This window comes from Melanerpes formicivorus, unplaced genomic scaffold, assembly GCF_026170545.1.
Source record: "Melanerpes formicivorus ecotype bairdi unplaced genomic scaffold, bMelFor1.0.p_v2 SCAF_21, whole genome shotgun sequence".
NCBI classification, from domain to species: Eukaryota; Metazoa; Chordata; class Aves; order Piciformes; family Picidae; genus Melanerpes; species Melanerpes formicivorus.
Genome location: NW_027142373.1, coordinates 4,261,246 through 4,549,603, shown reverse-complemented (window position 1 = coordinate 4,549,603; position 288,358 = coordinate 4,261,246). Strand labels below are relative to the sequence as shown.

The window sequence follows — 288,358 nt, the reverse complement described above, 5'->3', positions numbered from 1 at the left end:
GAAGGAGCCGTTAGAGTAGGGAGTGTCCAGCCTCCCTCACAGCTGCCTTCTGGGACAGCTGAGCTGGGCAGGGATGGAGTGCAAAGCAGAGCCTGTTTCCTCTGGCTTGGATTCATGAAGATCTGTGGATGGTTCAGAGGACAATGGCATGATTTAGGACCAAGTGCTTGGGCTTTGAGGATGTCACATGCTTTCTGTTCAGTGGTTTAGAATCGCAGAATGGTTTGGGTTGGAAGGGACCTTAAACATCATCTAGTTCTGACCCCCCACGCCGTGGGCAAGGACATCTTCCACTAGACCAGGTTGCCCAAGGCCTTGTCCAACCTGGCCTTGAACACCTCCAGGGAAGGGGTCAGAACATGAGCTCAGTATGAGCCTTGCATGTCTTACTTCTAGTTAAATCACCCCAAATCTGTAGGAAGCCTCGTAGAGGTGTGAGCTGTTCTTGTGAGTTATTCTCCTTGCCATCAGCACTGTATGGCATATGGTAAAGCCCCAGAATGGGACAATTTCTCCAAGCAGCTGGCTGAACTCATGCAAATCCTGTAACCGGATGGCACGCAGGCCAATGAGCAAAGGTCCTGCAGAAAGAAGTCTCTGATAATCACCATTTCTTAGGGACTAATCCTAAATGCCTTGTCTCCCCATCACTGCTTGCAGTAAAAACAGCAGGTGCCCATGCAGAAATCCTTTTCCCAGCACCTTCTTCACATCTTTGCTTTCCTAGAGAGAAGTTGAAAGACTTTCTGACAAGGATGCAGAAAAAACATTATCAATTTTTTAAAAGTCTTTTTCTCTTGAATTGTCAACTGTTTGTGAGTTAATTTATTCCCACCACCACCTTTAAAAAAGTAATTTTGTCACTCTGTGCACTTTCAATCCAGTAGATTGTAGGAGAATGCAATTCCACTGGAGGCCTGGCTGGAAGGGAAGAGAGATATTTGCTTAATTCATGCCTAACTGGCAATCATCTTGGCAACGTCTTAGCCTCACTGCAGTCAAGGTGGCTTTCATCACTGGAGGTATAATTTGTCTCTGCCTTTCCAATTGCACCTTCCTCTCATCTCCTGCTGCATTCTACCTGAGCTAATAAAAATCCAGCTCCTGCCCCAAGCTAGTGAGATGCACAGAGGTGAAGAATAGTGCCCTGTGCATGGTTGTAACCCTAAATGGTCTGTGTTACTCTCTACTGGAAAGGTCTTGGTGACAGCAGAGCTGTACCTCCACATTGCAAGGCTGCCTGTGACCTTTATTTCCTTCAGGGCTCCTTGGAACAGCCACCCACAGTCAATTGTTCCATTGATTTCAGTGGATATCAGATGAGATCTTTGGTTCCTGAGGGCAGGATTATCAACCTGGGATATCTAAGGTGAGAGCTCAGCTCCACATAAAGGGCCATAGATAAGGGACCGGATTTTTAGAAGGGTGAGTTCAGGTATTCAGAGCCACTGCAAATTCTGTTTACTAATTTAGGTACCCAAATCCTCCTCCTCAAGTGTGTTACACACAGCCTCAGGTATGTCCCTCGGGTCACTCAGTTGGCAAAACAAAATGTGCAGCTCTCTGGGGCTGACTGCAGAAAGCCCTTTCTGCAAAGCATAAGTCTTGATTGTGCTCCACCAAAGTCACCACAAGGCATGGAGCCAGAAATGCCACCATGCCTGACCCATGTCACCTCCACCAGAACCCAGATCTCCTTGTGCTGCAACATGCCTGGCTAGTGAGAGTGGTGTAAGGGTGTACATGATGATGATTTTCACACAGCTACAAGAATTGTATAATCTGACATAGACCATGTCACCCAAAGCACTTTGAGAAATGCTGGAAAAGTGCCTTTGAAGAGGGACTGGTTAAGATCTCCAAGTCCTTTTTGCTCTTCCTCATCCCACTCTCAGCCCAGCACCCTGGTCCTTATTTTCTAGGTCATCCCAAGCACGGCTTTCTCTTCTGTGAAAATGCTCAGGTCATTTGTTAGTGACAACAGGAGACAGATCTTTTGGTGATGTAAATCAATGTCACTTCAAAGCTTCAGTGGAGCAATACTTATTTACACCTCCAGATATCAGATCCTCATGTTTGGCTTTCATGTGTGTCGCAGCTCTTTTCTTCTGAAAGGTAACATTTTGTCACAAATTTCTATAATTAAGCCCCCTCGTTTCTATGGTGATAGACATTACACCAACTCATAAAATAAACACCCCCAGCACAGTTTAATTCTGGCAAAGCCTTGCTAAACACCTTTCCATCACTCCTCATTAGGAAGGCAGCAAAACGCTCTTAACAGACTATCTTATCAAAATTAGGGGAACCATTCAACTCCTTCATCTCCTCCTCCCCCTCCCCCCCAAAAAAAAACCCCACCAAACCTGCTTTTGAAAAGTTGTTCTAAACAAGTTTCTCCCCAAAAATCTCAGAAGTATTAAATCCTCATTAATATAAGCTCAATGTATTTATGGTGTCAAAAATGTGTTTTATGAAAGCCAAAAGCGGAGTTGCACAAGTTGCCTCATTATCAATAATCTAGCATCGTCCCTTTTATGTGTCATTTCTTTACACAATATACTATCATTTATGACTTTTAGCAAATACATCATGGCAAAGGATTACTCTCATCAGAGGCATGCTTTGAAAAGGATATGCTAATTTCTAGAGAGCAAGAAAACATCAAAACAGTGCCAGCAAATAGCCAAGGGACTTTCATGTCTTAATATCCTTCAGAAGTGCTTTATCTCCTAGTGCAACGTGTATCATAGTATAAACAGGAAATGAAACAGCCAAGGCATCAAAGAACCACCAGTGCATGGCTGTAATTTTAGATCAGGTTTAATAAAGGTTATCTGCAGCAGGCTAATCAAACAAAAGGGTGTATGTTTTAAAGCGCCATTTGATAATTTTCATTTAAGGCTCCCGATCAAAGAGATCCTAACAATGTCTTACTGACTCCAGATAGATCCCTTTGCTTCACTTTTCAAAGTAGCTTCGTTTATTGCTGGTAAAACTGGTTTTGATGTTCTGATTTTTTAGGTGGAGGAGAGATCAGAAAGTGCTCTGGTTTCCTGTGCACCTTAATTTGAAAAGCAATAGAAAGAGAGCTGAGAAGGAAATGAGCAAATGCAGCCAGGGTCAGGAAGATCTCTAGGTCGTTTCTGCAAGTTCTCAGTGGACCAAGGTGGGACTGGGCATAGGATCCCATCCCAAACATGATGCAAGGAGGGGAGACAGATCTGGTCAGGATTGGGCCAGGCTGTTGTCTAGTTAATGAGAATGCAAAATACCCTGGAAGTGAGAGGCAGGGGGGGAAATAGAGTAGCTTGGTCTTGGCTTGTTGCTGAGCCAAGGCAGAAGCCAGACCGGCTGTTCCAACAACACTTCTCAGCCATGGCCAGCAGGAGAAGCTCCACTGGCACCATCAATATGTGACCAAGAAAGTGAAGATTGCAGCTTGACTGTTGCAACCGAGGAGAAAACCTGCAGTTCTTCACCCCCTTGTTTGGTGACTGATTCTTTGACTGCACTTCCAGGCCAGATCTGATTCATGTTGGTGACCAAAAACTGACTCTTTGCTGATTTCTGAAAGCAGAGTCATCCTGATAAGGAAAGACTGTGAGCTGCTCACAGCCGGGGAGAGCACTTGTTTGGGATGCCAGTGTAGTCTTCTGTGTTCCTGGGTTATTAATTATTCTGTTTGAGCTGAGAAATTTCTCCAAGTAAGAGTTTTATCAAAACTGTTCTGTTCCTGGCAAGGCTGATATATCCAAGGAACTGAACACAGTTCAGATATTTTGTGAAAGCTTTCTGCACCACTCATGTTTCAAACTGGATTTCACACAAAGATGATACTTCCCATTAAACATGAAATTTCACCTTGAACATTCAGGCATAAATATGCCTTGCTGCAGGCAGTCCTTGGGGGAGGTATGGTGGGATGGCTTCTGGAAATAGCAGAAAAAGCTTCCAAATGTCCCAGGCATCAGGGCTGGGCAGGTCTGGCTCTTTTGAGGAGTGATTTTGGCTCTTTGGGTCCATCTTTGCCCCAGCAGTGTCTGAAGGAAGGGGCTGGTAGGGCAGCAGCAGTGGCACAACCAGGGGCTGGGCAGGCTGAGCATCATCCTTGTATTGATGGTGGTGGGTTTGTGACTTTGTGTTTGTGAAACTTGTTGGGTTTTTTCATGTCCAGAAATCCAAAGCACCACAGGGGGCAGTTGTAAAGAGAAATCCAAATAAGTAAAAAATTCACCCTTGGGTGCACTTCTTCTAGTTGGTAAGAAATGTGCTGACTCCCAAATGTTCTCCTTCCCACACACTTGATGAAATGCTGGGTTTGTACACACACAAGTGTATCTGTTCCCTGCTGATGCTCTCTTAAATATTTCAAAGTATTCTTATGAACCAATATACTTTTATCATGGTATTTGTAAGAGCACAAGACCTTGGTTGTACCCATGCAGCCTTGGTTTGCTTCTCCTTCTTTTCAAGTCAATTTTAAATTACCAGTGAAGTGCTGATAGTCACAAAAATCTAGTTATTGGCCATGAAAGCTCAACCAGAAGTAATCTTCCCCCAAACCAGTCCCATGAAATATTCATGCTTTGGGATTGCTGTTCCATGCTGGGCGGTCACTTCCCATAGTAAATGTTTCAGGAGAAGCGAAATGGTGATTCCTCTGCATTGGAGAAACGTGAAGGCTGCCAAACTGCTTGGCAGAACCCTCTGCTAAAAAACAAAAGCCAGGGCTAGCTTGTTAAAATAGCCACAGCAGGCGTCAGGCTCCCGTCACAAGAGATGCAGAGAGCGGTGCCCAGCGGCGTCCCTTCTGCCACCCGCCACATCGATCTCCGACGGACCTGCAGGTCCCTCCCTGGGCTGGATTATCGGCTCGGGTGCAGACACCAATCAATAGTGACTGAAGGCTGGTAATGACCAAATGTCAGAGACTTTTCAGCAGCTTTTTTGAACTAATATTGGTGCTTCCTAATCCCGTTATCAAAGGGTACCATGAAAAACACCATGACGGTGGCGACGAGTTGCCAACCTTTTGCAGACTCATATTCTTGAAGCCAGAAGGAACCCATTCAATAATCTTTTTTTTTTTTTTTTTTTCTGCTGACCTTTATTTCATGGGCCATTAGGTTTCATCCATATCAAGTCAATAAGTGGTGTCTGACTGAGGTACAACTTGTGCTTGGCAAAAGCCTATCTTCAAAGGAGGAAGCCGGCCTTGATTGAAGACATTGGAGCTGGACACTTCACCACCCTTTGGCAGTTCAACACAGTGGTTATGACAGTTTATTTCTGGGCACTCTTCTGCCCAGGGAAGTTAACTCAGGACGAGGGAATGTGTGTGAGTAAAGACAACAATCTCTTTCTACTTGACCGTCTGCAGGCACAGAGGCACAGCAGTCATTCAGAAGTGCTCTACAATGGCTGCTGTGTCTACAGGCTTTATTTTGGATTTGTCTGCCTGGGTTTCATCTATTAGTGCTTTTCACTCTGTTCCCCTCCTAACCAAAGAGCTGTGTGTTTCAGGCTGACGTGCTTTCTTCACGCCTCATCCCCATCTCCTACTCACTAACAGTCCCCAGGGTTTGGGCATGGTGATATCTCATGTCACCTCCAAATGTTTCTTTCTGCATTGGCCAAACGAAAAAGTCTTGATCCAGCTGTATTTCTTGAGGTTCATGCTTTGCTTTCCTACTGACCTTGACTGGCTGGTCTTGGGGAGGTTCTGCGTCAGCAGCAGGAGAGAACTTGTCATGGATGCAGGATCTGACATGTGGCCTTCTGCAGTGTGCACCTTCTTGTTGGTGTCACAGAATCATAGAATGGTACAGGTTGGAAGGGACCTCTGAAGACCATCGAGTCCAACCCCTGTGTGCAGGGCTGGGACTTTCACCATGTCTGGAAATGTTATTTAAGAAGTGGTGCTGAGCTGTGTCTGCATGCATGCCAGGCCACAGCTAATGGCTTTGCTTAAGAGTTGTCTGTGACCCCTAGTCCTTGGGAACATGGGGACACTAGCTGGCAGGTGGCAAATAAAATATACATGGTGAAAAACATGCCTGAGCTCAGCAAACAGTGTGCCTAGGTCCTAAAATTATCCAAGACAGTCTCCATAATTTTTATGGGAGAAAATGAAGTCTTCAAAGCAGGAAGGAATTTAAACCATCCCTGGTTCAAAGAAAATTGCCACATGCCAACAAACATTCAGAATGATAATATTTTGCTAAAGCCCCAGTAAATCTTTGTGTGGTTTCTCTGCATTTCCTTTCCCATTGCTGTTTGTTGCTCATACATCCACATTCACACTGGGAGGTGAAGGAGGGAATTTGATGCAATGCCCTGGGATATGGTTTTGACTCAGTAACATTGCTTCCAGTGCAGGCTGCTTCTTCCAAGCATCTTCAGAGCATTTGCTGAGCACCAGAACATCCCAAGCCAAACACAAGCTTTCAAAAGTGTTATCAATATCTCATATTAACAACTGTAATTAAAAACATTAAGCAAATGCACCAAGAGCCTCTCTGGGAGAGTGCTGGAACCTGTGTTTGCCTCTGTGTTAAAGTAATTGCTTCAATTACACTTGTAGGTGGTTGAAAGTGTGTCTGCACTCAGGGAACAGGAAGGAAAATGAGAAGGACCTAAGAAATACAATTGTGTGACAAGTTTTTGAAGTATGAGTGCATGTTGTCACTGTCCCCTTAGCAGCAAAGGAGGCAGAGGGCTATGCAGAGGGGATGAGAAAGGAGCTCATGGTGCTGATAGGGACAAATACTGACCTGCCACACAGGTCAGGGGGCAAACCTAAACTTTCTCCCCTCTCAATCTGGGATAAAGCAAGTGTCTGGATGGCTTCATGAAGTGGGACAGCAAGAGGAAATCCATCTGTTGCAGGACACCAGCATTCCATGACTCCAGCCTCTTGCTGCCCATGGCTTGTGACTTTGGGGTGTAGGCACTTCTGGAGGCAGATTTTGACATTTGTTTATTAACTGACAAGTGGAAAAGTCTAAAGCAGAACACATGATGCAGATTCCCCCTCCACACATCTTTTCCAGGAGGTTGGAGCTGACTACACATTCACAGCTTGAGCACATATGTGTGAAAGGGATCCAGATTTGAAAGCCTTTGGTTGGAGCAGCAGTGGTGTGAGAGCAGTGTCTGTCTCCATGTTCCAAGATAGGGCCTGAGTCCAGCAGTGGGGAAGGATCTGCCTCCATGCAGATTCTTCCTCATTCCAATTACTTACCAGATTAAACCTTCTTGTTTATGGCCTTATGGCTCTTCCAAAATGTTTTGTAAATCCAAGTTTGGATTTAAATTCATAATTGGGACTTTTTACAAGGGCTTGTTGTGATAGGATGAGAGGGAAAGGACTGAAGCTTGAGGAGGGCAGATTTAGACTGGAGACTAGGAAGGAATCCTTCCCAGTGAGGATGTTGAGACACTGGACAGATTGCCCAGCGAGGTTGTGGATGCCTCCTCCCTGGAGGTGTTCAAGGTCAGGTTGGATGAGGCTTTGAGCAACCTGGGCTGGTGGAAGGTGTCCCTGCCCATGTCGTGGGGGTTGGAACCAGATGATCTTTAAGGTTCCCTTCCAACATAAATCATTCTATGATTCTGTGAACTGAATTCCATTTATTTCAGCCTAAACAGCTACAGAGACTGGCATGCAGGCAACAACCAACAGCGGCTAATGGTTATCATCAGGGTACCATGGAGTTGTAAAAGTAATGGTAATTGAGTAATAAGGCAAGAAGAGCTCGGTAATAAGGCTAGAGGAGCTCAGGCTGATCCAGCAATGCCTCACTGACATAGCTGTACAGAGACAGCAAATCAGGGAAGTCACTTCCTATTACGCACTTTTGCCCTGAAGGAGCTTAGCTACTTTGGCAGAGCAGATGACATTAAACAGATGAAGAAGAAAAATGGCTCAAATGTGATTATAATACATCTGCGTAGCTGTCACAGCCCCCTTTCAACTTGTGCTGGATGAAAATAACCTCTCCAAAACAGAAAGACTTTTAGGGCTGAGGTTAATTGCAAAAAAAGCTCTAAATAACATAATCACAACCCCCCACACACCAAATTTTATTATTAGTGTGAGCCAGCAGCTTGCTCTGAACTTTGCAGAACAAAACGTTTGCCCTCCACTTGCAAACCTTGCCATAAAATAGACAAATCCTAACTCTCTGCTGGAACAGACCTGTAGCTGTTTCTTAATGTGCACCAGGTTGCTTATTATCCCTGCACCAAAACTCCTATCACTGGTGAGCCTGGAGTCAAGCCCTTGATCATCCACCGGCTGCTCAGCACCGGGGGAAGGGCAACACATCTGGACCCAACGTTAGATCCCCCTGCACCACCTTCTTCTGGAGCATGCTGGATGAAATCCCTAATCTGACCACCTCCTGTAAACTTAGCAAAGAATAGAAGGTGGAGCTGCTTTATTGCTCCATTACAAGCCTGTCCAGAAAGCTTGGCATTAGATTGTGCAGGGCTGTGTTGAATCTTCATCACAAAGCTTAAGAAACCACATGAAGCCTCCTATGGATTTTTTTTTCCACGTGTGTGAAAAGAGCAGAGATCTTCAGAGAAGATTTGTGGCCCTGGTGACCACCTGGCGTGCAATTTACCATTCCCCTGGTGTGAACGTGAAGCTGGGTGAGACTCAGAAGTTCTGACAGGGTTTTGCTTTCAAAGTTGGGTTTGTTTAAGGGACTCAAAGGGGTGCTGAGCTGCCTGGATCCGAGCCAAAGAAAATGTTGATGCAAATCCTGCAAAGTAAACCTACCCCCTCCCGGGGTCACGTGCTGTGTAATTGTTTTCTATCTTATTTCATGCAAGGTCCCCAATCTATCAGTGTGACAAGCACCGGGCTTCATGTGGCAGCATGGAAGCATTTCTGATTTTCTTTCCACAAGGCTGGAAAAACCCTACCCTGCTCTGCCTCTCCCCTGCCAAATGCTTCACGCTTCAAGTTTGAAGAAGTTTTATAACGAAGTTTAGAAACTGAGTCAGTGTTGAAACCAGATGTCCCCAGATGCCAGCACAGTTCATGTTCAGTACTCCATATGTGACTCTGAAAGTAGTCACAAAATGCCAGGTTGGAAGAGACCCCAAGGATCACCTGGCCCAACCTTTGTAGGTGGTAGTATAGTTTAAATGCCCTTGAACTTTGACTTGGGTGTCGTCTTCCCATCCCTCAATCCAAGACAGATTTAGCCCACTACAGCATCTCCCCATCCAGGCTACCCCCCTCAATCCATTCTATTTCCCACACTTCTTCAGAGAGACATGAGGGCAGTAAGGCAGCTCAGTGAGTGTTGTGCCTGCCATGGTTTTGGCTCTCTTTAATACCAAAACCTGGTTTCCCATCACTAGCTAATTGATTCCTTAACACTAAAATGTCAAGCTGGGATGGCTGGCTGTTAGGAATCTGCAGCCACAAACTTTCCAGTGCTAACAAGGCAGACAATGATCTAATACCAGGCATTGCAAAGGCCAACATAACGTAACCGAAGAGCTGCCTGAAAGCTGCTGCAGCAAAAACTCCTCTCTACTGAAGAGCATCTTCTGGAAGCAGCTTGGTTTCTGGATGTGACAACATTCATGGCATTCCAGGGTGAAATTCCTCTCCCCTGATGAGGGGCAAGCACTGCATTTGCAGGCTGCTTCCTTCCAGCACTTTTAGCCAGGAATGGTCTGTAGGATTACGCTGGCATCAGGTTTCCTAGCTAAACTTTTGGGATGTTACACTCTTACATGGTCAAAGAGAAGTGGGAAAGATAGAAAGGCCATTAAAAATGGGAGTAAAACGCCCTGGGAAGGGATAAAATTGAGTTCAGTCATTACCCAAGCTTCTTTTCAGGAAATGGGAGAGCAGCACAGCACCAGAACAACTGCTCTTCCAACCCCACTCCAGCACAGAGGAGGTGGCAGACCAAAACCAGTTTTCCTCTGAACCTGTTAATAGTGATCATCCCTTCTGATGAAGGGCAGCTAGGGTTTTGTGGGAATGCTTGGGAAGCAGGAGGGGGCAGAAATGAGAAACTCAGCTCCACGTGTGTGTGTTAATTAAGGTAACTGCTGCCAGCTGGGCAGGTAGGGAGTGCTGCTGGGGCTGCCTTGGGCCTCCTGGCAGGGCAGCTCCTGGGGCACCTGAAGTGGCTGGTTTTGCATCTCCGTGGGGATTTTTGGAAGGTAAGAGCCTAAATTTGTTCTTTAATGAATTTTGGTGCTCCAAGGTGGAGAGCTTGTTCTGTTCTTACAGTCCTCATTTGTTTGGTGTTGGAGGCAGAGGGAGGTTGTTGCTTTTCTGGATGTTGCAGAAGCTGGGACTGGTGGCTGCTGGTTTTTGTTTCCAGTGGGAGTTGATGCAAATAAACCCTGCTGTTTTGATCCACGTGGGTGACAGCAGCCCTGGAGGTTTGAAATAATGCTAAGAACAAACTTCATTAAACTTGCTGCATGTCATGTGGCTTTGGTGCAAAAATAAAAGGCACCACCAGTGTCCACAGTTTGAGCTGCGTACTTACAAAACTCAGGAGGCTCTATGGTGAACCCAGCTTGGACTTGGGAGTTGTCTTGGGTTTGGGATGCATTGCCAGCCTGGTTTTGTCTTGCCTCTCCAAGTTGGTGTCATTTTTGCTACCCATCAAAACTAAAGAGGCAGCCCTTTTGAAGCTTCTATTAAAGCAGATTAATTCAAGATTTTGGGGATCTATGTGCAAAGGATGCAGGAGGGAGCAGCCTGGGAATGACCTAGAGGCACTGGATGTGTAACAGTCAGCAAAACTGGCTGTGTTATCTAGCTGTCAGAGACTGAGATACCTTTCAAGAGCTGTAAAGAAGCTAGCAGAGAGATTGGAGTCCAGAGCCTTGCATGGAACAGATCAAAATGGTTTTGTGGGTTTGGTAGATCAAGCACCTGTTTTGTTTTAATTGAATTTGCTCCTCAGTTTTTCTATCAGTGGTACATGAACCATGAAACACACCTGTGGTCTGCATGAATCAGCTGAGGAGGGTTGAAATGCTTTTTGCCAAGAGTGATCCTCTTCAGAGGATGTGCTTGTTTTGGCTCCTGAGAGGAGCCTTGGGTTATGACAACAGAGAGGGAGCATTTCAGAGCCATTAATGACATCTGCAGCCTCCCAGGAATGTGTCAGATAGTTAATTATTGTGTTGAATCCTAATTCTATCGTGCCAGAGCACGGGCAGTTTGTTTGGGTACTCTTTCCTTCCCTCCCTTCGCTGCAGATAAAGGAGTTCAGCTTAATCATTAAATCTCCATCTTGATCCATGTAGGTCAGGCAGTGAACCCGAGTCAGATAGCACAGCAGCATTTACAACCTTATCTCCTTCACAATAAAGAGCAAGCAGGAAGCTGCTGCTGTTGTCTGCTCTATTTTATTATTTCTTTTTAAAAATACAGGTTTATTTAAAGAAAAGCCACCTTGAAAATGGTAGTGGAGAGAAGGAGAAGGAGTATGGGGCGGGGGGGGGGTGGGGGGAACCTTCCAAACAGCAGCTTCTGTAAACAGGATGAAATCAGATAAAGAAATTACTGTAAAAATATTGCCTCATCTCTAGAGCTCAGAACTTTTTTTTTTCCCCCCCCTCTTTTTTATCTTGGAGAAAGATAATGAAAGAGGAAGCTTGAAACCACATTTCCATTGATGTTTGAATACACAACTGCTGGATTTAAGAACTGGAGGAGATCAAAGAGAATGGTTTTCATTCCGATAAAATTATAGCAGTTCTGGTATAGGGTGATGGGCTCATTTCTGAACTCCACGACACAAATAGTTGTTAAGGCACCTTCTTTTATTTATCTCCCCCCCACCCCTTTGCTAAGACCTAAATGCCAGGAATTCCTAAGGATTAATTAGGAGTGTGGCTAATAACGTTATAATAGCTACATAGGCTATTAGGACGCCGCTCTTCAGAGTACTCTCTGGGAGCACAAAAACATCTGTAGGATCCAAAGGGAACGGGAATGCCTGTTCCTTGCTACTGTATATCACATTTCCCATGAGTGTTGGATCCTGACACCGTGCTATGGCAACTTAATTTTTTCATCAACACGCATGCTGACATCCATTACCAAGTACAAGCTGCAAGCTGAAGCCATTCATGTACGTGGAGCTAATACAATTATTTATCACATGCTACAGAGTGGTTTAAACCATGCAATGATAGTTATCAGGAAGGGTCTGGGGGGAATGCAGCAGTGATGCAGTTGTGCTGGAGTGGGATGTTCACGTGCTCATTCACAGGTCGCATTGGGCCAGAAGGGACCTTCGAAGGTCATCTTGTCCAGCACCCCTGTAGTCAGCCGGGATGCCTCCAACTAGATCAGGCTGCCCAGGGCCATGCTGATTCTGATTTTGAGTATCTCCAGGCACAGGACCCCAACCACATCCCTGGGCAGCCTGTTCCAGTTTTACCACTCTTGTTGTAAAGGTCTTTTTCCTTATGTCCAACCTAAATCTGCTCTGCTCCAGTTCCAAATCATTGTCCCCTGTCCTATCCCTACAAGCCCTTCTAAACAGTCCTTCCCCAGCCTTCCTGTAGATCCCCTTCAGATACTGAAATGCATCTCTAAAGTCTCCCTGGAGCTTTCCCTTCTCCAGGCTGAGGGACACCAATTCTTTCAGCCTGTCCTCATATGTGAGGTGCTCCAGCCCTCTGATCATCTTTGTGACCTCCTCTGAACTCACTCTCTCAGGTTCATGTCTCTCTCATTTTGGGGCTAAGGCTTCAGTCCTGCAGTGAATTCATGAAGATTTCCTGTGCCTGTGGAAAGATCTATTGACCTGGGATGGCATCACTGTAGTTGTTGGGAGATATTTTTTGTTGTGGTTGTTGTTTGAGAGAGCTGTGGATTATATCAGGGCTTGTGTCAGCTGCAGTGTGGTAACCTCCTATTTGCATGCCCTGAGGATGTGGATGTGATTTAATGCAGCTGATGCAGAAATGAATTTGTCCATGTCGGTCATACAGCCTAGCTTGGGATGGAATCCAGTTTGGTGGAGATTTATCCACTTTTCCTTACACTTCAAAACTTCAAGTTTGACAAAAATCATATTCACTTTGGTCACAGTGTAGGAGGGGAAACACAAACTTTCACAACTATTTTTTTTTCTGGGTTGTTTTTTTTGCTGGCTTTTGTGTTGGTTTGTTTTTTTTAGAGGTGTTTTTGTTGCTTGTTTCAGTTGGGGGTTTGAGGTTAATAGTTTTGGGGTTTATCTTTTCAATACCTGGAGCAAGTTGTGATATGTGCAGTGCAGAGAAATGAGGGCAAGGTGCTAGGGAGGGAGAGTGGGTGTGTCTTTTCCTACAGATCACCTATGGGCATGGAAATCCAGGTCTATAAGGGCTGATGTTGGAAGAGCTGATCAGGCAGTGGAGAGGGAAAGTCTTAGCTTGAGAGGCTGTGTGATAAGACCAGTCTTGCTCTGTTAATGATAACACTCATGGAGAAGATGGTTTGCACCTGAGGCCCAGGACAGTACCAAGGCTGATGGCCAACTTCATGACCAGCAGAGCTCTTGCTTCAGATTTAGTTTTAAACCTCTCTTTGAAAGAGACAATCCCTTCTGTCACACCCAGCCAAGAGGGTGGATTTGCTCATTTTGGATGCCGTGGACTGGGGGTCCATCATGGTGTAAGAAAAAGGGAATTTTCAGCAGGACAGTTTATACTTCAGTAACAAAGAGCAACAATGCTGGTGAAGGATCTAGAGGACAAAACCTATGAGGAGAAACAGAGGCAACTAGGAAGTTTTAGTTTGGGGAAGAGGAGGCTGAGAGACCTCATTGCTCTCTACAACTACCTGAGGGAAGTTGCATGAGGTGGGGGTTGGTTTCTTGTCCCTAGTATCAGGTGATAGAATGAGAAGAAACAGCCTGAAATTGTGCCAGGGAGGCATAGGTTGGAGATCAGGAAAAAATTCTTTGCTGCAAGAGTGGTCAGGGATTGGAACAGGCTGCCCAGGGAGGTGGTGGAGTCACCATCCCTGGAGGTGTTCAAGAAATGTGTGAACGTTGCACTTCAGGACAAGGATTAATGGTCCTGGTGGTGTTGAGCTGATGACTGGAATCAGTGATCTTAGAGGTCTTTTCCAACCAAAACAGTTCTGTGATCCTATGATAATGTCAGCATGGTGTTTGCTCGTTGTGCAACCTGCTTGTACTGCCTCTGTAGGGTGGGCACAGCCACATGTTCCATGTTTGCTTGTGAAAGGTTTGGGATTGAGGTTTTTTGTCTCTGTATTTTTGTGAAGCAGGCAGGTTTGTTCTCTGTTGTTGACCAGTTGTTGGACTTGGGGACCATCAGCCTGCTCCAATCTGTCAGCTGAGCTCCATCTCCCCTTCTTTCTCTGTTATTCTGGTTTTATTAAGTCCTTGAGCAAAACATGGTTCCTGTGCTCTCACTTCTGCCTTACCAGATATGCCTTGTACCTCAAAGCAGCCTAGAAATGGGCCAGCTCTTACCACAAAATTATTTTATTTAGGCTTTTCTTTTTGGTTTTGTTTTTTTTTTTTTTGCTGGCAAAGTGCCCTGTGTGATGCCACACTGAGCTGCCTGATAGAGAGGATAGTGTTGCTTCAGCTTAAAATTAGCTTGTGTTCAGGGTGGGAACAGAGGACAGCTTGTGCAATTAAAATGGTGATTATCAAAGTCATGCCTAATAAAGTCATCTGTGACTTGCTGAACTCGAGTTAATAACCATGAAATTGATGGTTAAGAACAGAAGGACCATCAGTGTGGTGGGTGATGTGCCAAAGGTAGCCAATGGAAGGCAATAAATAGCTGCCTTGGGACAGGAGCTGTGTTAAACCCACGCTGAGCATCTTGCTGCTTTCACCACCTCTTGCTCCTCCTTGATCCTAAATGTTTCTCCTCTTGCTGTCACATCATGGGACCACTGTATTTCAGTCACACCTGGGACCACTGTATTTCAGTAATTTCTAAGGTTTTTGAAGGGGCTCAGGAGGAAGGGGAGACCCAGCACTTGCTGCAGGAGCTGTTCATGCCCTCCAGCACCAGTCCAGGAGCTGCACCAAGTTCAACCCCAAATCCTGCACCCAGGCTCTGCCACTGTTGCTTGTACTCATTGTCAAAGACCATCCCAAAGGGTGAGAACAGGCACCCAGCTCCTCACAGTACTCTTCCTCCTGAGGCTTTGAGCAAGTCCCTTGGGAGAAACAGATGCAGAGGCTATGCTGTTGCTGGAGGAGGAGAAGGAGCACAGCACAGCCAAGCCCCTGTGATCCCCTCTTGTTATAATGCTCGCTTAGAAGCGAGTTTTCCATACAGACTGTCCACCTGAGGATCTCTTTGTAGACATTAGTTAGTTTAATTAAGTTTCACTGTACTTGTCTGAGGCAGGGAAATTATGTTCCTGGGGTTTTTATACTGATGGAAACTGAGGCATGGAAGGAAAGTCCAGGGGCAGTTTGCGGGAGATCTGGTTCAGGGGGTAGGATTTCCTCAGGAAAGAAGAAAGAGAAGTCCTAAAAATTGGGAGGGAAAAAAATCTAAAGCCAGAAAAGCCTCAGAAAAAGGAAAATAATTTTTTGGAAAGCTACACATTGAAGCAATTTTGAGTAAAGCTTTTGGAAATAGGGTGCAGCAGTTAGCTTTAAAATTAAAATCTTCTGGTGGGGAGTAGGTTCAGCTTCAAAAATCATGGTCTTAAACAAGGGTCAGCCCTAGGTTTAAGAAGAACCAGAAGGATTTTCACTGCAAAATTAGAATTGCCAAAGGGGTGAACAGCATAAACAAGTAGAGGGAAATCACAGAGTGGTGGGGGTAGGTAGAGACCTCCAGAGATTGTCTCATCCAACCCCTGGCTAACGCAGGTTTGTCTAGATCAGGTTGCACAGAAACACATCCAGGTGGTTTTTGAAAGTCTCCAGAGGAGACTCCACTATTTTGTGGGCAGCCTGGCCCAGTGCTACAGCACCCTCAAAATAAAGAAGTTTTTTTAAGTTCAAGCAAAACCTCCTGTGTTTTAGTTTGTCCCTCTTGCCCCTTGTCCTTTCACTGGACACCGCTGAGAAGAGCCCAGTCCTATCCTCATGATCTCCACTCTTTAGACATTGATCAGCACTGATCAGATCCCCTCTCAGGCTGCTCTTCTCCAGGCTAAACAGCCCCAGGTCTCTCAGCCTTTCCCCATCAGAGATGCCTCAGTTCTCTCAGCATCTCTGTGGCTCTCTGTTGGACTTTCTCTGTTAGTTCCCTGTCCCTCTGGAACTGGGCAGCTCTGAACAGGGCACAATACTCCAGATGAGGTCTCACCGGTTCAGAATAGGAGGAGAACTTCTCTTGACCTTGGTCACACTCTTCTTCATGTACCTCATTAAAAAATGAAAAGGTGCTGTGGGAAAGGCCATTGGGCAGTATGCCTCAGCTGGGGGTTGGCACCACAGAGCTTCTGAGAAGCCCTCAGCCTGCCTTAGAAAATGAGTTTTGCTTAGCTAAGCCTAAACTCACTTGAAAATGCAGGGTTCCTCCAGCCTGACACTGAACTGTGAACAAGTCTCTATTGTCTGGGTGAAGAATTATGTCCCTGTCATCCACATTTCAGGGGTGCTGGGAGGGAGTCTGGCTCCTCTGGGCAAGGCAGGCACGGCGTAGGCTTGGAGCAAAGCTGCAGGCATTAAAAACACCAACATTTGGGCATACAATAAGCAATGTCAACCCTTTGTCTTGCTCTGCTTGCTCCTCTTCTCCCTGGGGACCAGTCCTGCATCGCTGAGACACTCCTCAAAGAGAGGGAAGTGGCCACTTGTCAGGGTGTTCAGCAGAGGGATGGGCACACTCTGGGGTGGGAACTGGCTGTGCTGTGGATGCACTAGTGGCTCTTCCCTGCTGAGGAGCTTGCTGGAGGGGGTCCAAAGGAGGCCACAATGATCTGAGGGCTGGAACCCCTTTGTTGTGAGGACAGGCTGAGAGAATTTGGGTTGTTAATTCTGGAGAAGAGAAGGCTCCAGGGGCACTTTCTTGTAGCCATTCAGTACTTAAAAGGGCTGGTAAGAAAGTTGGGGACAAACTTTTCAGCAGGAGTGTTGTGATAGGACAAGGGTGATGGCCTAAAGTAAACAAGGGTGATTCAGACTAGAGAGAAGGAAGAAATTTTTTATTCTGAGGGTGGTGAGACACTGGTGCAGGCTGCCCAGAGAGGTGGGAGATGTCCCATCCCTGGAACCATTCAAGGAGAGGTTGAATGGGACTCTGAGCAACCTGCTTTAGTTGAAGATGTCCCTGCTGACTGCAGAGGGGTTGGACGAGGTGATATCTACAGACAGTATCAACAGTGCTGTCAGTTAGATGCTCATCTGGTCACAGATGTTAGATACTATCATGGTGTTTAGCCATCTGTGCTTTACTCTTAAGCATCTCTGCTTTCTGTCCATGAAATCCTTACCAGAGCTAGAGAGGTGTTGCTTTCATGGGCTCCTCCTTGCAGCAATGAGGACAAAGGCTGGGAATGTAGCACTTTACCTGCCACCTCTCACGTTCCAGCAATGTCCTGGAAGAGCAAAGAGCTAGTGGAGTGGACTGTGGGGTGCAGGAAGGACACAATCATAGAATCATAATATGGTCCAGGCTGAAAGGGACCTCCAAAGGGCATCCAGGTGTTCAGGAGGAGACTTGACGGGGTGCTTGGTTACATGGGTTAGTTGATTAGGTGGTGTTGGATGATAGGTTGGACGCGATGATCTTGAAGGTCTCTTCCAACCTGGTTTATTCTATTCTATTCCTGTCCAACCTCCCCGCAGTCAACAGTGACATCTCCAACTAGATCAGGCTGCCCAGGGCCTTGTCAAGTCTTACCTTGAATATCTCCTGGGAAGGAGCCTCAACCACCTCCCTGGGCAAGAAAGGAGGCAGGAGAAAGTAAAAGGCCCAACCTGATCTACTCTAAATGACACAGGACCAGGCTCTGTCCCCCAGCACGGCTGAACCAGCTGGGGGCTGGCAAAGAAGGGTCTCCAGACCTATGGGTGGTTCTACAAGCCCCCTAACCCTTATGCTGAGGTTGTGATACTCAGCAGACCCAGGAGCATTAGAGCTGCAAATGATGTTGATCATCCCTTTGCAGAGCAGGGGGTTTATCTGTGAGCAATTCATGTCCCACAGAAGCAAGGGGGAGAAGAAAGCAATAATTGAAGCCGGTGCTCATTGAAAATCCCTCACATCAGAACCGAAGAACTGAAGCTGTGGGGCTTTTTTTTTTTTTCCACTGCAGAAATTATTTGGCCTTGAACCACACAGACCTCTCTTGCTACTCTGCAATTGAAAAGAGCCTTTTGTGAGGGGATTTTTTTTATTATATATATATATTTTTTTTTTTTAATAATTACTACAAAGCACTTCAAGAGGAGTTCTGATTGTCGTCTATTTTTCATTTCATGCTTTCATGACATTTTTGTTCAAGGATGAATCTTTTATGAAATGTCTATTTTAGGTTACACCTTCCAGAACCTTATTATTTTGCCTTTTAAAAAAGAAAGAAAGAAAAAGAAAAAAATGGAAATCCATCATGGGCAGGAGCATATTCTTTAAGCTCTCCCATTAGTATAACTAAATTCATCAGGGTATATGTTACTATTCATGCAAAATAGGTGTCTTCTTTCTTTAAACCTCTTGGCAAGTGGTTAAACTGATATGTATAATTTTTTTTTTCTTCTCCTTAACAAGTTAATGCAAGGCCAACTTCTTAAAGCCTTAGAGAGGAAAAAAAAAAAATCCAATCTGAAGATTCCCAGGCTGCAAAAGGACTATTTACATGGTTAAAATTATCCACATATCCCCTCTACTTAAAACTGTCCCCTCATCACATAAGACCCTTGCAAATCCATTCTGACTTCAAAAGAAGCGAAAGTTTCTCTTCCAAGAATTTTTTTTCCCCCCTCCCTCCCTCTCTCTCTCTCTCTGTGTTAGCACAGCCTGGCCTTTCCAGGTTGTAAGAGCCACCACATTTAGCTCAAGGGCCAATTTTAGGTCGTAGTTTCGTGGATGCTTTCTCCCATTGAGAGAGGAAATGAATGAAGGAGTTGGTGTTTGGAAAGCCTATTGAAAATGTAATTGTAGAGATGAAAGGTTTTTAGGGATCCCATTGTCCACTCTTGTGATACACACTCACTGTGAAAACATCACACTTGATGCCACAAAATCCTGTGGGACGCTTTCTTCTGAGCTGATTATCAGGTTTACAAATTACACCTTGACTCCTTGGCTCTCCTTACCTTTCCAAATCCAGGCTCCTTTCCCTGCAGCCACCAATGACTCTTCATGTCCCCAGTGCTCACAAAAGGGAAACTTCAAAGTTGCATCCCTAATGAATTCATGGGAACTAATTGTTTTAATTCATAGAAATATTCAGGGCAGGATATTTTCAAGTTTGTTCAGCCAAGGAGCAGAAGATGATGATGTGGTTGGTGCAGCCAGGTGTAGCTATGCAGGCAGGACCTACCTGGCATATCTGCAGATGCTTCATGGAGTGATAAATTTGAAATGTTGTTAAAAGATTAAAAGAATTGTTCTCGTCTGAGATCTGCAAGTTATTGAGCTGCATTTCAGGAGCTGCTTTGGCCTCAACTATGTATCTTTATAAACCTCCCTCCTGGCCACAAAACCTCTTGATAAATTCATTGAAATTCTGGTTTTTCTCAGGAAGATACCAAGCTTGCATCAGGGAGTCCTGTATTTGTTCAAGATCCTTGTCTCATCCCCAGTCTCATACAGGAGTTTGTCACAAGCATTAGGAAACTACTAGGAGAAGAAAAAAAGGATTTGATAAAGTGCTCTGGCACAGGAATCCCACAGCCTATCACAGCTACTTCATGTGTTCCTACTGTGTTCCTCTGTTCTATTTCATCTTCTAACTGGTTTGAGCTGGCCTCGTCTGCAAAATAGGGTGATATTCTCAGGCAAACGTTGCAAGTCACCTGCTGGGCACATTTGTGGCAGATGTTCCCTCATTTTGAGAAGAGTAAGTCCCAAAACTGAAATGCCAACCATTGCCTTGAAGTCTAAAGTTGGTTTTGATCTGGGTCATTACTGAGACAACAAAAGAAATCCCTAGGTAATGCGGTGGGGGAGTGGGATAGATGGTCAGCCACAAAGTACAGATCCAGGTTGGGATCTAAATACCTTTAAAGTTCAGGGGTGCTCGTGTCCTGGGAGCTGGTTCAAAGCCATCTCCAGATGACATAGACCTGTCTGATGTTCTTGTTGTACCTGTCTGACTGGAAGAGCGACCCAAGGAGTATCTTTCTTGCAAGCCTCTCATTAGAGAAAATACGAATTACAGCAAGTAACTCAATCCCCACCTAGGCTTGTTGCCATGCTGCTTTCCCACTTTCTTCAAAGGAAATTTATCCAGTGTTTTGTGTGGATTCAAACCAACACACAAAGGGAAATATGCATGTTTGTAAGCCCAGCAATCAGACAGGAATCTGCACTCTGGGAGATGGAGAGATGCTGACTGCGACATAGCCTGGTCAAAAAGTCTCCATCTTTATTTGCTGCTAATACTTTCAGGATTAACATTGCTGATATGGTCTGAGACAAAAAAGAAACCTAAAAAGAAGCAGGAGAGGGCTGGAGCACCTCTCCTGTGAAGGCAAGCTGAAAGAATTGGGGCTGTTCAGACTGAAGACAAGAAGGCTCTGAGGTGACCTTATAGATACATTTCACTATCTGAAGGGAACCTACAGGAAGGCCAAGGAGGGACTGTTTGTAAGGGTGGGTCGTGACAGGATGAGGACAATGGTTTGAAACTGGAGCACAGGAGACTTAGGTTGGACATCAGGAGGAAGTTCTTTACAATGAGAGTGGTGAAATACTGGAACAGGTTGCCCAGGGATGTGGTTGAGTCCCCATTCCTGAAGACATTCAAGATTAGACTTGATTTGGTCCTGAGCAGCCTGATCTAGTCAGAGGTGTCCCTGCTGACAGCAGGGGGGTTGGACAAGATGACCTTTGAGGGCCCGATGCAATCTGTGGATCTGTGAGCTTTGTGAAGCATTAAGCACATCCACTTGTCTGGTGGTGAAAGGTGTGCTGGTGGGTGGAATTGCTTTTATTGTGCTTTATGTGTGAAATAGGATGGTGATGGAGCTGGAGGTGACACTACTGTGACTTCATGTCCCCATCATTTGCTCTGGTTTGTGCAGCATCACCTGGCCCAGAGCTCTTTTTATGTGCTTTTGTAATCAGCACAAATCCCAGTGATAGTACTGATTTCACACATTCCCCTGCAAATAGGTGATACACCTTCTTCAGAGTGTAATGATTCTTTTTTGGCATGGTTGAGTCATATCTGGCCAAGCAAGCTGCTGCGTGAGCAGAATCACAATGGCAGAACCCAAGCTGGCAGGTGCTGAATGTGATTTTTATTAAGCACCTCGGGATACCTGGGGTCTGAAAGGAAGCTCTCTTTTCTAAGGGATCAGTCTCTGCTCTCCCTGTAAAGCACACTGCGTTTGTTTGCAAGGCTTCTGAGAGGTGTTTCATGGCCATTAGAAGAGTCCCCAGGAGCTGGTGGCAGCTGAGGCTGTGCTGTGTTGGCATCCCCAGGATGCAGCAGCCTCGAGTGGGAGTGAATGGCTGAGCTCCTGCACCAGACTCCCAGCCCTCAGTGACCAGCTCACGGCAGCACTAATTAAGAAGCAGTCAACTCTTACTTTCAAAGAGAAAATGCTGTCAGCAGGCAGAGGGAGAAATCCCTTTCCCTTGGCAGGAGGCTGGTTAGTGGGACAACCGCTGGACAAAACCCAGGCGAACACAAAGCACTCGGCCTGCCTCCACCTACAATGGGATGGGGACCTTTGAAATGTAAACTGTGCCTACCCTCACCTGCCACAAAGAGCAGAGGAGAAAAGTGCTGAAGAACAGAACCAAACTGCACTTTCTTGATTTTTTGTTTTGGTTTTAATTTTTATTAAGGCTGTTTAAAGATTTTTTTTTATCTCCCTGAGGTATTTATTCTCATGGAACAGTGGCATCACTAGCAACCAAAGAGAATTAACTTTGTCCTGGCTTTACAGCACAAAGCCATGGGGCTTTGTAGTATGAAGGGCTTTGGGTGCAGGCCCCCATCAGAGTGGGACCATAAACCAGGCAGGATGACCTCCACAGCATACAACACGCAAGCATCTGTGCAGGCTTTGCTTTGTTGCCTTGAGCTTGTTTTGTTGGAATGTTTTGATGGTTATTTCTCCAAGCTCTGCTCACAGCTGTGAGCCATCACATGGTTGCACACTTTGCACTTGCTGGCTTCCTGGTAGCCCCATCATGTGAGATGTGCAGGACTTGCTGGTGAATAGGACAGGGTTGAGCGTCCGCACTCTTGCACTGCCCAGACCTACTTCCAGTAGGGTTTAGGTGGCTTTTCAAAGAGAAGGCAAATTCTTGGTTGGCCTTTCTGGAGTGTTGAATATGGCAGAGGAAAATCCAGCCCCAAATGCAGCCCTGATAATTGTGTCACATGTGGGAGCTCCATGGGATGAAGCAAGCACCAAACCTCCTCTCACAGGTTAGAACTGAGGTTTACAGGGGCTGGAACCTGGGACCACTTCAATTCATTAGACTGGATGTTAGGAGAAAAGTTTTCATAGAAAGAGTGGTCAAGCACTGGAATGTGCTGCCCAGGGAGGTGGTTGATTCACCAGCCCTGGATGTGTTTAAAGGTTGTTTGGATGTGATGCTCAGGGATATGGTTTAGGGGTGAGCTTTGTCAAGTAAGGTTATGGATTGGACTTGATGATCCTGAGGATCTTTTCCAACCTGAATATTTCTGTGATTTCTGTGCTTAGCCTAAATGGTATCAGTGTGTCCTTCCTCCTGTCAGCAGAGGTTGGAGCATCAAGCCTCATCCCTGTGAACAGGGCACAGGTAATTAGAGAGGAAGGGCTGTGTTGATTAACCTTGTAATGTGCAACTAGTGAAATTTCACCTGGAATACCCATCCTCCAAGCACCTAAAGAGCAGAACAATGTCAACAAATTGGTCAGGATTCAGAGGAGAGCAATAAAAACGATGAAAGGGCTGGACTGATTTATGAGGCAGAATTAAAAGAGTTACATATGTTTAGCTTGGCAAAATGATGACTGAAGGTGGGATACAATATCTGTCTGCAAGCATGAGAGGGGTGTAAATACCCAGGGAGGATGGGAATTATTTAGCCTGGTTCAAGTGGGAGTAATAAGATTTAAAAAAAATAAAGGGGGGAGGGGGGTGGTGGAAATAATCTTTGTGACTGGGTTGAAGGAAAAAATTCTTCATGGTTAGAGCCCATTTTCATGTGGAATAATCTCCCAAAGGAAAGAGGTGAAGCCTCAGGACTTGAATTGTTAGAAGGGAGTTGGGGGAGTGGAGCACTGGGGAAAACAACACAGGAGCTTAGCAAACACCAATTCCTGTGATTCCAGCCATGCCATGAGAGCAGTTAGGATGTTTATATCCAGCCATTAGCCAATGCTTTGATGTGGGGAGGGAAATAGAGGGGGAAGAGGCTTTAAAAAAAAAGAAAAGAAAAGGAAAAAACCAAACAATTGTACAAATGATGTACAGACCTAGAACTCCACATTCAAAAGGGAAGAAACTCAAACCATTAGCGCAAAGTTTCCCAACAAGTGCCACTGCCAAGCTGTCAGGAAGGGTTGTGAAACCCTGTCCTGTGGAATGATGGGGGAGACCTTGTGTGCATCCAACAGCGCTCATGAACCCAGCCAAGAGCATGAAAAACCCACTCAGGATCCAGGGGGAACCCAAATAAACCAATTAGCAGGCTTCTAGTTCCCCTCAAAGCTCCTGCTTTGTACAACGATTGCTCCAACAACAATTATAAGACAAGTTTGTTGGTTTTTGTTGGTTTATTTTTTCTTCCCTGTAATTGTGAAAAGAAGTTAAAATGAAAATAAATAAATAAATAAATAATGGTAATAATATGAAGAGAGCAACTCCACATTACAAACAAGAACCATATGTTGACTTATCATGGGAAATATGTAAATACAGGCTGGAGCTGATCCGGAGCACATGTTGTTAGTCATGAAGCAGCTATTTAAAATTCCATGGCTGGATCATTAACTTCACAGTATCCTTTATGGAAGACAACAGAGGGCAAATAAGCGGAGTGGCACTGAAAAGAGCCTTTGCTGAAGAAATCTCATTTAACCAAGCTTTATAGGAAGCCCTTTGTGATCCGTCAGCTGAATCAGAGTGAGGACTCCTCTGTGCTTAGCTTGGATGGCTTTGCCCTGCACCAGCAACACTCCCTGCCTCAGAAACTCATAGAATCACAGAATGTTAGGGGTTGGAAGGGACCTTGAAAGATCATCCAGTCCAATCCCCCTGCCAGAACAGGATCACCTAGAGTAGGTCACATAGGAACCCATCCAGGCTGCTTTTGAATGTCTCCAGAGACGGAGACTCCACAACCTCTCTGGGCAGCCTGCTCCAGGGCTCTGTCACCCTCACAGTGCAAAAGATTTTCCCTTCTGTTCCCATGGAACCTTCTCTGCTCCAGCTTGCACCCATTGCCCCTTGTGCTGTCATTGGGCATCACTGAACAGAGCCTGGCTCTGTCCTCCTGACGCTGCCCTGCACATCTTTACCAACAGGAATGAGGTCACCCCTCAGGCTCCTATGCTCCAAGCTGAAGAGCCCCAGCTCCCTCAGCCTGTCCTCACAAGGCAGATATTCCACATCCCTTTGGACACTCAGGTTGCCCCAGAAATGGTCCATTCTTGCCCCACCTTTACTGGGAGAGCAAAATAGCCTCAGAAAGTGCTAACTGATTGCTCACCATTTGCAATGTGGTTTACCTGGAAGGATGTGGATCACAAGCTAGGAGGAAGGTTTGTCCTGTGGTTTCTCTAAAGCTGTGGCTTTGCAAAGCTTGTGTTCAGATCTTTGCTGCATATTTTCTCAGTCATCTTGGGCAGGTCACTTCTGCCTATCATCTCTTTCTTTTCTCAGTCGATCCAGACAAGACAACTTCTCTCTGGGGCCAGCCATGATCAAAGGAGGTCTAGATTGAAAGAGATTCCATAATTAGGAAAAAAAAACTCATAAAATGCAAGAAAGAGATCCTGGACCCCAGAGAAGGCTCTGCCTTAAGCAAATGCTTTAGAGAAGTGAAAGGATGAATTTAGACTGATGCAGTACCCTGAATGGGCATCGCCTCATCCCTCTTGAGCTGTGCAAGGAGAAAAACCTCCCTAGAGCTTGCTCATGTGGCCTCTGTTGGGTATTTTTGTGCAGCAGCCTCCATGACAAGCAGGGTGAGAGGCTGAGTAGGCTGCAGCTGGGGCAGGGGTGGGGGCTAAAAGCATTGCTAAGCCCAGTAACTTGGGACCAAACATGTCAGCAGCCTCTGCTTCCATCCCAGGAAGTTGGCACAAGGCAGCGTTTTGCAAAAGTCCTGATTTGCACATGCCTGGGTATTGCTCAATGCTTACAAAAACCCCAGTAAAATCATTTGTTTTGTGTCATCCTGGGCAAAGCTGAGAGCCCAGAGGGCTCAGCACTCCCTAAGGTGAACTACCTTTCCAGAAGGCAGCCAATAGACATCCCCAAACAGGCTGCCCCAGGGCATTTGGGTGCCGGCAGCTCTCAGCGAGATGCTGTCAGTGGTCCATGGGATGGAAATGGTTTGGACAGAACTCAAGAGCAGGTCAAGCCCCACCACAGTATCTCCATGTACCTCTGGGACTGCTGAGAAATGCAGGCAGGGTCAGTGCAATGTGGAGCCCCATCCCCCTGGTGATTGGAAAGGCCTCCACAGGCTTTATTATGGGACAGAACAGCCTGCTTGAGGTTACTTCCCCATCTCATTGCAAGACTTTGGCAGTAATTGGGAGGGACAGAGGGAAAGAGAACAGCCTCCGTCACTTGATTTCTCCTGGCGTAGCAGTAGCTCTTGACCCTTGTGCTGTGCAAAGGTAGCAGCTTTGGTGTTTTATTGCAACCAGCCCCAGGAAACAATCACTTTGGGTTGAGCTTCCCTTACTAAAAGCTGCTGTGGGAAGGTATCCATGGGCAGGCTTCTCAACCTCAGGCTCGGAGACTGTGGAAGAGACAATACGAGGAGCTGTGGCAGTAGGGGAAGGTCTCAGGGGAGAGCTTGGCTCACAGTCAGCAGTTCCTCCTGCCCTGTCTATTGTGTGATGTTCAGTTTCAGACTCTGATGTCCTGACAGCTGGGACCATGTGGGATGAGCTGCTTTTGGCTTTTCATATTTTGCCTATTAAGAAATGCAGATAAAAGGCTTTCTCCTCCTCCCTCTCCAACTTTAAAGTCAAGCACCACGTCTTCCATGTTAAAAACAAGCCTAGAGAGAGTCTGGTTATCTGCTGAGCAATTCAATCTCCCTCTATTTAGCTGCATAGATCCAAAACCCCAGCAGATGTGACTTGTCCAAGCTGGCTCCAGATCTGCTCCTTGCACCTTCAGTGGGTGCCCTTACATGCCCTGGGCTGTCCCTGCATTGCTCCCAACCCTTCATCCCACCCGCAGTCCTGAGGGCATCACCCAAACCTGCCGTGCTTTGTGCCTGTATAGGTCACCCATCAGGCAAGTGCCACTGATGCTGTCTAGGGGAAATGCTGCAGATTTGAGGCAGACAAGCAGCGTGAGGAGGGGGGAAGAAAGGCATCTGGGAGAAGCAAAACTATTAAAAAGTTGTTGGTAGGAGTAAGAGCTAAAAGAGAAGCTTAAAGGAAGCCATTAGTATTAATTCAAGGAGATAACAGAAGTTCAACGGCTGTATGAAAGGGGGGAAATCACAACTGGAAGTGCAGGACAGGGCTCTGGGCAGCCTGATCTAGTTGAGGATGTCCCTGCTGACTGCAGAGGGAGTTGCGATGGATGACCTTTGGCGGCCTCCAACATGAGGCAGTGCCACCAGGGAGCGAAGGGGAGGACAGTGGTGGGAGCAGTGTTTGGCAGCAGCTAAGGTGATGCTGGGGTTGAGATGTCCCAGGGGCTGCATGGGGCTGGGGACCTGCACGAGAGCACAACCTGCCACAAGCCCCAGCTGCCTTCTTGAGGAGCTGTAGGCAAGCAGGTGGGAAGCTGTAACCAAAGCAGTGGCTTTGCTATCTCCTGATACCAATGACTTTGTTTAAACATCCAGGATTTTTGAAGAGGAAGCAGTACTTGGTCTGCTGGGTTTTTGTTGTGGTTGGGTGTTTTTTCTTCCCTCTTGTGTTTTGACAGTTTTGTTTCATTGGGGCACTTTTATGAGGAGCATTTTATTATTTTACCCTGTTATTCATCTGCATTTTAATTGCACACAATAAAACTTGAAAGCTCCCAGCAGAGAAAATCCTATAGCACTTCCCATCCTGTCCCACTGGGGATGGAATTGCTGGGGTCACATCGTTTGTGAGCAAACAGGGCTGAACCCTTTGGAAGGAGCACGCTGATTTTCCTGAATTATAAGAGTAACAACTTTTAATTGGTGTTGTCAAGTGGTTACATTTAACCTGCCTTCATCTGGGGCCTGTTTGGAACGGAGCAGATACTATCTGGAGGCTGGACCAGCAAGTCCTGAGAGCACCAAGCCTTTGTCCTTGAAGTGTGTCACAGGACCATAGAACGCCAGGCTGGAAGGGACCTCAACTGATCCAACTTTACTAGCTGACAGTAAAGTTTACATGAGATGGTCCAACACCCTGTCAAGCTGAGCCTTCAAACTATTTCCCTTGGGAGATGATTCCAATCTCTCACTGCTCTCTTGGTGAAAAATTTTCTTCTGACATCCAACAGGAATCTCCCCAGTAGTAACTTGTCCCCATCACCTCTTGTCTTTGCCACAGGACTCCATGAAAAAGGAATCTCCATCTTCCTGGTGGCCACCCTTTATGTACTGCTCCTTGGTAATAAGATTTCCCCTAAGCCTTCTCTTTCCAAGGCCGAACAAGCCCAGTTCTCTCAGCCTTCCTTCATAAAAGAGGGCTTCCAGCCATGTGATGTTGCAAAACCCCTCTCAGATGTTGGTACTCAAAACAACAAGGGGAGGTTCTGTGTCCCTGCAGCAACTCTGCTTTGAATCCTTGCACACACACACACACACAGAGCTCTGCCTGGTTTTTGGGTTAACTGCAGAGAATGACCTCAACCCATTCCTATTCACCAGGTATGGTTTGGTTTTGTTCTCTAATCTCCAAAACCAAAAGTTCCCAGCTAAATGCTTCCAGAAAAATCCCTGGAAAACTCTCCTATTAGGCTTTGTGGGGTTTGGAGATCATTCCCCATCTGACATGGGAGCATAGCCAAGGGGCTGAGCCCACCCTGATCCTAGTTCCTCACCAGCCCAGCTGCACATGGCAGGATCCAAGCCCACAGTGCCACCAGAGTAGGCTCATTCTGCATGCATGGAAACAACACAAAATCCACCTGCACGGCAGGATATGACCTTCAGGGCTCTGTGCATGAGACATGGAGCTTGTGCCTGGCTCCTTGCAAGCAGAAGCACAGCCCAGCATGTTGTGCTTGAAAGATTATAGTTTGTAAATCACCTTTCCCTCCACCTTTCTGTGGTTCTCTGTTCTCTGACAGTCTCTTTCTCCTTCTAATTATCAAAAGGAGGGTGGGGGGAATAAAGCAAGTTAAAGTTTTCACACAGAAAGTGAAGCAACTCAAATTGCATCCAGGGAAAAACAAAACCCCCCAAAGCCACCAATCCAAAAAGTAATCTGTTAAAATCTCATCCATCCCCTCTTCCCACCCCCCCCCCCCCAGCTGATCTTTAAGGGGATCAGAAGCAGAATTGCAAGGCAGCATTTTAATCAGCCAGGCTGCTAGCTCCATATATGAGTGCACCTGTGTTTCTCATCAAAAGTGCTACCAAAAGGACTAGTTAAAAGTGCTTTGATCTGCCTTTAAATATCCCTGAACATCAGGAACTGGAGGTATTTTAATCTGATTTTACTGGAACTGCGCCGATTTAAGGAAAACAGAACCCAAAATTAAGTTCATATTTTCCATCAATCCCTGGAGTTGGGAAGGAGGAGGGGTTTTTTTTCTCCTTCTTTCAGCTCTCTGCTATCACTGGGCTTGGCAGTTGGTTGCACCAGGGCAGAAGCATCTTTGGAGCAGCACTCTGCCCTCAGCTGCTTAGAGCAAGGAATTTGGTGCTTTGCCCTTCCTTCCTTTTTAGAATCTTGTGGGGTTTTCTAATTCCTTCAGTTTCTTTCCCTGCTGCATTTTAAAAACCCAGGTTTATCTCTGTAACTATAGATGGGACATTTTCACATAGAGACTCTCTCGGCAAGCATCTCCTCATTCATGAAGGTGATGTTTCTTGTCCCTCAGGTTTGAACACAAGTGGTGCAAAATCCTGAGGGTGATTTCAGTGCCCAGGATCTAAACTCACCTCACCTCTGCCTGCCCTGCTCCATAGCACATATCAATTTTTCTCTGAGAGACTACTAGAAATCCTCTCTCCATCCTCTCCAGCTTGCAGCCTTCAGAGCATGGAGATGTTCTCTGGAGCATCAATGGTTTCTCATCAGCTCCCAGCCACTTCTGCAGAGCAGTCTGGCAGGACCAAGACCAGAGACTCAAAGGAAACCCTGTTTGTTTCCTACACATCCTATTTTCCTTTCCCTCTGCTGTGTTTGTGCAGGGCAGACCCAGGCCCTGACACTACACTATTATTAGCTCTTTCTCTTCTGCCTCAGAACCTCGGCTGGTGTCACCTGGCAGTGCCCTTGGTGACTTGGAGCTGAGGATTCAGCCTGAAGAACAGCTTTAATAAGGAGTTTATTCTCAGGCTACCTGTTCAGCAGATGTTTCTGTTTGTTTTGGTTTATGTTGACTTTAATTCTGCTCCTAATGTGCCTTTTATAATGTCTTCTGGCAATACTTCTAGACCTGCACTGGATGGATGATAGCCTCTGTTATAAAAGGCAAAGCTTGGGCAGCTCTCAGCTCTGTTACCTTCAGATCTCTTTGGTTAGACTTAAGAACTTGCTATAACACTCAGCTGTAAGCTTTTTTTTCTTTTTTCTTTCCCAGCACAGCACAGGATTTTCCTAGTGCTGCTGCGCCTCTGTGCTCTTCTCCTTGCCCTCGCAGAAATCATTGCATCTCACTGTGAAGCATACAGTGGGTCGAGCTGCTGTCCCCTTCAAAGCCCATCTCCTACCCAGCCACAGCCAATAGGACCAAGCTGCACCATGCAGCAGATCCCCCTCCCCTTCATTCCTGGGCACAAATATTTAGCTTGAAAAAGCTGGAGCTTTCAAGCAAATGAGGTTGGCTAAAAAGCCAGAGGAAAGAGAGATGGATAAGCACAGGAAAGAATGAGACCACTCTTGGTGTGGTTGTGTGGTGTCTTGTCTGCCTGCCCAGACAAGACAGGCTGAAAGATTATCTCCCACCCTGAGGAGGCCAAACAACAAAAAAAAAAATTAAAAGGCCTTTTCTATTCCCAGTGGTGGATTCTTTGGCTGGACATTGATTGAGAGCCCAGGCTCAGATAAAGGCTGGAGGGCTGGCGATCATATCAAAAAGGCAGTGGAGTTTGGGGCCAGCCAAGCTGTCATTTCCTAATACTGCTGCTGTCCTCCAGCCTTCTGGGGCAAGGAAGAGTCTGGAGTGAACTGCTAAAAAGTGTTTAAACAGGCAAGTCAAGCCCATTCTTGCAGAGTTGTTTTTTCCTCCACAACCCCCATTCAGCTTTCTCTTAGGTGTTGTGCTAAACTTCAAAAACAAAATAGAAAAGGGGGTAAAAAAGGGGGGGGGGGGAAGAGAAACAACAAAAAATGGAAAAAATAGAATAAAGAAGAAAAAAAGAGGGGAAAGAAGAAAGAGGAGGGGAAAAAAGGAGGAAAAGAAGAAAAAAAAATAGCAGAAAAAAAGGATTAAAAAAGGGGAAAAATAAAAAAGGGAAAAAGAAGAAAGAATAAAAAAAGGAAAAATGGGGGGAAAGAAGGAAAAAAGAGGGGGGAAGAAAAAGAAGGGGGAAAAAAGGGAAAAAGAGGGGGAAAGGGAAAAAATAAGAAAAAGAGGGGAGGAAAGGGAAAAAATAAGAAGAAAAGAGGGGAGGAAAGGGAAAAAATAAGAAAAAAAGAGAAAAGGAAAAAAGGAGAGAAAAAAAAAGGAAAAAGGGGGAAAAGGAAAAAATTTTTAAAAAAGGGGATAAAAAGGAAAAATAGGAAAAAAGAGAAAAGGAAAAAAGAGGAGCGAAAAGGAAAAAGGAAAAAAAATAAGGGCAAAAAGAGGGGAAGGAAAATATATATAAAAAAAGAAGAGGGGAGAAAAGGAAAAAAGAGGAGAGAAAAGGTAAAAAAAGAAGAAAAATGGGAAAAGGGGGAGAAAAGGAAAAAAAAAAAAAAAGAAGAAAAGGGCAAAAAGAGGGAGAAAAGGAAAAAAAGAAGAAGAAAAAAAGGAGAAAAAAGGAGAAATAAGAAAATCTAAAAAAAAAAAAAAAGGAAAAAAATAAGGGGACAAAAAAGAAAAAAAGAAGGAAAAGAAAAAAAGTCTAAAAGAAGAAAAAACCCAAACAACCCAAAACACCAGCGAAGAGATAAAACATCTAGGTAGAAATCAATGGAGCCTTTAAACACTGCGCTGTGAAAAAGGCTGCACTTTGCTGTTGTCTTCCTGAACCCTGTGAAAGGCTGGGAAAGTGTTTTTAATAAACAAGAGTTCAAACAGTGGGGCTCCGTAGCCAACAGTCACGCCTTAAACTCTAAACTTTACATGAAAACTCTCAGATCCCTTTGAACTCCTTTTTCCCCCTCTCTCTCTCTCTCTGCTCCCTGGCAGAGGATTCCAGTGTTTATGCATTTTTTTGGAGATTGCTGGCGGGATCATGAGGAGGGGTTTCATATATTATTATTTTTTTTTTCTCCCCTCCTTTTTTTTAATTTCTTTTTTAACCAATCTCCTGCCTTCAGAACCCATTAATGCCCACTAAGAAACATCAAGGCGTTGCTTTGAAGTGCCTTCTGGCTACAGCCCTCTTACGCTCTTTTGGTTACTGTGCAATCAAATAATTAAACAGAGTCTAAAAAACAACAACAACAAAAATTCTTTTACCTGGTAATTAAGCAGCCCAACGTTGGACAGTTGCAAAGGGGTTGTTAAAGGCATTGCAAATCTACAAAGGCTCCAAACACAAAAGCTCTCCATGCAACTGGAATGAGCTAGCAGGCAACTTGCTGCCTGCTTTAGGAACCTGTCACACAGGCAAGGTAAGGCGAGGATCACAGGGGTTGGAAGGGACCTCTGGGCATCATCTAGTCCAACCCCCCTGCCAGAGCAGGAGCTCAGCCTCTTCTTCCCAGCTTAACCAAGGTCAGGGCAGAGAATCCCAAAGGAGAAAAGAGAAGAGTAGAGAGCCATAAATTAGCAAAACTCAGCTCTCAAACAAGCTGGTTTATTGGGTTGATTTTATTTGATTTTATTTATTCTTTTTCCTTTCCTCTCGTTTGTTTGTTTGCTTTGGAATAAACAGTGAGGAAGAAAAAAGTTGGAAATGGTATTTTGGCCACTTCATCAAATGGTGAATTTCGGGCCAGAGGCCATCCCAGAAGGCCATGGAGCTGAAATTGGACTCGAGCTGTCTCTGAAGGCTTTGGGCGTTTGGCTCGGCACAGCTCGGGTGGCCCTTGGGAACGCCGGGATGCGAGCGCCGGGTGGCACAGGGACTGCGGTTGGCAGGATTCAAGCTCATCCCTTTCTGGAAGAGCAAAGGCATTTTGGTGACAGCTTCAGAAGAGCAGGGCGTGGAATGGGATGTGCTGTGATCCAGTGGCCAATAATAATTCCCTGGCTGGGAGGAGAGGGAGAGGGCCACCTCCTCTGCTCCTGTGGAAATTGTCTCCCTTCAAGGTGCCCTTTTGATGGAAGCTTTCTGAAACCTGCTTGTTTCACTTCCCAGAAGTTAGCTGAGAAAGTTTTCTCTGGTTCCAACTTAAATTGGCTCTTCCTTCCTGGAGCTCTGCTTTGATCTGGGCATTTGAATCTCAATGCAAAACTCTGGTGCTTTGCCTGGTTTTAGCACTGCAGCAACACAGGGCAGGGTTTAACCCCTCCCCAGCCGTGCTGGCTGGAGTGGGCTGCCCCCCTATGTGCTGCATCAGCTGTCCTCTTGCTACTCCCAAATTTTTTTAGGATACCAGCTGGTTTTACAGTATCTGCCTCAGAAGCTGTGTTCAGTCCTCACACCCTGCCCTTTGCCTCCTTCATGCTGGGGCTGGTGGGATGTTGGTTGGAGTCTGCAGGCAAAGGCTCCTCACCTATGGAGGAGAGACTCTTTGCTTAGCAACTCACTGTGAACCGTTTGGAGAGGCCCTTGTGTCTGCAGGGCCACCAGAAAGCTTAGAGATGTCAGGATTTTAGGAAGCAAGGGCTTTGGAAAAAGCACAAAACTTTTGTTGCAAGTTCTGCCAGGCTGCTGCAGTCACCTTGCAGGTGCTTTGAAGGGATGGAGAGTTTTTGATGGACTCTTTGATGTTCCTATTTTAGGGCTGGATGAGACCTTGGGAGGTTATCTGGGGTCTGACTGTTCAGAGCTGCTCCAGGAAGCAACTCTGCAAGCAAGGGGAAAGGGAAGAGCCAAGGTAGGAGCATCCCAGCCATGCATCTCATTTATCCTTTGACTTTTGGTTGGTTTTGAAGGATTTGGGGGGGAATGAGAGCTTGCTTTGAGCTGGCAAAGCAGAAGACAAGAAGGGGAAGGTGAGGAGAGCTGCCAGGCTGGTGGGAGCAGGGAGTGCTGTGACTGCAGATGAGGAGGCAGCTCTGGTGATATGCAACATGAAAACCAAGGTGGTTGTTTCAAAGCAGGATGAGCTGTAGGGTTCAGAGATGTTCTAGTCTCCTGCAGGGCCAAAGACAAATGTTGAAAGCCAAAATTCCCAGAGGGTTCTTCTGGTTTTGGTTTTTGGTTGTTTTTTTTTTAATCATAAAGAACAAACAAACAAACAAACAGCTCTACCTCTTATCAAGCAGAGTGCTGAATTAAGACGAGACTTAATAGGCTTTCTTCCCTAAAAATAGATCTTCTCATGAAAGAGATGAAGGGCATTGCCCAGGGAGGTCAGCCAAAATTGTCTGAGATGATGCTATCACCTTGGTCTGGTGTCCAAAATTAGCCTCCTCTCTCCCTGGGTGGGTTCAGTAGTCCCTGAAGATTAAACACATCACAACACTCATTTAATGTGAAGGAGAGGCTCAAACATGCAGCATGCCATGGCTTAAATGTTTGGGTGGGGGGGGGGGGAGGTAAGGGGGAAGGACAGGAATCAGCTTGGGACTCTCGATTATCATTAAAAATCTGTTAATGAGGGCAAGAGGGGAAGGAGCCTCTGTGCAGGGCTAGGCAAGGAGGCTGGGCAAGGCTGTGGGCAGGAATGGGGCATCGATGGGAAACGTGGAAAGGGTTTGAACCAGAGCTGCTTCCAGCATCCAGAACTAGTCTGATCCTTTCTCAGAAGGGGAAGGAAGATGATTTGCCTTAAATAATGCTCTAGCCTCCTGTGTGTGGGTGTTTTCTGGGCTCTGTGATTAAGAGAGAGCATTTGAAAGCAATGGGATAAGAACCTTGTTTAAAGACTGAGTGTTCCTTTTCTTTTTTCCCTTTTAATTAATCTGAGGTTGCTACTGGAGTAGTTGGCTGAAGGTGTTTGAGGAACATGAGGTTAATGGAAGGTGAAAGAGGAAGGGAATAAAATTGCCAATAGGAGCCAAGCAGAGTGTGAAGCAGAACGTGCTCCAGCCCAGCCAGTGCACAGCTGACATGAGTCAGTTTAGAGGGAATTAGAGGGTTTAGAGGGAATAAACTCCTTTTGTGGAGGGGAGAAAACAACCTCAGGAGACTCAGGAAAGGCTGGGGGGTGGTGAGAGGGGGGATCCAGCAGTGCTGCCAATCCCAGCACCTGGGAAAAGGGGAGAGTTTTCATGGGACCTCACTGAGGTAAAGCATTCCCCCCAGTACTGACACCATTAAAAATCACATTTAGAGTCTGTGTTCAGGATGGAGGGGGGGCTTGGGGATCTTTGCTTTATTGTGTGAGAAATGGGTTTGCAGAAGGGCACTGGAAGAGTATGGACAGACTCAATGTGCCTTGGGGTGCTATAAATTCCGTGTTGTGAAGGATGGGAGTCCCCCAGCCCCTCTGACGGAGCAGAGAAGCTGCAGGATGGTGGCAGGTCACTTAGTCTGTGCATTGGCTTCATAGTGAAAGGATCCCAAATTTATTGCTGCCTGGCCCCTGTAACCACTGCTGGTCTTCAGTGCGGCAGGAGGCAGCCAGCATCCCTCTTCCACCCCGACTTTTGGCAGCTTGGTGGGAATTTTGGAGGTTTTAGTTGGTTTTCCCAACTAGAGATCACTGTTGGATGTAGGTTCTTGTAGCAGGGATGTGAGTCTGTCCTGACCTGGGCTGGGGCACCTCATCCTAAGTTACTAACCTCTTCCAGCTGCTCCATGAGGCTGTGCTGCAGTGCCTAGAGCCTGAGGCAGCACCCTCAGCCACCAGTTTCCAGCCCTGGCCCTGTAATTTCCTCCTGTTCTCACACCAAGCCACCAGAAGTTGAAACATCAGAGGTGGAAATCATGACTTGAGGGGATTGGTATTTTTATTGTAATTAATTTTATTCTAAAATCATGGAGGGGGGGGGTGGGGGTGGGAGATTTGTGCAGTTTTTAGCCTCTGACTCAGACAATTTGCACCCTTTAAGCCAGGCACTGCCAAACGTACAGGGTAGGGAGAGAGGAACAAAATACGTCACTTGTATCTGCTGTGACCTGCCCCACTAGTATGGGGCCAGTGGAGTGGCCTGAGAGCAAGGGCTGGGATGCTTTTTACATCAAAATGGAGCCTGTTTTTCTTTGGGGGAAGCAAAATGCACGTTTCCAAGGTCCTTGTCTCCCTTCTTCTCAGAGTGGAGACCTGACCCAATGGCTCCCCAGCACACCCTCCTCCCCAGCACACCCTGCTCCCCATGACTTCAAGCCTTTATTTGGGACTGAGCAAGACTACTGCTCACCACCATACACCCCCACCAACCCCCAGCTGTGAAACACTTCAGAAAGTGGATTTTGGGGGGGGGGGGGGGGGGGGGAATAGCCTCTAGGCATTGCATGCCCACAATTCCCAACCCAGCTCCCTTCAGGCTCTGTGGCCCTGAGGACCATTAAAGGTTCATCAAGGTGTTTTAACTGTGCAGTCACCATGGTTGGTGTTTTTGTTGGACCACGACCCAGGCTGCAGAGCAGACAAGAGCCTTTGAAGCTCTCCCAGCTGCCCTTGCCCTGGCTGTGCCAATTCTCCATCCCACTACGGTCTGACCAGGCAGGTTTCCCTACCTCTGTGGGTGTTGTGGGGCTTAATGAAGGTTTCCAGCAGGCTTTGAAGATGAAAAATGCTCTAAGTGTTAAGTATTAGTGTGATTTAAGTGTGTCTGTGGAGTGGTTTGGTCTCACTCTCACCGACCTTCCTGCAGCACTCGGTTTGCTTTTATGCAGCCGGCACTTTGCTACTGATGTGCCAACTCCTGAAGGACCCAAACAATCCCATTTTGGGAGCCTCCTCTGGAAGGACCAAAATGGGAATGTTTTGTTGGATTGTGAGCAACTGTGACATTTTGGGTACCTCCTCTGGAAGGGCTCATATGGGGATGGTTTGGGTGGAAAGACCCAAACAGAGACATTCTGAGTGCCTCCTCTGGAAGGGGCAAAATGAGGACGGTTTGGGTTGCTCTTCCGGAGGGACCCAAATGGGAACATTTTCTTGGACCAATGGGGATGTTCTGGGTACCTCCTCTGGAAGGTCCAAAATGAGGACATTTTGGGTGTCTCTTCTGGAAGGACCCAAATGAAGATGTTCTGGGTCCCTCTGGAAGGACACAAATGGGGATATTTGAGTCTTTCCAGAGGACCCAAGTGGGAACATTTTGGGTGCCTCCTCCGGATGGACCCAAACTGGGACAATCTGGGAGGTGCCATAACACTGCAAGCAGCTCCATGAACACTTCTTTTCCAGCATAAGCTGATAAACTTAAGTTAGACTAAAAAAATAACCCACACTTGGGTCAAAATAAGGTTCCTGCTCCCTCCCCATCTTCTGTACCATTTAAAAATAAATTGGTTGGATGTTCCACTTTCTGAGCTGTGACAGAACTTTCCCACGCTGCCTCTCCATTTAGCAGCTGACAAGCCAGACCTGTAATCACCATCTTTATCCTGAGACAAGCTGAAAAACAAAATGTTTCTGCAACGCTGAAGGTAGGTGAACATTTTCAGCGTGTCACATATTAAGGTGGTGTCTAACGAGCTCCATGTCCCACTTATAATTGAAACAGAAGAGAGTATTCACTTTTCATTCATTTTAAAAAGACTATTCAAATACCCTTTCATCTCTGCTAAACAGCCTGCCATGTATTTGAAGCCATTTTATATTTTGTTTCTACAGACATCCAAAAAAACAGAGGTGAGTATTTTGGAACATTGATAGAAAGATGCAAAGGCTTGCGAGGCGCTGAATGGCTTCAAGCTGCCTCAAACACATTCATCTTCCCAAGAAGAATTAGGCACAGTGTGATTCATTTTAATAGCAGAAGAAAAATAATTCTATGATGTAGTGCTAAGTTCCCAACCTTTGATGGTAGACTAAGGAAAAAAAAAAAGAGAGAGAGAGAGAGGAAGAGAGAAGGGAGAGAGAGAGAGAAAAAAAAATGGATGGCTTTCTTCCCTTATGCTGTTGAAGTCTCCCTACACCCATCCGTTATGTCCAGCTTATCAATTAAGATGAACCCCATGAACTTCAGATGGGTTTTTTAAAACAAGGCAGCGTCCATTTAAATGTGCAAAACTGCCTGCAGCTCCCTGGAACCGCGGGGTTCAGTCCTGAGCTCTGTGTACTCGGTGTGAAGCAAAGCCCTTTGATAAGAAATTTTACTGATGTTTTAAATGAAGTCTTCTCATACACACAAAATAACCCAGATAATTTAAAGCCTCATAAAAAAAAAGATAGAGTGGAGAAAGAGAATAAAAAAAAAAACAACCAACCCTCTACCACCACCACCCCAAAAGCTAGTTGGTGCCATTGGTGTAGCAGAAGAAAGGAGGCTGGCTTTGGTTACCAACAGGACAGACCAAAAGCATTTCCACAATTGCTTTCCCAGGGTTACTGCTTTGAGCTGGGAAGGTCTGGGCGACAGCTGGGAGACAAATCCATCCCTGGTATGGGCAGCTTCCCTCAGGAACAAATTAAGCTCCTTCAGCTATAAAATAGGGTTTGTGCCATAAATACCAGAGTGGGAAGGTGCTTGGGTGAGGGCTCCCTGGCATGTATTCTGCTCAGTCCCTTCCATCAGCTCACTCCTCACTTTGTCTTGGTGAGCCAGAACCTCACTAAGCTCTTTTGCTCCCACAGGTGCTGCAGGTGAGCAGTCATGGCTCAGTCACACCAGGGTAAGGCTCTGGCTATCCTCCATCACCTCAGGATGAAACCCTGATGTGCCATGACATGGAGAGCTCCAGCACTGGGACCATCGTATCCGCTTAAACATCACACCCTGGCTCCAGAGTGAGAGAAAGCCCTCACACCTCTACCAACCCAGTCTCTTCCATCAGGTAGGTTTGGTGGTAGGGCAGTCTGGGCACTAAAGCCATGCCTAATTTGTAGCTGAGATAGCTGAGGGAGCTCTAAATAATTTAATCAGTGCACTGAAGTGCAGCTCCAACCCAGCCTTCACCTATTTGGGTTACAACCACTTCATAGAATCACAAAATGGTTTGGGTTGGAAGGGACCTTAAAGATTGCCCAGTTCCAACCCCACCGCCATGGGCAGGGACCCCTCCCACTAGACAAGGGCAGGGCAGAGCCCAGCTGCTGTTTCCAACAACCCCCCACACACACACATACACCTGAGAAGAAACACTTCAAGGGTGAAAAAGAAGTCAAGACAATATTAATTTGAAAAATATAAAATTTTAATAAAGGCTACATCTCTTAATTACAATAATTATTGTACCAAGTAATTTTTGTGGTTTTGTTTGGGTTTTGTTTTTTTTCTTTTTTAAATGAAACTCTTTATAATGCATAATTTACAGTATAAGTAGAACAAAATGCCATGGCAAAAGTCATGAGTACAGGACTTGTAATAAAAGGCATAAAATATCTTTATACATAAACCCCTTAAACAAACAAGGGAAAGCTTGAACCCTGAATATAGGGCGACGCATGGCCTGGTAACGCCATGCAGGCACAGGTACTGTACTGATTCAATTGAACAACACTAGAGATAGTGTATTAATAGTTCCACCATACTTTTTTTTTCCCTCTACAATATATACAGACTTACACAAAGTAGCAATGGCAAACAGAACGCACAGATTAACTTAATCAACACAGAGAAAAAAACAAACCAACAACCAAACCAAACCAAACCCAACGGTAGAAAACGTGAAGGATTTCTGGGGGAAAGGGTGGCTGGGTCCCAACCCAGGGGCTGCAGAGAGCCTTTGCCCACCTCTCCCACCGGGGGGGTGGGGGGGGTGGGTGAGGTAAGGCAAAGGAAAAAACCACCACAAAAAAAACCCCACCCAAAAGCCCAGCACACAAGGAATCTGGAAACAGGCCCCACGGTAAGTTACACCCAAGTGGGATGGATGGCTAAACAAAACTCAGCTAGGAGCAACACACAGAGCTTTGTTAACCTGGCTTTTGCAAGGGGTCCTTTTGGTGTGCTAGGTATGGAAACAAGAACTGGATGGCTTCTTCTACAGCTCTCCCGGGCTTGGGGTTTTGCTCTACCTTGCCTCGACTGAGGCACCGCTTGGTAGCCTCACCACTGACAGCAGCAAAGTGAAAGCCAAAGCTCGCCCCACAGAAATCCATGGACAGATCAACCAGTTGTTGTTGGGATATTGCATCTAAAGGCTTTAGAGCTTAAGACATTTATTTCAAATTAGAGCAGCATCAATTAAAATGCACCGGGGTCTCTAGATGAACGGTAGGACAGCATTCTTTATTTCAGCTTTTATTATTATTAATATTATTCCTCTTATTAATATTATTATTATTATTATTTCTTTAGAAAAGCTTTCTCTTCACCTGGAGAAATACTGGGCACAAAGTCACTCCTTCCCTCCCTCCCCTTTGGAAAAAAACCAAAAAAAGCCAACCCACAAATGCACTCACAGCCAAACTCCTAAATTTTAGATAGTGGGAACCATATAAAACCCCCAAAATAATCCTTCCTCCCATCCCCCCCCCCACCTCCCTTCCCAGCCCCCTCTCTTCTCCATTGTTAAAGCAGCATATCCAAAAACTGGACTTAAGGGGAAACAGACTGTTCAATAAATATCAATAAGGATTACTGTTCAGGTAAGCTATACACAGTTTCTCTTAGTCCATAGATTTCGGATCCCCAGGAAATCATATATTATGTATGGAAGTCTCTCCAGCACGGCCTGCATCTCCAATAGCCAACAGTGGTCATGTTTTTAATAAATAGTTCAGGGGTTTTATCATCTCAGTACCCAACTCATGAATAATAAATGCCTCTTTTTTTTTTTTCTCTCCCTCTAAGGCTAATTCAGCAAAGTCCTCATAGACTTCACTTCTTTTTTTTTTTTTTTCTTCATTGGTTCCAAACTTTCCTTCAGAGTTTTGTGGTTTGTTTGTTTTGTTTTTTTTAACTCCTTTCCTTGTCATCACTACTGTTGTGTGTCCAAAGACTTTGCTAGCTTAACTTTTCTCAAGAAACACAGGTGCCGTCAATCGATTCTTTCCACTTTCCCAAGGATCCTTCCTTCGTACATGGGCAGGATGGTTTCATCTTCCCAGATCTCTTCAAACACGGCGCCGCAGTCGAACTCATCACTGGCTTTTTTGAAGTAGTATCTGCGGTGAGGAGAATTAAAACACACTTAGGAATTAAAAAGGTAAGGCAAAAGGAGGCTAGAACCACAATGTTTCCAATCTCTCCATCCTAGCGTGCTCCTTCAGCACCCAGCATAGTCAGGAAAACCCCAGGGGTGCTCATGTCCAGCAAGGACGTGATTTGTGTTGGTGAAGGCTGGGCAGAAGGGACAGCAGTAGGGAAGGGGAGATTCAGACTGGACATCAGAAACGAGTTTCATCACCACGAGGATGTGGAATACTGGAGGGAGGTGCCCAGGGAGGTGGTGGAGGCCCCATCCCTGAAGACGTGCAAGACCGGGCTTGATGGGGCTCTGAGCAATCTGATCTAGTGAAGGATGTCCCTGCTTACTGCAGGGGGGTTGGACTAGATGACCTTTCAAGGTCCCTTCCAACGCAATGCATTCCATGATTCTATGAACATGAAAACACCCCCAGGGCTACAGGGATGGTGATGGGACAGAGGGAGCATTGCTGTGCACGCTCCTCAGCAGTGACAACAGCTTCTACAGTGAGTAAATTACACGTGTTGGTAGTGGATATCCTCAGCAGTAAAGAAAATTAGAAAGTGGAGCAATTTCTGGTCAAATATCTCATTTTAAAAGCAAGTAAATACAGTTTCATTTTAAAAATAAACACAATTTCATTTTAAAACTAAATAAATACCATTTCAAAGCAAAGCATTCTTAAGGTTCCCTTCTCTCCCCACCTTCTTTCTTTCATGTGTTTTCTTCTTTCAAAGCTGAAGCCCAACATTAAAATTAGCAACTGTTATTAAAAGGAGAGGCTTTTTAGGCACAGGGATGGATTCAAAGGAAACCCTCCCAGCTTCCTGCAATGCAGAAGCTGAAACTCTGTGGTACTCCCACTGAAAAACAAAAGGCCTGGAGCCTGACACTCTGAACACCCAGATGCCTCCTTCACATATCCATTTTTAAGTGCCAGAAACTCCTGTATTTGTTTCCTGACGCTTCCCAGCACTCCAAGGCGTGGAGCAGAGCTGGACCAGCCTGCGGGATGTGACACGAGGAGGTCAAGTAGCAGTGTCCTGCATTCCTGCTCTTTTGCTCCGGGTCGTTAGATCATGAAGCCAACGCTCCCAGAGACAAAAAGCACCCCCACCCCTCCTGTGTCAAACAGTAAGGACCCCTCTATTATCCTGAATTAGACCGTTCAGCTTCTTGATTAAAGGTTCCTTTTATCCCGTTTGGAGCTTTCTTCCTTCTAAGGCTGCTTAATTGCATATGCACAAATGAAGGGCTTCCATTCAGAGGGGTAGCATTTAGGGAGCCTGTCCGTCTGCCGCCGCACACCTCCTCGGACATGCCTGCTCCCTTTGCAAAAGTGCTTTGCCATCTGATCACCAGGGATGGAAAAACCTTCATCAGATGGATTACAGAGGGAAAAAAAAAAAAAAAAAAAAAAGAAAAAGGAAGGGAAAAAAAAAAAAAAGCCACTCCCCTGTAGTTTCCAGACAACTGGGGCTGGCAGATGTTTGTCAGGGAAAAGGGTTCTGCAATTATTACTTTTTCAGTGTAAAAAGGAGATCAACTTCAGCTCCCTTTGACTATTAAGACTAAAAGAGCCACATCAGGGTCTTAGAATTTGTTTGGTTTGGGGTTTTTTGTTTGGTTGTTTTTTTAAGTGACTTCCACTACAGAGTTTTCAAACACTCACAACAGAACTCTATTTATTTCGAGGCACCTTAAAATCATTTGGGTAGGGGGACAAAAGATGGGGGTTTGGCCAAAGCAGTGAAACCAGCTCCATTCAAGGTGCAGTTAGGATTTATGTTGGTAGAGTCATTCCAAGCTGAACTGACTCATGTTGTGTCTTTAATGGCTCAGCAAGGAAAAACATCTTAAGTCCTTCAGAGCCTGCACTCCTTGAAGTCAATGACCCAACTTTCATGCTGCAGGTCAAGGCCACAATTCCCCAGGCCAGCAGCCTTGAAACCAGCCCCCCCCCCAAAAAAAAAAGCCTAAGGAAAGTTTGAATGAATGACAAAGAACTTTCCCCTCTTCCCTTTCCCCTTCTCCATCCCTCCCCAGATAACAGCCTCTCTTCCCCATAACTTTCTCTACAAGCCCTAGCACTGGCTGTGTTTACAGAATTTTTATTGGAGAAAACACAATCTGACCTTTTCCATAATTACAACCTTATTTTAGAGAGAGAAAAAAGAAAAGGGGGGGGGGGGGGGGGGGGAGAGAAGGGAAATGAAGAGGCAAAGCAAACAAATTTAAATAAATAAATCCTCCCCCACATCTTCAAACAAGTCACTCTGCTCATATTTGCTCAGAAATGGGCTTTCCATTGAAACATATTTTATGTGGCAAGCTTTGCTCTCTTTTTTTCCTTCTCTCTCTCCCTCTCTCTCTCCCTTTTTTTTCTCTCTCTCATTTTTTGGGACATCTGGCACCAATCGAGGCGAGCAGGCCTGGCCTTACAGCTCTGTTTTGAACCGCTGCCATCTTCAGATTACCCGACACCACCCAGCCTTTTTGTGCATGGATGTTTGTTTTTTGTTAACGCCATCAGTATTAAATCACTGCTTAATTCCCCTTTTTTTTCTTTCTTTTTTTTTTTTCCTTTTTTAAATTTTGGGGGAGGGGGCAGAATGGGGACACACACACACACACACACAAAAAACCAAGCAGTGATTTCCCGGCGGCTGCCCCACGGCGGGACCGGCCACTGGGCTCTGGCATCATGGGAGCCCGAGGTACCCGCCTCACAAACTGATCCAATCAATGAAGAATTTGGAGAGTGGAGCATTTCTGCATGTCTTTGTGCATTAAATGAAAGGCAAAGGCTTCAAAGACATGCTTATTAAATGTGCCTTAAAAAGAAATCAATGCCAGATGTGACCAAAGCAGCCTAGTTAGTGCCTCCCCATAATACACACACACACACAGAGACTACTCCGGGCACTGCGGACCTCTTCCCTGAAGGTCACCCGCAGTTTCACTCAAAGTCCAGCCAAAAGTCAAAGCTTAGATCAAAATGATTCCCTGGAGGTACACACATTTGTGTAATTAGTTTCACCTTGTGTCTGTGCAAGATAAAATACTGGGCACCTACCCAAGTCCTTTTTATAAATTTCTGTATTGTCTTTACCCAGGTGTAAAGGGGTGAGATCTAAGCAGAAGGTTGTTTCATCCTTGTCAGTCACTTAAAAACATTTTCTAAAGTAATTACAGCCTGACAAGGCACAAATAATTGCACCTAGAGGGGCTTTTTTTGGGCCACAGAGGTTTTGGTAGTCTAGTCCTGTGCTCAGGCATCACTCAGAAAGTCACACAAAACAAACAATGAACGGCTGGGGTTTTTTTTTGAGGGGGTGGGACTACATGGCCACTGGAACAGTAGCAACCCAGTGGTGAGGCCACAGAAACTGGTCTGCAACTGGGGCAACAAGGCTGCATCAGCTGAAGGAAAAGTGTGAAAGGCCAGGAGAGGTTTTAAGGGTTGGAAAGTGGTGTAAAGGTGCAAGAAGGCCAAGAACTTCTCCTGCACGTTGTCCAGGTTGGGTGTACTTGCAGGTTGCTGCCATCTGATGGCAGCTGGGTGGGCTGCAAAGAGGGTTTGGGGGACAGGTTGGTGGGGTTCCACTGTGCAACAGCCATAGACAGACCCCAGCCTGAGAACACCCTTGGGTGACCTACTTCGGAGCTGCAAAGGTGCACTTTCCAAAGCTAGAGACAGGCTAGTGATGGAGCACCAGCTGGGAAGTCCTCATACCAAACCCAAAAGACCATTTGGAGGTCAAATCAGAGGCTGCCAGTTACAGGGCAAGCCCTTCAGCTCTTTGAAGCACCACCAAATTACTGCAAATTCAGAACTTCACACTGGAGTTCCCCTCTCCTGCTCACCCTGTGGGCGATGTGGGCAGCAGATGATCCCAGGAGTGGCCAAATCCACTGGGAAAGTGCAGTGAAAGTAGCCAACAAGAAGCTACTGCCATGGGAACTAGAGGAGCAAGGGAAGCAGTAAACTGGTTAAACTGGGAACTGGGCCCTAGAAACCAGACAGGCAGGGTTTGTTGGTGTTTCTGAGAAGGAACTCAGTACTGCTGGTGAAGCTTTCCCTTCAGGGCAAAGGTTTTTCTTTCCCTAATGAAGACAGAAGTGAGCTCACTGCACTTCAGCTACATGTCCAACACCCCAACCTTTCACTGACCCCATTTATGGCCACATTGTTGGAAAACAACAAACAAACAAACACAAACCTCACGACTTCAAGGAGTAGACAAAGCACCAAGATGAATGTTGACCCCAGTGTGGAAACTGAACCCCACTGCTCCACACCTTTGCCACAAGACCATCATCCCAGCTTTTCCAGGTATTCAAGCATTTTGAACAAGGGCTGGAGCACAAAGCCTGCATCCTCATGCAACTGGGGGAAGAGGCTGGGCAGGGAGATGGAGGGGAGTTAGCCTCTCCATCAGAGGCCCTTTCTCCATCTCCAAGTTGCTCTTGGTTGGAGTAGGAAGAGAGTGAACGTGTCACTGCAGGCAGACCTGCAAAATACCTGCTGACTGTTTTGACTTAAATATACTAAAGAACAAACAAGTCACAGCTTCTTACCTGTAATTTCCCTTTTTGCTCAGCTGTTCTTTAAAGTGCCCAAGTGTCAGGCTCTGGGCCTTTAACATCCTCCTGTAGGGAATTTCTTCTCCGCAAAAAAAATAGGTGACAACCAACTCACTGGACTGAGAGGTGTGAACAACTGGCAGTTTCTTTGGCTCTTTATGACTGGAAAAGAGAAAACACAGACAAAACCCTCTATTTTTTTCCATTCGAGGACAGGCTGTTTCACCACACTCACCTCAGCAGCAGGCTGGTCAGAAATACCCTGGGTGTGACCCAAAAAAGTCAGATATTCCTGTAGCCACCAGGAATTTGTCACAGTGTTTGCACAGCACTTTGCTGAGCTCCTGCTCACTGTGATGGTGAGAGGCATCCAGCCTTTCTTTACTGAAAGAGTGAACAGGCACTGGAATAGGTTGCCCAGGGAGGTGGTGGAGTCACTGTCCCTGGAGGCGTTCAAAAAACATGTGGATGTGGCAACTCAGGATGTGATTTAGTGGCCATGGTGGTGCTGGGCTAACAGTTGGACTTGATGATCTTAAGAGGTCTTTTCCAGCCCAAACAATTCTGTGATTCTATGGGCAGCAGAGAACTCATCTCATTTTCATAGAATCATAGAATAGTCTGGGTTGGAAGGGACCTCCAAAGGTCATCTAGTTCAACCCCCTTCTGCAGTCAGCAGGGACATCCTCAACTAGACCACGCAGCCCAGAGCCCTGTTGAGCCTCACTCCCGCATTTTATGGATGGGAGAACTGAGGAACAGGGGTTAGATGCCTTCTGGGAGCATCAGAGAGAGGACCATGGACTAGGTGAGCAGGCGCAGGGCTCACCATGGACTAACTTCTACTTAGCAAGCTCCAGCACTGTCCGCCCCTGATTTTAAAAGGCTTGTTTCATCCACCTTCATACAAAACCTCTGCCAAGCTTTCTCTTCAGGCACAAAACCACCTGCAACCACCAGCAGCTAACAAAGCAAACCCACTGCCAGTTCTTCACCTGCAGTACACAGGCAATCATCTTATTTTCACTGGCAAGAAGGATAAAATTAACTGGATCTTGTCACTTGCACTGAGCAACCTTCCTTAAAGAATAATTAAAACAATATTAGCAGCAAAACGGCAACGCTCTAGCGAATGCCGTGCAGCCAAACCAACAACTGCTTCTGAGGCAATGTACACTTGGCATGTCAAGAGGTCACAAAGTGTTAGTCCGCAGTAATTTAGTCTTCCTAATTTGTTCTAAGTCTTTGTAGAGTGGCTTCAGAAAAAAAGCTGCTAGCAAAGACAGCTGGTGGACTTAAGGTCAACCAATTAAAAATGAAAGGCTCTAGTCAGGTGGCTCAGTCTGGACTTCAAACATTACTCATTGCTTAAGATGAAGAGGGTAAGAAAGAAAACTTTAATTATTTAGGCCATTTTAGACCTCTCTGTAGCAGATTTCTTGTTAAAAGAACCATCCTGTAATTAGACTAATCCAATCTTTGTCCACTTTACAGGAATGCAAGTTAAAAAGAGCCAGAGACAAGATTTGAAAATGTTTTTGTTCTTTCTGTAAGAAGAACGTTTGAAAGCCAAAAAAAAAAAGGAGATAGGAGAATTTCCTCTTTTCAAAGCAGAATCCATTTAATGCAAATATAATTCAGGCAGATATATAAATATCTCTTTCCCAGGCCTTTTCCTGCACGTGCAATACTCACTCTTCTGTCGTCAGACTTGCATTGCAGAACAGGGTGCTTCCCCCTGGCACAGCAGCACAGTGGTTTCGATCCCTCTGCTGATTTGAGGTTGAACATCTGAAGTGGAGAAGGGGAAGGTTAAGAAAGGAAAAGGAAAAAAAAATACAGAAAAGGAAAAAAAAAACCCCAAACTTCAGAAAAAAAAAATTGTTGAAATCCAATCTTTCTTAATTGAAGTCTCCTGTGGGTCGTTAAGTTCGCTCTTTGTATCAACCCTCACATGTTGTAAACAATCAAAGGAAGAATTAAAAATGCTGTGGGCTAATTTCTCCCTCCATCCCCAAATGAATGATAACCAGTCCAGTTCTCCACTTGGTATGTAGCTGGAGTCCATCCCAGAGGAAAAACGGGCAAATTACAGCCATGAAGAGAGTGGAAGTAATAGTCTAGGATTCAAACTACTTGTGCAGGGGTAGGGTGGGGTTGGAATAAGGAGGCTCATCTCTGGGGCTTGGCCAAGCTGTGCCGTCATGCCTCCCCACGGTCTGGCCCCATGGCTGACCCTCTACCTAGGTCCGTGTTCACACACTGCCTTGTCCACCACCATCCCAAGCATCAGCTGAGGAGCAGCACAACCAGCACCCACCAAACTACTCCTACCCCTGCTGGCTCCCCAAACCCCACCATGGCACCCAGTGCCATCCCTCCCACCTCCCTTACCGTTGCTTCTGTGGCTTGGAGACCTCGGCGAGTCGCCGGCACGCTTCCTCCAGCTGTGCCAGGGTGTTGGGTGGGGTGAGCGGAGGCATGGCTGGGTCCTGGACGAAGGGGTGGGCAGGCTGCACCCCACGCGGGTGGCTGCTGGTCCCCCACGGGTGGTGGCGGCTGGGGGCCCCCTTGGCGAAGTCGGAGCTGTAGGCCTTCTTTGTGCTTTGTGTGCTTGGGGAGGGGAAGAAGTCGGGTTAGAAAAGCTGGAAAATATGACTTTAATAGCAGCTCCTATTCTGCTCGCTCCCTCTCAAAAGTCTGTCATAACATGAAAGGAGGTTTATTGCCAAAAACATGACATTTTTGTGGTTTTTCTGGTTCTGCGGAACAGCTTTTATATTAAACCGGAGGAGCAAAGAGTCTCATTTGTTTGCAGCGATTGTAAAAATAGACAGCCCGTGTAATATATAAATATTTACCGGCAGCGATAGTGCTGCAGACAGCTGCCTATTTACCTATGGGGCTTGTGCTTATTCTGTCTCTCGCTCTCCAGCATCCACTGCCAGACGTTCTGTGCCCGGTCCGCCTCGCCCCCTGGCAGCTGCACCCCGCCAGGGCCAGGCAGCACCCCGTCCCCGGCCGGCAAGGTGATGCTCTCCGCTCCTCTGCCCGGCCTCTTTGGCAGTGTCCCCGACCTGCTGATGGCGAGAAGAGGACAGGAGACCACCATTAGTGACAAAGAAACACCAAGCCCATTAGCCCCTATGCAGCCCAGGGGCTGTCCCCATCATGATAGTTTGGGGTTGGTACAATGGAGAGAGATGCTGATGACTTACCCAAAGGGCTCCAGCGGAGGGAGAGGGGGATCCATGCTTTTCGGGTGGCCCTTGCACTTGGGGTAGCAGTAGTAGTCACTGCCTGCTGGGCAGCAGCACTGCACCCGCTGAGCCGCCTCCGCTTCGATCTGCTCCTTCGTCTTGGGCATGGTGTGGTGGTGGATGTAGTGGTGGTGGACGTGCTTGGTGGTCTGCTTGGTTATGAAGCCCTTACCCACTAAGGTGCACGCCGCTGGTGAGGCCGCACTGGGCTGCAGCTTGCCCATTGGCAGGCGGTCAGGGGAGCGGGCACGGGGGCTGTGCCGGCCCATGCCGGGCGACTGGCAGCCTGGGGTCTTCAGCACACGGGAGAGATGCTCGTCCAGGATGGCCTGGGGGTCCTCCTCGTAGCTGCCGGAGGGCAGGAGCGAGAGCGTGTGCTGCGGGTGCTGGGGGTTCACCATTTCCCGACCACTCTGCAGGCTGGTAGGGAGCTCCGAGCCCTCCTTCTCCTCGTCCTGCCGGCCAAGTGATGGTGAGAAATAATGTAAGAGGATGGGGAAACAGCAAGGCATGCACTGAGATGTGCCCCCCCCCACCCCACTCCATGGGCTCATGAATCACAGTGAGATGGAAACATCTTCCTCTGTATGGGCAAGATATGGCCCTCTTCCATCCCTCCCTAAGCACACTGCAAGCTCTTGCCGAGCTTTGGGAGGGTTAATCCTACCTCCTTGATTTGCTGCAGCCTCTCCTCCAGACTGTCCATGGTTTCCTGCTCCTGCTTTAGCTTCTCCAGCCGGGAAATGAGCTCGGCGGCAAAGGCAGCTGGCTCCACCGGGGTCATCTCCTTGGGAAGGCGGTGGGTCCTCTACAAGAAGCGGGGACAGAAGGCACAAGGCATGTTTAGCGGGCGGTGCGGGGCGCTTAGCCGGAGCGGCATCGCCAGCCCCGCTACGCTTGTTGTGTCTCCATGTTTGGATGAAAAGAAGACCGCAACTAGGCATGGTCTGCTCTGGATTTTTATGAGCTAGTGCTGTGGCCTCATGGAGTGACATCCTCCCCACCAGCGTTTGCCTTCGGCAGGAGCAGTTGGTCGCACTCTGAGGAACCCCGCTTGTTCTCTCTGTAGTACAACCAGCCCATCAGTAGCTACTCTGAAGTAGAAAATCTTCAAAGAGTGTTGTCAAACATCAAAAAAAAAAAAAGGGGGGGGGGGGAGAAAAAAAAAAAGAAAAACCTCTGAGGTGGGAGGGAGAGACTTTAACTCAAGGAATAAAGTGAGTATAAACAGAAAGGAGTTGGAAATTAAAAAAAATAAGATGGGGGAGAAAAAGGGAAAGGAGAAAAGAAAAAAAAAAAAAAGAAGGGAAGAGAAAAAAAAAAAAAAAAAGAAGTCAAACGGTTGCAGATCAGAGAAGTGCTGGTAATTTATTTCCTGGCTACACACTGGGCACCTTTGAGGTAGTGTTGTCTCAACAGTGTCCTAGATCTCTTCCCCCCCCCCCCCCCCTCCATCTCTTTGTACAGAAAATGAAGAAAGCTGCTGCAGGCTAGCGGTGCTACACTGCTGAGCTTGGCTGCCTCAAGCAGATCTATCAAGGGAAAAAGGGAACATCTCCAAATCAAGTGCAGAATATAAAAAGGCAAAACGTGAATTTCTGCCAAAAGAAGCAAACATGGCAGGAAAAAGGGAGGAAAAAAAAAATGTTAAAAAAAAAAAAAAAAAAAAGAGGAAAGAGAAACCACCCAGCCAAGTGTGCCCTCCCTCTGCCACCCCCCACACACCCCACTCCTGCCCCCATGCTCCCTCGTTTCCACCCCCCCCCCCCCCGCCTCTGAAAGCAGAAAGCTGAACTGCCAACTCTTTCACATACTACCCACCAGATGAGGTGGGGCCTCTCTCCGGCAACCACTTAGCTCCAGAAATGATGTGAGGGTAGAAAAAGGCCACTCTGCTGGAAATTGTCACTCTTACACAAGCTGGCTCTATTCAGTCCCTGATCAAAGCACTGCCTTACAGAGAAAGTCGATTTGCACGCCCTGGGACAAAATAATCTAATTTACAAGCTCAGGCTATAGAACTTTCTTTAGGGAGGAAGGGGAAAGAAAGAAAGAAAGAAAGGAAGAAAGAAAGAAAGGGAAAAAAAAAAAAGATACCAAAAAGAAAAACCACATAAACCAAAACCCCCCAGCTCCACCAGAAATATCATCTCTGATTTCTTGCTGCTTAAGACGGCAGAGAGAGGAATTTTAGCATATTAATCTCAAGACAAAGTAAGTTTACACTCGTCTGTGTAAACAGTTTATTCACTGCAGGAATCAGGAGTCTGCAAGTCAATGGAATTAGCAAGTCAGGGAGCTAATTTCTGCAATGCTGTGGATCACAGCCCCTCAGAGCCAGGCACCTTATCTGCTGCAAACGTCTCTCCCCTGGGACAGCTCTTCCCTGGGACATCCTGCTGCCCATCAGCCTGCAGACCATGTCCTTTCCAAGGCCACTGGTCATGTGCATCAGGCCAAGCCCCAGTCTGCTCATCACCAGAGGAGCTGTCAAGGTGGTGGTCAGAGCCAAGGCTCTCACTAGACCCAACCAGGGCATCTCCACTCAGCTTTAGGCCAGAAGGACAAATTCAGTGCCACAAAAAGCCCTAATCAGCACCTGGTTTTCAGGGAAGGACTGCACAGAAGCAGGTTTCTGCAAGGATGTTGAGAGCATGCGGCTCCTGCCCAACACTGAGCGGCATCACTTCTCTGGGATGGAAATGCTCTCATCTTCTGCTCCTTTCCTTCCATACGTCCTCATTCCCAGTTCCACAGCCAAACTCAGACCTTTGCAGCTCCCACCTGAACTTACCGGAAAATGAGGTAGAGAAACTTGACCATTGGCCTTGACGCTCCGATGCATTTCCCGCTGGAGCTGCTTCTTGCTCCCAATTCTGTATGGGGGGATCCCGTCTCTGCACATGGAAGAGAGGTCACCATCAGTTGGGGCTCTCCCCATGCTCTAAGCAAGACTCTTCTCTATCACTTCTGAAACCACCCAGGCATACCACAGGCCCATGTTCCCAGAGGTGGTTGAACCCTCTGGGTGTCACCTGAAGCTTCAAACACCTGGTGGCCTGGGAAATGCCTCTGCCACCATCTACATGGATGTGCAGCAATTAAGCTAAAGCTGAAATGCAAGCTGAAGGCAACAATCCATGGGAAGATGCCTGAAGATCCCTGATCCCTTCAGCTTCACTGCTGAGCCACCTTACAGTAAGGTCCTTCCACTCTTTAAGACCACAACTTTTCTCAGGCTCTGAACACCTGATGGAGTGTCAGCACAGTGGAAACAAGAAGAAAGCGGCTGAAGATGGATGACCACCAAAAGGGTGCTCCCCATCCCTACCCCTGCTTAAGACCCAGGATGTTTGCCCTGCCCTGAGGCTTGCCAACACAAGCAGGCCACAGGACACGTAAGCAAAGCTGGGCCATATCCTCCAGGCAAGATGTTGCTCCCCTTGGCCACAGCAGCTCATGGCCAAGAGGCTGTGAGAAGAGACCAGTCGAGCACTGGTGGGAACAGCCCCCTGCACAGCCCTGCTCGAGGCATTAGGAGGTGTTTTCATCTGGCCACACAGAAAATAACCTCAGTTAGGATTAAAGGGCCTGCTACAGACAGCGGGGACAGCCGGAAGAGCATGCCTGGAGATCCTGAATGTCTAATTCTACCCCTTCCCTCAGACTGGCTGAACACCCTTGATCTCCGGTCCCATCCCTTTCATCCACCTGCCCCCACACCTGACTCATCTCCTGAGTGGAGAAAATAGCTCCTGCCCAAGGAGGAGCAGTGGTGGCTGAGCAGACAGCAGTGGCCCCATTCTACTTCCAGAGGAGCCAACACAGCATGGTGTCCCTGTGTGCCACCTCCTGTAGTCACAGTGGTGGTGGGCACACACCAACACGTTTCAGATGTGCAGCTGGAGAGACAATGCCAGGGAACAGCTTGCTGGAAACACCAGGTCCCTGTTCTCTTAAGGAAGATGATTAGATGCCACTGCTCCACACTTGAGCTTTGAAGCACGCTATCACAGGCCTTTGTGAGGATCTTGGCCAAAGCTTTCAGTTGCCATTAAATTGTTTTAATGAGTAAGATCAAGCTGCAAAGCCTGGAGTGAAAGATTGGGGCAATTTCATCTTAATTAACTTGGAAAAATCTTTAGAATAAAAGAGAGCATGATGGGATTGCAAAGAAAGTCCTTGATGTCACAAGATGAACATCAGCCTCCTCTAGACACAGTCTATGAGCACACATTACACTGCAAGTGAAAGGAGCTAATTGTCCTCATGTCTCCATTACACAACACAAGGCTCTGGACTGTGCTTTCTGGGGAAGCAGCCCAGCACACACCAGCCATCACAGCCAGCCATGGCCACCAATCGCAGCTGCTGGTGGCCACCAAGTCTTTCTGCTCCACAGATCCATGGGGTGTTATGGCTTGGGGCACATGATGTACCTTAGCTTTGGGGGAAGATGAGGGAAAAGCAAATTTAAGGTGAAAGCCACATCAACTGTACCTTCAAAGCAGTGTTTGTTAACTGAGGCTTACTGAGATAAGGGTCTCTTAGGGAAACCCCTCTATATGGGGAGAACTCAGTAAAATAAGCCCTGCAGAGGTAAAGCTGTCAGCATGAGCAGGTTACCTGCATACACATGGGACTAAGCCTATCAGCATCTTTAATGAAAGAGATGTCCTCTCTAACTGGCAGTCCAAGGCCAGATGGGGAAGCAGCTGAATGTCAACATGAGGGCATCCAAGGACATGACAAAGGAACAAGAGAGCACCTCACTGTCTTCCTGCATTCGCCACCTCTCTCCAGGTCTGCAAGTCCAAAATGCTGCTCCCAACCCCTCTGCTATGGCCACCGAGCTGGGAGCACATCTCCTTATGGGGTTTCCCCAAGGTCCAAGCTCTTGAGGGGGACTGTCTCTGCCCAAAGGGACAGTCCTGTGGAGCAGAAGCAGAAGCTCACACCATTCCCAGGCAGAGTGGTTTGAAAAGAAGGAAAAGCAACACTGACCAAGCAGAACAGCTCCTCACTTCAAGATATTCCCTTGTTCATGTCTGTACAAAAGCTTCTCTTGCCCCAAACAGCTCCTTTGGTTGCACCAGAGAGCCCCACATCAAACCTCCTGGTTCCTGCTTTTACAGACCTGCCTCATCAGAGTTTTACAACTTGTAATGACATGTGGAATGAAAAAAAAAAAGTTAAAAAAAAAAAAGCAGTATTTCATTGGGCTGGGAAGGCTGTGGAGCAGCTCAGGAAAGCCAGCTTGGGGAATGGGGAGGGACTTCTGCAGCCACTTTGATGAGCGCTGTCTAAACAAGTTAGGCCAGGGGGTTGTTGAGGTTAGACATTAGGAAAAAGTTCTACACTGAAAGGGTTATCAAAGACTGGAACAGGCTGCCCTGGGAAGCGATTGAATCGCCATCGCTGGATGCATTTAAAAGCCATCCAGATATGGTGCTCAAGGATACGGTGTAGTAGTGGCCCTGGAAGAGCTTGACAATGGTTGGAATTGATCTCGAAGGTCTTTTCCAACCATAGTGATTCTGTGAACTGAAGCCTTCCACATAAAGCAGAGAGAAAATGGACAACAGCAGGGCTGACAGGGTGACCAACAGGAGATCCCAGCTGCAGGAGGGACAGATGGATGGAGCTGGAGCCAGGCTGAGTACAGTAAGAGGTATGGGGGGTGAGAGAGGAAGCTGATGCTGAAGCATCCCCTCAACCAGGAGAAAGTCCCTTCAAAACGAATGGGCTGAGGTTTCAGGGCAGGACAAGGGTTAACCCCAGCCCTCCAGGGGTCACCTCTGCCCTTGCTCCAGCAGCAAACATTTGCACTCCCTTTCTTGGCTACTAAAAACTGCAGGCTGAGGAGCTGCAGAGTTTAGGCACTAAACAGTAAAGTTTAATTATAAACATTTCAGCTAACCAGGCTGGGGCTAAGCCAATCTGTTTCTGGGGGGGAAACACTAGTTTGAAGTTTTCTACCCAGTCAGCTGCCATTTAAGCTGAGCCAATTATCTTAGCCTTTTGACTCAGATGTGCCTGACCTAACCTGAATGTAGTTTTACTGCTGCTTTGAAATATCAGACTCATGCGCATATGCATTCACTCCCATCTTCATTTGGCAACGGCTCTGAAACAAGCCTCTGATCTTGCCAACATCAAAAGCCTGGTTTGTAAGATAAGGTAATATTTGAAGTTTGCTCAGCAGCATTCCCCTGTGTCCAAAGTAAATCCATAAATAAGATATAAGCAAATAATAAAAAAATCCCCTCTTTCCACCCCCCTCCTCCCCACCTCCCTCCTCAATCAAGAAATGGAAATAGGAATTTGCCTGATGCTTTGTGGCTATTGCGAAACAGATATGGATAGCCTGAGCCCTGGCACCTCTCATCAAACAAAACAGTATTTGGAGACTTCTGCTCATTCCAGCACAGTTCAGATGTAGATTTATTTTTACAGAATGCCCCTCACTTCACTGCTATGTCTGACAGACTTTTCCAGAACAAGCTTTTCCTCTTCACTTGATAAGCCGAAAGAACTGATTTGCATTTGCACCAATGAAGAACAAACCCAGGCCCTCTGTTACAGGGGGGAAACCCTCCCAGGCAGGAGAGCACCCAGGCTCTGGGTTTGTGCCCCAAACACGTTCACAGCATCCTCAGCCACCAGCAGAACCAGGTGCCAGGAGAGGCTGCGGCTCCCACGTGTTTCACTGCAATCTTGGCAGCAGCCCTTCTCCTCTGCAAAGGAAGTTTTACATCAGCCTTAACTTTAAGCCCGGCCTCCAAAACTGCCAATTTTACCTCTCCCACTTCCAAAAACACCCCACATCCTGGCGTGCTTGGCTCTGGGGACGCCCAGGCAGCTCTGCAGCAGGAAATATTCCTTTTATTGCAAACTCAACCATCCCGCTTGCCCCCTCCCCAGCCCTCCCCACCGCCCCCCAACCTGGAACTGCGGGCAGTTTAATCAGCCAAGCTTCCCCAAACTCTCACAGCCTGCACTGGCCATTGTTAGGGCAGGAAAAAACAGGCAGGCTCCTTTCACGCGCTGCTTTATGGGGAGCTCCTATTCACTTGTTCAAGCAAATTTCAAAGCGGGCTGCTGCCCTCTCATCCCCGCTAAGCTCCCCTGGACTAACAATGGGCTGAAAGCGATTCAGTTAAGCCTTTCATCCACCATGCACTTTATTTCTCACTCAGTGCTCTCATCTGTATAAGGCCTACAATTGGCATTGCTGTGAAGAGAGGGTATAATCCTAGCCCTGTGAATCCCAAGTGACCCTACACTGGTCCAGAAATGACTAACCCAATGAATGCTCTGTTGACACATGATCACATACAACCAGAGCCAGTAAGAAGAAATAAAGAAGTCACCCTATGATTCAGCTCTTTTATTTAATGCCAATATTGTTCAATAAGGGAATCTGGTGGGACAACAAACTGTTTTTTTCCATAATATCAGTTCAAAACACACATGTGCATTAAAAAAACCAACAAAAACAAAACACCAAAAACAACAACAACCACCCAAACAACAAGCTTTTGTTTACACATCAAGGGGGTTTGGTAAATCCTGTTTTCTGTGGTGCATCATCAGGCAGCACTGTTGGCTTGAAAAACCCAGCATGCAAAGCTCTCCAAGGAGCACACAGTAATCACTGGACCCATCTGACAGAGACACTGGAGAATGTTTCACCAGGAGATGAGGACCAGGAATGCAGCACTCTGTTTACAGGTAGGCTTTTCTAGAGCATTTCTCCTTACGTGAAGATCATGAAACACAAATGGCAAAATCCACCTTCTGCCCAGTTAAGAAAATGGTCCTTAGAAGCACTAAGTGAGGCCTACTGTCTCCTCTACCCCTAGACACAAAAGCACTATTTCTCTCCTGCTGGGGAAAGCAAACTGAGGCAGAATGGCCAAAGGACTTGCTCCCAGTTGCACACTTCTCAGCAGAGTCAAGAGGAAAAGACAGATCCTGCAATTCCCAGGCTCAGCCACAGCATCATCTCTCATCCTTACTCTCCTGAAACTCCCAGAACTGATCCATGCAGCTCCATTCAAATAGCTCTTTGATGACCGCCCCAGCCACACTAGATGAGCAGCTATTTGCCCCTTCAGGTCACTGGCCCTACTAATGTAGATTCTGCCATTAATGATGAACCTTAATTACAGAAAGTACTTCCTACAGGAAGTAATCTCCTCCTCTTTGATGACTGATAGCTAGTTCAGGAAGCCTGGCCTTAAGACAAAGGCTGAGGGAGATAGGCTCCTTGGGTTACTCAGGCAGCACCACTAGCATCAGGGAGAACATGTTTGCTCAGCTGCAGCTGCAAAAGGGCAGCAGAGGGATCCATGATTTTATTCCATCTGATACCTCCACTGACTGATGAAGCACAAAGCTACCATGCCATGCCTCTCTGTTGTTTGGGCAGCCCCTGGCAAACAGTGACCAGAATTAGATGATGATCCTGAAGCCACCACTCCCATAACACCCCATGGTGCACCAGCACAGCTGATTCACAGATGGAGCACCCCAAAATGACCCAGCCAACAGAAGCTACTTACACACTGCTATCCGTCATTGACATGGAGTCATCCGTCAGGGCATCACTGGATATTTCGCTGTCATTGGCGCTGGTGGCTGGGGCAAAAACGTAGCCAGAATTCACATGGTATGGGTTAACAGGGTCGTTCCTCTTGAAGGACCTAGGGACAAGCAGAACAGGAATCCAGTTACTAACCAGTCAGGGGCTAGGAAAAAGGACACTCATTTCATGGTGGCGCTCTCCTTACCAGCACTATGCACACCACCTGCTCAACCTCTTTAGAAGCAACTGACCATCCACTTGCTCAATCAGGACATGCTCCATCTAAACACACCCAAAGCCCACCCTTAAAGATGCTGCTATAACATTTGAAGCGTGCTTTAGAGAATCCCAGAAAGCATCTCTGCATACCTTCAAAAACTTGGTCCTTAAAGTTTGATGCTGCACTGCTGAAGTCAGCAGGAGTTATGCTGTTGGCATCAGCAGGCAAAAGATCAAGAAGTTCATAGCCCAAGCTCCACTGAAATATTTGGAGGCACCAGCTAATAAATGCTTAAGACCACTCTGAAGACAGGAGTTAGGGCTCCTTTAGGAAGACACATTACAGTGTCTGTGTTGCCTGACATGAGAACTACCTGAAACGACTGGAGCAGGACCACTAAGTGTCAGTGGAGGAATGGACAGGGCTGGAATCTGTTGTCTCAGAGTTGGCCTCCCAAAGCCAGGTGTCATCCTTCTGCCATTATACAAACACGCAATAAAAAGGCCATTTTTAGGAGAACCTACTACTTGTTTGACTTGACTTGGGGAGGAGGAAGATGGGGGATGTCAGGACAGGAGCAGCAGGCTGTATGAACAGGCATGTGGGTGACTGATTCCAACACCTTTAGAGAAACAAACCCAGAGCCCAGCCTGGATGTTGAGAACCCAAGAGCAGCCTTGTGAAAAATCCATGGGCAGTGACACAAGCATGGCAGGGTCACCATGGCAGGGTCACCACCACACAGAGGAAGGGACCTGAGCTTCCCCCTGCTCCTTACTCCCATCACTCCAACTTCCCAGCCAGGATCAACATACGTATCTTCAGCAGGTGATAAGGGGATTATGCAGGGAGGTTTGAAAGCCCCATGTTAAGGTGCACATTTTGTTCCTCTTCCAGGGAAAGATGGGGTTGTTAAGCTTCTCCCTTTGTATATCAAAGCAAAAGGCCTTGTCATCTGATAAGGACTGCTGATTTTAATAATTAGGGCCACTTACCCAGGACTTGGGGGCCTAAGGAATGTGCCAGCAGGCTGGGCAGGTTTTTTGTTGGTTTTTTTTTTTTTTAAATGGTCTTTCCACCTCCCTGCCCCCACAGGGAGGGGGTTGGAGGGGACCAGCTGGGTTGAAGTGAGCAGCAATGTCCTCCCACTGCTCTCCATCCCTCACAAACAAGCAGGCACCCCCGCTGCCTGCCGCACATTCCTGCTCTGCCAGAACTGAAAACAGGAGCCTCCACAAAGGCCTAAGTTAAAAAACACACAAAAAAACAAACTAGAAAAAGGAAAAATAAAAGGAGGGGGGGAAGTGTGGTGGGGAAGATAGGCCTCTCTGGTATGAGAGGCGCGGGGCTGGCTGCAGGCAGGTATTCAGCCCAGCCGGGCCTGCATTCCTTTCCGAAGGAGGCCAAGGCATTTCTGATGGGGAGATCAAGATGTTAGAAAATATAGAACTGGGAAGAAGGAGGGGAAAGAAAAGAAAAGGAAAAAAAAAAAAAAAGAGAGAGATATTAAGGAATGCCACAGGAAAGAAGTTAAATCTTCAAAGATAAATTAACTCCACATGTGGGTGAATGCTAAGTTCTCCTACTAGGAAAAAGCTCCTCTAAAAACCATGCAGTTTTCTACTCAGATTCAGGGGGAAGTGCAGTGCAAGGCACCCTTTCTAGGTCCTTGGTGGGCTGCTGGGTCCACTGTGTAGGGGACACAGATCTTACAACTACTTGAGTTGAAACCATCACAGGTCGTGGAGCACATCCACATCTAGCGCTCTGAGGACCACAGGGTTCAAGGGTGCAGGATGCTTCAAAATGCTCAAGGGTGCAGGAGGTTCCAGGAGGCTCCCCAGCACAGGACCACCACCTTGGCTAGGAGGTGTCTGTGTCATCTCTTGTTTCATCCAGGAGGGCTGATTTGCCCTGTTCTACCAGCAGAAGATTGCTGGAGAAGCTGGGCTGGGGGCAGAGGCAGTGGGTCCATATGAGTATGGCACAGGGAGAGGAGGTGTGTCCCAAAACAGTGCCTGGAAAGGTGTAATTAGAGAAAGTGGCCAGAAGTAACTCATCTCCCCATCAGCACTGCCTTGCAGCGCCAATTCACCTACCAGCACCTCATGGCCACAAACCAGAATTCCCTAAAGCTCCATCTCCACACTCCATCTCCAACCACCCCTCAGAAATCCCCATGTCCTTTCAAGAAAAACCAGGGGGGGGGCTGGGTTTGCTAATTTTTTTAATTATTATTATTATTATTTTGTTTTTAATTTGACCACCTCACTACAGTAATTGCACCCAGATGCATCAAGCTGCCTGCAAGGGTTTTAAATTCCAAGGGAAAGCGGTGGTCTCCTGCCACAGATGCTGCACACACAAACACCCAGCCCAGCTCCAAACTCCATATGCAAAGTGTTTTCAGCTGTCAGGTAGCAGTTGCTCTGGAGCTTCAAGGAGAATGTCTGATGTTTCTCAGCCTATTCTTATCTTGATGCAATGACACACAGCGTGTAACTCTCTACATGCTATGTTAGGCAATGGGCATATCACAGGCATTATAATGCCATGAAAATTTCTGGGGCTCTTGCTTGTAGCCCATGTTATGAAGGTACCATTTTAGTGTGGGGTGGTTTTTCTATTTGTTGGTTGGTTGGTTGTTTTTTTTTATTGTCATACTCTGCTGCTTAAGAAATAAAAGCTCTCTGGCAGCTCAAACCACAGATTTATGCAGACACAGAAGGAAAATCTACAAGGGGCATTTTGAAGCAAAATTGAATCTCATTAAGTATTTTCTTGGGACAACTATCACTGAGCAATCATGAGTTTAGAAAGAAAAAAAAAAAGGGGGGGGGAGGACACCCTCATGCACAACCCCCCCCCAAAAAAAGTATATTTTAACAAATCTATGTTAATCACAGCTTCCATGCTCTAATTGTAGCACACTGCTTCGAGCATAGCTTTACAATGGCATCATTTACTTTGATAATTGAAGCCAAACTTGGTTCCAATAATTTCACACATGAGGAGCGGGTCCTTTCAAAGGCCAGGAAGCACTGGGAGCCGGCAGAAGGCCATCTGCAAGCCCCAGCCTTCCCAGAACAAGCCCAGTCCCACCGATGCTGGAGCTTAATGGGAGGCAGATGAGTCCACCTTGGACTGCACAAAACCACGTTACGGAGCGGCACTGCAAAGGAAGAAGCACCCTCTGTGTACACAAAGTCGTGCGTGATAAATTTAGAAGCGCGGATAAATAATAGCTGGAATTCCTGGAGCATGGGGCCAGGTCCAGCACAGCGTGGGGAGGCCAGTTTTAACCACACCACAACCTACAGGGGAGGGGAGTTACTTTGAAGGACAAGAGGGAGGTTCTACATTTAAAATACTCCCTGTATTAGGGCTCCAAATAGACAGCCAGCAGCGTGCAGCACACGCCTGGTTCGCAGCCAGGTGCAAAAACTGTGTTTTCACTTGACTTCTCCTGTTCCTGTCCATCACTGATGCTGGGGCCAAACAAAGTCTTTCAGCTTGTATGGTGTCTGTGGTCTTCTGTTTGCTGTGGTTTTGGCAGTGACTCCGTGCCCTGGGATTTCCAGGTGGTCTCCCATTCAAACACTGGGTTGGCCCAAGATTGCTCTGCTCCCACCATCAGGTGTGCTCAGCCCAGTGCTCCCAGCTTTCACTGCTCTAATCACATTGAAACCCACCGAAGCGAATAGCAAGAGCCTGCACAGCACTTCAAAACCATAACGTGCTGAGCAGAAATTCTTTAATTCCATCACACACACGAGGAGGGAGGTGTGGTTTGGCCACTCACCAGGAAATACTTTGTGCAAGCTTCAGCTCCAATCCTAAATGCAATCCTAAATGCTGAGTGATGAGAGATAACCCATCCATATGCTCATCAGCTTCTAGCACATGCACGCACAAGTGGCTTCACAAATGGGTAGCTCGGGGAGGAACTGAGAAAGCATCTCAGCTTGACCTCCCTCTCTTTGCATTGAGATCTCTTGGCCCCATGGAGAGCAAAAGCTCCTGGAAATTCAACAGAAAGTGATCAAAGCAAAATGCACTACCTAATGTCCTAGGAGGGTAGATCTGACATGTGAGGAGCATGCTGCATTAATCCCTGGACAAAAAAAAAAGGAAAGGAAGGAAGAAAAAAAAAAAAGGGAGGGTTTGAAGGAAAGGGAAAAAAAACCCCAAAACACAACAACAAAACAACCCAGCACTAATCAGGCAAGCTGCCACAGTTCTGCGAGAGCTCTCCTGGACAAGGCACATGTGGGGTTTTAGCAGGGCCTGCAGCTCTGGTAGAACATTACAGCCAAGCCCTTCCAGCACTGAATACCAACAAAGGCTGAGAGATAAAAGCATCAAACATCCCCCCTCCTGGAAAGCAAGCGAAGGGCAGCAGTTCAAACCAAGTTCTGGAGAACAGCAGATGCTCAGTTAACATTCAGGCACGAGATGAAGATCCCAAACCCCAAGTCCTCCACAGACCAGCTGCCAGTGAGTGCCCCCTCCCTGCACAGCCCCCCAGCAGGAGAGGTCCAAAGGCCACACCAGGACAAAGCGCATCCCTCCTCCTGTCTGCACCCACGCCCATCACCCCTCCATCACCCCTTTGCTCGCAGGATGGGCCTCCAGGAGAGGACCAAAAGAGGCCTCTGGCTTAGCAGCACCCTCAAGTGCAAGAGGACCCTCCCAGCTCCCAGCAGCTCGGCACAGGGAAGCCCAGCACAGCTGGAAGCTCTCCACAAGGCAGGAGAGGAGGGAGCGCTCCAGCAAAGCCTCCCCAGGAGAAGCTTGATGCCCTTTGATGTCCATGAATCACAGACACGCTCTCAAAATTCCTGTAAACGAGATGTCAAACACTCACCATACCAAACCCCAACCTCCTGGGCCAGTGGAGGAGAGCGCACATCTGCCAGCAGAGCCCTCTCCCCTCAGCCCTGATTCAACAATCCACGTTTATGGCAAGGGTGGGGAGAGGAAAGAATACATTTTCAGAGGATTATACAACTCATCATTTGCTCATCAGAGTCTCTCTTTCCCATCCCCCCCTTCACTTTGAGATGGCTCTTACTTTCTTCACCCTCACACCGCTGTGCCATCAACATTTCCAACAAAGGAGAAGGGTCCAGCAACACATATGTCCCCCAAGACAAGGACACAAAACGACCCTGACACCACACGACACTCCTCACATCCTCACAAGCGGCCACTGCTGCAACCACCTCTTAATGAGTTTAACTTTGAGTGCACGGCCAACAGGGGAGCACCAAAGATCTGCTGTTACTCTCTACCTGCAACATTTCTATCACCTTAACTGCTACACGTTAAGTATCCTCCTGCATACATTGGCTCAAAGCCACACTAAATGACTTTGACATGACACCAACACCCAACGCGATGGGGAAGGCTGCACATCACACACAGAAAGCCAAAATAAAAGCAAATTTGGTGCAAGTTGCAGAGTTTGATGTAAAAAGTGCATGCATTTCCTCCTCCATGACCGCACAATTGCTTCCCACATAACCAACATAGTTAAACACTGGTTGATGGTGGAGCTGGGGAACTGGTAGGTTACATTATTCATGCATCTCTATGATCCACTCTACTACTGCTCTTAATAGGTTTGAAAGTTGAACCAATAATTAACGTATGTCCAGAGGACATAGCTGCTCTGAAGTTTTTGATCTAGAGGGGAGCTGAAAGAGCCAAGAGGGCTTAAGAGCACAGTATCTTGTTTTCCTCTGCACAGAGGGGAAAAGAAAAGGAAAAAAAAAAGGCAAATCCAGCCAACACCCCCCCAAATTCCAGTGCTGGGAGGTGTGGGGAAGCCCCCCAAATCCAACCTGCCCTCAACACCCTGCTAGGTCCTCAGCATACCAGCCCAACAGCCTTCCTTCTGAAATGCACTCCCAAAGTCCTTGAAGTTAAGACAAAGCACCATTCCCAGGGCTTCCCTTACCTGTACCCATTCTCCAGCGTCTCCGTAGCTCTGACATTTGCCGTAACCCTCAACGTCTTGCTGGATAGTCCAACCACCGAAGGCAAGATTTTGCTCTTAAAGTCTGCACAGCTCCACTCCTCTTCTTCATTCAAGGTCGGGAGATAGCCACAGACAACTTTTAAGCTCCCCAGTCCATTGCTGTTCATGTAAGCAGGATTTTCTCCTCCACTCCTTACATATTCGAGGTATATATCAGAAGTTAAAAACATCTGGTAAGCATTTTCCTCCATCACAGTCTGAATCTCAGTCTGTGCCTGATCAAACATGATGGAATCTATCTGCTGCTTCTTGATGCTATCCCTTATGTAGGTCTTGGTAGCAGGCTTGAGCTGCTTGGAGACGATGCTGTTGTTCTCGATGTACCTTTTGTATATAGCTTTGGCTACTCTTAAAGTTTTGGTATCCTTAAGGTCCATCTGCCTGAAGCCATTGCAGGCAAACCAGAAGTCTAAGGTATCCACACATTTTTCCCTTTCCAGGAAGGTCCGAAAAAGATAGGCACCATCTTGATCTCCCAACAAGGAATGCAAGGATTTGGTCCATCTGGCCAGAGGAGAGTCTGGGGATGCACTGCCTTCCGGCTCCCCGAGCCCATTCTCATTCCTCCGCGGGGCAGGAGGCACCGGCATGGCCTTGAAGCTTTGGCTTTTGGGGAGAAACGAGCTGGCGAGTTGAGGACATGGTGCTTCTCCTTCCTCCCCCGGGACAGGGGGTCGAGGAGCGTCTTCCCTGAAGCTGCTGCTAGGGTCTGGGAGGTGGGCGAGGACCACAGCGCTGCTCATGGTTCCGGAGCCCGATGGGGAGAGGAGCTCCCAGTTGCTCCAGGAGCTGCCTTCTCCTCTGCCTGCCTCTGCTTGGAGTCAGCAGGGGATCCTCTGAGCCTCCTCTCTGCGAAGAGAAAAAAAAAAAAAGGGGGGGGGGGGGGGGTGGTGGTGTAGAAAAAAAGGAGTATTGATCTAATCAAAACCAGATCCTCCCAACATCAAAGACAAAAAGTAAACAGGCTTTTCAACTCTTCACAGTCACAGAAGGGGAAAAAAAAAAAAAAAGGGAAAAAAAAAAAAAAGAGAGCAGGAGAGAAAGGCAGGGTAGGGCAGCGGGAGCGCGGCTCTATCGCCAGCCCGATCGCGACTATCGGATCCGCTCCGCTGAACTCCCGCCGCACTTTTAGCGGGGCAGGGGGGGAGGGGGTGGAGGGGGGGTTGCAGTAGGGCTCCCCGACAGCTCACGCCAGCACAGGGCGTCCCTACCCCGGCATCTGGTTTCCATTTCTCACCCCCTCCATACCCCCCTCGCCCTCCTCGTCCAGCGCGCATGTTGCGCGCCCCATCAGCTCCGCACAGCCGGAGCCGCGTACCCTCCCACCCCTTCCCGGGATGGGCTTTTTGGAGAGCTGCTCTGCCGAAAGTGTTGGAGCAAATACCCACCCTCCCCAGCTCCCCCCCCCCCCAAAAAAAAAAAATCCAACCCAAATTACTCGGGGGAGTGTGGGGGGCTTCATGCGCGGTGGAGGTACCTGGGCGCAACGAGGCATCCCGGGCCGGGCAGCCCCTAGACACCCCCCGGAGCCCGGAGCCATCAAAGCAAGCTCCGGAAAGAGGAGAATAAATAGAAGGGCGCACAGGGGAGGGGGTTGCAGCCCCCGGGTGGTGCCAACCTCAGCTGGCCGGGCTTCCCGGCGTGCAAAATAATAATAAACAGTAAAAAATAATAATAAATAATGATAATTAGAATAAAAACCTGCTCCAGAAATGGCGACGGGCTGGGAGGAGAGAGGTCGGAGCTGGAGCTGCGAGGGGGGCGAGGGGGAGAGGAAGGGAGGAGGGGGGGGGGGGGGGGAGGGGGTAGTGCAGAAAAAGTCCGGAGCGACTTAGATCCTCGGAGTCCTGTGCAACAAGCCGAGCCCGGCCGCGCCCGCGGAGGCAGCGCGACCGCGCAGCGCGGGCACAGTAAAGATCCCACGCAAAAAAAAAAAAAAAAAAAAAAAAAAATCAAATCCCAAATAATCCGTATTTTAAAGCAAAATAAGCCGCCGGGAACGCGGCCCCGCTGCCCCCGAAGTTGCCACTCACCGCGGAGCCGGAGCTCGCTGCGCGCCCGCAGCCCCGCCGCTCTCCGCCGCCGGCAGCGCGCAGGCTGGCCCCGCTCCCCCCGCGCCCCTCGCTGTCCTTCCTCCTCCTCCTCCTCCTCTCCTCCCCGGCGGTGCAACCGCATCGGAGAGCATCGGGAGAGGGGGGTTGGGGGGGGATGTGGGAGAGGCGAGGGGGCTGCGAGGGAAGGAGCCCACTGCGATCCGCACCTCCCTCCTCTCCCTCCCCGGGTTATTTATTTTATTTATTTTAAATACAAAAGCGCTGGTCCCTCCCCCGCCGCCTCCCCCTCCCGCCCCTCCCCGCGGCCCCGGGCTCTCCCCGCCAGCGCTGCGCGCATCAAAGCGGAGGCCGGCGGAGCGAGTCCTGTAAGGGCGGTAGCGCGGTTCCGCACCGCCCGCCACGCTCCTGCGTTAAAAAAGAGAGGCAAAACCAGGACTAAATGTTTTTTAAAAAAAAAATTAAAAATAAAGAAGAAGAAGGGGGAGGTGGGGGGAGCAACCCTGCCCCTCCTGGTGCTCCCGCCCCTAGGTATCCCCGGTGTGAGGCGTGGGCTGAGGCGCGGGGGGGAACCTTCTGCCCAGGCAAAGGGCCGGGGGGGAGCTTCTGACCACTCGTGGGGAAAATAGAATAATTCTATTATTTCGAGGTGGATTTATTCTATTTTTTACCCTCTTCTCTCAGCATCCTGGGGCGGCTACGGACTTGCCAGGACCTTATCAAAGGGAAACGATCGGCAGCCGCCTCTCCACCGCCCCCCGCGCCGCGGCCGCTGCCTTAAAGGCGCCGCGCACCAACTCCGCGCCGCGCCGCTCCGCACCGCCTTCCGCGCCCTCCCGCGCCCTCCTCAGCGCCCCCTTCCGCGCAACCATCCGCGTACCTCTGCGCACCCTTCCGCACCCCTCCGCACAGCCTCTTCCCCTGGCCAGCCAGAGTACTGCGGGGCGGGAGGTTACTCCCAGGCATAAAAACTTGGCGGAAGAAAAAAAAGAAAGTTTTCATCTGCGGGAGCAAACGAGGCGGGTCCCGATATTTATTTTTAAATAGCTAATCCGAGGGCATGTTTTCGCTCTGCATACTAATTACACAAGGTCTGATTGGAATGGAACTGGCACATCGGCAAAACTCTGTCTGCAGTTGTGCTCACATCCCCCCTCGCCCCCCATCTGTTAAATATTAAACAGGCACGGAATGGAGGGGGTTGATTTTTTTTCTTCCTAACTTCATACAAAAGGTTTGAATTAGGGCTTGGCCCCCAAACCTGTCTTCCTCCAAGCAGTCTCCTGCCCTCCTCTCTGGTCTGCTCCAAGGCTGGATGTGGGGGTTCAGTGGTTCACTCCTGATAGGAGTCCACCTTGGCCCCAACCAGCAGAGCCATGGCTGGGCTCCACCTTCTCATCGCCCTTCCCAGTCCTACAGCTCTATTTCTCTCTTCCTGGAGTGCAGCAGACTTCATGGGCACAGAGCTCAAAACTAGGGGGCAGAGTAGGATGGAAGGTAACCCCACAGCATGGCTGGCAAGCTTTTGAAGTCAAGCTCTGCTTTATCATTAGTTAATTCCTAGATTGAAAGTCCTTCCAAAAGCCCCAAATGGATTCTATCATAACCCTGAGAAAAGACTTTGGGATCAAGCTCCACTCTCAAAAACACTTCTAGATGTCAGTAGAAGATCCCATGTGCCAGTCTATCCGCCCCTCAAGCAGTGACCACCATAGACACCACCACCTGAGTAGACCCATGCCTCCCTGTCCTCAAGCTTGCAGCTGGAATCAGCATCCCATGGTCCTGCTTTTCCTAGGAAAAAGCTTTGGAAAATGACCCACCTGCCAGTTTTTAGTGTGCCTGAACACCATTTATGGCATCCTCTGGGCGATGCAACAGCAAAGTGCAGCCCATCATTGGACCAGCTCTTCTGCACATGCCCACAGCCTGCACTGCCCTGTCCCTGCAGCCCACCTCTGGCACAGAGCTGCCCATGCCAGCCAGCAAAACCACCCACAGCCCCCAGAAATGGATCCGAGATGAACACCGTTCCCATCAGCAAAGTTCATTCCCATCAGTCTCACCTAGTTCACTCCTGCTCTGCCACCATCCTGTATCTCCACAGCAAGAGAAACTCCATGGTGAAACCCCAATGGACCCCATCACAGTGGGGGAACCCCAACCCTCATCCTGGGGGCTTAACCTGATCCTAAAAGGGAGAACAGAAACCAGTTGTGACCATAAACCCACACCTCTCCCTTCCCACCCGAGCAACCTTCTCTGCAGGCACCACTGAAAAAGCAACTGGTTTGCAACATCCCTGAAGAGGATGCTTAGCTTCACCCAACACTGAGGAACTCCCCTTTTCTTCCTCTCCTCTAGGCCCTGCACAAACCACTGTCTCCACCAAGATGACAAGCCAAACAGCAAAGAGGCCATGTGGGGTGGTGGCCCTGGATGTGGCCTCCTTTGAAGCTGCAATTTCATCAGCTCTGGGATGGCTGAATCCACCCAAGAGCCAGGCACAGCAGAGGGGACGTAGCCATGGGTATTACCAGGTGCCTGCACTAGACAGCCTGGGCTAAGAACATGCAATAACATGTGGGTGAATTTCTTGTTGCTGCCCTATTACAAGTTTTTCAGGCCTGGGAATGGCTATCAGCGGGCACAGAAAGCAAACTTGCTGCCAAACCCAAGAGCCAAGCAGTATAAGCCAATTCTGGGCACAATGAGCAGTTATGAATTATTAGAATCACTAATATTTTTGATGCTGATGATGCCAAGTATTGATGTGCCACAATGCTAGCTGCTGCTGAGCCACACAAAATGATCCATTCCTAGGAGAACGAACAGCCCATGTCCCCTGGGCCCTTTGCAATGGTGACAGTGAGAACACCTCCAGCCCAAGACCTCTGACCCCCAGAAGGTGACTGATCACCTCCTGCTACTCATACCTTGAACTTGCTTTGAAACAATGCTGCCATCAAAAAAAAACAAAGAAAAGAGCTGAGAGTCCCATTTCTTACTACAGCACAGAAAATTAAGCCATTATAATTGGAGACTGAAAACCTTGGACTTTTCCACTTTGGAAGAAAATCTCATTAAGTTCCATTCATTATATTTCATAAAAGTGTCATTTAACCAAGCCCCATTGTGCAATAAAAACTGCCCTGCACCAGTGCCCTGGGGCTGCACCAAGCAATCAAGTAACTCAGCCCAGCACTTAATTTACTGCATTCTTGGGGATCACACGTGCAGTAAGAGCAGCTCACCCAAAGACCTGTCCAGCCCACCATCCTCGTTATGAGAGTCACCAAAAAAGGGATGATTCAGGAACAAAATTAGAGGAGGGCAAGCCCCTGGGGACATGGCTTTGTGTGGAAGTGCCCGTGGAGCAGCTTGTCCTTCCCCAAAGCTGCGGTGGCCCTGTTCATTTGCTGCACGTCCAGTCAGGGAGTCTATTTTCTCCTCCTGCCCACGGGGAAGAGTCACGTAGTGCCTGGGATTTGAAAGCAATCTGATGAACTAGGCAGGCGGTGGCAGGTACAAGAAGGTCTTCCAGAGTTTTCTTCATCTTTATCAGTTTCTGGAAGTCCTTGTTCGTAGATCTACAGGGAATCTCTGTGTTCAGGTAGCAGCTGCAGTCATCAAGAAAGCAGAATATCTTTGAATTTCCTTCTGATTTTCCAGTCTCAACTTGAATCTGAATCCCCAGGCTGAACAGAAGGGAAATTAACTATTTATATTTTATTTGTTAGCCCCTTTTGCTTTTTAGATTTAAAAAAAAAGATAATAAAAACCCCAATTTTTTTTTAAAACTCAGTAAATGTGGGAGAAAAGGACTGCAAAAAGCTGTGCAAAGTGGTGTCACCCAGCCATGCTATCGCCCATGCAAAGGCCAGCCCTGGCCCCTCCTTGCTGCCTGCTGCTGTAGAGCACGTTCACAGGCAGCACAAAGAAGCTTGAAGTCAGATTGTGGCACCAAAAAGGAATAATTTTAGATGAAAAGAGTCAGTTCACAGTGAAGCTACACAATAAAGATAAATGGGGGGTTTTGTATGTGTGTGTGTGTGTGTCAGATTTTTTTAGAGCAGGTAGTAAAAGGGGAAAAGAAAAAAAAGGTAGGAAAGAAAAAAGCAGTGGGAGCCATGAAGGACTTGAGAGCTGGTCTGAGGGCATGGCTGACATGGACCAGTTCACACTCACTGGGCCCCTCAGGCAGCACCCCACCGTGTCCTAACTACACCCAGATAACCCAGCTCCATCCCCATCTTCCCACGAGGCAGATGTTTGGCTGATGTCTTGTTCCAAAAGAGATGTCTCCAGTTTGTCTTTCTGCAGAAAACTAGGTCAAACATCAGGATTGTTCGGGCTCTGAGGATGGGCACCAGGGCTGGGCATCCCCATACACGACCTTGGCAGCAGTATGAGGAGCACCATCAAATCAGAGTAGTAACAACTAAATGTGAGATTGAGCTTTTCATGAATGACAAGTCCTACACCTGAGGTCAGAGCTGGTGTCCTTCACTGTGCACAGGGAGACACCAAGGGCCAAAGAAGTGCCTTCTCTATGGACAATACCAAAGCAGTGATGAAGCCAATAGATGCCACCAAACCCTGGCCAGCCCTCACCACTCAGGCCAGAGCATGCTGCTGCTGCTTGACACCAATTTTACTAACACCTCAAAAATGCTTCCTCTGCTAAAACCATTTGTAACATCACAAGGGCATTGATGGAAGATACGGAGAATTCTGAGCTCCTTCCTCTCCATGCACACCATTCGTGGACCCAAGACCTCTCCAACCTCCCACAGAATCATAGAATCATTAGGATCATCAAGTCCAGCATTCTACCTAACACCTCCAGGACCACTAGACCATGTCCCAAAGTGCCACATTTACTCATTTTTGTGACACTTCCAGGGATTGACTCCACCACCTCCCTGAGCAGCAAAGATCATGATTAGTAAACTATTATAGAATTGTAATGGATCGAAAAAGAACTCTAAGATTGAGCCCAGTCATCAATCCAACACCACCATGCCCACTAAACCATGTCCCCAATTGCCATGTCCAGACATTCCTTGAACCCTTCCAGGGATGTTGACTCCACCACCTCCCTGGGCAGCCTGTTCCAATGCCTCACCACTCTTTCAGTAAATAAATTCTTCCTAATATCCAAACCAAACCTCCTCTGGCATGGCTCGAGGCCATTTCCTCATGTGTTGTTGTTAGTTCCTTGGGAGAAGAGGCCAACACCAGCCTGACCACAGTCTCCTTCCAGGTAGCTGTAGAGATCACATCACAGTACCACAATACATTAGAGGCTGGGAGGGACCTCAAGAGATCATGGAGTCCAGCCTCCCTGCCAAGCAGGATCACTTAACATTGCTGCTCCTTGCTCCATCTCTTCACTTTGCCTTCCCTGGCCAAGCAAGAGGAGGGCAAGGAGCACTATTTTCTCTTCCCACCCTGGCAAAACAACACTTAGCCATGGAGGGCTGAGGGTATAAATCCTTTTCCCAGCAGGAAGACTCCTGTGCCATAAGCTCAACCTGAGGAGCACCCAGGCGACAGCAGGCTCTGAAGGCAGGCGGGGTGGCTGACGTCACCTGCTCTGTCACACGCAGCGAGCGGCGCTGCTCTCACTGGTGGTCATGTTGATAACAAGATCAAAGGCTTGCAAGTATTTCAACAGAAGTGCTGGGAACAGTCTTGATCAAAATAAGAGGAAGGCCCTGTATACAGAAGACATGAGAGGTTTGCAACCCACATGTGAACCTTTGAAGTTATTCTTCCTTTCTTTTTTTTCTTTTTCCCTTTTTTTTTTTTCTTTTCATAAACTAGTTTAACATCATTAGTGTAAGAGGTATGAAACCCATGGGCTGTCTCATCTCTCTCTGTGCTGCAAGCACAGAGTGTTATCCAGCAGCACAGAGTATTAGCCACATGTGGACACCCTTTTTTCCCCCCCCCTCCCTTTTTTTCTTCTCTTTTTTTCAGCGGGAGGGGAAAAAAAAAAGGCACTGCCAGAGATACTCCAAAAATAAGCCAAGAAAACACACAATTAGCTTTACAGGATTTGAAGTTCGTTTCATAAAGCCACACACTTTTGTTCCCCAGTATTGCCAGATAAGTCTGATACATTTTCCCTTCCTCTAATCCTTTGAACATTTCCATTCCCCCCCACAGCCTTTCTGCCTTGATGTTTTTGTTCAGTGCACTCCCTGCTATCTGCACACGCTTGGCCAGATTTTTTAGACTTGAAAGGGGCACCGGCTCGGCATTAACCGTTCCATGAGAGCTGATAAAACACAAACCAGCACTTTGCTATCTATTAACACTGCTGAACTGCTTCCTTCACCTGCACCCAATAGTGATTAAAAAGAGGGTGGGGGCAAAAAAGGCAAATGAGGATATTTTACAACCCAGCTTCCCATGACTTATTTTTTTCCACAACCCCTTCCGCATTCTGCATGACTAAGACATTGCTTTCTCTGCTAGCTTCTTAAGAAACCAGTAGGAAACCAGGTCTACAAGACCTCTGATGGGCAACAGCTTGCCTGCATGAGTGCCACTGGGATGGGAGTTATGGGTGCAAAAACCATGGCTAGGGCATGCAGCTATGCTATGCGCTCTCTAGTCGTGGCAGCTGAACTCTTCACAGGCAACACAAAGCTCACTTTTCATAAAATCATAGAATCACAGGATGGTGTGGGGTTGGAAGGAACCTCCAGAGATTGTCTAGTCCAACCTCACTGCTAAGACAGCTTCACCTAGATCAGGTTGCACAAGAATGCATCCAGAGAAGGAGACTCCACAACCTCTCTGGGCAGCTTGGTCCAGCCTGGTCCAGTGCTGCAGCATCCTCAAAGTAAAGAAGTTTCTCCTTAAGTTCAAGTTAAACCTCCTGTTTTCTAGTTTTCACTCACTGCCCCTTGTGCTGTCAATGGCCACACTGAAAAGATCCCAGCCCCATCCTCACAACCTCCACCTTTTAGATATTTTATGGATTGACAAGATCTCCTCTTAGTCTGCTCTTTTCCAGCCTAAGCAGCCCCAGGTCTCTTAGCCTCTCCTCATCAGAGAGATGCTCCAGTCCCCTCATTATCCTCATGACTGATTATTTTTAGTCAACTAGGGATTTTTGATGGAAAATTGAGCACTGCTGTGGCTGCTGGGGACATACCCACAATGCCATGTCAGAGGCACTGTGCAGTCCTCTTGGCAGGACCAGGTGATAATCCCTTAGAGAGCCCTGTTCAGGGCCACATTCCTCCTTGCTCCATCTGTGCTCACAGCTTCTGCTAGGAATAGAATAGGTTCTGGGCTTGCTTCATATATTGTATACACCTGAGGAGGAGAATCTCAATTTAAAAAGGTTTGAAGCCTAGTTTTCATTGGGGTTCTCCATGTACTAATTGCATAAGTGCTTGGGAAGAGCCTTTTAGGCTCTCCACCACATAAGCCATCAAGCTTTACACAACAACCGCTTGCAGGTGTCCATCACCCTGAGAGGGCTAAATCCCCTCTGCTCCTTTCAGAGTTTGTGGCAGTTTGCTAAAAGCATCAACAGAAAACATGTCTCTGGCAGCCTGGATCATCATCTGCCAAGTGGATGCAGATTTAAGGACTTGCCTTTAAAGTTGAGAAGGTTCAGGTCCACCTACACATGCACTCATTCTGCCTACCCTGTGCTCCCACTTTGCCCTTGCCCAGAGAGCACTTGGCATCAAGAACCTGGCACGTGAGGTTCAGCAGAAGGACACCGGAGAAACATGGGGAGGTGATGGGAGTGCCAGTGCTAGCAAGGCCCAAAGTAGATTCCATCCTATTTTTTCATGGAAACAGGAACATTTTTTCCATGCATGCTCAGGGAAGTCCTCCTGCTGCATGCAGAGAGCGAGCAGGGTGTGCTGGCTCTCGTTCTGCAAGGGCTGGACACTCCTAGAAGAGAACACAGCCAGCTTGAGAACGAGTTGGGTCCGATGGTATCTTGGCACAAGTGAGGAGGAAGTGAAATATATGATGTGTTACCAGGCTGAACTGATGTGATTTGATTCTGCAATAGAATCCTTTTTGTTTTCTGGCTGGCTTCTCTAGCTGTGTAAAAATGGTTACTGAAGCCCAGTCTGCAGCCTACTCGCTGCAGATCTCAGCAAGCAGAGGAAATCCAAATGTTTTGAGTTTAACTATTAAACATAGTTTCCAGCTAGTGTGCTCAGAATTTGAAATTAAACAAATGAAAGAAACATGTTTCAATGGTTTTATGTAGGCAATAATGTCATTAACAGGAAATCAAGACATTGGGCTTCACAGCTGCAGCATGAAAATTAACCCTTGATGGGCAGTGGGGTGCTCACTGGGCTGGCACAATGTATCTGACTCCTGCCTGCTACTGGGCACCTCACACAGTTTCTCTGGTGAGAACCCCAACCTGGAGCACTACATGCAGCTCTGGAGCCCCCAACACATGAAGGGCATAGAACTGTTGGAGTGGATCCAGAGGAGGCCACAAAAATGATCTGGAAGCTGGAGAACATTCCCTATGGGGATAGGCTGAGAGAGCTGGGGCTGTTCAGCCTAGAGAAGGGAAAACTTCAGAGCAGCCTTCCAGCACCTGAAGGGGGCCACAGGAGAGCTGGGGAGGGACTTTTGACAAGAGCTTGCAGCGATGAGATGAGGGCTGGAAGAGAGGGAAGATTTATACTGGAGATGAGGAAGCAATCCTTTACAGTAAAGGTGGTGAGACACTGGAACAGGTTGCCCAGGGAGGTCATGGATGCCCCCTCCCTGGAGGTGTTCAAGGCCAGGTTGGATGAGGGTAGTGGGAGATGTCCCTTCCCATGGCAGGAGGGTTGGAACTGGATGATCTTTAAAGGTCCCTTCCAACTCAAACTATTCTATGATTCTATGCTCCTGACTATCCTGCTTCACACAGCCCTTAAAGCGTGAAGAAAATGGAAAAAGCAGGAGGAAAGGCACCAGTTCCAAGGGGATAGACTTTCCTGATGAGTGGGAAACTTTGAGATCACAAAGTCAAATAAACTCCTCACTTCGGGGAGGGGTGGGGGAAAACAACAACCAACAAAAAACCCCAACCAACCAACCACCAAACTCTTTCTGCACAGTTAATTTCAGGTGCACTGTCAAAGTTGAGCACCCTAAAATTGTGCCTGTTTTGGTTTGTTTCTGCCTGTCAAGTCAATTCTTGGTATCCAGGAGGAGAGTGAAGGGTGTGAGACTCCCACCCTTGTGGTGCTGTCAGGAGCTGGGTGATGCCTCCACCCTGCCTCTCAAAAGCTGGACCAATATTGAAGTCACAGAAAAAGGCAATTTTGGCTTTTATTTTTCTTCCCTGGATCAATTCCTGGGGCTGATTAACCATGCAGTCCCAGGAGCGGTGCCACTGGGGCAAGGAGCTGGATTCTGCACCTGCCCCAGCAAACCCAGCCTGGAGCGACCATGGGCACAAAACCCCCTGGCACAGGGGGACAACACTCTGTTAAACGGCTCAATAGCTGCAGGTGACTTTTTATCAGGGGCTGGAGATGGGAGGGCTCACACCTGAATTTGAATTCCTGTGTTTTCTGTATCTAAATATATATATATTTGAAGTTTGCTTTGCGTGGCTCCCCTCCTAGCTGAGGAAGAACTGACTCTGGGTGTGCTCTTTCTAAATTCTTGGATTAAATGCCTCATGCATGGACAGCAAAAGGCCCAGCTCCAAATGTCCAAAAAGAAAGAGATGCTTAGCCAAATAGTTTGACAAAACTCGGGGAGAATTAACTATCCACCTCCTCAGACAAGTTTAAATATGGATAAAGATAGTTGCAATAATATAAATACTTCTTCTTCCTCCCCTCCGTGTTGTTTTCTGTTTTGACTTCTTTGGGATCACTCAAAGGGTGGTTCAGGCTTTGATCTTCTCCATTGGCAATATTTTTTTCATCTAGGCTGTTACAGTTTGAGAAGAGACGTTACATGCTTGCAACAGAGACTATCAATATGATGTGGGTCTGAACAGGGGAAAAAAACCCAAGGCTGGTGTCAGGTTCTCCATTTGGAGTGTTACCTCAAGCTTTGAAGTTTGTAATGATTCAAAAGCATCTCGAGCTGCTACAAATGTTAATAAAATTAAAGCCATCTGAAAGTGAGGCTTGCATGTGCCTTTGAAAGTAGGTCTGTGATCAGTTATTACCCTCAATTACCTTGTTGTCCACTCTTTTAGCTCGAGGTTAAACTCTTAACACTTCGCTTTGAAGTGGTTATCCTTTTATCTATGACCGGACTGAGGAATTTAAGGGCAATAATCAATGAGAGCTTCATAAGAATAAAGGGGAGACGAGGCAAGGAAAATAGGTGTGAATGTCCCCTTAACGGCTGGCCAGGGGGTTGGAAGGGCTGGGAGGGACACTGAGCTCTGACATCATCTTCCAAATGAAAAAAAGAAAAAAGAAAAAAAAAGGGGAAGGAAGGAAGAAGGAAAAAAACAGAAGAAGAAGGGAACAAAAAGAAACAAAGAAGGAAAAAAAAAAGAAAAAAAGGAAAAAAGAGGGGAAAAAAGAAGAAATAAGGAAGAAAAGGGGAAAAAAGGGGGGGGAAATGGGAAGGAAGAGGAAATTTAAAGGAAAAATAAAAAGTAAAAAAGAATAAAAATGAAATAAATAAGGAAAAACAGTAAAAAAGAAAAAAGTTTGGGGGAAAAAGGAAGCCTCTGCAGTTTCCAAATCCCTGCTAAAAATAAAGCCAAAGCACTAATTCAAGGTGGGGCTGGGAGCGGGGAGAGGACAGTGAGGTGAAGTCTTCATCAAAGGCATGGAATAAGTCACAAAGCATGGAGATACAATTAAAGTATTGGCTTCATCGTGGCTTTGATGTCCACCACAGCACCTCAGCACTAAATCATGTCACTTTGGGATGTGGCTTAGAGGCCATGACAGTGTTGGGTTGATGATTCACAGATTCATAGAATGGTTTGTTTGGAAGGGATGTTAAAGATCATCCAGTTCCAACCCCCTCACCATGGGCAGGGACACCTTCCACCAGCCCAAGTTGCTCAAGGCCTCATCCAGCCTGGCCTTAGACACCTCCAGGGAGAGGGCACCCAGAACCTCCCTGGGCAACCTGTTCCAGTGGTTCACCATTCTCAATGTCAAGAAGACTGATCTTAGAGGTCTTTTCCAGCCTTAATGATTCTATAACTTGGGTGTTTCCCTCCCATCCAGTGTAGGATGTCCCAACAAGGGAGGAGCAGCAGCATCTCTGCACCTGCACCCTACAAAGTCCTCAGCTGCCCCTCAGCTCCCTAAACCCACCATGAAGCTGGGATGGGATGAAGGAATCCCCTTCTTGGAGGAAGGCAGACACAAGGAAGGAGTGGGCTTGGAGAATTAGCCTGCTGCTGTCTTAGTCTTGCCTGCTCACTGTCAGTGAGGACATCTCTTGCCACAGCCATGAAAGCTCCAGCACTTCACCCATGCAGATGCAGCCAGCCTCCACTTTCACCCCATCAGGGAAATATTCCCCACCAAGTTTTATTATTACTGTGTTTTGTTTGGGTGTTGGTTTGGGTTTTTTTGTTTTTTTTTTCTTTAAATCTGAGGTGGCTACAGCCAGGTGTTGAAATGGATGTTGAGCATGCTGAGGCTGGCAGAAGATCAAGCCCAAATGGGGCCTGGGTTTGTGAAGTCCTGAGCACGACCTGCAGCGGCATCGGGTGCTGGCCACGTGCGCTCCGCATCTCCCCGGCTTTGATCCGCTGCCAGCAGCTGGATCTGCTGTCTGATGTGAGGTGCTCAGGCTGGAAAATGTTGACAATTATTGTTACTCTAAAATTAAATCAGTGCTTCATTATCAAAATCGATGGCAAACTGGAGAGTGGTGGTTTTAATGCCTCAGGGCCACCTCTACCTCCTGCTACCTGCAGTTTCTTCCTGAGCTTTTTAAGGCCTGCTGAGGTCTTTTTACTGAGAAGGTACAAGGTGGATCTGAAACCATGAGTGCAGAGCAAAGTCTCCAGCCCTCCAAGTGCATTTGGCTAATTCACAGTGAAAAATCAATTGGCTTTGGGTGCCTAATTCTCCTCTAATCCTTCAGATAATCCCAGCTTTAGGCTTTCAGATACTGAAACAAAACAAAAAAAATCCCAAACTAAACAATACAAGAAATTTGTGCCAATAGAATAGAAACCAAACACGTATGTCATACAACTTTCATCTCCTCTGAACTTCATATGAAGTAGGTTGAGGACAACAGCAATAAAATATTGCTCAAGAGAGAGTAAAGGCACTGAGACCGTGAAGCCTGAGGCTGAGAGCCCTGTTTCGTAATTAAGGTAGCCTCCAGACAACGATTGTCATAGGCAGGCTCAGGTTGCTCAAGGACCCAGCTATTATTGCTTTCTTTAGAGTTTTTTCAGGAGAGGATTTTTTTTTTTCCTGGCTTGGCTCCACCTTCACTCAAAGCTGCCACCAGCCCAGCAAGTAACGAGAAAGTGTTGATTGAGAAATGCTAATGAGAGCCTTCCCGGGATGCAGAGGAGCCTACCCACAGGAGCCTTGCCCTGCCATGGAGCAGGCTCTCGGTAGCACAGGTCTGGACTAGGAAGTCTGGTGGAAGAGAGGACACCAGCTGTGGGCATCAAATGCCATGTCTGTGATGAGGAAACCTCCAAGACAGCATAGTGAGATGTGGATGGCTGAGTCAAGGGGGGGCACAGCTGGCACCACAGGAGGATGTTCGTGCTGCTGCACCCACACTGGGTGATCATTTGCTGGCTAAATGGGGTCCTGCTGGTCTTTGTGCATAGCATCAGCTGGGAAAAAGACTGGTAGGAAGGATTTTCCAAAGAAAATTGAGCTGACTTAAATCCTGACTGCAAGCAAACAGGTTCTCTTTTTCAGCTGCAGTACAGCATGGGAGCTGCAGTTTCTATGTCCTGTGCTCCAGGCTTTCCCACATCACTAGAGTGCATCTGGGCTTCATGAATGGACCAGATGAGTGTGGGGAGAGCACAGGTGTGGCTGGAAATGGCAGTGCCAGGACAGAAGCATGTCCACCCCAGATCCCTGATGCATTTCAGAATTCACACACTCTGGTTTTGGCTCTGGAGTTTCAGCTTTGCCATGGAGAGGGGAGAAAAGCCCTCATGAACTGGAAGCTTTTTGTAGAAAATTTGATTTCCCATCCAAATTTGACTGAAGAAATTCAGTTGGCCATAATTACACCATCTGGGCCTGAAGTGAATGCTATTGGAACTGCAGGATTAGCTCCCATCAACCTGATGTTGAGCATGACCATACCTGCCTACACTTAACTGCTGACCTATCTTAATCACCCCAGTAATTAACATGATGAAGCAAAGTCATGTTCCAACACAGCCTCATTTGCTAGTGAAGACAAGTGCCAAGAAGGATTAGAAACAAATGGGAACACCCCGAGATGGCTCCTCTGTCCACCTAGCCACCGTGGGTCATTGCTCCCCTACCTCCAGAGTCCCCCATGCATGAACACAGGAGGACCAAACAAATTCCAAACTGTGGTGGCACAGCCAGAGCTAAGCCACTCACTGCTGCTCCAGCTGCTCTGACGTTTGGCCAGTGCTCAGCACCTGGATGCGCACGCAAGTGAGAGGGAATGTAAGGAGGCAGTGGAGGAGGAAAGAAATACTTTCAAGAACTTGTTGCTTCTGCAATACTGCTGTAATAATGGTAGAAGATCTGCCTGGAGATGGGCAGGGCACAACCTGGGAGGCTTGGGAAGCCTCCTCAGCCCCCGGAAATCCCAGCTGACTGTGTCATGGGGGAGCATGGGCTCATCCCATGGAGGACTGAGACCCATCCCATAGGATGGGGCAAAACCCAGCAGCCTAGCCTCATGCACTGTGATTATTATTTTTTGGGGACTTTTTTTTATAGCTCATTCTATCAAAGAACATAGCCAAATCCCATGGAGAAGATCACTCTGCTCCAAAATGTCCATGGAGCTGGGACTGACCCATGCAAAGACTCTGCAGGTTCCTGCACCCCTGGGAGCCTTCCCCTAGACCCAGCCAACCTTGCAGGGGGGGCACCAGCTTCCTTAATCTTTGAGAGAAGGCAAAACCAGTGCCCCTGAAAGATCACATATCCAGTGGATTAGTGCCCAGAGCTGCAGCACCTCTCACCATGCCAGCCCCATTACACCTCCATGGAGGTCTTCAAGAAACCTGTGGTATAACACTTCAGGACATGGTTTAATGGCCATGGTGGTCTTAGGTTGACAGTAGGACTTGATGGTCTTAGAGGTCTTTACCAACCAAAACATTCTATGACTCTACAAGCTGGGGAGGGTTCAGTCTAGCAACAGTTTCCCCACAGCCAGGCAGAAGCCACAAACCAATGAAAATTATTTGGGTTCTTTAAGGGTTTAATTCATTTTCTCACCCACCCAAGATAAATGGTCTTCTCCTGGGTCTGATCATGACGGTTGCTCCCCACCACTGCTCCTCCAGCACCTTCCACTGCATGAGATCTTTCCTTTCTCTCTCTCCATCAGCTGTAAGAGAAGGCAGATGCCAAGAGAGAGAAACTCTTCTCCACATGTTTCAACCATTCCTTTAACATACTGCCCCGAAGCCCCCCGGATGCTGTGCTCTGTATATACGGGGACAGACTGGTCCTACTGCAACTTCTCCTTACTCTGATACATGACCACCACCTGAATTTGAATTGAATCCCCCATCTCAGGTGTCCCTTGTCTTTAAAAGAGCAGGAGGTGATCCCAACCTGCTGCAAAACCCAGAGGCAGCTGGGGCTGGGTGAAACCTCAAAGAATGAAAAAGGTTGGAAAAGATGTCAGAGATCATCAAGTCCAACCTATCACCCAACACCTCATGATTAACTAAACCGTGGCTTCAGGTGCCACATCCAATCCTTTTTTGAACACCTCCAGGGGTGGTGACTCCAGCACATTCCAATGGCAAATAACTCTCTGTGAAGAACTTTCTCCTCACCTCGAGCCTAAACTTCCCCTGGCACAGTTTGAGACTGTGTCCTCTTGTTCTGTTGCTGGTTGCCTGGGAGAAGAGACCAATCCCCACCTGTCTATAACCTCCTTTCAGGTAGTTATAGAGAGCAAGAAGGTCTCCCACTGAGCCTTCTCCAGGCTAAACAACCCCAGCTGGCTGCCCCCTGAAACGGCAGGGACACAGGTTGGGGTAGAGGGGAGCAGAGGCACAGCCACGCTCCAGGAGGCCATGGTGAGGCTTTGTGACTCCAGAGAGTTGGCAAATCCCTGGATAAAAAGGGGAAAATACATTCACAATAAATAGCACTGAAGTAACACGTTGCGAAATGTTTACTCCCGCGGAAAGGAGGCTGTTTGCTCTCCATGGAGCTGCAACTGATCCTCTGCCAGGGGCTGCACGGCTGGGGAAGATACTTGTCTGTGGTTGGCAAGAGAAAACCCAGTGCCCAGAAGTGCAGCAGCTGCACAGGCATGGGGAAGGCTATGCAGCGAGTCTCAGGGGTCTCCAGCCCCACACCAGCCCTGCTAAAGCTGCTGCAAAGCAGAGACGGCACGGAGCTGAAACTTTAATTTAAATCCAACTCAATGTTTGTCAGTGAAGGGACTGGGAGGGAAGGAGAATAAAGAGTGGGGGAGAAAAAAAAAAAAAAAGAAAGAGGTGTTGATAAAATACTTGTTAGAAAGAAAATTGGATTAGTGGTGCCATTCTGGCCGTGAAGTTCTTTGAGCTAGAGAAAAGAAAATAATAATCTTGTTCCTTTTTCCCCCCACCTTCCCCTCTCTCTGCAGCCCACAGAAGGCCTCACAGCCAAAACATCAGTCCTTCTAATCTTATTTTCTTTTTTTTCCCTAGCATGTATTTTATTAACCCCTTTTCTCATTTAACTCCCATGAATAGCTCAGTGGGTAACATCCTTCTTAGAAAGTGAAAACCTCCTTGGAGATGCGGTGCAAGAAGAGAAATGCAGACAAACTTCTAGCGCCTGCACTGGGAAGAAAAGCTCCCTCTGTAATCCTGTCTGGTGAATCCCAGCAGCATATCCCAAGGTATGTGCAAGTTCCAAGTGCCCTCTTTGGAGCGGGGACAATCCAGGAATTTATCTGCCAGCATGCCAGGAGATTGTTCCCAGCTCTGTAAGATGGGTGGGTATAGAGCAGAGATTAGAAAACAAACAAACACCCAGGCTTCTTGTCAGGAAAGAACAGATCTGTACAGAGCATGGAATCACTCTGGTTGGGAAAGAACAGATCTGTACAGAGCATGGAATCACTCTCTGGCTGGGAAAGAACAGATCTGTACAGAGCATGGAATCACTCTGGTTGGGAAAGACTTCCAAGATCATCAAGTCCAACCAGCAGCCTAACACCACCATTAAACCATGTTCCCAAGCGCCACGTCCACGCGTTTCTTGAACACCTCCAGAGAAGTAGACTACACCACTTCCCTGGGCAGCCTGTTCCAATGCCTGACCACTCCAGCAGGAAAGAAATTTTTCCTGGTATCCCATCACTGTAAGGTGTGCACCCTTAATTACCTTTCTTTTACAGCTTCCTTCACCACCACACAACAAAATCCCCCAGGATGAGCTGGGATGCTCATGGTGGCAACCTCAACACCCCTGAGCTGGGCTCAGGGTGAGTGTGGGCACTGCGCTGTTGGTGGCACAGGGACTTGGAGTGGTTTTATCCCTGCCAGCCCAAAGCAAGGCCTGATTTGTGTCCTCCTACACCCATGACAGGATTTTGTGCCCTAAGCAGGACTGGGATTGCAGAAAGCTCAAAGACCACTCTTTGGTCTAGTGGGAGGTGTCCCTGCCCACGGTGGGGGGGTTGCAACTAGATGATCTTTAAGGTCCTTTCCAACCCAAACCATTCCGTGACTCCCTCTGCACAACAAATGTGGCCAAAAGATTAAACCCCTACAATTAAAACACCAAATTCAATGGAGACAGGCCCTGCCCTGTGCTGTTGTGAGGGAGAACAGATACTTGGCCTCCCATAAAGAAAATGCCGGCTCCTGCAAGCTTGGCTGCTGCCTCCTTCCCTGCAAACCTTCCTGGAAGAGGAGTTGTGAGCAGGATCCAGCCCCGTGTGATATTGGTGTGTTCTTTTCCCTGACAGCTGTGGTGCAGAGTGGTAAGTGCATGTTTAATTCATTCACAATTTATGGTGTAATGAGAACAATGGATGTGTCTGAGGGAATAATTGCTTCACGGCAGGGATGCTGGAGAGTTCAAGTTGGTTGGCACCTGGACTTTGAATCGAGGCTGGCAGGGATTGGCTGGGCTGGCCCCACAATAGCAGGGATAACAAAGCTGCTGGCAATGGGGAAGGGGTTCAAAGTCACCCCAAGCCCCCGCCAGAGCTGCAAGAGCCTCTTGCTGGGATGGCAGCGGCCAGATCCAAGCCCCATTCAGCTCCTCTGGCCCCATTTGCTGGGCACCCAGCAAGGGCTGCAGACACAGGAGTTGGCTGTTTTCAACCTGCATGTCCCAACCAGTGCTGCTGGGCTGCAATCCCATGCCCTCTGAAAGCCACTGCTTCCTCTCCACCTCCCTCCAGACCCCTTCACTGCTTGGCCCTGGTCACATATACCAAAACCCTCCTTTTCTTGGGGGGTGGAAAGAGGGGCTTGACCCTTTCCAGCATCCTCAGCAGCCACATGGAGTTTCAGAGGCCTCAGAGGTCAAGAGCATCCATATGGAGGGCCCAGGAACTCTGTGCATCTCCCAGCTGTCCCCACAGCAGCTGTGTCTGCAGCCCTTGAACAAAGCTCATTAGGAGGCTCCTTAGGATGCTCAGTGCTTGTTCTGTACTCTCCTGGAGTAGCCCTGATATCAAACCATCTCTAGAAGAAGGCCTCAATGCTTGGCTCCCTGTCCAAGCAGCTAATTATTGCCAAGGCTGGGAGCAGATAGATCGAGTTATCTGCGGCAGGCTGCTTCCTGCAGTACCAGAGTTGGAGCCAACAATAAAGAGATGCCCACAAAGCCTTGCTCAAGCCTTGGCCCATGCACTGTGAGGTCTGTAGCAGCCCTCTCCAGAGCTCCTGCCTCTTGGCACCTCATGGCAGTTTGGATCTGATTTCTCAGTCGTGTCAAAGCACAAGCAACAAATCTTCCCTTCCACAAATCCACCCTGAGGAAATGATCTATCAAGATGGGGCTCTTGGACCCACCATCACATGTCTGAGGGCAACAGGCTTGTGAAGTGCTGTGAGCCTCCCAAATGGAAGGTACCACATAACCATGAAGCCTGTTGTTAATTATGACACCATTGTACTGGGGAGCTGCGCTGCAGCCCATTAGCACTCCAGCCATGGGCTTCACAGGATGGAGCTGGGTCCCCATTCTCCATCTGGGAAAACCCAGCACTGGGGATGGGCTTGCCTTGGACATCTTTCAGTGATGCTGAGCTGAGCTCCCTGTTCCACACTAACCCCCATGCAGGGCTCTACGAGATGTTCCAAACATGACACTTGGTAGTAAATGGAGTCTTTTATCTGGGGCAACATCTGGGTATGAACAGGTGTGGGCCAAGCTGAAGAGCAAACTGCTGCAAGGGTTTTCCTTCAGGGACTGCAGGCATTTTTCTGAGTGTTTCCATGGGTTAGCTGCCACTTGACTTAAGGACCTCATTGGGGGTTACAGGAGCAAGACTTTAGGCTCTCATATCCCCTTGAAAACATTCCACCCATCTACAAAATGGGAAGAGCCACAGCTGGGTGTGGAAGGTAGAGCTGAGGTGCAGACAGAAAGAAGAATTTGCAGTCCTGACAGAGAGCTGTGTTCTCCCCCCTCTAGTCTGAGGTTAAACACAATGTTCTGTCAAGCCACAGAGGCAGGGAAGCGGCTTGGCAGCGCTGTCTGGCGTAACCACGGCTGAACACAGCACACCTCGGCTGCAGCGCCCAGCCGCTGCCAGCTTCGCTTTCATCTGCGACTCAGAACACCGAGGAGGCAGCGGTGCTGGAAACACATCAGCCACAGCCTCCTCCCTGCAATGCTCTCTCTCCTCACTGCTGTCATGGAGCACACTACAAACCCCAGCACCTCTCTGCCTGCAGAGGAAAATGACAGCTGCCAAGAGCTTAAAGAGGGACCTGGCCAGCACGTGGTCTTCATCCCACCGTGGCCAAGAAAGGCTAAACCCACAGGTGGCTGCAGATATAAAATGTGAATTTGAGAAACCTTTCTCTGCTCCTTCCCTTCCCAAAGCTCAGCCATGGCCTGAGCCCCCCAAAAGTCCCACCTCCAGAGGAGGATCCAGACTTACCTCCAAGCCTAATTTCCTCTCTAGTCTTCCAACACACAGCCCAGATGACAGGTCAGGATAGAAACAAACCCATCCATAATTGCACATCATTAATTGCTGAGGGTGTTTGGGTTTCTTGGAGAACATTAGGTTGTAGAGAGTCTCAATCAAAGAGCCCTTAGGGCAGTCAAATCAAGGCAAGCATCAAAACGCAGAGCTGTTTTGAAAATACAGCTTCAAACACACACTGCAGAGGGCAAAGGCTTTAACCAGTCTGCCCAGTAAATAATACTCCCTGGAAGAGCTCCTCACTACAAAGCCAGCTGTGAACAAGGGCAAAGGCTGTGACCTCGGGGGTACAAACATCTGCAGGAGCCTCCAGGGACTCCAGCACTCAATGAGGGTGATTTCAGCAAGGCAGCTTTAACCACAGCCTTCACTCGAACACTGGAAGTAGCCATCATGCCACAGGCAAGCCAGGGAGATGCTTCCTCCACTATACTTCCTCTGTTGCTCTCCCAAGCCTCATCTTTGGAGCCCAGGTGATGTAGCTCTGAGGCTGCGCTTGCACCAGATACATTTTACAGAGTTGTTTCTCAGCAGCTTGGAAACAATTAGAAGAAAAAAAGTCAACTGAGGGAAAAACTTTGGTCAAAACACTGGTGACTGCTAATTGCTGTTTCTAGCTAGACCAAACCAATGTATCACATCTAATTATGTTTTAATAACAATGGAGCAGTATCAGAGGCAAGTAAAGCATGCAGAGAAGGAGGGAAAGCAGCAGGGGAAAAAAAAATCCAGGCAAAATAAAGAAATAAGACTCACAAATTAAAAAGAGAAGGTAATTAATACACAGCAAGTTCAGGGGGAAATTACAAACCAAGCCAAAGGACACAGGAAAATCCTTAACTGGCAGAACTGAGGCTCATAGGACAAAGCAAATGCTACCACAAAAGATCATTTGCATGCTAGTTGTCCACCATTAGATTGAAATGATGGACTCAGGGTGAAAAGTCAAGTGTCCTGTATTAGGGGAAGAGACAGAGAAGCTGCTGGAATGGAGATGAAACCTTTCTGCTGCAAAAGAGAACATAATGGATTGCACATCTTACAGTAAAACATGGCCAGCAGCAAGGCTGCCCAATACCTTTCCAAAAGCTGCTCTAGCAGCTTGGCAGGTCATTGCCACACTCTGTAGAATGTCCTGCTGGGAGGGGAAGGTCTGGAGGACCACAGAAAACACCTATATCTAAAGACATATGGGGTGCTCCATGGTTTTATTGACCTGAACTCTAATTCCAGGTGGGATAGAAGAGTGATGCTCAATAAATAAAGGTTGCTGTGAGACTGAGGGAATCTGCTCTGTTCTGCTCAGCAAGGTTTGATCAGAGGGATCTGATCACAGCCACTGAGGGTGTAAAAAAGGATTTTGATAACTTTTGGGTGGCACTTCTTCTAAGAGAGATGTTCCACTGCCACCAAACCCATGAGGGAAAAAGAAGAAAAGGAGAATAGGGGGAAGAAAAAGAAGAGAAAGAGGAAGAACCATCTACCTCACAAAGACCATCTGGCCAAACCACAGCATCTTCTGCAACACCAGCACTTGGAAATGAAGGACCATGAGCCCCACCTCCACCAAGCACTTCCCATCCTTCAGTTTAACAGCCCTTCATTTTCCAAACACCACCTGCACACTGGAGAAGCTCAGCCCAAGCAGAGCTCTCCCCTGCCCCTGCCAAGGGGCCTCTGCAGGGATAAAAGTGAGGCAGAGGGATGAGTTAGGAGGGGGCACTCCCCACAGGGGGACCTGGGGCACTCACACGCATCTCTGGATGCTGAGGGCCATCTGTCAAAGTGGCATCTTGCCAAGTCATGAGCAGGCTGGATCCCGTGCAAGGCTCAGCACCATGGGCCAGCTGAGTGCTGCTTGTCACAGTAGTGTGGGCTTGCTCCTGAGAACAAAGCTCTTGCATCCCTCCTAAGATAAGATTTAGCAATGCCTGGACCAGAAATATCACAGCGTGGTGGGGGGTTGGAAGGAACCTTCATAGATCATTGAGTCCAATCTTCCTGCCAAAGCACCATCACCCAGGGCAGGTCACAGAGAATGTATCCATGAGTGTGGATACACAGCCAGAGCGTCTCAGCACTGTCCCTTTCTCAAAGGCACAGCCTCAAACGGTCACAATGAGGGTTTTGAAAGTCTCCAGAGCAGCAGACCCCACCACCTCTCTGGGCAGGCTGCTCCAGGGCTCCTCAACCCACAAAGTTTCTCCTTATGTTGAGGTGGAACTTCCCATGTACCAGTTTGTATCCACTGCACCACTGAAAAGAGCCTAGCCCCATCTTCCTGACACCCACCCTTGAGGTATTTGTAAACACTGACCAGACCCCCTCTCAGCCTTCTCTCCTCCAGCATAAACAGCCCCAAGTCTCTCAAGCTTAAGATGTGAAAGAAAATAGCTCACATCCCTTACTAGATCCATCAGAAAGGTTAAGTAACTTTACTCCACCAGCATACCACAACATGGTACCAAAACACAAGCCCACCCCACATGAAAATCCCCTTCTAGCAATATGAAGCTTCACCAACCTTCAGCTGTCTTTTGCAGACAAGATGTTCCCAGGAGCCTTTCCACACTGGAGCTGCTGATGCAGAGGGCTGAACGTGCAGCTTGTGAGGTGCCTATGGATTTGTCAGGTAGGAAGAAGGCAGAGATAATGTTGGACTTGTCAAAAGTCTTTTCCAATCTAAATGATTCTACGTGCACAACACTGTTCAGAGATGGACTGCTCCAGCTCAGAGGAGGACCTTTGGGAGCATAAACTTAGGCATGAGCTGCACTAAAGGCAGAAGCTAACTATCAAACATGGCTGCAGGTCAGAAGCCCCCAGAAGGTTCCTATTCATCAGCTCAGGGTGGGGATGGGCCTGGGCCTGGGCCTGGGTTTAAGTGCAGGCTCAAGGTTAAGTGTTTGCACATGTGCCTTATTGAATCGGGGCCAAAGGGCCAGGTGGGAAGTGCCCCGCAGGGAACTGGCTGATTTTTGCCCATGCTCTGCAAGTGCTCCAGCCCTGCCCTGTTGAGGCAGGGTGTGGGGTGGCAGCTGGACCCTGTTGCTGTAATTAGAGCCTGCCTGCAGGTGCCTGGTTACCTTTTTACTGTGCCCAGTACTTCCATTTCAAACCACAGCCCAGTGGTTTATGGCAGCCATAGAGCTGGCATGAGGCACTGAAGCACCACAGGGTGACCACCTGCACTGGGAGCAAACCTCAAGTTGTGAGGATGGGACTGGCAGCAGATGCTTCTCTAGTAGGCTGCTCTGAAGCAGGGGATCCATGTGTTTGCTGTCCTCCTCTTTAAACTACTTCTGCTTTTCCAGTGAGGAAGCTGGGCCTGCTCCAGACCCTGTAAACTTTCACATTGAAATTGGCTCTAGGAGGAAGTCCGTGCTGCTCTTTCCTTACTCAGGAGCAAGCTGGGGGCAATGCAACATATGAGGCCCCATATGTCCCATCTCAGTGCCCATGGGAGGTTCAAATCATCCTGCTCTATGCTAAATGCTCCAGTGACAGGCAGGTAAGCTTGGATTGGCTGTGTGACACAAGCCCCAGGAGCTGGCCCAACTGGCCAGATGTGCAGATAACAGCCCAGAGGGCTTGTTGTTCACTGTTGCATGGTGGGTCCATAGTGCTTTGTATTTGTTCAGAAGCAGTCACAAGCAGATGTCCTTCCAGCCATGCCCAGGGCAACCAAATGGTATTTCTGTGTCTGCCTCCAGCAGAAGAATGTGTCCACCTCATACATGTGGCAGCTACCTCTTACAAAACTGCTCAGTGCTCATGTGCCAATAGAAAAGAAGGCAAGAGAGCAGCTCCAAGTCTCCAAACCCGCATCTGCTCAATCCTGCAGCTCCCAGGATTTCCTGAGCAGAGCTGCAACCTCCAAAGGAGATGTCAATAGCACTGGTGGTCCTCCAGACTGAACCTGCAGGGCTCGGTCTAGAGCCAGCTGCAGTCCTTTGAAGGTTTCTCTTTGAGTGTAAAGGGTTTGGATCAGGTCCAGCTTGATGGCTGCAAAGGCAGGAAAGGTTTAAATGTGAGGACAGCAAATACTGCAACAAAACTGGGTCCCTGTTATGAAGCTGGGGAGAAAATGGAGACTGTTGCCTGTGGTGTGTAACTCAAAGCCACCTGCTTGTCCTTCAGAAATGGCAAAGCAGGGCCATGGCTACCCCTTGTGACCTGCCTGTCACCTCTGCCTAACCTCACCTGATTTGCAGCTTCTCCACCCCCTGCATTAAAACCACCTCTGCCCTTCACTTCTCTGGGCACTGATCATCCCGTGAAAAAACAGTTGACTCTTTCTCCAAGTGCTTTGCTACAATCAGGGATGAAAGGCTGACATTTCAGAATAATTTTGAGGGAGTTCAGAGGACCTCGGGCAGCAGAGCCAGGCTCCCTTTTCCTCTTGCAGGAGCTCCATGGTAGTGACCCCCTGCTTTGGCACCTTCACTTTGACAAACAGCCTTTGAAGAAAGGGAGAGAATTACCTGAGGAGGAGCCTCTTTGGGAGATGAATCCTACTACTGATGGCTTTATCACCTCGTTACACTGAAGCCTGGGTGGGGATGCACATCTTCTATGTTGGCAACTTCAGCTTCCCACTAAACCTTTAGGGATCTCCTGAGTCAGGAAGAATTACAGGACCTGGTGAGGGGTGTTGCTGGGTCAGAGCACATTGCCTTTACTGATCTAACATCTAATAACATAGAAGATCTTCCTCCAATTATTTCAAGTGTGAAGCAGTTGATTTTCTGTTATCTCCACTTGCACTTGAAGTGTTTATGGAGTGTGGATGAACTCACACAACCACCTTTTCCATCACCACCTTTAACTGGTGTGCCCATGCTGCTGCTCTCTAAAGAGGAGAAACCCAACAAAACAAGAGCTCCTCAGCACAGGTCACTTCAGCTCTAATATTCAGTTCTGTTTGAAGCAGTACAATGGCTATGAAGCAGAACTCAGCTTTCATTTGAACTTAAGGAGAAACTTCTTTACTTTGGGGGTGCCAAAGACCTGGAGCAGGCTGCCCAGAGACATTGTGGAGTCTCCTTCTCTGGAGAGATTCCAAACTTGCCTGGATATGTTCCTGTGCAATCTGATCTAGGTAAACCTGTGTGAGAAGCAGGGTTGGACTCAATGATCTCCAGAGGTCCCTTCCAACCCCTCCCCCACCATGCTGTGATTATTTAAGGGTAAATTGAGCCAGTGAATGTCTGCTCTGTTCCACACCTCTGCCTGGATGGAGCCTGGATGCCCAGTGGGTAATCATCTGCTAAACAGGTTCTTAGTGCCATCAATGCCCCATGGGCTCACAGAGGAGTGCTCTGGGAGTCGCCCTTCCTGGTGCTCAGAGCACCCAGAGGTAGGCATTGTGCTGAAGTACTCAGCTACAGGCTTTGGAGAGCTCTTTGCATTTCATCTGGTGCTAGCCTGCGATTTATGGAAGCAATATGTGTCAGGTATCTGAATGCCTGAGGAGCTTTATGGTACACCCAGGGTTACCATATCTGTGGCATGACAGTAAACTGCACCCAGTTCTCCTAAGTCCAAGCCTGGCACTCTGACCCTGATCATAAATCTTACACAGGAGGCTAAAAATCTGAGTAGAGCAAAGGACTGAAGAAATACAACTCAAGTTTCCTCACACCACTTTGTCAGAGCACTTCCACACAGCCCCAGCTGCTGTTCTGCTCCCTTGCTTTTGAGCTCCAAATTTCTCTGGAAGGAAGCAAATGGGGAAAAGGAACAGGGAAGCATCTTCTCCACCCCCACCTGCGAACTTTTCACAGAGGTTTTGATGCAAATATGTTTATTGCTAATAGGAACAGGACATTGAGGTGGTTCAGGCACTGTAAGCATGTGAAATGAAACAGCAGGCTGTTGAGATCCAGCTCTGAGGGTAAAACTGCTTTAGAGAGCTGCTCAAAGGAGGTGAGAGCTCTAAATCCTCCTTGTGTGAAGGTAGGATGCATGCCCAGCTTCCCAAAGCCCTCTTGAAAGTACCACCTTGAATACTGGACAGAGCTGGATAAATGAAAATTAAATTTGCCAGGGCTGGCAACAGCATTAGGAGAACCATCAGAAAGGAAAGCAGGAGAAGAGAAGACTGAGAGGGGATTTAATAAACCTTTATAAATATCTGAAGGCTGGGTGTCAAAAAGGATGGGACAGCCTCTGCTCACTTGTGACCTGTGATAGGACAAGGGGCAAAGGATGGAAAACTACAGCACAGGAGGTTTCACCTCCACATGAGGAAGAACTTCTTTACTGTAAGGGTCACGGAGCACTGGAACAGGCTCCCCATAAAGGTTGTGGAGTTTCCTCTGTGGTCCTGCTCTGGCAGGGGGTTGGACTCGATGATCTCTGGAGGTCCCTTCCAACCCCTAACATCTTGTGAGCCTGTGAACTCTTCTCCCAAGGACGCCTTGAAGCGAGCACAGGACCTAACCCACGGGCAGGCTCATGGCATAAGACTGCATCAGCAGAGCTCAGGATCAGGCACTGCACAGCAAGGGCACAGCACGAGATCTTTGCTCTTTTCTCTTACCATGTCAGTCTGTCTGTCAGCAAAGGAGAGACCATCTTGTGGGAGCAAATGGTAAATAAATAAGATTTTTGTCCAGGGGCTTAATTTACATTGAGACAAATGTCAGATCACATGAAGAGAGCTGCAGAACTACTCTGCTGAAGCAAGGCAACCTGCTCCCAAAGGCTGAACACTCTCCCACAAGGCACATTTTTGCAGGACCAGATCCTTATCGTGTTCTTTCAATGCTTTCTCTCACACACACAAATTATTTCTAATTTAAGAAGGAAAAGTTTGATTTAATTATAATTTTTTTTGTGTGTTTGAATTGACCAACTGCATATCTCCCACTGCCTTTATCAAAGCCACCAGCACCAGAGCACAGCTAATTTTAAGTGGGCTTTAGTTGGCAGACTTAAAATTGATCACGCGTTTTAGTTTCAGTAACTTGCAATTTCTGCTCTCTTTGATAGCACACTTTAAAGAACAAGTTGTCTTTAATGACAAAGGCTTAAAAGAAATGACCTTTCTGAACAAAATATCAAAGCTTAGAAAGATAGTTCCTTGGAAAAAAAAAAAAAAAGAAGTCTGAATTCAAACGACCTTGTGTTCAGAAACTTCTTCATACAGTATCTGATGCTTCACTTCTGCTTTGTAGCCTCGGAACAGGACCAAGGAGAGTCAGTGTGGTGCCTCCAGGACATGTTTTGATTCGGGAAGTGGCTGCATTAAGGTCATTGTGATGTTGTGATTTGGGAAGGAGCTGCATTAAGGTAATTCACAAAATGGTTTGGGTTGGAGGGAACCTGAAAGATCCAAACCCCCTGCCATGGACAGAGACACCTTCTGCCAGCCCAGGTTGCTCAAGGCCTCATCCAACCTGGCCTTAAACAGTATCACAGTATAACTTAGGTTGGAAAGGACCTCGAGGATCATTGAGTCCAACCTATCAACACAGACCCCATGACTAGACCATGGCACCAAGTGCCACATCCAATCTACCCTTGAATGCCTCCAGGGTCGATGACTCAACCACCTCCCTGGGCAACCCATTCCAATGATGAATGACTCCCTCGGTGAAGAACTTCCTCCTCACCTAGAGTCTAAACCTCCCCTGGCGCAGCTTGAGACTGTGTCCCCTTGTTCTGGTGCTGGTTGCCTGGGAGAAGAGACCAACCCCTTCCTGGCTACAACCACCTTTCAGAGGGCAATGAGGTCACCCCTGAGCCTCCTCTTTTCCAGGCTAAACAATCCCAGCTCTCTCAGCCTCTCCTCATAGGGCTTGTGTTCAAGGCTCTCACCAGCCTTGTTGCCCTTCTCTGGACACGCTCAAGTGTTTAGATGTCCTTCTTAAACGGAGGGGCCCAGAACTGGACACAGTACTCAAGGTGCAGCCTAACCAAAGCAGAGTACAGGGGCACCTCCAGGGAGAAGGCATCCACAACCTCCCAACCTCCCTGGGCAACCTGTTCCAGTGTCTCAACATCCTCACTCTAAAGAATTTCTTCCCAATCTCCAGTCTAAATCTGCCCTCCTCAAGCTTCAGTCCCTTCCCTTTCATCCTATCACCCCAAGCCCTTGTAAAAAGTCCTTTCCCAGCTCTCCTGTAGCCCCCTTCAGGTACTGGAAAGCTTCTCTAAGGTCTCCCTGGATCCTTCTGGGGTATTGCCAGAACAGAGTAAAAGGAAAGAATCACCTCTCTCTCCCTGCTGGTCACACTGCACTTGCTGCAGCCCAGGACACAGTTAATTAAAAGAAGTCATCTCAGATCCCATGTACAGTCTCTGCTGAGCTGCTGGTCATTTCAGAGAACTCAATAAAACACTCTAAGACATTCTAGTGATTGCAAATATTTTCTTTTAGCCACAAGAAAACCTTTTGCTGTGCAGCAAAATCATTCCTTCGTTTTGAAAGCCCCAGTCAGGAGAGCTTTGTGGAAGCAGCAGGAGTATCTGCTGTCAGCAGGACAATTAAAGCACTGTTGCAGAAGAAAGCAGAGGGCTGGGAGAAGGAGGAAGGTTGGATCCCTTTTCCTCCAACTGCACCAGGAACGAGCATATTTGTTACGTGTAACACAAGAACTGTGAGTGGCACTGAAATCCAGGGTCACCTTGATCAGGGTCACCTCCCTTGGTACTGCTGAACTATGTCAGGATGCCTTCTGCTTGCAGGCTTTTCTATGGAGTGAAACAATCTCCTCTCACAGAGCAAAATCAGTGAAACAGGGAAATACAAATTACAAATAAAGGTGCCACCATACTCAAGCTGTTTTCACCAGAGCTTGTTTTATGGACAATGAAGCCAACTACTGGCAGCTGCCAGTTTCTTACCTTGTGAGTGAAAATAGAGGAAGAGAGCAAGAAATATGCAGGAAAACATTCCCAGTCCTGCAGTTTGGACTCTAACTCTTACTTGTTACAAAAATGATCAAAGAAATGGTAACAAACAGTTACATGAGACCTCCAACCAGCCTTGAATTCAACTCCTTATCAGGTTTATAAACACCTATAAAATGGTTCTCATGCTGTAATGGATGTTGGAGAGAGTTTCCTAGAGTTTTAAAACTCCCTAATTGACCAGGATCTCCTTTCAGAAATTGCTTGTTGATCATCATTGACATCAGCAACCCAGCTGCATCAAAAATGAGGCCATTCAGGCCTGAATTCAAGTAGCTGGAAGAGGGTCCATGTGTTTCTTTATGGGTGCATCTCCACTGCCACTTTCAAAAGCACTTTAACTCCCCAGATATCACATAAAACCACAAGCAGGAGAGCAGAATCAACACCTCCCCCCTTGTTTCCTTCACACATGAGAAGAGAGATTTCGGTGTTTCAGCATCTGCCATTTGGACACAGGGCCATACCCAGTGGGTAAATCCCAGCACATGCAGCCTGCAGCTCTGGGAGCTTCTCCTCCAGAGTCCAACCATCACTGCCTCTGAGTAAATACATTCTATTTTACTGCCCACAATTAACTAAACTCAGCCCAACAAATCCCTCCTCCTAAAACTCACCACTGCCCCAGGCAAAGCTTTGTGGCACCTGCCCCAGAACCTCCTCCCTTATCAGAGCCCTGACAACCCCTTATCTATAATTAGAAGAATCACTTGTTGATACAAGGGAGGTGGAAAACCTGCCCAGGCCTGGAGCAGGCTGACAATCAGCAAAGCACCCAGCAAAGCTGGAGCCTGTATTTGGCCAGGAGCTCCCTGCCAGTGCTGCCAGGAGGTGGGGGTGGATGGAGCCTAGCCTGCCAAAGCCTCTCCTCATTGATCTCCATGCCAGCTGGAGATAGGATTGCAGCTGGTGAGCTGGGACTTGGTGGGACAGCCATGTTCAGCTGCAGGGACTTGGGCAGGACCCTCCAAATTCTGCCTGGACTGTGGCATGTTGAGTGTCAGTGCCACCAGGCCGAGGGAGGAGATGTGGCTGTCCCCATCAACAGGGAGACAAGGGGCTCACTGCTGCTGCCACTGCCACAGCTGGGCTTAGGATTCAGACAGGAATCTGTGGCACCCTCTCAAGCACTGAGATCATTAACTGTGCCTTGATGTGAATGATGCCAAAACAAAGGTGCTCTTCTATTTGGTGTATCTGAACTTAGAGATGACAAACGTCCTCATGTATACCCTGGCCTGTGGATGGCCAAGGCATAAGGAAGCTCTCCTATGCCTGGGAGGCAGAGCCAGCTATAAGGACAACTCCCTGTCCAGATCTTAAAATCATAGACTCATGGAATGGCAGGGGTTGGAAGGGACCTCTGGAGGTATTTGAGCCCAAACCCCTTGAAAAGTAGGATCACCTAGGGCAGGTCACACAGGAGAGCATCCAGATGGAGCTTGAAAGTCTCCAGAGAAGGAGACTCCACAACCTATCTGGGCAGCCTGTGCCAGTGCTCTGTCACCCTCACAGCAAAGTTTTTCCTTCACACTGAAGTGGAACTTCCTGTGCTCCAGTTTGTATCCAGTGTCCCTTATCCTATGCTATCCTATCACAGGACACCACTGAAAAGAGACTGGCACCTTCTTCTTGACACCCACCCAACAGATATTTGTAAACATTAATAAGATCTCCTCTCAGCCTTCTTTTCTCCAGGATCAACTGCCTCAGCTCTCAGCCCCAGGTCCTTCAGCTTTCTGCCACTGCTCAAACCCCTTGGGAATCTGCTTAGATTTACCAGCACCATCCAAGGGAGCCTGCACACACCCACACAGAACCAAGGCTGTCCCAGTTACGACTCCTCTTCATGCAACCCCAGCGACAGATAAAACCAGCCACAGAGGCTGCATTTGTCACTGTGGCGCTTTCATTCTTGCTCTGAGAGCTTCCCCCTTGAAACACAGCATGAAAATATTTCCCCAGTTAACAAAGCCACACAAAGCTCTCCTTATGCACCATGGCTGCTTAGGTGAACGAGATGCCCAGGCAGGACAAGAATGTCAAAACAAAAGGGTACAAAATAATAATAGTTTAATATTATGTAAACACATGGACACAAAACAATGTCAAAAAGGTGTTAAAAATAGCTGCTTTTTTTTTGGGGGGGGGGGAAGGGGGGCAATAGTAATAGAAAATTGGATTTCCTTCATGCAAAAGAAAAAAGTGAAAAGAATGGAATGGGAAGTAATAAAAAATATCAGTAGAGGAAACTCGACTGGCCCGGGAAGCAAGCTCAGACACAGTATATTGACAAGGTAAGTCTGTAATAAGAGAATGGTGAAAAAAGAATGGAAGATACAACTCAAAGCATGCTGACACGAGCAATGGAGGTGTTTCCATGAGCTCTGTTCCATTTAATGTGCTAACCAGACAGCCCCTGATCTGTGCATTTGAATTTACAAGAGCCAAATCTTCAAACCTATTCGAAGCAGTCCGTTTGGCAAGTGAAGAAATCCAGCAGCTCCAGCAGCTACCTGAAATGAAGAAATGAAGAGATTCTCATCAGTGACATCTTTTCTTTTTTTTTTTTTTTCCTTTTAGTGTAAAATCACAAGAGGCTGAAGCCAGGGCTGTGGCTGGTGCTGTGTTGGGTGCTCAGGAGCCTGCAGAGGAGCTCTGTCCCACCTGCAGCCACAGCTATGTGTGTGAGTTAAAGCATCAAAAAAGCAGAAGTGGAATGAATGAGAGCAGATCAGTGCTAACACAGAATTTGTTGTGAGTGTAGTCTTGGTCAGTGCTAACACAGAATTTAGTGTGAGTGATGTCTTTGAGTACAGATCTGGTCATAAAGAAAGCACAAGAGCTTCTCCAAGTCACCTCTGCAGCAGCCCAGCCAGGAAAAGAGCTGCTAAGCACCACATTGGCTCTGTCCCTGCCCTTCCTCCCCATCAGGACATGGCCAAGGTTCCTTCCACCAGAGCACTTTGGTAATTGTGGCCTGCCTTGATCTAATTCATGATTATTCATCTTTTTCAACAGCTCTTTTCCTACCTGTGAAGACACTACTTCAGAATAAACTGGAGACAAAATGCATCCCTCGGCACTGATACTGCTGCCACTGGAACTTCTAAAGACTATATTACAATTTTACATTTACCTCACAAAGTTCCCTACACTGGAGCAAGAATCCATGACATTTGCAGTTTTTAGTTCACAGAATGCTCTGGGTTGGAAGGGCCCCTGAAAGGTCATCTTGTCCAACCCCTCTGCAGTGAGCAGGGACACCTCCAACTAGATCAGGTTGCTCGTTAGCTTTAGTTAATTCTCCTTAACAAATACTTCAGGCCTATGATTTTCACACTGCTAAAAGCATTTACAAAATGTTTACACCCTTCCACATTTGTACACTACTTTCTCAAGCACACATCCTTATTTGCAGAAAGCCTCCTGTGAGATAAGCAAGTCCCATCAAAGTCCCTAAATATAAAAAAAAAAACCCCAGACAACAAAACCTACAAAAAAAGATGGAGTGGTTCTTCCTTGGAAGTTTCTTTTTACTCACCTCTCCATGTGAATCACTCTAAAGGCACAGAGAGGCTTTTTATTGCTGCAGCACTTGCCATAATTTATATTGGAGGGTGTAAACCTCTGAAAAAAAAAGAAGCTGAGGCTGATGAAGATCCGGTCCTTTGAAGATGGGATCTGTAATCCTGGGCATTGCATCATTGTTTTCTATCTTAAAAGGAGGTGGCATCACCACAGAGCTGCAGCTGTGCACTGAGCCACTGTCTCATCACCAGCAGCCAGGCAAAGCCCAGACTTGTAATGCACCTGCAAGTGCTCTAATCTTGCTCTAATAGTTCCTGACTAAGCACTGGGGGAAGAAAAAAAAAATTCTCAGAGGCTTGTTTACTGGAAATCAGGAGCTCTGCAAACTCTGACCAGATCTGAGTGCTTTAATTAAGCTGTAAAACTTCAATAAGTGGGAGCCACAGGTGTGAAATGGTGCAAAAATGGATCAAAGACAATGAACCTACCTTCTGGCTTGGTGGGCATTCAGCTCTTCCTGGAGAGAGAGTCTTTTCTCCAGAATATTTACCTGTAACATACATCTCACATGAAAATGATGTACAGAAACTTGATTTACTAAATCTGTGCTCATTTCCTAAAAGGTGTTTTTCTGGTCTGTCCTGCCTAAATCAAGTTCAGTAACACTTTAACTGTGTACTAGAATTAATACTTGATAGAAGGGTGTCAGCCTGGCTTCCCTGGCCCTGCTCCAGCTGCATGCTTTTTACTCCCTTAGGAACAGAGTCAAACCAGTTTGAAACTCAGCTGGTGGTACTGTGTGGCTTGTGTAAGGGTCTGGGAGCTCCAGTTCTGCTCTCATGATTGTTGCCCTTATGATTGTTGTACTCTGTGCTTTTGCTCTGGTGACACTAGGAAGAGGCTCTTCACCAGGAGGGTGCTGGAACATTGGAACAGCTTGGTCTGAGAGGTGATGGAGGCCCCATCTCTGCAGACATTTAAGGTCAGGCTTGATGGAGCTCTGAGCAAACTGATCTAGTTGGGGATATCCCTGATTACTGCAGGAGGAATTGACTAGAGGACTTCTAAAGATCCCTTCCAATCCAATGCATTCTATGATTCTGTGAAGTTACCTCTTCTTCAAGGGTATGAAAATGAATGTTTATTAAGACACTGTGACCACCTTTGGAGAAGGCACCAGGAGCAGACAATTGAGCAGTGTATTTCACATTTAGCAACATTCTTAGAAACTTTGCCCAAGCCTCAAGGATTTTCTTCTCTCTCTCTTTTTTTTTTTTGGTTTATTTTTATCACTGCTCAGTGCTTTTACCCAGCCTATCCTCTTCAGCCTTCTCCAACAATAAATAATCCCGACAGGTGCAGAGATTCCACTGCCCTTCTTGTCTGATGTTTGCAAAGAGGAATTTCAACAATTTTCAAAGCCCAGGACACCTGTGCTTCAGAAGGAGCCCAGCTCACTGCCTGGGCTGCCACGGCAGTGTGCTGCTGGAAAGGCAGCCGGCAGCAATGTCGTTGTGGGAGAGCACCCAGCTTTTCATCTCTTTAGTTACTTCTCCTCCTTTGAAATGCTGCTGCTGCTGCTTACAGAAGCCTTGCAGGAGGAAATCAGATTCGACTGGTTTTATCTCATTACAAGGTGTAGTATTCTTGTACCTCCAAAGAAACCCTTCCTACCAGACAGTGCTAATAGTCAACCACTAGTCAACTGAGAGTCAGCTATTGAAAAAGAGCTTTTCACTATCAGCTCAAAAATAGAACATGTCCAGAGAAGGGCCACAAGGATGAGAGGAGGGCTAGAGCACCTCTCCTATGGAGACAGCCTGAGAGAATTGGGGCTGTTCTGTCTGGAGAAGAGAAGGCTCCGAGGAGACCTTATGGTAGCCAACCAGCATCTGAAGGGGGCCTATAAGAAAGCCTGGGAGGGACTTTTTAGGGTGCTGGGTAGTGATAGGACCAGGGTGAATAGAGCAAAACTAGAAGTGGGTGGATTCAGATTGGATGTCAGGAAGAAGTTCTTCACCATGAAGGTAGGGAGACACTGGAACAGGTTGTCCAGGGAGGTGGTGGAAGCCTCATCCCCAGAGGGTTTTAAGGCCAGGCTGGATGTGGCCGTGAGCAACCTGATCTAGTATGAGGTGTCCCTGCCCATGGCAGCGGGGCTGGAACTAGATGATCCTTGAGGTCCATTCCAACCCTGACAATTCTGTGATTCTAATAGATTTCCCCAGGAACTCTTTTATTTCCCACAACTATTTAAAGGAGAAAAAGCATCACTTCTATGAGGTATCCCCTTGATGTGTAAGCAGAGTGTTCACAAGCACAGTGTGGAAGTTGTGTCACTGTGTCACGCAGGAATAGGAAAGTTTCCCCTATGAACATTTTCTGCTTTGCCAGGAGAAGTGTCTCATCCATAGCAAAATTAAAAGCTAATGCATTGTAAAGAGAAAAAAAAAAGGGGGGGACAAAATACCCCCAAACTCATTAAATGATCAACCTTCTCCACAGAGGTTGCATAAGAAAGAGAAATGGAGATACAGAATTGCTTGGAAAATGGTCCTGAAAACTGTCCTAAGGCATGTGTTGGCATCACATCTAAACCTGTGCACTGTGTCCTCAGGGATCTTCTCTTCCCAGAGCTCATGGGCGGCTCTGAGTCACCAGCACTGCCCCATCCTTCTCTACTTTCTTCCCTTCAGCCCAAAACAGATCCCAGTCCTTTCCAACACATTGACATGCACAGTCCTGCACTGGGCCACGTGAGAACACTGGCAATGTTTTCACTGGATTTCCATCATTCCACATCACTTCCACCACCTACTCCACCACCCCTCCTCTTGCTGTTTGTCCTTCTTCCTCTGAGTTCAGACAATGATGAAAAATGGCAAATGAAAACATTTTGTCTTCTCCCAGCTCCTGATAATACTGAACAGGAAAGCACCAACTAACTTCTGCTGGAGCCATGCACAAGAAACACACCCAATTCATTTGTAGTTTCCTATTTTCCAGGACATTTTGCTACCTCTCTTAGCCAATTTAATTATCTATTTCATACATGTAGTACTGATTCTGCGATAGTCTACATGAGCTAGTGCCTTGCAATATTAAAGACAAAGCACCACAGGAGGCTGTTGGAGCCTCTTTATATAAGAGAAAACAGAAATAACACAATGATCATTTGGACCACTTTTATGTCTTAAAAATCCATTTGATTTATTACATAGGCTGGAAAGAAACCAAAATGATTTCCAAGCCTTTTCTGCACCTGTTACATGCAACCTTTGAATGATTCTTTCAGGAGGAAAGAGGTAAGGAAGATGGGAGGTAACTGTGTGCTGTGTTTGAAAGGTTGAGGGAACACCCTAATACTGAATACAGCAGAAATTCTACTTTTAGATAACAACTGAAGCAAAACTTGGGATCAAAACAGACAATGTGGTGGCTCTCAAGGTGAGGAAAGTGGAGGAGAAAAGCCTTATGAAGGATGACTGAGTGAGAAGCATCTGAGTGCTAACATAATTTCATTTTGAGACTTATTCAGTGGTTTTGGCCACATTTTAGACACTCATATTGTTTTTTTAATCTAGAAGGAATAGTTTTTATCCTCAGCAAGCTAAGAACTTACCTGAGATTTTAAAGATACAATGGTGTCTTCAAGTTCCTGTCTCAAAGATGCTGGCATCAACCCTTTGAGGGTGGTTTCATATTCATGTCGTATAAGGGTTATCTGGAACAGAACAAAATCAGATTTACATAGAGGTTCTTGGAAGCTGGAGAGCAACTTGGGTTTGCTCTTTCTGCCCAGACTGCAGTCCAAGGAAACACAGCAGGTATCAAGGGAAAGGGAAGGAAAGAGAAGAAAGACCACCAAAGACCTGCAAAAAGCAAAGGAGGTAGAAAGGAGGGAGAAAGGAAAAAGAAAACATAAGAATAAATAATATGGAAAGGAGGAGAACCATAATGAAAAGTAACAGTAAGGCATTCGTTGGGACATGGTTTGAAGAAGCAACAGAAGTTCCTAAATCTGTCTCAAGAGAGTATTTACATAGATATGCACTTTGCAAACTGATAGTCAGAAGTTGTCCTTTTTGTCTTTGGTGGGATCTGAACCAGGTCAGTTAAGTGATAGTTGCTCCTTACTCACAGATTCACAGATTGCATTGGGTTGGAAGGGACCCTCAAAGGTCACCCTGTTCAACTCCCCTGAAGGCAGGAGGGGCACCTCCAACTAGATCAGGCAATCCCTTAGACACGGTGAATTACTGCTTCTCAAGACTTGTTTTTGTATTTCTCAACTCTGAGGTGCTTTTAAGGACTTCAAAAGAAATTGTTCTTCATGCAACTATTTTTCATAGCACTTTGTGTCTTCCTCAACTTCATAGAGGCTCTGGAACTTTCAACAAGTAAGTTTGAGCTAGACATGTTAGAAGATCAAATGTCTGGCCAAACTGATTACACCTAAAGGACATTTTAGTCCATAAGCTAATTCACCAGATGCTAAGTGAACAGCAGAGTCACAAAGCAGTGTTACACAAAGGCAGATCTGCTGGCAGGGTTGTGCTTCATGTCTCTTCAGTGTGGTTGTGTTTGCTGGATCTTGACCCAGGGAAAGCAGAGAGGGTTTGATTCAGCTCTGTCCCTTGAGTCCCACAGGACTGCAAACACTTCATGACTTGGCTGAATCAGGGCCTCACATCTGTACTTAACTTCCAATAGGATTAACTGCTTAATTTAAATTAAGCAAGTACTTAGGTGTTTTTCTGGATTAGCAGCTGAATATGTAAATAAAGGATAAAAGGGATTCAATATCAGATTAATTTAGAAAATATCTTTCAACTTCCAAACTGAATCTTTTTGCCAGTGATTTACACACCAACACCATCTTGTCATAACTTTATTTTTGTTACCAGGTTGTTTAAATCCATCACTGCAACCACAAATCAAAGCCTCACTCATGGGTCTGAAGAAGCCACAAGTTACAGCCTCCAGCTGACAAGCTGCACACAAGTTTATCCACCTGAGAACCCAACACAAAGGTCACTGCCAGATGTGCCAGTTGCCACCCTATGGAACAAGTAGGTCCTGCCAAGAGATGCATTATGCAGAACACAACAATCAGTTCACATAATCATAGCATGGTTTGGGTTGGAAGGGACCTTAAAGATCATCTAGTTCCAACCCACCCCCACCATGGGCAGGGACACCTCCCACCAGCCCAGGTTGCTCAAGGCCTCATCCAACCTGGCCTTGAACACCTCCAGGGAGGGGGCATCTACAACCTCCCTGGACAACCTGTTCCAGTTTCTCACCACCCTCACTGTAAAGAATTTCCTTCTAATCTCCATTCTAAATCTACTCTCCTCAGGCTTCAACCCATTCCCTGTTGTCCTGTCACTACAAGCCCTTGTACACACAAATGAACAACTTGAGGGCAAGTCGGGCCCCTGGGATGGAGGGTTTCTGCTGGTTGGGTCACCCCAACATACTGACAAAGTCATCATCCAGATCCTCTTACTCATTAAATCTTTATTATCCAAATTCAGGGAGGAAAAACATTTTGCTGTTCTGCCTGCCTGTTTCTGCTCCTGTCTCACCAAGAGCAAATGCAACGTGTTGAATTAACTGAAATATATGTTTCTGCTCTGTCAAGGTCCCCACCTGAATGAGCTGTTGGCTCAGAAAATATTTATCCTGGCAAAGCACCTATGCTTAACTTTGTAAGCCTTTATAGAAATAGTAGCATAAATTTATCAGAGTAACTTTTAAACCTATAAATTTTGATCACTGGTTTATGCACACACAGAGTTCAAACAAGGTTTCCTGCCTCACCGTGGGTTTCGCTTTAGATTTGCATAGTGGCATCCCTTGGAGTTCCCAAGGAAAGCCTCTGATTGCTGATTTGCATAGAGATTTGGAGATTTCTTTTGCAGGTTGGAATGAGTCATAGCCAGAACTTTCCTAAGGTTTCATCAGATTGGGTTACTTCTTTTGTATTGATAAGAAGGACGTGCAACTGTTGGAGCAGGTCCAGAGGAGGGCCATGAAAATGTTCAGAGAGCTGGAGCACCTCCTCTGTGGGGACAGGCTGAGAGACCTGGGGCTTTTCAGCCTGGAGAAGAGAAGGCTAAGAATCAGTTCACAGAATCATAGAATGATTTATGTTGGAAGGGACCTTAAAGATCGTCTAGTTCCAATCCCCCTTCCATGAACAGGGACACCTCTCACCAGCCCAGGCTGCTCAAAGCCTCTTCTAACCTGGCCTTGAACACCTCCAGGGAGGTGGCATCCACAACCTCCCTGGGCAACCTGTTTCAGTGTCTCACCACACTCACTGTCAAGAATTTATTCACAGCATCTTCCTCAGGGGCCAGACATGCAGCAAGAGCCCTTTATTACCATTTATCCTAGAGGGAAGTAAAGACAATTTAATTCTAAGTAGATGCAACAAAAAATTTCATACAGCTTTGTGGGTGAAATAATAATGTTCTCATTGTGCAAGTGTTCTTTCCAACAGGTCAATGGTTTTAATTGTTTCATCTGCAAGTGTCCTCTAAATAGATGCTTTCAAAAGACTGCTAATGGTGCTATGAAGTCTGCAAAGCAGCAAGGGGACCTCTGCTTTTGACAAAGGTGTTTCTTGGAATGTCAGGAGGAAATATAGCCTTGGCTGGCTGAAAATGGAGAAGGAAAGTGAGAAACAAGCCCTAGTAGTCCAGGTATCCCTAGTATTGGTTGGAGGTAATTTCTTACCCTATTTCTGAGAGAGGACATGCACTTTTTTTTTCAGTGAAAACTGTTCTTTGGGCACCAACTGCAATTCGCTTGTTTGCGAAGACCAAATGTATCACTTTTGAGGGGGCTCACTAATTGCATCACAATAAGATGAAAATAAGATCTCCGCTGTTTCCTGCCATATTCTGATGAACACCATGCTGATATTTTTGGCTGATGTTGCTATCAAGGTTTATTGACCCACAGGATTAAAACAGTGCCTGGCAAAAATCTAAATCACTTCCAATAACTGAAACACAGCAGAAAGTGGGCTAATGTACGCTAATTTTAATGGGGGAAGGGTTTTCTTTTTTTAACACTTACTTTTGACCAATGAAAGCTGTGTCTGTGGGGACTTCAATTTTTTGTGTGTGTTTGCCTTAAAGGCTTTTTTGTTCTTTTATAGCCTCAAGCTGCCTCCCTAGGATCCACAAATACTGTGTCTCCTCTTGCACTCTTGAGAGATGTTTAAAATTGCCCATTCTTCAGCCCTCAGGAGGGCTTTGGTCTGCTAGATGAGGATAGCTCTATTTCATTTGCTGTTGTGTTCATTTTTCTTCAGTCCTGAGAAAGCTTTTCTTTCTCCCTTTTTTTTTTTAAAAAAGAAAATTAATTTTGGTGAGTTGATTTAATCCATGAACCCCCAGGAAGATTTTATAGCTTTTAATATTAAGCTGCCACACTGGCCTTTGTTTATTCAGGTTGGTGGCTAACATATGAGGTTTAAAGTTTTGCCATCAATCATCTTTGGTGTCAGTAGAAAGAACAGAAAGCTGAAGCTGCCACACGTAGCTCATGTGTGCTTAGTCAGGGGAGACAGCAGGGGAAAAAAAAGAAGAGGAAAAATACTCACAGGATTACACAAAGTGGTGCAAAAAGCAGGGAAGTTCTCATCTCACAGACTACAAGGAGATCTTGTAGGAGTTGGGCACTGAATATTCTCAAAAGAGATAAAAGTTGGCTTTGATTCTCCAAAGAGAAATCTCCAAACTTGAGCTTTCCACTTGGTCAGGCCTGGCCCAACACTTTTCAGCAGTGTAAGAGGAGTTTCAGTTTTACTACTTCAAGGACTCTTCAGGTGGCACAATTCAGTTTTGCAGCTACTCATCTCTAAAAGCTGCAGAGGGAGGTTTGTAGGGCTGGGTTAGAAGCAGATAAGAACACAGGACCAATCAGGAACAAGTCTCATGGACACCCAGGTGCAATGGAGTCACTCTTTCTTTTTTTTAAAGAAAACCTCAAGCACACCCAGGAGAAGTAGATCTTATGTTTGCAAGGAACATTTCAGATCTCTCAGGTTGGACAAGAATAGTTAATTTGAGCTTGGAACCTTCTGAAACCATTTCTCCTAATGATGAATCGAATGAAGAATTCACTTGTTCAACGAAGAACAAGATCTGAACCTTTGTTTTCTCACAACAGAGTCAAATCTGTATATCTGCTGCTTTGTAATCTAGGTCCTCTCTTATTTCAGGCGGTGGGAATGCCTGTTCTTACTGTGCAGCTCACACTGAAATATGGTTCTTCCAAATTTAGAGAACTAGAATGCAATGTGATACAAATGTTCTCAAGTTCTTAAGAAAAGTAATGAAGGCCATAAATCGCCTGCCTTTGGCTCAGCTGAAAACGGTAACCCAGCAAGATCAGCTGAGCAAGTTATTTTGTCAAGTGTACACCATGTTGCTCTCCACAGAGAAAAAATACTGCTGGAAAGCCTCCTCTGTTCTGACAGTTCCAATAAAACATAAATTGATGGCATGTCCTCTTTGTTTTTTTCTGTCTTTAGCTAGTAAACCATCCAAGTGTCCAAAACATTTTTGCCTTCTTGTTTTACTAACCCACAGGGACCTCCAGTTACGCCAAGCTGCTCGCTGCACGCTGAACTCTTTCCTCCAAGTCCTTTTCTTGTGCCAACCTGCATCCAAGAGGTCTTAGTACTTCAGTGGCTTGTATTTCGATATCTTTCTCTTCTTAACCAAGATCTCCCACCTGGAAAATTTTCTGTTTGTAGTTAAGCAAGCTGAGCCTATAGAATTCATGGCTGCAGAGGAAGGGAAGGCAGGCAAGGCTTTTTAAAGAAAAACACCAGTGGGCTGCACATGGCAAGTCCAGCATTCCTGGGATTAGGCGAGCTGGAGAGGAATAAAAGCTTTCACTGTCAACACCACAGAACAACCAGGAATGTTGTGGCTAGAAAATTCACGCTCTTCTCTCAACCTCCCCCTCTCCAGGGCTCTGCTATTGTTCCATCTGGGAATTGAAGGAGCCCTGACTTCTTTTCCCCTCCTTACAAATGACTCATGGCAGATGCCATCTTTGTCCCCAAGTGCTATTTCCTCCAGCTCTTGTCAATGCCATCCTTTCATTGCTGGAGAGGTCATTCCTGCACCACGTGGGTTCTCTCCTCTATGAGGTGAAGAGGACTTAGGATGTGGCTCATAGCCCCAGACTTGGAAGAACAAAATCTGAACTAGTCCAGCCATGAACCCATGCTGCTGGGCCAAAGCTGAGCACACATGGCATTCATTTCTGGCTTTGTCGATTGCTAATTGTGCTATCAAGAGAATTAAATATGAAATAATGCTATAAGCATCCCTGACACCACCACTGGAATGTATTTATGTACTTCAGTTGTGCATTCCAGCATGTCCTACCTTCCCCATAATCCTTTCCATCTTGGGGGGGGGGGTCTGAATGTGGAGGTGCTGAGTGCTTGCCAGTGCCAGAGAGAGCTGACACAGCTCAGCAGCAGGATTAGGCTCAGTATTCTCACACTGACTGTGTGAACAAGCAAATCTTTGTAGATAATAATCAAAAGCTACTTTTACTACCACCATTTCCCCTTCTTTCAAGAACAAAAATCTAATCTGCATCTCAAGTGGAAAACAGGCTGTTGAGTTTACAAAGCATCATCGGTAGGAGTCTGCTCTGCTTTGGATGTGGCACAGGTGAGGATGGGTAGTGTTGGGGACAGCCATGGCTGCGCTTCCCAGATGGACTTCTGATGGATGGCATTTGGTGTTGATTAAACTGCAAACAAATAACACTTTAGAATGTAAATGATGTCAAAGATCAGCATCAAGCTGGCTTTTTTCAGTCCTTTTTAGCTTCATCCAGACACCTCATCCTCTACAATAGCAAAGCCTGTGTTGCTGAGAGCCCACACAGGAATCAAGGTCACTCTGCACTTCTCTTCTGTCATCCAAATGGCTCCTCCATGCATTCCCATTTCTTCTTTTTCCTTATTTCCCTGAAATAAATACCAGCATCACTGCCCCTTGCAGTCCTACTTCAAACACTTCTGAAAGAACAAAATGCCTTTAATTGAGAACCTGCAATCATACCACAGTGGCTCTGAAGCGATGCACTGCTCTCTGCAAAGGAAGATCTCTTTCCCATTCACCATCAGTTAAGATGGAGGAACTAGAGAAGTGACAGTTTAAAATACTCTCTAATTTCTGCAAGCCAGCATATGCTTCTCTTCTCTCTCTTTTTTTTTTCTTTTTGGTAAAAATTCTCTTTTTCCTTTTAGCTGTTTGCTCTGTAGTTTCTGCTTTACTCACTTTCTCCAGCTGGCCACTTGGTTCCAATAATCCACTCCGTTCCATGAAGCAGGAATATATTTGTGTATTTTCCAGTTGTGTCTGATTACCAGAGCTCACATTTGATCCCTGACTTCCACACTTACATCATCATCATCTACCTCTTTTCCCTTTGACAGTTGCACAGTTGGTGAGAGCCTTCTCTCCTGCAGTTCCTGCCATATGGAGCTCCTGGGAACTTTCAACTCCATTGATTTCCAGCTTCTTTCAAATCCCACCTGCAAATCTGTTTTTGTTTTTTTTTGTGAGTGTGTGTGTGCTTGAATCTCAGCTTCTATCTCCTTCTGCTAATTTGAAACTTCAGGCTCTACAGGAGAATTTACTATATTTGATTTAATTCTGCACTCCTTTCACAGTAAGCTGTTAAAAGGAAATGCTGTACAAGATATAAAACATAGAATTATAGATAGCAGTGGGTTGGAAGGGACATTTAAAGACCATCTGGTCTAACCCCCCTTATCTGGCAGGGACATCCCCTACCAGATAAGGTTACTCAGAGCCCCATCAAGCCTAACCTTCAATGTCTCCAGGGATGGAGCCTCCACCACCTCTCTCAGCAACTTGTTCCAATGTTTCACCACCCTTGTGGCAAAGAACTCTTCCTAATGCCCAATCTAAAACTGCCCTTCTGTAGTTCAAAAATATGGAAAAAGCAGAGTTCTGATTTATTTGAACAAAATTGAGGGGGCACTTTTGTATCAAAGTCATGAGTGAATATATGAATTGAACTGCATGTACTGGAGACACTAACCAATGTAACTCTGGTAGAACTGGGCTCCAAATGATGTTAGTAGTCATTTTATGGTCCCTAATTCAACATTGCCATGCACCTATAGGGGCATCAACATCCATGAAAGGTCCCTTCTAGAGATACAAGCAGGATCAGTCTGATTCTTCCCCATCAGCCTTGGGAAGTCTGAGAAGAGAACAACAAGAAGAAACAGGTATCTTGGTCTGTGGATGCCAAACAAGCCTGACCAGCCTGCTCTGCGAACATCAGATTCTTCAGCACTTGGATGTGGCTCTCCAACATCTTCTGTTCAATAAGAATGTTTTAAACCTGGAATTTGTTCACTGTTAGGTAGAAGAGAAATCTGCTGCTGCGCTGCCTGCAGACATTGAATCAGCAGATTGCCAGGTGACAGCTCTCAGGCTGTCTCCAACACTTTTCATTACATGCATTTGAGAAATGCTTTAGGGGAAGAAACCACCTGAAGCACACAGTACCCTCCTGACCCCAGTGCTTGGGGTGTGGGCAGAGCAGCAGATGGACAGAAGGACCCTCCTCATCCTTGCAGGACTGCAGAAAACCCAGGGTTCCTCAGATGCAGCCTCTCCGTTCCGTGCTGGTCATGCACAGAAACCACAGGAACTGTTTTAATGTGACAATATTTGGTGTCTCTGCTCTTGAAAGTCACAGCAGGAACTTCTTTCAGATCCTCATTCTCTTTCCCACCAGCCCAGAAGCTGCTGAGCCCTGGTGCCAGCGCTGCCTGCCTGAGGGGTGACTGGTCCACAGGCAGTGACAGGACAAGGGCTGCTCTCTGGGAGCCACTCCTGTGGTTTAGGAGCATTCCAATCTAGACGAAGGTTCCCATTTGTGTGGGAGCAGAAATGGGTCTCTGGGGGAAAATTCTGGAAGCAAGTCTTCCAGTCATTGTTGCTTTAAGAACTATTTGGGCCCATACCCTGGCTATAGGCATAGGTTGCTCATCTGTGTCTTACTGATTCTTTGCTCACAGCTCCAGCAATCTGCAGGCACTTGCACTGTTCCCATCAAGGGGAAGGTGTGGCAAATGTTAGAAATTGTCTGTGCTACAGAGCAGCTGAGATTTCAGAGGGATGCATCACAGCGCTCGCCTGAGAACAAATATATTTAGTTGGCATGGAAACAGCAAGTTGGGCTGAGAGTGGTAAATATCCAGCAGTCATGAAAAATGGAGCTTGTCAGAATAATAAACATTAGAGCTGAAAACTTGCTGAACGCTTTTGAATCACAGCTCTTTTACAATTATCACTCCTGCTTGCATTTGAACATGAGTGAAATCCACTTAACAAACTAAGCTGTTCTATTTCCTTCCAAATACTTCTACAACATCCTTATTCAGATAACTCCTTTCTCCCCCCCCCCCTTTTCTTTTTTTTATAATCTATTTGAGAAAATAAGAAATTAAAGGGCTGGAAATCTACACTGCTCTTCTCCTTCATTTCCTCAGTAACATTCATGAATTGAACATAATTGATTTTCTGTCTTCAGAGGATCTCTCTCCTTTAAGGCTCTATTTGCGATTTGACTGCTTGGAGTATTTTGATAGCTTGAGTATTTACAGTGCTGCTGTTTGAGATCATGAGGAACATTTCCCCTCTGTTATCCCCAGTCAAAAATTTTACACTATACTCAATCTACCCCTATAGTTAGAGACATTACAACATGGAATTAAAAGAACAGTTATTTTTGTTGTTGTTCTGAACAAACTCTTGTGTGTAAACCTTAGAAGAGAGATTCTTGGAGCTTTTAATGTGTGCCTTACAAAAGGAATTTGAAATGAAATGAGGTCTTCTAAAGAAACCTAGGTAATAAAGCAAGAGGATCATCACCATTAATTTTGATCCAGGCCCCAAGTCAGCAAAATTTGTAGCACATGCCTAAATTCCCAGACTGATGAAAGCAGAGAGCTCAGCTCTCAGTGATGTGTGTCAGTTTTAATGACACATTCACAGGATGCAAGGTCTGTTACAGGAACAATTTAGATTTTTAAACTATGACTGACAACTGCACAAAGCCAAATGACTCAAGAAAGAGAAATGCTTTTAGGAGAATGAAAGATCTTTCTCTCAGACATCTCTTACATTATGTCTCGGCACATATCAGAGACAACTAAGTGATGCACTACAGGAGTACACAATACAGGAACACAACCTAAATGGGATTAGATGATGGAAAGCTGGTTCTCAGAGTTCCACGGTACTGAGATATAAGAAACTTCAGCATTGCTTTGCAAGGAAAAAGTTTGAAAACACATATTCATAGAATGATTTGGATTGAAAGGAACTTCAAAAGTCATCCAGTCCAAATCCCTTGTTGTAAGCAGGGGACATCCTCCACTAGATCAGGTTGCTCAGAGCCTCATCAAGTCTGACCTTGAAAATCTCCATAGATGGGGCCCCAACTACCTCCCTGGGCAGTGTTCCACCACCCTCATAGTGCAGAACTTGTTCCTAACATCCACTCTAAATCTCCTCCAATTTCAAACCATTGTCCCTCATCCTGTCACTGCAGGCCTCTGGAAACAGTCCATCTGCAGCCTTCTTGTAACCCCCTTCAGATACTGGAAGGATGCTATTAGGTGTCCTTGGAGCCTTCTCTTCTCCAGGCTGAACAGCCCCAGGCCTAGGAAGCCTCCCAGACTGCTTTACCTTTACACATCCCTCAGAGAACACTGCCATACTGCACCACTGCTGAAATAACACAGATACAAGATGATTGCATCTACTCACGGGGTAGAGAATGGAGAAAGTGAACAGGAGCAACCACAAGTTCATACAAGAGCATGAAGTACTGGAATGGAATAATTCCTTCAAAACAACAGCTTCTCTCCAACTGCAGCACCATGCTTACTACGAGACAGCTCAGGGCTTGCCACCAGTGTCCTTCTAGCATATCCCCCCCCACCTTATTTATAGGACAGCTTGTCTCTGTCTCTCTGGATAATTACAATACAGAAAGGTTAACTCTGTGTGATCACCAGAGGGTTATTGTAACAAAGAGCTAAGCTTGAAGGCTCTGTCAGTCACTCAGAGAGACCCAAGAGTTATAAGGACATTGCACTGAAAAAAAGCCAAACATGGAGCACCAAGATACCACCCAACAAGCCATAACGAGAAACAGCTTTGTATTTTTAATTAAAAGCACAACAAAATGTTGTGGGTTTTTTTTTTTTTCATGTCTCATTCATTTGTTTGTTGTTGTTATAGAATCAAAACAGAAGATTTTTCCTTTTAATGAAAAGCAGAAGCTGTTTAACCCTCTCTCCTCCTCATTTCTAGACATGTAAAAGCTCAGAAGAGTGGCCTTTGTAACAGTGCCAGCACAAATTTGGGTGTTTTATGCAATTCTGACTCAGACAGCATTTGGTAAAGCAGAAAACAAGTTCTACATTACTGCCTTAAATATTTCAACTCCCTGATGTGCTGATGAGTCCTTAGCTACTGTTAATACTTGAGGAACATGTTTACAGGTAGCCTGGCCAAGCCATACTAACTGGAAATATGTCAGAGCTGTCATTTTTGCATTTTTCTTCTGGAGAGATAAGCAGAACTAATGCAGTAACGAGTCACACTAACAGCTTCCATAATGTTTGTCTGCAAAACAGACCAAAGCCACCTAAACAAAAACACCCTCAGTGGCTCCAGCTTCTTCAGAGAGTCCCAACGGCTGAATGGCAGAGACAAGACTGTTGAGGAACTTGGGGATGAGTCTGCTACATATTAGGACCTTGCAGGAAAAGCTCTAAGCTGGATGGTTCAATGCTGCAGTGTCACTTGAACAACATTTCTGTTCCATTTATACTGGGGAAAGCAGGATGTTACCAGCTGAGCTAGTCCTTCGTTAATTGTGTGTGGTTGGAATAGTCCTGTAGAACCACAGACTCTGAGAACTGCTTCAGTTGGAAAAGACCTCTAAGATCAATGAGCCAAACTGTTAACCTGACATCACCATGGCCATTAAACCATGTTCTGAAGTGCTGTGTCCACACTTTTTTTGACCACCTCCAGGGATGCTGATTCCGCCACCTCCCTGGGCAGCCTGTAGGTTGGTTTGGACCAAGTGCCTGTGTAAGAGAAAGCCCTGAAGGCAGAAAGGGAGGACCATCCTATGAATGTGCATGTCTAGCCTTCTACTTCTGTATTTCACAAGTCATTTTTCATTTGTTCTTTTGGATCCTGTCTCAAAATAGATCAGAATAAAAGCAAAACAGCAGTAGCAAAGATTAAAGAAAAAACTATGGATAAGAAGAGACTTGGAGGATTCCTCTGATGATGTGCAGGCCAGTGCTGTTCTCTGGGAGGGACAGCCATGCACCAAAGACCTGATTTTCCTTCTTCTTTTCCAGGAGACTCTTTGAAGCCCAAATGCAATACTTGCAGGGCCAGCTCATGCATTACACCAAACTCCTGCAATGCTGCAAGGACTGCAGCTAAGGGTGAACCTGGCCCAACATCTCCAGATGTTGGGGAGGCAGAGGGGGAAGGGAACAGGACAGCTAATAACTGACTCTGCTAAGAGGAAATACATGAACATAAACACCTGTGTGCAAGAAGGATGACAGCAGGAGAAAGAATATTTAAGATCCATGATAATTTTTCTTTTACAACCACCCAAACTTAACCATTCCTGCAGGTATAGGTTTAGAAATACCTGACACAGGACACGTGTTATGGACACTGTTTACTCAGCACTGAGTACATTTGTTAAATGCTGCAAAAGCTGATTTGCATTAGGAATCTGTAAATCCATGTGACTCAGCTACCCACCAGCTGTGCATTTTCCTGAATACTTCAATTTAATCTAGTTTGAATGCAGATCATTGACTTTCTGTTTCAACATTAAGTCTGTAAACTCTACACACTATTTTGCTTGAAGCACATTAAATCTCTGATTTCACTCAATTGTCCAGAATGATTTTAGCACTAGGAATCATATGGAACTGTTTACAGACAACATGCCAGGACAATGAATGCAGAGATCAGGAATAAAGATTATTTTTAGCTCACTTATTGTCCAATTAGAATTCTCTTCCTACAAACCATTAAACAACAGGTTAGAATAGTCTCAGAAAGCTCTAGCAAAGCAGTTCAGAATAAATGCATCATTTAACAGCTAGAATAGTTGAAATACCAACTTGAAATAGAGAGCACGAGATAAGTATTTGCCTGTAGGGTTCAGACAGTTTAATTCTCTTTTATTACCAAGAAAACAGAGAAGAAAGCTAGCTGAGAATTTTGCAGGAAAATATGTGCTTTTGCTTTGAAGCAAGATATTCTTTTTAAACATCAACCCTCCTTGCCCAAGGGAAGAGGATGGTGGGGGGGACACAGCAGCCAGTACCTGATCATGGAACTCCAGCTCCCTGCACTGCAGCTTCTTCTCTGCAACCCGCAACTGCACGCGGTAACTTTCCACTTCATCTTGTAAGGCCTGAAACAATACCAAGGGATGCAAAACACAGGTAAGAAATGTGGGATGGCAGAAAAACTTCTGGGTAAAGCGTTTCCATGAGCTGATCAAGCTAACAACACAGCATCAGTACAGCTCTTCAGCTAGAGGGGCTGCCAGCCATACAGGATAGCTGCTGAGACATGACAGACCCAGTTTGACTATTCTTGACTGTTGGATTTGGTGATCTTCGAGGTCTTTTCCAACTGAAACAATTCTGTGATTCTCTTGCAAAGTTACTCTGCACAGGCAGAACCATAGACTGAACAGAAGTTAAATTTTCATGGTTCTATCTTATGCATACTACAAATATAATAAATATCTTCAAAGGCTGCAAGGGAAATGGAAATGCTGCAATTGCAAAAGCAGTTGTTGCAATTGCAAATGTCTCAGGTTTTTGATACCATCCCATTTGTACAACCTGTGCTTCCTAAGAACACTTTTGCAGCGTGCCAATAACTTTTCCTTTAAGCCAGAGGAATAATCCTCTCTCTGGAAAACCATGTCTGGAATTTGCAGTGAAAATGTATTCCATATTCCTGAGACAGGATGCTGGCCGAGATGAGGGGCTCCCTTCCCTCCCTGTAGCGAAGTCTAGCATATGATCTACAAATGAAGTCTAAATGGCAATAAATAAAAGGAATATTATGATCATGTCACTTCACCACAACTCTCCAGTCTTTATTTAGCTCAGAATCACTTCTAAACCAAGCTCATAAAATGCATCAGCAAATTTATTTTGTCATGGCTGTTGTTCTGATGTATTTATTCCCCTTATTCTATATATTCTCTATTTGTTCTTCTTAGATATTTATTTTGATTCCAGCAGCCCCTCCAGAGCCTTGATCTTTTTTGTTGTTGTTGTTGTTACATGCTGAACAAAAGAACAGTCATGCCCCAAGGACCTGATAGTCTATGTTAGTTCCAACAGATACACAGCAAACAAACAATACCGAGTCTCACAGTTGCTTCTTCTAAAAGTTTCCTCCTCATTGTTGGATGTTTGAATACACAACTTACCACTTACTTACACGTTTACTAAAAGCTTACTTATGTTGTCAGCTTGAATGAAGGCATTGTTAACTGCAAGTGCTGGCTTGAAGCAAAGTGCACACAATGTGATGTGAGATTGACACCAGGCACAGAGGTGTCTGTGGCAGCAGCCAAGGGAATATTTGGAGTTATCTTTTTTATGCCAGGAAATCAGGGCACTGCTACCCATTGGCTGAAAAGTGTGGTGTGGAGTCAGGACTGGACCTGGGGAGGGACTTGGGCTGCAGATTTGCTAGAAATCACAGAATCACAGAAAACATCCAGTTGGAAGAGACCTCAAAAATCATCCGGTCCAACCTTTGACCCAGTTTAGGGTCAATCCTAAGCCATGTCCCTAAGCACCATGTCCACATGCTGCTTAAACACCTTCAGGGATGGTGATTCCACCACTGTCCTGGGCAGCCTGTTCCAATGTTTGATAATCCTCTCTGTGAAGAAATATTTCCTAGCATCCAGCCTGAACCTCCCTTGGTGCAGCTTGAAACCATTTCCTCTGGTCCTGTTGCAGTTGCCCCCTCCTCGCTCCTACCTCCCTTCAGGTAGCTGTAGAGAGCAATGACACCAAAGGTTGCTTCTCTCAGGCAACTTGTGACAAGATGAGAGGGCATGACCTGAAGCTGCACCAGAGGAGGCTTATGTTGGATGTTAGGAAGCACTTCCTCACGGACAGTGAGGAATGGACTGGAATGGACTGCCCGTGGAGGTGTTTAAGGAAAGAATGGATGTGGCACTGGTCTAATCAGTGTGGTGGTGTTAGCTAATAGGCTGGACTTGATGATCTCAGAGGTCTATTGCAGCCTCAGTAACCCTGTGATTCCAGTGCTGCTTTTAAAAAGAGCTGGGAGGCAGAGAGACCTTCTGCAGGGAGCTCTAGAAAGGAGAGCCCAGCAAGTCCATGGACTCTTGGTGTGCTCTGCAGAGCACGTGATAAGGGCAATGTTTGCTTCCTCCACGTAGAACACCCCTGTGTAACCCAGGATCACTAAACGTACTCACAGTGCAAAGATTTAACAGGAAAAAAAAGCCAACAACCCTGCTCTTTTCCACAGCACTGAAATACTGCACTCTCAAATCATTTACAGGATAAAATTGCTATTGAGATAAGATAAGAGGACTACTTATGATAGATCTTGCACATTGGTTTGAAGTGATGCCAGGCATTAACTTTAAAGACTTCTAGCTATAAGACTATTACATGTTCTGATGCCAAAAATTTTAACCAGACCCAAGCATGAACTTCAAATCTGCCCAGGGACTTTTATGCTATCACTGCTTCTGAGAAATGTTGAAATCCAGGCTTTGAATATATAACCAGTCTTCAATAGTCAACAAGTCCTGCAGTACCAGGAATTTGCATTAATAGGATGAAACCTCTGTGTGAATTGCAGGCTTTTTTATTATTATATTATTATTATTTTCTTTTTGTGCATTTCATTTTGTAAGCTAAAACATAAACAAGCATACTTGGATTTAAAAACTCAAAATGATCAGGGCACGCAATGCAGATATGCAAGAAGGAGCTGCTTCACGTAGCAGGAGTATCACCACAGACCCCATTAATGACGAAAGTCTCTGCCATCGCTCTGAGTGTCCAGAGTAACCAGTACAGGATGACTCTCAGCTACACTCACAGAGCATGTTTTGGATAAACTCTGAGGCATGTCCTATTTTTCTTTGCTGCTTCCACAGGATCAGCTCCAGTGCAAAGAGCTTGGTATAGTGAAAAATGAGGCGGGAGGAAACCTCACTACACGTCAGTTGTCCTATCTGGACTCCTTCCTAGTGCTCCAAAGCAACTTTCACAGGACTTTGAAGATGGTCAAGAGATAGCATGCATAGGTATCAATTGGTATGTATATATGTACCTATCTCTCTCAGATTTCTGTCACACTCCATGACACCAATCTGCAAGTACTGAATATAAAACAGGATCTGAAATAGTTCCTGGTGAAGACAGCAATCACATGATGGCAAAGGAAAGAGCTGGTACACTGCTGCTTCCTTCTCCACTTTCACTCATTTACAATACAGAAGTACATTTTGCTTCCCTTCCCAGCCTTCCTGAAGGTCCCCTTCAGCTACTGAAATGCAGCTATAGGATTTCCCTGAGACTTCTCCAGGCTGAACAACCCAATTATTTCAGCCTGCCTTCACAGCAGAGGTGCTCCAGCCCTCTGATCATCTTGGTGGCTCTCCACCTCCAGCAGGTCCATGTCTTGTGTTGGGGGACCTTAGAGCTGTACACAGTACTCCAGGTGAGGTCTCACCAGAGCAGAGTAAAGTGGCAGAATCACTTCTCTCAACCTGCTGGCCACACTTCTTATGATGCAGCTCAGGCTGCCATTGGCCTTCTGGGCTGCAAGTGCACACTCCTGGCTCCTGTCCAGCTTCTCATCCACCAGCACGCCCAAGGCCCTTTCTGCAGGGCTGCTCCCAATTTCATCTTCCTCCAATTTTCCAACCACATCATAACTGGCTGTTGGTACACTTTGTATTGGGATGGCAGAAAAAAAGACTCAAGATGAAGGGGAAAAGCCTCCTTAGATCAAGCATGAATACCTCTAACTTGACCATTTTTTGGCCCATTGCTGTGCTGCCTACCAGCTCTCCAGCCCATCACTTTGTAGAATTTAGTTCTGTGTATAAAGACTGTTCCACAAGTAATTAATGCTCATTTGAGTATTGCAGCTTTCTTACCAGCACAAGGACACAAAAAAGAGCAAGCCCAAATGATCAGTATTTGATCAAAGCCACGCCATAAAGAAAAGTAACATCAAAAATCTCATGGCTGCTGTAGATTCCTGCATCCCATTAGCTCTGCAAATAGTAATTAGAAGTAAGCAAGTTTGTTACCCATGATTTTAATTTTCGAGGAGGATTCAGGATGGCTGTCATGAATAATGCACCCTTTTGAAGATCACACTGAAAATTCTCTCTATTGTCAAAAAGCTTCACACGCAGTGGCCAGAGCCTGAATGCTGATAGCTGCTTCTGAAGCTACCCAGCACCCTCAAATCTTTTTTCTGCATCTAACAGAGAAGCTTTGGTCATGGAGAAGACTCTTAAAAGCAGCAGATGACTTCCCCCAGGTACACCATGGAACATCTCTTTTGTGAAATCAAACAATGGTGGGGTTTTTTTGGTTGGAAATGCTGCAGCTTCAAAGTACACATTGTCCCAAAAGTAAGAGAACTTCTGTTTAATAACTGCTGAGATGAAGCAAAGGGGATAAAAAAAAATAATAGAAAAGGGGTCAATTTTTAACTATCAGAGTTGGCTTTTTTCCCCTTGAATGGAAAATGAAGCCTATCTTATTTAGTTAAGTTTTTCCAGGTACAGAATGAATCCCTGTCCCTAGCTTTGCTAAGCTGCCTTACATCACTGGTATAAGGACAGTATCTTTTTTTTTTTCAGTTAAACCAGCTTTCAAATGCCATGTAAACATGTTTGCTGTTGAAAGTCTACACCATACCTGACCTTGGAAGTGCTTTGTGTTGGCCTGAGAACAAAGAAATGAAATGTTTTGCTTTCCAGCCCAGATATCCTACACTTTGAAAAGCACTTAAAAATGTAAATGAGATAATAAGCTCTCCTGCAACAATGTGGGTGAATTACAGCTGTATAAAAGGAACATTCATTTGATTGATTTGCAAAAAATGGAAAGGATCCTAAAATAAAATCATATCGTGAAGGTTTTGGCTGCGTACAACACTGAGAGACACAAGAAGGATGGAAAATATACCCCTGGGAATATACTACTGAAATATTACGGTCAGATTTTGGGACCTGAAGGTGGATGAGTCCCTCACTGCGATACCCAAAGTATTGGGGTACTGGCTGATTTCTGGGTAGGTTCTCTGCCCCACCCCCAGCTCTTTCCCTCCACCCCTCCATTATTCTGGTGTAGTTTGATTATCACCAGCAAAATATTGAATGAAGTCAATTTCAAACCCAACTCATGGTAACTGGAGCAGCTCAGAGTCAAGATGTGGAGCGAGTGCAGAGCTTGTTCTGCACGGCTTGCAGAGATGCTGGGATGCTGCATGAGACTGGAGGAGCTCAGCCTGGCTCTGGGTGCCAGCCTCAGCCTGCAAAGGAGGGATTGCTTTAAAAAAAAACAACAACAAACCAACAACTTGTAAAGCACATAGTTCTGACAGGGAGCCATAGAGAGACAAAAAGGTACGGTGCCAGCATTACAAAATCCCTTTTCAAGGCAGGAATAAATTTTTTTGGCATTAGTTACAGGGCTTAATCTAAATCAACTAAAAGCTGGTAAGAGAAAGAGTTCTAAGAATCACAGGAACAAGTATGAAATGGGAATCTAGGAAGGATTTAGTCTTTAATATATGAAAACTGATTTGATTATCCTTTAACCACAGGATATTGTAAAAAAAGAAATGTTGGATTCCCTGAAAGAAAATCAACTTCTGGAAGCATTATATAAACTGAAATCATGACAAGTTGGTAGTGATTACTGATGTGAAGATACCATATTTACAAAGGGGTGGTGCATTGCTTCTTCAACCTGAAATAACTTCCAATTTTGGTGTGTTCTTGAGCAGACAGAACTTGATGCCTGCTCTCATCACATCATTGACAAGTCTGGGATCAGGATGATTTATTTCTCTGGTACTGAGGGTTGAATAAATAAGTGACAGTTAGAAGGAAAGGCAAAACCTTCTAACAAATGTTAAATACCAAAGTATTTTCACTTTGAAACAAAAATGTATCAGCAGGAAAGTCATTGCTCATCCTGATCAGACGATGTCAGGTAATGGCAGAAGGGGTTTTGGATATACATCTGTAATTGTCAGGAGTTATACCAGCAACTCCACACACATGCATGTGCATCTGTATCAAGAAAAGACCTCAGTATTTATGACCAGCACACAGTAATACTACAACTAAAGGTAGTAATAGTTAGCACTTCTCATCATCAAAGAGCTTCTCAAACGTTACCAAATTAATATAATTAGTTAATGAAAGATGCAGTAATAAAAGCTACCATAATTACCTACTGTAGTTTTAATTATCTCTTTACTAATGCCCACAGAAGAAGGCTTCCACTTTATATCCTCAAAACATGTGCCAACAATACAGGCCCCTCTTTAAGTGCCTTCTAAATTCAAATTACATCCATTGATGTGTTTTCACTCCCTGTTCAGGAGAAGAAAACCCAGCTCTGCAACTCGAAAGAAAATCCATGCAAATGGTAACAAAAATCAAAGCAAATTTGCTTCTAGAAACATACATGAGGTGCTTTAAAAATAGGTCACAGAAAACACTCAGTCTTGAGTGGCAGGGGGGTTGTAACTAGATGATCTTTAAGGTCCCTTCCAGCCCAAAACATTCTATGAATCTACGAATCTCACAGCTTACAGAGTGAAATGCAGCTCTTGTTCAAAGAAAGCAAACCAGGTATCCCATCCAAATGGACATCATGATTTTTAAAGCAAGCATTATTTTTGCTAAAATATTTTGTGGACATAAGTAAATTTGTCTGGGTTTACAACAAATTGGGAAAATAGGGCTCTTGAACACCTATCATCTACCTCTGAAGACCTATTGTGTACCTGTAAAGATCTATCATGTACCTCTGAAGATCTATCATGTATCTCTGAAGACCTATCACGTATCTGAAGATCTATCATGCATCTCTGATGATTCTCTGAAGATCACCAGTGTCATGCCATGAGTCACAGCAAAACAAGTGTATTTTTAAAAAGTGAAATACTGATGCTTGAGCTAAAAGCTGTTGGTGCATCCTCAGTGCTCTTTCTGAGCTTTCACAGAGCTTTTGGCCACTGCCACTGCTCCAAACCTCGGACACCACACGCTCTCTGGGCAGCATTCCAGCACACAAATGTTTGAAAACCTCTGTACTTCTCTCCTGTTTTTGGTGTAAAGCAAAGGAAATCTTATGGTTTTAACCCAACACATATGTTTGCCCTTCACATATGGCAAAATTCCTTTCTGGTGGGAACTTTTTTGCTGTTGTTGCAACACGCTATATATCCAAGAAGTCTCCTTTGATGTTGAACTATTGCTCCACTGCTCATTATGCTACTGATTCAATATGAAAGGCAAAATTTCTGTGGTTTTTGTTAAAACAATAGCTTTGGGTTTGCAAACAAAGTTTTCCACAACCTATACACAGGGCCCAGCATTACTGCAACAGAAAAGAAAGTCTCTCTGTTATTTTGTACTGGAAATAATTGTGGTGTTTAATAACACAAATTATTCTTCCACCCTAAAGGTAACATCGCAATTACTATTATGACTGTATAGAAAATTTATGCTTTATTGTTCCTCAGGAACAGAAATTAAAACACCTAAAGCAATATTTTGCACTTTCCTTCCACTGACCTCATTACTTTTCACCATTGTCACCAACAGTATTTTTATCTTCTTTGTTCCTGCAAATCACAGAATCATAGAACAGCCCAGGCTGGAAGAGACCTTAGAGGTCATCTAACTCAACCTCCTTGACACGGGCAGGGATGCCTCTCAACTAGACCAGGTTATTCAGGGCCCCATCCAACCTGAACATCTCCAGGGAGGTGGCACCCACAACCTCTCTGGACAATCCATTCACTATGAGGGTCTTGCCACCCTCATAGTGAAGAATTTCTTCCTAAGATCCACCCTAAACCTATTCTCCTTCAATTGAAATCCATTTCCCCTTGTCCTTTCTTCACAGAGAGAGAATGTGCTGCCCAGGGAGGTGGTGGAGTCACCATCCGTGGAAGTGTTCAAAAAGGGACTGGAAGTGGCACTTGAAGCCATGGTTTAGTAGTCATGAGGTGTTGGGTGACAGGTTGGACTTGATGATCTTTGAGGTCTTTTCCAACCTGGTTGATTCTATGATTCTATCAGTGGACACTTTTGTAGAAAGTCCCCCTCCAGCCTTCCTGTACGTTCCCTTCAGGTATTAGAAGGCAAAAATAAAAAACTGGCATGCTTTCAGCATTTTCTGTGAACATCTAGATGAGCTGACCAAAGTTTTAGGACTATTCTCCTGCAAAGCCTTTAGCCATACCTCTAAAATATCTTGATAGCACCAGCAGAACTATTCCTAGCCTTAAAATCAAGCATTTGGTGCCACGGTTTAGTAGTCATGAGGTGTTGGGTGACAGGTTGGACTTGATGATCTTTGAGGTCTTTTCCAACCTTATTGATTCTATGATTTTGCTGAGTCAGGGCACAATCAACTTCGCTCTTTTGAAACGCAAAGGATGTCACAAGGTAGAGCAAAGATAAAAATTCAAAGCAAACAGCAATATAAATTATAAAGTTGCCATTTTCTTCAGGGGGAGCCAAGGAAGGAATTGTTTTCACTTTGTTTTGAGCTGCTCAGGTGATAGGAGGGAGGGGAGACAAGGTTCAAAGAGCAGTAATAAAGTGGCTTTCATGTGCTTTTCTCCAGGAACCACAAAAGCCAACAAGCAGTTGCCATGTGCCAGAGTTGCTTTGTCCGTTACCAGGACATTGCAGGGTTGTCACAATGAGGTCATTTGGACTTGTCAGCTTGCAAGATTTACTCTGATGTTTACCTGGAGTGTTTTGCTAGCATGCTTTAAAACTGGCTTGTCCTTCTCTCTCTGCAGCCTCCAGGAGTTTCATGGTCAAGAGCAGGGGCAGATGTTGCTGTAAGGAGAAAACTGCTGAACTTCCCCCCCACCCCAGCTTTCACTCTCAGGGGTGTAGACAGAAACACCAATGGTTCACATGCACCAGATAAAATGAATCTTTTAAACCCAAAGATACCATGACATCTTAAGCACACACTTAGGAAGGAAAAGTTCAAAACTCCATTTTAAACCACTTATGAGAGGATTTACCAAGATTCTGCCTAATGTTCAGCTGACGCATTGTCAAAAACATTTATCAGGAAGCTTTTGAAGCTTCTTAGCTCCCCCTTAGTTATTAAAACTTGAACTGCAGAGTTTGTTATCAGCCTCAGAGCACACACAAAATACATCAGGTATTTCTTTTTTTAAGTCAGCCTTTCAGGCTGATTTTGAGACTGTTCCACAAAAGTAAACCACTCCCAAGCAGGTTAATGTCTGAGGGATAACAGCCAACAGGCAGAACTGCTGTGCCTGATTGATCCATGATACAATTTTCAGTTCCTAATTTGCTTTTTATTAAACACTTTGCAATCAAAGGGAAGGGCAAGGATTCTGCCACTCTCAGAGCGGGTTTCCTGTGAGGACCTGATGTCAGCTTCAACATTTCCAGACAACTTCTTGAATTTTTGAAGCTGTGTCATAAGAATGTCTAAAACGTCGCCTTGATGGCAATGCTGTGCGAGGAAAAACTTGCTGCATGCAAATGAATGAGTCCAACATCTGGGGCTGCTGCTTGCTGTATTCTTACCAACAGCTCTGCTTGAGAAGAATTCCCTGCAATGATTTAGAGAATGCCTGACTCATGATAAAGCATATTTATCAATCACTCCCTGAGCAGGGCAATCCTCTCACTGCCCAGGCCTTCATTCCCAACCAAGTTTATCACCAAGCTGCCACATTAAGTGGGTGTTCGGAAACTTTACACCTGGAGATGGACCAGAGGTTCCAGTAGACCCCTAGTGCTCTTCACGTGTCTCCTTAAAATGCATTCCTTGTCACAGATGCATGAAGACTTGAAAATATAAACATTTCTAGCAGGCTTTAGAAAGCATCTTAGTCTGCTGTGCTCTTTTGAAAAGTGAATAGGAAAGGCTCTGATATTTCTAATCAATAGGCTAAGCTGATTCCCAGTAAGAACAAAAGGAACACTATTTATTTTGTGCAGTGAACTAGCAGGTGGCCTGATACTGCTGGAATTCCTCCCGTTACATGAAATAACACACAGAGAAAAGCAATCTAATAATGTCTTTATACCTTTCAAAGTAACCTTAATCAACAACATTACCTCGCGAGGCAAACCGCTGCTATTTGAACCGAACAAGAGCGAGCTTGACTCAACAGTGCCTGTGCACTCCACACGTCAGATGTGAGAGGCTGCAAAGTAATACCTCCTAAAACTATGTCTGCAAGCCAAAAAACAGGATGGTTCTTGACAGGGAAGGATGCAAGCTTGGAAAGTTGGAAATTCTTCTGCTCCAAGTCTTTAATAACCCCCACCCCAATTACATTTGCGACAAGGCATGATAATGCAATTGCTCCTGTTTAAAAGTATGTGAGAAAACTGAGCAGTTTTGAAGCTTGATTTTCTTTTTCTTTTATTTTTTTAAATCATGTTGAGATGAAGCTCATTTACTTAAAAAGAAAAAAGAAAAAAAAAGAAATGAAAAAGAACGTCCTCTGCAGCTGGTCAAACAGATTACAAAACTCTAATCTCACTAGCCTGAGGAAAACCAAAACTGTTTTTCAAGTATCTATTTTATAGAGCTCTGGCTTTATACTTTCTAAAAGAGGCATTAACAGAACTGATCAGAACATCCCAGAATGCTTCTGATCTAGCTAATCATATGACGTTATGACAGAGAGACTGGCTGTCATGATGCCAATGTTGCCAAACGTTTCTAAAATCCTTTAAGTTCATATTTTTCTCAAAAAATTAGTCATGGGTAAGATCTATTTCCGCTTCTTCAGAAGTTTTTCCCTCCATTTGAAGCTCTAGAATACGAGTACAGAATATTTTAGATAGGCAGACACAGCAAGGAACAGTATCAGGCTCCACAACCTACTTAAACATTTCTGCTAGCTTGTCATTCAAAACATAGAATCACAGAACCATGGAACTGCTGAGGTTGGAAGAGACCTTTGAGATCAAGTTCAACTGCCTGCCTGGAGTGCACAACTACTGCTAAGCTACTACCACTAAACCATGTCCCTCAGCATCACATCCACAAATCTTTTAAGTATTTCCAGGGATGGTGACTCCACCACATCCCTGGGCAGCCTGTTCCAATGCCTGACAACCCTTTCTGGGAAGAAATTTTTCCTAATACCCAGCCTGGCACAACTTGAGGCTGTTTCCTCTTGTCCTGTCACTTGTTGCATGTGCAAAGAGACCAATCCCCAACTCTTTCCAGCCTCCTTAGAGTAGTTGTAGAAGGCAGTGAGGTCTCACCCTCAGCCTCCTCTTCTGAAGACTAAAACAATCCCAGTTCCCTCCATTCCATAAGATCTCTGCTCAATGCACTTCCACAGACTTTCAGCCTTGTGAATGGCAAGTGTCAAATCTCAACAGCCACAAGACATTTTAATCATCATCCAAAATGCTCTGAACAAGAAAAAGAAGCCAGCTGGTGTCTTCCAGTTTCAGAAATTCTTGGCAAGAACATTTCTGCACAGGTAGAAAATGCTACAAGAGATTGACTGGCTGAGGAACACTTGATCAATGCTAAGTGAACAACTGCCAAACCTGTTTGGCACATCTAAAAGCAAGGCAGGCTCTTTTCATTTGCTCTCTCTCTCTTTTTTTTTTAAATATATAAGTAGTTCCAAATATTCTTATATGGATGACATTTTTAAAATGCAAAAGCATTAAAAATAACAGAAACCAGATCAAGTTCTGAAGCACCACCAGTTTCTCATTTCTGTGGCTACATACTAAGGTCTCTCGCTAGACCTGTGCAGCGCAAAGAGCAAAGCTTTCCAGCTGCCTTCTGCACACTCCAAAGCCTTTTCCTTATCACAAATGAGACATAAACTGCAGGGTAAACAATACCTGGTGCACCGTGAAAGAACTAAGAACTCCAGTATTGTTCAAGTTGCATCAGTCTTGATCTAGGTTCAGGATCTGATAAGGCAGCACATATAAGCTCATCCTCTGCAGAGGCAGGTTCTGCAAAAAAAGCAGCTTAGTGAAGGAGGAGGGACATAAGCCTGCTTCACATCCACCATGAAGGCTGGGTTAGTAGAGACAGGTACTAGCAAAGGAGTCCAAGCAATGCCAAACCTGATTGCAAATGCACATTTCCATGGGATTCAGAGGGGAGAACTGGAGGAGGACAGCAGAAAGGAGAAAGCAACATCTGTTCTAGGTTGGACTAGATGATCTCTACAGATCCCTTCCAATGCCTACTGTTCTATGATTCTATGATCTAAATACTTAAGGCAGTTCAAATGTTAGCAGTGCTGTTTTACTTTGCTGAATTCCAAGTGCAAAACTGATGTGAAGGATATTAATATTAGGAATAAAAACGTGAGGAATTTGCATGTAGCCATCTCAAGAAGAGCAATGCTTTCCTCTAAAGCCAGAGAGAGAGACAACTAACATCTGAGTTCTCTTTCCAGCTGCCTGTAGAGTTCTGTCTTGGTCCAGCTGTGCAGGTGTTCCGGCAGGTATTGAACACTTGTGAGCCTGGATTTTTAGCTAAACAGTTTTATTCTGCCACTCCCAAGCTTCTCAGTAAGCAAACAAACTCCCTTTTCATGTTTAGTTTTCTCTTGTTTGTACTTTCACCCTCTCTTACATCACAAAACTTGGAAGCGAGCAGCACCCAGGGCTCCTGGCATGGGTGAAGGGATGGGACACTTCCCTGCAGGCATCCTGCCACCCGGAAAACACACATCCTCTTCCCCTGCCTCCTCCACATTGGATCCTGGTGGTGGAAGGGCAGATGCTGGGAGAGAAGGTTGTCATGCAGGCAACAGGAATAAAAAGGACAGGCCAGATCATGGTACCACTCGAAAGAGCCCCTTTCTGGCTTTCTTGTACACCCCTCTCAGGTACTAGAAGGCTGCTCTAAAGTCTTCCTGGAGCCTTTTTTATCTCCAGGCTGAACAGCCCCAACTCTCTCAGCCCGTCCCTGTAGTGAGGTGCTCCAGCCCTCTGATCATCTTGGTTTAACACCTTCTCAGCAGTTGCAATGCAGAGAGCTAGCACAACCTTCCACTGAGACTGAAATGCTGCACTCCTGAGACAGTGCCTGTCAGGAGCTAAGATGAATTCTGAACTAGCACTGCAGCCCATTTGGCAAGAGTACAGATGCTGCTGTGCTTTCCTAAACCACAGCAGATCTGCATGAAGCTTTGGTGCTGACATGTCCTAACTAATTAGTTCCCAGGAAAAGGGACTGGTTTGTTTTCTCTTGATCTGGTTCTAGAAGAATTTGCATTCATTCCTTTTTGTTTCACAAATGATCTGATTTGTTTTGAGGACACGAGCGAGCAATGCTCTCCTTCCTCCCCACACACCAAGGTTACTCCTCTGCGATGGCCCAGACTGTGATAGAGCAAACCCCAGTGTGAAAACTGAGCTGTGACTTCACAGCAATTCCAAAGAGGGAAGTGAACAGTTCATTGCATGTTTTGTCTTCTAAGGCCAACACAGACAGGTTTGAAACCCATGATCTCATGCCATGGTGGGCCAGGAAAATGGCATATTCAGAGCATAGGTTTCCAGCGTAAAAATACTCTTGAGGTGATCTGATGCCACTCTATTCACCTGCCAACAGTCCTGGCAGGAAAATAAACAGGTTCTGGAGATGAGTTGCTGCTGGAGGCAAAGCAGCAGCCATTAAAAAAGCTGCCCTGACCTGCAAGGAACTGGCCTTTTTTCCTTTGAACTTCAGCAGATCTTAATGAATTCTTCCTAATTGGCAACCTGGGGTTTTCACTGAGGATATATTTCTGTGGAGGTGCCAAATGCAGGAGATGTATTCAACGTTAGAAATACAAATTTTGGGTCTCCTGGTGACTGGCCAAGCTGGTGAAGGCAATTTCAGCAGATCTGTTCACCACTGCTGCAGATAACTGCTGGTGTTGTGTCAGGGATTGGATTTGCACATGAACACGCATCAGCACTGACGGATCTGGTTTCATAACCATTAACATATTGACTTAATTGAAGTTGTTGACTTCAGTGCTGTGAAAGCCTGAACTAAAAATAAGCAGAGACAGTTTTAGTAACAGAAGAAGTTAAAAAGTGGTGGTGTCAGAGGAGTAAGGTTTTTGTTGTGCTTGACTAATCTCTGCTTTACTGCTCTTGCAGTCCTCTGCTAGCTGGCAGCTTTGAAAGGAGTGTTGCCAAGAAGTTCATTCAGGGTCCTAAATTTTATCCTGTATGCAACACTTACTGCAGTTTCCTAAGAATAAATCCCACAGACCTGAAGAAAAAACAGGTGAACTCTGTTTGCTCTATAAAACAGCTTCCTTGCCGGAGGACCTCAGGCTTTCTGAAAAGGCCAAAGATGCAGAACTATTGATGCCTGCACAGAAGACTTTAAGACTTAAATACTTCAGCTTCTTTCTTGTGAGGGTGCTGAAGCACTGGAGCAGGCTGCCCAGAGATGTTGTGGAGTTTCCTTCTCTGGAGACCTGCAAAGCCCACCTAGATGCATTCCTGTACAACCTGATCTAGGGAAACCTGTGTTAGCAGTGGGAGTTGGACTAGATCTCCAGAGGTCCCTTCCAACCCCTACCATTCTGTGATGCCCTAGAAGCTCCAGCCTCAAGTCCTCAGTCTTCTTCATGCATGTTTTCAAGGGTCAACAACTGAAATATTTCCTATATCAAATCCTGTTCATCAATTACAAGAATTAACACAATGGAGACGATGCATGAATCAGCAAGAAACTCCTCAGGAAGGTAACCCAGACTCCAATGCAAAATGAAGTATGCCCATAAACTGCAGAAGGATCAAAGAATAATGCCTATTTTCAACAAAACCAACCTAGTTTTTCACCTTCTTACACTCACAAGTACTACATCAACACACAGAGGCAGTTTCCTTGAACTGCAAGGCAAGGAGGTGTCCTGGACCTAACTGAAAATGTTTACAATACAAATTCCAGTGAGAAAAGGAGCAAAGTATATAGGAATTGAATTTTTTTCCTGTTTCTGGTCTCTAATGCTATTTTGTCTGCCAATAGTACACAAAACTTCCACTGAAGGGCAAGTCAAACAATTTCCCTTAGGATGGAGCCATCTGAAAATGCACTGAGGTTATTATAGCGGTGCCCACACATTCTTGAAGGAGATGAACTGCTTCATTTTGAATCCATGTCAAACCACAAGAACTGGCTGATAATAGCAGTCAATTAAAATGATCTTGTTCTTCTAGAACAAATCTGGCTAACAGCTACAGCTCACTTTTTCTAGCTGGTCACAATAGGGTGATTGATGCTAGGAGGAAGCAGGATAGGCTTCTACCGAGAACCCAAAGGATCAAATTTGATGACAGCATTTGTAGGTTTAACCTCTTCAATTTGTGAGATGAAAAAGCCACTTCTGCTGAGCATGAAACTATGAGAAAGTTGGAGCTAGAGCTTGCACATAGACAAGCTGTGCTAATTAGGCAGATGTTTTGAAAACCCCAAACTTTACACTCAATGCATATTTGTAGCTTTTGATGTTTTACTTGGTGCTGCTTCACACCACTCGGGGCTTACTGAGCAAAGCAGAAGCTGCTCCCCTGCTAGGCTGTCTGGGTGAGTTTGCCATCTGATCTACTGAACACACAGATAAAAGTCGCCGCATACTTTTTTTCCTTTTCAAGTACAGAACTGTAACTTGGAAAGTTCCTTTATTCTCAACTCCACTGATGCAAGAAAGTGGCAGAAATATGGCAGCCTTGGCTGCTTTCCTTTAGTAGCTCTTTGTAACTAAACTTCTAATGCTGAGGGAACAACAGTATTCTCATTTTGCATGGGAAAAAAACAAACCAACAACAACAACAACTCTAGTTACAGAAAATAAAGGCAATGCCTTCCAAAAAGAGTGCTACTGACCACTTGATCTACTGCTACCCTGCCTTTAAGTATTGATAAATAGTTACCCTGGAGTGGTATTGGATTCACCAGGTTTCTCTTGTTACACCTAAGAGAAGTCCAGCTATTCTGGAAATGGCAAGTTTAACAAAGATATTTTTATTTCACTCTGATCTGCCATTCAAAAGTGTTAGCCAGTCATTTTTTAGCAAACACTCTGATATTTGATCTGCTTGAGTTCCAGTTACATGTAAAGCTGGAGAGCCAGCTGAAAATTCCAAATGGAATCCAAAGATTTCTAAAGTCAACACTCGTTCTGGCAAGAGCATTTGATAGCAGAAAGCTGAAATCCTCAGCCACTCTCTCCTCCTGCTGATAGCCCTGGAGCAAGCAGCACCACGATTAGCACAAAACCTAAAGCCTCCTATATGAGAAGACAGAGCTCTGCAGAAGATGTTTGCACAGATCCTGGCAGTGACCTTGGCATGCTGGCATCAGCCACTGCAATCTGCTGCTGTTTCAGCTTGTTCCTGAACTGAGCCACACCAGGAGAGAGATATCTAAGGGAAATACATGGTGATAAGTAGACCAAGTCCACATCCCCAAATCTTTATTTGCCAAGCCTTGCAACTTGTGTTACTGTGCCAGGCTTTAAACATATTTTCTACAGAGTAATAAATGTTTGTGGAGTCAGGAAGGTGTGCTTTGAAGATGCCATTTTCTCCAGCAATCTTTTTGTTGGGTGAATATATAGTTCACGCTGATTGTGTTTCCACCTACAAGCTGGAGAAGCCCTGCAGTCAAGGCTGTTCCAGGAGCAGGGAAGGAGGCTGCATTCCAGGAACTCACTGGAACTGGAACAAAGAGCAGCCCTTGGAAAGTCTACACAGCCCTACGCACAGACTGCTTTACAGATGCCCTGTTTGGAGGACATTAGACACTTGTTTTTATCTTTATCTTTTTTCTTTTCTCTTCTCTATCCAGTAAAGCCCCAGACTTTTGAGCACAGGCTCTTCCTCCTGGGCAGTTTGCCTTGTAACTTCTGGGTATCCCCCAGCTCTGTCTCTCTAAGCACCACTTTTCTCCTCCACATAAAAGTCCCTGTGCTCTTTGGAGGGCAAAACGCCTTTGAAATACAACAGTGAACTGGAACCATCACAGCAGCCTTTAGAAAGCTAATTTTCCTTTTCCTGATATCACAGTTACAAACATTCTCTGCCCTTTTTTATTAGCTGGGGGGGCTTATGTCGCTATTACTCCACACTTACTAGTAGGAGTGTTTTCTCTGGATCTTTCTCATTGCCAAGGACCCCACTCAGTGTTACTCTTCCTGTCAGTGAGTGTTATGGCTTGTTTTAAATCCCCCTTTGCCACATTACCAGAGCAAAATGAGTGCAGTGCACATTGAAAGAAACTGATAGCTTCAGTATCTAGGACTCTATATTTTGTCATGCATTTATGGAATCTTTAACTCCATCATTTAGAGACTGGTTGATAGCAGGTAGCATCTCTTCTAGGGCTAAAAAGGACTAGAAAGCCCTTCATGCAGCAAAGTGCCTTCTGGAAGGAAAGCAAAACAGCAAGGGCAACAATGAGAATGTAGGAAAAAGTAAAAGCACAAACTTTGAAAGCTGCTGGATAAAACTGGACTGCAGTTCAGAGGACTAGGCAAGCACTGGAGTTCTGGTCTTTTATATAACTTGTAAGTGTGATTTTGCTGTTGGCCATGGTGAGTTCTATAATGTGTTGAGACATGAAAAGTCAAGAGAAATGCCAGAGTGCAAAGCTTGCTGAAGGAAAAGGGGGAGGGAAATAAAAAAAAAAAAAGAAGAAAAAAAAGATGACTCAATTCTTTGTCTCACAAAGCATGTCAAAGATATTCTAAAGTACTTACAGATGCTCAGCCACTCGGATTGCCTGACGGGCCAAACATCTGAAACCTGTAACTCTGAAGAGAAGGTGCTGGGCTTCAGAGAACAGAATCATTTCTGTGGCAACAGAAAAAGAGAGCTGATTTTGAAAAGGAGAGAGGACTTTTAAAAATCAGATTTTTGGTTGTGACCAATAACTATCTAACCTCAACAGGGAAGTCAGCCTATTTTGGCTAACATTTATGTGTCAATACAGCCTTTTAAAGAGAGCCATGGGATGGAATGGAGAGAGAGCATGAGCGACAGTTGAAAAGTTTGGGGTTAAAACCTCTTTTCTCCAGTAGACAGGATTTGGAAAATCAGGTGCCTCAGAGCTTGGACCCCATGGAAAAGAGAAAGCAAACCCATCAAAGCCCTGCAGAGTTCATTTTTACCTATCCTTTTGGAAGACATGACTTCCTCTGCTGATCAAACAGCACATGGGGAATTCTGAGCAAGATAAATGCTATTTGTCTGGTAAATCTGAGTGGCTGCTTTACAATGCTAAGGTGGAAACGTTGGTGCCCTGTAATTCCCTGCTAATAGAAGACACCGCAGAGTTAGTAGTGTTATTACAGACTAAAGTTCAGTGATAAATAAAGAGATCCATGAAAAATTATTCCAGGTATTTAACATCAAGATGGTCCCTTGAAAGCCTTTATTTCACCATGCCAAATGGTTTATCATGGCAATGTCTGCCCACAAATGCAATTAGATGGATTTAAGATCCCTCTGGAGAACTCTGTGACAGTCACACCTCTGAAGGTCTTCAGTGACTGAGAGAATTTGGCATGTCTGTGGCCATCAAGCCATCCCAAATAGTAACACACCTTCTGACCAGATGTCTTCTAAGATGTGAGTCAGCGGCAGCCTCAACAGTGAAATGCTGACCTCCTTTCACAGGCCCTGTGAGCTACAAAAATTCACTTTCAGCCACATTAAAGTTAAAAATACAAGAAAATCTTTCCTTGTGTGGGTCTCACTGACAGCTATTCAATAGTGGTCTAGATTATCACAGCCAACTCTACTGCAACAGTGCATGCTGGAGAAAAGAGCAATTCAAGACTCACCTAGCAAGAAGTCCTTGAACTAACACAAACCTTCACTTTACCCTAAGGTTTAGATTTTCATTTTTAGCTTAGACTGAGCTTTCAGCTTCTTGGAATTTTTTTTGCCTGATTTATGTCCTCAGTGCTCTCAGTTACACATGGTCACAGCCTTCAACACAAGCAGTCTTTCTGCTGTAAGCACAAAGGAAATGCTGACCATGTCAAGTGTTCTCCCTTTATTTGCCATGGCTTGGAAACTTCTCAGCAGACTCAACAAGGAGGTAGAGAACTGACCTGGCCCAGCTTTCTCAAGAGAGTCTGACAGCACTGCAAGTGCAGTTGTCACAAGTGGCTTTAACACTGGACAATCTCACTTCCAGAATCACTCCACCCACACAGCCCATGCAGTTTTGTATTGTTTGGACCCTGAAATGGCTCTTGCAGAAGGGCTGATGCACAGAGTGACGCACGGATCTGGAGCCTGGCAGTCTGGAGTTAATCTCCACCTTCACCACAAACCTTGGACAAAGTCAAGGCTCTACCACCAGCATCTCATTTGTAAGATAACACCAAAAATCCTTCTTCTCTGTAGTCCAGATCAGGTCAGTTTAGGTTGTACACTCTCTGATGCCTCTCCTCCTTAACAAGCACTAATATGGACATCTAAACCACTCAAGAGTTAGCTTTGCTTGGGACTTTCAAACCAACAAATGTGAATTATTAATTTCTTACTAACCTCAGCATGGGCTATTGCAGAGTCCAAGGGAGGGATCCCAAAAGGTATTTTGAGAACAACAGATTAAATCCTTCTGCAGGACTTGGGTCACTCAGTGAATGTTCCCAGAGCTCTGCCATGCTTTTTCTTTTAATACAAAATATTATTTGTAATTACAAGTGGAATTTGCTACTAAACCTGGTTCCTAATGAAATATAACTACATGCAGAATTAGCTTGGTCACAATGTTTCTGAAAACACAGCCTCTCTGATACACTGCAATTTAGAGACGTTGGTCAATACCATCAGTATATTTTGACAACTACTTTCTGGAAACAAAGATATCAGGTGCCCTTCAAGAAATGTTCTGAATGCTTTAAAACACCCCAAGGTTTAAAATCATTTGTTTTACTTTTAACAGGAACCAAACACGAAAGGGAGGGGGGATTATAGGCTGAGGAGCTGGGGTTGTTCAGCGTGGAGAAGAGATCTCAGAGCTGCCTTCTGATACCTGAAGGAATCCTGCAGGAAGGCTGGAGAAGGACTTTTCATAAGGGTGTCTAGGGGCAGGACAAGGGGGAATGGTCTGAAGCTGACAGAGAGCAGGGTTAGACTGGAGCTTAGGAAGAAGCTCTTCAGTACAAGGGTGGTGAGACTCTGGAATAGGCTGCCCAGGGAGGTTGTGGATGCCCCTTCCCTTGGGGTGTTGAAAGCCAGGTTGGATGAGTCCTTGAGCAGCCAAGTCTAGATGAGAGGTGACCCTGCAGTGAGGTTGGAGTAAATGACCTCTAAGCTCCCTTTCAAAATTCTATGGTTCTATGACAGCTGAACTACAGCTACAGCAGAGTTAAGTATTGTGTTGGAGCTCACTGAGTACTTTCAGCATATTGACAAATCCCTCTGTCCAACCTTGATATAGAAAAGATTCTCTTTTTTCTCCAAGATAGTACAGCATCTAACAACACATGATGATGCTGAGAATGCTCCATGCCCACAATAAGCCCAAGCAATTTAACAGCAGATTTTTTTTTCCTCCTTTGTTCTGCTCTGGCTATAAAATAGACTTTTGATTTTGGTTTTTCTCTCTCACAACATTTTAAAACACAACAAAAACAACTGTTTCAAAAATTTTCACACAAAGGGGAACATTATTATATGGCATTCTTTCCTAGAAATCTTTTAAGGCTTATTTATTAACAGAATTAATCTGACCATAAGTTGGCTGACACACAAAGCGTTGAAATATGCCATCTTCAAACCATGTTTTGCTAATGAAATTTTGGTGTTAATTCAGGGGATATAACAGAATCCTAGAATCTGGAATATGAGCCAAACAACAAATGTGGTTCCTCTGGAAAAAAAAAAAAACCAAAACAAAAAAGCCCCAAAAAAGCCCCAAAAGCAGCATCATTCTCTCCCTTTTCTATTGTGGGTTTGTCACTGCCTGCTCTCCATCATCCATTTCTTTCCAGCATTTACTTTTTGATGTGGAGTCCCCACTTGGCCATCAACTTCTACAATAAAATCCTCTGAAGATGTTTTGCAGTTCCAAGCCCAGGAACCATGTAGTATTTTGAATCCCAGTATCCAACTGGAAAAAAAAAAATAAAGCCCCAACCCCTAAGGCTGGAATTTCTTACATAACCTTAAGGGATCTCCACAACTCAACCAGTCCAACCAGTGACCACTGCCAAAAGCAGCAGAAGGGTGAGGTGAACACTCTGACCATTTGACCCCAGGTTGTTGTGGCTAGATTGCTATCAGGATGCAAGAAAGCTGTTTAAATTTAGCCTTAACAAGTTTACACTGCACTTCAACAACCAATGTAGCTCCTGCATAGACATTCGCAGGAGCTCAGCACCCAAACCCTCACTGGAAGGTGACTTCTGAAACCCTAGTCTAGAGCATCACAAATGGGTTAACAGACATGGCAACTTAAGCAGCTTTTCCAAGCATCTGCAGGGCATTAATATAATTGTGCTCTCAACTAATCCTGTGGTCTAAAGCAGTGGCTCCTGATCTTTGAAGTGTAAGCACATCACAGGAGGGGCATGGCACTGAGAGCAGGTGAGCTTGGCTGGATTTACCCCATGCCAGGCCAACTGCAGTGTCCTTGGACTCTGCTCCAAAGAACGCAAGTCCTGGGAAGTTCAAAGCAAAGATATCTGCGTAGCACTGAAGGGTGAGCTGTGCTTTTGGCACCATTCTCTGTGCCAACACTGTCACAGTCCCAACAGGCTCATGCTCAGCAGCGGTGAGGAGGCAGCAAGAGGAGTCACTCAGGGGTTCAACACCTTGTCAGAGCTCTCCTCTTTAGATCTTTGCTGTGAGACATTGCAACACAATGGCATCCAAACTGCCTACCTTAGAAGCCACAAGAAAGGGATGTGATGAGGCAAAGTTTGATCCTGATTTTATGACTGTGACGGCACAAAGCTTGACTTGCCCTTAGGTAAGACAACTCAAGGGGTAACACGGGATGGCAAGAACACAAAGACAAGCATTTGTCTCAGACTGATCCAGACTGAGGTCATCTTAAGCCTAAAAGCATTGCTCAGATTGGGGTTTTAGGCTGTCAAAAGCAAAAGGTTCTTGTAAGTTTCTTTGATTTCTTTTCACAGACATTTAAAAAAATATCAGGATGAAGGAGGTTGATCTAATTGTGAAATAAGAAATTGTCAACTAGCAAAGAGAGTCAGGAATTTGAATTAATATCAGAATCATGCATTATGGCATCCACATCTGGAGATCACTTTACAATCTAAATCCAAAACTTCTCTGAGAGCCAGTTGGTTTCTGTAAAAATGGATTTCTCCCTTTGAAAGGAAATAATAACTGGAAGGTTTTACAGGAAGTCACCCAATCCCATCGAAAGGAAATTGCAATCTGTTCCTCAATGTTAGTTTAAATCAATGTTATATTTAGCAAATGCTTGTTTTTTAACAATATAGCTTGTACTATATTAAGCCTTCTCAAAGGCTTATGCTACATTAAGAGCTGCTTTGTTTTTAGAATGTTTCTTTAATCATCCCTCAAGGTCTTCAGGTGCCCTAGGTTAGATGATGTTCACCATCTCCAAGACATCTAGGATTCCATTTTTTACCACAATCAATTCTTTTTTGCCCCAGGCTAATAAAAAGCAAAGTATTTCTACATATGCTTGTCTAGAAGTATGTGTAGTTCTTACAAATACTAAGTGATTGAATATTGAAACCATCTCTCTTTTTTTCCAGAAGTATACACAGCAGGTTACCTTCATAGAATATGCTGTTTGGGTATCTGGCTTTCAGTAAATTTCCACTAAATCAGCGCTTTCAAAGGAAGGTTCTTTTTAAAGGACAATATTAATGACACTAAACAAAGTTCAAGAACTCCAAGCATAATTCCCCCTGCAATTTCTTCCCCAAGCTGACCAAATCTTACAAAACATACTCACAGCACCAATGTGAAAAGCTCTCTGGGACACTGTTCAGAAACCCTGCACAGAGCTCCCCTATGCTCTTGAGGTACTTCATTGCACTGTGAAGTAGTAACACCAAAATTAATTTTATAACAGCTTAACAGACTTACATGGAGAAGGATTTCATGCAGTCTATAACCATTAGTGTTCAAACCTGCTGTTGCCAACAGCTGAATTATCTCCACCTAACTTAGTTGAAGTCAGTCCATAAACCAAACAGTAGCATTTGCACCAGGTGCTAAAAAAAAGTTGGTAAATGGTCTAAACCATGTTTTTCAAATATCTAACTCAAGAAAGTATCAGCCATGAGAGCTTAGGAAGAAGTTCTTTACTGTGAGGGTGGTGGAACACTGGAACAGGTGGCCCAGGGAGGTAGTGGAGGCCCCATCCCTGGAGACATTCAAGGTCAGGCTTGATGGGGCTCTGAGCAATCTGATCTAGTTGGAGACATCCCTACTTACTGCAGGAGGGTTGGACTGGATGACCTCTAGAGGTCTCTTCCAACCCAGTGCATTCTCTGAACAAACTTTTCTTGATTGCAGCCTTTGTTTTGAAAGGTAAGACCTCCTTGTGAAGATGAAGCTAAAGCCCATGCCGTGCTGCTGGCCCTCCTGTGGTGCAGCTCAGCTCTCCTATTTTTCAACTTTTTTCCAAGTACTGAAGCACCATATAAAAGTGCTGAAAATATGATATCTGAGTCAACATTAAAACAAAGAGGACAGGGAAGTGTCATCTGTTTGACTGAAGTGGATGGATTAGACTTGCCAAACCCAAACGTTTTATGCAGGAAGATGATCAGCTAGAGGAAGGAGCCTGAGTCATCAGCTACATCAAAGTCAAGGTCCAGTGAATGGAATCAGTGAGTGCTGTGTGAACAGGAATGATACCTGCATTCATCTGCCCACTGCAGCACTTTTAATTACACTCAACCAGCCAGTAGCATGAGGAAAATCCCCGGATTACCTTGAGTACTCTGTCATTATCTGTAATCAGCTGCTGCTTCATCTCTTCAAACTTTTGTACCACTTCTTGGAGCTTCTGCTCTGCAGCAAGCTGCTGCCGGCTGTTCTCCTCTGTCAGAGAGGAAATGGTTGTCTTAAGTTCTGCTATGATCTAAAAAGAAAACAGGAGGCTAAATCTCTCTTCAGTAAAAGGCATGTCTTTTGCATATTTTTATACTGGGTACAAGCATGGCAAACTCTGCTGTGCAAGCTCAATATTTGCAATTAACATATTACACACCAGTGAGCATGACATTCCACACAGAGAAAAAGGGATATGGTAGGGCTGTGAGTGACAAAAAGTGCTGAACACAAAATATTTGGAAGGGTTTTCCACTATGGCATTCCAAAATATTTACTCATGAGAACAAAGCCCATCTGTGATCTCCAAAACCGAGCATGTTTCCAGTCTCCCACTGCACTGAGACCAGTGCTGCAGATACACAGGGTGATGGTGGCAGTTGTTTTCTGGAAGCTGGAAGTTAAACTTGAGAGTGAGAATCCTGTGATTTCTGAGCTGCTGAAAGGAGCACACTCAGCTTAGCAATACAATAGGGACCTGATCCAGGGTCCAGGACCCTTAAACTAGACCTTTCCCATGATTTACTCCTGATTTGTTGAAATGTACTTGTTCACCTTTTTTGTCTCTGTGGAAAGTCATAACTAAAGCTGATCCTTTGGGTTTATTTACAGGATTTTATGGTGACATGTTAAGTCATCACCCAGCAAAGCACTTAAACATAGAGAAGAGTCACTGACTTTAATGTGTATGTTCAAGCTTAAGGTTAAGCTGCTGTAGCAGCATAATAGAGTCAAATTCTAAGAGTTCTTCAGAGAGGGGCAATGAGTGCTCAGACTTGGGTGCTTGCCTGTCCTCCTGATCACAGAGAAACACTGAACTCTACTAAAGCCATGGTTATTTAGGAAAAAGGGTTTTTTTTAGAACTACTAAAAGTGCACAGTGATAGCACAAGGAACAATGGGTACGAACTAGAACGCAGGAGGCTCCACGTCAACATGAGGAGAAACTTCTTTATGGTGAGGGTGATGCAGCACTGGAGCAGGCTGCCCAGGGAGGTTGTGGAGTCTCCTTCTCTGAAGACATTCAAAACATGCCTGGATGTGTTCCTATGTGACCTGCGATAGGTGACCCTGCTCTGGCAGGCCTGGACTGGATGATTTCTAGAGGTCCCTTCCAGCCCCTAACATTCTGTGACTCTGTGACAGGACTAACTTGGTAAGAAATATTCATGAAGGAGGTTGATGCAATTGTGAAATTGACTCATTTGTAAAATGAGCCAAAGTTTAGAGGTAACTCTTTAGGAGTTCATGACTGCCACTGGTTTTACCATTTAGATCGTCACTTACAAGACAAAATTTACCCAAACTTGGCTTTCCTAGGTGTGGGAATGAAAAAGTGATGGATTATATAAGTTATTGAGGTAACAGCTTGAAACCATGAAAACCAATTTGTCTCTGTTCCATTTAGTCACTTTTTAAAAGGCAAAGAAAATAACAAACCCTTTAATAGAACACAAAAGTGAAATTTCAAGTTTTTACTGGGATAAGAACCCTGGGCTAGCACAGAGGTTCTGAAGCAAATTTCAACGTGAAGTGATGGAGAAAGATCTGCTTTATGCAGTACTCTTCTGAGAAAAATAATAATAAAAAAAAAAAATCTGTTTACTTTGTATAAACTTCAGAAGAAATGTCTTGAAATATCTTCTCTGCGTGGGTGTTAAAAGTGAATGTTCCAAGAGGCCACAGAGAGTAAGATTAGACAGATGTTGTCAGCAGCATGACCACAAGAAAAGTTGCAATTGACCTATTATTAATACTGAACTACAAAAAAAACAAACCCCAAACCCTCTATGTTCAAGTAAGTTCAGGGACTTGATTCAAACCCACAAAAGTCAAGAAATTCAGACATCAGGGTGAAACACTTTTATTGTGCCAAACAGCCCTGCCACATGATGTATGTGTTGTGTCTGCAGAGCGATGCCAGCTCTGCTCCATGCCTGGATCTATCTCTCCCCAATAAAGAGAACAGTCTGTGAGCTGCAGCTCTGCCTGCCTTAAAAAAGACATCTGTCAACATTTCCCCCCCCCATTATGAGAGCTACTCTACAGGCCAATAAATTTCAGCCTGACAGAATTTATGATGACATTCAGGTTAAGTAGTCATTACCTTGCACTGCACTACCTAGGTGTTCCCACTCTAACAATTAAAACAATTTTCCTCACTCCTTGCTTAGAAATTCAGAAATGCTGAAACGATTCCATGTCTGTTACAAATGGACCAAGCCTCATTTTTGTTCTGACAGTGAGCAATGTCTGGCACAGAGAGGCCGGCTTGTGATTACACTCACTAGGGCTGACAACAGCATAAAAATGGCAATGACAACAGGTAAAACTGAGTCAGGAATGAAAGGGATCTCTTCCCTAAGCTCTGCCATGCATCAGATGTTACTTTGGGAGCTTTAGCATTTTTCTGTTATTCAGGTTGAGACGGCAAGATAAAAAAATTAGGGTTTGTTGTTTCCTTCTTTCATTAAAAATCAGGCTCTCAACAAATGATTAAAATAGCTTTCTGGAGAACATTCTGTCTGAACTGTGGAACTGCTGAGGGTGAGTGGGACCAGCTCAAAGCAAGGTCACCCAGAGCTGGTTGCACAAGACTCTGTCCAGTCAGGCTTTGAGTATCTCCAAGGATGGAGATTCCACAACCTCCCAGTGTGCAGAAAACACACAGTGAAGTTTAGAAATAAAATGTAAAACTATGCTGAACAATGGTGCTCGTAAAAGCAGCCTGAAATAGATGTGATGTGAAAAATGTGACAGGCCAAGGAAATTTCACTGAAATAACTGAAGCCATAATTTTGGAGAAGACACTGAGACTCAAAGGTGGCTGAAAAGCTGGAAATCAGGAGCTTTAAAATATTTTATGGTGCTTGTAATAAAGTTTGGAACTTGTTGTCATTGTCTTACTGACCAGCTCTGCCTAGTTAGGAGGCATCCAAACCATTCTTTGTTGGGTTTTTATTGATTTTTAAAGAGTATTATTAGACTTATTATTATTATTATTGATGAAACACACATTGCAAGGAAAAAATCCTTCATCATCCTGCTGTGGTTGGGAGGAATAAGCATGACACCTCTGCATAAATCCTCGTGGCAATTTTCTTATTATTAAAAGCTTAACTTCTGGTTGCATCGCCATCATTTTTCACACTCCAGCACTCCCTGTCAGTCCAGCTGAAAGCTGAAATATGTAAAAAATCACAGAATCACAGATTGTTAGGGGTTGGAAGGGACCTCAAAAGATCATTCAGTTCAACCCCCCTGCCAGAGCAGGATCACCTAGGGCAGGTCACATAGGCACACATCCAGGCATGTTTTCGATGTGTCCAGAGAGGGAGACTCCACAACCTCTCTGGACAGCCTGCTCCAAGGCTCTGTCACCCTCACACAGAAAAAAGATTTTCTCTTCTGTTCCCATGGAACCTCCTCTGCTCCAGCTTGCACCCATTGTCCCTTGTCCTATCACTGAACATCACTAAGCAGAGTCTGGCTCTGTCTTCCTGACACTGCCCTGCACATATTTATAAACATGAATGAGGTTACCCCTCAGGCTCCTCTTCTCCAAGCTCAAGAGCCCCAGCTCCCCCAGTTTTTACTCAGCAGGGAGATATTCTACTGCCTTCAGCATCTTTGTGGCTCTGCCCCAGACTCTTTCAAGCAGTTCCCTGAGGTCCTTCTTGACCTGAGGGCCCAGAACTGGACACAATATTCCAGACATTGCCTCACCAGGGCAGAGAGAGGGGGAGGAGAACCTCTCTTGACCTACTAACCACAGCCCTTCTAATACACCCCAGGATGCCATTGGCCTTCTTGGCCACAAGGGCACATCGCTGGCTCATCATCCTGTTGTATCATTTTTCAGGATATATATAAATTCAATAGAGATTTTCATCTTCCATGTTCTAAAGGCTACTCTGAAGAACAAAATCTCAAGTCAAACCCAGTCTGCTTTCGAGACACTGACATTCTTCCAAGTGTTATTTTGGGCAGAAATGCCGGACCGGCCAGGGGCAATGACAAACACCAAGATGGTCCAGTCAGGATTGTCATCTTGCCATGGGCTGTGTGGGCAACCACCACCTTCTGAAACAAGATGCAAGTCCTGGTTCAGCAGCTGCTCCTGATTTTACAAGATGTGCTGGTTGATGGGGGGGGGCCTCGCTGCCCCTTCCCACTGACCAAAGGAAGGCTCAGTCCTCTTGGGTCCTCAGGAAGTGAAAAAGTACATGAAAAGAATGAAATTTAGGACTCAAAAAAAAAAACCAAAACCCCACACATATTTTCTAATCATCTTAGTGCAAGAAAGACATTGGATGTTTGATTTGGGAATTGATTAGGGACATGAGGATGATGAGAGGACTGGAGCATCTCTGATGAGGAGAGGCTGAGACCTGGGACTGTAAGGCCTGGAGAAGAGCAGCCTGAGAGGGGATCTTCTCAATGCTGGTCAATAGCTAAAGGGTGGAGGTCATGAGGATGGGGTTGGGCTCTTTTCAGTGGTGCCCAGTGATAGGATATGGGACAACAGGCACAAACTAAAAAATCCTGTGAGGGTGCTGGAGCCCTGGAGCAGGCTGGCCAGAGAGGTTGTGGAATCTCCTTCTCTGGAGAGTTTCAAAACCCACCTGGGTGCTTTCCTGTGCAACCTGATTTAAGTGAACCTACATTAGCAGGAAAGTTTGGACTCAAAGATCTCTGGAGGTCCCTTCCAACCCCCACAATTGCATGATTCTATGATTTTCTTTATCATCGAGACCTACACTTGAGAGCAGAAGTAATGAGACTGTTTGTCAAGCTTCCAAATCAAATGGATTCACGTGAGGACCCTCCCTTCTCACCACCTACCTGCGAGGATTTCGCCAGCTTCTGGCTGTACTCCTTCTCAGTCTGCTTCAGCCGGCTGTTTGCCTGAAACACACACCAAAGGCACCCTGATTAGCTCAGCTGAAGAGCGTGTCCAGACACTTTGCCACCGACCCCTCTGCTTGGCACCCTGTCCACATGCCTATCGCTGAGCGGCTGGGCCCCGCGCCAGCCCCAACGCCCTTCTGTGGCAGCCAAAAAACCACGAGGGCTTGGCTTTGATCTCAGGCCAACTATTCATCACTTAAAAGAGGGGAGAAATTGTACCTCTGCTGCCAATTATTAGAAAAACATAAAGACTTCTGCAGATTAAAAAAAAAAGAGAGGGAGGGAGCGAGAGAGGGAGGGAGTGAGGGAGCGAATGAGGGAGTGAGTGGAAGGAGACAACATTCACAGACCAGTTCATCAGGGTGACTTCATTTCTGAATAGAGGGAAAAGTCAAGGAGAAAATCCCATGTACAGGCTGCCAAGGTACAACAAGACGTGGAGGGCACAACTTCCTTAAGGGTCTTTTCCAACCAAACTGATTCTATGATTACACTGATCTATGTCTCAGCTTGGTGTCTGCAACTGCCTTTTGTCCCACTGCACGTCCCTTCCTATTTAAAGGTGCTGGTTACACTGAGAATCCACCCAAGCTGCAGCTGAACCAGCCAGCAGCTCTTGGATGTCCATCTTTTTCCTTCTCCAAGTATATTTTTTTTCCACAACTTAAAGACGAGGAAGAGAACAAACTGAAAACAAGGCTATTGTGTCATATTGAAATCCAATAAGTAAATATTCCTTTAATTCTGGGGAAAAACAGAAGATGGTTTTTTCCCCCTTGAATAATTAAATTTCAGAAGCAATTCAACAACAATAATAATTATAATAATTATAATAATTCCAGTTTATGGTCAGGACACAATTCTGATTTGTAATAATAATAATTCCCATTTATTTGCAGGACACATTTCTGATTTCTAATAATAATAGTAATAATTCCAATTTAATTTCAGGACACAATTCTGATTTGTACTTTCCTTGCCAAGTGCCATAGCATTGTGTTGATAGAGCAGCCTCAAACCACTGTCCTCAGATGAACTGCTAAGCACCTTCCCGCTCTTGGCTCCAAAACTTGAGGACAGGTGTCTCAGAAAAATGTTTTCTTAGGGGGACAGAATATTATGAAGCCGAGTTCTAAAGCAAATTTAAGCTGATTAAGTTCTCCAAACCTATCTGACCTTGTGTTCAAATCTTTGATCTGTCATGCTTAGTTTTACAGCACAGCATCCAGCACACAGACATGTTCCTGCAGCCACCCCTTGTGCCAGCATGTGTTCTGCGGGGACCACAGGAGCCACCCAAAGCTTCTGAGTCCTTTCTGGATCCTGTTGCAAGACTCAAACTCCATTTCTGCAAACACCAGGGATTTCAGCCAGGCAAATAGTCTTATTGATTTTACTGGACTATAAATATAGGAGCTTAAAGTTGCAGAGGGTGTTTGCAAATCATCGCCAAAGCATGATGGACTCAAATCATCCTATACAATCCAGGCAACTATGTATGGTGCAGCTTAGTGTAAGTACATTACAGCCACTTCAAAATCATCTCAAAGTTTGCATGATACTGCAGCTGAAGATCTTGAATCCCTTTAAATTCCAAGATTATGAAACATATGGAAGTCTACCTGCCCCAAGTGGTCCTGCTTTGCAGGGGGGTTGGACAAGATGATCTCTGGAGGTCCCTCCCAACCCTCAGCATTCTATATTTCATCTGTTGCTTGGTACTAAAACATCAACTAAAAAAGTTAGTCAAAACCCATTATCAAATTTGTATATAGCTCCTGAGAGCATGCTTTAGGATTTATTTTTTTTTTAGGTTATAAATAGAGATAATGGCACTACAGAGTGGTTTAAAACAGCACACACAAGAGTTTTGGAGCACCAGACAAATTAAATTCCATTTCTTCTACATTTATCATTTAAAGTGTACAGTGAACACTGTAAGGACTTCTTGTGGGGCTAAATAAATAAGAAGAGAGCAGGAACACAGAAGCAGTTATGCCAGACAGCTCTGCGCCTGCTACATTCTCTTTGTACTCAGGCTGACCCATGTTAACACTCTTTCCACTGTACTGCTGTCTAGTTTCAGATTACATTTTACCACCCCTGCATATCATAAACTGGCACTTTCAGTCACTTTCTTTTTAGGGAAAGAAAGTAAAAAATAAATTACAGTAATAGTATAAATTACTGCTGCTCCCAGAAAGGGAGATCCTAGTCAGCAAGGCTCTGCAAAGAAGATCACATTACAGCTGCTCTCGCTCAGCTTGCCTGGGGTAAAAGTCTTCATCTTTCACAGAAGCAGCTTTATAACCTCCTGAACCCATAGAAGAAATCCCAATAAGTAATAATAAAAAAACCTTCTAACTTCCATAAACAAATTAGAACATCTTGGTTCACGTTGAGGATGACCTCTGATAGACACGACAGAGGAGATCCAAAGAAAGATCTGCTGAATTTCAGGGTTTATTCCCAACTGAGGGCAAAGTAAGCATACCCTACCAGTTTATTTCATGACAGTTAAGACATTTTATAATGGCTTTAACAAATTCCAACTATCACAATATTTATAAGTTGTCTCCCAGTCATCAACAAGACACCAATTCTTGCACTTATTTGCATTCCCAAGCATCCTTATTTCAGGGGGTCTAATTTTCAGAAGCTCTGAACTACCAAAACTTCCACTGGAGATGGGAAAAATATATTTAGACCAGGCCCCAGCTGTCTGAAACTGTCTAGGTTAACCCTGTGGCACTAAAAACTGCAGACACCTGCTGACTTCATCTCTTTTCTCTACATCTGTAACACCTTGCAGGTCTTGCATCATCACAAGGTAGCACCAGCGAAGCTCTGCAGAAGGCGGCTTCTACAAGTTGCAGCACTCTGGTCAGCTGGTAAGATCTAACAGGTGGTGATGCACAGGAACACTCTTTTCTACTATCATCTTTTCTTGCAGAAATAAACAACTTTTCAGTTTTTAAAACCTGTGACTAAATTAATTTCATACCCCTGACTGTAGGTCATTGCTTTGGAGCCCAGAGAGGCATAAGCCTCCCTCCCTGGGCACACATAGCACTGCTACACACCCAAACAAAAAAAGCACCTTTATACTCTATTTTTATTATTTTTTTTTAAAGGAATGACTTAGAGCAAAGTAAACACACGTAGCTGTGCAGGGTGAACATCACAGAGGGTTTATATTCCATGTTTCTGGACAAACAAGAAGGTTAAAAATGGCAGGGTGCACACAAGCAGCACTTTCCTGGGCTCCTCCTCTGTTAACAGGCTGCTCAGCTCATGCTTTATATGGAGCATAAGCTGCTTCTGTATGATTTTAAGGGCATCCCCCCACTTTCAGGTTACATGCTATTTCAGAAGCATAACGAACAAGAATTGAACTGGAAGGTGAACATTTGGAGGGTCAGCCAGTGTTCATTAAAGTCCAACTCTTTTTATAGCAAGGGGCAACACTGCAAATGCAGTTAATGGCCTTAAACTAGTTTTCCGTGCGTGAGAAGTAGCTGTTGAAATCCAGGGCTTGGCAAAAATTTGTCAGAAATATCAATTGTAGTATCCATTTTTAGAATAAAAAGGCTTAAATTGGATAAGCCAGGGAGGAATTTCACTGATTCAGAAATTAACTACTGTTTAGTTTCACACAGTTAATATATATTTGAGCTAAAATTATCTGATTACAACAATTTCACATGCAGTTATTTTATATTACAGAGTGAGGACTTTCTGCATTAAAAAGATTGTGTCCTTGTTACAGTTAATTGGTTTTAAAAACCAACTGCAATTCTCTAACGAGCCTTAAAGCATCATATTGTGGCTGCTGAGTGAAACTGCCCTGGCTTCAACAAAACATTTCACATCAAAACTCAAAGAGGTATTAGCACGACAGATGTGGGATCTGAACTGAGGGGATGCTGTTCTAACCCTGAATGACTTCCATGAAACAACAGCATCACTGAGAATAAAAGAGCAAAGGATCTATGATGGGAGTACACCACAAAAACATATCAAGTTCTGGCCTAATTCTGAAGTTTTCAGATGTTATTTTGGAACTATTTTGGAGCTCGCTGGAAGTGGTCAAAGCCTTCAGCACCCTGGCTGAGTAAGAAGGGTCCTAGCCCCTGGCAGGGGTGGTTGGAACTAGGTATCAGTCCAGGGTGGAGGAAGATGAAATTGATAGCAGCCCTGAAGGAAAGGACTTGAGGGTGCTGGGGGATGAGAAGCTGGACATGAGCCAATAGTGTGTGCTTGCACCAAAAGAAGTGTGGCCAGCAGGTCAAGAGAGGCAATTCTGCCGTTTTTCTCTGCTCTGCTAAGACCTCACCTGGAGTACTGCGTCTGGCTCTGGAGCCCTCAACACAGGAAAAACTTGGACCTGATAGAGCAAGACCAGAGGAGGGTCACAAAGATGATCAGGGGGGCTGGAGAACCTCTGCTATGAGGACAGGCTGAGGGAGCTGAGGTGGTTCAGACTGGAGAAGAGAAGACTCTGGGGAGACCTATTATGCCTTCCAGTATCTGAAGGGAGCCTACAAGAAGGCTGCAGAGGGACTGTTAGCAAAGGCCTGCAGTGATAGGACAAGGGGCAATGGTCTGAAATGAGAGGAGATTTAGACCAGATGTTAGCAACAAGTAGAGGTTAGTGGGACATTGCAACAGGTTGGCCAGTGAGGTAATTGAGGCCCCATCCTTGGAGATCTTCAAGGTCAGGCTCTACAAAGTTCTGGGCACCCTGATCTAGTGGAAGATGTCCCTGCTCACTGTAGGGGGGGTGGACTAGATGATCTCTGGAACTCTCTTCCAGCCCAAATAATTTTATGATTCTATGTCCTTTGATGTTCTTTCCAACCTAACCCATTCTCTATTTTCTGTGATTTTTAAGCTACAAAATACATTAAAGGGGACTTAAAATGTGTGCCCTAAGAAGCCCCAGGGGTTGCTCACCAGTACAGCCATCTCCAGAGTGGACACTAGCTCCAGCTGCACCATGGAGTTGGCAGCACATGGACAACTTCATCCACAAAGACATCTAGGATATACCAAATGCACACCAAAAATGCAGCAGTTTTTCAGGAACAGTACCAATCTGTTCCAAAGCTTCCAGCTTTGGAATCGGGATTTTAGGGTGAAAAGTTTCAGTCTGGATGAAAAGGTACAACAAGTTCAGTTATGCTCCAGAATTAGTAGGAAAACCAACTCCTGCCACCCAAATGTGGCTAGACCTGTAAATTTTACGGGTGCAGAGTGAAATTTTGTTCATTTCTGCAAGATTCACAGTTTTGTGGTGATTCAGCCATGTCTCAATTCCAGCCTCCCCAGAACATGAACAGGCAACAAACTCCCCCTGTAATAAATTTAAGAGTTGCAAATACACAACCAGAGTCACCAAGAGAAAAGCAGATTTAAGAAATCTGGTTAGGGTAATAGCTATGGGATAATCATTTATCAAAATGCCTGCAACCAACTAAACAATGGCCATGCAAAAGCTGATCCTCCATAATTAGTCAGATAAAAGTGTAAGCAAACTAAAGAAAAAAAAAAAAAAAGAAGGGGAAAAAAAATCAAAGGGTGATGGAAGGAGAAGAAAGAAAACTTGCTCCAGGGAAGAAGCAACTGTTCTCTGATGTGCAGCAAAGAATTTAACATCAAAGAACTAATGTAAATGGGGCCCATTTACCTTAAAAAACAACACACCACTCTGCATTGTGGAATACTTCTATTTAAGTTTGACAGCATTTTGCTTTGTACCAAAATTCAAGATTGTGTAATTTGACAGATGTCAAAAGAAAATGACCTTCAGAATGGCTACCTGGAGCAATTTTTGTTATTAAGTGTGTTAAAACATTCTGTACAGTATCTGTTTAAACTTCAGCAGAACACTGGAACAGGTTGCCCAGGAAGGTAGTTGAGGCCCCAGCCCTGGAGATATTCAAGGTCAGATTCGACAAGTCTCTGAGCAACCTCATCTAATGGAGGACGGCCCTGCTTACTGCAGGGGGATTGGACTGGATGACCTTTGGAGGTCCCTTCCAACCCAAACTATTCTATGATTCTGTGACACTAAGACTATAACCCCTTCCATATTATTAGGGTACTGAAGCTTAGCTTTCCCACGGCCTCATGCCCAAATCTGGTAGGGCACAAACACATCCATGCATGACCATTTTTAATATTTCCTGGTTTTCCTCTGTTCTGTCCCACAAAATTAAGATGGTTATTTAAAGCAGGTTTAAGAGATTATATCAAAAGTGGTAGCATTTTATTTTTCAGAGCCTTAACAAGGAAAACATGTCCCCAACAGGAATGATTTGAGCTTTTACAAGCTGCCTTTATTCACCAGGGCACCTCTGCTACACAGCCATCTCAACTTGCTCATGTGCACTCCACCTCCCACCCACTTTAATACAAAGAGGTTTACAGCACAGTGCCCATCACTCAGCCCCAGATGTTTTTGGTACCCAAACAGCTGACACCCAGTAAAACCACACTGGCTGCTAAACATCTCTGAAGCAAGTCAGAGCTGAAGTTTCCTTCATGAACAAAAGGCAGTGGCACCAAGACATGACACTGATCCATGATTTGACTCAGTTAAAGACCACGTAAGGGGAGCTTTACAACCCATGATTCTTTTAGTGACTTCTGAAACCCACACACTTTTATCACTACGTGTCAGCTAAGATCCCACACCTTGATTTTTGCAAAGGTGAGACTACAAAGGTCCAGGAAGGACTATGAAGGGATACAAGTGGGATTTTTATTTTTCAGATTCTCCATTGCTGTTTTAAGTTGAATTTTGTGGCAATAACAAGCAAGCCTTAAGAAGATAATGACCAGAAAAAAAAACCTCTTCTCTATGAATCATTTTGAGATAGAACCTTTTTTATTAGACAGCAGGCAAGCTGGGGGGAAAAAAAAAAAAAAAAGAAAAAAAGAAAAACAAAAACAACAACAAAAAGGACCCTATGTTTGTATCATTTTGAGATAGAACCTTTTTTTATGAAAGGGAAGGCAAACTGGAAACAAAAGCACAGAGTCGGCGTTCCAAAGTTAACTGAGTATTACTAAGTCGTATCATTAGATGGGAGCCCAATAAAAGTTGAGCTTCTACAGCTGGAAAGACAAACACTGAAAATACAATGAAATACCCTAACAAATCTCTGATCTGAAGCAATCAGTGTTCCTTAGCAAGATTATGCTGGATTACTTTTTGTAGTTTTAAATACAACAAAGTTTCCCCAAAAGAACGACAGCTTCCCAGAGGCAGGAAGCGTTACTGTTCCGATGACTAACTAGACCCAAGTCCAGCAAAGTCTCAATTATAAAGAGAATGGAATATATTGCTCAATCATGAAAGCAATTAAAAACATAAATAAGACATTGGGAGACTCTCTACATTCCCAATGTTTAATTATTTATCCGCTCTCCATCCTGCAGCTGTAGGTCAGGATTAACTCCTCAGAACTAAATACAGGAGAACTCTTTTGGGGATTTGTACCTTATTCATTTCCAAGCAAACACTCAAATTCATTTCAAATTCACACAAGAACTGCAACAGTTTCACCTAAATCAGATTTTCTACAAGTTAAACACCCCTCCTACACTCAGATGTGATTGTGAAACTACTTTGATCTCTGTTCCCAAATTTATTGCTCTGTGTAATCCATGACAAAATATAATGTGATTTACTGTATCTCTATATGACAGCCCAGCAGCTGACAGAACTTAATAATTTAGCATAAGAAAAAAAAAAACCTTCTGGCACCAAAATATACAAATCATAATTGAGGCACTTTAGTATCACATTACAATGAAGCATATGCAGACTGATCATAAGAACTTCAGAACAATTAGAATTCTTTCTCACCCATTTAATGAAGGTGGGTTTTACTCCATGACATGTTCTGCAGCTCTAAGCAAGTCATTTTGGAACAGTTTTGCTTCTTCACATTAAAGACTCTGAAGGACTAATAACATCATTTTACTTCTTCTTTATTTCCCAAACACTCCTTTGCCTCCAAAAATAAAACAAAAAAAGGAGCCACCTGCAGCTTTTCTCTGTTATAAAGCTATGAAGAAAGAGCAGGTAAACAATGTCTCCAAATTGTGCAAGACAGCCGCCCTGCAGAAAAGGATTTGAGGGTGCTGGTGGATGAGAAGCTGGACATGAGCCAACAATGTGCACCTGCAGTCCAGAAGGCCAATGGCTGCACTAAAAGATGCATGGCCATCACTTTGCTCTGCTCTGGTGAGACCTCACTTGGAGTATTGTGTCCACCTCTGGAGCCCTCAATACAGGAAGGACATGGGCCTGATGGAATGGGTCCAGAGGACAGCTACAAAGATTATCAGAGGGCTAGAGCACCTCTGCTATTAGGACAGGCTGAGGGAGCTGAGGTTGTTCAGCATGGAGAAGGCTCTAAGGAGACCTAATAGTGGCCTTCCAGTACCTCAAAGGGGCCAGCAAGAAGGCTGCAGAAGGATTGTTTGCAAAGGCCTGCAGTGATTGGACAAGGGGCAATGGCTTCAAACTAGAAAAAAGCAGATTTAGGATGTTAGGAACAAGTTCTTTACTATCACTGCAACAACACTGCAATAGGTTGCCCAGGGAGGTAGCTGAGGGCCCATCCCTGGAGATATTCAGGGTCAAATTTGACAAGGCTCTGAGCAACCTGATCTAATGCAGGATGTCCGGGCTACTGCAGGGGAGTTGGACTAGATGACCTTTGCAGGTCCCTTCCAACCCAAACCATTCTATGATCAGCAACTGAGCTTTGCATAAATAAAACCATGAACAACTGGCGTGATCACTGCCGATGCTGGAACCCAGTAACAGGGCATTAGTTGTGGGATCTATCCTTACCCCACTGGCTGCACCCAGACCAGATGGGATTCATTGAATAATTCTGAGAGGATCTAAGAATGAATTGGCTGACTTGTTAAAAAAAAAAAGGCAATCTCACATTACAATCAGCTACTACACTGGGAAACAGCCAGTGTTATTCCTAATGCTGTCATGGATTCTGGGATGTAAAGATAAATAAAACTGGTAAATGAGAGAAAACTGGACCTGCATGCAACCAGCTCTCTCCAAGACACACAGCATTGGGGAAAAAAAAGGGGAGAATGAGGTAATGATTCAATTAGGCTTTAAGAAATATTTAATAAGGTTAAAATAATAAGCAATTGTGTATTACAAGATCAAGCTGGTGTGTTACAGTTTGTTTGGAGAGTGAAGAAAGGCTCATTGAGAAAATAATTAGAAGAGTTGCTCTGCCACAGGAAAAGCTCCTGTACTTTGTAAGCAGGAGAGTCAAGACTGAAACATCAGTTGCACTAAAAACATCAGATATGTCCCCACCAAGCCCACTACCCCCATCAGATGCTGCCTGCAGAGACTGCATGAACTTCCTTTACAGTGAGGGTGGTGAGACACTGGAACAGGTCATCCAGGGAGGTTGTGGATGGCCCCTGGAGGTGTTCAAGGCAAGGCTGGATGAGGCCTTGAGCAACCAGGTCTAGTGGGAGATGTCCCTGCCCATGGAAGTGGGGGTTGGAATTAGATAATCTTTACAGTCCCTTCCAACCAAACCATTCTATGAATCTATGAACCTGTGCCCTTGTGTCCCCAGGAGCCACAGCTGTCAGACTGGGGAAGTTCAAGTTCAGTTCCCGCTTACTCCCATTAGTGACTGGTTATGAACTAGATGTTCATAAAACCATTAAATCCTCTTTTGAACTTACTGATATCTGCCTCCATGGACATCAACTCAAGCAGCTGTTGTTTAGAGCACTACATTATTTCACCAGTTTTAAATCTGATCTCTAACTAGTTTCCAGCAACAATACCCAAGTTCTCAGGCAGTAAATAACAATTCAGCCTTCACCTTCTCCACCATCTTCATCATTTTGTGAGCCTTGAGCTTAAGAATATACACCAAAGGTGAGAGCCTAGAAGTTACAGAATTGGGAAAAAGCAGAGATCCCGTGGTGCAGCAGCATGAGGAGTGGTGCTTGGACATAGACTTGAAAAAGAAACAAGAGAGAGGGAAGACAAAACCCCATCAGTGGATACTTACAGAGAGATCTTAGATTAATACCAGTTGGTTAAAAAACCCACACTCTAAAACCCCCAAAAATGCCAACCAAACTTCTTAAACAACTGTAACTGATAAGATAGGGAGTGAATAAAGTGTGCTGAAAGACCAGTCATATGAGAGAGCTATTTTTAATGCTGTCAGTCCTTGCCCTGTTGAAAGCAATCTTTTTAATTCTGTGTTTTGTCCTAATTTATCATTTAGCTCCATTATGCAGATTCTGGTCTGCTTCTCATTTCTTAACAGCATTGCATCAGTCATTTGAATTTTTAACCCTGTGGTGTTATTTGTGAATTCAAAGTGTGGTGCTGAGCTCCTCTCCAAATGTTAACAAAGATGTTAAAAGGAAGCCTAATGCTCTTGGGTGGATATTTTCCCCACAGTGACAGTTACACCAGCTATTATTAGTTCTCTCTGGAACCAGTTCTACATATACAGTGGATGGGCAGAGATCTCACCTGCTGTTTTCTGCTTTGTTCTTCTGAGTTGTGTTGGGTTTGGGGGATTTTTTTGTTTGTTTGTTTATTTTTTAAAAGGAGGCAGAAGCAGAGTAACTCTCTGTGAATAACTGAGACTATTGCTTTGAAACACCTCCAGTAGGGAGAGAGCCATAAATTCTGTTTAGGCTCATTTGAGTGAAATATTCCTGAGATTATTGTACCATATTTTTCTTCATGTTTGGCTCTGTTGATTGAAGACCTTTCCAAATGGCTCCCTTAAGGGATGATGCAATTCCTGTGACCATATCCCACTATCATCTTTCTTTTTCTTTAGAGGAACGAGGAGCAATGCAAAAGTGGCCACACTAGAGAGGAAATTGACTTTCTCCCATCTGTGAGCAAAATTTTATTGCCAGGTTTGCTGTACAGGTACCATAAAGACTTCTTGTGCTAACAGACACCAACTTTGCTATACACAGGATTTCTCTTTCTGAAATACTCCTCTTTTTTCCTGATTTTCTAGGCTTCTGCCAGAATTTCTCCAACAAACTTAAAGTACTGGGCTCATTTTAAGTAATAGTTGGTGAATCACTAAATGGTGTCAGAAATGTTCAAGAACCAAATCTAAGTAAATGTAGAGACACTATGCAACACAAACCCTGGAAGAGAGAGGTAATATCATAGGCTGTAGTTCTTGAGACTATAATGGTAAGAAATAAGAGACCTGGGGAACATCCAACTCTTCTTGTTAAGAATTACCATATCCTGGGCTGCATGAAAAGCAGTGTGACCAGCAGGAGGAGGGAGGTAGTTGAACCCTTTCACTCTTGTGAGACCCCACCTGCAGCTCTGTGTACAGTTTTGGTGCCCCCCAGCATAAAAGGGACATGGAGCTGCTGAAGTGGATCCAGAAGAGGGCTGCAAAGATGATCAGGGGGCTGGAGAACTTCCCCTACAAGGACAGGCTGAGAGAGTTCAGGGCTTTCAACCTGGAGAAGAGAAGGTGCTGGGGAGACCTTAGAGCAGCCTTTTGGTACCTGAAGAGAGCTTACAAGAAAGCTGGGAAGGGACTTTTCACAAGGGCTTGTAGTGATAGGACAAGGGGAAACGAATTGAAGCTTATGAAGAACAGACTTAGGCTGGAGATTAGGAAGCCATTCTTCAGAGTGAGGGTGTTAAGATACTGGAACAGGTTGCCCAGGGAGGCTGTGGATGCCACCTCCCTGGAGGTGCTCAAGGCCAGGTTGGATTAGGCCTTGAGCAACCTGGGCTAGTGGGAGGTGTCCCTACCTATGGCAGGGGGATTGCAACTGGATGATCCTCAAGGTCCATTCCAACCTAAGCCATTCTATAAATCTATGAATTAAAGCCTCTTGAGCTTATTCATAGCTATGGCCTCAACAAAAGAATCTATGTCAGAGATGCAAACAAACATTTTAAAATATTAGTCTGAAGAGCCTGGCACATATACAACAACTGGATGCTCTCAGCAAGGAGAAAAACATACATTTCTGTGATAATTAGATCCCAATTTAATGATATCATTATGCTTGGGAAGAATACATGTCCACATTTTATGGTTGACCTCTCTGACCCCATGTAAATAAGCAGGGTATCACTGCCACAGCTGAGCAGATAGTTCAGCTGCATGCTCACACAAACCCTGCCATCTACACCATGGCTATTAGTATTCAAGTTAATGAAGTGAAAGGTGTCACTCAGATCAAAGACTCCATTAGGCTAACAAGTCTGAGCAGGAACCTACAGAAATGCCGTAGAGATGGTCCAGTTCCCAGAAAGTCTTAGAGACAAAGATGGAAGCATTTTGTTAGTTAATGAAATGTAGAGTTGGCAGAGAAGAGCAAGAGCTAGAGAGCCAGCATCCAGCTACGTAAGCTAATGGAAAGCAGGCAATGCTAATGGGCAGAAGGAACTTAACAGCTAAGAGAGAACTCAGTACTTTTAAGAGTATCTCTTGGAGTATCTCTTTAATCTCTGAAGATGTCATATTCTTTCCCTTCATCTTCTATTTCTTTGCCAGTGCTGAACAGGATGACCTCATCTGTATGAGTACTGACAGCAGTGCCAGAACAGATATTGTGAATTAAAGATGTTCCTACATATGCAGCATGAAAATACGCCCAGTGAGCATGTCCAACTGGACCTCATCCTGAGGTTAGTTCATCAATCCAGCATCACAAAGCCTGATGCTAAAGGAAGGGCTGAACTGCTGTTTAGCTCGGAGAAGAGGAGCCTGAGGGGTGACCTCATTTGTGTTGATAAAGATGCGAAGGGCAGTGTCAGGAGGACAGAGCCAGGCTCTGCTAAATGATGTCCAGTGACAGGACAAGGGGTAATGGGTGCAAGATGGAGCAGAGGAGGTTCCACATGAACAGAAGGAAAAACTTTTTCACTCTTGAGGGTTACAGAGCCCTGGAACAGGCTGCCCAGAGAGGTTGTGGAGTCTCCTTCTCTGGGGACATTCAAAAGCAGCCTGGATGCATTCCTGTGTGACCTACTCTTCATGATCCTGCACTGGCAGGAGGGGTTCACTCAATCTTTTGAGGACTCAATCTTTTGAGGTCCCTTCCAATCCCTAACATTCTGTGATTCATCCTGTAATCAAATATCATGTGCCTTTGGTACAGTCAATAGACAAAAATGTAAATTACTTCTCCACAAGAAAAGCAGCACTGAAAAAAGCATTAGATGTTCCTGGAACCTGCATAAAGATTTAACAGGATGAGTCAAAATATCTTTTTAAATATAGAAAAGTCAATAAAAAGCTAAATGCTAAAAATTATTGAGAGAGGACAAAAAAACGCCAACCCGAGCCCTTTCTATCCCACTCCAAGCTACTCACGTGCACTACTCAAAGAGAGCTTTCTTGATGAGGGATTTTCAGAGTTCCAGGGTTGCTTCCTTGGAGCATTGTTAGCATGTCTACTGATTTGCTGGGGTCATGCTTTCTGAATGCTCATTTTCTTTGCCAACAAAATACCACAGATGAACGTTACAAACACGTGTGTTAGCCAAGCTTCACATCTGCACGCACTTAGAGAGACAGTTTGTCTCTTGCTTTTAGTCATTTCTGGCCAACCTGACAATGCTCTCAAGCTTTGTACCATCCATTACACCTGGCCAAGTAGTCTTCAGGTCCCAGGTGCTGCTGATGCAATCTCCACACACCTGCCTCCCCGCTGAACCAAGTCACCAGTGGAAGCATTGAATCATAGAATGGTTTCTTCTCATTCTATCACTTGATAGTACAGACTAACACCCACCTCACTACAACCTCCTGTCAGGTAGTTGCAGAGTTATGCATGGCTTATCTGACCTTACAGACATTAAAATATCTTACTGTTACCTAATGAGGTGGGTTTGTGCTCTAATCTAACTACCATGTTGCATCTAAAGAGGTGAGCAATAATGTGATTCTGCATGCTGAAGCTGTGGTGACTCAGTCAGCAGAAAGCAAGGCTGAAGATGAGTCCTGCTGCAGGCAGTAAAGCTCCCCTTGCATTAGCCCACCAAACACCAAGCTGCTCCTGTACCACCTCAGCTCTGCTTCTCCTCACCAGGCTGGTGATAAAGACCATGCTTACAGAAATGTTCTGACTGCAGTGCAAGTGGAGCCCTTGTCACCTTCCCCTGCAGCTCAGGGGCAGTGCTTAGCATGGAGAGGCCTCAGAGGTGGCAACTTGCCCACACCAGGTTCAACACTACTCAGAACATGCATGTTTAGGTCAGCTATAGATGGCTTTGCAAGAAGGTGGTGTTTAAATGAAAATAACTCCTGCCACAGGGAAGGGCACTGGAAAATCCTGGACTTTTCCCTTTATTATTATTTCCACAACAGATACGTGTGTGTTTTTCCTATGGTGCAGGTCCTTTGGCAACCTGCTAAACATTTTCCCACTCACCATCCCTGACTGGGAGGTACAATAACTGTCAAAAGACAGCTCCTTTCAGAATCACCAGTTCAAAACCATTATCATGCCACGTTTATTGAGCAACCTCCTGGCATTCTGTGCTGCAATCTCCACCAAAATGAATCAATTAAAATATTACAACAAACAACCTGATGCCTTCAAAGTTCAGATTTTTAAGGAACAGAAGACTAAGCATCTCAGTAAATTAAATGGTATGTCCCTAAATATTGAAAAGAGCTTACAGTGATAGGATGAGAGGGAATGGATTGAAGAGGGCAGATTTAGACTGGAGTTGAAGAAGAAATTCTTGACAGTGAGGGTGGTGAGACACTGGAACAGGTTGCCCAGGAAAGTGTGAATGCCTCTTCCCTGGAGGTGTTCAGGGCCAGATTGGATGAGGCCTGGAGCAACCTGTGCTAGCGCCCATGGCAGGAGTGTTGGCACTTGATGATCTTTAAGGTCCCTTCCAGCCTAAACTATTCTATGGAGTCTATGAAAAGCTGTCTGTGAATACCAACAAATATTTGAATTTCTCTTTCAATGAAAACTTTTTCTGCCTGTGCCCCCCCATTCTCCTCTTCCTCCTCCCCTCTGGAGCCAGGCTAAGGTGATACTATATAAATCCTGTATCTCCTTCTAACCATTTTTACTTCAATTTTTCTTTTCTCTTAAGTGTAAGCCATCTCTTTTGTGTTTCTGCATGTTCACGTGAACAACAGTCCACAATTACACTGGGCAATCCACCCAGAAATCAGCATTACGCACAGAAGAGACCACAGAGGAATGAGATCCATCACTTGGGAACAGACTGACCTTCAGAAAATCTGAACAGTCAGATCTTCCAAGCCTAAACAGTGAAAAGCAGCTTCCCCTTGGATTTGTCAGCAATCTTTACAGAATTGGCAGGGAAAAAAAAGTAAATTTAGAGGACAAATTTTTCTCCATACTGTCTTAAATTTCAGGGTAACAAGACTTGCTAGAAAAATAAAGAGACTTTAAAAAACAAGTTTCAAGGCTCCAATTAGGATGCTTCCCTGCCCCATCCTTGCAAAACATCTTCGTCCAAGTTCTGTGGACTTTAATAGGATCAAGATTTGAACCGAGTTAGCTGAAACTCTAACTTTCAAGCTTTCAATGGAGTTTGTCCCTTTAAGCTACTTTAACTTTTGGACTTTGTGGTCAGTTTCCACAGCTCTGGTCACAGAAGGGTCAATGATGATTTAAAGGTAATGCAAGGTATTTTCACATGGCTGTGAAAGGCTTTCCAACAGGCACACTTCTCCTCTCCCTTCTATCTTTTACTCAACATGTGCTCTTCTGATTAGAGGTAAAAATAGGGAAGTAGGTTAAAGAGGGGGGAAAAAAAAAGCAGCCTATTTCAATAGCAGCTAACAGAGCTTACAATTAGGAATTTTTCTTTTGGAAAACAGAAGAAAAAGCCAACAAGTTTTTTAAAAAAGAGAAGTATTTCTGACAGAAATGACAATTCAAGACTATTAAAGATACTGCCCCATGAAGGATTATTTGTAACTCTAATTTGAGGATGTAAAGAAGTTAACTTTTCTTTTGCTATACTACACATGTAAAAAAAAAAAAAAAAGATCAAAGAAAGAAAAGAATTGAGATTCAAATTCCATTTTTAAGCAAAAATGACAATGTCTTCCTGAGTTAAAATTAATCCTTTAATGATGAATTTCAAAGGTTTAAATACTTTCTGTGACCTTGGCTTTAAATAATTATGCCAAGCGGAGCTTTCCTTACATTGAGAAAAGATTCTGAATTGTTGATCACAGCCATTTTAATGGCTTCAGCCTGGCTGATTTCCAACATAATCCTCCAAATGCTGTTTAAAATTACAGACCGAGAACCTGACGCAGGTAAATGAACTGTCACTTGCACAAAGGCTGCTCCAACGCTATATGCAGATTGTTCATTTGTGCCCACTGTATATCACCCTGCAATAAAATGCCTGATTTACTGCACTAATGCATAGAAAAGATACTTCAACAACTATCTACTTACATACACACAGCATCCACCATAAATATTAAGCAGAGGATTGCAGGGGATGTGGGGGGGTGAGTTTAGCTTTTGAAATACAACTCAGATGGTTCAGCTCAAATCATCCCTAAAGTGGTGAAACACTTGAATTCAAGGTGCTCAGCCAGCAGCCAATGACCTGGCTGAAAAGAATCGGGAGAGAAGCCTTGATGTAGCTGAAGCATTAATTTCTAGTTTCAAGCCTTTCACACAGCCCTTGCTCACTAGATGCATACAAGCAAAAGCAGATCAGCCATTGTTAGCAGCTGGACGAAATTTCCTTGTAGTTTCAGCCCAAACTTTTTCCTCCTTAAGAACTTTCCTCTTTTTAAAGCAGAACACCCTTTTGCCAGCGCACAAGGAGCAGCCCTATACAAACTTCTTACCTTGTCCAAGGTCCTCTCTGTTTCTGTGGTGTGGATCTTTTTCAGGTCTAATGCCATTTTCTCTGCCTCCACTTTCAGCTTCTTCATTGCTGTCTCATGGTCCCGAGCTGCCCTCTGCTTCTCCTCTTCCCACTGATGGTTCAGCTCCAGCAGCTGCTGTGTCCGCTGAGTCTTTACTTGAATCAGCTCTTCCTTCAGCTTGTGGATTTGGCTGTCCATATCACAGATAACCTAAAATAAAAGCAAACTAAGTAAAAAACAACCACCACAAACCCAAACCCATTTGGTTTCCTCAGACAGGTTGTTTGGGGTAGGATGCAGACTCAAAGGATTCTCTATCCCTTTTCTTGACTTCTCTTCGTGCTCTTCTCCTTCTCTTCACACATGCAGATGAATACAGCTCCCCCTGCCCAAAACAGGGATGGAACAAGACTTACTTTTACGGATGAGGTGGCCCTATAGGTAAAATTTATTTTGTGGCCTATAATCACCACGTATAATGTCCACGTCTTCTTTTTCCTCAAGTAATGACCTGCCACCTTCTAATGACACACCAATGTGTCATCAATATCTATCATTCACTGCCAATTACAGTATGTGTTTCATTGCAACATGCACCAGGAAGGTATCAAAGAACATCCTGCTTGGGGGGAGGGAACTAGAACACGCTGAGAGATGCAGACAATCCTCAAGACTCTGCAAACAGGGTAGAGATAAGACACATGACCTTCAAAATGCAAGACACAGACTTCAGAACCCACAACTGGCTTTTATGTGATCACAGATTATCCTTCACTCCTCAGGAGCAAAACAGGTTGTGTGACATGGGGAGGGGGGGGTGGGTGCAGAAGTGGGATTGCGGAGTGGAGAACAGCAGGGAGCCAGCTCAGCGCCTGCCTTCCGCAGGAGAACATGAAAGGCTGAGCAGTAGAAGTTGTGTATGGTAAAGCTGTGTTGCTCCTCAAGGACACACAGTACACACAGCTACTCTATAGCAGCGTGCACCTTTATTACTTTAGATTTACACTTCTGTGTAACTCTTGTTAGTCACTTTTCTAACTGCATTTTTTCTGCAGCTTCTTCAATTGCAGAATCCCAGCAAGGTGTGGGTTGGAATGGACCTCTGGAGATCATCTAGTCCAACCCCCCTGCTAAAGCAGGGGCACCCACAGCAGGTTGCCCAGGATCACAATGTCCAGGTGGGTTTTGAACATCTCCAGAGAAGACGACTCCACAACCTCTCTGGGCAGCCTGCTCCAGGGCTCCAGCACTCTTACAGCAAAGAAGCTGGACACAGAACTCCAGGTGCAGTCTCATCAGGGCAGAGTACAGCATAGAGAAGCATCACACCTGGGACATTAAAGCCATTGTCCTGGAGGATGTTGCAAGCATGGAGGTGTTTTTGTTCACAAACCTAACTCTGCAGAGGAGCATTTTCACCAGAACACTCACATAGCATTTCCCCCTTCCCCCTGCCATCCATCACAAGTAACTTTGCAGTTCCCTGGAATTCTTTCCCAAAGGATGTGATAATAATGAGATGAGAAACTGATGTTCTACCAGACAGATGTAGGTGACTCAGCTCAAGCTTATTAAAGGTTTCACAAGAAAAGCTGATGAAAATGTGTATTCAAAGATCCCATTTCCCTGGAATGCCAGTTACTGATTCAAGAGCTCTGAACTGATCTCCCTCCTCCGCTCCTATTTTCCTTTGTTAGACATCTTTAATATACTGCCTGCATTCAGCTAAACCATTTATTTGCAGTCTCTCAGAACCACATTACTACAAATCTTTGAAAAAGAAACATCCATTTCTGACCAAAGTTGGGCAATGACTGACTATCAGATATATTGCCTCGTACATTAATATCCCCAGGCAGATTGTTATAAATACTGTGAGCTGAGAGGGGAGAAAAAAAAGAAAACAAACAAAAACCAAACACCAAACCTCCAGGCTTGAAAGTTTGCCTATTTCCTTCAAACTATTTGAACTCTCTGGTGTAATAAAAGACACGTTGTCTCCCCTCAAACCTTCAGTTGTGTCCTTTTGACTATCACAGCTGTAATGTGTATTAAATAATACTCACCAGCTCAGGAACTTACTGCAGAACTAACTTTTTGCTTCCATGCTTTCTTAATTACTCATTGGCTTGATTCCCTGCTATGTCAAAGGTAAAATTCTGTGTGTGTGTAGAGGTGGAATGAGCACATCATTTGTATACAGAAGTACAACACAGGCCACATACTTGGGCTGTATCAGCATTATCTCCAACATATGTTTCATATAGTGTAATCTGCACTAGATCCTTTCCTTCCTTCCCTGATCTTTTCCTCTACATGTTGAAATTTTTATTAAATCTCCTCACAGACTGAAAATGTAAAGTACATTTTAGTGTATAATGATAACCTACAATATCCCTTTAGAATTCTTTGGGAAAATGTCACCTCAAGATGCTAACACGATGACAGCCTGCCTGGCTTTTACTTAACCAAAGAAATGCTGGGTCAATTAGAATAATAGCTCCAGCTTCTACAGGATGACATGGTCTGAGTTCTAATCTGACATATGTGGCATTTGAGGTTTTTAACAGCTGATCCAATGCAAGTTCTGCCTCAAAATAGTAAAGCTGTGTGCTGCAGGAGACTCACTTGAGGGCAGGGACGCCATCCAGAAGGGTCTTGACAGGCTTGAAAAGTGGGCCAGTGACAACTGCGTGAGGTTCAACAAGTTAAAGTGCAAGGTCCTGCATCTGGGTTGGGCCAATCCTAGGCACAAATACAGGGTGGATACAAGAGTGGATACAGGAAAGAGACTTGGGTGTGTTGATTGATGAGAAGCTTATCATGAGCTGGCAGTGCCCTCATGCAGTTCAGAAGACAGTCGTGTGCTGGGCTAGATCAAGAGGAGTGAGGCCAACAGGGCAAGAGAGGGGATTCTGCCCTTTTGCTCTGCTCTGCTGAGAACCCACCTCAAATACTGTGTCCAGTTCTGGTGTCCCTGGCATAAGAAGGACACAGAGCTGCTGGAGTGAGTCCAGAGGAGGGCCACAAAATGATCCAAGGGCTGGGGCATCTCTGCTGTGAAGATGAGCTGAGGGAGCTGGAGCTGTTCAGCCTAGAGAAGAGAGAACTCCAGGGACACCTTAGAGATGCTTTCCAATAGCTGAAGGGATCCTACAGTAAGGCCACAGAGGGACTTTTCATGAGGGTGTCTAGAGACAGGACAAGAGGGAATGGTTTGAAGCTAAGGGAGAGCAGGGTTAGACTGGAGATTAGGAAGAAGTTCTTCAGTACAAGGGTAGTGAGACTCTGGAATAGGCTGCCCAGGGAGGATGGGGATGCCTCCTGCCTGGGGGTGTTCAAGGCCAGGTTGGATGCAGTCTTGAGCAGCCAAGTCCAGTTGAGAGGTGTCCCTGCCCATGGTGAGGAGGTTGGAGTAGATGATCTCTAAGGTCCCTTTCAGCCTAAGCTGTGCTACGATTCTAAAAATCATCTTTGATTCTGAGAGTGCTCTTTTTGAGAGCTCATCCCCCCTCCCCTACCATTTTCCTGTTGGTTTTATTTTTTCCTTTTTTTTTTTTTTTAAACAAAACCCAACTTTGTTAAACTTCTCCCCACCCTCTATATAAGTGAAACTAAAATATGGGATTGCTCAGAAGTTTCATAAAACACTTAGGATAAGGAGCCAAGGCTAACTTCTATACTAGAGAGAAAATTCATTCATAAATCATATTACAAGCCCAAATAGAGACTGGGTGCATTCCTGATTCAACTGTTTTATCTTTCTGCTTTACTTCACTCTATATTCAGTAACTCTTATAAACAGCCATTAGACAAATTCAAACTATTTTCTGCTGCCACATAGCAAAAGTAACAGTTCCAAGCCTTCAGGTTCAAACCTGGGGAGTCAAAAGACAGTGGGCTGAACGTTTTAGGTAGTGCAACAGTAATTAATATGCAAAGGAGCATTAATGTTGGATCTAATAGATGGCAAAAGCAGATTTGGTTCTATTAGGAAAGAAGAAAGAATCTGAAGACAGGGTGATGGCAGCGAAACTAATGTGATTAGAGGAGTCCTTTTGGAGCAACTTCAGTGCTGGTAAGATGATGTTAAGAGACATCTAATCTCTCCAAAGTGACTGGAAAAAGCTTATATTGGGGATCATGGACAGAGTTCTTGTCAATTACTTTAAAATAAATCTAGTTCTCACAGCCAGATTACTTTTTCCCATAAACAAAGTCACTGGCAGAAGCAGCTTACATCTGAGCAACTTGCTGTATGAGACAACTTTGGGTTTGTCTATCAACAGGACAAGGGGGAATGGACCTTAGGAAGAAATTCTTCAGTATGAGGGTGGTGAGACAGTGGAAGAGGTTGCCCAGGGAGGTTGTGGATGCCAACTCCCTGAGGTAAGGCCAGGTTGGATGAGGCCTGAAATGTTCGCCTAAAACACTCCACCAGAATGAATTATTTTTGTGCTAAACATAAAACCTAAACAAAAGAAACAAAGACTTCATAGTATAGAACAGGTCCAAAATTTAATTCCTAGTTAGTACCTTGTATGAATCAAAATGCTATAGGCTGTTTTGGTTGTACTGGTGTGAGTAAATTAAATAAAAGAGCCCAGGATCTTTTTTCATCTAAAAAATCCAGAGTGATTCCACGGGGTGGCTGTGGCATCCTCCAAACAAGAAAGCATTTTGTAGTGACTCTTAATCCACATAGAGGCAAACAAACAGCACAGAGTCTCCCAAATGGAACAAAAACACAAATATGCAACCAGTGTGACAGGGCAGAGATTTCCTATGGCACCCTTGTGTGTATGCGTATGCACATATGACAGCCTCACAGCTAAAGAAACTGCTAGCTGAGACAGAGACGTCTATTTCTGTTTCAAAGGAATAACTCAGAATTCTAACTAAGAATATCTGTGCTGAAATAGTGTCATAAAAAGGGTGGGTCATAAGCCCACAGCAATTTGCCTGTAGGGAAAAAATAGACTTGAAAGTTAAAAAAAAAAAAAAAAGGTTGCTCACTCACTTTGGCCTCTTTAAAATGCCAATAAATGTACTGTAGGTTATTTGGAAGGAAAACATGTGCTCTTAATTTTAAAAAGTAAATTGCATAAGAAAATATAAAGTTGGCAACAAGTTTAAATTAAAATCTGTTGCTGATGCCTGAAATGCTGCGGCAGTTACATGCAACAGAGAGGAGAAATGGACCAAATGACTACAGTCTAATTAAGACAGAAAATAAATAAATACGGCCTTTAGCTTTCAGGAGCTCCTACTTCAACCTAATGAAGCACTTACTTGGATCAGATTCTAAGGAAGAGGCTGGAGCATGACCACATCTTTTATGCTCACTGACGGAATACATGGACTTCACTGTCTCCCCCTCAATGTACCACACACCAAACCACATCCACCCCAGCACCCTTCGGCTTCACAGCGTGCTGAGGGCATTTTAAAGTCACAAAACCAAGGCAATGCAGAAGCTAAGATCAAATCCACTCTGAATTTATTCCCTGAGGCTCAGATCTAGAGCCATTTAGGGGTTGTTTCAGCAGTTTTACAGTAAGTGACTAACACCTCCCAGCACATGAAGTTGCAGTAAGCCTTCAGTGCTCCTCACTGCCAAGCTTACCCAGGCTGCTGAACTTTTGAAGACTACTTCACTTCTCAAGTAGACCAAGACCCTCTTCAGATGGAGTTTCAGCAGTTTTCTTCATTGGGCTATCTTACTTTCAGCTGGAGATGACTGCACAGGTCTCTATTTGCTGTGGTTAACTTTGCTCGCATATAACATGAACAAAACAACACAACAACCCCCCCCAAACCTCTGAGCAGTTCCATGGCCTTAGCTCAGACACGAACTGCTGGGTTAGATGATCACAATGATCCTTTCTAGGATAATAACCCAAAATATGAGCCTGTAAGTAACAGCCCAATTTGAACCACCAACACACAGCTTCAGGCTCTGTGTGCCAAGACTTCCTCAGCATTTTCTTAGCCTGAAGACCATTCCAGTGAGGGCACACGTTTGAGCGGTGAGCGACGTGAAACCATCAGCTGAACCCTGCTCAAAGGGAGGTTTGTTTCGTTGTGTCTTGTGTGATGTGACAGAGATGGATGAGGTACACATAACTTTTATTATTGGGTACTGGATTATTTTTGAAAGGAGATCAGTCCAGTCAAGGGACAGGAAGTCTGCAGTAAAAACAAATCTTACTTTGATGATGAGGAATTAAAAGGAAAATAAAGAACAAAGTAGAGACACACAGTGATTCAGTGTGACAATAAGTCCCTTTTTACCCACAACCAGAAGTGGTAGGTGAAGGATCCCATCCCAGTCACACAGCAACCGGTGAGGTACTTTAAAATACCTTAGAAGGGATTCTCTGTTGAAATCGGGAATCTGAACTACTTTAGGTTTCCTATTAATAAACAAAGTTTTAGAAAGTCCCCAGAAATAGACAAGTTTTGCTAGCATCACAAAAAAGCAGCAATGCATCCAACATAAAAGAATGGAGAAAAAGTAAACAAAGACTATTTGTTTGCAGCTTTAGGCTTAGTGAAAAAGTATCGCTGTAAGAACTTCAAAGATGGGTAATGCTGATTTGTGTTTAAAACAAAATTGGTTTATATTAATGAGGCTCACTAGCTGCAGATTCAAGTCACAACAACTTGATCTCATTTGGGTTCTCGGGAACTATCCCCATGATTTTTTACCCTGAAAGATAAAAGAGTTTGGCAGCTAAGTGCAGCACCAAAGGCCAGGCACGGTCCTAACGGCTCTCTGATCTCATTGTCCACAAAGCATCCCACTGAGTCAGACTCACTGGTCCCAGTATACCTGTTTTTCTCCATGCCAGATGAATTTCAGCTGGCCAGTTCAGCCAGCTGGCAGCTCTGTAAGATGACAATGACACAAACGGTACACAGCAGTGCTGAAAGAAGACTCAGGTCTCAGCTACAATCTAAACTTGGAGGTATCAAATCTAACCCAATACTTTAAAAGCACTATGTATCAGCAAGAGGCATTAAAATTTAGAAACTCAGGTTTGCAATATCATCTTCCAAATAAAGCTCTGCAATTAACTCAAATTACATCCATTTTAACCAACTATAAGTGCAAATATTTTCTGCAGCAGAGCAATTTCAATTAAAAAATGTTAAGCATTTATTACCCAGCTTTCCTTGTGACCAGCAAAATCAGCAATTTGTCACTATTATGAGTCCTACCACTGCCACAAATGTCACGCACATTATCACATGGGTAATGATGTGGCAGAGCCCAAATTAGCAGGGATAAGTAATAAACAGCTCTTTAGCTTTCACAGCACAATCTATTACATTGTCAAGTTTAAATGCCTTTTGGGTAGGAACACATAGACCCATAAATAAGGTAATTAAGGGAGCAGATAAATGAAATGGTGTGAAATGAAGTGAAAACGAACAACAGTTCAATAACCAACAGGTTGGTCTCATCTCCTAGGAGTGCTGATTAAACCTTCCTTAAAGCACAGGGCTGTGCAGGCTCCTCTGGAAGCAAATATGGAAGCCCAGGAGCTCTGCCAGCACCACCATAACTGCAAATGGTCCTGATCTATAATCTAGGATTTCCTGAGAACAGTAAAATATCAGCAAAGCTAAAACTTCAATACTCGATGATGCATTTCATTGTGTGTTTCTGTAATATTTTGTGCATAGCTACATCAGAACCTTCAAGATGATCCTGTCCAGCCTGCAACCTGCACTGCAAGGTCACCACTAAACCATGTCCCTAAGAACCAGGTCCACACATCGTTTAAACACCACCAAGGATGGTGACTCCACCACTGCCCCGAGCAGACCATTCCAATGTTTGATGACCCTTTCAGTGAAGAAATATTTCCTAACATCCAGCCTAAACCTCCCCTGGCACAGCTTGCATCCACTTCCTCCAGTCCTGTTCTCATTCTTGAGGGGAAACAATTCTAGCTATAATGCTGTGCTACTGTACAGCTTAACTAGGAGACTCCATCCTCCTACACATGACCACATTGCAGTCATGAGGGAGAAGTTATTACTCTGTGCATTAATCAACTGCTCACATCAGAAATCAGTCTGTTTAGGTATTCTCTTGTAGAAAAACTGTTAAACAAAGCAAAGTTGTGCACAGTAACCTGCCCAGCATACGAGGAATGGCAGCTCACTAGACTCAGAAGAATGTTCAGTGCCAAAACTGATGCAGAAGCAGAGCAGATGGCAACCACAGTGCTAAAAGTAAAATGTTTGCTGTTCAGCAGGGTAAAATCTGAATCCTGAGCTTACACAGAGGTGCATCAACTCCATCTCAACACAATCTCAGCTTTTCTCACCTTTGCAAATGTACCTCTGACATCTCTCTTCAAAGTGCCCACTAGGACTTGTAAAGTAGGTGTTGAGCTGCTAACTTACATATTTATTCTATTAATTTTAACAGCATTAAGCTGCTTCCAAATGTCAGACTTCCTTTGTAAGATTTTTACTTGGACTGTTTCAGCACTCTGTATGCTCTGAAAAATGCCTCTAACATTTATGAATCTGATCAAAGTATATTCCTACTAACTGTGCTCAGTTTATATCTGCATGGGTGTTAGTTAGGGGTGGGAGCAGGTTTAACACCACCCTGTAGAGTGTTGCTGGAGGCTAAACATCACTCTCCTTCATATTCAAACCACGGCCACCTTCATTTGTATCACCTGCAGTTAACATCTCCAGAGAAGTCCAGTACCCTTTAGACTTTCTTTCTCAGCAATACTCTTGCTTTATCTTGGCTGCTCTTGTTCTACAGCTTAAGCATTTCCTGAAACATGATGGAAGGGATGACTCATGAAGAACAATAAAGAGAAGTTTCCTTCTGCATAGCCCCATTTTCAATCAAATGAAAAGTCTACCCATATCACTCCTCTAGAGGAATGTGCTTAGGCAACATTTCCCTAAGCAATCCAGCCCCCAAACTCTTCACTGACTTTGCCAGAGATTTCTGAAGGCTGAGAGGAAATATGCAGGGCACAGGTATCCAAATGCCCAAAGCAGAAGTCCCACTGTGTCTCTATGTGAGAAAAGGGGAGGAAAGCTGCTGTGACATGGTCTAAAGCAAAACACATATTTTGATCGTTTTCTCCCCAGAAGGAGTGCACTCAAATAGAGCTGGACTTTCAAAGAAGCCGGTTAGCTCCTAAATCCCAGTTAATGTAAATGGCACTCAAGCTACAAACTAGTGGGCTTAAAAAAAAAGGGGGAGGGGGGGGGGAGGGAAAGAAAATCAGACATCCATTTGAACAGCTCTACAAAGAGCTTAAAATTAACGGAGCTTATTTTGATTTCTTCATTTACATAAGTCCACTTGATTCTAATTTAGTTAACAGCAGCTAGAAAGCAGAACTTAAGATAGGTTGGTTATTGCCACTGCCTTCCTAAGAAAATGATTTTTAGTCAAATGGAAGAACTTCAAACCTACACATGTAGCTAAACAATACAGTGCACAGGTGAGTGAAAGGATTACTGACCCACCTGGAAGTGAGATAAATGTAAATACATTTGCCATTTAACAATCCTAAGACCTGAAAAAGTCTTGGCCCTTTTGCCAGGAAGACAGATTCAGAACAGTCTCTGAGTACCTGATTTACTGAATTTACATTGAAAAAGATCAGTTGTGTAAAAACATAGAAGCTTCATTTTCTGTATTTCAGGATGGGAAAGGAAAAATATTCCCTTGGATGTATGGGTGCATTATGAAAAGTGCATCCCGCAGGTCTAGGGAGGTTCTCTTCCTTATCTATCTGTGCTGGTGAGACCACACCTGGAACACTGTGTCCAGTTCTGGGCTCATCAGTTCGAGAGAGACAGAGATCTGCTGGAGAGGCTCCAATGGAGAGCTATGAAGATGATGAAGGGACTTGAATATCTCTCCTATGAGAAAAGACTGAGAGACCTGGGGCTGTTTCGTCTGGAAAAGAGAAGGCTGAGAGGTGTAGGTGCCAGGCTCTTTTTGGTGGTGCCCAGTGACAGGACAAGGAACAACAGGTACAAGAGAACATGGGAGGTTCCACCTCAACACTAGGAGATACTTCTTTATGGCAAGGGTGCTGGAGCCCTGGAACAGGCTGCCTAGAGAGGTTGTGGAGTCTCCTTCTCTGGAGACTTTCAAAACCTGCCTGGATGCATTTCTGTGTGATCCTGCTTTGGGAGTGTGATCTCTGGAGGTCCCTTCCAACCCCTAACATTCCATGATTCTGTGATCTTCAGTTCTGAACTAACACTAGAGCAAAGCTTGTTCTGAAAGTTAAGAAAAGCTACTGACATTCAAGGAAGGACAGGATTTTCCTGCAACAGAATATGGAAACGGAGGCTAAAGATCTCTGCAGCTGCCTGAGAAGTTCCACTTGTCAATCTGATAGGGTATTTCTGTGTCCAGCATCCCCTAAGTCAAAGCTTTTAAAAAACATTTGCATTTAGATTTTCCACATATTAAACATGAAAGCATTAGCATTCCCTGACCAACATGTAATTCTGATTTAAATGCAGACCTGATGTATGAGAGATTTAAGGATTATTACAGACATTCATCTCTATGAGACAGCAAAATTAAATGTCTTATAATTCCTGATTTGTCTCCAGAAGAGGCTGTATTGTCTAGGAAGAATGTCTTTGCCCTGTCTGCTAATGAAAAGACTTTACTGTGAGGTAAAAAACAAAACAACCCCACCCCCAAATAAAACCCACCCAGAAAAGCATCACACACTTCTCTTCCGGGTGCATTTGTTTCAATTACTGCTCAAAACACAGAAGTTTCTCACACACACACCCCCACATGGTGAGGGTTTATGGGGACTGCAATGGAAATTGGCATCAAGTGGCAAAAATTGACAGGACAAACACAAGACCAGATGTGGATACAAAGCTTCAGGAAAGAGCTGTTCAGCAATAAGGTATCTCCCATCTTCAGCTTCTGAAGTTAATACTTGTACAGGGGGAAATTTTGGATGGTAAATCATCTTCAGGTCATCTGCCAGGATTATCTCCTCAACAGGCAGCTGTGAGGAAGTCTCCAAGTTCATGCTATTGCCCAAGCTCTGCCCAGACCATTAACCAAGGTGGAAAAGAACATTTTTTTAGAACTCCAGTATGACCACAAGAAGCCAACTAAAGAACCTAAATGCTGTGATTCTCTGGGCCAATGACTGAGATGATGTGCCCTCTGTGCACTATTCTGCTCCTAATACACAGGAAACTCTCAGTACTGATGTCATGCTGCTATATTGAAGATGACAGCCTTCAACCATGCCTGAAGTCCTCATTCTTGGTCTCACAAATGGCAGTATGTGTGGGCAGAAGACCTGAAACCCAGTAGCTTCAGAAATAAAAACTGTCACAGGTGGAGACTTAAATAATAATCAGCTTCTAACTTTCAAGAACTCTCTCATTTCTGCATGGCAGTAACAAGAACTGCAGCATTTATGACAGCCAATGAGTTGTGGCAACTTCTTCTCTGTACATTCGCTGCTTACAAAAATCAGATGCGGAATTACAGACATGTGCAGCTTCTGACCCTCTCCTTATCGTTACCAACTCCTAATTAGAAGGACCCTATTCTAGTTGACTATCTTTCGTGACAATCATACCAGTTACATTTGTCACTTCCATCTGAGGATGAAAATCCTGCAGAAGGAATTCTTCACCCCAGCTAAAGTGTTAAGTTGGAGTCAAGACACCAGCTGATGGTACCTGTTCTGTGCTTTGTGCACTCACACACAGCTGACACCATTTCCAGTCCCCCTCTCCGCACCTTCATCCTCAAGTGCTGGTTGCACTCTTCCCATCATCTCGACATTGGCTTCTCTGAGTTCAGAGATCTTTTGGAAACATCATGCTCCACAGCTGCCAGCTCAGAAAGACAAGATCAATCATGGGATGATCTGTACAAAATAAATGAAACCTGTGTGCATAACATTTCTTTCCTTGGAATCGAGGGTATTTTTGGCTCAGTATCTTCCTCTGGCACCTTTACATTGATCTCTCTCCTTTTCATCCTTCTCAGTTTGTCCTTGAATTCACTTGATGCCACTTCGTTTTCTGAATGACAAATAGCTACTACATCCTGGGGCAGGAATTGCTTCAGAGTTATTTATGCAACTGTTTGGAATCTATTGTACTGTGAATAAATATTAATATATAGTTTAAATGTGAAATCTCAATGCAAACTAAACATTTCAATTCTATTACATACCAATAAAATAAAAGAACCCATCAAAAATATCCATTTACACAGGTCCACGTTCATATTTACTACTCACCTACCCCCCAAAAGAAGACAAACTCCCCAACCTCAAATTCGCATTTAGAGTTCAGGAACAATGTATTACTCCTAAATGGAATACTCTGGGGGAATCAGAGGTTGTGGGAAAGGCTCGAAGGAGAAACTGTTGGCTGGAGGCAGAGCACCAAGTGGAGCAGTCTCCTCTCTGGACAGCAATCAAGCAGAGTCTTTTGGAGGACATAATTTGCAGACTGTTGAAATCTGCTTTTACTTTTCTGGAAAGCATCACTGTTTTGAAGGAAACAATCTGACCATGAAACCATGATTCTATAGCACATTTCCACTAATGTGAAGGCCAAAGATCAGGGAGCTGTTAGGTTATTTCTTGAACACCATGAGGTACTGTTTTTGACAAATGGCATCTGATGAATTTGTTGAGACACAGATTTCAGTTTTCTCCATATGCATCCATAATTAGCACGTTAATGAGGGCTCTTGCTCTAAAGGAATGGCAAATCTGTCTCTCCTAAAACTCCTTGAAACTCATGCAGAGAAAAACAAACATTGCCTTCCATATAAATGACTCCAGGAGAAGCCACCCTTGATTAATGCTGCCAATTTTCTCTCAACCCCTGATGCAAGAAGATGCCAAAGCAATGTTATCACAAGGGTTTGTTTGCACAGCTTTAGGAAATGAGAGTGATCTCCCAAGCACCTGACACAATACTCAGGTAGAGCAAGTAAGAATTAATTGGTATCTTTTCCACCTCCCTCCCTGAATTTCAGATGCTGAAACTGTTTCTTTCCCTTTACTGAACCAGCTCGGCCTAGCCTAGCTTGTCCCGCAGTGACATGTATATTGAATACAAATCAGACAGCAGAGCTTTAAATCTGTGTTGCAGCTCTCATTTCCAATTCGAGAACTGTACTATAATCATAAGCTTCTGGTGGATGAAAGGAAATCAGCTCTCTGAATATTAGCTAATGCCACATTTGCAAGTCCTGAAGAGATCTGTGCTGTATAAAAAAAAAAAGAAGAAAAAAAAAAAAAAAGGGGGTGGGATGGGAGGGGGGAAAGAGAGAAAAAAAAAAATAGATCATTTCTGGTGAACCTCTATATATGAATCGCTTTGTACTGCTCGACTGATAGAAGCGATGCCTGTGCTGGGATTAAACCCTTTTCATCATAAAACCTCATCTGGTTCGGAGTCCAAGTCCATCAAACCTTTTCCCTTTAAAGTCCCGCCTTTGATTCCACATCAATTTATTCAAACCGCAGCTGGGTGGCTGAAAAACGAAAGGACAGCATCATTTAAACCAACCATGTTCCTAACTTGAAAGAAGGGCTATAATTAAAAAAATGGGCATAAAAGAATGGAAATGGGATAATATTTTTTAATGGTAGTTCAAAGGCCGACAGATGTCAGAGCCTTTGAAGATGTCAGTACACTGAGCAAGAAGTTGCCATTAAATAGTTTGCCTGAGAGGTGAAGCAGCTTTTTAATGACTGAAAAAGCCCTTGCAGACACATCCTTGTGTTTTTAATTTGTCAGAGTTTCTGCAGTATTTTCTGATTAATGACACATGATTATAACTGCATAGCTTACATAGTTTTATACTTTGTTAAATGAATACTTGATTCCACATTCCTTCGGTGCCAGATAAGAACAGGAAAGCTTTACTACAGAGTCCAAAAACTATTCAGCTTGCTCAAATATTTATGGCAGTGTGAGGGGATTGGCCAGATACAGAGCTACTATGTGTTGTACCTTTTGTTCTTTAATGGTGCTATTACTACTGCCAGTACAATGTGCATGCATTGAGTGAGCATGTGATGCAGCGATGCATTGTACCCTTCTGCCCCAAACAACCACAGCTTTCAGAATTCACTGATGAACAGAGTCACCAAATCAAAATAACATTCAGAAGAACTCCTCGGTTGATCCTAAACAATACCAACAATGGCTGCCAGTGTATTGTGAGAGGAAAATCAGTTTGCTCAGTATTGCTCACATTGCTAGGAAACACCATGTTTAGAAGAACAGCAGTGATAAAGGCAGAGCCCATCCTGGGCTGAGGAGATGCTCCTGCAGTATCCTTCCCCTCTCTATTAACATATGCAAATTTCTTCTACTTTCACCACGAATGGAGAATGTAGTAGCCCAAAACACAAGATTTTTTTTGCTCCCAGAAGTAAGCTCTCAGTCTTTTGTGAAAGTGTGCCTGCCCAGATGAGCAGGTAGAGCACAGGGAAGCAGCCCAGCCCTGAGGAGGGACAGGAAAAGCCAGGGCTGCCTTGTGTTGTATCACACCTTGGAGAAGTCATGAAAACGCAGTCATTAGGAGGGAACTTGATCAATGTACTGTTCTTGCTGCTTTTCTAACCTAGATTCACCTTGTTAATTGGATTAGAAAAAGGAATGGACTTAGCTAAAACTTACCATACAAAGAGATGGGAGGTACCTCAGCAGAGCTTTGTGAAATCAGTTGCTGGTCTCCCCAGAACATTTACACCATTTCATAAGCCTGAATATTTGGTTTCTTGAAATCCATACCCCCGAATGGGTTCCAGCAATACAAATAATTACCACCAGCCCCTAACCTACTGCTTGTCAATGTCATGATGATGATCAGGTAGCTGCAGCACCTCTCCAATGAGGACCGGCTGAGTGAGCTGGGGCTGTTCATCATGGAGAAGAGAAGGCTCCAGGGAGACCTAATAGCGACCGGCCAGTACCTGAAGGGGCCTACAAGAAGGCCACAGAGGGATGGGTTGCAAAGGCCTGCAGTGATAGGATGAGGGGCAATGGTTTGAAATTAGAGAAGAGGAGATTTAGGTTGGATGTTAGGAAGAAGTTCTTTAGCATGAGGAACACTACAACATGTTGCCCAGGAAAGTAGTTGAGGCCCCATCCTTAGAGATCTTCAACATCAGGCTAGAAAAGGCTCTGAGCCTCCTGATCTGGTGCAGGATGTCCCTGCTGACTGCAGGGGTGTTGGACTGGATGACCTTTCAAGGTCCCTTCCAACCCAAACCACTCTGTGATTCTATGTGTCTATCCTAGGCAGCACACATGTCTCCTGGAAGTGGCAGGAACCTCAAGCTTAGAAATCTCTCATGACAGCAACTACAGCAGCAGATCATGCAACTATTTCTAAACAGCCCAATGTACTCTGTGTTTGCAGTGGCTGCCTTTCCAGAATCACTTTCCTTGCTGTTTCTCTTTCTAAATCCATTTCACAGATGCCAATACAGCAGAAAGCACAGACTACAAAAGAATTCAAGCTGTCAGAGACAACTTTAGAAGAATTGTGGAAAGAGAGAGTTCACTCTTTGTGGGATTTTCAGATCTGTTTCAAGTAAAAACCACTGTGTCAGAGGTTTTTGTCTTTTAAAAAATTATTATTATTATTATTAAACTACATCAATGTTGTTTTTGTGAACTCTGAAGAACAACTTTAAAGCCTGACAACGGAATATTCACCACCAGGCCAATAGTTTAGGGGCCAAAAGTAAAGTTCTCTTATTTCAGGAGGACTTTCACACATATGAATACCAATTACTACGAGATATGTAATTGCCCTTTGAAATATATTGTTTTCTCCATTAAACAGAAATCTACAGCATCCCTGACATCGATTCCTGTCATTTTGTCATGATAAACACTCAGGTATTAAGTACCTTCCACATCATGCACCCAGGCATGATTCCAATTAGTGCTGAATAGAAGACAAAATGTCAGCCTAATAAGCTTCAATTTGCAAACCTTTGAACACTTGATGATATCATCACTTTGCCAATCATTCCTTGTTCCTTTGGGTTCTTTCTTTTTCCACATCACCCTCCCTGTCAAAAGGAAGTCTTTCAAATCTACAGGAACAACAGACATAAATGTCAGTCATTGGTCTGTCTGAGCGAAAAGATCCAAAAATTACTCCCAGTACATCAACAACCAACTATGATGTGCACAATGCTCCCTCAAAGCTAATTTGCTGCCAACATGTAGAGTAATTGGGGGAAAAAAGTCTACTTTAAAGTCATACTGGGAAAAATATTTTTTTTTGCACAAAATCCATGCTCAAGTCCTTAAATCACTGTCATAGGCTGTGCCACTCCTTCAAGATGAATGAGCAGGATTTGTTAAGGGAAAATGACAATCACTTCTTCAAAGGTGACTGGACCAAAAAAGAGCTCTGCTGGCTGACTTCATACTGGAAATATTCACTGTATTTTAAAACCATGCATTTGCTTTCTAATGTGTTACTTAAAAAAACAAACAAACAACTGAAAACCACTAAACAAACTCAGAGGTTTCCAAGAAGAAAAGAAACTACTTGCCAAAAGGCACGTACAGTTCTGTAAGCTGGATCATACAAACCTAGCCCACAACCACAGCCTGCAGCTGAGGACACCTTCTCTGTCTGGAGTTTCTCCAGACATCCCTGCTCTTGCCTGGGTGTGAGGGAAAGCAAAGACAACATGGCATAAGAAAAGACAAGGAGATAACAAACCAAGATGGGAGATGTGGAGCAGTACAAAGGACTATGTGTGCCCTGGCAGCTGGTCCTGCCACATGCAGAGTCCCTAGCTCTGGCAATGGTCTCTTCTGAGGTGACTCTCTGGAGAAGATGGGTCACAGCAGGGCTGAGCACAGCACACAACCAGTGACCAACAGGCTCCATGACCCAGGTCAAACACAATTCCTTGGACTGTGCTGAGTTGCCCCACTTCTTTGGTTTGCAAGTCCCATCACGCCTGGACAGAAGACCTTTGCTGGCATGCATCTGTTACTGCTTAGAAGTGGCAGGAGACAAAACCCAGCCTACACCACACATGGCATGCCAAGAGGCAGCACTTTGGTAGAAAAGGAGACTGAGCAGCTCAAAAGGAATGGATCTGGAAGCGCATCCTGGAGCTAAGATGGGCCGGGAGCACACATGGAGCATGGCACCAGCATGAGAAACCATGCTGAAAGAGTGCAGAGCACTTGGCTACCCATCCAGCTAATGGCTTAGCAAATTCCTAACATCTGAGGCAGAAAAAGACACTTTGAAGAGTTGCTACAGGCACCAGGGCTGGGCCAGTGGGTGAACAGCTGCTGAGATGTTTAACTGTGGGGCACTCAACCTGGTGTCTGCACCAGTAACATCTTCTTCAGATTCGCAGACAACCCACCATGAGGGTTTGGGGTTCTCTTTCCCCTCATAGCTTGTCCGTGAAATAGAGGAAAACCAGAGAAGTTCTTCTGTTTTGTTTCCTGACTAAAGCAATACAGGGAGGAATAAGCAGAGTGGTGGCAGGGCACCCAGGACAGTGCAGTTATGACAGAAGTATCTCAGCTGCAATTTGTTACTGGTTTTCCACTTGAAGGTTTCTCTGCACCACTTTAATGTGGGTGCATGTGGAGCTTTATGGATGGTCTCATATTTCTCTACTGACATATCTTCAGCCAAACTATGTTAGCTACAGGAGAGGACAAGGCTTTGCACTGGCTTTGTGATTTCTTTTTCCCTCATCACAAACCACATAAAAGAAAAATACAAATAATCAGCTCTCCAAAATTGCTATTTATTACCTCATCATGAAACCGTCCACTGGATCCTGCAGTGGTATTGAGTAATATCATTACTTCAACCATAAAGAGGTTGTATTTATTCCTCAAAAATTGGGAAAATTAGCATCCATATGGATCTTATTGTTTTAAGAGCAGTAATGCTGCCAAAAGAAGTGGTGTTAACATTCCAAACTAGAGATTGTCATAATTCCTCCTCTAATGTTTCATTCTTTCATTTGGTATTTATAATACCTCTGAATTGAGGAGCTGAATGGATCATAAAATCTCCCCTATCAGATAAATCATTTAACAGATAGACTACTGTTCAAAATTTGATTTATGGTGGCAGTGAGTGAATGGAATTAACATCTGCTGACCTAAGGAAGAGAAAACTAAATTGATTTAGGATAAACTTTCCCTAGAAAAGGGACAAGAGAATGAAGTACACTCCAGAAAAATTAACCACTTAGCTTGCCAGACATAGCACCTTGGCTCGTAGTCACAGACAGGATATCCTAACCTTTACCCCTGGAAAAATTCTAGAGTAAAACTCCATGAAATGAATTTCCCAGCACATGAAGAACAAAAGGGTCACTGGGAACAGCCAATCTGGATACGCTAAGGGCAAATCATACTTGACCAAACAGATTGCCTTCTACCCTAAGTTACAGTGAACTGTCAGCACCTTTTGATCTTGACTTCAGCAAGGCTTTTGATAGAGACTTTTATAGCATCTGGACAAACCTGAAGAGACAAAGTCTGGATGAGTGCACTACAATGTGAGTGGAGAACTCACTGGGCCACAAGGTTTGAAAAGTAAGAGCCAATGGGTAACCACTGACAAATGGCATTTATCAAAGTTCACATGGGGTTGATACAGCTCACCTTCTTTACCAAAGGCCTGGATGGTAGGACACAGTGCATCCTCTGCAATACTGTGGATGGCAAGTGGTCAGTATGATGGAAAGCAGGCTTGCCATTCAGGAGGATCTCAAACTGGAAGCTGGAGGAAACTAGGTTTATTTAGCCCAGAGAACAAAAGACTAAGGAGAACTCTATTTGCTCCCCTCAGCTGAGTGCTAAGAATTGTAGAGAAGACAGAGGCAGACTCTTCTTGAAGGCATCAGTGAAAGGACAAGATGCTACAGATCCAAAGTGTAACAACAGATTTTCCAATGGGATATAAAAGAAAAAAAAAAACAAAATCCCACTGGATTAGTGAAGCAGAAGCACCAGAGTAGGTTGTGCAGGGAGGCTGTGAAATCTCCATCATCGCAGATTTTTCAAAACTCAGTTGGACTTGGCCTTGAGCAACATGATGTCACTTTGAAGTTAGACCTGCTTTGAGTAGGAGGTTGGACACGATGACCTCCAGAGGTCTTTCCTACCCAAACTATTCTACGATGCTGTGAAAAACCTTGACTATGAATTCTGATCTCCCATTAGAGGATGTCCCAGTGGGATGTTTGAAGTAGACATCGCTGCTTTTTTCCAAATTGCTGTACTTGTTCTATGGGCTAAGAGAAGCAGACTTCCTTCTATGCAACAACTCTCTCCAGCAAACTACAAAATAAAATAAGATTAAAAAGTCATTTTCAAAAGAACTGAAACACATTATTAAAGAATGCTGTGAGTCAGCACCCCCTTCTCTGCACAGCAGACATTACCAACAAAGTTCAGCTCTAATATTTGGACCAATCTAATATCATAGAAACTACATTCACAAGAGCAGAGTAAGACTCTTGCACTTGGAATTAACACCAATGAGCACTCTAAAGCCTGGCTTTGGCATGCACTGAACTTCACACAGCAATCACATGCTCCTTTCATTTAAAAATCAACAATTCATATAGTAAGTTGACCATATCTGCAGAGTCACACAGTATTTTTGCCTCTTCACCTCAAATGCTGGAGTTACTCTCATCTGGGTTTGTGTTTCCTGATCCTTTATGACTTATTGTCTGCCAGTGTTAATTATTCACCGCAATCATCACAAACAAACCCTGTTTGCAAAGCCACACCTAGTGTATGTGTTAAGAACTGGCATCAAGATCCTGCTGATAATCAAGACTGATCTCATTTGTTCTCAAAGAAATTATTTCATATTTATTAACATCAATGCAGGAAATAATAACTTTTTCCTAAAAAAAAGGGGTATTGATATAAAATCAAATTACTACCCTATGATACACACCCTGCCCTACACACCAGCAGTGACACGCTCCTCCTTTTCAGCTGCCAATAGTTCATACTAAAACAAAAGAAAAATAAATCTCCAGTACAAAATATTGATTACAAGGCAACATTATTATAATATATATTAAATTTCATACTATATAAGTCCATTTTGCTGCAAAGAACTCCATCTCAGAATCAGAGTTCACATGATATGATGAGCCAGTTTCTATAGCAACTGCTTCCTCTTTTACATACACTGTAGACAGTACAAAATGTCACTCCTCTCCTAAGCTAACTCAACATTTTTAATCAGCAAATGATAATTTATGCACCATTATTTTATGCTTCCAAAGATGGCTTTAGTAAATGTTTCAAATGCTGAACAGCCTGAAGTATAAAGGGACAGAGCAGCAAGTCAAGTCACACCTCCTACACTCATCTTCTCAATTCAGTCCTATCGTGAAAACTGAGAGTCAAGGAAAAATGTGGAAGAGATCATAGATGATCCCCCACTGCAGAAGAACACTTTGATGGTTCCATTAAATGAGGAAGTGGCAGATGTTTATAGCTTGTTGAACAGTCTTTTGAAAAGCATCTCAAACAGAAGCAGCAGCTCAAAAGTGAGGACCAGAAGCTGAGTGCTCAATGCAAAACAACAAACATTACAAGGTGGCTTCCTCTAGTGCCCAGGATGCCTAGATCCTCACCTTGACAAGGGTGCTGGATGGAAGGAACCTTGAGCCTGAAACGTGCTTTAGTGTTAGAACAAAGGCTCATCTTAAACTCTGTTCACAGAGATTATGTCTATGCTGCAGTCCCAATTCTTCCCACAGCTCCCCTGCCTTTCCTCAAGTCCAGCTGGAACTGGTTTTGAGACTACAGAGCCCAGCATGGGACAGGATTTGAGCATCTCCTCAGGGACCAGGAGCACTTGACCATTTCACTAAACTCTAAACTTCACAGCTATACTGTTAGTTCACAGCCCAGTTTGAACACGTCTGTAGGACCCATCATCAGATCCTTGATTTTAATTCATACTTCCCATTAGTGGGATCAATCCCAAGTGAGTCAACTATGACTATCAACCAAGGGAACTCACGCAAGTGCTGCAACAAATATTTGGTAGTTTATGTATTTTACATCAACAATCCCATTCATTATTCGGGGTTGATTGGTGCTAAACTAAACATGCTGCAATATAGCCAAAAACCTTTGTTTAGGAAAGGCTAAAAGGGAATGGCTGCCTGTCTAGAGAAGTCTTGACTGGCAGCCCAACAGCTACTCCCTGAGTCAAATACAACAAACGAATATTTAGATTGTGACTCCATGATTTAGATTGTCTGCAGAGAAAGTCTGCGCAGCAAACAATGCATTTCTTCTCCTGCCAAAGACATCTTCCATTAAGAAAAGAAGTCAAAGAAAAGAAATGAGTCATAGAATTTGTTTACTGTAAGTTGTATACAGAAGAGACTTCAGTAGCACCATCAACATCTGAGTGGTTCACAGGCTACATCTATCTCTACCTTCCAGACACAACACAGCAAACGGTTTCCACTGATACCAGAATAACAACCCTGTGGAAACTGGTGTTTGGAGATATTAGAACAATTACATGAAGCAGAAGAGCTGATCAGTGATTTATCTGTAGGGAACAATAGGGCCTTTCAGATCAAAGTTTAAGCAGGTCTCCAACTGTGTAACAAATGCTCCCCAGTTCCCTCTGTGTTAATGTAGAACCAAAAAGTTACTGCTACAGTAGTACTTACAGAGCAGAAATTGTGCATGTCTTGGGATATTTCAGTATGATTAAACAAGTACATAATATTTCTATTAATTTTTCCTGTTTTTTTCCCACTTGGCAACAACTGACAAACATCAGCACAGCACCATTTCAGCACCAATACACACATGGAGACAAGAGAAACCTTCTCTGTTCCCCCCACTTTGTGTTGATACAGTAATTGTCTATACAGAGCTATAAACGCAGACTAAGGATGTGCTAGAACAAAAATAATGATCATTGCTGCAGTGAAAATAATGATCATTAATGTTTGGGGTTTTGTTTTTGTTTTATTGTTAACCGAAGAGGCTCAAACAGCTGGGAATTAATTCAGAGAAAAGCAGGTGCAAAGCAACAGTTGCAAAAAGATCACTGTTTACAAGTGCAAAGCAGCAAATTTTCAAAGAGGAGACACCAGAAGAGCAAGAAAAGGATGCTCTATACACTGGGCACCAGGGAAAGAGGCACTGATTTCTGAGAAGGTAAAGCAAACTGGGATGATAAAGGCCAAGGGGATTACGGGAAGTGCAAAAGCAAGAGAGGAAAAAGGAAATGGATCCTTCAGCCACAGGAAAATAGGTTATTAACAACTTCCATTCTCACTGTGTGTGTTCACAGGATTTCAGAACCCATAAGGGTTTTCATTTCCCAACCAATAATGATTTGTTGAGAGCCCTATTGACACCCCCAAACTTCAGAGATCTTCTCTTAAAGCAGCCTCACTTTTGAGAGCATCAACTTTCTGCGTTAAAATGAAATACCCTAGGATCAGTGACAAATAGCAGTGACACGTGCCGCAACGTTCCAGCAGCTCTTGACCCATTTACTAACGGATTAAAAGAGTGGACTTGCCAATTATCTCATAACAGAACCTGGAAAGAGAATTCAGTTTCCTCTTGGAAACTTTTTTCCCCCTCTCACTTTAGTACAAAGTGCTGCATTTGAAGTTACAGGGGTTCAAGGTTTTTTCTTCTTCTTGCCCAGAGGTCAGTGGTCAAAGAACAAGCACAAAAATGATCCAACTCTGCACAGCAGCTGGAAGGGAGAAATCTTTGAGCACATTGAGGGCACGTGTCAGATGCTGGGGAGAGAACGACATTCACAGGATGAAGGGAAAATAAAAGGGCACAACTGGCACCACAGTCAAAATGTCCTAACTTTGCTATCTTATTTCACAGAAGCAAACTGGATGCATACTTTGCTGTAATTGGAAGTCTTGCATCAGCAAATCAGTGCCTCAAGTAGCAAGGCTGGTTTGATTGAAACAAAAAGATGATCTCTACCATCCAGGGAGTTTCCTGCTTTGTCAGCTACTGATAAACTAAAATTATTTAGGCAGGTGGGGAATGAATGACCAACCAAATTTAAAGAGGCTTCTAAAAAAAAAAAACAACACCTAAATCAAACAGAAGGAGAGATTCCAAAGAAGCCTTTCAGAAGAAATCCTGTGTTATTAGGTACTGTTTAAAGAATAACAACATTATGGCAGCTCATACAAAACCTATAGGATTTAAAAGACTACCAGAACACAGCATGGCATAAAAGCCATTGTACTGCTTTGACTTTTATTGACCTACATGTCAATTTACTCCTCCCCAAGCATTACAACCCTAGGTGAAAAAAAAAAATATCAAAGCTAGCCTCCTAGAAGTGGATAAATCCAAAAGTTAAAGTGGAATGCCATTGTTAGCCAGAAATTAATGAGCAATACAAAAGGTGATGCACTTAAACCAAGTTCCTTTCCTGAAATTAAACTTGCATTCCAAAGAAGCAGTAACATTATTTTGTATTGAATTACAATCTGGCAAGCAGGGAAATCTGAATTTTTATACTTGAATTCTGATTAAAGCATCACTAAATGTCTTCCTATTTGAATAAAATCTGAGTAGCTGAAGTCCTACACACAAGTAGAGATCTTTGGCACTCAAGGAAAGAAAATAAAATTCATCTTTTCAGTAAGAGTATAATAAATTGTCAGAGCTGTCTTTAGAGACAGAGTAAGGAATACGTATTTTAAACGTCCACTACACTTCCATATGGAAAAGGATTTAAGAGAGAATAACAGCGAATATAGGGACTGGCAGTGAACAGCGGTGCTTTCACCTCCTGGACCCAACATTGAATAGATAGATCCTTCCACCCAAGCTCCTCATATGTGATTAACACTAATTATTATTTAGAGTGTTTCAAAACACTCAGCAGATCTACTCTTCATTTAGCGATGCAAAATGGCCTCTTCTCTTTCAGCGCTTCTTCGCTCTGGTATAAAGCAGCCCTAAAAATTACTGCCCTCAACCAGGGTTGAGATTTAACAGTTTTTTAAAGAGCTATGTGGACATGAACTCATGAAATCTCTTTAGATCTTTGTTAAGAGACTGGCAAACGTTTCCTAAAGGACATTGACCACTAGTCATGTTGGATGTCCAAATCAAACTTGTTTGTAAATGTATGTAAAGATTAAGAAAGTGGACTCAAAACCTGTGCCCGAATTCTGTAAGAAACACCACGGGTGTCTGTTGAGCTCACTGCAAGAACAAAAGTGAATCCTAACACAAAGAGGAAGGAATGAAGGATTATTTATTTTCCAAAGTGGAAAACAACATGTCCTTGAGAGCTGACAGATTCTTACTGCAATTCAAATAAACAACAGCTCTCCCAGTCAAAGGCAATGGCATTTTCTCCCCTGATTTACATGTCATTCTCAGGGCAGCAATGTTCAAACCACTGTACAGGGATAATCAAACCACAAAGACAAGCCCTGTAATAAGGCCAAAGTGTTTGCTGCTCAGATTTGCCTAAGAACTGTGATCGTTTCCAGTTTCCCACATAGCACCTGTAGTAGTATGATATAGCCCACTGCAAAGAGAAAGCAGAAGCGAAGTTTGGGCTCCAATTCTTGCCAGAAATGATTCCCAACAGAAGGAAATAGAGAGATGTACTTACAAGGCACCTCCCAGATCCTCTGAATCTGCTTAAGGTAGTCTCCTTACCTTTGTATCTAGTGTTACACAGAGCAATGCAGTAACTGTAATGAATGCCGGCGTGTAGACAGGATAATTCTACACAATTCTAAACCTGATTTCTCAACCTGAGCGCCACAGCTCTGTCTTTGTACTCAAACACAACACCAGGAATGAAGGTGAGAGGATGACATGACTTCAAAAAGGCACTTCCAATGAGCTATGTAGTTAAGATGACTCTATCTTGGGCCAAAGACAGACAAAAACAAACCAAACCAAATCCCATTAACAATTTAAGTCTTTCTCCATTCTTACAATAGAGAATAAGGAGTAAGGTTTAATTTTTCAGAAGCCACCTGAATCTCCTCCTCCGAAGTGCTCTCACAAAGTGTTTCTCATTTTCTTTGGAAAAACCATAAGGGTGGAATGGAGAAGTAAGTCCTGGCTCTGCAACACATCCCTCATCCTCCCCCAGCAAGCCGTTTGTTTTCCAACTGCCTTACTTGAGGCAGATTTCAACAGAGTCTGAGTCACCCCAAGGTTAAAAAAATTTTCAAAAAAATATGCAAAATTAAGTGTTCAGTTTCACCTTAGTTACATCAGGGTTGTCAGGAAAAGACACAGCCCACTAGTCTACAGGGAAGTCAAGTGAAAATGCCTCAATGTCAGACTCTTACATCTCCTAGGGAAGGCGGTGGGGCGCGGAAAACATATGGCGTTAGAGATGCTTTACCAAAATGGCCAGTTTTGGGATAAAATAAACCATGCATGATAAGTAATTCTAATGCTGATTAGTAAGATTCCTCTCTGAATACGCTTTAAAGTACAAAATCACCTTAATTTGGTTACTACTGCCATTGCAGGCCTTTTAAATAGGGGCTCTTAGGAAAATATACCCTGCCAGCCTCACAAAATAGATTGCAAAAAAGAAAATGCAATAAGATGGTTTTTGAACTGAAAACTCATAAAGATCATTTTCCATGCTGACAGTGTGCATTTCATCCAGAAGTTTGAAGAGTCAAATGCTACCCCAGCTGGGGGTTATTCTGCCAAATGGCTTCCAACGGTGACCACAGAGATGGAGGATGGGAGGGGTACATGTGTGTGTGTGTAGGAAAATAAATATCACGGTAAGCAACACCAAACCACATCATCTTATCAAACACCCCACATCTGTGGGCAGACACACAATGCAAATCTAGAATGCAAAATCGAAACAAAAAGAGATGAACAAAATTAAATAAAGCCATTTGTGAGTTACCTGCAGAGATTTAAAACAACAAAACCCCATACGAATGAAGCAGATATAATTCATATGGATTTGCCCAGGAAGGAGAAAAGGAGGGGTGAGTGTGAGGGCGTGAGGGGGGGAGAAGGACAGATACCTTTTTTTCCCCCCTAAACAAATCCATCATGAAAGAAAATGAGACAAGATTATAAATAGGCCGAGTTATAGCGCACCATGGGATTTTTAATCTGGCTACCTGTGGTTTTTGCAGTTAAAGCCCTATTCAGCAGTGGGCAGGGAGGGGGGAAAGCGGGCAAAAAAAATAAGAAAGACAGAAAAATGGGGGGAAAAAAAAAAAAAAGAAAAAACCCCAACAAAACGAAATGAGGTTTGGGTGCCAGTTTCGCAAATGCTCAGGCAGTGCACCACCAACAATGCTGGCAAACAGGAAAGAGCCATTATTAGCATTTTCTAATCAGCGTTCTCCTCTCAAAGGTTATTGATCGTTACCTGCGCGTCTCGTTTCCTGCATTCTTGAGTTTGAGTCTCGTGCTCTGCCATGGCAGCGCGAAGCTGCTTCTCCCGTTTCTCCATTTCCCGTTCGTGGTCTCGGACCAGGCTGTCCTTCTCTGCGTTGTGCTGCTGGAATAGGTGCGTCTTCTCCTGTTCATGCTCCAGCTTCAGCTCCACTATCTGATTGGACAGTGAGGAGTACAGTTCATCAATAGAACATCCTTGTCGTCATGACAACTCGTCTACAGCTTAATTTTCCCCTTAATTTCATCAAGTTGGCAATTTTATTTTTACGTCACCATTACCTCACCTTTTAAAAAGCCACCATTAGCGTGACAGAATTCCTCCAGACAATTCCAACAATGGAGACAACCCAGCAAATCCGGCGCATCCTTAACCAATTTCTTGGTACAAATGTCGGGAGCCAACGGAAACAGCCACAACAACAACAACAAAAAAAAACATTTGCATTGTCGCATTCGGTCTTGGGTCCGGTCCCCCCCCATACCCTGCTGCGGCTCATCGGCAGGGCTGAGGAGCTGAAATGGTTAACAGGCAGCCTGCTCTCCCCATTGCTTAAATATACACACACACAACCCCCCCAAATCCCAGCAATTCAATCTCTTAAGGATTTCTTTATGATTTCCAAAGCGAAAGCTCTTCCTTCGATATTCCTCATCGCTGCCGTATATACAGTTGTCTTTTTTTGCCCTTTTTTAATAAAAAAAGAAGAGAAAATTATAAAAAACAACCCACAAAGCTCCATTATCCTGTTGTCAGCTACGCTATCCCAACATAAACAGATGTATGTGTTCCAGAAGGGCACCTGCTGTGCCGCAAGCTTGCACCATGATTTCATAAGAAGCCCTCTATTCTCAGGATCCTTTCCCAGTCCGCACCACACTGGATGCTGTGACCTTGGCCACTCTTAGCCTCTCCCCGCTAGACTGAATGGCAGCCCGAGACCAAGGGCCTGGTTGCCGCAGCTTTGATACTAATCCTCCCCGCCGGCGCACAATGGCACCCTACCTGGCCTGCACACTGGAGCAGCCAGGCTGCCTTTGAAGCAGGTGATGAATAGGGACGGCAGGAAGCCGCTTCCCCACTGAACTCCGGGCCACACAGCTGCTAAGAACAGTCACTTGGATTTTTCTTCAGTTTTGGTGGATTTCAGAGAGGGGGGGAAGAAGGAAAAAGAAGAAAAAAAAAAAAAAAACAGAAGCAAGCAATCAATGCTGTTATCATGAAGATGGTGGGTTATGTTCAGCGTGAGAAAAAAAAGAAAAGGAGAAGCGCGACCGGGAGGAGCCGGCTGTGTGTGCGCCGAGAGCGCCCCGGCACCTTATCTTAAAGCTGTAGCATTCAATTCTGCAAGAATATTGCCTGTTGGTGCAGCTTTTGGGCTGAAAATTAGAAGCCAAGTGAAACAAAAAAGCATTTTTGCCCATTTTCTTCAAGCAGGAATCGGCACGTTCCGGGTTTACAAGGAAAATAATGTCGTGGTGCTGAGGCCAGGAGCATTTGGTTGGACTTGATGATCTCAAAGGTCTTTTCTAACCTAGTTTAATTCTGTTCTATTCTATCCTCCCAAGAAAGGAGCAAGTAGAACAGATGCAGTATTCCACAGTTGAAGATATCTACATTATTTAACAACACTAAAGAGCTCATTAACAGGCATCTGAGGTCCCTGAAGGAGTTAACCCCCCAGGAGACAACACATTATCTGTGCTAGGCCTGGGATCCTTACATGAAGTTCTTTGAATCAGGTTTTTGCCCAAGGTTTGATGACAAAACTGGTTCCTTTTCAGATGCTAGTGGTGTCCTTAGGTGCCTAAATTGAAGGAATTCTTGCTCCTTAACTGTAGAGGCTTGGCTTGAGTTATGGGGGGAAATGTTTAATGGATTTTAACCAGTCAGACCTGATCAGTAAGAAGTCAACAAGAGGGGTCTTTTTCTTGAAATACTTCCTTTCCATGACAACTGAATTTTCAGCTGCTTGTGTCTTGAGTAAGACATTTCCTCGTGGAGAACTTCAGTTATTTGGTTTTCACTGTTCTACCTGAAGAAAAGGAATAGCAGCAGGCAGAGAACATGTGCCCAAAGTGGACAAGGGATGGATCCTGCTGCTTCAACCAGTTGAATGCTACACATGTATGCCACCACTTTACCCAACCACAGTAATTTCAGTTTTATTCAGTAACCTCTTCCCTTACAGCATCGATACTCGACACACAATGATTTTGAATGTCAGAGGTGGAAAGAGCTAAAAGGCATCAAGTCCTGAACGCTTCCAGCTTGCTGCATGGGAAGAGAAAGAATGGCAGCGCAAGGGGAGGGGTTTTTTAAAGGCAAATTTGTTGAAGCAAAAAAAGAAACACACAGCAGTTAAAGCAAAGTGTTCCCCATGATGGTTTTGTTTTGCTTTTCAGAGATTTCTGGCAGGAAGCAGAGGTGGACAGACAAGAGAAGACAGAAAGGATGGGGATGAGACCATTATCTTCCCACAAATTCAAAGGCATTGAAAGACCATCTTCCCTAAGGAATATTAACAAGTACCCCAGGTTTGTAACCAACAATCCATGCTTTCCTGTGCAAATCACATGCAGTGACTGAGCAGCTCTGTGAGTGCACTGGTGAACGCTCACTGAACCTCCTCTTCTCCTCAGAACTGCTGCCAAACACCACGGTTTCTCTCCCACTCCTCCCTTTCTCATTCTTGTATTGTTGTTGGGTTTTTTGAAAGGAAAAATAAATTAACGTGCGCCAACAAAAGGGAAAAAAAAACCACCCAGCCATGCTGGGTTTTAGCAACAACAGGACTGCATCACAGGAAGCTGCATCAAAACTAAATTAATTCTTCATACGTCAGTATGGATTCTGCCTCCTCTTTGAGGTAGAGAAAGCTTTTACGAATGATATAACAAAACCACTTCCTTTAAAAACTGTATTGTGTTCAGAGCTTTCTGCATCTGCCCTTAGATGCTCAGCACTTCATCAGACTGCATTAAAATTTCCCCTCAAACCCAGCCTGCAAGTGCCCAGCAGCCAGATCCTTCTAGGTGCTATACATTTCAGGCAGACAAGGAACACGATATCCACAAAGGGAATTAGGGGCGAGGCTGAAAAGAAACATTCATTAAATAATAGTGTGTGCCCCATTACCATAATCAGATCGCATTCATTGTGGCTTAGATGTTTCCTCATTTTGCCCTCCCAAAGATGAAAACCTCTTATTCTCTTCTCTGTGCATCTGTTCCTGTCTCCCACCACGGCCTGGAAACTAAACCAAGCAGGATTGCCTGAGCCCATGTAGCTGCCCTTAGTGAAAAACTATTGCAAACTAACGCAAGTATTTTAGAATCAGGATTTTCCTTTACCTGAATTCTTAGTTTTTTAATTCTTTCTGCACTATTATACTTGAACCACATTCAAAGCAACAGCCAATGGCTAATTTACTAAACTATCACTAAGATTATACCATTTCTCGTGAAATGTCTGCCTTGAACTGAAATTTAGCAACGTTTCCGTACTTATGCAGAGCGAAGATTTTTGAAAGCAGAACAAAATTATGAACAAAATGCTAAAAAAAGATCAGTCCAAGAACTCTTGACAGTCTTTTGCTGGTCATTCACATAAATAGACCCAAACTGCCAAACAAATCTGGTAGCCTGGCTTCTTCCCATACCATGCAGAACACCAACAACCAAGCTACTGCTGGTCTCAGGCAGAGCGAACTACGCCCAAATGTGGAAGTGCTTTAGAACAACCTGCTGAAACACGAGACAACGTAACATAGACCTCAAGTGACATCATGCTGCTGTTAGTGCTGGTTCAGTTTGTGCACCAGAAGAACAAAGACCTATGTAAACAGGCTGCTGATTGCAGAAGATATTTTCAGGAGTTGAACACTTGTAACATGATCAACATCAGCAAATACCTTTTCAAAGTCCCTAGTATAGACAAGACCTTCTACTACCTCCTTTTTGCTTTTACATCACACACTAAGTTTAGGCTTTTCAATTTTAGAACAATTTCAGCTTGTTCTCAAGAACAAGTATGCCTTTGAAATTCTTTTTATAGTCCCCAAAGGAGAGAAAGGAAATTAGTTAGCTCACTACCTCTTTGAAAAAATCTAGCTGCTACAATAAATATTTGACACCAAAGTACGAAAATTCATGTAAATTTATGTCCACAATTCCTGAAATATTGTAACTAACACCTACACAAAATATGGTTTTGCATAGCTGGATGCTATTTTTTTAGCACTGTTTTGGCATACCTCAGACTTCTGAGGGCTGGAGAAGCCACCAGTAAATTACACACGCTGGGGCAAAGACCTGCACTAAACTCACTCATACAGCACGCATGGAGCACGTCTATTTTTCAGCAGTTCTATCTTCTGAGCATTTAAGAGTGTTTGTAAATCAGGTGTCTTCATTGCTCAAGGCCAGGCCTAGCCTCTGCTCAGCTCAGGATACAACACATCATCTATCCCCAAATTACAACTCAGGCAAAATAGAGCATTTTCCGTCTCCTAAGCCTATAAATAACCGTGCGTGTTTCAGGAGGATATGGGGATTACCCATCTCTGCACATACTCTGCTTCTAAAAGTAATCTGATAGAACAGGCTGCAGGATCGAGTATTAATCGTGCTGGGCTCTGGCTTAGCATAACTTTGGGCAGAAAAGAGGAATCTTCACTGCAAGGCAAGGGAACGTAGCAGAACTACTTTGCAGCGGATAACTTAAATGGATTTCAGAAGTACACTTTTTCTTCTGTGGTTTGGGGTTTTTTTTGAGATTTTGCTATAATTTGGAACACAAAACACTCCCAGGATACAAGGGATGCAATGAGCCGAGGGCAAATGGCACAGTGAAAAATACATCAGTGCAGAAACAGAGATTACTACTGCAGTAGTAATAGGGTAATGTATATTCATACAATATATCTAGGCTAATGTATATGCATGGCTGCATGTATGTATATGCAGGCTGCAATAATTTAATTGGCATGACACAACTGGCATTGTGTTTCCTGTTATCTTTCACCTTATAATCAATGCTAATATCTGCATGTCCACTGCAAACTAAGAATTGCAAGCAATCTCCTAAAAGAGACAAACTGGTCTATTAACCAAACTGCAGTTTGAGTTATTCTCCCCTTACAACAACACATCTGAGTGGTCCCACACAGGAACACACCCAAATGGGTCTTGAACACCTCCAGAGAAGGAGACTTCACAACCTAACCTCTCTGGGCAGCCTGTTCCAATGTTCTGTCACCAGGCAGCACAAACCTCACCTCAATCCTCTTATCTTCCTAGTCCTCCTGCCATGAGTAAATTTGGTTTTAAATCACCAGCATGCTGGAAATGAAGTTGCATCCCTGTGATTAAATCACACTTAGCACCATGATGAAGGTCAGGAGGTCCCACTCCCCTCCCCAGCCCTCCTGCCAATACAGTCTGCAAACTGAGGTATTCCTTTCAAATTAATAAACCTCGAGTCACTGCAAATAACAGTTTGTGGCAGGCTCAGGTACAGAATTTACTGTACATAGGCTTTGTTTTGGGATTCAGAGTTTATCCAAGGACCTTCTTTGAACACTGAGAAGAGACTTCACAGGCACTCGCAGCCTGACTTGCTATTTACTGCAGGCACCACTTTATATTCCTGGAACCGTCTCACCTCGCCCTCCTCCCCACAAAGTTGATTCTGTTGACTATACAGGGAGCTAAGGCTTTTAACTCTGAATCACACATGAGTTAGATGCCTGCAGGAGCCAGTGTAAATACCCATCCATCTGGTTAACAATTCTGTAAATAGCAATGGTACAGCAAGATTTCCACCCACTCTTTACTTGGAGGTTAAATTTGTATCCTTTTCCCATTTGTGAGTTTTAGCTAACATCAGAAAATGAAAAGTTGATGTTGTTGATTGAAGAAACTATTCCTCAGATACTCTGTGCAAATGGCATTCATCTGTGTTTTAGGATGGTTCAAAGGAAGCATTTATGCATCCTAGATTAATTTATTAAATGAAATTTATGCAGCTTGTTGCTGAAGACATGAAAAATTTAGAGCTGCTGCTACCGTGCCCAGTTGGCCTCCATGCAAGAGCAGACTGTATTTCAATTATCTTAGACTATAGACAAAGAGGAGAGGAACAAAGCCTTTCACAAAGACTGCATCCTTGTAACTAAACCAGCATACTAAAAATGGATTGTGAATCCCTGAGTAGAACTGGGCTGCTTAAAGTACAGCTAAGAAATGCCTGGAACATTGGTCTGTCTGAGCAACACCATGGTTCAAGCACCTCTCTGCAAATATTTTCATGTTTTCTCCATTGAAGTGGAGAAGTAGCAGAGTGATCAAAAAGAAGCTAGGAGAAACATAAAAGAAGCAACAAGGCCACATGAAAATCTAGGACTTAAGTGCAGTGGCAGGAGCTCTTAGCTGAGAAAAGGTGCAGAGACAAAGCAAGCTGAGTGTTAAGTTCATTGTCTCTCTTAGTGTGCCCAGCTGAATGTCTCTGAAGTCTTGAGCATGACAGCAGGCAGTCTAAGGTGCACACAGAGAGATTGTGTCTCATGATAGGACTGAAGATATTTGCAGTTGTTCTGAAGAGGTAACCACCAGCTGGAAGATCAACTGAGCCAGAAGTAATATGCCAAATAGATACAATAGGGCTGTAAACTCAAAGCAGAAGCAACTTCTGCCCTCCTGCTTCCTACCACAGAAAGGCAGAGCGGTCACAGTTAAAGCAGGAAGTCATGAGAAACACTGGCTCCTGGAGGGTCAACTCATACTCCATAGAACTTTCAGCCCATAACACCCTATCAGTTGATCCCTCCTGCAGAACCTGCCCCTCCAGTGCTCCCAAGCCATAGGACTAAATGACATTTCTCAGCCTAAATAGCTCAAGGCCCCATTGCATAGGCTTTTGACAGCCACTCACAAAGTTTTTCACAGACAATACTTACTTCCCTTAAGTAGCTTCCTTTCCAAGTCCCACTCCCAACTCAGCCAATCTGTGCTTTTTACTCTATTCCTTACCTATGCTGTACCTCCTCCTCTCTCACACAAAGTCACAGTCTTTACACCACACTTTCAACACACAAAATGTTCTGGCTGGATTTCCCAGAGAACATGAAAATTCCCCATGAGAATTCTCTTCAGCTCATTTAGCTGCTGAACTCTTGAACATCTGAACTAAAGAGTGTTTATTACCTAAATGCACTTCAAGGGGTGAAAAATGAAGACACTTAGGTCAAAAATATTTTAACTTCAGATAAAAACACACTCAGGTCAAAAATATCCACCACTCTCCAGCATTTTGAGGAGCTATCATTACAATTTTAAACAAAAGCAAAACACCACCATCTCAGCCTTGATAACCCAAACACAGGTGAAATCTCTCGGCACCAAGTCAAACAGTTAAAAATTATCAGGGGAGATGCCTGACCATGAAATATTAATCTAAATAACACTTTAGAGTGTTTTTATGTGGGAGACTGTGCTTGGAACCTCAACATTAAGCTTGTAATGAATAAGATGTTTGTTTCTAAATATATACACTTGTGTATAAAACTAAAGGTTGGGATGACAAAATTCACGTTTTACCTGAGATACCCTCACCCTTTTCTTTAAATTAACCTCCCTAGAAAGTCAGAAAAGATGAACAGGAAGTTCTAAAGAATATTCTTTCTCTCCTCCTAATCAGCATACTTTCCTCTGCTCCAGCAAACTGCTAAAATAAGAACACTTTCCCAACACTGCCTTGGCCAGTCGTCCTTGCTGCTGGCAGGTAAGATTACAGCCAGGCTTTTTGCGCTTTTAACCAGCTGATTCTGCCCTTCTTTATCTAACTCCCTTCCTTTAATATAAAAGGTATATTTAAGCTCAGCCACACCTTTGTCTTGCTCCAGACTTTAAAGTGTAGACTACTTCTCTCATCTTTACCTTCATTTCAAAGTGATTTTGTTAAATACCCAGTAAAACATTTCTGAAGGTGTCCTGTTTCTTTGTTACTTGGCTAAATAGGACAGGACGACAACTTCAATTATTCCTTCATGAGTTTTACAGAAGTCAGGACCCAACAATAAATGTCACAAGAAAGGATTTCCTGAGATATAAGGAGATTCTTCAGCTCTCACGTAACAGCTTTCCAGTTTGCTAAGGAAGCATGAATAATTATCACTTTAAAATGGAATAAAGACTACTAAAGGAAAGATGAATGAAAACAAAAGGCTTATTTATACATTCAGGTTGATATCTAATCTCAGAGAGTATGTCCCTAGCTCAGCAAGTGATACCATCCTGCTATGATAACAATTCACTGACTTTTTCAGTGTCTTCTCCCTGCTAGAAAAATAAAATTTCATAGACTTTGTCTTTCTTACTAATCTTTCATCTCATTTTTTTCCACACTCGCCCAGTCATAGCACTTCAGTAACTATTTATAGCAAAAAATGGGCGTAACAGTGACCACAGTGATCTATTACTGCATTTTCTTAATATGAAAAGGACACACTAATGTCATTGAAACAGTAAGACCTCCAAAAATTCAATGGAAGTTTTCTATTCATGGCAATCTATGAACATCTGCTTGTTGCAGAGTTGACTCTGCTGTGAAGCATCATCTCTGTTCCACCACAAGCGCTCTGCCATGGGACAACAGCTTGCCCCAAGAGATGTGCTGCCTGGGGGTTCCTCACTGATGTGGACATAGGGCAAAAAAAGCGAATTTGTTCACTTTTTTGGTCAAATTTACCTGTCTAAAATCCACTACTGAAAAGTTTGGGGTGACGTTCTTTCAAACGTTTGGGCAGAAACGCTTCCCAGGTATTCTGAGCCACACTGAGGATGCAATTAGAAAGTAGCAGGAGAAAAAAAAAAATAAAAGGGAAGGGGTGCAAAGAAAACCAAACAACCTTTTTTCCTGTGCTGACAGTGCCATAAAGCCCAGCTATAGATACTGCAACCATTTCAAAGGCAGGAAAGGCTGAGGCCTTCGCTGTGGTGTCCACTGGCTTTGAAGTGCCGAGAGCAGCTGCTCCCAGCAGATAGGAACTGTGGTGCTGCTGGAGTTAGGGTTTTTTTTTTTTCTTCAAAATATACTTTCAAATCTAACAGCTGCAAGTAGAACAAAGTTGAGCTAAAGTATATTTAGAGGAAAAAAAAAAAAAAGCAGCCACCAGTTTCTCTCTAAGAGTGTTCTCAGTGGATACTTCAAAAGAAAGTGGCACTGAGTCAGATGAAGCTGGAACCAGGAGCCACACGTGACAGCTGAAACCAAATCCTGCAAGATCCAAATGGTTATCTTTGCCTTATTAATGGATTCCAATGCACTCAAGAAGTCGACAAAATATTAACTGCTATGGGTTTGTAGCTCCCCCCCCCCCCCCCTTAATTATTTTTCAAGGAAACTTAACAAATACATAGAGTAATATATATCAGGTTATTTATTAATATAAACCCCCAAGAAATATCAATATCTATCAGTAGATCTGCAGGCAGAGCAATCTTTCAGCTCCACAACCAACAGACCATGTTCATACCAGTAATCTCTTTGAAATCAGTGTTCAAGGAGAGTCCTGTGAAGCCCAGGCAAGCATTCATATAAAGCAGAGAGGTAAACCCACAGTTCTCCTGCACTTCGAAGTGTCTCTTTGATTGAAGAACTGGGTAAAATATCATTTGGTTCTTTACCACCAGCTTGATTAAATTTACGGGCAACTGAATTGTCCAGTATGCTGTCAGTGCAGCCTCTGCCACTCACTGTGCCAACCTCCACCAGATGTTATCTGAAGGTCAATTTTCCTTCCCTTTGTGTATAAATTCCACTTGACAATTAGATGCAGATGCTTGAGGCAGAACATATCAGAGCAATTACTACATTTCTCAGGTAGCTAAAGTATCACAGTTGTTTTTTTCTTTGGTTGGGTGCCTATTTCCTGACTGGAAGCCTGCTAGAGCCCTGCTGAAATCACCACCAATTCTCATTTACTGCTTTACTTAAACAGTTTCAATCAGTCCATTCCTCCCCAAGTAACAACCAAAGGAAAATGCAGTAAAACAAGGCATAGTAAAGTCTGCTTTAAAAATGGTTTAGAAGCTTTGAAGCATAAATACGAAGTAATGCAGAGAGAGGGAAGCTGGAACTACTGGAAGGAAATTTGAAGGTGGAAGAACTGAGCTCATGCTGCTCTGTGGCTGGGCTGAAGAAGCTTTGTTCTGCAGAAATGACAAGACAAAAAGAACGTAGTTTCCAAAGATAACTCACTGCAATCCGCAGGAAGGGACACACATTTTTCATGTTTGCAAACTTTCAAAGAACATTCCAAACCAAGTACGAAGAGAAATAAGTTTTTTAAAAGGGCATAAACAGGATTCCTCAGAAAATTCTTCTGAGGCTCTCATTGTTTAGCTCTCTAGTGCTGAAACCCTGCACTTGGGTTTCAGGGATGTTTCGTAAGTCTGGCAGTTTTTTTTCTCACAGCAAAAAGAAGCTATCCTAAACAAAAGTGAAGAAGAAACTATCTGACTTCAGTGCAAAAGCCTTTCACTAATGTTTACCACAACATCCACACTGTTACCTTGGGGTTTTTTTGTTTGTTTTGTTGGGTTTTTTGTTTGGTTGGTTTGGTTTGGGGTTTTTTTGTAAAATCCATCCTCCAGGTTTGAATATAACAGTCAGGATGATACAAGAAAGCAAACACCCAAGCAATGCCACTACTGGGCATCATCATTTCCCTTCAGTGTGCAAAACCAGCCAGATATTTGGCAGAAGGCTGCATCTATGGCTTGACCATGGCTCTCACCATGTCTATGGGAAGGTGTAAGTAGGAACAGGAATGTCACAACACCTGATGAACTGCAGATCAGTATTCTCTCTATAGATCGTATTCCTACACTCGGGAACAAAATCTTCAAGTAAATGCTTACTTTGGACTTTAAAGATGCACCACATGTTATAAGAACTGCAAAGAAAAAAGTGAACCAACCATATCACTGAAGTGATGGGAACAAAAGAGTCCATTAAAAAATTCCACCTTAAGGCAGATGCCCAACTAATCCCAACACCTCCTATCATCCTCCCTCCAGTGTGACCTTTAATTGACACATCAAACTTCCTCACCTTTAATGCAAGCATGAAACAAAACCCCCAGTGTCTCTTCATCTCAGACCATTCCTGAATGCTTAAATACAAAAATCCTAAAGAACATCACCCAGTTAAACAAAACGCCTGCACAGACACATCTCACTGTTACACAGGGCAGCTTCTCACCCTCTGTCAGCTGGCCACCCAATTAGTAATGCTGACACTTCTGAATGAGGATAAGGAAAATACTTTGATCTGAACCAGCAAGCTCTCTCCTATTCAGAAAGCCATGCACAAAACACACTATTGTTCCTCCCAAGCACAGGCAAAGGTGTCTCTCAACACCTACCAAAGTGATCTTGCTCCTTAATGACTTGGAAAAAGCCCCTTCCAGATGGATCAGAGCAGGACTCTTATCACGACTGCAGTATTTCACCCTCTTACCGGTACAGAAAATGAAAAGAAATGAAACTGTGTTTCCCTGGTGGAAATGTAAACCTATATCCACACAAAAACATTGACAGGAAAGAATTTTAAGCTTATGGGCTAACCATACACTTGCTATAAAGTAACAAAAAAAGACCTTCAGTCCTCTAGCAGGTGTTACCACACAGACCCCTCTTCAGTTTCACAACAAAGTACCACCTTACAGAAGTGTCTGATGGCCTGTTTCACCCTCAAGTCCATATTGTGCAATAATTTGTCTGCTTCTATTTTATTTTTTTCCCTTTACACTTCACCACACTACTGAACTCAGGTTTCTCTTCTCCACACCCAAATGTTTCCTGAATGTTTCCCAACCCTGAAATTACAATAAAGAAAATCACTACTGATGGGCCAAAACAAGCATTCACATGAACACTCCCCCTGTTAAAAATGATAAAAAGAGTAAAATGCTGTCTCTTGATGAGAAGAAAAACAGGTAGCACATGCAATAATTTCATCTGGGAATTAGGAAAATAGGTGTTGCCACCTGTAGGGCTGGGAAAAAAAATCAGAACAAGACAGAGTTACAGAGGACTGTGAAGAGGAAACAAAATTATTTTCTGTGCAGCCTCTTCTCTCTCCCTCCCCCATCACATAAACTCTGCATACCTATAAATTCTCTCTTTACACAAAGGAAAGCCACACACAGAGAGAGAAGGACTCAGTCTGCCACAAGAGCTGACCTACACCTGCATGAGAAGATGTCTCTCCTCCCATCCACCCTAAGGGGCAAACTGACCGACCTGTTGCTCACATCTTTGCTTCAGCTCCTCCAATTGCCGGGAGAATTCTTTCGATTGCTTTTCCCGGAGCGATTTTGATCTGCTTAGATCTGCTTCAACCTTTTCCATCTACATGGTAAAAGAAAGGGAATATTTAATTTTTATTTTTTTTTTAAGGCATAGCTTGAAACATTCTGACGTTTCTCCAGTTGTTTGCAAACCATCAAAGAGGAGAATGCAACCTGCTCAGAATGAGAACAACACTATTTGTATGTAGTGAGAATGAATGTTCACTCTCTACAGGGTCATTAGTTACTTAAGGATATAATGATCACTCTATCATGCCACTCCCTGATTACAAAGTATTGGCTCAGTTTTTCACTCAACAGCAATGAGCATCCCATTAAAAATGGAGCTTTTTTTTTTCCTAGATATATTATAGAATCAAATATATTTCACACAAAAATATATTGCCCCTAGAAATTCAAAGGAAATCATGCGTCAGTCAGTGCACAAATAGACATTTAAAGTGAGTTTACATTAAATCAGTAAAATAACTTAAAAGAGAATTACTTGGCTGCAAGTGAAGTTCTCTGAAGATAGTCATCGCCTCTGAATAATGAGTCCCACAGACTCCAGCACACAGCATCAAGGAAGCAATTTCTTAACTCAATTAACAAAGGCTTTTGTATCAAAAGCACAACTGTTAGCTGTACATCAGGCATGTTTTCAAGGGAATTAATAAATATATATTTTTATATATGTATACACAGCACTATGCTGCAGTGCACACTCATCAGTTACTTCTAGAGCTAGGTCCCAACACAAGCAGTGAATAAACCTAAATCAGCGAGACAAGGGGTGTAGATATCATGAGGGACCAGTGCTGCCGCAAGTCCTTCTGCTGCACCAAAAGAAGAAACACAGAAATTCCTGATCCACAAGCCAAAATCCTGTTTGGCCTAAGGGAATGCTCTGTCTTCAACAGATGTCTTTGCCAAGTGGCCTGGACATCACTTCTAAGCCAGGGGAAAGAAGAGAAAAGGCAGCACTCAGAGTGGCAAAAGCATTATGTTGGAAAATCCTGCACCAAGAGAGGAAGATATAGGACTAGAAACAGTTGGCCAAATAGAAAGTGGAAAAATAGAACAGAAAGGAACAAGTTATCCTTCCAGCAGCTCTTGAACCTCACTGCTACTACCTGCTCTTAAGCAAAAAGGAATCCAATGACTACTATATGAATAATTCCTCCTGCCTCCAAATTTACTCAAATTGCATGTTCATTGCCATATTTTACTCAGCTCAATAAAAAAGAGGAAAAAAAAAAAAGATCCTGTTACATTATTGAAGGATTTTTATCCTTAAGAGAATGAAAACATTCTAAAAAGTGAAATAGCAAAAACATATGTAAAGGTGCTTTAGCTCTGCTGGCTTTTGTGCTTTAGTGGTTAGGTCACACTCATATATTTCCTACAAATGCACTGAAGGCTCTTGATGGTTATTTGCCAAACCCAGGAAACATTAGATCTGAAGTACCATGACATAGTCAGGGTTTCTCTTTTTGCTAGTTATTATTACAAAACCTGCAGAACTTAGAGTTAAAAATGTCCCACGTGCCTATCAATGAGCATCAGGTGACTCCTACTAATCACAAGCTTGACAAAATAGGAAGCAGATGGCAAAAAAATATCACAGAGCCAAACTAATGAATCAAATATTGATTACAAGAACTGAAAATGCCAGACCCCATCCTACTTATCTCCATAATTAACTTCACCACACAACAAAAATGGCTTCAGAAGCCTGGTATTTCTAGTGCAGTTAAAAGAACAGCGTTGCTATAGCTACTACAGGTTTTGTTTTATAAGTAATACATTGCACCTAACCACAAAAAACAGAATTTTCCAATATGTTACAATCTAAGGGGTGATTTATCTGAAGAGTACGTGTGTGCAGAAGAATGAGAATGAGAAAGGACAAAGCTATGAAGACAGCTTCAGTAGTGATTCTTTGATGTATTTCCTTCAACCTTTGTTCCTGCAGAACAGCACTGCTCAAGTGTACAGTATCATTTACTATTTATTTTAGCATGAAAACAGGGACAGAATAAACCCATGGCTGATTCTTGGAGTACAGCAAAATTCATCTTCAAAATTTGCCAGAACACAGCAATATACTGGAGGAAATTTACAGTCATTTTGAAATGACAGTTGACTACATTTCCCAAATTCTTTGGCAGGTTTATTTTTTTGTCTGTTTGTGTGGATTGGTTTTGTTTGCTGGTTTGGGTTGTTTTAAGTGAATGGAACTGCTCCTAGTCTTTCTAGAATTAGACTATATCCCTTTTGGAGCAGAAATAAGATACTAATTTAAGCCATCGTGAACAAGGAGGGGGATGCTGTCCTGTGCAACCTACTTCAGGTGAACCTGCTCTGGCAGGGAAGTAGATAATGCAGCAAAAGTAGTGTGACCAGCAGGACAAGCGATGCGCTTCTGCCCCTCTGCTCTGCTCCTGTGAGACCCCACCTGGAGCACTGTGTCCAGTTCTGGTGCACCCAGCATAAGAGGGACATGGAGCTGATGGAACAGGTCCAGAGAAAGGCCACAAAGGTGATCAAAGGGCTGGAGAACTTCCCCTATGGACACAGGCTGAGAGAGTTAGGGCTGTTCAGCCTGGAGAAGGTTCCAGGGAGATCTTAGAGCAGCCTTCCAGAACCTGAGGCCTTGAGTGACCTGGGCTAGTGAAAGGCGTCCATGATTGTGCCAGAAGGACTGGAACTAGATCTACTCTTCTCTCATTTCAAACCATTGCCCCTCATCCTATCATTGTAGGTCTTTGTAAACAGTCCCTCTGCAGACTTCTTGTAGCCCCCTTCAGGTACTAGAAGGCTGCTATTAGGTGTCCCCAGAGCCTTCTCTTCTCCAGGCTGAACAACCCCAGCTCCCTCAGCCTGTCCTTGTAGGAGAGGTGTTCCAGTCCCCTGATCATTTTAGTGACCCTTCTCAGGACCCACTCCATCAGCTCCATGTCCTTCCTGTGTTGAGGGCTTCAGAGCTGGATACTGCTCTCCCCTTGTTTTTTGATCACCTGTCATTTGTTCCTTATTTCACTCATGGTGCTGCATTTGCAAAATCCCACTGACAGAGCTTTAACTAATGCTTGCTCCAGAAGGAATTTAAGACACTAAAATATTTTTATATAAATTCCTACTACTAATTGCAAGAACAGAAAAAAATAGAATTTTCTGTCCTCTGCATATGCCTTCCAGCAGCCACCATTGCTCTGTCCCTGTTTAGGCTCAAACTGATTACAGGACCTCATTAACGGATGAGGGAGTCATCCTGAAAAGAGTAGGAAGAGACACACATTTAAGTGGAAAATTACAAATGCCATTCCACAGGGGTGTATAAACTAACACTTTATACTCTCACTCCTGAAAAATCCCTAATCAGTATCACAACCATGGATATCTTTGTAACAATGACAATCCTGGCTTTGTTAGAAAGATGAAACAGCCGCCAACATCCCTTTCTGACTTGCTAGCAAAGACACTACATTGTGAAAGATTTTGATGTAGCACTCTCAAGTGAAGCATGTTTCTGGCATTATAAGATCAGAATATGCTATCCTACTGAGACGGAGTTTCAGAAAGGCTAGCATTGTGACCTTCTCACCTGCTGTTTCATTTCAGCATAGACTTTTTCTGAGTTCAGCTCCACCTGCCGCTTAAACTCCTCCAGGGCAGCATCTGCCTGCTGGGCTTGCAGCCTCTGTACCTCTGTCACCCGAGTCAGCTGCTCCTCCTTCTCCCTAGAAAGTCACAGAAAATTTGCAGAGTTCAAGTATCAAATAAAAGAACAAGTGTGCCAGTCTAAAAGAGAGCCCTTTAACCCTCTCCATTTAAAATAGTATTCAGATTTCAATTTCCTGTCCCAGCTTCTGCCAAACTTCCACAGCAATACTTTGAAGAAGGGAACAGAAGGCTGTGAGTTATTTTCACTTTCTCTTCCTGATTTTTGCACCCCAAACACAGTGCTCACAGCTTACAATTGCTCCATCTTCAACATCTGCGTGGACTTGGTTTACTACTGGCTTTACAACCCCCTCTTTCTAACCTCACCTTTAAAAATATACTGTCTCCCCCAATACATAAATTAATTTCTTTTAATATGATCATCCTCTCCCACTGAAAACAACCCCCCAAAAATTATCCCAGTGCCATCTTTGCCCAGACAGGATGCAGGATTACTCACTGCTTGACACATATCAAAATGCAAAGCAGGGTAATGTGTGACATATGGTACCTTCTTAATCTATCAGCAACACATAATGCTGTAATATCTGCTCAGCCTTTTAAATAATGACAGATGTTAAATCTTTATGCAAAGATATTTCATATTAATAGCCTATGCTCTGTGACATATTCATGTCAATACATATATAGACATCTGCTGGAGTGGGTCCAGAGGAGGCCACAAACATGAACAGAGGGGCTGGTGAAGCTCCGCTACGGACACAAGCTGAGAAAGTTGGGGCTGTTCAGCCTGGAGAAGAGAAGGTTCCAGGAAGACCTTAGAGCAGTCTTCCAGTACCTGAAAGTGGCCTACAAGAAAGCCAGTAAGAGACTTTTTACAGGGGCTTGTAGTGATAGGATGAGAGGGAATGGATTGAACCTTGAGTAGAACAGATTTAGACTGGAGATTAGAAGAAATTCTTTACAGTGAGGGTGGTGAGACACTAGAAAAGGTTGCCCAGGGAGGTTGTAGATGTCCCATCCCTGGAGATGTTCCAATACCAGGTTGGATGAGGCCTTGAGCAACCTGGAGTAGTGGAAAGTGTTCATGCCCATGGCAGGGAGTTGGAGCTAGATGATCTTTAAGGTCCCTTCAAACCTAAGCTTTTCTATGATTTCTACAAATCTATGAATCTGCTTGGGTTTCTGAAGACACCATAGTATATCAACAGCAATGCACACATAGCTTGTTGTGTTCACAGGTGCACACACACATATATACACCTGAAAAATAGACACATCCATCATATGGACACATCATAGACCAAAAAAACCTGATAACCTCTAACCATTTCAGAAATTTTCCTGTGATTCCTCAGCCAGACCATCAGGCAGGGCTGTTCACTTTCCATTACATGCTCCTATTATGGCAGGTCAGTGGAGTGCCTGACTTTGTATTCAAACACGAGGGAACACAATGGTGGTATCAATGGACAAAGCTGGCTCCACCACTGGTTTGTAACAGAAGACACATTCAAAGAGACCTGTGGTTGACATTTCCATTTTACAGGCAGAGGAAGTACCTCATGATAAATTTCCCGTTTTGACAGAAATTATTTCCATATAAAACAAAGAATCTGACACATAGGAGACGGAAAAGCCCAGCTAATTCATCTAGTCTGTCACCTTGCCAGCACTGAACGAGCTATTACAGCACTGAGCGAGCCTTTTATAAAGGTCAGGAAGCTGCCAAGCCCAAAGTTACAGTCTTCACATCCTCTTCTGTGGTTTTCATACCAGACTCTGACAATGGGACAAAGAACATAATCCTACATCTTCACAAAGCGTCTGTTTGCAGTGGAGGAGAGCAGGGTAATTCCATTAGCAAGGAGATCAAAGACATGCCACAAGCCATGAGTTAAGTCTATCCCTGTTTACTCTATAGGGTTTGCATTATGCACATATTGTGTTTTAAAAAAATGATTGATTTTGGTACCTTATGATTTTGGTACCTGATGGGAGAACTGAGACACAGGGAGACTGCTATTTCCTCTACAGAAAAAGGAAAACACCTTTTTTTACCCAGCAGAAGCTGGAGCAAAACACAACAAAAATCCAGTATCACTTTTTTTATGGTAACTGTTGTACGAATTTCTTCCCGTTTGCTAGAGAGCATCCATCACCCCTACACAGATCCACTCCATTCCTACTGCCTCAACAATTCCATTTTCTAAGCTCCTTTGAGGGGGAAGACAATCTGTAAATTAATCTAAGTTACCATATTTTCCAGTCAATTAAAATTGCACATCATCAAAAAAAAAAAACCAAACACAACCCAACACCACCAAAATCAACATATTTTTCTCCCCTTCATCTAAATTCAACTGGCAAAAAGGCCATTTAGGATTTAAATTTCTACTACAGGGGATCCAAAAGATGAAAATTGCCAATAAAAAAAAATCCTCAGGTATTTCTTGGAATGGGCACACCAGTGATGCTTCCAGAGCTAAAAAATTATATGAACTGTCTGATGAGCTGGTGATGTGTCAGCTTGAGCTGCAAAGGCTCAATTATCCCCCTGAAACCCATGGACTAGGGATCTGCTGAATGCAGACATTTCTAATAGCTATTTGATACTGAATTACAGTGAATACATCCTCTTTCCCTTTCCCACAACAAAATCCACCAGCAGTTCACAGGGGAGGATATATAAGAGGCTGAAACCTATATGGGGCTCAGCACCTTAGAGGGAAGACAGGAGCCAGCATGGCTCACCAGCAGAGCACCACCCACATGTGTTACCTTGGTGAAAACATCAAGAAGATCAAACCTCAACCTCTCCTCCCAGAGATGCTTAATTCAGTTTTGGGTACTGGGTAATGAATCTCCTTCCCCACAAAATACACCCAACACTTCCAACTCCACAATGGAAACAAAACCAAACCCCGAAGCTGATTCAAATATATCCACACTCGTTAAGTGTCAAGAGACACCAGAACAACATTTCTGGTCCAATCAGATGGAAATGCAACAAATCTAAATGCAAAAGGACAAGGTGTCAGTGCTTGTGCTGTTAGTGAGCCTCCACATTTATGCATCTTCTTCCTGAGGAATGGTATTTTTATTTTGAAATATGGTGATGTAAACTTTTAGGAATCTGGGTTTAGGCACCTTCCTTTCTTTCAAGGACTTAATCCCATGAATAGATGCAACATCTCATTATAACCAGGAATAAAACTTGCTTTTTTTTTTTTTTTTAGGGATGTGGGAGCTAGCTCTACTTTTTGTGCCATTGAGATCTGTACAGAAGCTTAGAAAACACGTACAACAATGGACCACGGTTCACAAATATAAGAAAAGCTTTACTTTTCCTTTTTTCCTTCCCCCAAGACACTGAGCAATGTGCCTTGCATGAAGCACTAAAATATTCACTTTGAAGATCTTTTTTTTTTTTTTTCTCTCCAGTTGGACTAGTTGTGGGGCCGAATACAATACAATTATATCACTTAAATCCCCTAAAGCTGAGCCGGCTTGAATATTAAACTAGGGTGAATTTACTCTTTGGCCCCAATTTAAAAAGAAACAAATTCTTCTTGTTTCAGTGTATAAAGCACAGAATTAACAATCTTACATGGCACAAACCATCGCAGTGGAAGTGGACTGTGAAGTCCAGAATTGCAATTTCATAAGGCAGCACTCTGAAGTGCACTGATAAATGGAAAATATAAACATCTTACATACTTTCTCTTCATGCTTAATCATAAATGTTTTCCTTGCTTTGTAAAACGGCTTCCAAGAGGTAGCAACTGAACACAGGGAGACAATCCGCTCCACCCTTTTCGGAGCGGTCGAGGCAGCATCTCAGAAGCAGCATGGCTAAAGGCTGCGTGCTGGATCAAAGCTGGACCGAGCTAGGCGGGAGCCTTTTGTGGCAGCGAGCAGACAGGGGTCGAGCGGCAGCCCCAGACTGGAGCCGACAGCAAAGCGCCCGAGAGCTGAGTCGGCAGCCAGGGGGCGCTGCTCTCACCCAGCGCGGGCGATGGGAACGGCCCCGGCGTTCTGGGGCGGGGTGCGGCAGCTGGCACAGGCAGGGTGAAATCTCTTTCCCAGATCGAAGGTATACCAACAAGGTCAGCAGGAGTGAGGAAGCTTCACCAGGGTGTCCACTCGGAGAAAGGGCACAGCGGCCTCTGCACTTGCTGCAAGGGATGCATCGGCTCAGAATGAGCTGCCCCAAGAGCATGCAGCTGTGTAGGGCTCTGGCTGCGAGCAGTGCCACAGTCTCTTAGCAAAGGAATCTGGGGCACAGGTTATCTTTTCCTCCCTTCTTCCAGTGTTGGGCAGAGACAGTGGAAGGGACAGGCAAATCCATTCCATTAATACATGGCTCCATGACTGGTGCCAGCATCACAATTTTGGGTTCTTTCACAATGGGCCAGCCTACACCACATCAGACATGATGGCACTGGATGGGAGCCACCTTTCCCAATGGGGAAAGAGAAGCAGACTGTGAAACTCCTGAGCTTTTGTTATAAAAATTATACCAGGCTTTAATTCATTAATATGCCAATGCTCTGCCAGGTTTTCCAAAACTGCTGGCAGCAATGAGCATACACTTGTGCCCAGGCTTTGCTTCCCAACTGTACTGGAGCTCAAAAGCAGAGCAAAGGATTTGTATGGTAAGGACACATTTTGCCACTGAATAAGCTTCCAAAACTTAGATTCCAGGGGATTTCATAAGATCAAAGTCTTGATCTCCTAAGTCTGTCACAGGTTAGTATGAGTATGGATTTATGCCTGTAGACAAAAATTAATCTTGCTCCATCAGGTTGAAGCATGGGAAAAGCAGAATGGCAGGTGAGCCTTCAGTCCTACTGGCAAAGCCAAGATCTTCAGTCAGTGATCTGCTGAGAAAGACCAGGCTCTCCTGCTGAGAGCCCTGCGGACCTCACACTACATACCTGCTCTGATCCTATGCACTTAGATGTGCTGTGCTTACACAAGTCTCTGCCCATTCCTTCCTTTCCCTTCCAAACTGCACACTATTCACTTGCTGAAGGCAGCTGAAGAAGGATGTTGCTGGGTTTGTTTCTAAACAACTTCCCTTTTTATTTGTTGACATAAGAAATAAAAAAAACTGACTCTTTTACTAATCCCTGTTAAAACAAAATCACTGATGACCATTTATGTAGTCCGGTTCGACTTAAAAATAGCTATATAAACACATGTTCCCAGAGGAGAACACAACTCACTAGACAACATAACACACAGCATACCGAGTACTTAAAAACATAAACCTTTGTTAAAACATACACAACATTCCCAGGAAAAGCAAAATTCAGGAAAATGACCATCATATTTTTGTGTCTAACCTACAGACCTGAATGTCCATCCAGTGTATGGACACATAGATCAGGTCAGACAATCACAGGGCTGCAGAACTTCCCTCATGGGGACAAGCTGGGAGTCCTGAGGCTGGTAAACCTAGAGAAGAGTAAGCTCCAGGGAGACCTTAGAGCAGCCTTCCAGTACCTGAAAGGGGGTCACAAGAAAGCTGGAAAGCAACATTTTATAAGGGTTTGTAATGATAGGACAAGAGGCAATGGCTCTGAGCTGGAAGAGGGTAGATTTAGACTGGATATAAGAAAGAAATTCTTTAGAATGAGGGTGGTGAGACACTGGAACAGGTTGCCCAGGGACCTTGTGGATGCCCCTTCCCTGGCAGTGGTTAAGGCCAGGTTGGATGAGGCTTTGAGCCACCTGGTCTAGTGGGAGATGTCCCTACCCATGGCAGGGGGTTCTGGAACTAGATGATCTTTAAGGCTCCTTCCAAACTAAACCAGGCTGCCCAGAGAGGTTGTGGAATCTCTTTCTCTGGAGACATTCAAAAACTGCCTGGATGTGTTCCTGTGTGACCTGCCCTAGGTGATCCTGCTCTGGCAGGGAAGTTGGAATGGACGATCTTTTGAGGTCCCTTCCAACCACTAACACTCTGTGATTCAGTAGCAATATCCATTCTCCGAAACAAACAAAAAACAATCTCACTTTTCCTGCTCTACTATTTTGAGCAAACAGTGATAGTTACGTACCAGCTCTCTGTGTAAATTATGTCCTGGGCTTGAATGCCCCCATCCCAGCTGGGGGTGGAGTATCTTACTGCAGAGGCAGCTACTAACCAGCAAACAATGGGGATCAACCAGGGCTCTCCCACAACATATGGAATATGTGCAGAACACTTCTTTTTGGTGTGGAGAGGAAGAAAGACAGTGTGAAGTCATTCAAGCGGAATGATAACTAAACCAAAGCCAGATCAAAGGAATGAAGAAGAAAGACTGAAATGTGAAGCTGAAATATTTATTGCCTTCAAAACATCATCCCTATCCTGTCCCTGGGCACTTTAATATTTCGAAGTTGTTAGAAAGCATTCTAACTTGTTTCATCATTTCAAAGAAATAAAGCCAAAAATATAAAGTGGAGAACAATTTTATCTTTCCTCCCCTGATTTTAAGTATAAGATGAGCTTGTCTTCCTGAGAAAAAGCTCAAATCCACTTACAAATTGTTTACAGTTTGCACAATTTGAGATGTTAACATCAAAAAGCTGGCCTGCATTCCTTCAAGTGAGCTCTAACAATGACTGATATTTACAATGCAATTATTATTTTAAACTCTGTACTTACATTTTAAACAAATCTCAAGATAACACTAACAAACTAAACCCCTACTTAAAGCCGTTAATGAATTTAGAGTAAATAATATTCCACATGTGTAGTGTCACACTTCTGTGAAATAAGGAGAATAATGCATTCCATTCAAAAATTAATGGCTCACAAATTAGCTAGCCATTGGTTAAGCACACTAATAATTATAATAACTATTCCTCATTATCATAATGACAAGGTGGTGGCGTGCTAGGTGCTAGGCAAACAGAAAGAAACCCAGCGACTGCCAAATGATGAATGAGATGTAGGCTAAAAGGCAGGGCAAGGGCTGTAAATGTGGCTGGAGAGGAAAACATTTTAATTTTGCTCAACTCTGCAGAAACTGTCTCCAAGATTTAGATACATCACATACATGAAAGGCCACAGAGGCTCAGCTATCAAGAGAGGAGGATTAGGACGGAGATTAATAGTCATGGCTTTTACATGCTGAGACGACAGCTAAACCCCAACAAGGAGAACATGGAGGGGAGAATTAGAGAGACAGGTGAAGATAATGGCTTAGATAACAGGAGACAAGGCTGTAATTAAAAGGTGGACCAGAAAGTCAGCAGCACAGATAGTAAATAGATTCATGAGATACACAGCAGAGGAGCAAAGGAAAAGATAGGAATCAGAGAACAGTGCTGTGGCATGGAGAGCTGGAGGGTGAATAAAAGAAACCATCTGAGGGACAAACTATGGGAGCCATCACTAGGCAGAGGAGGAGAGCCAGGCAAGAAGAATCACTTAACACTAACAAAGAACAGCCCAAGTGTGTTGTGTGAGACAGAGCCAACAGTGGTTGGCAAATGAACGATGATGAGGGTGAAGTAACAGTATTAAGACCGTCCCCAGTTTTTCCAATGCAGAATTCAGAGTGAAATATCAAACTAATTACTTCAGCTTACAGCATGCCAGGTTTATTATTTCAAAGAGGTGCTGATAAAAACATCCTGGATCATAAAGCCTTTAATAAAATAAATTATTTCCCACCAATCCTCTTTCACCCTTAGACAATGATGGCTAAACCACTAAACCCCAGCTTTGAATAAGCAAGTGAAGAACTCCAAAATCAACCCCATCAGTTGCCTGTACAAAAAGGTCCAAGGAGACAATCTTCATTTTGTCATTCTACACATTTAAGGTAACTATTTTTATGGCTAAAATTATAGGTTAGGATTCAGAATAATAATATCCATGTCGTTGTGGACAATACAGTAACTCAATACTTAGCAATGATGAGTATCTACTCATCTCAGTTTCTTCTTGCTAAGAGGCTTCTATGGTGGACACAGATTTTCATATCATTTTTTCAATAAAAGTACAGCTTGGAAGATTAACTTCAGTTCCTCAGTGGGGGTTGGATGTGTTGTTAATAAAGCTGGAGAAACATTGTACAAAATACATAAACAGTAAAAGTAAACTTAAGATTTCCAAGTGTAATTGCAGCCTAGCAAACAATCATCCAGCAACAACAACAAAAGGAACCAAGTCATCCCTTGTACTATTTTTGTAGATAGTTTTTAAGTGACCCCAAAAAGGTGACAGCCTGAAACATTTCATGCTAATTAAAAATCACTAATTAAATTCAATCATTTGCAAGACTTTCTTTAGCCAGCTGAAGGCTCCTCTCATTTCATGAAGGTTATAGACACTCTTGAAATATCCTGCACTTGAATCTCAACACATGCAAGTGTGAAAGGGAAACCTTTCAGCACAGTAAGGGAACAGTTCTGACATTTACCTCATTGCTTTTATATTAATTTAGTGAGGTCAAAATCTATAGCCTTGAACCACATTAATTATTAGGATAGCAATTTACAGCAGTTAGCTGAGCATGATATCCTGGTGCTGTTCATCTCACAAGGCAATACTTTTCTCATTTCATACAGCTTTCTATTATCTTGAAGCACTTTCATAGTTGGTAACATTGAAAAGCTGTCATGACATCTCTATAAGCATCTTGAGGGACACAAGAGTCCAGCAGACAATGATTAAAAATCAACTGCTACATTTTTTTCCATACCACTGGAGCTTCCCTTTAAATACATATTTCATTATTACCAGTAGGTCTCCAGAGAAAGTGGTGAAAGAAAAGGAAAGGCTGTAAATAGTTAATAGAACACTTTATTTTTTCCTTTTAAGTGAGACTATTAAATAAAGCTACCACATTTTTGGGTCCTCTGTTCAGGCTTTACATTGTGCCTCCTAGAGAGAGGGTTATGTCAGCATGTTCACCAGGGCTGCAGGAATGTTTACAATATACTGGAAACTCTGACTAGCTTTGCTCTAAAAGGTTTCAGATGCTCAAAGAGCACCAAGTGGAGAACAGCTGGCTGGTTTTCCACTGATCCTAAGAAGAGGGGGGAAAAAAAATACACTGAAAAAAACCCCCACATAGCCTTGTTTTAAAGAGTAAAGTTATGTCCAACCTCCTCGGCCACTTAACATCACCACTGGCTTTAAATCACAAAGTTTGCTTTTTTTCCATCAGGTTGCACCAAGACAAGACTTTCACAAAGAGAATGATGAACACAACGGACATGAGTATGAACTCCTAACAATGTTCTTTATTGCAACATTTGGAATTAAAGACAATGCCTCCTCAGATGTCTTTAATTATTTCCGGCTTTAAATAGTAAATAGCTTTTCCAGTCCTACAAGAATTCCTCCACACACAAATACTTCATTTTCAAGGAAAAATGGAATTAACTACAGGAAAACAGCCACACTTGGGCAATTATCCTAAAAATATTAACAACAACAGGCAATTTTTCAGAATCTGGATTCAACTTATGAGGAGCAAGAAAGGAAAAAAGAAATTACAAATCAACTTGCAGTCATCGCTATTGCTCCGCTTGATTATTTATTTATTTATCAATCTCTTGATGATTGCTCAGTTGTATTTCTCTGGGAGCAATGGCATTTCTGTCATCCACCACTACAGTAATTCCATACAATCCAACCACAGAATGTTAGGGGTCAGAAGTGACCGCAAAAGATTATCAAGTCCAACCTCCCTGCCAGAGCAGGATCACCTAGAGCAGGCCACACAGGAACACATCCAGGTGGGTTTTGAATGTCTCCAGAGAAGGAGACTCCACAACCTCTCTGGGCAGCCTGTTCCAGGGCTTTGTCACCCTCAGTGAAAAAATTTTCCTCATGTTCACATGGAACCTCCTCTGCTCCAGCTTGCACCCACTGCCCCTTGTCCTGCCATTGGACATCTGTGAGCAGAGCTTGGCTCTATCCTCCCGACACTGCCCTACACTTCTTTATAAACAGAAATGAGGTCACCTTTGCAAAGCTAAAGAGCCCCAGCTCCCTCAGCCTGTCCTCACAAGGGAGATGTCCACTCCCTTTAGCATCTTTGCCAGCTCCTTGAGGTTCTTCTTGAACTGAGGGGCCCAGAACTGGACACAACACTCCAGATGCAACAGAGCAGGGCAGAGGCCCAACAAATACGCAACTCCAAACCGAAAAACAAGATGGGATGCTATTCACCACTATGTATTCCATGTCCTTCTGCCATCTGTCTTCACAGTTTTATTTGTCTTGTCTTCATCTCTTTCCCTCTGCTAGCTCACAAGCACGATGTACATCATTTATTTCTCTCAAATTACTGTACTCTCATTTCTTTTACATTGTCCCTTTTATGATATTAGAGAGAAAAGAAAAAAATATAAACATCATGGGAATTTTGCAAGAGATTAATAATCTCCAAGACTAGAAGACCCTAGCAGAAAAGGTCTGGTGCTAAAATCTGATGTTTTTTTATGTCTGCTGAACAAAGCTAAAAGAGTCTTTCAGAGCAAACAAATCCAGGCCTTCCCCTGGTACATCAAGGAAAGCTGTACAATGAAAAATGAGTCATTACACAGCCATGGCTGTAGGAAAAAGAAGAAAAAAGTAAACCAGAAATTTTGCCAAGGACCGTCTCTCCATCTTCCCATTTTTGTCTCATTCTCACTTCAACACAGGTGAACACCAGGCAGAATGTTTGCTGGAGGTGGACGAGCTGTCTTAGAACAACAACAAAAATACTGAAAGGCAGCACAATACCAGGATCACATAAACTTCAATCACTCCGCTGCACCAGAGCCCAAAGAGACAGAGAAGCCCTGTGGAAGTAAAAGTGAGAGGAAATGGGAACATTCTGAATCTCGATGGAGCTGCAGTCCAGGCACCCCTTTTGTCTGGCTGAAGTTGCAATACAATTATAATTACATTTCCTCTTGCAGAACATACTGACACTAGCTTCTGCTTTTGAGTAAGTGTGTTAGGATTTGCAAGTGTCAGGACTAAACTTAAAAACACAGCACAAGCCTGAGAATAGCTCCAGCTCAGCTCCTCTGCTCCATATCTCTTGTGAGGATGTCAGGTAGGGAGCAAATGGCTCAGAATAAGCAAATGAGTGGCAAATCATATGAGGAGATGACAAGTAAAAGCCTTTTAAAGAAAGAAATGTCTAAGGTTTCAGGAAAAGTAGCTGGTACAGAAAAAAAAAAAGAATTTACTTCCTTCCTTCCTAAGCCAGCATTGTTTCAGCTTGTTTCAGTTAATACAAGTACAAATGTATTTTACTTTCTAGCAGACAAAACTTGGGGTAATGAGAACAGTGCATAAATTAACATCACTTAACCACATCTGACAGTTTACAGAGAATAGAATAGAATAGAATAGAATAGAATAGAATAGAATAGAATAGAATAGAATAGAATAGAATAGAATAGAATAGAATAGAATAGAATAGAATAGAATAGAAGTAGACCAGAACAGGTTGGAAAAGACCTCTGAGATCATTAAGTCCAACCTATCATCCAACACTATCTAATCAACTAAACCATGGCACCAAGCACCCCATCCAGTCTCTTCCTGAACACCTCCAGTGATGCTGACTCCACCACCTCCCTGGGCAGCCCATTCCAATGGCCAATCACTCTCTCTGTGTAAAACTTCCTACTGACCTCCAGCCTGAACCTCCCCTGGCGCAGCCTGAGACTGTGTACTCTTGTTCTGGTGAGGGCTGCCTGGGAGAAGAGACCAACCCCCACCTGGCTACAACCTCCCTTCAGGTAGTTGTAGACAGCAAGAAAGTCTCCCCTGAGCCTCCTCTTCTCCAGGCTAAGCAACCCGAGCTCCCTCAGCCTCTCCTCATAGGGCTGTGTTCCAAACCCCTCCCCAGCTTTGTTGCCCTTCTCTGGACACACTGCAGCAAGTCAACATCTTTCCTAAAATGAGGGTCCCACAACTGGACACAGGACTCAAGGTGTGGCCTAACCAGTGCTGAGTACAGGGGCAGAATGACTTTCCTGCTCCTGCTGGCCACACTATTCCTGATAAAGGCCAGGATGCCATTTGCCTTCTTGGCCACCTGGGCACACTGCTGGCTCGTGTTCAGCCTACTGTCAACCAGTACCCCCAGATCCCTTTCTGCCTGGCTGCTCTCCAGCCACTGTGACCCCAGCCTGTAGCACTGCATGGGGTTGTTGGGGCCAATGTGTAGAGCCCGGCACTTGGATGTGTTAAATCTCATGCCCTGGACTCCATCCCTCTGTCCAGCCTGTCAAGGTCCCTCTGCAGAGCTCTCCTACCCTCTAACAGATCAACACCTGCCCCCAGCTTGGTGTCATCTGCAAACATACTGATGATGGACTCAATACCCTCATCCAGATCATCAATAAAGATATTAAAGAGCATGGGGTCCAGCACTGATCCCTGGAGAACACCACTAGTGACTGGCTGCCAGCTGTGGGGGACAGTATAAAAGGCCTTGCTGAACTCCAGGTAGACTACATCCACAGCCTTCCCCACATCCACCAGGCAGGTCACCTGATCATAAAAGGAGATCAGGTTGGCCAAGCAGGACCTGCGCTTCCTAAATCCATGCTGGCTGGGCTGATCCCTTGGCCATCCTGTAAGTGCTGTGTGAAGGTGGTGAGACCCTGGAACAGGTTGCCCAAGAAGGTCATGGATGCCCCCTCCCTGGATGCATTCAAGGCCAGGTTGGATGAAGCCTTGAGCAACCTGGGCTAGTGGGAGGTGTCCCTGCCATGGGTTAGAGATAGATGATCTTTAAGGCCCCTTCTCTGGATCTATGAAATAGCAGTCTACTATCAACACATGGAAGTAACAAAGAACTGACACAGCTATCACATACTGGGAATAACAAAAAGCAGTGAGTTACATATTTTTTAAGCCTACAGTGTGGAACCCCTATGGCACCAGGCCCCAAGAGAAATCAGCTTCTTTTCTGTGATTCGCACATCAAGGATTCCCAAAGAAAACATGCACTTTGCTACTTTTCTACTTTGTGCTTTTTGCATGCACAGAGGTATATATGTGAAAAGAAAAGGTAAATCCTCTTCATTTCTGTATTTATGGAGTATCTACATACATCACTTTCATACCATGCCTTTGCTTGAAAAGATTTTGAGATGTTTTGGCCTGGCATCTAAAACAAATCAGAAATTACTATGACAACTACATGCATGTGCCTCCAAAACTGTTGTCAGACTCCAAATCTGTGAACAGATAAGAGCAGCTTTGCTAGTTTCTGGGAAGTTTAGCTCCTCTTTCTTCCCCAGAAGAGTTTTCAACAAGTTCAGATGAAGGGTAGAGAAGCAATGGGCAAAAAAAGAAAGAAAAAAAAAAAGAGGTGCTGCTATTTTCTTATGTAAACAAACAATTTTATTAAGTGACTTTCAATAAGCCAGCTGCTAAACATTTGCTCTGTATCATCATCACTTGCAAAGTGCTGAGATTTGGCTCTGTAGGCAGGTTTCAAATAAAAAAGGCAGAGATTGAGAGGAAGAATGTTATGAAGCATTTAACTGCAGATAATGTGCATGCTTTCCTTGACACTTCCATTGCACTTCCAACATCTGCACCTGTAGAAGCACCAGCTCTTTCATCCCTCCTGATATGACTTTTTATAAATCATTTCTTTCATTCACATCACAGAATAGATTAATAAGAACTCCTAAAAGTTGTATTTCATTAGCATAATGAAATCACAGAATTGCCTAGATAGGAAAAGACCTCTAAAATCATCAAGTCCAATCATTAACCTAACACTGGCAAGTCCTTGACTAAAGCAAATATTAATTTGTGCATAAGGCACACAAACCAAAAAGCACTTAATCAGATAATGTAATTCCTCCCAGTATGGGAGAAACATCAAAACCATTATCCTGAGTAACCAGGTGGTCTGCACTTCCACGCAGGTGACAGAATACAACAGCCTGGACTCTTAGATGTGTTTACAGTTTGGTTCAAAATCTCCATCCCTAAACAGACAAACTTCATGTGTCTATGCTGCCATAAAGCTGTTAGAAACTCCAGAAAGTAAGTGGCAACTTCAGCCTTGTGACTTTATTAAACAAAATTATCTTCACAATGCTTCTATCAGCCTGGATAAGAGACACCAAAACATTTAACTGAGTAGTTTTAGCATCTAACTTCTGGTGTGCTTCAGAATAATCTGTTTGCCTAGAAATTATTTCCCTCACTTTGAATTTAAACTGGATAAACATATGGAAATAGTATTTTACATAATCACAAATGGAAGCAGCATAACAAGAGCCAATCTTGTCTCATGTGCATCTGCTGTCTGTAAACCATGCCTGCACTCAGGGAACATCAGACTTGTTACCTCCTGATTATTTTTAATGTACAAGGTCAGCAAAAAAGCTGTTCCAAGTTGGTTAATGAAGAGTCTTCCGTCTGCTGCAGACCATTTCTACAAGGCTTAGCTACAGCTGAATAATAAGGATTTGTACAGAAAAGTGTGGTATCAAGGTGGAAAAAAATCACAGGGCAAGCCCAGCTGACATCATAAACTTCAGTTCTGTTTTATTTCTACCACTTGAAAATCAATAAATTTGGCTGGCTTGGTTCTTGCTTTTCTTTTTCAATTTTTAGGGCTGACTAGAACCCTGAAGAGGCAGCTTCCCAAGGGGAAGATAACCCAGAGAGAAGGCATCATTGTATTCAGTAAATTTGACTTACTTCAAAGTCTCCTCCAGTTTGCGAATCTTCTTTTGAGCATCCCCTCTTTCTTTTTCCAGATCATTCCGGATGCCATGAACCTACCATTTGTAGAAAAAATTAGCACATTTTAGTTAAAACAAAGTCTTTTTCTTTACCAGCTGGAAAGCACAGGAAATCCTTTATTCACCTAGAATCATTTGCAATGTTACATGCTATTAAGCCACTGTGATAAAGAAAAATGTGTTTTAATAAGTGTTTAGTGAGAAGCACAAGAGTATAGTCCAATAAAAAAACCAACAACTGTAGAGCATGGCTGCTGTTAGCAGTTCTTTGTAGGTGTTTACTACATGGGAGTCTGAACACTTGGATGGCTTGAAAGAGTCCCCAAAGTGCTGGGTTGTCAGAGAGTGAAGAAGGGATTGGCAAGCCTGGTAAAATTAGATATATTTAACAGCTGGCTGGAGATTAGCTCTGAGGAATATCTGTCATTGCTCTTACACTCAGCTGAAGGTTTGGAAAACAAGCAGGAGATTATTTATAAAAAGCAGGTGTTTCCTTTGCTTGTAAAACCATTTAGCCTAACTGGTTCCTGATTCAGCAGATAAGAACATTTAATCAAACAGTGACATTTAGGGTTACTACCTATTATTTGTTTGATGTTTAAATATCCTAGCAGGCAATAGCCACTGTAGCCTAATAAAGATTATTAGATAATGGGTAGGTTCTTAAGTGAACAGATTGCACCAGAAGCTTCACGATTCCTTTACCTGAAGGCAAGCTTGTTTTAGTGGTTTATGGGCCCATCTATACTGGTTTATGGATTTATAGTCATAGATTGTTCAAATGTAGGGTTTTTTTTCCCTCTCCTCCTTTTTCAAAGGCTTGATTTTGAAAACACAGTTACATCAAAATTTATGAATAGGCAGACTGCTGTAAAGTTACCTACTCAAATTCATTATCTTCCCTCCAACAGGAGTTCACATCAGATACCAACAAGAGAGGCTGGGCTTACAGTGGGACTTCTTTGGTAACACTTTAACAGCCTCCATCATTTGGTGATGATGAATCAAAGGTGAAATAGTTGTACTTAAGAAGTCTTCCTTGAGTTTGTCCAACTATTTTTCTGACCCATGTGAATTGCTTGAATTCCAAACTTCTTCGAGGATTTCAGAATCAAACCTTTAGCTTCTATGTTTAACAACACTGGAGATGTGGATGAGATGATTTATTTTCCTGACAACTTTACCTGTTTTTCATAAGCACGTTCCCAGTGAAGTTTGTCCTGTTGAAGCTTGTGTTCTTGCTCCTGCAAAAGAAAAGGTGCTTTAAATAAACAAATCACCCTGTCTTTGCACTGCAGCAGTCATATAACACACACATCTGCTGTTATGTACAACAGTCAATAAAAACTGAAAAGCCACTTTATATCAGCCCTAAAAAAAAAAAAATAATCTTCTGACATACAAAAAGAATCAACCACACAACATGGATTCATAGAATGGGCTGGGTTGGAAGGGACCTCCAAAGGTCATCTAGTCCAACCGCACTGCAGTGAGCAGGGACTCACTTCTCCTTCTGTTCACATGGAATCCCTATGCTCCTGTTCCTGTGACAATTCTGCTCTTACCCATGAAGTGATCTCTTTTAGTCATACTTTTGAAATCTATCTGTAAGCATAAGGTGACATTTTATGGGTTTCTATGAGCAAAATACCCCCAAAGATGGATGGGTTGATGGAAGTGCCTTTCAGTACAGCGTGCCAAACATTCAACTCATTGGACAAAGCAAAAAGGTCACCCTTGAGTAAGAAATTTAGGCCTCACCTTCAGCTCTTGCTGCCTTTGATGTTCTGAATCTTGTAACTGTTGTTTTAATAGAGACACACTGCGTTGTAATTCTTCAATCACTTCAGCTGCCTGTAGGGATTCAACAGAAAGAGGAATTTTTGTATTGCTTTCCTCCTTAGCTCTACAGACACAGCTTTGGGGATTTTAAATGTATTTCTCAAAAGTGCCTGGAAATTGGAAAAAATTATCAACTCGGGGGAAAAAACAACCTTGTATGAGTTCCATGTCACTTCTGTCTGTCTAGTGAACTTACCACTGTAAATAAAATCACGAAATACCCACCCTAATAAAAGAAACTCAGCTCCTGGCACTAAGAATTGCAAGAAAGAAAAATATCTTGTAAATTGAGAGGAATAAACTTCAGATGATTCTTCAGTCAGATTTGGGAAGGAAAAATTAAATAGCAATCTCTTTTTAAAAACTTATGCAAATGAACAACTTAGTGAAATGAACATACCTTGCATTTCCTCATAAGCACTACATCTGCATCAAGGAGACCGCTTAAAAACTAACCAGCATTTTAATGCCTGTCATACATGGTACCATACCTTAGTTGCAGACAGAGCATGTTCCTGCTTTATAAAATTGATATCAGCATCATATTTATTGTGTAGTTGTTGAATGTTCTTCTCATATTCCTGTATGATATGGTCCTTGTCTTTCTGAAGTGAGCTGTGCCTAGAAGGAGTAAGCAAGCAGAATATGGAAATTGCCTTCATGCTGTGGCATCTTCCCTGCTCAATATCAATTCTACAGAGTGTGCATATCTGCCTGCACCACGTGTTCACTGTAACAGAATGAAATTCTTACAAAGACTGGAAAGACAACATATTACTGACTGTGGTCATTTGGGTCAGTTCCAAAATAATTTTTACATCAATTGATATTTTCTCATGACAATATTTTAATGGCAATTACCATTCAGTGACTTCTCAAAAATAAATAGTTTGCTTTCAGAAATTCCATACTCTTCAACATTAAAACCAGCAACTGCTTTTTAATTACCTTGCATTCATTTCCTGAAGCTCAGACCATACTGCCTGGTAACGTTGTTCTGCATCAGCCTTTTCCTGAGATAATTTCTGACGTAGCAAGCTACTATTTTCAGCTTCAACAGTCAACTGCTGGACACGAGCTTCCAGTTTTTTAGCTGTCTCATTCTAAAAGGTCATTGGTGAGAAAACATCAGAATTAATTAAGGTATACCCCTGTTGATATCCAGCAGCCTGATGCATCAAGGTTCTTTGGTGGTCCAGAGACACAACAGTTACAATAGCAAAGCTGTCATCAATCATGACAGTGACCTCCTCTGGACCCTCTCCAACAGTTCCATGTCCTTCTTATACTGGGGGCACCAGAACTGGATGCAGAACTCCAGGTAGGGGCTCATGAGAGCAGAGCAGAGGGGTAGAATCACCTTCCTTGTCATGCTGGTCACACTTCTTTTGATGCACCCCAGCACATCGCTGCCTTCTGAGCTGCAAGCGACCACTGCCAGCTCACATTGAGTTTTTTCATCAACCAGCAACCCCAAGTCCTTCTCCATCCATGCAAAACTAGCTGCACAATATGTGGTGGGGGAGCAGGGTATGTTTGGTTTGGGGTTTTGAGGGTTGGTTTCTGTTTGTTTGTTTTTGTTTTTAAAGAACACTACCACCACCCCCACACAGAAAAGATTCACATTTAACATACTGCCAAATATCCTAATTCCTCCCTGCCCCTCTTGCCCCTCAGGGAAGTTAAGACTTGTTCAATGCACAAAACCTTTATTATCAGTTCCATGGTATTAGCCAAATTGTTCAGCCAATTTCACTTGCATTGCTAACAGCAATGGCATTCTTGACAATGGGAAACTCTGAAGAAGGAAACTGAAATACCAGCAGAAAAAGAAAAAAAAAAACAACAAAAATCAAGAAAGGGAAAGAGAGAGAGAGGGAAAAAAAAAAACAAACCTAATTTCCAGTGACAGTCTAGGCTTTCATCTTAAACCCTGCCTTGAACTCTACCTTGTTTAATTATTAAATCAGAAGCTGATCAGCAAGATCTGTCTAGTTTTGATGGTTCTTAAATTCAATCTTGCTGACAGACTGTGTCCATTTTTCTCTGTATTTACTGTTACCTATGACATGATCTGAATGCTAATTCTAAAATTCAACATTCATTAATAAAAGAATAATTTTTGTTTGACATTGTCTTCTCACTCATTCAATTTTCTTCCTACCACATCCAGATACAAAGTACAGGATGTTTTCTGGAAGATACTGGTTAATTTTTTTTTTATATTATTTATATAGCAGGCACGAAATCCAGATTATACCTGTTTACATGTTTCTAATTACTCTGGGGAAAAAAATAAAGCAGTAAGTTGGAATAATAAAATAAGTCCTTGTTTCTTGGTCTTTAATGTAACAGAAGCATTTGATCTTTTGAAGAGGAAGTGGGTAAGTGAAAAGTCACAGGTATCTATGAAAATAGATGTACTATATCATAGTATCATAGTATCATTCAGGGTTGGAAGGGACCACAAGGATCATCTAGTTCCAACCCCCCTGCCACGGGCAGGGACACCCCACACTAGATCAGCCTGGCCAGAGCCTCATCTAGCCTGCTCTTAAACACCCCCAGGGACGGGGCCTCGACCACCTCCCTGGACAACCCATTCCAGGGTTTCACCACTCTCATGGTGAAGAACCTCCTCCTCACATCTAGCCTGAATCTCCCCACCTCCAGCTTCATTCCATTCCCCCTAGTCCTATCACTACCTGAGATCCTGAGAAGTCCTTCCTTTTTAGACTATAAAAAGGATATAAATCCTTTTTATAGTCTACATATACAGACAGACAAAAAGTCTGCTAACTTGAATCAAAACTAGTGAGGAACACAAGAAACAGTCCTTCAATACAAATATATCTGCATAAGATTCATTGGAGGGCTGCATGCTGATAAATTCTATCCAGGGGGAAAAAAACCTTGGTTGGACTGGCTGCCAGGACACTCTCTTCTCTTCAGGTAGAACAACCACACTGCACTATCAAAACCCATTTCTCAGCTTAACAGTATTTATATACATTTTGGCACAAGTACAGGAAATTTGAATACTGAAAGAGGCACTTGGCTGTCGTTGCATATTTACAAAAAAAAGCCCACAACCCTTACAGTTGACTGTTTCTGTTCCAAATACTCTTCCTCCATTTTGCTAAGGCGAGCGTTGGTGTCCTCAAGCAGTTCTTGCATATCTTCTGTGTGCTTCTTCCGAATATTAAACTTCTCCTTCTCCATCTCTGCCACAGCATTGTGAAGCTGCATCACAAAAACGTTACCCAATGATAAATGGCACATAGAGACAGCCTTCAGAAGTGTTCTGTTATTATAGTACATCAACAGGATAAATAACGCTGCAGGCCACCTTTCTGCCCTCTAAGCCAAGATTAGATTGCGTCAGTAAATGGGTCTATATAAAGTGATCATTTAGAAGCCATTCCAGGGGACTGGACCAACTCTCCTATGAGGACAGGCTGAGGGAGTTGGGGTTGTTCAGCCTGGACAAGAGAAGGCTCCAGGGAGACCTAATAGCAGCCTGTCAGTACCTGAAAGGAGCCTACAAGAAAGCCACAGAGGGACTGTTTGCAAAGGCAGAATGAGGAGCAACAGTTTGCAATTAGAGTAGATTTACATTGGATGTTAGCAACGAGTTCTGCACCATGAGGGTGGTAGAACACTGGAACAGGTTGCCCAAGGAGGTGGGTGAGGCCCAATCCCTGGAGATCTTCAAGGCTCTGAGCAGCCTCCACTAGAGGACAGTGTCCCTACTGCCTGCAAGGGCGGTAGGACTGGATGACCTCAGGGGCACCTTCCAACCCAAACCATTCTATGATTCTATGCATAGAGGGCATGTTACCTGTACCTATTTTTGCCATTCTCTCCCATCCTGTGTTTACGTATTTACACCAATGATTGTTCCTGTGACAAAAACTCTTCCTCATCTTTCCAGATACTCACTGTCAGTTTCTCTGCCTCAGTTTGTAAGCAGCTGGAGAGTTTTTACTAACCCTCCCATTCTAGTTAAGAAGCCTCAAAAATGAACTTTCTCTCTACACAATAGTAAGGAATAATGTCATGTCAAATTAGCATACAAAGCCTGTATGATGTATTGCTTGTATCATAGCCATTAGGTATTTCTCAAGCTTCTAACAAATCCATTTCATGGCTGAAGGATAAAGCTGCAATACACAAAATAAAAGCATCATTCTAAATACACTGCTAAAGTCAGGTTAATTGGCACAAGCAGAGATGCTTTCCTCTCCAATGTATGGACTAGAAAAATCATGGAGGTCTCTGTGAATCTGGACCATTATATAACAGACCTTAACAATGTACATTAACTTGTAACATTTTTCATCCCCTAGACAAGGATGATCATAAATTTTTATTGTAAGTAGCATCATAGAATAGCTTAGGTTGGAAGGGACCTTAGAGATAATCTACTCCAATTTCTCTGGTATGAGCAGGGATGCCTCTCCAGTAGACTTGATTGCTCAAGGCCTCATCCAACCTGGCCTTGAACAGCCCCTCAGGAAGGGGGCAGCCACAGCCTCCCTGGGCAGCCTATTCCAGAGTCTCACCACCCCCAGAACGAAGAACTTCTCGCTAAGATCCAGTCTAACCTTGCTTTCCCTCAGCTTCACACTTCTCCCTCATCCTGTCTCTAGAAACCCTGATGAAAAGTCCCACTCCAGCCTTCCTGTAGGATTCCTTCAGCTATTGAAAAGCATCTCTAAGGATGCCCTGGAGTCTTCTGTTCTCTAGGCTGAACACCCCCAGCTCCCTCAGCCTGTCCTCATAAAAGAGGTGCTCCAGCCCTTGGATCATCTTTGTGGCCCTCTTCTGGACTCACTCCAATAGCTCTGTGTCCTTCTTATGATGGGGACGCCAGAACTGGATGCAGTATTTGAGGTGGGGGTCTCAAGATATACTGTGGTGTTCAGATTTGCTGAATTTGTGATCCTTTGAAAAATAACGTCAGCAATTCAAATAACCTGCATCTATTCAAAGGGAAAAAAATAAGCACAAGTAGGAGATAAAGTTACTAAAAAACATTGCATTGTTAACCTTTACTCTATTTCCATCCTATTTGCCACTATCCATGTTTTTCCAAAAGACACATGCTCCAACTTCACGTCTGTAATTTCATTAAGTTATAATTAATATTAGCATTTTTAATTGCCTTTTTGTTTGCACACTGGCATCTCACTGATGATAATTAGAGCTGTAGGAACAGCACTTGTCAGGTAACTGCAAAAAGTGGGACGACCTTGGGATCAAAACAATGCTTCTCTATACCAAAACAGAAAACACTCCTACCACTGAAGCCTCGAGGTCTTAAGCACAAAGGACAAGATTTATGATTTATCTCTTACAAGAGAAGAATTAAAACCAACATCACTTTCAGACGCAGGGCTGCAAAAAAATTAAACAACATACATCTACAAAGCAAGGTGGGTTTGCCCTTTTGGTGACCCTTCCTCTCCTGTGAGGGGTAAGCAACATAAATACTGACAATAATCTGGCCAAGGGTGAAGCTGTCTTGCAATAAACAGCCTTTTCTCTCCGCTTTGCTGCTGTCTTGAGTCTAACAATAAATAAAAAAGCACTGAAGAATTCATGACCCAACACAAAAATACCAGTTCAAAGGAATCACCGTGGCAGCAGGTAGCAGCAGGTTTACAGAGATTAAAATTCCATGTCAGGTCAACCAGAAATAAACATTTCCCTAATACATCCAGAGCCTTGCCAAGAGGGCCTGATGAACCCCAGGAACAGCATGGCCATCTGGGTTGGTGTGGGTGTGCAAGCATCAACAAAAAAGACTACTGCAGGATTGCTACTGGAAAAAAAAAAACAAAAAACCAAAGCTAGTAAAAGAAAATATCACTAAAAGTAACATAGTCCTTCTATTTCTGGGGGGTTTTTGTTAACTGACAATATGTATTATCCCAGACAGACACCGCAGGAGTCTTTCAGAGAAAGCAAGCATTGTTCATTACCCTTTTCTCCCATTCATTGTTCAAAGACTCATTGCTCTGCTCACACATCTTCTTCAGCTCCAGAATCTGCTTCTCTTTCGCTTCTCTGATGACTTGTGACTCACGAACGAGGGTCTGGACTGTCAAAAATGGGAAAAAAGCCAACCTTTTAAGAGATCTCTTTGGGATTTTTCAGCGTTGGCAACAGATGCAATCAAGCTAAATGAGTTTTCCAATTGACCTGGCTTTCTGACGTTTCTTGGCTCTTAAAAATAATTCATGCATGTGCTGCTTGAAAATTCAGCACTTATGTTCTGTGTCACTAAAGCACTCCAAGGTGTTCGCTCTTCTCTACTCTACAAATGATTTCATAGTGAGTTTTCCTTACTGTACTGTAAACACACAGCAACAAAATTCTGTAGTCTACACAAAACAAGGCCTTTTTAACCTGATTTTGTGTCCATCCTTAGCAGGAAGGTTCTTGTGAAACTTGAATGCTCATGATACATGAGAAATGTAAGCTCCCAACTCAAAATGTAGATGACTGCAGCAAGAATTCCCAGTCTGATCAATTTTGTGAGAAACAAAGCAGGCTCATAATCACTTCTGAAAAGGGACTGATCATTCCACTGTCTGCCAAGACCGTAGGCGACTCAACACAACCTGTTACAGCTGAGCACAACCTGTACCCACCCAGAGAAGCAGCATGTCCTATGCTGGATAATTTATTTTGCCAAGGAACAGGAAACAAATACATGGAACTCTCTCCTTTTTTTGTCTGTAAGTTACCAAAGTTCTGTATTATTTTACACTGTGGTTTAGTCCATAGTGTAAACGGACTCCAAGGAATTCTAAGAGAAACTAACATTTAAAATCTGCTGACAAGCCACACTCAGGCCAAGTGTTGTACTTCTGACATGTTCAAGACTACTAGTGTTTGAAATCTCTTGCCACAGTAGTCCTAAAAAAATAATACATTGTGGTTTGATAAAATGTACTGAATGTAAAAAGAAATTAACCTCGAGCCAGAGATTCCAAAAAGTTTGAAGAAAGAAGTCAAAATACTTTAGTATCATCAAAGAAACATTCATAAAATGTGTATTAAATATAGTCTTATTGGGGGGGGGGAAAATGGGTTGGAAACTGGACAGCAAAGACAATCAGAAGCCTCCAAAATCGAACAGTAAAATTAGGTCAAGACTTGTAAAAGAAGAAGAAAAGTGACATCAGCACCTAGAAGGAAGACATAAGCCCACAGCCACAAGAAGGATGCAGTGTGACACCACCATGCAGATAACCACAAAGACAAAAATCACCTTTTTTCTCCAGTTTTCTATTCATCTCCTCAGCTTCACTTAGTTTGCTTTTGTGAAGGGACTTCAATACCTCTATTTCATCATTCTTCCTATCCAAAATCTGCAGGGAAAGTTCACAACAATTGAACAGAAGTCAAACCCAAAACATACTCACTGATCTCTGTCAAAGGAGCTGCCTTCAAGACCTAAGTGGTTAAATCTAAGTAATTCTCAGCTAAGACTGCCAAGTCATAAACAAAGGATTGATTTAGATAAGTGTAGGCAGGAGAGTAGATTAAAATTGAGTTTCATGGTTTAGGTGGGGGGGTGTCTTTTTGTTTGCTTTTAAACTTGGGCAAATCCAATGTTGCCTTTGTTGAGTTTGGAAGTTTCATTGGTGCTACTGCTGCAAACAGGAAGGATTTGTTTCCCTTTTCATATTTATGTTGCATCTAAAATTCTCAGCAGGACAAAGAAATACTGAACTAATCGGTGAATTTCATTACACTACTTTGGGCTTCACCAAATTCAATCTTTCAAGAAACACTGGGTTGGAATAGAGCAAGTCTATGAGGTGTAACTATATTTACACTTCTGTGCACACTCATTTTGAGAGGTTTGAGTATTTGCCTACTTAGAGACAGGACTGTAACTTAAATTTCATCTTTAAGATAATAATTAAAGCATAAATATTTTATAGCAGCACCCTAAATCTCTCATCAAACAGAAGCTTCATCTTAAAACAATATTACTCCATCTGCATTAAATGTTTTGTGTCTTTAAAGATTAATCTGGCACTATTTAACCTTCTCTAAAATATCCAAAGTTATTAAACAACTTCAAAAGACAGAATTCTAACATCAGTGAGTAATGGATGACAACTCCAGGGATGAGAAAGCATCTAAACTATTTCTTATTCTCACAAAGCTGTTTCCTTTAGGCTCTCAGCTTTGCTAGCTAGTTATGCTTGCAGACTTTAAGAACAGATGAGCCAAATATGCACCTGACCAAATATTAACATCCTCTCAGGAGGCTTTGATGTGTCACAGTGTTGTGTCAACCAACTTCCTCCAAGTCAGTGACTCAGTCTTAAGAAACAAAACAGAGGTGCTCAGTAATGCAAAGCTTACAGTAGGATAAGTCATCGTGATCCTGACCCTGAGCATTTAACTCCTACTACGTTCCTGGGATCAGAGAGTTTCAGAAGGCACTTAGGACCTCGCAGAATTTGATCCCAGATGTTTAACACACAATGAAAAGCAGCAGAATGGACTTCGATAGTTTTTGTGTGAGCTCCTCCAGAGTGGTGTTACACCACACAACAAAGACAAATCCAACTTAACCCAAAGGAAGCGTATCTGGTGTCACTTTATTGCTGGGAAGAATTAAAAGCTATAGCTGTAACATATCACCAACTGTTTACTGACCAGTCATGCTTTAAGGTAGAGTTGCAAACAGAGGCATAAGAAGAAGCACTGCTGCTGCTGCACTAGTGATGATTTGCCTACTAGTTTGTTTGGTTGTTGCATTTTGCCCACAAAACCTGAATTCAATATTTTTGTTCTCATTTTTCTACAGTGCAAACACTTTCTCTCAAAAGACATACCATGACTTCATAGTTTCATCAGCACTTGGATCCACAGAAGCTGGTAAAATAGGTTTGTCTTGTTCCAACAAGCAAACAAATCTTTGTATTTTCATCTCCTTTCTGCAAGCATTGTTACATTTCTGTTATCGTAGAATATTCTGCATTCTTATCAGCTTACACAAACTGTTACCTACAATCTTACTTTAAAGGAATACTAACTGCATGTGAAGAAGTTAAAGTAAAACAGTATTTACAGTAACTCTGTTATTTTGTTTTGTATGCTGCCTTTGGAAAAAACCAAACAAACAAAGAAAGAATTCCTACCTTTTGAACATCAGCATCATGCTTCTGCTGTAGTTTAAGCTTTTCTTCATGAAATTTACGTTCTGCTATTCTCATTTTCATGTCCAGCTTTAAAAGCAAAAGAGGACAGATATGTAACTTCACAAAAAATAAAGAATTACTTCTTTCATAACTTTGAAATTATTCATTTGTGTCTTTCAGAAGACAATGGGAAATCACTAACAAATAATTGCTACAAAGTTTACCATAGGATGGAAGTGACCTCAGAGATCATCTACTCCAACCTCCCTGCTATAGGCAGGGTTGCCTCTCCACTGGACTTGGTTTCTCAAGGCCTCCTCCAACCTGGCCTTGAACACCCCTGGAGAGGAGGCAGCTACAACCTCCTTGGGCAACCTATTCCAGAGTCTCATCACTTCCATACTGAAGAATTTCTCCCTAAGCTCCAGTCTAATCCTGCTCTCCCTCAGCTTCAAACCATTTCCCCTTGTCCTGTCTCTGACACCCTTATGAAAAGTCCCTCTCCAGCCTTCCTGTAGGATCCTTTCAGGTATTGGAAGGCCATTATAAGGTCCTCCCAGAGTCTTCTTTAGACTGAACAACCCCAACTCCCTCAGCCTGTCCTCACAGCAGAGGTGCTCCAGCCCTTGGATCACCTTTGTGGCCCTCCTCTGGACTCACTCCAACAGCTCTGTTGGGGACACCAGAACTGGACACAGTATTCATGGTGGGGGTCTCACAAGATCACTCACCCCATCCATTTATACTCAGTTTTTCACTACTTTCGTATTTATTTGATAAAAACACTACCAAATACCTCAGCCTAAAATATTTATTTCAAAAATGAATTTGTGAGACACTTCATTTGGCTATAAAACCAACTGCTACCAGCCAGAAAAAGCCATCATCCTTTATTTAAACAAACACTTCAGAATGAAATCTGCAACAGTTCTGATCACATACAGAGGCTGGTAAACCTGCTTCTATTCTTCAGGCAGGTGTTACATTTATACAAAGAATGTCCTTCAGCCCAGATGTGGGGTTATTTTTGTTTGTTTTCTATTTTTCAGAGATTTCACATTATAAACACATTTCCTTTTAAGGTGACTTATAATGGGACTAAGGATACTGCTGTTCAGTTGGATTGCTAAAATACATTTCCTGCTTATGTTTGCTTAAAGCAGTGTGCTTGAACCCCTTCGACACAATAACACATTGCCACTTATAGTCAAAGTTTTCATCTTTCAAGTATTTTTAAATCTCTCGCATGACTTCACTATTCCATTAAAGATCTGTCTTCCAAAACTCTGGTAATGTCACAGGCATTTTGTGTTTCTCACTTTTCTGCAAAAGAAAGAGTGGCACCTCGAGCTCAGACTCAGGCTTTTCCACTTTTACACCTAACCATTTCTATTGGTGAGAAAGCAAAGTGGAGAGAAAACTTTCCCCAGAGCTGCAGAACCTGACTTCTAACCCTCTCAACTGGCAAACTCTAAAAGAAACAACACAGCAATAGTCACTCTGCCTTTACTTTTAGTCCTTTGACTCATCAAAAGTAGTGACATAATCAGAGAATCACTATGACTGGAAAAGACCTCTAAGGTCATTGAGTACAACCTTCAAACCAACACCACCATGACTGTTAAACCTTGTCCCAAAGTGCCATGACCGTGTGCTTTCTCGAATGCCTCCAAGGGTGGTGACTGGGCAGCCTGTTCCAATATCTGACCACTCTTGCAGCAAAGAAATTTCTCCTAATACCCAGCCTAAACCTCCCCTGGCACAACCTGAGGCCATTTCCTTTCATCCTATTGCTAGTTATCCGGGAGAAGAGACCAAGCCTCTCTCCAACCTCCTTTTGGGTAGTAGAGAGCAATGAGGTCTCCCCTTTGCCTTCTCTTGTCCAGATTTAACCACTCCAGACATTCACATTCAAATATGAACCTTTATCTAACAAACACAATTCAAATTCTTCATTTCTTTGGCACAATTACTTTGTGTTAGATATTTATTGTGATTTCAAAACACAAGCTAGAAAAACCCAAGTCAATTTCAAAATGCAAAACGCCATGAAGAAAATACAGGAGACGCCTCAAGAACTGAAAACAGAAGCAGCAAGAGCAGCAAATCCTTTGAATTTCTGGACAGCACAGCCACTGACACCCCAAATATACATCTGCTTATTACACTGCATATAAAGAGTATCCCACAGGACTAAATAGGTAAATAGTCTTATGCAAATTACTGGGGGGAAATAAGGGGGCTTGACAATTAATCCAAAGAAAACAGACAGTATTCTCAGCTGTCAGCCATCTCTTTTATCATCCAAAAATAAGCATCAGGATAAAAATGCATTTTCTCCTCATGAAATATATGCATATGTATATACAAAAAGAAATAGATGCAGATATCCCTCCAACAAAGTGACATTATAGAAGAAAATCTTAGTATCAGGTGAGAAATAAGTGTTGGTTAAAAAAAAAAGGCACAGTAATCCACTTCCAGATAGACAGCATGTGAACATTCCATAAATAAATATGAAGGTCTTGTAAAAACACAAATACTAGAAACTAAACATGAAAGAGGCTCCAATCTACTTGAAATACATTAAAAGCCTATGAATTCCTGATGCATAGCTATGGCACTCACAAAGCTATTAAATCCACACAAACACATTACATTTCAAACTCATTAATAAAGGGAGAACGTCTTGACTGCTGTAAATTAATCCTTGGGGTTTTTGCATCAGCTGAGATTTGGCCTAAGCTTTATTATTTGTTAGTTTGAAGGCACATAAAAATAAATCAAACTCTCAAATTTGTCTTCTATTAAGCATGGACATCTCTTCCAGTGATGGTGATTGTTCTCAGCCACATGGCTGCTTTCCCACAGGTTGACAGCAGAAATCCCTGTACTTGAAGCTGGCTCCTACTCCTTGTCATTAATTTCCCATTTAACACCATTCATAGAATACAATCATAGAATTATTTCAGTTGGCAAAGCCCATTAAGATCATTGAGCCCAACCCTTATCTGACTCTACCACGTCTGGTGCTAAACCATGTCCTTCAGCACCACAACTCTGCCTCTTTTTAACACCTCCAGGGATGGGGATTGAACCACCTCCCGGGGGAGCCTGTTCTAGTGGTTGAGAACCCTTTCAGTGAAGAAGTTTCTTGCGATGTCTAACCTAAACATTTCAGAATGGACCATAGGTCCACTACGCACATGCATCTTCATCACAATTCTGGAAGTGTTAATTTGAGCATTTGCTGTAAAAAGAAAGATATTTTTGTTTCAAAATCCTACACATACAATTTCTTCTGTGGCAAACTGCTGGATAAGTCAGAAAGCATAAGGCTAACAAAGCAGTGTCCCACAGCAAAGCTTGGAGCTCTGATTTCGTTTATAAATCTGCTTTTTGACCCACCCTTTGTGTAAGGCAGACCTCCAATGTCACAGCATACGTAGATAAAATAGAGTCATGTAAACACATTATTAAAAGTGATCTCATTAAGGCTGGGGTTGAAGCAAATGGGCTCATCACAACTGGGAGTGAAGCTTCTCCCCTTCCATTTCAAACTTTAAACAAGTTATTAAATACTGATTTAAATAGAGAAGTATCTTCCAAATTAAAACCATACCAAACTGAGTCAACCGCATCTCTGTCGTTACCAAATGTCAAACCTCATTTGCTAAGTTGGTCTCAATTTCCTGTGGAAGAAGGCTTTGTAACTTCATCTGCTGCGCTCCTCTAAAGTGCCCTTTGCACCTCAGCTTTACTCTATTTATTAAACATACTGACAAACAAAAGCACCTAAACAGCAGCAAAGTATGAGGGGAAAATAGATACAAACCACGTAGAAAAGTCATTCGCCTTGTTAGAAGCAGTGAACTGCGCTCATGCTCACCAGGTTTAATAACTTTCAGTGTCAGTTAAGAGGCAGCAGCAGAGAACATGAAATTTATGGCATGTTAGCAAGGAAAAAAAAAATAAAAGGAGGACAAAAATAAAAAAGGTGTAGATATTTAGCTCTAGTTGAGAAGCTTGCAACTATGTATGAAATGCAGCCATTGCTGCTGCCTGCACATCATTCCTTCGGATTTCTGTCATTGTTTATTCTCCTTACAAAGAGTATGAGGCAATTAAACCCTAAGGCCATGTAAACAATACTGATGTCAAACATCTGTGCTGGCCCTGTTATTTAAAGCCAGGGAGGGTGGTATCAACAGAACTGCTTTTATGTGCCTAGTCACACTTTCTTCCTCAGTTGAAAAACCCAAATACTGTCCAAACAATCACCTGAAAATGGGGTTGCAGTGTATCCCTGGTCCTATGCCTTCATAGCAGAGGTTAGGTGCCCTGAAACTTTAAGTAACTGTCCAGAAATTTAAATAACTGCCCAAAAAAATTAAATAAGTGTCAAAAATTTTAAATAACTGTAAAAAAAATATAATAATTATCAAACTTAAGCTGGCAGGGGTCTAATCTGCAGCTCTCATAAATGGTTGGGGGGGGGGGGGGAAAGAAGTACTGTATCTCAGCTCTCCAAGACAGAGGACAAACATTCATCTTGTCCTAAGTTATTGTAGAAATATTTAATACCTGCTTTAGAAGCAAATCAGTAAGTGAAGCACCCATATCAATCAGAGAGAGCTTTGAACTACTGAGCACTGCCCACTTATTTTCATTACAGGGATCACCCCTAGGCTAGAGGTAGTATCCTGAGGGTTTAACAGCCATTAAGAGATTTTTTTTTTTTGGTGGGGAGGGGGGGAAATATTTGACAAAACACTACTTGTTGTTTGTCAGATTGATTTTGTTTTTCCAAGTCTATGAATATATGGGGGAGGGAGGAAGCAAGGAAGAGGGGGAGAAGGATGTAAACAATAAATGAGAACTTCAAAGCAAGAACTAACAATGTAGAACAATGACTTGTATATCTTACAATATACGACAAAACTTATTTGTCTTGGTGTTATGCAGCTGCTAAAAGGAATCAGTGGCACAATACAAAGCTTTGATATTTCCATAGAAGAAAAAGGTTTCTTTAAAAAAAAATAAATCAAAAAACACCACAAAACAAAACCACAACTCCCAAACCAACAAACAGCTAGAACTTTCTACTCAATTGTCTTTGCTTAAATTTCACATCCAGGGTTAAAGAAAATAAATAAATGTTAATAATTTATACAATGCTTTAAAGTGTTGAGGCAGGCCAAGACAGGAGATGCTGTACTTGCAAAGCATTCAAGATTTATTATACAGAAAGACATGCTGACTTTAGACTAATTTGGAATGGTCTGGGTTGGGCCAATCCCAGGCACAAATCCAGGCTGGATGAAGAGTGGGTTGAGAGTAGCAATGAAGAAAGAGACTTTGGTGTATTGACTGATGAGAAGCTCACTGAGAAGCTGGCAGTGTGCTCATGCAACCCAGAACGCAAATCGTATCCTGGGCTGCGTCAAGAGGAGTGTGGCCAAAGCACAACAGAGGGGATTCTGCCACTTTGCTCTGGTGAGACCCCACCGTGAATACTGTGTCCAGTTCTGGTGTTCTCAGTATAAGAAGGACACAAAGCTGTGGGAGTGAGTCCAGAGGAGGGCCACAAAGATGATGCAAGGGCTGGAGCACCTCTGCTGTGAGGAGAGGCCAAGGGAGGTGGGCTTGTTCAGCCTAGAGAAGAGAGGACTCTGGGGGGTACCTTAGAGCTGCTTTCCAATATCTGAAGGAATCCTGCAGGAAGGCTGGAGAGGCATTTTTCATAAGGGTGTCTAGCAACAGAACAAGGAGGAATAGTTTGAAGCTGAGGGAGAGCAGGGTTAGACAGAATCTTATATTGTAACCCCCAAAGCTGTTAAGATTAATTTTGAGGTTTATTAGTAACCTTTAACACTTAGAACAATTTAGAAGTCAGAATAAGCACCTAAAAGGAAATCACTGGTGTGAAGAAGAAAGAAATATAGGATGAAAGAAAATCACAGTTTCTAACAACTTGAACAGAAATCCTAAAATAAATATGATATTTAATCATATTGGAACTAATCCTGCATTTTCAAAACTGAACTGCTGCAAAACTTGTGCTGAATTTACACTATGTAGAAAAAAACCCTGTTCACTGCATTCAGATGTCTGTCATGTGAGATACAGTTTAATATCACGTCTTACATTTACTGACAAGCAGCTTCTACCCACTTGCTCAAGCAATTCTGAAGATCAATATCTACTCCTGAATAGTTATTAACCAAAGTGAGAAATGCATTGTAGTATGAAAACAAAGTGGGAAGGGTAAAGTGGGTAAGATGCATACAGAAGCACAGCTCCTCTTTCACAATCCCATGAATCTGGTTCTCATGACAACCAAGAGCTGCAAAATCTTCACAATTAAAACAAGCAAAGTACATTAGGAGAGAAGGTTCACTGGTGCTCTGGGTCTATAGCAAAGTGAAATGTGTGTGCCGTGACCAAAGTATCAAATACGACTCCAGGTCTTAGGAGCGTAAACAGATTTAATTTTCTTGCAAGTGGTGATGGTTGTCTAGCAGTGCACCGTGCAGGAGAGTTGAGAGATCTTTACTCGAAGCTTCAGACACAGGCAGCTCAGAAGCAGCACGGCTAAGGGCTGCGTGCTGGATCAAAGCTGGACCAAAGCTGGACCGAGCTAGGCGGGAGCCTTTCGTGGCAGCGAGCAGGCAGGGGTCGAGCGGCAGCCCCAGACTGGAGCCGACAGCAAAGCGCCCGAGAGCCGAGGCGGCAGCCAGGGGGCGCTGCTCTGACCCAGCGCGGGCGAGGGAACGGTCCCAGCCAGCGCCGAGACGAGGGCGGACAAATAGGGCGGGGTGCGGCAGTTGCCACAGTCAGGGTCTACCAAAACTCCATACAAATAAGCAAGGTGTAAGGATGAATGTTTTGTTGGAAAAAAATGCGAATATGTTGTTGAAAAGTTTGCACTTGTTGCACAGGTCAAGGTTTCAGGAGGAGCCGCAGGTACAGAAGCAGTACCTGCTGCATCACCGTGAGAACCAGCTTGATTCCCCTGGTAACAGATTCTAGACAAGAAAGGAGGTCTGTTTTGAGTCTTGGACATAAAGAATTATGGAGGCGTGCAAAGAAGATTCTTTTAAGTATTAAGCTCACTGTTTTTCACTGATTCAGATGCAGACACTTCCCAGAATTTCCCTGGGAGGGGCAGAGGTAGAGGGTGGGCTGCAGTTTTGCCACCTAGCTGGTTTTACATCATTGAAATTTCCAAAGGCTCTATCTAGACTTAAGAACAAATCCTTTAAATTGAAGGAAATCATAAATAATATTTTTCCTAGGTGAATATTACACACAATAAAAGAGTGTTTTCCATCTGGGATTCACATTAACACTATGCTTTCTTCATGATGTTTGTGCTCATCCTCTAAGTGTAACACAGAAATTAAAAGTCATTAAAAATACATTTTGAAACATCATTAACCACTCCACAGAAGGGCATCAATGTTTTTAACTGATGCAAAGGCTACAGTAAAATCAATGTCTCAGCTTGATCTAGTTGTCCCTGCTCACTGCAAGGAGTTTAAACAAGATGACCTTTGATGATCCTAGAATCACAGCATGGCTTAGTTTGGAAGGGATCTCAGAGATAATCTACTCCAATTCCCCTGGTATGAGCAGGGATGCCTTTGGTTGCTCAAGGCCTCATCCAACCTGGCTTTGAAAACCCCCAGGGAAGACGCATCCATAACCTCCCAGGGTAGCCTATTCCAGAGTCTCACCACCCCTGTACTGAAGAACTTCCTAAGATCCAGTCTAACACCGCTCTCCCTTCAAACCATTCACCCTTGTCCTGTCTCTAGACACCTTTATGAAAAGTCTCTCTCCAGCCTTGCTGGAGGATCCCTTCAGCTATTGGGAGGCTATCATAAGATCCCCCCAGAGTCTTCTATTCTCTAGGCTGAACAACCCCAACTCCCTCAGTCTGTCCTCATAGCAGAGGTGTTCTAGCCCTTGGATCATCTTCGTGGCCCTTCTCTGGAGTTGCTCCAACAGCTCTGTGTCCGCACAACGGGTCCCTTCCAACCCAATGCCATCTGTGCAAGTCTCTGTTGCAAAGAGCTTACGGTGTGGACAAGCTAGAGACCGAAAGCAAAGCAGTATCAAACACATGAAACATGTAAGGCAGAAATAAATATGTTGAAAAAGAGCTTTTATAAACAGGGCCTTTGTTGATGTTTATGATATGGACTCAAGTATCTGACCTCACAAACATTGATACTTCTCTCCACATACCTAATTTTCTTTATATCCTTACTCTTTAAAAACATTACAACAGCTACTTCCAGCTAGAATCTTTTTACAGAGCACTCTTTGAAACTAGATCATCACTTAAGTAAAAAAGTTAACATGACATTGCCCCATTTTTATAGCTGCTAAAAATGAAAGGCTTTGTCCTAAATCAAATCATGCCAGCATTCCCCTGTCAAGAAAAATCTGACTTTCTCAGTGCCACTGGACATTAATACACGTTTGCTGTACACAGAAAAATAACTGAATGGACAATTGTTCTTATTCATATGTAAATGTCATTAGGCTCTTTCAAGAGAGAACAATGTATTTTTCACATTTCCTAGCTGGGGAGTGGTGGGAAGAGGGAGAAAACCCTACAGCTTTGTATCCCAAAAACTGTACTCACTCGGAATGGGAGTTTTACCCCTAGCATGCATATTAGCACTCCAGCACATCGTATTACTTAGTAGTTTTATTTGGAGTGGCAAGTGGCCTACTTCCATACAAAACAGACATGCCTGCCACCAGTAGTAGAGACTCCAACACCAGTAAGGACCAAAAAAAGTTCAAAATAGGTTTAGAAACTGTGAAGGTGTGGCAGGTACACCACCACCACCCACACCCAACAACAAATACAAAAGGTACACCAGGGCTTGCTAGGCTGATAAAGATCAGCTTGATGCCCCCAGACATTAGCAGGTGCCTCCAGGCCCAGAATTCCTTTTGTTGCTTGGAGAATCCAGACCTTCAACTAAGTAATAAATTGGCCAGCAGGTACACAACTCACTCGGTATAAATAGAGTCCTGCTGCGGAGAGGGTTCTCTTCAAGAAATGCAACAATCTGCATCTTCAAGAAATGCAACAATCTGCAACTGCCAGCACTGAAAATTGAACCCAGATGAACCTTGTGGACCTACAGAAATCCTACTGATTTCAAAGGGAGTTCATAAAATCTGAGTATAATAAAACAGCAGATACTACCAGAGAACTTCATGTAATTTTGTGTAGTTCCAAGTTCAGAGGAGTAAAGAAGTCTGCACACACTAAGTCAACACCACTTACTTTTTCTCCCTAGTGTTACTCCTTTTTTTTATGTTGCAGTTCAGCAGCTACTGAACTTTTCACACTCATTTCAAGCTCTCCTAAAACAGTCAGTAAAACTCTACTCCTGCCTTTATTTTCACAAGTGTATCAAGTAACAATAGTTTGCAGTACCCACTTTTTCTACACAATCTCTTTTCTCCCTTACAACCCATGATCTATACATGTAAAAAAAATTAAACCCCAAACTTTCAGCTTTTTTTTTTTTTTGTTGTTGTTTGTTTTTCTTTAAAGAGAGAGAGAGAGAGAGAAACACTTTGAGGTGGAGATTAATCATGCAGCGAAAGATTAATTCCCAGCTGCTTGGCAACCATCTGGACATTCTACTGGTTAAAACACTAGTTTGAATTGCTAACCTACTGCTTTGATGTTTCTCAATGTCTCCAGCACATATGTGCAATAATTAAAGACACAGTTCCCAAACTATTGCAAAAACTAACTAAATAACTATACATGGGCATATATATCTCTCCATGGCCAGACCAATTAGTATCAGGAATTATAAATCACAAGTCAGTTCATGAAAACATGTCTCATCCTGACATAGACTCTTATGTCTCACACCAGTCTAGCAATAAAATAGGCTTGAGTTTTATTACATTACATTCTGAGGAGTTATCAAAGCAAGACAGGATGCGATTTCCTCACACGGAAGACAATGGACAAGTTGCACATGTTCTGAGGAACAAGACATTAATCAGCCTGGAATCATGTTAACAGAAGGCAAGATTGCTGTGTTTTCAAACATGAACTAACAGATTACTATTCAGAGTGATTACTTGGTGGTGAGAATGAGTTTACAACTGAATCTTCAATATAAATCAGACACGGTGTTCGAAACAGACCCTGCGCTTGTGGAGAAAAGGAGGAGATTCAAATGAGCCAGAGAAGATTCAAAGTCATAATCCACACTGCCTGGGATATTTTTAAGTGGAATAAACAGTATTTTCAGAAGAAAGTTGTCATAACATAAAAAACTAGACAAAATGACAATCAAGAGGGAAGAAATAATTAGATCATAATCTGCCTGTTTGTTTTCCTTGACCCTTCTTATGGGCCACAGTTGTGTGAACAGAATTCTTACATCTTGGCAAGAATATACACCAGGATTTAAAACCTTCACAATTTTTACCCCTTGGAAAACAGCTAGGTGCTTATGAGCAGAAGTATGACCTGGACAGTACTGGATGAACAGGACAACAGAAGTAGTGGAACAGTATTGGGAGAGAAGAAAAAGTAAAGAACAGAGGGAGCAGAAGGAAAAAAACCAAATTCTACCACATGATGCTCCAGTTACTGCAAGATCCAAGTGCTGGGCCCACATGCAGATGCCTTTGCAACTTAAATGCTTTCAGAAAGTCCATCAAAAACACTCTCCTCCTATTATTGCTAAGTATAAGCAGGATCCCCAGCTCCATTCCATGTTCTTTTAGCTGCATTCAGCTCTCCCCATTCCATACACATATGTACCCATATCCATCCACCAAGCAGATTTAAACTCTCTGGAGACACACAGGCCCATGAGCACAAGGACACTTTTATTTCATTAGAATATACACCAGAACAATACTGATACATTTTGTTACCATTCTTGGAAGATAGGAACAAAATATCTGTTTTCAATGAGGGAAAAAAAAATATCAAACCCATGATGCAGCTAAGAGCACAATGATGCTAATTTGACATTGGTAACAGCTCAGTTTAATTACAACACCCCTCCTTTTAGGATACTGTCTCGAGATTGGTTTTATTTATTGCTTTTAATTTGGCATGTGTTAAGTGTTTCATTTGTGTGTTTAAATACTTTGCTACACAACAGAGCAATTAAAAGGAAGAAATCAAAACTAAAAGGGCAATGCTCACTGATCACCCTCTCCTGACTACAGGGATACATTTTCATCTTCAAGTGGTTTGTTTTCTTTTTTTCCCCTCCTCAAATCTCACCTCTTTTCTCTAACACTACCCCGCAAGGGTTATTCACTCTCCCTCCCAAGTTCTATAACTTTCTTTCCTCCCTGCATTCTTTCCACTACATTCTAAGTATGGTCTCTTGGGGGGAGGGGGTGGGGAAATAAATCTGTATCACAGCCCTTATGCAACTCTCTCCAATTCAAGTTGTAACCTCTTGCCAGATAAGTGAGAAGCACAGTAAATCTGCTGCTTTCAACACCTTAAAATTCAGAACACTTTCAGCCAGACCAAAACCCAGCTATAACATCATCACTGCAGCACGCTGATTTTATCTTCATGTAAATATATCACTAAATCCCAGCACTTTTGGTGCAGTACAGCTGTATACATGGCCTGATGCTCTTTGTAAACAAAACTTGTGTCATGCAGCAACTGGCAGTGCTCATTCACCAAAAAAAAAAACCCACAAAAACCCAACCCAAAAAAACAGCTCTTGGAAAAAAAAAAAAAAAGCTGCATCATAAAATTCTTTAATACATTAAAAAAAACCTCTCTTCCTTTTTCATCCTACTTCCAGTCCTCAATCTACAAAAACAAATTCTGAGTGGGGAAAAAAAAGTGTCTTTTCCCCATTCCCTAAGTTGTCTTTCACTACCCAGCTCACATCTCCTTTGCTCTGACCATGTATTCTCTAATTCTCAGACAGGAAGGGACCTCCAACCCTCCTACAGTTAGCAGGGACATCCTCCACTAGAGCAGGTTGCTCAGAGCCTTGTTGAGCCTGACCTTGAAGATCTCCAGGGGTGGGGTCTCAACCACCTCCTTGGGCAACTTGTTGCAGTGCTCCACCACCCTCATGCTAATGAACTTGGTCCTAACATCCAACCTAAATCTTCTCTTCTCTCATTTCAAACCATTGCCCCTCATCCTACCACTGAAGGCCTTTGGAAACAGTCCCTCTGCAGACTTCTTGTAGCCCCCTTCAGGTACTGGAAGGCTGCTATTAGGTCTCCCTTGGGTCTTCTCCAGGCTGAACAACCCCAGGTTTAAAGAAACCCCAAAACTTCTTTAACCGCTCGATCAGAACTGTTTAACAAACCAGATTTTATTAACAAAGCTAAATTTGTTTTCTATCTTCAAAACAATTTCAAACCATTATCTTAGCAGTGCTGTTGGGTCTGCTTTTCTGCAAAAATCAGCACTAAGAACTTTTTCTTCTCCCCTTTCTCTGGCTCCATGGAGTATTGGGTGGCACTCAGGATGACCAAAGGTGAAGTTCAAAGGGAGACTTTTTCCTATTTATCAAGATAAGCCCCAGCCATGCCATCTGTTCTGTTTCGCTGCACTGCTGAAAGCTGATCTATTCCTGTTTTGTTGCATCTTCCTTGTTTGAACCCATGAGTTTTCAGTAATGACAGTTCCCCAAATGGCTTAATCCATTTCAGAACTATTGGAGGAAAATATGACTAAAGACCACTGCCTGATGATATTCACATTTTCATAAATCTGTGATGTGGTTATCATTGAAAATGGCCATGTGGTTAGAATTACAGAGTAAAAACAGGTGCAGGAATGGTTTATGAACACAGGTCCAAAGGTTAAAAGCAAAAACCCCACACTTATCCTATTTTATGTTCTCCCATTCTACTACAAAGAGGTTGAAAACAGTTAAGGGTTGACCAAAACTCTTTTGTGTTTTGCTGTTAATACATTTACCTTCTATAAATAAAAAGACTTTATTCTTAATTGAGCTTCACAAACAAAATCAGATGAAAACACATTTGAGTTTTCTACTTAATAGCACACACATGGTGATTGTGAAATCCTGTCTATAACCTTTCCAGTTTAAACCAGCCCAGAGCTGAGCACCATTAGCAAAAGGCACTGGATTTTTACAGTGTGGTTTAGAAGATTTTTCCACTGAACTAGCAAAGTATTTGCTGAGTATTTTATGTAGCTACTTGGCACGCATTCCTGTTGATTTAATTCAAATATATTATTTAAATGACAATGCTGTGCTTCCAATTTAGTGTTTTTTGAGGGGGGTCTATTTTCGCATCTTGAGAAACTTTGCCTCGTTCTGAGGCAACGGTGGTTTGAATACTGTCGATACAAAAGAAGAGTCAATATCAGAGCAGGGAAAGTGGAAGGCACACATCTTGTGCAACAGGCACGTCAGGCTGCTTGTTTAAGCATCGAGACTGCCAGCTCTCAGTGTAAAGCAGACTTCACCTTACATTGCTTCATTAACAATGAAAGTAGCTACAAACCCGATTTACCCTCCCTTCAAGACTGTCTTGGAAGTAACTTTAAGACAGTTAGAATAATAGAATCATAGAGTTGTCAGGGTTGGAAGGGTCATCAAGGATCATCTAGTTCTAGTCCATGGCAGGGACACCTCACACTAGATCAGGTTGCTTAGAGCCACATCCAGTCTGGCCTTAAAAACCTCTGGGGACGAGGCTTCTACCACCTCCCTGGGCAACCTGTTCCAGTGTCTCACTGCCTCGATTTTCCAAGAGCACATGACTGAAAGCAGAGATTTAAAGGGCAAAGAGATAAGAGTGTTGGGATGAGGTTTTAGAATAATATTCTTTACACACTTTGATTTTCCTTTCCTGAAGTGTTGCCCACCAGACCACTGACTCATATATTCATAGACTCATAGAATGGTTTGGGTTGGAAGGGACCTTAATTCTCATCTAGTTCCAACCCCCCCACCTTGGAAGGCAAGGACGCCTTCCAATAGGCCAGGTTGCTCTAGGCCTCATCCAACCTGGCTCTGAACATCTCCAAGGAGGGGGCATCCACAACAACCTGTTCCAGTGTCTCATCACCCTCACTGTAAAGACTTTCAAACAAAAAATGTAATGCAATCTGAACTATCAATGTGATAAACAAAATGTATTCGAGACTGATCTCATGGCTGATATTTTAAATACACTCAGTAGTCTATGACAAAAATATCATAGACATTTAACTTCCTTAAACTAAGAAAAAGGTGGAAATGACCACAGAAATTCATTACTGTACATACTCAAAACAAAATAACAAACAAAATAACCTGGAATGAGAGAATTAAATAGGCAAGTTTTGACAGTAACCTCACTAATTAACAGCAAAACCCTATACAAAGAAAAGAGAATTGGAGGTAAATGAAGCAAATACAGAAATAACTTAGAGCCACCATGAAATAAGGTCTAGACAGGCAGATTTTTAAAGGTATATAGAAAGTAAACAAAAATACTTGGTAAATCAAGGGTTCCACTGTTTCTGTTATAAAGCAGTTTGAAAAATTCCTCAGATTCAAACACTTCTACACTCAAAATTTCTTCAAGGAAACAGCAAATGTATTCAGAAAAGCCTTGTACCTTCTGCAGAAATTCTTTTACATGAGTTTTTCAGCTCTAACAAACTGCTTTGTCGATGCATTTTCCTGGAAATTGGGTCCCAGCTTCCTGATTTGGGTGTAGTTTTCTTCCACCACCTCTCCCCCCCCCCCCCCCAAAAAGAACCTTACCTCTTTTTCATGTATTCGACACAGTGTGTGTTCATCACGGAAAGTGCTGCTTTTTCCTAGGTCAGTTTTGGGGGTCATCTATCAAATGAGAAACAAGTTCAAAACAGCTTAAGTTCAAAGCAGCAACTCCAAATAAAATTGATCCTAACCCAGAAGCGAAAAACATGGATCATATTTGTTCACCAAAGGAACAGAAATACCTACCAAAGACACCGGCACTGTTTTTTCCCGCAAATATCTTGGATTTTCTAACTGTAAAAGAAGTTAGAGAAAAAGTTGTCATGTCAGATGTGGCCGCTTGTTGCTTGCAAATAGTGAAAAATGTCTCCAAATACTCCCAGAAGTTGGCAGTGACAATGTTGGGTGTGCATTTTGAGAGGTAATCTGACCTTAGTTTGGAAGGGACCTTAGAGGTCATCTACTCCTATTTCCCTGCCATGGGCAGGGTTGCCTCTCCACTGGACATGGCTGCACAAGGCCTCATTCAACCTGGCCTTGAACACCCCTAGGCAGGAGACAACCACAACCTCCCTGGCAGCCTATTCCAGAGACTCACCCCCCTCATATTGAAGAGCTTCTTCCTAACCTCCAGTCTAACCCTGCTCTCCCTCAGCTTCAAACCATTCCCCCTTGTCCTGTCTCTAGACACCCATATGAAAAGTCCTTCTACAGCCTTGCTGTAGGATCCCTTCAGCTATTGGAAGGCAGCTCTGAGGTCCCCCCAAAGTCTTCTCTCCTCTAGACTGAACACCCCCAGCTCCCTCAGCTTGTCCTCATAGCAGAGGTGCTCCAGCCCCTGGATCATCTTTGTGGCCCTCCTCAACTAGCTCCAACAGCTCTGTGTCTTTCTGCTGAGGACACCAGAAGTGGATGCTGTTTTCAAGGTGTGGTTTCAATTTTAATTTCCAAGCCCTCATGGTTGTAAAAAGTTCCATCAATGCATGTTTGAAAAGAATTTAGCAGCTAAATATAGAGCCTATGCTAAAGATTTCCTACTTTTTCAACAGAAGAGTACATCGAAGCTGTATCCACACATGCAAGTCATAGAGGCAAAACATAAGGAAGTAATTCATTAACACTGCTGCATAATTAAAGCAGCTCTTATAATCACTATTTTTAAGAACCAAGCACAAAACATCCTTCAAAACCCACTTCCTCTATCAGACAGCTCTATCTTTCTCATTTCCTCAGATGATGAGGCTCAAACATGACATCACAGAGCGTGCACAACACCCAAGCAAAGCTTTCAAGGCTATCGTCTTGTAAAACGTGGCAGCGAGGTTTGGAACAGCAGTGTGATTCCAATACCCATCTTACAACAGCTCATCTGGTTTTATTTCTCTTTTTTTTTTTAAGATTAAATTGATCTATGGGGCATAGCAAATATATATATCAAATGCTTGCACTTTCTCCACTACTATTAAATAAATTTGTGTGTTGAATTTGTCAGTGAAAAAGAGGCTTAATCCCTCTGAAATTCCAATTTGATACAGTATTATTCATTTCCTGTCCTGAAAGGTTCTGTAGGATTTCTATATGCTGTTGAGGAGTTGTCATATTTCACCCAGAAGCAGTTGAAGACATTCACATGTTTAAAACACATCCATTCAACTATATAATATTTTAATACCCTAACTCAAAGTATAAGGAACCAAATAATTTCCCAAGTAACCTATTTCTCTTTACTGTCACTGAGTTTATTAAAATACACTGAACTTCCATAAACTTTCCTTCACAGAAAGCATCCCAGGTTGGTTTCAGTTCAGGGATTTTGGGGTGTCTTATGTAAATATGCACACAACAAAACAAGGGTAGATACCTGTGACTACAATTAATTTCTGGACCTACTGCAAAAACTATAAAATAAAATTAATAATTCTGGACATAGGAGATTGGTGAGAAGAGGAATACCAGAGTGAGATCATCATGGGGCATTAACCACAGATAGCTGTAGGGAAAAAAATTAATCAAGAGACAGAAATAACAAGTACAGAAGTTCTAAATCAGACAAAAACCACTATTATTTCTTTTCTCCTATCCATTTGTACCTGCAAAACTATTTTCTATCTAAAATTCCCTAATCTGACTAGTGTCAAACTCTTCCCTCTAGCTCATTTCACCAACTTCCCCATCCACTCCACCTGCCTACTCATCACTTGTACAGACACCCAGGAGTGAAGGCAGCTTGCCAGGAGCTCAAGGTTCAGAAAAGCCAAGCAGCAGATAACATCAAAAAGTCTTCACCAATACCTGGTGGAATTTTGAGCAGGCTAATAAGGCTGCAGAACCAAATTCCAAAGGCTTAATTATTTTCTGTGCAAATTGAAGGCAAACAGCCTCTATTTTTGCCTTTTTCAGAGCTAAAAGTTATTCTACATATTTACAATTAATTCCCATGCTTTATCTGACCGTGAAATTCGGCTCTCTGCAGCCTTCCTTTCAAAACCAATCTAACGAGCTAAGGTACATCCTCCTTGTTTATGAAGGGGAAGGAAAATGTGTCTCTAATATTTGTATGGCCTAAGTCTTGTATTTTTTGATTTTGTAACAGCAGCCATATGTGCTTTGAAGTTAAATGTTCCCACTTTGTTACTTGTTGTGGATTATATCCACTTAAAACCGATCTGTAAACATTTAATGTCTCAACATTCATCCTTTTCATGCTGGTCTTCTGCAGAACTTCTTGTTCTCCAAATTATACCACATTAAAAGAGGGAATATCACAATAAAGAATGCACCCCCACCCCACCCCCCAAAAAGGAGGGGGGGGGGGGGAGGATAAAAAAAGGCAGCTTGTATTTATGAGAAACATGTAAATTTAAAAATAATAAGCAAAAGGTCAAAGACAAACCAAAATACATATGCATGAAACTGAAGGGCTGCCATGAGAAGAACAGTAAATCACATGCTTTTTGTAAGAGGATGAACCAAATAAATGTCATCATGAAAGACATCTTTATTTGAACTGCGATTGAACTCTAATTTGTAAAGACCACTTCTTAACAAAAATGGCAGTTTTGAATTCCTTTGTAGAAAAGACTCTGGATTCTCCTGTTCTGGTTAGGCAGATGAACAGACAACAAACCGTGGTTCATTTTGTGAGAACTGGCAAGGTCACAGACTTGTGTCCTCACAAAGCAGAGTAAGGAAAGCTTTGGATGATCAGATCCCCATTAGAAGATGACCATGAAGACCATGAAATGATGATGACCATAAGCCAGCAATGTGCCCTTGGGGCCTGGAAGGCCAATGGCATCCTGGGGTGTGACTGGTAGGTCAATGGAGGTTCTCTTCCCCCTCTACACTGCCCTGCTGAAGCCACATCTGGAATACTGTCTCCAGTTCTGGGCTCCTCATTTCAAGAAGGACTTCAGGGAACTGCTTGAAAGAATTCAGGGCAGAGCCACAAGATGCTGAAGGGGGTGGAACATCTCCCTGCTGAGTCAAGACTGAGGGAGCCGAGGTTCTTTAGCTTGGAGCAGAGGAGCCTGAGGGGTGACTTCATTTATGTTGATAAAGATGTGCAGGGCAGAGTCAGGAGGATGGAGCCAGGCTCTGTGCAAGGATGTCCAATGACAAGACAAGGGGCAGTGGGGGCAAGCTGGAGCAGAGCAAGTGACACAGAAACAGAAGGGAAAACTTTTTCACTACAAGAGTGACAGAACCCTGGAGCAGGCTGTCCAGAGAGGTTGTGGAGTCTCCTTCTCTGGAGACATTCAAAAGCAGCCTGGATGCATTCCTGTGTGGTCTGCTGTAGGTAATCCTACTCTGGCAGCGAGGGTGGACTGGATGATCTTTCAAGGTCCCTTCCAACTCCTAACATTCTGTGACCAGAGGACTCCCATTATTTTACAGAAATAATCTATTTTATTCTCCTACATTGAAAAAACACTTTGGCAGAAATCTGTATGAAAGCAGAGGTTCCAAAACTGAATTTGAGGCAAATTATCCATATTTTTTAACTTTAGTATTTTCAATTTCTATTTACTTTAACAACATCTAAAGCGGTCAAAACTAAGCATTTTTTAAGCATTCCATTTTAAAGCTACCAATACAAGCAATGAGTTGATAAAAAGTAAACTGAGCTGAAATGCCTTCCCCCAAGAGCATGAAGAGTGGGAAAAAAAAGGGCAATTTGGAGCATTTAAGTACTTCCACAAGACTCATCCTAAGGACATCAACTATATTTTATCCCTCAGGCTGAAAATAATGTGCAGGCTTTATATCTGTGATAGTCCAGACACCCACACCAAGGCTTCTGCTCTTTTGACCCTGTAAATACCACAACAATGACAATGTTCATGTTCTGCTTCCATCCTGCCCCTTCCAAAGTCCCATTCCATTCTTTGGAAGATGTTTATCAAGGTAGACTTATCTTCAACAATGCATGACTGTCACTTATTACAGTTCAGAACCAGAGTCAGAAGGTATGTTGTATATATTAAGATTCAGGACAAGAAACCACATTTGGAGCAGCAGGCTTGTTGAACATTCCCCCTTAAGCTTCTTCAAAGACAAAATGTGATTGTTTTCAAAACAGGGATGGAAAACAAAAAACCCACACATGAAAGAGTTAAGAACACTTAAGATTTTGAAATGGTAAACAACTAAACTGAACCTTGCCCTAAGTTCTTACTTTAATCTAACAAACCCAGCCAGCCAGCATGTTCCCTACAGAAATAACTGCTGAGTAGCTTCAGGAAATTTGAGTAAGGACATTCTTATCTAACATCATAATTTGTAGGGAAGTTCACTTTAATGCTGCTTCTGCAGTCTTAGTGGAAGGACATTAAAGCACATGAAGATTGTTTGTCAGCATGGAAGCTGGATTTATTTTTTGAAGTCACAACACCACTTGGAGTTCACTGTGGGAAAGTTTTTACAGTGCTGCTGCCCTCCAAGGCCACAACATATACAGTAGGTATGTTTATAGTAAGCAGACAGACTAAGAAACCAAACAAAAGATAATCAAATGGTTTGTGCAGAAATGGTTGAGCTTAACTAGACTGGAAAGACACAGGCAGATGTGAGCCAAGTACACAAACCAGGCATAGCTACACTGTTGCTGCAGCCACCCAAGAATTCTCTCTGCTTGCAGCCACTTGAACCCTGCGTTCTGTGTAACTTCTCCCAGAAAGGAGAACACGACACAAGCCACTGACCGCGGAATTGCTTTGGTCCAAGCTCTCTTAAACCTTTATGAGGCAATAACATTTCCCATGATAAATTCTTCTGGGCAAGACCCAAACGTTCAGGTTCTTTGTACTGAAGATCCCACATCAACTCTGGTAAAAACTAAAGAGTTAAATTCTTGTCCTGGCTGAATTCCAGTGATGAAAAACAAAAATCATCTTGTCCCTGATTAAAAACTCCTTTACTGCTTCCCCAGGGTGCAATCCCTTTGTGTGCTTTCTACCTCAAATGAAGTGCTGAATTTCCTAGGATGTTGAAGAGAGTTGCTTTGTCACACCTAAAACTGGCTGCAATTCAGGGACAAACAAAACTGTTTCAGAAGCATCACAAAAATAAAATATATAAGCAGGTCAGATAACAATATGCAGGAATTTAATTGATTGCTGTTCCTTCATATAACTTCAACTGCCTATCAAAAAATGCTGTTTGTTTACAATCTAAAAAGCTTAAAAAATAACAAGAGGGGAAAAAAAATAATAAAAAAAAGGCAAATATAATTCCATTATCCAGGAAGCTTCTCTCCTGACACAACATAAATTCCCTAATATTTACTCATTTTATGAGACACAGCTAAAGGAAAGGTGAGGATGTCCTGAACTAAATTTGCAACAATATGTAGAGGTTTATTGACAGTTGTTAATAAAATAAGATAGCTGAGGGATTTTTAGTATGTCCTAAAATAGCTAAAGAATGCCAAAGAAAGTTCAAAGTAGGAACATGACCAAAGATTACTTGCATTTGTCTGAAGTCCTGCCTCTGAGATCTGTCCCTTCAAACAACAATACAAAAAGATTTCTTTTTTTGACCCCCAACACTGCAAATGCAAGGCACAAACATTTAATAAAAGGCTAGTCCCCTACATCAGTTCAGAGAAGAGTGAATAAGGGCTAAACCCCCCACATTTTTATGATCTATTTAAAATCAGCTTCTATTAATATTCCATGTCTGAAAGGCAAATTCACCACAAGAAAAACAACTTTTATTTAAAAGAAAAATGCAAACAAACAAAAAAACCATTTACCTATGCATGACTACAATCTAAAGAGCCTGAACAATAAAATGTTTGATAGAGATAACCAGGAATGCTGCAAGGCAAATGGCAAAGTGCTTTCATTACTCATGAGAAGCAACAATATTCGAGTAGTGCAATGGGTTTACTTCTCATGTAGAAAATATGGATACTGAAATTACCACATCTCTTGAAGCTTCCATATTACAGTCTTTGACCTTTCTGCTTAGTAGAGAGTCATCAAATTATTTCCTAAAACTTTTCACAATATTTTAAATTCAAACATACAAACAAACTTGGGGCCCTCACAACAATGAAGATATTGACTGAGGTGCTGGAGCATGAGAAAGTGAATGCTTAGCAGGAACTCACAAGTGGAAGATCCTAAGCTTTGCTCATTTCCGTGTAAAGCACCTACTTAGACATTTACAGATCACAGAATCACAGAATGTTAGGGGTTGTACAGGATCTCAAAAGATCATCCAGTCCAACCCCCCTGCCAGAGCAGGATCACCTAGAGTAGGTCACACAGGAACCTGTCCAAGTGGGTTTTGAATGTCTCCAGAGACTGAGACTCCACAACCTCTCTGGGCAGCCAGACGACTCTGTAAATACTTGCTTGATATAAGAGCAGCTTCCTAAGAAGATTTCAGGTACTCTTTACTGAGAAAAATCCTTGTATAAGGACATGTCCAAAACTCCCAGGAACAGCTCTGTGCCCATTGTTGCAAGAAAAACGTACAGAAGGGCACATTCTTTGCCTGACTAGAAACCTTGAGGCACCATTTACTCCTTGACACATGACTAAAACTAAAGGAAAAAAACCCAAGGACATTCTGAAAAGCTTTCTAAAAACAACTGTTCTTTACATGAGGCATTCTGTATTTCCTTGCCTAACTTTCCCCCACTACTGAAGTACTCTGTTGGGTCAAGGGTTTTCTGTATCTGAGGTGGGATCACTTGCAAATTAACTTTCTCAAACGGTCTGCAAATGTGGTTAGCAATTACATGATAGCTCAGTGCTCCTATGGCAGTGGAAATGTTTACCAATAGCACTCACATCTTACACTCAAAGCTTGCAGCTTCTGAAGTGCTGCCATCATTTAATAAGCTTGGGTTTGTTTGGGTTTTTTAATGTTCCATAACTATGTAGTCTTCTTTAAGTCTGAAACTCTACTTGAAACTTCCTGACCTTTTAAGAACCCTGTGGAAGCAGCGATCCATAGCAGGGAATCACTGTTCAACAGCAACCACTCACAGACCTCACTTTTACAACCCCAAATCCTCCTTTGTCAGGTAACTCCCAACAAGTCTTATCAGGCAACCAAAGTCTCTCACTAGTGACTTGTTTAATTATCATCCCTGGAGAAGAGACTTGAAAAACTGATTTATGTGTCACAGTAGCCAAGTTGTTATCCAAGAGAGCTCCCGTATCAGTGGAGGATCATCATAGTTTAATAACCATCCATTATCAACACAACACAACTGCAAACTGGAATTTCAATTAGAAAAAAAAAAGAAAGAAATACAAACCAAATAAAGTTAAAGAGATAAGCAAGCAGGCAGATCAACACTGATATCAAACTGCTGGATATAAAGAGATTCTTTGTCAGCACCAATTGGAACAATTTGTAAAATGGCCATGAGCAAGTTTCCCCCTTGAAGCAGCTTTAGAAGCTCCAGGTATTACAACTGCTTGTTCACAGAATCCAGGTATTTACGCAGCCCAAACATCCAAAATCTGCAAGTGACTGCTTGCACATTTGTTTCAGACACCCGCACAGTGCTTTCACAAACTGCAGTTGACTACTACTGAAAAACTTTCTGGAGATCCACTCTCCCTACTTCACAAAACTACAGCTCCTGAAAAATACACTCAGCTAAGTCTGGAAGTGCCAGAAATTGTTCTTGTATTACTCTATTAAAAGACAAGAAGCTCCAAGGAACAATAGCATGCACCCAGATTAATAGTTTTGGCACTTCTAAAAGGAAGCAAACTCTGGCAAGAAAAAAAAGTTGAAATACTGAGCTATCCTAGTGGCTTGGAGCTTCTGTATTCCTTTAAAAAAACATCACAATACAGAAAGATAATCTCTTCTTTCAACTCCTAAATTGATAACAGCATTATTGAGCTATCAAGAAGCAGTCTGAGTTTCTGCTAGAGTAAGACACTTGGTTTTGACCAGCAGGTATTATTGTTTTGTTTGAGTTATCAGTGACTATATTAAATAAATTAGGATTATTATCGCTTAAAAATGAAGTATTTCTCACATTTCCTCCTCAAGATGCCATGTATTTGTAATGAGCCTTTCCAAGCTTTACCAATTCATTTTGAAATGACTGAGTCCTACAGAAAGTTTTGTCAATGCAGACTACCACCACTAAAGAGCTTTCATATCAAGTCAAGAAATAAACAAATGTACTCTGCTTTACCCCAAGATTCCAACTATTGAGACGTGCTTCAAAGTCACTGTCATCCAAAGAGGTGGGTTTTTTATGACGATGGTCCTGGAACAGAAGAAAGTCAAACAAAATATTAGAGGAGCTGGCAGACACATGGTCTGAAAACAAATAAGCTTCTCACTGACTTGGCCATGCCTGTTGCACTTCCCAGCAGAGTCATGATACCTCTGACAGCTCTAATCTAACTAGCTCTGTTTCCAGGAGGATACTGTACTAAGAAAGGAATTCAGAGGACAAATCAGCCTGTCTCCTCACTTTAATGTTGTTGTTCATTTACTGATTTCCAAACAAGCTGAGGCAGCTGGGGTTGTTCAGCCTGGAGAAGAGAAGGCCTCAGGGAGATCTAAGAGCAACCTTTCAGTACCTGAAAAGGGCTACAAGAAGGCTGCAGAGGGATTGTTTGCAAAGGGCTGTGGTGACAGGAGAAAGGGCAATGGTTTGAAATTAGTGAAGAGCAGATTTAGATTGGATGTTAGGAATAAGTTCTTTAGCATGACAGTGGTGGAACACTGCAATAGGTTGCCCAGGGAGGTAGGTGAGGCCCCAGTCCTGGAGATACCGAAGGTCAGGCTCAGCAAGGCTTTGCTGTAGTGGAGGATGTCCCTGCTACTGCAGGGGGGTTGGATTAGATGACCTTTGGAGGTCCCATCCAACCCAAACCTTTCTATGATTTTATGAAATCATTTCCAACACTCAGTGGGAGCTGTAATCATGGCTGCTCAAGGCAGCATCTTTCAGAAGGCTTGTTCTGTAGGATAACAGTAACTACTACTTGAATGTATCAGATAGGGGAGCTAAACAGAAAATGCCCTTTAACTGAGCCATAATGCTACAGAACACTGAAGTGTGAGTTACTTAGTCTCACTAAGGTCTGTCAGCAAGAGGCTTGCGTAGGAGCATGTAGCTACCTCCCTGTTAAATCCGCTTGGTCATTATGACCACACAGAGAAGGGAGCCTTGAATTGAGTTCATCAATACTTGGTTGAGGCAGTTCGTAATGTTTCTTAAAAGACTCCCTGTTTCTCTACCTGGACCTGAATTATGCCAGAACATCTGGGCATCACTGACAACAGAACATGATACTGTCTGTTCCAGTCAGCCAAACATACATCATACTGTTTGGCAAAGCAAGAGAAGATTATTACACTTAAAGGCCTTTTTAAAGCTGTACTCACAGTAGAATCCAGGATATGGAGCTGAGGAACAAAGTAGTGCAGTGATTTGTCTAACATTGCCCTAGAAGCCTGTGGCACAGCCAAGTACCAAAAAAAAAACCCCAACCAACCCCAACCAAGCCAATCACAACCAGACAAAAACCAACCAACCAAACAACAACAGCAATGACAACACAAATCTTTAAAGCCCAAAATCCAGGTTTCAACTGAAGGAAATCCTTTTCTTTACAGTTAATTGTTGCACAAGAAATATTTCTTTAAGTCAAGTAAAGCCAACAGGAGGACAAGAAGAAGAAATTTGGTAAACTCAGCATCTGCTTTTAGTTTTTACTTTTAATTATTGGTTTGTTTTTGTTTTTTTTAATGACATTTGCATGCAGACAAACACACACATAAGTACATTCATAGCAACCAGAGCCTAGGGCAGATACACTCAACTTAGGCCCCTAGATCATCTGTAGCCTGCCATGACAAAACATCCCCTTGCTAGTCCTCCATTCTAAATGTAGAGCAGGACATAGATTTCCTTAGAAAGACAGACCTCAGAAGCCATCTTCCAGTTTATCCCATTTGCACTTCATGTCCTCCTAAGTTCATGAATGTGCCCAGTAAAGAAAGGTGAGAACAGCCCATGAGTGTCAACAGCCCACCTCCAGCTGCAATCTTTCTCATCTGTTCCTGTGATACACCCAAAAGTGTGGGCAGACCTACAATGTACATCCAGCAAATTCAGTGTTTCATGGAGGAATGAGAGCTGTGATAGATGCTCTGGCTGCAGTGAGGGAACCATGTGAGACAGAGCACTCCAGCAACAAAGATTGGACACTACAAGGCTACAGAACACATTGACTAAGGGGAAAAGCCTATTTGTTGAGAACTCATTTGTCACAAGTAATTTTAAGTTTAAATCCTTGCAAATCTACATATCATTAAATATTTTGGACTAAAAGGCTTTTCCATCTAGTCTGTTTAGTGTCTTTCCATCAGCCATAATGCTAGAGCTGTGGAAAGTCTGATTAAACAAACTGTCCAAAATTCACTTTTGAAGAGGTCAACCATCATTAAGCAGAGCCAAAGACATCCCTGCAGCTTTCTTTAATCCACTGTTGCAAAATACAAGATGATGTCAAGGCAGCCACTTTGCCAAGCCTAGGGAAAACAATGCAGCAAGCATTAAACCCTGCATTAAACAGAGGTCAACCATGAGGATGAATTGAGAGCATCCTGCAAGAAATTATTTTCCCCTGCACTTGCAGAGCTTTAATCCTTCCTATCACTTCTTCCCCAATGTCTGCACTTGTACACAAGGATCATGACTCAAGCAGTTAAAAGTAACAGCTTTATGATGATATACCAAAACAATTTATTGAAACCAAAGCAAGATTTATGACACAGAGGAGAAGCATCTTACAGAGTGTGCTGTGGCTAGGTTATCTTCATCTGTCTGTTGAGGAGGACTCACAGAATGTGATCTTAGTGCTGGCTTTTCAGTGTACTTGAATCTTTCCCTGTTAACCAAAGGAGTAAGCAGAAAGAAGAATTCATTTTCAGCTACTTGTGGCAGACAAAGGATGTTAATATGATAATAAAATCCTTTTAAATATACAAGAGAAAATAATTGTCAAGGTGCAAAGATCAAAAATAGTGGAATTTAAAAAAAAGGGAAAAACTGTTATTAAAGGCAGGTTCAAGACATACAAAAGCCTTAAGAATTCCAATAGATAAACCCAAACCCACTCAAAAACCCCCACACCAACAAACCCATCAGCAGTATTGTGTACATTGCAGTGTATTTCAAAGTGTTCTTTGCATCTGTTACTGCATCACCCAACATCTCCCCAGATTTTTGGATAAATCCAAGCTAACTGAGAAAGCTGACCTAGGAGAATGTTTCTGAAACAAATTGCTAAGCATCAGCCAGCATGGGATAAAGTCCAGCAGGTCAGAGAAGAAAAGTGAATTAAAATGATGGTTGGCCTCACCATAGGGGAGAGCACTTAAGATCAAAAAAGCAGATCAAGGTACATCATCATATAACATACAAACCTGAGAGAAGGTCAAGAACCACATGCACAGCTCAGCAGAAAAGGGGCGACATGAAAGTCCAGGGTGGAGGGTAATGTGTCAAATAAACCAGTCAGAAGGACTGTAATGGTTGCACTCCATTTCAGCTGTGGTTTATGTAGCAAAGGGGTGTATGTGGGGGGATGGTAAAGACAAGGCCCACAGGACAGGATACAAGTACAGCGTGAACATTTACTCTGCCCAGTAGAGAAAAAGGTGGACAGGGATCTTCTGGAGAAGCTTTGGTCACACACAAAATACTTGAACTAAAGAAGATTAAGACTAGCAGATAGGTGAATCATAGAACAGAATCACAGAATCACTAAGGTTGGAAAAGGTCTCCTAGATCATCAAGTCCAACCATTAGCCCAGCACTCCCAGGTCACCAATAAACCACATCCATCAGTACCACATCCACACAGCTTTGAGCACTTCCAGAGATGATGACTCCTCCAGTTCTCTGGGCAGCCTCTTCCAGGGTTTAACCACTCTTTCAGTGAAGAAATTGTTCCTAATACCCAACCTAAACCTCCCCTGGCACAACTTGAGAACACTTCCTCTCAAGACAACCTTCACTGAAGATAACCTTCACTGAGTCGTTTGTCATTGGAATGTGCTGCCCAGGGAGGTGGCGGAGTCACCATCCCTGGAGGCATTCAAGAGGAGACTGGACGTGGCACTTGGTGCCATGCTCTAGTCATGAGGTCTGTGGTGATAGGTTGGACTCGATGATCCTCGAAGTCTCTTCCAACCTAAGTTATACTGTGATAGGCTGTGATACTGTGATGCACCTGGTCAACTAACCTTCCTCAATTATAGAGCAGGGAAAGAAAATAATAGCCTGGATAAAAAAGAAAATTAATAAAGATTCTAAGAGTTTATTAGGTAGTTATAGCAAAAGATCCAAACCAGTAATGAAACAGCCTTCAGCATATCCTCCAGTGTCAAATCCACACCTATTAAAGTAATCAAAATCTCCTGTTGGTCCACTCACCTTCTTGTGACTAACTATTGTGTATTACAATCCACCCAGACCATTAAAATACTTTTCATTCTTTCCATCCAGCAGCAAATTAGACAGTAAGTGATGCCAAAAAGACACTGAGAGAAATTAAGTGTTTGTGAACAGAAAGACAACTGTTGGATGTACAACGTAAACCACTCACTTCTAGGAAGACAAACACTGACAAAACTTTTCACCAGGCACACTGCCCCAGCAGCAGGGAACAGTGAAACAGAACAACTAGGAGAATACCTTCCCTTCCAGCACCAATAAATACCAGTGTCTCGGAGGGATGCAAAATAACAATCAGAAAGCAGTAAATAGTTTAGATAAGCAAGGTCTGAGAGGCAGAAAAGATCAAAAGAAATATAATACAAGTATCTCCAGCATTACAATTCTAGATATAGTCTTAGTTCTTTATTTGTTATTCTGAAGAGGAGGTTGCTTTACTTGATTCTGTGAACACCATTTGAAAAGATCATGAAGGATGAACCACACTTTTGCTCAGATCAACCTCATACTTCATGTTTACTCCCTTTTCCAGCCTTCACCCAATATGAGTCAGGTTTCAGAAATCACAAGATGATTTCTTTTTCCCTCCCATGGCAGGGGAGTAGAGAATAGGCAGTCTTGACACCAGCCCTGTGACCTCCTGCTTCAGCCAAAACAGTGAGCTAGCATAGAAGAAGGAAGAAATTTGCTACTAATAAAGGAGATCAGTAAATAATTTCCTACTAGGAACAAAGTAAGGGAAACTCACTGGTTCCTCCTGGTACAGCACAGCTACACACTAACCTTTAGCAATGTTTTTCAGGCATAATCTATAAATATACAGCAGAATGTGGGGGCAGACAGACCAGGTTTCTGTTCACACCAAACTACACGTTTCTCAAACCAATTCTTCTCATGTTTCAAAATAAAGATGCACCTTTCTAGCACCACCTGGCTTGCTCTTATTCATTTACACTCCAGTTTGCAAGTCAGGCTTGTCTATCTATTTTTTATTTAGCTAGATAAACAACTTCTTATAGAAAAGCCAAAATCTTCATACACAGAAGGAAGTGTATTGCAAGATAAAAATAACTATGAAAAGACCTCTTTTCAAGGAGGGAATCTTGAGATAAACAAACATCAAAACATTACTCAAACATTTCTCACTTATCTATTTTGCCCTGAGAAAATGTTGTAGTCTATTTGTAAGAACTTGAATTGTGGTTAGAATGCAAAATCTGTCCCCAGCTGCATCCATCTCCCGGCTATGGGCACAGGGCTCCTAACACGCGAGTGCTACGTGACGAGATCGCCACCTCCTGGCAATCTCTACTCACTGCAGGGCCCAGAACTGCTCCATTCTTGACACCTTCCATTCATTCAAAACTCTTTAAGTACAAAGAGAGACAAGATCTGTACATTAAATATAGCTAACACCTTAATGCAGACACATCTAAAGAACTATCAAAGAAGCTATTTCTGCAAAAGCTAACAGCTGAAACATTTACTTTCAGTATTTAATCCTGCATAACTCACACATTCAAGATGTTTCTCATTGCTACGAGGATTAATTTATGTAAACTCCAGAGTTATCAACACTTCTAACTGCCAACACAAATCCTCAGACACAGGCATGGCTGTGCTGGTGTGTACACAGGGCTATGCATCTAAGTTTCACTGCCAGATTTCTTTATACCACTAACTTACGCCATCACATCTACTTGCTTCTCCTGCCACGTAGTGATAGTTAAGACAGATCTCCACAGAACTCACCAGAGCCTTAGGAACCGTCTGCTGATCACCAATGCAGGTATTGCTACAGCCCCACGTGTCAAAGAAAGAAAAAGTAGATAAGATAAAGCTTCACTCCTCACAGGGCTTGTGCTCTAGGCTCTTCACCAACTTTGTGGCCCCTCTCTGGACCCACTCCAGCACTTCAACGTCTGTGTTGTAGTGTCATCTATCCAAATGGCAGGTGAACAGTTAAAAAATGCAGGACACTGTGATATATAAAATCACAGAATGGCTTAGGTTGGAAGGGACCTTAGAGATAATCTACTCTAACCTCCCCACCATGGGCTGGGACACCTCTCAACTAGACTCAGCTGCTTCAGGCCTCATCCAGCCTGGCCTTGAAAACCCACAGGGAAGAAGTATCCACATCTCCCTAGGCAACCTATTCCAGAGTCCCAGCACCCTCATACTGAAGAATTTCCATGACTGCCATGCAGTCACATAGAAAAAGCACAGATCTTGATAATTAGCACAAAGTTGCACCACCATAATAACCTGATGCATTTCATCCTTTCACCTGCTCTGTAAATAGCTCTGGACTCAGCTGACTGGAGCTAAGGATGAAGCTTAAGCTCAGTGGCTCCTGCAACCTATAAAAAGACTGTCAGATGGATCATCATAACAAGCTGCAGCTACAGATAGCCAAGATTCTGCCACACAGCTGATAATTGTAAGTTATCCTAATAACAAACATGCAGGACCTAGGCATAGGGGGTGCCAGGCAGCAACAAAGTTTGTGTATTTGTAGCAGACAGCATGAGAGAAATCAAAACATTTTAAACCAGACTCAGAAAGGGATTGTTCATGTAAGGATTGCAAATAACCCTCCCCACACAGGAGAACAATTTCTCAGTTAGATCTATTGATTTTCCATGCTAAGTGTCTGTAACTGAAACAGGAGGGTGAACGAGAGGAGGGGAAAGAGGACAGAGCTATGAGACATGGAAGAACACTTACAGAAGCCAGAGAAGATGACATAACAGAAGAATGCAATAACACAGAAGCATAAAAATTACCATTAAGTTGGAAACCCAGAGTTTCTGTCATTAAAGCCCAAACACTACGTTCAAGATGAATCCATAACAGTTTAATAAATTCATGCACACAAATTGAAACAAACAGAGCTTATCAAATCAAACATCTGCTAACTATCAACCAAATACTGAATAAAGCAAATAAGAGAAATCTTACCCATATGTGAGCACTGTTGCAACTGATGACCCCTCTTCAGAAGATGCCTTCCATGATTCCTCAAGCTTAGACTCACTGCTTCCCAGTTCTCCCATTACCCAGTCAGGTAAGCAGTCTGGGCTACTACTCTGAACTCTTGTTGAACTTGGCTCATCAAAATAAATTGACTGCAATTAAAATAAATGCAAAGTAAACACCAGAATATAGTTACACAAATATATTTTTCACACTCCTAATGTTGGTTTTGGCAGGAATAGCTACAGTGTAATAACCTCTTTTCCCAGTGAAGTCAGGGAAGTGCACAAATATTACCCTCCCAATCCATGGAAATGAACACAGGAGACAATGGTGTGAATGCTTTGGTGTAAATGTTTTCTGTACTTCTTTCAGAATGGGGAATTTTAACATAAATTAGGGCTGTTACCTCACTACAGCTGATGCCAGTGACTGACACATTCAGCATTACCTGTGTGACCTACTCTAGGTGATCCTGCTCTGGCAGGGGGGTTGGACACCATTTTTCTAGGTCCCTTTCAACCCCTAATATTCTCTGCTTCAGAAAACAAGCTTAACAATATCTATGTGAACCCCATGACACTGGCATCTTTTCTTTCTTAGAGAGCCTACTACAAGTCACCTCAGACTACTGAGGTCACCTCATTTAAGCACACTTTTTTCTTTTCACAAGAACTTTCTGCTAATTAAGGCCAAGATACAGCCTCAAGGGTCTTTCTTTCTTTTTACATCTTTTTAAAGAGTCAGACAAAAATTATCTTTCTGCTCCTTCTGAACAGCTATTTTTATAAAGCCTTCTTAGAACCTGTATTTCAAAGAGGAAGCAACCCTCCTAAAAGGTTTTTGCACACAGAAAGGTTTTTCCAACACCAATTACAAGATAAGCAACATAAACGCCTGGATTCACCACATGCAATTCCACTCAATTAATTCCAAATTGTTTCCCACATTTTGCCAAATCAAAGACTTCAGAGTTTCAGGATATTCAGAGCAAGTTTGTCTCATGAAAAAAAGTTACACCCACCATGTATGAAGGTAAAGTTTTCAGTATTCCTGGGTCTGGTTTACGTGTGAAAGGCCCTTCCAGCAGACCTCGCTTCAGCATGTGGAGCAGAAGTTTGGCATAGAGGTTCCGATTCTTCCTTCCTACTGTTCCTGTGCCTGCTCCTGAGGGTTCACATAGTTTTTTAATCCACAGTGCACATCTTTGTCTTTCTAAAAGGATAGATACACATCATCACTGGGTGGTTTCAGAGCAAATCAAACACGTGAGGAGAAAAAACAGAGGTCATTACCGGTATTCATAAACTCATTGTACAGTTTGGGTTGCAAGGGACCTTCAAGATCATTTAGCCCACTGCCACGAACAGGGACACCTTCCACTAGACCAGGTTGCTCAAGGCCCCATCCAACCTGGTGTTTAACACTTTCGTGCTTGGAGCTTCACTGGGTGACCTGTTCCAGTGCCACATCACCTTCATGGGGAAGAATTTCCTCCTAATGTCTGATCTAAATCCAGCTTCCTTCGTTTTGAAGGAGTTACCCCTTGCTGGCAGATATTTCCCTTCTACCCAAAGTTTAAAGGAAAAAATACCAAAACAAAACAAAAAAACCAAGAACCCAAATGACAGAAACAAAGGGGGGGGGGGGGAGTTAAATACCTACCAGATTCCAAACAAGTCTTGGGCCCCTTGCTACAGGAAAGACATTGAGCTTCTGGAGTATGTCCAGAGAAGGGCCACAAAGCAGGCTGGAGAACAGGGCTGGTGAGACGCAGCTGAGGGAACTGGGGTTCAGTCTGGAGAAGAGGAGGCTGAGGGGAAACCTCATTGCTCTCTACAACTCCCTGAAAGGATATTGGAGTGTGGGGGGGGCTGGTCTCTTTTCTCTAGTATCAGGTGATAGAATGAGTGGAAATGGCCTGAAATTGTACCAGAGGAGGTTTAGGGTGGAGATGAGGAAAAGTTTCTTTGCTGCAAGAGTGGCCAGAGATTGGAATAAGCTCCCCAGGGAGGTGGTAGAGTCACCTGGAGTCATCCAGGTGGTGTTGCAGTCATCCCTGGAGGTGTTCAAGAAACATGTGGACATGGCACTTCAGGACATGGTTTAATGGCTGTGGTGGTCTTAGGTTGAAAGTTGGACTCAGTGATCTTAAAGGTCCCTTCCAACAGAAATAATTCTATGATTTAACAGTAGTTCAAATTTACACCATCCAGAACTATCTGCTATAAATTCATGGATACCAGAAGCTTACAGGACTTTTAGAACCAGCATGCTTGTAACAAGCATAGAACACAGAAGTCACCTGGAAGAGCTGCCATTAACCACAACATCCAGCTTGCACAGGTCTTAATATTTTAAATATACAATAAATCTTCATTCATTAAAAAAATAATCCCCTTTTACCCAAACCTGACCACTAAATGGTGAAATTAAACATTTGATTAAACAACTACAAAGCAAGGTCTTAATTTGTAGGGTTTGAAACTTTAATGACAACCAATTGGCTCTAATGATTAGATTTACAAAAACATGACTGATATTATTATGCATTCCTAAGCCCCAAATCTGAAAACCACTTACCTCTAAAAAAATATTTGCAGTTCCCTAAGTGCCATCTCAAAAAGCAAATGTCTTTGAGATGTCTTTCAGCTTCCACTGAATGAAGATTTTATTAAAATAGATGTCAATGTATTTATGCAACAGCACATTTACACCACCAAGATAAGGCAGATAAGATCAAACAGCAACAGGTACCTAGAAAATTTAACTCTAGAGGTTGCACAGCTCACAACACTGCCTTGTAACATCAGACATTAAGCATCTGATTAAAGGAAGTGAAACAAGTATGCACAGCAACTAACAGTAAGCTAGGATTTTGCTATCAGTGCTTCTCTGTATGCATATTTTGCCATATTTACCTGACCTATGCTGCAGTTTTAGAACATGAGGCTTCATATCCACAACATAGTGATCAAATTCAGTATCCAGTTTTTCCCATGCTTCCTCTTCACCATTCATCTTGGAAGAACACAAAGGAACCTGCAAAAATATTCACATTGAAACAGAAAAGATCAAATTAGCCCAGGAGGCAAAACACATCCTGGGCTGCATCAAAAGAAGCTTGGCCAGGAGATTCTGCCACTCTGCTCTGCTTTGGTGAGGCCTCACCTGGAGTACTTTGTCCAGCTCTGGGGCACCTAACACAAGAAAGATATGGAGTAGATCCAGAGGAGGGACCGACAGGAAGGCTGGGGAAGGACTGTTTAGAAGGCTTGTAGTGATAGGACAAAGGGCTTGAAATTAGGGTTTCAAACAAGGGTTTGAAATTAGAGCAGGGGAGATTTAGTTTGGACATCAGGAGGAATTTCTTCACAATGAGAGTGGTAAAATACCAGAACAGGTTGCCCAGAGATGTGGTGGAGCCCCCATCCCCAGAAACATTCAGGGTTGATGAAGCCCTAAGCAACCTGATCTAGTTGGAGATTGTCCTTGCTGACCGCAGGCAAGTTGGACAAGATGACCTTCCAACCTGATGCAATTCTGTGAAGCAGCACTATACATTAGTCTCTGTTCACCTCAAGCCAAGCAAAGACACATTTTGGAACTAAATATTTAGTATTATTTTCTAGAGTTTGAGTAAACAGAGTTTACAAACAACAGATACTCAGTGAATCTACAAGGATGTGTTTGTTTGGATTATAAAGTGCACAGTCAACCGCACCAATGTATATTCAACTACACGCTATTTGTATACAACACCTAAAAGTGTTTGAGCCACAGCCACACTCTTAAGTTTTTCTTCCCTAGAATTAGTTATTTGGGCTTTTTTAATAAAGAAAAGGAGGGAAAAGGACTGAGCACAACAGCCAGGCTCTGCTCAGTGATGTTCAATGATAAGACAAGGGGCAACAGGTGCAAGCAGAGGAGGCTCTACATGAACATAAGGGAAAACTTTTTCACCATGAGGGTGAGCAGGCTGCTCAGAGAGGTTGTGGAGGCTCCTTCTCTGGAGACCTTCTGAACCTGCCTAGATGCTTTCCCGTGTCACCTGCTCTGGTCGGGGGGTTGGACCGGATAATCTGTGGCGGTCCCTTCCAGCCCCTAACATTCTGTGAGTCTTGTTACAGAACCAACAACCGTTGTCAGAATTGCTTTTTAACGCAGGAGCACTGCAAAGCCAGCCAACCAAGAACCGTTATCCCAGGTGATCTGTCATTCCTTTCCAGGTGATCTGTCAGCTCTTTCCCAGCTGCGGCGCGCAGGCTTTTTTTGCATCTTGGAGCTTGCAATTAGCACATTTCCTTGCCGACTTCAGCTGAACACAGCAGCCAGCCTGCGGGAGCCGTGGGGACATTCCCTGCGGCCAAACCCCCATTGTTATCCCTGCGGGTCGTTGCTCCACACGCCGCAGCATCTCCCCCGGGCAGCGGGGTCCTCACCGCCCGCCCCCGGGCTCCGAGTTCCAGACGCGCAGGGCGCAAACAAGCGGTTTCCTACTTCCCTTCCCCAGGCGCTTTATCAGACCGCTTAGTTCGGAGGCCCGGGGTTGACTTGTAGCGAGGTACCGGAGCGAACAACCCCGACCCCCTTCCAGCCCAGCTGCCGCGATGGAGTTCGCCCCCCAGCCCCTCCCCGCTGCCTGCCCCCAGGACACGCCGCCCCCTTTACCTCGCTCTCCGCAGCGCCCGCGGCTGGCTCCGAGCAGGGGGCCGAGCCGAGCCAAGCCGGCGGGCCCCGGCCCCCCTCAACTGAGGGAAACCAAACCCGGCCCAGCCGAGCGGCCAACCGTTCAAACCGACCCCACCCCCGCTCCCGGCGGCCCCCGCCGGCTGCCGGCCCCGCGTGTTTCCGTTTCCGTGGGTTACACAGAGAGGCGGCTGGACACAGCCAAGCCAGGCCAGGCCAGGCCAGGCCAGGCTCGGCTCGGCTCGGCTCGGCTCGGCTCGGCTCGGCTCGGCTCGGCTCGGCTCGGCTCGGCTCTGCTCCGCTCGGCTCCAGGGAGTGGCTGCGGAGCTGGAAGCCTGAGGGCGAGGGAAAAGCTGAGACGGGCGGTAGCCCGGGGACAGCCCTGAGAGAGGAAGGCTGAGTCTGGGGAGTCGCTTTGTGGCTAGAAGCTGATACGGAAAAATCTCCTGGCCTGTTACAGCACAAATAGCCGCAGCCTGTGCTCATTCATCGCTGTGCCCAGCGGTTAGACACTTCACGCATGATCCAACGCCACTCCAGCGCACAAAACAGCGCAGTCAGCCCACAGCCGGCACTGTTCTTTCCCCCCAGCCCTGGCAGTGGTCTCCGCTCCCTGAAACTGACCCGGAGGTGGCAGCTCTCCTGCCCCTCTGCTCTCCCTTGTTGAGGCCGCATCTGGAACCCTGGGGCCAGTTCTGGGCTCCCCAGCTGAAAGAGAAATTTGCAAGAGAGAAACCAGCAGAGGCTACAAAGATGTTGAGGGGCCTGGAGCACCTCTGAGAGAGGAAAGGCTGAGAGACCTGGGGCTGCTGAGCCTGGGGAAGAGCAGCCCTAGCGGGGATATGAGCAATGCTGAATCACCACTCAGATACCCAGATTTGTCACAGGAATTCTGTAATAATTTTGAAACTGATTTGTCCAAGTCACTCCAAACCAGGAGACAAGTTTCATTAGCTGGTAAAATATGGAAGGCTGTGTGGACTTAAGAACCCTGTGCTTTCCAGGTAGGTTTTTGAAGGGCATCACAGCAGGATACTGGCCAGGTGACAGAGTGAGAGTTTGCATTTCTGTCCAGCTTTGCAAATCTGACAGTTGAAAAGGGTTGGAATTTCTAAGCCAACGTTTTGTATATTATTATTGATGTTGCCTTCTGGCTTGAATAGAACTCTACTGTGTGCATCACAAAATATTTTGAAAAACTGGATTTGCTGTCATGTGGTGAAAAGGACTTAAGGCAGAGCAGAACCAATGAAACTGGAGCCAATACTCCAAGAGAGATTTCCTGAGATTCACTGTCTGGTTCTGCTTACCCATGCAGAGTAAGGTAGCCAGAAAGTTTGAAGCTCACCTGCAGTGATTTGACAATTGATAACTTCTGTCCAAAAAAAGAAAAACTAAAGATTGAAGAAATGATCCAGGGCTTGCTTCCAGCCAAAGCTGTAGCCTGGACATGATGACACTGATGTTCACTGACCCTCCTAAGGTAGATACACCATTAGGGAACACAGAGATATCCCAACCAGAATAAATTTCCAATTTGAATTGTAAAAATAAGTTCATTGAAGTAAAACACATTCAGTACTCTTTTTTTCATCTCCTTTTACTATGTTCTCTTATCTCTGTAACTTGCCACAAGTAACATGAGCACAGCTTAAAGCGTTCTTTCAAACACCCTAAAAAACCTGCCAAAAAAAAAGGCAGGTTTCACTCACTTGTACCAGCCTTTAGAACACCTCTCATTGCAATACATTATTTTTCAGACCTTCTAAGCAAATCTTTCATATCTGAGAAGTTGTGATTCACAAACACCTCACCACTTCAAAGACTCATCAGGTCACAGATTTATTTTTCTCCTTCTTTGCTTCGGGAGACTAGATAATAAATTCAGTGTATGAACATTGGCTCCTAAGGGTGATTCTTTCAAGTATTCAAATATCCAGCCAGGAAGCAGGGCCAGCTGCTGTGATCAGTTGTTATCCTGCTGCATGGGCAAGTAGGACTGGGAAAATTTGCTTAGAAAGATCTGGATGTTCCTGGGGCAACTCTTTTTGTGCAGAAGTAGCATTTCTGTGTCAGCAGATGCTAACTTGACTTACCCCAGCTTCACAGAGTTTTGCTGTGAAAGGCAAGTTAATATTAAACTGTGCTTGGTGCCTTGGCTCCAGTCCTGACCATCCCGATCCCAGAAGTGTATCCACACAACATGTAGACTGGATTTCCAAAGAGATGGGTTCCTGCCAGCTGCACTCTGTACGTCGTGAAAAGTATTTATGGAGGTCTTGGCCTGGGAGTCAAATGTTGTTCAAGGGATGTTTAGTCTGGAGAAAAGGAGGCGGAGGGGAAACCTTCTCACTCTCTACAACTCCCTGAAAAAAAGTTTGGAGTGAGGTGGGTGTCAGTACCTTTTCCCTAGTGACAAATAATAGGGTGAGAGGAATAGCCTCAAGTTGCACCAGGGGAGTTTTAGTTTGGACATTAGAAGAAACTTCTTCACTGAAAAGGTTCTCAACCACTGGAACAGGCTCCCCAAGGAGGTGGTTCAATCCCCATCCCTGGAGGTGTTCAAAAGAGGCAGAGATGTGGTGCTGAGGGACATGCTTTAGCACCACACTTGGTAGGGTTAGATAAAGGCTGGACTCAGTGATCCTAAAGTTCTTTTTCAACTGAAATGATTCTATGAGCCTATGATCCCACCTAAATATGTTAGGAAGCAAAACAGTGCTCATTGTACAATGAAATGCTCTCTTTGGCTGCTAGTGGGAATTTGTCTGTCTGCCTTTAAAGAATTAACTCACTGATGAGTATAAAGTATTAAATAATAATAGCTGCCTCAATTTCTCCTTAAAAATAGGAAGTATAAGAACAAATTATATCAGTCATGCTACTAAAATATTCATGTGCAGCCTTCAAAAAAAAAGGGTAATAAGAGTATGTTCAGAGTCTTTTAATGGTAGCTGTAGCATCTCACAAGTAGTTTGATCCCAATGTTAAATGGCCTTTTAAAAAGTTCTGGAGCAGTTTGCTTAATGTGCCACTTCTGCTCTCAGTCCCAGAGGCTTTATTGCTTCAGAGAGAACCACATAAGACTCTCATGACGATTTCAGTGTACAGCAAATATTTATTTGTTGCTTTCTAGGATGTTGAAATGATCATTATTTTTTTCCTGAATGGAAATACAGACATCAGCACAAAACTTGCCAGACAAGCAGTGAACTGCTTGTATCATAAATCAGATTAAAAGTACCTTTTACTTCAGAGCTACTTAATGACCAGAAATGGTTACTATTGCTCAACAGTTTGCAATTCTCTGTTTTTTTTGGGTTTTTGGGTTTTTTTTGTGGGGGGGGAGGGGGGAGGGAGAGGAAGGAATCTGTTTCATTGCGTAATATTGAAACAGTGGTAAAAATTAACAGTTCTATAAAACCAGAGTTTCAGGTGAAGCTAGAATCTATGAAACATAAATGGCCTTCTCAACTTCTTTGTTTAGAAGTGCAAAAGAACCATTTATCTGATGCTATTGGCATTTGAATCATGGCTGGGTACTTGAACACAAGCCCTATGAGGAGAGGCTGAGGGAGCTGGGATTGTTTAGCCTGGAGAAGAGAAGGCTCAGGGGTGACCTCATTGTCCTCTACAACTACCTGAAAGGTGGTTGTAGCCAGGAAGGGGTTGGTCTCTTCTCCCAGACAGCCAGCACCAGAACAAGGGGACACAGTCTCAAGCTGCGCCAGGAGAGGTTTAGACTCGAGGTGAGGAGGAAGTTCTTCACCGAGTGAGTCGTTTGTCATTGGAATGGGCTGCCCAGGGAGGTGGTGGAGTCACCATCCCTGGAGGCGTTCAAGAGGAGATTGGACGTGGCACTTGGTGCCATGGTCTAGTCATGGGGTCTGTGTTGATAGGTTGGACTCGATGATCCTCGAGGTCTCTTCCAACCTTAGTTATACTGTGATACTGTGATACTGTGATTTCTAAACTCATTTGGAAATCTCCATCTCTCTACTTACGTAAATTCTGGAAAATCCTTGGCTGGGGACCCTCTGTCTATCTGTAATTAAAGATCCACTCCCTATCACAGGGGAGCAGTAACAGAATCAGAATCCAGCTAATTAAGGAATGATTCAGGCTTCTCTGTATAAACCAGTTAAGAGCACCAGGATTTGACTGATGATTAGGTAAAGCTAAATAAGAACACACTACTGGCTGAAAATTGCTTTATTGTCAAGGAATTGCTATTGAGAAAGTCAATTCCAGTTGCACAAATGTTGGGAATATGGAAAGAGAAGTACTAGTATTGCAGGAAGTTTGAAGAAGGCAGAGGAAAGGCAATGAAAGTTAATGGATGAAATAGTGTCATAGCTTGTGAAAGGCTGGTAGAGAAAGGGATGGTGGATGGGAAAACAGCTGAGGCTGCATTCACAGAGAGACCAGAGTTGGCCTGGAAATACACACTCACAGGACCTAGGTCTTCCTCTCTTTACATAATATTTTGTCTCATTAAGGCAGAGATTCAGCACTGTGTTACTTCTCTGATTCATTTTTGATCTTCACATGGTTTCATGTCTGAGGGGTCCTTCTTTACAAGAGTTGAAAAAAAGCCACGTTCTGTTGAAAGCAAGTTAAGAACCTGAGTTAAATTCTTCAAACAGGTAAAGGCTGAAAATAAGGTCTCATGGACCCTGCTAGGTGAGCAGTCAACCTATGCATCATTTCAGAGTTGTCTTAGTTCTGGTTTAGTGAGAGCTAAGCTACTTCCATCAGAAGCCAAGCATGCAGAAAGATGTTTTCATCATGCGAAGGGTGTGTTTTACCCTTCACTTACAAATCAAAATAAACCCTACAAGGAATATTCTCTGTAAGGAATATTGATAAGGCAAATGGAAAGTATTTCCTCTTGCTAACACACTTCAAGATGTATTCTGCTTATTTATTCTGAAAACCTGTGTGCCTGTGAACCAGTTCCTCCAGCAACAATTCCTCACTGCAACTGTCAACTCCTTTTAAACACTCCTGGTCCAAAGCCAGAATCAGCATGTTGCTGATCAACATAAATATGGAATAATTCAACGGAATGGAAGTGAATCTGTCAGGTTCTCAAGGCTGCAGCAGTGTTCAGGCTCTTTTCCATTGCAGAAGATGTTGATCCAAGGATTCACGAAATCCTTGAGTATTTTAGGTATGCCCTTTGTTGGCACTAGGCCATCTCTAAATAACACCTTCTAAGAACAGATATTGAAGCAGGGCTGTGGTATATCCAAAGGAAAAGCCTGCTCTGCATCCTCTCCTCTCAGGCTATTTCTTCCATCTATGAAGAATTTTCTTCCATTTAGGAAGAAATCATTTTAGTACAAGGCAGATGAACTAGTCAGTCAAATAGGGCTCAAAGATGAGTTATGGCATTGCCCCCACACTATAGTACTTGGTATTCCTCCAGCAGAAGCTGGATTGTGACTAGCCCAGTTTGTACCTTTGAAACAGGCAGGGAGAGTCAGGTTGCCATCCACACATGGCACAGCTACTGTATAGGCACAGGATTTGTCTTTATTCTTGCAGAAGAAGGATATGGTTTCTCCATGCAGAATGCCCTCCTTAAGGTCGTTCTGAACTCTTTTCTTCTCACCATTGTACAATACTACCGCTTTCTTCACTGGTATTTTACATGGTTCTGTAAAACAATCCAGTAACAAGTGACACACAAGGATAATTAGAACTCTGTTTTGAAAAGCAGGTGGATTAGAACCCATCAGAAATCTGTACAAGTGACATTTAGGAATGAAAAATAACGTGTCCCACACCTATGTGGTACTTCTGCTGGTGTGGCAATGATGAAGAAATTCAGACCCCCCAAGCAGAGGGTCAAAAGTTTCCATTGAAAATCCAGCCTCAGTAAAATTACTACTTATATTAAACAGGAAGAGAGGAGGAAATAGGCAAAATAAAGTTACAGGGCAGATTACTGAGGTCAGTTCAGATACCTCATGTCACATTCACATCCAGTGTTCAACACTGGGAGTGGTCTTCACTTATTAGGGCCTTGAAATTACTACTTCGGTTTTGTTTTGAGAACAGCTCTTGCTCGGAGGTGTAATGCTCACCAATGATCAGAGCAATGGTCTTTTAGGAAAATTCAGTTTGATGGGAGGTTCTTTAGGGATAGATACCTTTACAGGTTGGCTTTGTGGACCAGTTTCCAGTCTTTTCACATCGGGAATGCTTAGGTCCATCCATCACGTATCTAGGCTGGCAGCCAAAGCTGACACTCTCGTTGTAGTGATATGTTCTACGGGCAACAAGCTCTAGGAATCCATTCTCTATTCCAGTTGGAGTGGGGCATGTGACAACTGTGGTGCAAAAACAAAACCAAGGATTTATCAGCATTGCAGCTCTAAAAGACACACTTTCCAAAAATACATGAAACTTCTACGGTGGCTCATTTCAGCTTCTTCCACAGGAAAACTGAATCAGAGGAAAGCCACCATAAATACACATTGCTTGATTTAAATCATATAATGGCTTAGGTTGCAAGGGACCTTAGAGATCATCTACTCTCCACCGTGGGCAGGGACACCTCTCAACTAGACTTGGCTGCTCAAGGCCTCATCCAGCCTGGTCTTGAACACGCCCAGGGAGGAGGCATCCACAACCTCCCCAGGCAGCCTATTCCAGAGTCTCACCCTCCTTGTACTGAAGAACTTCTCCCTAAGATCCAGTCTAACCCTGCTCTCCTTCAGCTTAAAACCATTCCCCATTGTCCCATCGCTGGAGATCCTAGAGACCCTCTCCAGCCTTCCTGTAGGATTCCTTCAGGTGTTGGAAAGCAGCTCTAAGTTCCCCCTGGAACCTTCTGATCTCTGGGTTCAATCCCAGCTCCCTCAGCCTGCCCTCATAGTAGAGGTGCTCCAGCCCTTGGATCATTTCTGTGGCCCTCCTCTGGACTCCCTCCAACAGCTCTTTTTATGGTGGGAACACCAGCACTGAATGCATGGTTATATCCAAAAGCTACTTACATGTGGCATAGTTTCACTGAAAGCAGTGGATTTCTCTGGACTAGGGGTGAGGTTGTCTCTCTTTTAAATTAATCCTAGCACGTAGCAGAATAAACGACTCACTGAGCTGTGGAGGCTGAGTTCTGATTCCTTCCCCAACATGAACTACATTTAGCAGGTCTTGTTTATATAACCTTTATACCTGCAGCAAATATTTTGTCAATCCCATGTTGAGTGCAACTTTGGTAGCAAATACCTTGCACACATCAGCCTGACTTCCAGAATTACTCTACTGTGTGTTTGCAGTAACAGCTACATTAAAAAAATAATAATCAAACATTATTAAGGCTGTTCACATAGTTTTATAAATACAACATGATTGGGAGTGTGTAAAAGTCAGTTACTTACCCTTGCACTCTGGAATGCTGCTCCAGTTCCCATTGGCCATGCAGGTAGCTGTCTCATTCCCAATAAGGGCAAGAGGAGGCACACACTCAAAAGTAATTGTGTCCAGGTACTTAGAAACATTCCCAGGCTTCAAGCCACGGTAAGAAAGGACTCCAAACTCAGGAATTGGGGGAGGTGCACAAGTCACAGCTAGGGAAGCAGAGAATTCACAGAAATCAAGGCTTAAAGATCAAATTATTACTAGTATCACGGGAGCAATGTGCTTATAACCAAATGAACACACACCACCCTTTAAGGAGAGAGGCTTGCAAAACAAAAAGGTCTGACTGAAAGTCTCAGGAGGCTTGGAGTATGCAATTCGTGAGTTTTGCTTTTTTTTTTCAGACAATATCATGCTTTTTCACAACAGGCTATAGCAAACTCACAACTGCTACAAAAGCATGACAATATCCTCTTTTTATATACTGGGAGAATGAATTTGAGTGAATAAGCATCTTACCTCCAGCTGTAAACAGCATCTCTGATCTTGGCCTTGGGTACAGACCTTTAAACTGTTTCTCTAAAACTACCACCACAAAGCTAAAGCCAAACAGACAGGGTTCTTCTTGATTTCTCCTAACCATTTTTTTTTTGCACAGCACTGTAGGTGGCCTCTGAATTAGTGTATATGTGCTTGTGAGCAATGGAAAGGAGTTTTTCTGTGGTCAGAATATGGATAGAGCAGTTGTTTAGTACTTAAACACATACGTTGACACTGTGGAAAAGTTCCACTCCACTTTCCATCTGCCATGCATTGGCTGGTTCTTGTCCCAAGAAGGTTGTACCTGAAAACAAAAAGATCTGCTTATCAGAAAGCTTAATGAACAGAGAGGAGATTCAAGTTCCTTATTGCAAGGAAGTTTACCATCACAAACAGACTAAAGAGTCCAGTTCTGAAATCTTTGTCTAGTTCTAGCACTTGCTGACCTCCAAGGAAGTTTAGATTCAGATATGGGAAATTCTGGCATTGCAAAGATCCAGACAAAAGGCTGGATAGAAAAAAAGATGTTTTGCCTTTTCAACTAATACAGTCTATCTCCTATATTAATTTCTACAGCTGATTAATACTATGGATGTATGTAAGCAGTGAGCATTGATCTGTGACTGCTAATGTAAATGTTATGGTTTCTTGGGAGGAGTTCCTAGCTAATTATGGCAATTAGGATCAACCTATTGCACAGAACTTAGCACTCTTAAGCACTGAAGTCATTGAGATGCATTATTTTAATGCCAGGTAGCCCCATTTAATTTCCATGTGGACTCTAAATGCTTCTCTCCTGTCCTGTGTGCTTCTATTATTAGCTCTTGCTCTGAGTTTTACAGAAATGCTCATGGTGGATCTATCAATACCACGCAGCTGAGAACCAGTAAATTCCAATTAGCAAAATTAAATCAGGTCCCATTGCTACATTTGGTGTCAAAGCTCAATTTATTTAAGCCTCATCTTGCTCCTGCTTTGCAGAAGGAGGTAGCTGAGGCTGTTGACACTTTTCAGTGAAGTCTAGATTAATCTCACTTGTGGCCTTCCCAGGTAAGCACTGTTAATTTATCAATTACCCAAGTAAAATGAACTGTGTGCTGCTCTCAAATATTTCCCTTCATTTACCATAACTATTTTGCTCTAAGTGCATCCCCATTTCTAAAGCTAGCAAGGAGGCTTGAGTAAAAGTGCATTTTACTCAGGGACCAAATTAGGGTTTACCTTTTGTTTTCATTTACTGAACTTGGAAAGGCATAGAAACAAAATTCTCAGTCTCCAAAGCCTAATGGTATAACAACTTAGATGGGGATTATCTTCTCCCTACTGTAGGATTTCATCTTATGATGTACTAAGAGGATTTCAAAAGCAGGGGAAAGCAGTCCAGAATAAAGTTTTGCATAAAATCTCTGCTATTTTGATGGCTTCCTTATCTGTAAGACATTGCTTTGGAGCAGCAAAGCTGCAGGATGTTGCGGCCAAGATAGAACAGGGGAGCATCACCAGACATGCTCTTGGGGTTATTTTAGTTTCTGAAGCAGAGGTGGGGTTTTATGTGCCATTTTCTAAGTTCCCTGTACTGTAGTAGTGGATACTAGACTGTAAGACAGTGATTCGGGTTATTGATTTAAGAACAGGAGGAAGGGAACACTTACCCTGGTTCACATGAAAAACTTACAGAACTCTGATAGTGGGAGTCTATAAAATCCATTTTCCCATGCTCCAAGTTTCCAAGACTGGGACATCTTTTTGCTGTTAATTAAAAGATTTTTAGAAAGGATAGTATTATTTCATGAGACATGAAGCTAGGATAAGAAAATTGAGCTGATCATAAAGGGGTCGTAGTGTCTTTCCTCTTTGCCATTCCCATATACTACATTTCATGAGTCAAGCTGTTCTGTATTTCTATCAAAATAAGGAGCTTCAAAGGTTTTCTGGTTAAATGGGTTTTAACACTCACTTGTCTGAGGAGAGTGACTTCTCTGCAATGAAATGGTAAAAATGAACAGTGAGGGATACAAGAAATGCAGGTTCTATCAAGCAGTGTATGTTTAGGAGTCAGATTAAGGATCACCTTGTCCGGGTCCAAACTACATCACCTCCCAGGAGCTGAGGCTTAAGGAAAAGTGTGGGACATGTCTGGGAATATCCTTCCCCTGTTACCTGCCCCTCTTTTCCCTCATTTGCCCCGGCAAGTAAGGGAAGAGGAAGTGGAGAACAGAAGTAGATCACTCAATTTCCCTACACAGACTATGAAATAATCTTTTCAGATCCATGCTTAGCACAAAGCCTAGGAGCAGGGTTTGCTCTGGCTTACTTACGGAGGCACAGCAGTGTGTTGAGAGGCCATTTGCCGGTCGGGAGGCAGGTGTACTTCCTCTGGCCATTGTTGGGGACAAAGCCAGGCCTACAGGTGTATTCTACTTCCTCACCCACTTCATACACACTTTTTTCGACATTGATGGTGGCAAATAGCACTTCTGGGGGCCTGGAGCAGACTGGAGACAAGAGTCAGAAATTGGGCAGTGTGAGTTGTTTTTATTTCTCAGCTAGAAGCATCACCTCCAGTGTGTTCCTGCACTCAGCTGAACAGTCTATCTGTAATTTATAGGTCCATAGCGTCCCGAGGCAGCTGCTGGCTGCTGGAAACAGTAGCCAGAAAACAATGTGCTTTTTCTCTTCTCCTTGACAGTTCTGTCCATGGTCCCAGTTAGAGGCTTTTTACTTTTGCTTCAAAATGGATTTATGAAGGCATTCTGCAAAGTGACTCAGTTATGGTAAATTACTTTCGACAGAAGAGGGTGAAAGTGACGTAGGAGCAAACTAATGCATTTCATTTTTAATCTGAGTTAGTTTGGAGGGGTCAGTCTGAAATGAGATTTAAATTTTATTTCTTTTAAATTACATTCCTTTTTCTCTTTTCCCCCCAATTTTTCTGTTCAGTGGGGCAAACACCCTGTTACATGAGACAGTTCTGAGCCCAAAACAGCTTTAACATGCTGACAGCATGAAGTAATCATCACCCAGAGAGTGAGAACAGGAGGGGAACAGTGAGAGGGAAATGGAGGGTGCAGACTGAGCTCCTGCAAAGGACATGGAGAGAGGTTCCTGCTGAGATTATGGAGAGAAAAAAGAGGGATGCAAAGCTCATTCTGTAGAAATGAATGGCAAACAGAGGTAGAGAGTACATGAAATATGCCCAGAGCCCTTGGCATGAGGAAAGGAGGAGAAAAGCAATGTGAGTGCCATGCCAGGCAGCTGCTGTGGTGGAAGAGAAGTTGAGCATGGAGCTGGGCAGCGGGACAGAACAAAGGTAACTCCTGGCACACACAATCCCCCTGCTATGCAGGCAGCCTGGTTTCCACAACTTCTTTCTTCTGTTTTCTTGCATTTTCTGTCTACAGCAATTGCTCTCACCATGGGAAAAGACAGGGGAAGGAATGGAAATGGGAAAAAAGGATAAGAAACAGTTTTCTGAGAAAATTCCCTTTCAAAACACTTGCCCAGAGTTGTCTAAAGGCTGTTGCATCCTCCAGCTCCCCTCATGGGTAGGATAGCCCTTAGAAAGTGGAAGGCTCTTACCTCTCGCTGCCAGAGTGCAGTGGCTCAGAGCAACTGCACAGGTGAGCAGTGCCAGGGGATACATTGCTGCCAGTCCACAAGCTTCCCAAATGACCCTCAGTCCAGCGTTTCTTCTCTTAAAAATAAAGGCATGGCCAAAAGGATGGTTACATATTAACTCTTCGTATTTATTCCCATCTCAGTAAACAGAAGATAAAAGGTTCCTTGTGTTGCTCATTATAAAGGATGAAACAACCATCACATGCTGGATGTGCAAATAATGCAGGAATTCAAATGGGTTGTTTCTGCAGAGCATCTCCTCTTGGGACTGATGTTTGTGGAAAAAACCCACCATATTATCCTCTCAGCATCTTTAGAGGATGAGGATATTTGGAATATGATACTGGATCCTATAATAGAACTGTCACTAAGAAGCTTTTGTCTATCATCTGAGCATGGACAGTTCTAGACAACAAAGTGTTGTGAGAGTTCTAACAAAACCTTTTTAAGGTGAAATGATCAGTGTTGGAGTGACACTGGTGTTGTCTTACACACCCAGTGATGATACCAACCTCATGCCAGTTTCCACTAGGTGATGATCTGGCCTGAAACTTCAGGCTTCAGGGGTCAGTTTGGTGAGATTCATATTATCAATAAGCATCTTTCAATTATCAGATAACCGAAAGCATCAGAGACAGAGCTCACAATGCCAGCCCTGCAGGAACAGTGAAATAATGCTTCTGGACTGTGCTTGTTTGTGACAAGGGAATCAAAATTCAGTCATATTTTTGGGTGGTATAAACACTTGGTTTTGAGACTGTGATTTGGGGTCATCAAGTCAAAACTCCACAGGTATCAGCTGAGGTTCCGATCACTGCAGCCCTCCTAATTTAGCAGATTTTTGACTGCAGAAGCATCTGAAGTACAACCAAAATAACATTTGTGTAATCATTGTTCCACAGTTTGGTGTTTCTAATCTCAGTATCCTCCTCCCCTGCTGACTCACAGCCTGTGAGGGGGAGTGAGGGACATCTGAAGCTCTAACGAGGAGCTAGGTTATGTCAAGCTCTTGCTGCTGCCATCTTAAATAGTTTGTTTATTTTCATTTTACAAAGTTTGCACTTGAAACACAAATTTTAGTCACAACATTAAACAATTAGGAACATGCTATTCTTCCCAGAAAGAAAGTGCTGTGAATGTCCTGCTCAAAATATTTACCAGATACACAGTGCCAAAGGGCGAAGTACCATTGCTAAATCAACAGGAAAAAACTGACTTTATTTTCTCTATTTATGTCTGATTAATTTTCTGTTTGTTATTTTCTTCTTCCTCTTCTCCTTCTCCCCAGAATGTCACAAGTATCTTTTCCCTTCCCAACTCCCTGCAGCGCTGTAATAAACTTTCTTGCCTCTGGTTTAAATCCTTCCTTCGATCTTCTTGCTGTTTTACTTACATTCTTTTCCGTGTTCGAAACAGTATAGAGGCACAAGTTTATCCCTTTCAACGCTGGCCATTTCTCACTGTGCTCAGCAGATGGCAGAGCGAGCTCTACCATACAGGCACAGACTTGGACTGAAAAGTTTTCTGTACTACTTTGAGAAGTGGCGGAGGGGGGGAGGAAGGTTAAAGTATATGCACGTTAATTTTGCCATAGATTTGGTTTGTGATAACCTGACTGCCCTGAAAATTGAAAGCAGAATTGAATAATTGTATGCAAAGCAGAGGAATGAATGTGTAACTGTGCAGAATCTCTAAGTATTCATTTCACAGCACAGCATAATAGCTGCCAATATTGGGATTCTTCTTGAAAACCTGTTTCTCTTCCATAAGAAACATTAAAATGGATGTTACAAATAGCTGTGTCTTTCCCAGTAAGTGGAGAAACTGTGGTTATTTCTGTATGGATTCACCTTGGCACAGCAGGAGCAACCAAACCTGGTTCTTGCTGAAACTGTGGTTATTTCTGTATGGATTCACCTTGGCACAGCATGAGCAACCAAACCTGGTTCTTGCTGTATCAGTATGCAGTTATATATATCTATCATTTGATTCCCTGTTTAATCCAACCCATGTGGTTTTTTATTATCACACCTCCTATAAACCAAACCATGAAGCAGACTTTTCGTTCATTGGTGACCACATAAATACAGAGCAGACTGATGGTCTGCTACTATCACAAATAGTATATTCCAAGGAAAGAAATGATACCTCTTGGCAGAAAAGTAGTGCAAGAAGACCCTGAGATGATGTTGGTTTGCATGATGTGCAGAGGATCACTATCAGAGCAGTCTAAATGTTGCCAAGTTTTGTGCAAGCATAACTTAGAGAATATGCAGGAGGAATGTGAATAACTAGATTTGCAGTGTTGCCCAGATAAAAATGTGAAGGGCAGCGCAGAAGAGATGTCTGAAAAGATGGCAATTAAGTGATGGAATCCCTTCCTGATCAGAGTGGTTTCAATAAGGAGTAAGAGGAAGAAGATAAGCCAGCAAAGGCCCTAAAAGTGAAGGTAAAAATGTCATATGGAAGAGAAGGAGAAAAAAATAGTAGAGGGATGCTAAAAAGAAAATTATGATGAAAACCAGTCTATGCAGCAGCATTCTTCATTGACAGCAGGGGTCAACTAGACCTGTCATGACAATAGGACAAGACATTCTAATAATCCGGACAGAAGATAATAGGAGGGTTAGACAAAGACTTTCAGACAGGAATTGGTCTCTCCTGAAGAAATTATGCAGAAAGTTTGCAAGAACTAGGCAGACTGAAGGTCAGTGTGAGGTAACAGTTCCCCAGCTAATGAGCCAGACCTCATGTCCTTCCTCTAATCTGTCTCCTTCTGTAGTTGATGCTGTAATTTCCCTGATATTGTAGGATATGTCACACCTCTGATTCTGCCACAGAATTCCTAGCAATCTGTCCTTTCAGACAATGAGTGTTGTGTTTGCATTACCTATTATTCTCCAGACTTTGACTGTTCTGCAACCAGAAAATTCACAATACAGCCAGATTAAGATGTAGATGTTTCTTAAATCAAAAGGAATGTATTCATTGGGGACAGAGGTAGACTATTAGAGACACTTGAATGCAGTCCTCCCTCCCATGCCAGCACCTGCTTGCTGAGGTGCTTCCTGGCATGGAAGCTGACTTTGGGACTATACTTGAACCAACAATCTCATTCTTTTCCTACAAGGTTAAGATACTCAGATTCAAACTCTCTTCAGGTTGTTCCTTTTGTTTCACACCTCAGCCATTAGGTTTTCCTGTGTGCACCCATTCCTGACTCCAGAGCATGAAGAGGCAATGATCAGATGGCTAATGGATGTGTCCCTATTCCTCTGCAGGAGCAGGTGTTAAGTCACGGGTCCAATCATTGACCTTTATGTTGCCAAGATAGTTCTTATTAATATTTGCTCAAAGTTCATTTGTTCACTGCACAAACATTTTTATCACCTCTACTCAATACATTCAATATTGAAGTGAGTGCTCCATTGCACGGAAAAGTTAAAAAAGTGCAAAATAAGAAGGTAAACTGAGGCATTTTGAGCCTTAAAAGAATTGCTTTCAGTTCTGGTCTAGGTGAGACCATTCTGACTTCTTATAGATCTGTTGCATTTAATGTATAGGTAATTGAGGTATATACATTCATTACTAGCAAAATATTCAGCCACCCAGCAACCAAGATCCATTTCAGTGTATTATTTTCCCCAGAAAGTTCATATTTCGTGTGTTTGGAGATGTTGGAAGCAAACACACAGGAACTGCTATTGACATGAAAGAATGTCTCAATGACATCAGAAGTAAATGGCATCTATATAATTCTCCAGAAGATTCTTTTCCTTTAGTAGCACATTTTAGGAGTAAACTGCAGTCCTAGTCACCACTGATGTTTCAGAATGCTTTTTCTGAAGTTACCACAATAATTATCATTTTAGTCCTGGGCCTTAAACTGCTTTAAGCACCCTCCCAGGTTACTGGAAGTGTGGTATTGAAATACCCAACCCTGTATTAATCTGAGATGTCAGAGGGCTGGCACTGCAGTTTCCCCAGGTGACAGCAAGCCTTTCTTCTCTTGCAGAGGCATGAAGATGTTCTACTTTCCACACACATTAAAATCACAGTGTACAAAACGAGAGAGCATTTTAAAGCTACTTCCTCCTCGCCGCCTTCTCATTTCCTGCACTGAAAAATCCGGAGAATCTCTTTCACAGTTCTGCTGTGACCCAAATATTGTGAAGCAGTCTGTTCCTCTGATAAATTCATCACAACGCTCTCTAAAAAAAAAATCCTGTGTTAAATTTCTTCCTCAAGAATGTTAAATGATGAAGCCTTGGGGGCAAATGATTTGCTGTGAGAGTTTGAACCTGCAGCGAACAGCTCTGTGAGGGACAACTTTTGAGATGTTGACATAAAAGCACAGTATGAAACCACAAGGCCTTCTTGCCCTTTTTCACCTTGTCTCACCTTTTGGCCTTTTCCCTCAGAGCAGATATAGAGATACAGGACTGTACCCAAGGAAGAAGACAGCCAGACATAATAAGGGAGAGGTCAGAAAAGACAGGATGCTCTCCAAGTTCAGGCCAAACTGTCTCTCTTCTTCCATGAAGACTGAAACAAACTTTCCAAGATTCTCTTCATTGTTACTCTACCACTTTCTATTAAGCCAGATACCATAGATTTCTGAGAGCAGTATCTGGACTTTTTTTTGCATATATATATATATACACACACACACACACACAGAGATATGTATTGCATCAGGTTGTCATCTTGCTTGCACAATGGAGAGAGTTCAGCACTGCTCAGGATCTGATGCCAGTTCTCCAAGGAAAGCACAATGCTGCAGGAATGTACTTTACACTTCCATCAAACCTGTCATTAGTATTTTACCACACTGTGATCCAGTGGAGCAGTCCTGGCTGTTTTTTACCCCAGGAGAACCCCATTTCTCCCCTAAAAGGGTTTCTCTGGTAAACAAGAAGGCTCTTAAATTACCTCTTCTTCCCTTGGCATATTGCCAGGGTACTATCAGAAAGTCCAGCTACTACCAGATTTATTTACTGCCAGTCTTTGGTTTTCCCAACAGACAGATAAGAGGATCAATAATGAAGAAGCTGTTTGGTATATTCATCCACATTAAAAACTTAATTGAAAAGTGCCTCTGTCTGAAAGCAGCCTAGAGTAGATGCTCTTTAGCTGTGTCAGAGGTGTCCACTGGTATCACCTAATAAATCAACAGCTCCAATCTGAGTAGATCCTCTGATCTCTGTTACTCTGTGGGTATCATCTGTTACATTGTTTCTGGGCAGAAGTCCAGAGTGTTCTAGATGAATAAATCTACCTTCTTCATGATTCAGCTCCTGTACAGTGCCATCAAATCATGGATATGGATGGATACTCATCTCTCTTATGGTCTAACCCAAAACCTTCACAAGCCAGCCTGAGTCTTGTCATTGGCTTCATTTAAGGCTTTTTAAATGGGATTTTAGCATCAAGTTATATAGCATTAACAAAATTACAAGACGAGGAATTTCTCCAAAATCTTTCTGAGTCAACAGAAATAGTTGACTACAATTTTTCCTCGTCTATTTTTAATCTGGTATTTGTAGCAAATTTACTCCGTAAGGGGGAATTCCTCGCTTCATTCCTCACTTGATTCCTCACTTCACTGTTGACTGACAAGTCTGAAAAAGCTAAAAATGTTGTCTCAGAACTGAAAATGTCCCTAAAATGTTGGATCCAGAGGGAAGGTCATTGACTTTTACAAGCTGCTTTTCAAGAGTGTTCTTGAATATTCAAGCATTGTGGGATGAGTTTAGAGTCCATGTGATGGGAAAGGTGGGTTTGCCTCCAGCTAGGCATTTTGCTAGAAAAATCATGCTGCTGTGGAAACTTCCTCCTACACCTCTCTCTGATGACATCACATTTATTCTGTGTCTGGATCATGTTAACAGAGTCATAGCGCACCATGAAGTAGGGCACATTTATAGTGTGGACCATTAGGGAGTAGGAAGATATCAATAAACTAATTTCACATTGTGACAACCTCTAACCTCCAGCAATAAATCCAGGGTGAAGCCTTTCTAAGAGGAAGCAGATTGCAGAGGGGCCGGTATCAATAACTGGAATCAGATTTTCAGAAGGACTCAAATTGTATTTAGACAACTAAATGAAGGCCAGGCTTTTTAAAGTGCTCATTTTATTGAAGTAAATTTTTGGTGTCTTGGGTTCTTTGGAAAATGCAGCCACCTCTTGGTTTCCAGAAGGCCACTCTGCTGCTTTGATGATCTCCACATGTATGTGTATCTCTCAAAATACTGATTCTAGTGTTGTAATCATCATCATCATCATCTAGCCAGGGGTTTCTTGGAGTTTTGCATCTATTCTGTATGTAAAAATAACAAAAATAAGCATCAGAGTCAATCTCCCTTTATTCACCACCCATGGAGATTCTTTCCTTGCACAGGGAGACACAAAGATGCTGCCAGCATTTTGGCAACAGGAGGAAATAAAATTGCAATCATTCCAACATTGCCAGAACTGATAGCAGTGACAGGCTCATAAATTTAAGTTTTGCCAAGAGACGATGTCCAGGTGTTTTGGAAGGAATGGATCCTGAGTGTCAGGTATTTATGATACAAGTTGAGAATGCACCAGGAGGACATGGATGTGTGCTTGCTACACATTCTGTTTGGGGGTTATTTGTTTGGGGGGGTGTGGTGGGGAGAAATCTTATTTTTTCTCCCTCTTTTCACCTAATCTTGTGGTCCTTAATGAGAGGGCCATTGTTTTTCCATGGATATCAGGGTGTAGTCAAGGCCACTGTGCAAGTTGGCTTAACCACTGTTCCAAGCATTTCTAAAGCAAGCTGCCCAGATTTTATCTCACAGACATGACCTAATGCATCTGGAACTAAATCCACTGGTGCCTGCATATGGGATGCCCAGGGGTTTTTTATTCCTTGGCAGCAATGTGGGTGAGCTGTTTGATTTTTAAGATTGTTGGCCGAAACAGAACTGGTTTTAAATGTAAATCTCTAGTATTTTATTTAGATACAAACACCAATTTGGGGCTGTTGAGGTCACCATATCTTAATGGTGAAATAGTAGCATGAGGCTTAGCACAAGATAAGGAAATGTTCCCTTGTTATGACATGTGATAGTCTGCTGATCTGTTCAGCTTTTTAATCCACAATACTAAAGACTAAAAACTAGTCTCTACTACTTTAAAGGACAGTTTTGGGGGGGCTATTTTTGAAAGTTAATATTCCAGTGGGGAGCTAAATGAATGTCAAATGCTAACAAACAGACTCCTCCTTTGTGTGACATCTCTGTGGCAGGGATGTTTCCCACACTTAATTTTTCAGTTAACTGTTCACTTTGGGGTTTTGAAACGGGTTTATGAAACTAATGTCAGCATCTTGTGTGTGTGTCAGTGTTTTGTCTTTTCAGTCCTTCTAAATCAAACAAATATTTTAAAGCTGTGTTTGTCCAGCTGAACTCTCGTCAGTTCCATTAGTAGTGTTTCCATAAGTGTAGACACTCGTGTAGAGCACAGACTGACATGGTGTAATTGGAACTCAGACACTGAAAATGGTACTCTGCTTTCTCTGCACCAACCCTGCACATACAGCTTAAACTACTAATGCAAAAAGTCTGGAAGAAAATAGGGGTTTGAGGGTGACTACGTACAGTTAATATTTTTTTCTTTAATTAGAGAAGAAAACAGACACAGGAGTGGTGGTGCTGGTTCAGGCAGGGCCCATCTCTAAACAGAGACCACAGGTGCTCACCTAGGAAGTGGAAAGAGTGCAAGCAGATGTGATCTTTCCTCCTAAGAATCCCTCACTTTCTGAACATTTGGAGAATTTTCTGAGCCAGCTGTGGTCTGTGTTCAGTAACATGCAGTGTTTGTCTCTCCCAGACTTTCTTACCGGCCTGAGCTCATGTGAATGTCCTGCACCAGTACTGTTTTTTGCATTGGGCTCTTCTGGGCAAGAAACTCCAGAGGTCAACTGTCCCTTGCAAAAAAAAACCCACCTGCTTTGTTTTTTACAAACCTGTGTGCCATGTTTCTCTAAATAAATAATAAAGGCTCTTTTGTTTAGTCGGTACAGGAGAGGTTTGTTCTTTTATCCACATCATTTGAGTGTGTTGTTTGTATTTCAAAGTCTAAACCTTTCTGCCTTTTTTCTCTGTGTGTACAGTTGAAAACTGAAGATTTGCCTACACAAGAGAATTGTTCTGCTGCACTCAGAAAAATGTGAATTAGTTTTTGGAAAAGATACTCAAAAGTTTTCCAGAGTGATTGCTGGTGGGAAGGACACAATCTGCAAAACAACAACGACAGCAAATACTCCAGCTGAGGCAGAAATTTTTGTTGATACAATTTAGAAAGAGACAAACCCTGTGAAACATCCCAAAGGGCCTCCATCACATTTCAATGAGTAACAGCATCAAGCTCTGATTCAGCTCTCTAACTAGGAGATATTTTACCATGTTCCTAATATGCCTGAGATATGAAAAAAGAAAGCAAGAGACTCAGTATTCTCACTCAGTATTCTGATGAGAACATTGATATATAAAAAATGTATTTTACTCTCAATGTTCTGTATAACATCAGCCATTTATTTCCAATTCTGTGGAGAGCTGCTGTGAGGATGATTCAAAGGCAGCTACAAGCTCTGCACAAGGAATGGGGTTTGCACCACTTTCAAGGAAACTCCAGCTGAAATAAGACTGAGAGACCTGGGGTTGCTTAGTCTTGAGAAGACAAAGCTGAGAGTGGATCTTAGCAATGTCTACAAATATCTGAGGGGTGGGTGTCAAGAGGAAGGTGCCAGGCTCTTTTTGGTGGTCCTCAGTGACAGGAGAAGGAACAGTGAGTACAAGCTAGAACGCAGGAGGTTCCACCTCAACACAAGGAGACACTTCTTTATGGTGAGGGTGGCAGAGCACTGGAACAGTCTGTCAGGAGAGGTTGTGGAGTCTCCTTCTGTAGAGATTTTCAAACCCACCAGGATGTTTCTGTGTAACCTGCCCTATGTGATCCTGTTCTGGCAGGGAAGTTGGACTGGATGATCTCTGGAGGTCCCTTCCAACCGCTAACTTTCTGTGATTCTGTGATTCACATGTTGCAAGGAGAAACAGGTTTTGCTGATTAGGACGTATCAATGAACTGCATTTTCATCCCTGGAAAATGATTAATTATTATACTTAGTCCCCTTTTCCCCCCTCAGAATCTCTCAGAAGTATATTTTCTGTGACATCTCATCTCTCATATGGTATTTTTTTCTGTGCTTAGTCTTCTTTTTGACTGTGTTTTAACAGATACATTCAGACCTTTGCATTAGCACGAGGATGTGTAAACAAGCTGTGACATGGAATAAAATCATATGACTCAGTATTTCCCATCCTGCAACCTGAGAAACTTTGAGGGCAAAAGAGCAGAGAAGAGAATCAATGTCAATATAACAACATCGAAAAAGGCACAGGTAGAGTTGTGCAGGCTGTAAACACACAGGTGCAGAAAGACACAGAAAGATACAGAAACCAGTGTTGACAGAGAGAGAGACAAAATACTTCTACCTCCTTCTCACCCCTGGGGTAACAGACATACAAACATTCACACAAATGTATTTATTTATGTTACCACATCCTACCTTTTTCCAAATTTGGAAGCATGTTGGGTACATTGTTGCCAAAGTCTCTGGGTAAGAACAATAAACAATGTTGTTGATGACTATCACAGAATCATAGAAGTGTTAGGGTTGGAAGGGACCTCAAGGACCATCTAGTTCCAATGCCCCTGCCATGGGCAGGGACACTGCACACTAGACACCTCCACTACCCCCGTGGGCAACCTGTTCCAGTGTCTCACCACCCTGATGGTGAAGAACTTCTTCCTAACATCCAATCTGAATCTACCCATTTCTATTTTTGTTCCATTTCCCCCTAGTCCTATCATTACCTGACACCTGACTATGTAGTAGGATCTGGGAAAAGTATAGCAATAGTGGACATTAGCTTATAATTAATAATTAACAAACTTATGCAAGGGATCTTCAACACTAAATTCTGTAGGTAATCTGAACTAAATTCTGTTTAGTGATTTGAAACAGAAAAACATTCCAAAGAATGTATCACTGTGCCGGGGGCGGGGGAGGGGGAGGAGGTTGGTGTGTGTTTGAAATTCGGAAAATCTAGCTTCTGGAATTTTACTCTGAACTTGTATTAACAGAACTTGCTAACTGCTTTTGACTTAATTATGGCAAGTAATTATTTTACAAGAGTTGCTGGTAGAAATCCCCCATCAGCTGACTGTGTGTAAATCCCTTTAGAAGATGAGACTGGACGAAGCAAATTGTTTTTAGAAAGCAAGTTTGCAAGGATCAAGTTACCCTTCCTAAAAAAGGCTTTGGAAAAGAGCTACTTGTCCTGATAACTCTCTGGCAAAGGAAGTGGTTGTAAATTGCTTTGAAATATGAGGATAAATTAGGTTGTAAACTTCCTCATAGGTCTCAAGCAGGAAGTGATTCCTGCCTGTTGAGTATTTCTTACAAGCAGGAAATAATAAAATAGCTACGATTGCCAAAGCTGATGAAGGTATTATCCTTGGCTTTGTCTTTGGGCTGATCTGATGCAGCACAGTGCATGTAAATAGTGACAGAGCAATCCAGACACTTTTCCTCTAGGAAGGAGGCTTTTTAAAATTGCTTTTGGGTCAGAAAAAGATGCAGGCAGTAGCATGCTGATCCAGCAGATGAGTAAAAAGAGAAGGCATTGCACAGGCAGCAGAATGACTCTAAGAAACCCCTTTCAAAATGAGCACAGATGCTTGCACTTGCAGACCTAGGATGACAGGGAATCAAATATAGAAAGGACTTGAGAAGTTGTGCTTGTTCCAGCAATAATGAGATTCTTCAGAGAAAAACTCATAAACCATCCAGTGGGAACTTCTATCAGGGATGAACTCTCTAGGATATTACCCAACTATTCATACAGGGGTACATTTGTTATCAGAAGACCCAAAAAATGGTTCTTTGGAGTCAGAAATTCTGAAGCTGCTTGCCAGGAGATTGGAAAAGCTGGTCCTGTGATTTAATAACCATGTATATGCCTGAACACAAACGATAATGCTGAGTCCTTGTCCAGATGGCCTGAATCAAACACAAATTGCAAACACTACTCTAAGCAGAAGAGCAAGTCATGAGCTGCTGGTAAGAATGTGCACGCTCAGGAAGAGGTCACAGACATCTTTCTTCCAGAAATTTCCAGAGGAAGGATGAGTTCTTGTGCCAGCCACAGGACCTGAGTGCAGAGGTGACAAGCAGAAGCCTCCCAGCAAGAGGCTGCTGACAGTTGGATTGTGAATGGAACACAGTGTCCCCTCTGTAAGAATATCCTGGCCATAGTGACAAGACTTGACAGTGGGAGGTGAACACATACACATATACCCAAAGGCTCTCTGTAAGTGGTGTGTATCCAAAATAAAGCAGTCAGAGGAGTTGTAAGTTGTATACAGTAAGGGAAGGTTGTTACAATGGCTTACCCAGTTGTCTGGAGATGGCTATGCACACAGACTCCTTTTTTTCTCTTGCTTAATGTGTATAATCACAATGTACAAATAATTATTAGGTTTGAGATCAAATGGTTCCTTTACAGAGACAATCATTGTAATATGATGTGCAGCATCATGATTGCTGTCGTCTGGCTCCTCCAGGGGCCTCATAAGGCAGCCAGCAGGTGCTGGAACCAAGAGCCAGGGGCACTCACTGATGTTTCAGTGAACAAACCTTGACCAGAGACACTGTCAGGAAGGAAAGTGGAATCCAAAATGATTCATGAGGTTGGTGAGACGTTAAGGAACAACCAAATGTACAGACTGCCTCAAATCTGATGTAATGTGGGTTTCATCTGATTCAGTTCAATTCCCTGGTTTCAGTAGCTGTGTTTGTAATACAGCACTAAAGGAATAGAAATAAATACATTCCCTGGTTCTTGATAGAACAGGGGATGAGAGTACAAAATGTTTCTTAGTGGTTCTCATGCTTTGGCATAAATTAATTAGGGCAAGAAAAAACCCGCTATTCCTTCTGAAGAGGAATAAGAGATTTGAAACATGTGCTGAGTAGATAGAAACAGCATTAAAGATCTTTATTTTTTGTTGCATTTCAGATAAAATTTGAAAGCAGTTGCTTGCAAAATAAAAATCCATGAAGCCAGGGCATATGGAAACAGTTTGTAGGGCATCTGGCTTGATTCTAGAAGTATAGTAAAAAGGCAGGGCTGTCGCTGCCATCGGCTATTTGATGAAACACCGGGGAGGTACCATTTGGCCAAGGCTGCACACAGAAACGGAGGGTTTAAAATCCAGGGTAGGATGATGTGTAACAGGTTATTTCTGTTCTGTGGTAGATGTCTGTGTGTGCTTTTCCAGTCAGCAGATAAGACTTCATTTAGTTAATTAGCTTGCTTTCATTCTTGTGAAATAAAACATATTACACATGCTTACACAGGCAGATTTAGGAGCATGTAGATGCACAGGGGTAGAGGAACTCTTTAATAGACATCCATTTGCCATACATGAAACGTTGTAGCCACAGGAATAATGTTTATCTTAAAGACGTGATTAGGACTTGGGGCAGTGCGGGCCTTACTTAGGACATAAATTGTGATTTTACTCATGCGCAGCGATGCTTTATGTGGTGTTTTTCTGAGTGTATGGGGACACTATAAATTGCAGTATGAGAGGAGACAGATAGTATGTCTGTGTCCAGGGACTTGTGAACTTTTTGTGTGTGTCAATAAATGAAGATGAACGTTTCTGTTGTGGAGTCTCCATCTCTGGAGACACTTAAAACCCACCTGGGTGCATCCCTGTGTGACCTACTCTAGGTCATGCTCCTGTGGCAGGGCTGTTGGGAGATGATCTTTTGAGGTCCCTTCCAACCTCTTACATGTGATTCTGTGATTATTTTACAGAATACTTTATGACATCATTGGTGTGCTGCATAAGAACACAGTTAAATGCTTTTGTGTGTATGTTGGGTTCTTTAATTAGGAGAAAAAAAACCCACAAACTTGCTGTGTTTCCTACATTTTTGATGAGGATGTTGGTATTGTGTGGTAAAGATAGAAGACATTGTGCAGAGGGGCAAGACAGCGAGGCCACTCTTCTCTTGCATTTGTTGTGTGCCCAGTGGGTATTGTGTGATGTGCAGTGGTTCAGCATGGCCCCAGACAGCTGTCTCTGGGTTTCTGAGATGCAGGAAGAGGAAAGGCTGGTGCAGGACGAGCGTCTGGGTTCCACCACCTTTGTTTGTGGTGGTGGTGGAACAACATCTGTCTTAGTAAGTACAGGAAGCAGCGCCGTGCAGGTGGCAGAGAGCAGCTGGGTACGGGTTACCCGTCCTCTGTGCCATGGTGGTGGCTGTG

At 43.8% G+C, this 288,358-nt stretch overlaps 3 protein-coding genes across 8 annotated transcripts; all 3 read right to left on the bottom strand.

Annotated features, from left to right (window-relative positions):
• Window positions 1-39,048: 39,048 nt before the first annotated feature.
• Window positions 39,049-65,712, bottom strand: AXIN2 (axin 2). Of its 2 annotated transcripts, XM_068151143.1 has the most exons (11): window positions 65,652-65,712; window positions 63,538-64,467; window positions 57,333-57,473; window positions 51,560-51,662; window positions 49,433-49,573; window positions 48,724-49,220; window positions 48,403-48,585; window positions 47,900-48,118; window positions 47,201-47,296; window positions 45,500-45,667; window positions 39,049-40,895 (listed from the first exon to the last, which is right to left on the bottom strand). In XM_068151143.1, exons 2-11 carry the CDS (start codon window positions 64,359-64,361, stop codon window positions 40,769-40,771), a joined length of 2,499 nt encoding a protein of 832 aa, XP_068007244.1. In that variant the 5' UTR covers window positions 64,362-64,467; window positions 65,652-65,712; the 3' UTR covers window positions 39,049-40,768. The 2 variants fall into 2 exon arrangements, with proteins under 2 accessions (XP_068007244.1, XP_068007245.1); XM_068151144.1 differs by lacking the exon at window positions 65,652-65,712 and having other exon boundaries at window positions 48,403-48,582.
• A 30,338-nt stretch (window positions 65,713-96,050) lies between these two features.
• On the bottom strand, window positions 96,051-263,568 carry CEP112 (centrosomal protein 112). Of its 5 annotated transcripts, XM_068151137.1 has the most exons (27): window positions 263,439-263,568; window positions 261,689-261,809; window positions 259,792-259,982; window positions 258,753-258,919; window positions 254,121-254,217; window positions 251,505-251,579; window positions 243,074-243,121; window positions 242,870-242,947; window positions 228,087-228,173; window positions 226,196-226,295; window positions 224,901-225,019; window positions 222,013-222,156; window positions 219,862-220,016; window positions 219,405-219,534; window positions 218,833-218,925; window positions 218,256-218,315; window positions 217,028-217,107; window positions 202,259-202,394; window positions 198,605-198,712; window positions 186,270-186,452; window positions 159,773-160,003; window positions 142,803-142,865; window positions 137,839-137,988; window positions 113,913-114,002; window positions 101,056-101,157; window positions 97,922-97,983; window positions 96,051-96,418 (listed from the first exon to the last, which is right to left on the bottom strand). In XM_068151137.1, the coding sequence occupies exons 2-27, from the start codon at window positions 261,786-261,788 to the stop codon at window positions 96,415-96,417; spliced, it is 2,853 nt and encodes a 950-aa protein (XP_068007238.1). In that variant the 5' UTR covers window positions 261,789-261,809; window positions 263,439-263,568; the 3' UTR covers window positions 96,051-96,414. The 5 variants fall into 5 exon arrangements, with proteins under 5 accessions (XP_068007238.1, XP_068007241.1, XP_068007242.1 ...); XM_068151140.1 differs by lacking the exon at window positions 263,439-263,568 and having other exon boundaries at window positions 259,792-259,978; window positions 261,689-261,769; XM_068151141.1 differs by lacking the exon at window positions 263,439-263,568 and having other exon boundaries at window positions 261,694-261,744.
• Window positions 263,569-267,653: 4,085 nt separating this feature from the next.
• Window positions 267,654-275,053, bottom strand: APOH (apolipoprotein H). The gene is made up of 8 exons (XM_068151136.1): window positions 274,947-275,053; window positions 273,686-273,862; window positions 273,020-273,116; window positions 271,595-271,671; window positions 270,848-271,036; window positions 269,615-269,794; window positions 268,921-269,118; window positions 267,654-268,058 (listed from the first exon to the last, which is right to left on the bottom strand). The coding sequence occupies exons 1-8, from the start codon at window positions 275,008-275,010 to the stop codon at window positions 267,988-267,990; spliced, it is 1,053 nt and encodes a 350-aa protein (XP_068007237.1). The 5' UTR covers window positions 275,011-275,053; the 3' UTR covers window positions 267,654-267,987.
• Window positions 275,054-288,358: the final 13,305 nt, after the last annotated feature.

What these genes read in the sequence shown, in the direction of transcription:
- AXIN2 (XM_068151143.1), bottom strand. Translation starts at nt 64,361, where the DNA reads ATGAGCAGCGCTGTGGTCCTCGCCCACCTCCCAGACCCTAGCAGCAGC. An exon ending in TCAATGACGGATAGCAGTGT is followed by an intron (nt 51,663 to 57,332) that starts GTAAGTAGCTTC and finishes TTCCATGTGCAG; the next exon opens with AGACGGGATCCCCCCATACA. An exon ending in TCCAAGCCACAGAAGCAACG is followed by an intron (nt 47,297 to 47,899) that starts GTAAGGGAGGTG and finishes TCTCCACTTCAG; the next exon opens with ATGTTCAACCTCAAATCAGC.
- CEP112 (XM_068151137.1), bottom strand. Translation starts at nt 261,788, where the DNA reads ATGAATGGTGAAGAGGAAGCATGGGAAAAACTGGATACTGAATTTGAT. An exon ending in ACCTAGCCACAGCACACTCT is followed by an intron (nt 251,580 to 254,120) that starts GTAAGATGCTTC and finishes CTTCTGTTCCAG; the next exon opens with GACCATCGTCATAAAAAACC. An exon ending in TTGTATCTTTAAAATCTCAG is followed by an intron (nt 97,984 to 101,055) that starts GTAAGTTCTTAG and finishes TGTATGTTACAG; the next exon opens with GTAAATATTCTGGAGAAAAG.
- APOH (XM_068151136.1), bottom strand. Translation starts at nt 275,010, where the DNA reads ATGTATCCCCTGGCACTGCTCACCTGTGCAGTTGCTCTGAGCCACTGC. An exon ending in CAACACACTGCTGTGCCTCC is followed by an intron (nt 273,117 to 273,685) that starts GTAAGTAAGCCA and finishes TTTAATTAACAG; the next exon opens with CAAAAAGATGTCCCAGTCTT. An exon ending in CACAAAGCCAACCTGTAAAG is followed by an intron (nt 269,119 to 269,614) that starts GTATCTATCCCT and finishes ATTGTTTTACAG; the next exon opens with AACCATGTAAAATACCAGTG.